We start from the raw sequence: 287,688 nt of genomic DNA, 5'->3' as shown, positions 1-287,688 counted from the left end.
GTGCTGGAGAGAGAAGATAAGGCCTTGAAGCAAGGCAGCAAGTGAAGGTACAGTGGGCTGGCCTGGGTACTTGTCTTGCTGAGGAGCACTCTACAGGATGGTCTGAGCATGCACAGGCCCGTGGTGGCCACATCTCACCAATGCAGATAAATGAAGCCGTTCCTAGCTCCATTTCATGAGGATGGCTCATGCCTTCACCTGAGCCTTATTTAGGGACTTGGTTGACTCCTATAATCTTCACAACAAGCTAATGAAACAGGTGTTTTATTATCTCTGTTTTGTAGATGAGGAAACTGAGGCACAGACGTCATCTGCCTGCCAAGGTGGAGCTGGGGTTTGCCCTCAACGCATGCACCGTGTCCCCTATGTGGCTGGTGCAGCCATTGGCCAAGAGAAGGGCAACGCTGGCCCTCCTGCTTCCTAGGGAAGCAATTGGTTTTCATCCATAATCCCTTCAGAACCAAACTTTCACTAACTTAAGCACAAAAGACTTAGAAGACAAGATGTACATGTGGCATCAATCTGAGGAAGAAAGTGGGAGCCTGGCTTCTAGCTCTCAGTGACTCCATCTGAGTCTTGGCCTCTGGGAACTGGCCTTGTCCTACCAGATGCTTCTGTGTAGCTAGGGCCTGGCCTCAGATACGTCTTTACAATCCAGGCCACGGAGGGGAAGTCACTTCCCTCCTGGCCTCCCGTGTGTGCATGCCGGTGTGTGCTCATGCCCATGTATGTGTGTGCATGTGTGCATGCCTGTGTGTGAGTGCACACATGTGCACATGCCCGTGTGTACATGCATGTGTGTGCACATGCCCGTGCACCTATATGTAAGAGCGGAAGGGATAGAGGACCAGTTGTGAGCCTCTAGTAGGCACCCCATTCCAGTACTCTTGCTTGGAAAATTCCGTGGACGGAGGACTCTGGTGGGCTACAGTCCATGGCGTCATGAAGAGTCGGACACGACTGAGCGACTTCACTTTCACTTTTCACTTTCATGCATTGGAGAAGGAAATGGCAACCCACTCCAGTGTTCTTGCCTGGAGAATCCCAGAGACAGAGGAGCCTGGTGGGCTGCAGTCTATGGGGTCACACAGAGTCGGACACGACTGAAGTGACTTAGCAGCAGCAGCAGCAGCAGTAGGGAAGAACCTTTGTATCCTATTACAAGTTAATCATCAAAGGGATATTGCCTATAAATTTAAATGATACATAATGGCCCATCCTTGGGAACCTTCTGTTCCCAGGTAATGAGCGTTAACCTAAAACTCATTTGTTTAGCTCACAGGAACCATCCTGACCAGGGTCACAAGTGAATGACTGCAGGAAGGAAGAAATTAACACATCCCCTTCAGAGGCTGATGGGGACCAAGAAGTGTTTGACTTTACCCCCCTCCATTTTTAGTATAAAAGAAGTCTGAATTCTAACTTGAGTGGGATGGTTCTTGGGGACACTGGTCCACCATCTTCTCGGTCTGCTGGCTTTCTGAATAAAGTCTCTATTCCTTGCCCCAGCAACTCCTCTCTTGATTTATTGGCCTGTCATGCAGCAGGCAGCATGAGCTTGGACTCGGTAACAAGCTTCTGAGAATAGCACGGTGCCCAGGGACGAGCAGGTGGACACAATTCATCGGGTGTCCTTCCCACCTCCTTCATCCCTACCCTGAGAAGCTCAGCCCAGGGCTTCTGGCTGAAGCACTGAAAGGGAGATATCCCTTATCTTTTCAGCCATCTCGGCCTCTGGACACAACTGTACAGGCTGCCCCAGAAGCTGTCCTGGCAGGTCTGGGACTCACTTCCCTGGTGACATGGTACCACCAAGGTCTGGGCTCACCAGGGCTCTGGGCACTCTTCAGCCTGGGGCATCCTGCAGACTGGTTAATATCAGCTGGGACGAGGGCCAGGTGCCTGTTGGGTTAAGGCTGGGCCTCCTGGCCAGGAAAAGCCTAGGGGGGCCCTAAGGGGGTGCTTTCCTTGGCCATTCACTCCCTCTTCCCTCCCGCACACTCTGTGGATGGAGCAGAGCTCTCCCACACCAGCGGAGCCCCATCGGGGTAGACAGCCCTGGCTCCTGGCTTCATTGGAGGATGGCTCTGCCCACCCTGTTCTGTGGACTCCAAGCCTTTGCCAGGGCAGGACCTCAGCGATGTTCCCAACCCAGCCCCTTGTATGGATTGGGACACAGCTCTGGCAACAATGGATGCTGAGGAGACATGGGTGGAAGGGTCCGCCCTGGCCCTCAGCTAGTACCTACTCCAACCTGTTCTGTGGTTATTCCGGATGTACATCCTTTCCTCTAAGCAGGCCTGTTCTCCTAGGAAGCAAGATCCAGGGCACTAATGGGCAGGCCTGGACACACACAGGCCCATGTCCCTACAGGGTATCCTGAAATCTATCTCAGTAAGTCAAGAACTTTGTGATGGGCTTCCCTAGTGCCTCAGTGGGTACGAATCTGTCTGCCAATGCAGGGGACCCAAGTTTAATCCCCGGTCCAGGACGATCCCACATGCCGTGGAGCAATTAAGTCCATGTGCCACAATTACTGAGCCCACGTGGTGCAACTCTTGAAACGTGCACGCCCTAGAAGCCATGCTCCACAAGAAGAGAAGCCGGGGCCCCTCACCGCAGTCTCTGCTCGCTGGCCGCGCACAGGAAAAAACCCACACGCAGCAACAAAGACCTAGCACACCCAGTAAACACATACACTCATTAAGTTAAAAAGGGAAAGAGCTGTACAGCGAACATCTGTCAAGTGCTGACGGCCGGAAGGAGACGGAATGTTCAAAGCGCAGACCCTGTCCTCCGAAACCATGAGCTCCGTGGAGAACTAGTACTGGTCAGTCACTGTAGGATGGGGCGGGGGGAGTGGGGGTGGCGGATACAACTGTGACTCAAGCTTGCCCCACACCCAGGAGACCAGAGTCTCCGCAGTCTCACTTGAGTTGAGAGACTGCTGGGGGAAGGATGGAGGAAGGACAGCTATGCTGACCACAGCCCTGGCCTTAGAGTCCAACCGGGGAGGCTGAAAACAAACGTGCAACAGCCAAGGTCCTCCTGGTGCTTTCTGTTGTTAAAAGTGGAGGTGGCACATTGTTATAGTTCGGAAAAGATTTATTGGGCCTTTTAGAGTAAAGGGCAGTGTGCTAATATGGAGAGAACAGGATGAGACAAAGATAACACCAAACAGTGGCCGGCAGTGCTTGTAGTGTGCTGGCAGGGAAGTTGTCTTAACCAAGACCCGTCAGCACGGTCAGTCAACCAGTTCTGGGATCCTGTGTAACCCGAGGGTGGCACAGGCCTCTTGGGTAACAATTGGGCCAGCCCAGCCCAGGGTGTGGCTGATGACGGCTGTGGTGCTGCTGCTAATGGAAGTAGCTATTCAGGCAGCTGACAGTTGAACTCTAAGTAGTGTGACTTTCATTACATATTGAGTATAATTAACTTTTGACTGGCCCCCAGGGAAAGCGTCATGTTCCTTTTTATTCCTTTAAAAAATAATGAAATGAGCTATGACAGCTTTCCTGAAAAGGGGCTGAATCAAAGTGATATTTTAAATATTACAGGATTGAGATTTTCTCACTCACCCCAAAGCCACACTGGGCACATTTTAACAAGGGCTGCGCTTTGTAACTGGAGTGCAGATGTCGCAGAGTCAGTGCCCCGTGGTCCCCGCCCCTCTGCCGGCAGGCTGCACTTCTGCACTCCTTCCCATCAGATCAGGCCCCCATGTGACAAAGCCCTGGGTGAACGTTACACAGGAGAGAAGCCACCTTCCTCTGAGCCTTTTGCTCTTGCTTTCATAGGGAAATATACTAAAATCATCTGCCTTTGTCGAACCCCTGTTTTGCATTGCATATTCTTTAGTATGACTCACTGACTAAGGCCCATTCATCTTTTCAGGTGTTTTTCTGCTACTGGTGAAAAATTTTTTATACTTTAGTTCTGGTTGGGGACATAAATAGTATGGATGTGTGTGTGACCACATGTGATAGGCTGAATAAATAGCCCCTTGAAGATGTCCTTGAACTAAATATTGGAACCCGTGAATATGTTACTTTACATGGTAAAATGGACTTTGCAGATATGATTAAGTTAAGAATTTTTAAGATGGAGACTGCTATAGATGGAATGTTTATGTCTCCTCATGTATTGAGATCCTAGCCCTCAAAGTGATGATGTTAGTTTAGGATGTGGGGATGTTGGGAGGTGATAAGATCGTGGGGGTGGAGCCCTCAAGAATGGGATTGCTGCTAAGTCACTTCAGTCGTCTCCGACTCTGTGCGACCCCATTAGAGTGGGATTAGTGCCCTCATAAAAGAGACTCAGACCACTCCCCTGTCTGTTCTGCCATGGGAGAACACAGAGAGAAGGTGGCCATGTCTGAATCAGAAAGTGGAACCCATTACCAAATCTGCTGACACCTTGATCTTGGACTTCCAGCCTCCGGAACGATGAGAAATACATTTCTGCTGTGTATACCCACCCAGTCTGTGGTGTCTTGTTACTGCAGCCTAAATGGGCTAAGATGGGGAGAGGGTACTGGCTTATGCAGGGGGGGCGTCGCAATCACAGGGTCCATACAGGAGACTCAGGACATCCGAGTCAGTAGTGGGGGACATGACAGTGGAAGCAGAGGCGGGGGTGACTGAGGAAGGGGCCCGAGCCCAGGAGTACGAATGGCCTCTAGAAGCTGGAAAAGGCAAGAACATGACTCCCCCGAATCCTCTGGAAGTAATGGGGATCTGTTGACCTCCTGATCTTGGATTTCTGACTTTCAGAACCGCAAGAGAATAAATACATGTTTTAAACCCCTGTTGGTTATGGCACCCATAGGAAGCTGATGCACAGTACCTCCAGGAAACATGCCAGGAATGGTGGCTGGGGGCTTCAAGGGCAGCCTCAGATCTGGGTATTTGGGAAGACTCCCTGGAGGACTTGGCAGGTGCCATCAGCCCAGGGCATGTTTACAGGGATGCAGGATGTTTGGACTGTGATTGCGGGAGGTACTGCTGCCTGTGTTATATATGTTGCGTAGTACCTACAGTTTTCATTGTTCTAAGTACCTGACCATGTGCATTTCAGTGAGTGCTATTGGGGGAGAAAAGAGCCACAAAACACTATTTTCCTTTGAAAAAAAATCCATGGCTAAACATGTACATCCATGAGCGTTTAGTAAACACTCGAGTGAAGAAGGCAGGAACGTAACCCGGAGTGACCACGCTGTGTTCTGAGCGTCTGTAACAGTCCAGGGTGATGTCCACTGGTCTGTGTCTTGGGCTGCACCCCGCCCCCCGCCTCGGGACCACACTGGGGTCACCTGAGGCAGTCACCTGGCTCATCAGGGCAGTCCCACCTCCAGGGCCAGCCACTCCCCTGCAGCCATGGCTCTCTCATTAGAGACTGGGGTGAAGAACCAACATTCCAGGAACTCCTCTCCACACCCTCATGACTGACGTCTGATGGCAGAACTCCAGTGATGGCCATACTGTGGTTCCTGCTTCTGAAGACGAGGAGCCTCCATTCAGAGCGGACCTGGGCCACTGCTCGCTCTGCTGGCATTTGGTGACCCAGCACAGCCCTTTAGGCAAAAAAAAAGGTCCTAAAAGCCTTCAGATCTTTTGACCCAGTAATTCCACTCTAGGGACTGACCTGGTGAGTAATCCAAAAGCAGAAAAAGTCCTGGCACAAAAATATCCATTGTTACAGAACTTGGAAGCAACCTCAAGCTCAGTATTGGAGGAAGGGTAACTAAATGACTGCTCATTTGCTTATAAAAATATGACACTGTGATTATGCTTGATTGTTATGCAGATTATGGAGAACCATGAACACACTTATTAAATTAAATAAACAATCAACATTCAGATTGTATAAATTCAGTGACCATCATTCTGAAAAACCAACAAATGGGCAATGAACAAAAATGAATATAATTTTTGTGTTAGACTGGTAGGATTTTGAGTGAATTTTCCTCATTTTTTTCTTCCAAACTTTATTTTGTCTTCAGAACTATACAAAGGTCTCTTCCAAACATGATTGACCCTTACCTTGAGCACAGATCGTGTGTCAAATAAATGATTTTACTGTTGCTACTCACTAGAGAAATAAATATGCAGCAGCATAAGGCTTCCTTGAACAGATGGTTTAAAAAAACAGGCAATGCAGGGACTTTCCTGGTGGTTCAGTGGTTAAGACTCTGCGCTCCCAATACAGGGGCCACAGGGTAAATCCCTGTTTGGGGAACTAAGATCCCAGATGCTGCACCCAAAAATAAACAAAGAAGACAGAGAAAATTGTTTTGAAGTAGCTGGTGACTAGTAGAGATCATACATTAGTTTACGTCAAGCCTACATGGTCCTGTGAGTGCTCCCCCTCCATCTGCTATGCATACAGTACAGTCAAGGCCAACAGAATTCTGAACATAACGTTTTCTACAAGAAGAGACAGTCGGCCTCACGGCAGTCCCCAAACACACACTGCAGGGAAACGTGGATGCTACCCTCATCTGAGAGGCCGGGAGAAAGACCCAGGGAGCACTGGGGCAGGTTACCATGAAGAGGGAGGAGGGAGAGGACAGAGACAACAGGATGAAGACAGACGCAAAGACACCCACGCTCACCACCACTGATACCTATTATTCGGGAAGTTCTGGCTGACTCAGTAAGGCACGAGCCGGAAACAGAAGATGGGCAATAGAAAGGACCAGGCAACACGATCAAACCATGTGATCAGCTCCCTAGAACAGATCCAGAGGCAGCTGAAAACTGTAAAAAAGTAAAACTGAACACACTGATTGTATGAAAAAAATCAATAGGGATGTTTTATGTACCAACACCAGCTGAGAAGTTATCAAGAAATCCTTTTCACAATGCCATGGGGGGGGCGGGCAAGGAGGAAGACATATAAAATATTTAAATAAGCTTAATGGCCAAGAGGCATGACTTGGGTAAAGGAAATTACAAACCTTCTGTCTCTGAGAATGTAGATGTCTGGATCAGGGAAGAGTTCAAAGACATGGTCTGCATGGAAAAGCCCACATTGCTAGAAGGAACCGCCGAGAACCAGCTACCAGGGAGAAGGGTACCCAAGGCTGATCAGAGGCCGCACAGGATGTCAGATGGAGAACAGGTTAGCATCACCCCATCACTGCTGGCCTGTTCTCAGCAGCATCAGCCTGGAAGCCACCCAAGTCTCCACCCTCAGGTCCTCGAGGAAATAGGGGGCGTCAGCAAGCCAGCCTGGGCAGCTGCTCACAGAACCAGCAGACAGGCACCTCCTGGCACGGAAAAGTGTCCATTGTCTATCACAAAATGGAAAACTTAGTGGCGTAATTGCCTGAATAGTATAATGACATTGTGTCAAAATGGTCTGTTTAGATAGAGATAAGTTTACGGACTATTAGAAAGTATTCAGAAGCATATTGTATTAGTTTTTCTAGAGCTGATGAAACAAAGTACTGTAAAAGGAATGAATGCCTTAAATGAAAGAACTTCATTGTCTCTCAGCTGAGAGCCTGGAAGCCTGAGATCGGGGCGTTGGCAGAGTCGGTTGCCTCTCTCCCAGCTTCTGTCTCCTCCCCATGTCCTCCCGTCATCCCTCTGTGCCCAGATGTCCCCTCCTTACAGGGACACCAAGCACGCTGGACTGGGCCCCGCCCCAGTGACTTCATATTATTTCAACTAGCTCTGGAAAAGCTCTATCTCTAAGGTCACATTGTGAGGCTCCAGGGGGGTTTGGACTCAACATGAATTTGGAGGGGACACGATTCCAGTCATAACACTCACACAACAGTTGCTCTGGGCTGCGGTGTTAGGGGGAAGCACATTGACTGAAACCGCCCACCAGGCCAGGCACCATAGTAACGATTTGCGTGAGTTATTTTACGACAGGGGCTCCTGGTAAGGAACACGGAACTAATAAGCCACCAGTAACTGGAAGAGTTCAGGAAAGGTCAAAAGGAGACACCACGTGTCTGACCACTTCCCAGAATCCTTATCTGGCTTCCATCTTGGCTGAGCAACGCGTGTGCCACCAGGAAGGACTCTGAGTCAGAATGATTGGCCAAAGACAACCAAGGGGATGACAGAGGATGAGATGGTTGGATGGCATCACTGACTCACCGGACAAGAGTTTGAGCAAGCTCTGGAAGAGAGTGAAGGACAGGGAAGCCTGGTGTGCTGCAGTCCACGGGGTCACAAAGGCATGACTGAGCCACTGAACCACAAGCAGAGGGGCAGAGTCCTCTGAGGCAGGCCATTATGCCTGATTAGAATAACAAGACAAGAACAGTGAAAAGCGAGTCAAAGGAACAGTTTCAGCCTGGAGTCAGAATCGGCTTCTTCTCTGGGCTTAAGTTCTAAAGAACAGTCCACTAATAACATGAGCATTCTCCACGCCTTTTAAAAACGAATAGTGTAGGTCACTGGGCTGAAAATTGAGAGAGGAACTTTGAAATTCTGCTGCTTCTAAAGAGCAGCGAAGAATTGGCCCAAACAGTCACAGTCCACTTTTTGGGCCTCTGGAAATTGACCAAAGACGGGCAACAAGTCTGAACAAGGCTCAACAACAACAAACGGCAAGTGAGGAAGCACTGACCCCAAGGAGCAGGTGAATCTCAGTGAGAACAGTTGGGACTCGTGGGGTCAATGTGTGCTGCTCTTATCCCCTGCTCCCCAGCTCCGCAGTAGCCGGAAAACTGGAGAGGCTGAACCATAAACAGACAATGGGCAGCCTGTGACAAAAATAGAACTCTGGCCACAACCTGGAGCAGCGGCCCAGGGCCCTGACCCCTTCGCCACCATACATGGCCCAGGAAACAGCCTGGGCTAAGTCAGACTTGCAAGGAATGGCATTGTGTTCATTCTAAGAATCTAAACAATTACTTCTGTAAAAATCTGCCCCAAATGGCCAGGACCGGATGACTAACTGACAGCTTCCCTAAATTTTGTCCCCACGTCCAGTTGAGGACCAATCAGAGAAAGCCAAATACACTCATCACGTGGGCCACCCCAGGCCCATGGCCCCAGCAGGCACTCGGGAGGCTTCCTGTCTCCCACCAGAAAGCCCTCTCTCCTTGCCTGCCTTTGTGTGTGTGTTTGTGCATGCTCGTGTGTGCACACTCAGTCGTGTCCAACTCTTTATGACCCCATGGACTGCAGCCCACCAGGCTTCTCTGTCCATGGAATTTTTCAATCAAGAATACTGGAGCAAGTTGCCATTACCATCTCCAGGGGATCTTCCTGACCCAGGGATCCAACCTGTGTCGCCTGCATTGGCAGGCAGATTCTTTGCCAGCCAAGTCACCTGGGAAGCCCTGCCTGCCTTTGAGTCTCTGCCAAATACTAGTGATGGCCACTGGCCCTCTTGCTACAGCCAGCTCTGAGTAGATAGGTTTTTGGTTTTTTTAGAGATGTTTAAAACATAACAGCTTGCACTTAAGGACTTCCCTTGAGATCCAGTGGTTAGGACTCCACGTTTCCAGTGCATGGGGTGCAAATTTGATTCCTGGTTGGGGACCAAGATCCCACAAGCCTCTCCGAATGGGCAAAAAAAAAATTAAAAAAAAAACCCTTACACTTATTAATAATTACACTACCTATTCCTAAATATAGCTGAATGTAATTAATATCTGTGTATGTGTGTCGGAGAAGGCAGTGGTACCCAACTCCAGTACTCTTGCCTGGAAAATCCCATGGATGGAGGAGCCTGGTAGGCTACAGTCCATGGGGTCGCTAAGAGTCGGACACGACTGAGCAACTTCACTTTCACTTTTCTCTTTCATGCACTGGAGAAGGAAATGGCAACCCACTCCAGTATTCTTGCCTGGAGAATCCCAGGGACAGGGGAGCCTGGTGGGCTGCCATCTATGGGGTCGCACAGAGTCGGACACGACTGAAGCGACTTAGCAGCAGCAGCAGCAGCATGTGTGTCTGTTATTATCTGTCTGTACTATCTACTTATTGTATACTTTCATGGATATGAATGGATAGGCTTTGCTTTTCTTATTGGTTGATCCTTCTTGATTTCCATAAAAATAACAGCCCATGTTCCTGGCACGGGAAGAACAGATCTTCATAAAGAATTGCCATCTTTTGACCTGTCTGGTAACTAACTCCCTGAAAGACAAGCTTCAAATGATTTATCCTTATTTCCTGACTTGCACCTTGGCCCCAGGGCTTAAGCCACCATGTAGGGGCCATTTGTCAAAAATATTCGCAGGCAAATTGTTTCTGCCTAAGGCAATAGTTAACCCCTGGGGCAAAGGGTATGTATGCTAAATCATTTCAGTCGTGTCTGACTCTGTGGGACCCTGTGCGCTATAGCCTGTCAGGTTCCTCTGTCCATGGGCTTCTCCACGCAAGAATACTGGAGTGGGCTGCCATGCCCTCCTCCAGGGGATCTTCCCGACCCAGGGATCAAACCCAGGTCTCCTATGTCTGCTGCGTTGGCAGGCATGTTCTTTACCATCAGAGCCACCAACCAAAAAGCTTTCTTCCTTTTCTTGGAGAATGGTATTAGAAATCAACATCTGGGTGCTGGGCCTGCCCGTCGCTACTGGGGTTTGGACCTGGTTGGGGAAGTTGTAGGTGCAGCCCACTGGGTACCAGACAGGTTTGCTGGTTTCTCCTTGTCGGAGCTGATCTGCGGTCACAGGGCTAGCAGGAAGCTCTCCTCCAGGGGTCTGGCTGAGAACAGGTAGCCATCAGCTACAAATGGCCAGGCACAGAGGCACACAGAGCGAGTGGGGCTAGGGGGAGTCCTCCAGGGCGCAGGTGGACACAGACATAGTGAGGGGCCAGAAGGTGAAAAGAAAGAATCAGCGTGCTGGTGGGGCAGGAGGCCTGGAGAGCGTGGTGTCTGTATCAGGGGGACCACAGGGAAACCGTCACCGGGTCAGCCTGCAGGCTGTTGAGCGACCACGTGTTCTCAGTACCTGCTGGGGACAGAGCACCACCCTACTGACCCATCAGACGGCCGCGGCGGGCGGGCGAGCTCCTCTTCACGTGTCCCTGTAGCGCCCTCTACTGGGGGACTTAACACTGTGTTCACCGTTAGAGGGGAGAGGCTCAAAGCATTGGTCCACCACCGCAGAGCCGGGACTGAAGGGTGAATTCGGAGCTGGCATCAATCAGGACAACTCTCTAAATAGGCAGGAGTCTATTAATTCTAACGCGTGCACCAACTCTCCATCAGTTTCAATTCGTTGATTTTGTTCACATCAGGGTCATATTTTCCTGTTTCTCTGCATCCCTGGTAATTTTTGTTTGGATGCCTGATACTGTGAATTTCAAGCTATCAAGTGGTAGATACTCTGTAGTCCTAGAAATATCCTTAGCTTTGTTCTGGGATGCACTTATACCCCAGATTAGAAACAGATAGCTTCTCCTGGGTCTTGCTTTTAAGACTTGTTAGACTGGATCAGGGGGCTTCCCAGGTGGTGCTGGTGGTAAAGAATCCACCTGCCAATGCAGGAGATACAAGAGACGCAGGTTCGATGAAGATCCCCTGGAGAAGGGAATGGCAACCCACTCCAGTATTCTCGCCTGGAGAATCCCATGGACAGAGGAGCCTGGCAGGCTATGGTCCATAGGGTTGCAAAGAGTCGGACACGACTGAAGCGACTTAGCATGCAGACTGGAGCAGAGCCACGCTCAGATCAGGGTAATTATTTCATTACCGAGCTAACCCCTCAGTGTACTCCACCCAGTGTCCCAGAACTCACAACGTCTTCCGGGTTTGCCTGGTGGGAACCGGCGAGCCCCAGGTTGATGTGAGCTCCAGGCACCATTCCCCCTTTGGCTGTTTCCGCTTTGGGGGCTTCCCCACACCTGTGTGCCGGTCAGTGCTCGGCAGAACGCTCTGTAGATCTCTGGGCTTCTGCGCTCTCCCCTCCCCAGGGCTCTGTCCTGAGAACCCCGGTCTCCCTGGACTCTCAGCTCCATCTCCTCAGCTCTGGGCCCATCAGGCTCTGCTTCAGTCTTCCTTCCTGTGCTGCAAGGAAACCCTCCAGGCAGAGAGCCGGGGCCATGGTGGGCATCCCCTCTCTTGTCACCCAACTCTGAGAGGTTACTGTCCCCATTGCCTGGCATGCAGTGTCTTGAAAACTATCTTTTGTATTGCATATATTTTGTCTGGTTTTATCTGTTGGTGTTCCAAGTGGCTGTGTAAATCTGGTCCCTGTGACTGCATTGTGGTTGGTCGGAGTCTCCTGAGATGCCCAGCAAACACCCAAGTGGAGATACTGAGGCCATAGTTAGACATGTGTATTTGGAGTTGAAGGAAGATGTCCAAGATGGAAGAATAAATTTGGGAGTCTTTTAGAAATAGATGGTATTTGGATCCGTGAGGGGGCTTCCCAGGTGGCTCTGGTAGTAAAGAACAAGCCTGCCAATGAAGGAGACGTAAGAGACGCGAGTCTGATCCCTGGGTCAGAAAGATCCCCTGGAGGAGAGAATGGCAATCCACTCCAGTATTCTTGCCTGGAGAATCCCAGGGACAGAGGAGCCTGGTGGACTACAGTCGGGGTCGCAAAGAGTTGGACACGACTAAAGCGACTTAGCATCCATGCCTGCAGATCTGTGAGAACAATTGAGATCACCAAGGACTGAGTGCGGATCCACAAGAGGATCAAGGACCAAGCCTTGGGTCACTTTGAAGTTTAGAAGGTGGTAAGGTGAGGAAGGTCCAGGAAAGGAGACTGAGATGGAGCGACCAGTGAAACAGGAAGAGAAACAAGAGGCTACGACACCTTGAAAGCTTCACAGAGGTGAGAAAACTGCATTGGAAGTCTCTGATTAGTCAAGTTAGGTGCTGCGATAATTGACCACAACGAAGTCATTGGTGTCCCTGCAGGAACTATTTCAGAGGAGTGGTGGAGATGCAAGCCTGCCTTGTGTGACTTCAAGAGAAAACAGGGGTAAGGAGTTGGAGACAGTCAGGTTAGAAAAAGCTTCAGAGGAATTTTCTATAAGGGAGAGTGGAGGTCCAGGGTAACCCAAGGGAGACATAGGGGTTTTCCAAGGAGGGTTCGTTAAGGGTGGGAGGTTTTGCAGTTTATTTGTAGACTGTCAGTAGGAACTGCCCCATTAGAGAGGGGAACACTGGGGGTGCCAGAGAGAAGCAGAGGGTTGTTGCTTAAGGGATGTCCTTAACAGGAGAAGGTGAGGCTTTACACAGAAGCGTGGCCAGCCCACCGCAGTGCTGGGGAAGGCAGGGTGCGTGGCACGCACAGGTGGACCTGTGTGGGGCGTGTGAACGTTCCCTGCGTGTGTCAGTGACCAGGAAGCCAGTCATCAGCTGGGCGTGAGGAGGGGGTTTGGGGAGCGCAGGGAGGAGCAGGGCTGAAGAATTCAAGGGCACCCAAGACAGGGCTGGTCTCCTGACCATGGCCCTGGAAGGCACAAAGGGCTCTTCTTGGGATCATGGGTTTGTAGGACGGACACGTGGCCCTTCATGGGATCACAGGTTTGTAGGACTGGACATGTGGCCCTTCGTGGGATCATGGGTTTGTAGAACTGGGCATGTGGCCTTTCTTGGGATCACGGGTTTGAGGACTGGACACGTGGCCCTTCGTGGGATCACGTGTTTGTAGGACTGGACATGTGGTGAGAAGTTTTGAGCAAGAGAACGCATTTCTTCTCTAAGGCCAGGGCCCAAGGAATTGAGTCTTTTGGCTCCTCACCTTCCTGAAATGAACCCCAGCACCGGGGGCCAGGCTTCCCAATAGCCACACTCCCGCTCCCGCCCCTGCCTCTGCCAGGGGCGCTGAAAGCAGGTAGTTTCTTATCTTTGCTACTTGCAGGGTCTCTGCGAGTGTCCCCCCCTTTCTTCCTCAGAAGCAGGACAGGCAAGAGTGGACGGAGGCCAAGGGTTGGGTAGGTTTGCAGACCCGGGAGAGGGCACAGTGCCCAAGCCAGGAGGAGGAAACCATGGGAGAGGGGACATGGTGAGGGCAGTGCCCTTGGCCAGCAGTGCCCCTGTCCTGAGTCAAAGGTGGCCGCGTGAAAGCTATGGAAGAGCAGGACTCCGTGTGAGCCAAGTCACAATGGGAGTTTTGCTTGGGAAATTGAGAGCCACTTTTTTACTCAGTCTATTTTCATTTGGCATCACATATGTCAAAGAAAAAGTGAAAGCTGGCAGAAATCATTGCACCGGGGAGTGCAAAGCAGGTGCTATAAATCCACCATGAAAACCAAAGGAGTCCCGCCTGGTTTTCCACCCATTGGTGATGGGCCGTGTGCAAGTCCCAGTGGCCCACATTCATGCAGGTTGGCGACAGGAGTGTCAGCATTAACCAGGCACCAGAGGATGGAGGGAACCCCAGGGTGCTGCCCATGTGGGGCCAGGTGAGAACTGCACTCATGACACGCAGGTATGGGTGTTCCGCAGGTGGAGCAGGCTCTGTGCCAGGCAGACCTCGCTGTCGCAACTCAGCCTTCCCTTCACAAGGGTCTGAACCTCTCCACGCCAAAGTTTGTTGTCTTTTCATCTGTGAATTGGTATTTGTAATAGTAACCGCCTTAGAGGACCGCGGGGGAAACATGGAAAACATGGTAAGTGCTCCATAAGCGGGTAGCATTGTCATGAATTATAAGAATTAAGGATGACGCAAGAAAAAGGATCGCTGTCTTGAAATTCAGTTTATTGTTAATTGAAAAGCAGTCTTGGGTTGTGCCCAAGATGTCTGGGAGCTTCCCAGGTAGCTCAGTGGTAAAGAACCTGCCTGCCAATGCAGGAGAGGCAAATTTGATCCCTGGGTCAGGAAGGTCCCCCAGAGAAGGAAATGGCAACCCACTCCAGTGTTCTTGCCTGGGAAATCCCATGGACAGAGGAGCCTGGTGGGCTACGGTCCGTGGGGTCACAAAGAGTCGGACACGAATGAGACACCAAACAACAACAGCAAAGATATCTGGGAATTAATTTAACAGTTTGAGGTTTCATGTCATAATACCGGTGTCACAGTGTGCAGCTGTGACACTGTAGCCGAGACGTATTATGAGGGTGGGCCGTCCCCACCGTGTGACGCCTGTGACGATCGTTGCTCTGGAGGGAGCGAAGTTTTCACTGGAGACTCCACCTCATGGGTGCTCCATTTCTAGTGACCGACCCAGCAGTGTGAGAAAATAAACAAATTCCCAGAAGCTGTGAGTTTTGGATCGCCTTTGGTGAAAACAGTCAAAAGTTCCAGAGAAAATATTTCAAGCTTTCTGGATGTGTTGGAGGAATAGAAAAGTCAAGGACTAGCTGGGAAAGAGGGTGTAGTGTTAAGTAAACTCAGCTGCACAGACATATGGTCCGTTGGTGGAACTGGAGTCAGACCAGATATTAGTCCTCAGTGAGGTATAGCTCTGAAGAAGCCTTTCATCCACAGATGTGATTCAGGGCTGCCAAGGACAGTTGTGCAGGTGTGCATTGCACAACTCAGGGCCACCATGAATATTGCATATAATCGTACATGGCAAAAGCTTTGGCTATGGTGCAGCTTTTTGATCTTACCATGCCAAATGTCTTACACCTTTCTGGGCAAAGTAACTGTGAATCTGAGAGCCTGCCAGGGCACAAACCCTGCAAGTCTGCCCTGATCTTGACAGTGTGGCACCTCAGAACTCTTCCCCAAGGGTCCTCCCTGCAACAGATTCAAAATATCCTTGTGGGGAATGTGGCAGGCAGACCCTAGGGTGCCTCAAGTTCATGCCATGTTTGAACTTGAGGATGGGTAGAGTTTGTGACTTGCTTAGAACACACAGAATATAGGGAAGGAGTGGGGTGTTACCCCCATAACTACAGTAGGATATGTGTCTAAGACTGTCTTACTAGCACACACTAGAGCATCTCCTTGCTGGCTTGATAAATAAGGAGCTGTCTTCTGGAAGTTCTCCTAGCAAGGAACCTAGCAAGGACCTGAGGGGGCCTCCAGTCAACAGCCAGCAAAATGCAGCATCATCAGTCACTCAGCTGAAAGGAGATGAATTCTGCCAAAAGTCTGGATGAGCTTGGCAGCAGGTCCTGCCCCAGTTAGACCTCTGGATGAGAAGGCAGCCCGGCTGACACCTGGGTTCCAGGCTGGTGAGATGCTGCAGCCTCAGAGGGCCCGGGGGGGGTCACGCCTGGGCTCTGACCAGGTTCTTCAAGCGTCTGTTGTTTTCATTGCTGAGTTGCGGATGCTTTGTTACACAGCATTAGACAGCTGATGCAGGGGGTCTGTGCAACACAGTTGGGAAAATAGGTGAAAGAGGGGAGTGGGTGGGATGGGCTGGGAGACTGGGACTGATGTGCGTACACCAGTAGGTATAAAACAGATAACTGATGAGAACTGACTGAAGAGCAGGGAGAACTCTGCTCAGGGCTCTGTGCTGACCTAAATGGGAAGGAAATTAAAAACATAGGGGCTATATGTATACATATAGCTGATTCACTTTGCTGTACAGTAGAAATTAACACAACATTCTAAAGCAACTATACTCCAAGAAAAATTAATTAAAAAATAAAGAAACAGGTGAAAGACACAAGGAAAAACTTTCTTCAGGTGGTAAACATGCTGTTTTTTTGTTCAATTGTCTGTTTATTTGGAGTGGTGTGGCACTGAGGATGGAGTTGTGGTAGGTAAGGTCCCTGTGGGCCACCCTGGGACTCAGAACTGGGCCCAGGAACCTGGGAGAGGGGGAGGCTGAGCTGGAGCCTGGCTTGTGGGTGAGGGTATTTGACTGGCGCATTTTTATACCATTAACTGGTGTGAAAAGGGTCGTTGGTATCATTTTTACCTTTTGGACCCAGTTTGGTTTGGTTGTTGTTGTTTGGTTGCCAAGTTGTGTCCGACTTGCTGTGACCCCGTGGACCGCAGCACGCCAGGCTTCCCTGTTCTTCATTAGCTCCCTGAGTTTACTCAAATTCATGTCCATTGAGTCAGTGACACCATCCAACTGTCTCATCCTCTGTCGTCCCCTTCTCTTCCCACCTTTAATCTCTCCTAGCATCAGGATTTTTTCCAATGAGTCAGTTCTTCGCATCAGGTGGCCAAAATATTGGAGTTTCAGCTTCAACATCAGTCCTTCCAAAGAACATTCAGGACTGATTTCCTTCAGGATGGACTGGTTTGATCTCCTTGCCGTCCAAGGGACTCACAAGAGTCTTCTCCAACACCACAGTTCAAAAGCATCAGTTCTTCGGTGCTCAGCTTTCTTTGTGGTCCACGTCTCAGCACCAGAGCTAATTCTGTGTGAGACCAGGGGTAGGGCGTGGGAGGTGGTGGGGGGGAATCTTGCTCCTTGCAAGATTGGGACAGTGGACTGCCCCAACCTTCCCACCCATCTCTCCCCGCCCCCAAGTGCGTGCATGCGCGCGCACACACACACACACACACACACACTTGTCCAGCCCCTTCCCTGCTTCAGGTGTGGGGCACCTGCAACCACGAGGCCCCCCGCCGTCCACCCCAGGAGAGCCTTCAGAGACATGACGGCAAAATGTCACGTAGAGTCCTAGGTTGGATCTTGACTATGAAGGGGACTTAGAGGGAGACCAAGGAGACCTGAGTAAAGTATAACTTTAGTTAATAATGATTTGTATCCATACTGGCTGCAAGGTCTGTGTTCTTCACGTTGTGGCCGCATATTCGGAGCCTGGTGCTGTCCTGGAGCTGTGGAGGCCTGGGGCCCTGGTGTGCCCCCTCATTCCTCCTGAGGAGCCCAGGGTGGCTTCCGGGGACCCAGGCTGCCAGGCCATCACGGGCTGAGCTCAAGTACAGCTCCAAGGGAACTCTTAGAACAAAGGTTCCATCACACACGGGCTGCGTCTCAGCAGCCATGAGGTGAGCTAGCGTGATGTGACGTCCCACCCAGAGGGCTTGACTTTCCCAGGAAAGAGGGGCATGTTTGCAAAACCTCTCCCTCAGTTTTCTCAGCACCTCTCTCAGACCTTTGATATTTAAGTCATCCTCTTGAACCGCCTCCACACTCATTTTTGCATGGTTTGTAAATTGCTGTGTCAGATATTTCCATTTGACAGTCTACAGGGACACTGACTCACAAAGAATGGTGGGAGAGGGCCAGCTACTGTTTCTGTCTTTTTCTAAATAAATGTTTTTACTTCAAGATAGATTTAAATTTACAGAACAGCTGCAAAGAGAATGCAGAGTTCCCACACAGCCCGCACCATCAGCACTAGTTTTAATATCTTACATCAGTATGGTTCCTTTGTTAGAATCAATGAGCCAGTATGGATATACATCATTATTAACTAACGTTTACACTTTATTCGGATTTCCTTGGTTGTCATCCAAGTTCATTTGTATAATTTTTTTAGATTCCACATATAAGAGATGTATGTGTGTGTGTGTGTGTGTGTTTGTGTGAGTGTGTGTGTGTGTGTGTGTGTTAGTCTCTCAGTCATACCCGACTCTTTGTGACCCCAGGGGGGTGTAGCCCACCAGGCTCCTCTATCCATGGGATTTTCCAGGTAAGAATACTGGAGTGGGTCGCCATTTCCTTCTCCAGGGGATTGTCTTGACCCAGGGCTAGAACGTGGGTTTCCTGCATTGTAGGCAGACTCTTCACTGTCTGAGCCACCAGGGAAGCCCATATAAGAGATATACGGTATTTGTCTTTGTCTGACTTTCTTCACTTAGTATGATCGTCTCTAGGTCTTTCCATGTTGCTGCAAATGGCATTATCTCATTCCTTGTTTTGGTTGATTAATATTCCACTGGATATAGGCTATATGTTTTCAAGTCTCTTGAGTACATACCTCAAAGTGGAATTGCTGAGTCAAAGAGTGAATCATCATTTTGCATATTATGACTCAAAACTTTGCCAACATGATGTACAAATAACAGTATCTCATATTGTTTTAACTTGCATTTCCCTGATCACCTTGAGGAAGGGCTACTTTTCATATCCTTACAAATTTGTCACATATCTTTTTATATATGAAAATTTTACTTCATATATTTATTCACATATATTTATAGTTCATGTGGTCATATGTTATTTCATGTATTCCCAGTTTCCTTCCCTGCATTCCTCACGCTGTATAAATCATTCTAGGGCACACAATAACGTGGCAACACAAATCTGATCACAAAACACAAAATCATGATGAAACAGTTCCCAGAAGTGTCAAGCCTATCATCCATGTATCTAAGTAAAAAAACTACAGACCCACTTATGGATATATATGCAAAAATGCTAAAGAAAACAGAAGCATTTTGTGCATAAAATATTACGTTCTGGAAAGTGTGAACGTGAAAGTCACTCAGTCATATCCAACTCTTTGCGACCCCATGGACTATACAGTCCATGGGATTCTCCAGGCCAGAATACTGGATTAGGTAGCCTTTCCCTTCTCCAGGGGATCTTCCCAACCCAGGGATCGAACCCAGGTCTCCCTTATTGCAGGCGGATTCTTTACCAGCTGAGCCACAAGAGAAGCCCTTTGGAAAGTGTGTACACACTCAAATTGGGCAAGCAGAGTGCTATTGTGGCGTGTAATCATCTATAACTGGGTAAAGTGCCCGGGCGGTGATTTGCTCCAGAAGTCTCCTGTGGGCAGTATCCGCACAAGAGGCTGGCCTCAAGGGAACCAGACACAGACAACACCAACAACAGTACATGTGAATGGAGACTCCACTAGATGCTGGGGAGTGGGTGATGCAAATGTTCGAAAAGGATCTAGCAATATTCATAGGAAGCTTGCTCCCTCTTGCCCCACAAATTCTATTTCTAAACATTTGTTTTAAGGAATAGAACAGGGACATGCACATCAGAACATCGTTTATAAATATCTATAAACAAAACAGACAACACCTCTGCCTGTAGAAACGTATAACTGTGTAGTCATTTGTTAAATGACGTCTTAAAAATTGACTTCATTTACGAAACAGTATGGGCCCATTTTTTTTTTTTTTTGGTTTATCTACCATCCATGTGCTCAGTCACATCTGACTCTTTGTGGCCCCATGGACTGTAGCCCTCCAGGCTCTTCTGTCTATGGGATTCTCCAGGCAAGAATACTGGAGTGGGTTGCCATTTCCTTCTCCAGGATATCTTTGGACCCCGGGGATTGAAACTGTGTCTCCTGTCTCCTGCATTGGCAGGCGGGTTCTTTACCACTAGTGCCACCCGGGAAACCTACCATCCATGTATCTAAGTACAAATTGAAGTTTGGAAGACTATATGCAAAACCTGTGTTAAAATTATCTGAATGGTAAGAATAAAGACTTTTTATTTTTCTTTTGTTTACCTGTATTTTATACAATGTGCAGATTACTTCCATAATAAAAGTGATTTATTACTTGCATGACAATGCAAAATAGAGGGAAACTGGTAAACTGTTAAACGCCTAACAGTACAGGACTGGCTGATGAGGTTGCTATTCACTGTTACTAATTCAGTTCAGTTCAGTTCAGTTGCTCAGTCGTGTCCGACTCTTTGTGACCCCATGGACTGCAGCACGCCAGGCTTCCTTGTCCATCACCAACTTCTGGAGCTTGCTCAAATTCATGTCCATAGATTTGGTGATGGCATCCAACCATCTCATTCTCTGTCGTCCCCTTCTCCTCCCGCTCTCAAGAGTCTTCTCCAATGCTACAGTTCAAAAGCATCGATTCTTAAGTGCTCAGCTTTCTTTATAGTCCAACTCTCACATCCACACATGACCACTGGAAAAACCATAGCTTTGACTAGACAGACCTTTGTTGGCAAAGTAATGTCTCTGCTTTTTAATATACTGTCTAGGTTGGTCATAGCTTTACTTTCAAGGAGCAAGGGTCTTTTAGTTTCATGGCTTCAGTCACCATCTGCAGTGATTTTGGAGCCCAGAAAAATAAAGTCTCTGTTTCCGTTGTTTCCCCATCTATTTGCCATGAAGTGATGGGACTGGATGCCATGATCTTAGTTTTCTGAATGCTGAGTTTTAAGCCAACTTTTTCACTCTCCTCTTTCACTTTCATCAAGAGGCTCTTTAGTTCTTCTTCGCTTTCTGCCATAAGGGTGGTGTCTGTTACTAATTACTGTTACTAATTACAGTGAGTCAATTGGATATGGATTTTTTGAGTGCAGACCATTTGCTGGGCACTGTTTTAAGTACTAGGAAGCTCTTTAGCTGTTCTGCGCTGTACATGTGACTGAGACTTTAGTAAAAAAAAAAAAAAAGAAAGAGGTTGCAATAAGTGAGCAAAAGTAAGGAGGGGTCCTGGGCGGATGGCAGGCGCTGTGACCCAGAGGACCGGTCTCTTCCGGCCTTGTCCCCACTCTCCCGGCCGCGCGGCTTCCGACTCGCCAGCGCCTCTAGCGGTGGGCTGAACACTCGCGGCAGCGTTTCTCCCTTGTCTGTTAAATCGGGCACCCGCCAGCCAGGCACGGTCTCAACTGCAGCCGTTTCCTTTCCAGTCCCTGGCCCTCCGGGGAGCCGCGTCAGGACCCAGCCAATGGCAGCCAGGCCGATGAATGGGCGGGAAAGGCGCCCAGGAACAGGCCGCAGTTAGGTGGGTGCTGATCCAGCCTCTCTCCTGAGCTGTTAAATCATCTTGAGGCTGTGTGTGACCTTCTGCAGGGCCAGGACTCGAAAACTAGAAAGCAGTTATCTTCTTAAAATCACAAGGAAGGAAACGATGAATTATAAAAGTCCTCCATCCAAACTCAACAGAAATTCACTGTTTTATTGGTACCAGTTTGGTGGGGGGGGATTGCTTTAATTCAAAATTGGGGATTGAGAAGAAAGAAGTGTGATGGAAAGGACCTTGGGTTTGGTCGAGGGTCTGGGGGGCCTAATAGGATGTGGGGGCTGAGTGAGGCAGCAAGGGGTAGGGGGCTGTGGGAGGGCACAGGTGGCCCTGGAGGGCTTGGGGACATAGGGGTATGAGTCCTGCCGAAGGGAGCCCACCTGGAGGTGCACACACCCAGCAGTGACCCACACCTCCTTGCCCTCACCCTCCTGGAGCCCCCAGTTCCTGCCTGGTCTCCCTTCTCCTGAACCAAGGGAGGCGGCACAGGTAAGAGAGAGAACTGGGGGTCTGGGAGCCAGAAGGTCCCTGACTTCAGACCTTGGCTCCAGCGTCCATGCTCAGGGCAGCTGCCCATGTGCTCTTTCTGCCTCAGTCCCCTTATCTGCAGACTGGCACCTCCGGGGCTGAGGCTAGGAGAGCAGAGGTGAGTCGAGTGAGCGTCGCTAACAGCGGCTGGACACACGTTTGGTGCTTTCCCCGGGCCTGGCCTGCTGCGGGTGGCTGGCTGGCATCTCTTGCCCTCACCCTCAGGAAGCAGGCCAAGGCTGCCCTTGCCCGCCCTTCTTCCCTCCCCTCACAGCAGGCTGATTCTGCAGGCATCTCTTTAATATTCTCTAACAGTCTTCCTCTTCTCCCTGCTCTCCTGATGGTTGACCCAGTTAACTCAAGAAAAATATCTGTACTTTTCCCTCCTCTCTCCTTAGCCCTTCATTTCTTTGTTCTGTTTCTAGGCCCCAAAAAGAAAAAAAAAAAAAGAGAGAGAGAGAAGAAACATGATTGTGCAGGAACACCGGCAACAGGCAAGAAGGGAAGTGCCTGTTTTTAAAAAAATGAGACAAGATGAAAAGTCTACGTTGCCAAGCTGCCAATGCCCTTGAACGCAGCAGCTCCAGGGACCTCTTAGGAATCCCACCAAGACCGTCCCCTGCCCCTACAGCCTTGCTCTCCCCCAGCACGAATGTGCGATGCATCTTAAAGCAGGTTTTTATTCAATCTGTGATGTTTCTGTAGCAATTGCCTTGCTACCACGCTGTTTCCTACGAATTTTCATGGTGCATTACAGTCCTTTTGTTCCATCACAGCTTAAACTGGTTGCTGTGGCCCGCTGGGAAAGCTGACCACCACCTGAGTGGCAGTTCAGTGGTTGGGGAAGGTGGGCTCTTGTGAGTGCTGAGCAGTGTGCCGCTGGCTGCAGTTCATGTGTTGAAGTCCTCGTCTCCAGTTCTTCAGAATATGGCTAAATTTGGAGGCGGGGTCTTGAAAGAGGTAATAAGGTGACTTGAGGCCCCTGGGGTGGGTCCGAACCCCATACAACTGGTGTCATAAGAAGAGGAGATTAGGACACGGTTATGCACAGAGGGACGACCACGTGAAGATGACTATCTACAAGCCAAGGAGGGTGGCCTCACAAGAAACCAACCCCACGACGCCTTGATCTTGGATTTCTAGCTTCCAGGACTGGGAGAAAATAGCCTAGCGCTGTTTAAGCTGCCCAGGCCGTGAGGCTGTGTTATGAGAGCCCCAGCAGACTAATACGGCTCTGCTCTGCACTGAATGCGGTGCACCCCAGCAGTGGGGGGTCGTCCCTAACGTCACCCCTTGAGCTGTCATTGTCATCATGATGCTTGTCCCTTCCACACACCTCCCGCCCCCCATGCACTGGGGCCAGGACCACCTGAAAGACAGAAATGGAGCCCAGGACAGGCATTCACGCATCCGCAGCCCTGGGCTCCCAGATCCTTCGTGAAGACGCAGCACCGTGGCCAAGTTAAAGAGCACGTAGGTGGCATAGGACACAGGGCCGAGGGCTGTCTACACGACTCCCTGAAGTACCTACAGCCGTCCCTTTCCAGGTGAGGAAACTGAGGCTCAGAGGGGCCGAGCACCCTGCCTCACGGGTTTTACTGCAGAGCTGAGATTCAATCCGATCGCGGGTAGTTTGGTGCCATCGCCTCTATGCTATGCGTGCCAAGTCACTTCAGTCCTGTCCGACTCTTTGCGACCCTATGGACCCTATGGACCGTAGCCCACCCGGCTGCTCTCTCCATGAGATTCTCCAGGTGAGGACTGGAGCAGGTTGCCATTTCCTCCTCTAGGGGATCTTCCCAACTCAGTAATCCAACCCAAGTCTCTTGTGTCTCCTGCATTGGCTGCTGCTGCTGCTAAGTCGCTTCAGTCGTGTCTGACTCTGTGTGACCCTATAGACGGCAGCCCAGCAGGCTCCCCCGTCCCTGGGATTCTCCAGGCAAGAACACTGGAGTGGGTTGCCATTTCCTTCTCCAATGCATGAAAGTGAAAAGTGAAAGTGAAGTCGCTCAGTCTTGTCCCACTCTTCGCAACCCCATGGACTGCAGCCTACCAGGCTCCTCCATCCATGGGATTTTCCAGGCAAGAGTACTGGAGTGGGGTGCCATTGCCTTCTCCGCCTGCATTGGCAGGCGGGTTCTTTACCACTAGCGCCACCTGGGAAGCCATTTTCTTTTTCAACATGGACTCTTTCTGGCAAGGAGAGGGTGCCACGATGAGAGTCTGAGTAGCCTCCTGGTGTGAACTTAGGCAGCCTGGGTGGACACTGGGATGCAGCTGCCTTTGTGGTGATGGTCTGCACTGACCTGCAGGGACATCCCCCCCACCTGCCTCCTGCCCCCACTCAGAGAACAGTCAGGGAGCAAACTGTCCGGCCTCCTGTGAGTGAGTGTGTCTGTTGGGAAGGGGATTCATCTGAGGGGTGGCCATCCACAGTCCAGGGATTGTGGCTAGGGTGGGTGGGTGGGTGGGTGAGTGCTTTTAAGGTTGCACAGCAAACTGTTCCTCAGGTTGCCATCAACCTGCTGTCCTTTCTCCCCGTTTCACCTTTAGAGACCTGAGCAAAGAGGGCAGGGAAGCCACCAGGGAACTTGGCTCAGGTTGTAAAGAATCCGCCTGCAATGCAGGAGACCCCGGTCCATCTGTGGATCAGGAAGATCCCCTGGAGAAAGGAGTGGCTACCCACTCCAGTATCCAACAAACCTGTTACTTTGAGGTTTTTTGGACATCATCATACGATCTACATATAATGGGCTTCCCAGGTGGCTCAGTGGTAAAGAATCCACCTACCAGTGCAGGATATGTAGGAGAGGTGGGTCTGATCCCTGGGTCATGAAGATAATCTGGAGAAGGAAATGGCAACCCGCTCCAGTGTTCTTGCCTGGAGAATTCCATGGAGAGAGGAGCCTGGTGGGCTACAGTGCATGGGGTTACAAAGAGTTGGACGCGACTGACACAAAAGACAAGCAACCTCCCAGCCCCTCTCAGCATGGTCCTGTGAAGAAGAAACCAAAGTCAGATCCAAGTTCACCTCCAAAAATAGCCTTGAGAAGTACCACAGATCTTTCCTAAAGTTATTCTGCAAGGAACCAAAAAGAAGTTATGCTCATAAAAGAGACAAAAGTGGCTGAAAACCTCTTTCCTCTCTCAAAGGCCCCCAGCCACAGCCCACCTCCACCTCCCTCCACAAACGTGTGGGTCCTCTGGCCAGGAGCCTGCTCTCTGGTGCTTAAATACAGTCCTTGCGATGCAACTGATGACCGACGGGGATCACCTTTTCCAAGCACAGAAACTGATCAGCTAGTGAAGAAGCTGCTCAGAGCCACACAGCTTGGACAGAGGCCCAAGCAGACCCCAACAAGCTGGAGTCTGGCTCTGGGATCTCCGAACCACGGCTCTGACTTCCATCCTCGCACCCGCGACCTGGGGCCCTTCTTATAAGAAGAGAAGACACAAAGACACACAGAGAAGGTGGGGAGACTGGTGGGCCGAGCCGGGGGATGCTGAGGGATACCCACGGTGACCAGAGGCCAGAAGGAGTCTCCCCTGGAGCCCTCAGCGAGACTGCGGCCCTGACAAGACCTTGATCCTGGGACCTCTAACCTCCAGAAAACTGTGAGGCAACACATTCTGTTGTGTTAAGCCACCTGGCTTGTGGAAATTTGCTAAACGCAGGCCTAGGAAATGACAGTTGTCCCTCAGTGACCGCGAGAGGTGGGGTTCAGGACCCCCGCAGGTCCCAAGATCTGCAGAGGCTCGTACTTGGTCCTCCATATCTGAGGATGCAGAAGGGCCAGCCATAATAAGAAAGTCATTTGTTTTTGCTTACATGATTATTTATAAGACAATCTCAAACTAATAATGCAAAAATTCCACTTTGGTTTTTCAGTTCTCACTAAGCACCTTATTTGCTGGTGTTGAGTTCTTTGCCCTCAGCCCTGTGAATTGTAAACACTTGACCATGAACCTAGACTAGATGGAAAGCCCCCTGGTGAGGGCAAAGTCTGGCCTTTATTCCAGTCGAGACCAGTGAGCTGATGAGGAAGAGAGCCCTGAACGCACTCTGGGTCCCCCTAAACCTTCACAGCAGAGCTGTGTCACCTGCAGGAAAGTTCTAGTCAGGTGCACATGGACTCAAATGTACTTACGAACACCCATTCCAAAGTGGAAGTGAAAGTGAAGTTGCTCAGTCATGCCCGACTCTTTGCGACCCCATGGACAGTAGCCTGCACCAAGCTCCTCCATCCGTGGGATTTTCTAGGCAAGAGTACTGGGGTGGGTTGCCATTTCCTTCTCCAGGGAACCTTCCCGACCCAGGGGCCGAACCCAGGTCTCCTGCATTGTAGACAGATGCTTTACCATCTGAGCCACCAGGGAAGTCCACCCACTCCAAAGTCAAACCTAAAGGTTTAGAAATTATCTACAGTAGTCAAGCTGTGCAAACAATCTGCATGTCCATCGAGAGATGAAGGGATAAACAAAGTGTGGCTTATCCATACAGTGGAATGTTACTCAGCCTTAAAGAGGAAGCAGTCCTGCTATCTGTGACAGCATGGATGAACATGGAGGGCACTGTGCTAAATGAGATAAGCCAGCCACAGAAAGGCAAATACTGCAGGACTCTATTTACTATTTACTCAGTTATAAGAAGAATGAAATAATACCATCTGCAGCAACATGAATGGACCTAGAGATGATCATACTAAGTAATTCAGACAGAGAAAGACAAATACCATATAATATCACTTATGTGTGGAATCTAAAACAAATGATACAAATGAACTTATTTACAAAACAGACTCATAGACATAGAAAACAATGTTTTGCTTACCAAAGGAGAAAGAGGGGGGAGGGATAAATTAGGAGTTTAGGGTTAGTGGATACAAACTACTATATATAAAGTAAGTTAACAGTAAGATCCTACTACATAGCACAGGGAACTATATTCAATATCTTGTAATAACCTATAATGGAAAAGAATCTGAAAATGATATATATACATTATTTATGACTGAATCACTTTGTCGTACACCAGAAACTAATACAACGTTGTAAATCAACTATGCTTCAATTAAAACAAATTTGTCTCTAAAGTCAAAACCCAATTTTTGTGTACTCTAAGACATATTAGGGACTTCCTGACAGTCCAGTGGTTCAATGCAGGGGACACAGTTCAATCCCTGGTCAGGGAACTAAGATCCCACATGCCACACAGCACCACCAAGAGATAAAAAACTAAACAAAACAGCAACAAAATCACATTTAATAAACTGAAAAATACTTAAAAATTATCACTCTTCCATTGTTGTTGTTCAGTCACCAAGTTGTATCCAACTCTTCACGACCCCATGGACTGCAGCGCACCAGGCTTCCCTGTCCTTTACTGTCTCCTGGAGTTTGCTCAGATTCACGTCCATTGAGTCGGTGGTGATGCTACTAACCATCCCATCCTCTGCCACCCTCTTCCATCAGCTCGGATGATTTTAAAGTAATGACTGTGTTTAGTGTTCACACCGCCTGTGCTTTGCGGGGGTGGTTCCTGAGGATGCTCCTCCCAGACCCTCCATCACCGGAAGCAGGGCCTGCCTGGAGCCCACTGACAGCTCTGGGACCCACTGGGGCTTTACCTCGAGGCCACACTTCACAGGGTCGCTCCCAAGACAGGAGGCGGGTGTGTCAAGGCAGGCCTGCTCCCCGGGACTCCAGGGCACAGGTTTTGGTGCAGAGACCCCCATGGCTTTGCCGACCCTTCTTAGATCACGTGGCATCTGGGACCTTCCCCAGCTCCTAGGTGCCACCCCGACAGACAACCGCCTCATGGGGAATCTGGTCTGGGCGTCTCAGAAAACCGGGGCTAAGACATTCTACTTAATCACCGCCTCACCCTTCAGGGAGGACCCCACCACCCTCCCCACTTTATGGAGGAGGAGGTGGGGGCAGAGAGCCCCCGGGTTGGTGGGGACAGCGAGGAGGCTGTCCTGAGGCTGAACTTGGCCTTCTCTGTCAGGGTTAACGTGATTATTTTTCACAGGTCGTGATGACAGGAAATACACTTTCAAAGGTTTAAAAATAGATCCACAGTCGTTTTTCCAGAACACGTGACATTCTGACGACGAAATTAGGTGGCAGCTTTCAGATTAGACCTTTCAGAGGAGAGTGCTTGGAAAACACATTCTTCTAATCGAGCATCCTCTGACCTGTAGTGACCAGTTCCCCGCAGTCGTCGAGGGCTGCATAGGGCAATGTGAGGGACTAGCGGCCTGCCGTCCTGCAGAGGTTCCTTCCCTTGGTCAAAGCTGGAAAGTCTTTAATCGGCTGTCAGTGGTGCAGAAGTGAGCGGCCAGTTAAGGATGAGCCAAGGCAGGAGACGCCTTTCCACCAAGCGTGACCCTCTCCATACCCCTACCCACCACCCCCTACCCCAGCACCACCCCATCAAGCACCCCACTCCCCCACCACACCCTCCATCACACACCTCAACCCACCCCACCCCACCCCACCCCACTCCATCACCCACCCCATCACCCACCCCACTCTACCCCACCCCCCCCACCCCACCAACCACCCCACCACCCCCATCCCGTCACCCACCCATCACCCACCTCACCACCCCCCACCCCACCCCAGCACCACCCCCACCCCAATACCCACCCCCCAACCCCGTCACCCACCCATCACCCACCCCACCCCACCCCACCAACCACCCCACCACCCCCACCCCATCACCCACCCATCACTCATCCCACCACCCCCCACCCCACCCCAGCACCACCCCCACCCCAATACCCATCCCGTCACCCACCCATCACTCATCTCACCACCCCCCACCCCGTCACCCACCCCACCACACCCCACACCTCACACCCCATCACCCACCCCACCCCACACCTCATACCCCACACCCCTCTGGCCAGCAAAGCACGTGGGGAGAGGTGGGGCCTGTCCTTGAAGACACCACAGCCCCAAAACTGCCTCTGGAAGAACCCCTGGGCCAGAGGGGACCCCTCAGGGTGGGGCGCCCGCTCTCTGGAGCCCCCCTCCCGAGCCCTGCCCTCCTGCTCCTGTCTGTTCCTTCCCCTGCCCTCATCTCTGGTTCCTTTGCTGGAGGCGGAGCATCAAACCCCCACCCAGGCGTCGGCACCTAGTCCTCCATGTGGGAAGCCGAGGAGGGCCCCAGGGCCGGGAGTGCGGACTCAAGAGCCCAGAGGCTGTGGCCTTGGCCCCGTGCCTGGGTGGCTGTCCCGCCGGGCAGAGGGCAGGGGGCCTGAGAGGGGGCAGTTCCTGGGATGGAGGCACTGCGGCCGGCTGGGGGCTGTGGGGACTCTGGAGGAGCTGTCTGAGCTTTGGGGACATCTGGGAGGGATGGCGTAGGGCACTCCCCTTGGGTTTCCAGAACCTTCTGGAAGCCCGGCAGTAAGCGGGAGCCTGGGAAGCAGGTGTTGCCCACAGCCTGAGGGGTGCAGAGGAAACAGCCGCTGAAAGCCTGGGGGACAGAAAGGGACCTGGGGGCTGGCGAGCCTTCTTTGGGGAGGTGCCTCCGTGAACACCGAGCAGACCTGGCCTCCTCTGGGGTGCAGTCCCAGCTCACTGAGTGTGGGGGCGGGCAGGGGTCACCAGGATGCGGGGCCTTGCCGTCACCCTCCCCGTCAGAGGTCCCTGCGAGGGCCCTCCTGTCGGAGAAAGTCCAGAGGGGCTGGAGTTTCTGCCCCCTCCACTCCCGCTGGTCCGCATCCAGAAAGAACGACACTGCCTGGATAAAGGACGTCCTTTAATCACAAATACTTCTCCATAGTCTGGCCACAGGCAGGACGCGAGTGTGGTGGGGGTGATTGGGAGACAGCTCAGGCCTCCCCCAGTAAGACCAACAGCTGTGCCTGCTCCCTCCTGGCCCCTGGGCTGCCTTCCCAGGCCAACGACTGTGCTTGACCACTCTGGCATCCCGGGGCGAGCTCTCCTCGGTAGAAGACGGGATTGGGGGGGTCTGCTCTGCCACTGGGGCTCCAGAAGCCTTGGTCAGGCTGAGCCTCCGTGCCCACACTCCCGCCTGCTCTGCAGCTTCTGTGAGCGGGCAGCCCCCCACCCCCCCCCACACACACCGCGGCCTACACAATGCCCTCCGGGCGCTTGCTCCTCCAGACCATCAGCACCGTCACGAGCAGGGTCACCAGGATGGGGACCACGATGAAGGGGCAGAGGATGCTGCTGGGTGGGTCCTGCAAGGCCCTGCCCGAGATGGGGCAGTTTCTGAAGTAGCGCTGGTGGACGACGAGGAAGAACTTGTCTACCTCTGCGTTTGGCCAGAAGCAGTCCAGTTTTTGCACCACGTGCCTGGTACAGTTGGAGAGCTCTTTGTAGCTCCTGCAGATGGAAAAGCAGGTCGTCAGGCCCCCGGTGGGCAGAGGACCCAGCGGGGACTCGAGTTGGGTGCTCTCCACCCCACTCCCCACTGTGGCGAGCTCTGCTGGAGCCCAGGCCCCGAGGCGGTGACTCTGGCTCTAGAGACAAAGGTCTTGGAAGGCTCCTGGGTGGGGGGTGGGGAGGAAGCGTGTGGCCAGACCCCAGGAGGCAAGCTGGAGCTAAGGGATTCTAGGAGCTACGATGTCACACCAAGGGCAGACTAGAAGGTGAACCAGCCAAGCATCTTCAGAGGAAGTCTGGAAAAATGAGCTTCAGCCCTTTGAGCCCTTTGCCATCCCCATCACCCCATGCAGACCACCCCAACCTGGAAGCTCCCCCAGCAGTCCACAGGACTCGTCGTGAGGCTTCCCACCCTACCTTCACCCCAACCCCTCATCTTCCCACTCTCTGGAAGTGTGCCACGGCGCTGTCCCCCTTCACTCTAGCAGGTTATGCATTCTTGTTTTGCTTATTGAGTGTAAACACCATGAGCACAGGGATGTTTTCTGTTTGTTCACTTCTGTAATCCCAGTGCCTAGAAGAGTCCCTGGCACATGCCAAGAACCGATACATTTTTTTCTAAATTATGCTAAAATATAAATAACATGAAATTTACCATTTCAACCCTTTTTAACTGTATAGTCCTGTGGCATTAAGTATAGCGGCATTGTTGTGCAACCATCGCCACCATCCATCTCCAGAACCACGTCATTCCCAAACAGAAAATCTGTCCCCATTAAACACTCACGCCTGTCTTCCCTCCAGTCTCGGGCAACTCCTGCCTTCTATCTCTGTGAAATCTGATGACTCCAGGTAGCTCACATAAGTGGGCGCGTACACTCTTTGCCCTTTTGTGATTGGCTTATTTCACTGAACAGAATTCAGGTTCATCCATGGTGTCGCACATGGCAGGGTTCCCTTCCTGTTTAAGGCTGAATAATATACTGCTTGTACATGCTTCATTTTGTTTATCTGCTCATTGATGGGCGTTTGGGTTGCTTCTATGTTTTAACTGTTGTGACAAGTGCTGCTACTTTGAATATGGGAGTTTATGTAGCAGTTTATGTAGTTTAATTACCTATTCAAGTCTCTGCTTTCAATTCTTTCAGCTGCATATTCAGAAGCCAGGAATTTCTGGATCGTATTACAAGTCTGTGTTTAATTTTTTGAGTCAATTTTTTAAAAATAAATGAAGATTCAATGTTGAGGAAATGAAAATGTAGTTTCCAGAAGGTATCACTTCTGCTTCTGCTTAGGATGGAAAAAGCAAAACAGAGTGCTGATTCCTCTTGAACGACAACCAACAAAGCTGAAGAAACTACAAAGTCATAGATGTTCTTGAGTCCGTCAGAGAGTGGAGACTGCAAGTCAGCAATGTAACTTGAGTTTCAGGGAGGAGCAAGGCGGTGTGAGGAGGATGCAGCTGCTGTACCAGCTGTATGAGCTGCCCAGGGTTCAGTGGGGGCTGGGGGGCCAGTCGGGAATTCCTGGGGCCCCAGGGGCACTGGTAGTTCCGTGACTCTTTGCTCTTTCCCATGAGGCTCTAGGGGGAGCTCGTGAGAAAGGTTAGGGGCAGGCACGAACACCACACATTTCCCAAACCCTTTTCACATAAGCAGCAACACTGCCTTGGGCTCCTGCAGGATGAGAAAAACTGATCCCAATGAACAGATTCTGCTGCTTTGAACATGGGAGTGCATTTACCTATTCAAGTCTCTGTGGCTGTAGCTGAACAGGACTGAAGCCTGCCCAGACCCTTATCTCCAGGAAGCTAAGCTCTGAGCTGCCGAGGGAGGGATGGCACAGCCGTCAGCCCCAGGGCACAAGAAGACACACCATGGTTGGGAGAAGGGTGGGAAAAGCTCTTTTCCCTTGGGAGGACAGCAGGAAAGCATTCTGGACCTAGGAACCTGCAGGACATCACACCACTGAGGGAGGGACAGGAATCTCCCACCCAAGCCCCCACAGATACAGGGCAGAGTCTGGCTGCCACAGGGAGGAGGTTGAAAAAGCTCTCCACAGGGCTTTTCTGAGCTGAGACTAGACCATGACAAGGGAACCCTTCCTCTACCAAGATAAATCTGGCATAGAATAACCCACAGGGAGGGATAGAGAGACCTACTCTGTGGCACAGGTGTGCAGGGTGGGACACAGTACACAGACAAAAATTCTCTAGCCCCACCCTAAGCACAAGGCAATGGGAACCCATTGAGGTCTTAGAAGTCTATCATGCTCTGAAGGAAACCATAGCAACAACAAATCCCAGACCCAGCTCAACTCCTCACAAGATCAACGTAAATCCTATAATAACAGCCTGACACAAGAGGCTTAACAGTTTCCAGATGTAAATACTATTTGTCTCAATCTCTTCTCTTCTAAACATGCAAGTTCAGCATTCAATAAAACATTAGGACTTGCTGTCAAAAGATAAAACAATCAACAGAATCTGACTCAGAGATGACCCAGATATGGTAACTATCATACAAGGACTTAAAAATATTAGTATGATAAAGGGTCTAGTTGAGAAAGTAGACAATAGGCACAAACAGAATTTCAGCAGAGATGGAAATGTAAGAAAGCCAAAGAGAAATGCTGGGTGAGGGAACCCCACAGTATCAGAGAGTCCATCTTTGATGAGACTTGGCATCCGAGGAAAGAACTAGTGAACTTGAAGATGGGTCAATAGAAAGTGAAAGTGAAAAAAGTGAAAGTGAAGTCGCTCAGTCGTGTCCGACTCTTCGCGACCCCATGGACTGTAGCCCACCAGGCTCCTCCGTCCGTGGGATTCTCCAGGCAAGAATACTGGAGTGGGTTGCCATTTCCTTCTCCAGGAGATCTTCCCAACCCAGGGATCAAACCCGGGTCTCCCGCATTGCAGGCAGATGCTTTACCATCTGAGCCACCAGGCAAGCCATCTAATAGAAATTACCCAAGCTGAACCAAAAAGAAAAACAAAGAACCTCTGATAGCTGTGACGAATTAAGAGCACTATTAATGATGTCATTGCCAACTTGTAATTGGAGTTCCAAAAGGAGAAGGAATGGGGCCGAAGAAATATTTAAGAGATAATGGTTGAGAATTTTCCAAAAATAATGAGATGAAAAACCATAAACCCAAGAAGGCCAGAGACACCCCTCCCCCCAAACAGAACAAAAAAGCAAAGCAACAGCAACAACAGCCACTTAGACATTAAAGTCAAACTGCTGAAAATTAATGGTGAAGAAAGAAAAAAACCTGGACTCATTCAGGAAAAAAAAAGGCATCTACAGAGGAGTGTGTGATGTGAACTACAGCAGACATCTTCCTGGGACTTTGCAAGCCAGAAGACAATGGGTGGCATTTTTCAAGCCCTAGGTGGGTGTGGGGAAGGGGTAGAAGGAAAGGCCACAAACCCCCGTCTGCCCAGAATCCTTTACTCAGCAAAGATATCTTTGAAATATGAGCTTGCAATAAAGACATTTTTAGAAAAAAGCTTATAGCATTCATGGTCAGCAGACCTGTGCTACAAGACATGTTAAAGTTCTTCAGTCAAAAGAATATAACAGAAGGAACTCTGGACCCACACAAAGAAATGGAGAGTTCCTCCCAGTAAAATGAAGATTCATCAAATATGCTTTTCCTTATTTTAGGACAGGAAATGAGTACGAGGAGCAGAGGCCATAAATCAACATTGAGGAGACACTCAGGCAGGTATTGAAGAGCCGAAGGGAAAAGGCTGGGGTCCCTCCAACACCCGAGCACCCCTCTACCACAGCTCCTATCATATGGTCTCTCGATTGCTAGGTCACTGCTTTTTCTGCCCTGCTTGTCCTGTAGGCCATGACCCCACGTGCATACAAGGCCTCCCTCAGTCCACATGACCATCTAAATGGATGGAGTGGGCAGAAGTGGAGGGTATGCAGGAGCCGTGCCCACAGGGGTATGTGGTTTTTCTAAGAGAACAAGGACTCAGGTTCCAAGCAGAAAATGGAAGTGGAAGAAGCTGCAGGAAGTCAGGACAGACTGGGTCTCATAGTGAAGAAATGAACTGTTGTTTTCTTACGTCAAGAAAGGAGCCCGGTGCAAGGTAGGTGAAAGTGTGTCAGGCATCATTAAAAACCGAAGACCAGCCTTTTGAGCTTGTGGTTGGCCACCTACAGGGCTGCGCATTACAAACCCTGGTTTGAATGGTCGTCTTCTTCCCCACCTCAGACCCATCAAATTGACCGGTAGTTTTAGGCGTTGTGCAGACACAGTGACAGTTCAGTTCAGTTCAGTCGCTCAGTCGTGTCCGACTCTCTGCGACCCCATGAATTGCAGCACGCCAGGCCTCTCTGTCCATCACCAACTCCCGGAGTCTACCCAAACCCATGTTCATAATAATAAAAACAGTGACAGAGTCAGTGCTAAATGTTGTCCCCTGTGTTCCGCCTGAGGAATAGAGCTGGGATGTCCCTTGAAGGAGGCATTGCCAGAATGGGAAGAACCCCTGACCCAGGAAACGGTGACACCAGGGACCACAGATTGGGCACATGTTGAGGCTGAGCCAGTGATGGGCCATTCTGGGGCCAAGCACTTTCTCCTTGAAATATCCTTCCAGTCTGCAAAGCCATCCCTCCCCCCACCAACCCCTGTCTAAAAATATCCCTCATGCGGAGTCGGCTGCCCACTTCATCCTGTTTATTTATACAGAAGTGACAGCTGAAACTCTCAATAAATATTGTGAGCTCTGTCAGCAAGGATGTGATACAAGAATTCCCTCCAGAGTACAGACATTCTTCTGTTCAAAAGAACATTGTACCGACTGAAGGGGCCAAAATAATCATGAAGAAATATTCTTGCTTTAACCCTCTATTTTCAGTTCTCATGTAATAGAATCATTATCCTTTTTTGGCCAGGACTTTCTATTCTGGGCCCCCACGTGAACTTTGCTTGGAATGTTCCTGAGCGCTGTGGTGGAAGTTTCCAGTGTGTCTGGGTCCCACCAAGTCAAGGCTCCTGGCATCGCACTTGACGATTATTTACTTGTTGACAAGAAGGGGTCTGCCGCTGCCCACAGGGGATTTGTCTGCTCTGGGGACACCAACCAGCATCAGGACTGACTGGTCCTGATTGTGGAGTGTCTGAGTATGGGCCCTGGTGCCCTGCAGAACTAATGAGTTCTGTTCTAATGAGGTTCAAATCCAGCTCCATCTCTCATGCTGAGTGATCCCAGGGCCTCATCTCCCCCATCCAAGACTTACTGTTTTCGTTCAGTTGCTAAGTCATATCCGACTTTTTACAACCCCGTGGACTGCAGCATGCCAGTCTTCCCTGTCCTTCACCATCTCCTGGAGCTTGCTCAAACTCATGTCCATTGAGTTGGTGATGCCATCCAACCATCTCCTCTGTCATCCCCTTCTCCTCCTGACTTCAGTCTTTCCCAGCATCAGGGTCTTTTCCAATGAGTCAGATCTTCACATCAGGTAGCCAAAGTATTGGAGCTTCAGCTTCAGCATCAGTCCTTCCAATGAATATTCAGGACTGATTTCCTTCAGGATACTGAGGAGGAACCACTAGTTTGGTTCACTTTCTCTGGACCAGTTTTGGATTCCATCTCCCCAGGACAGTTCACAGCCTGGTGGCTTCCAGCAGCTTTACATACCTGCTGGTTGTAGGGGAGGTGCCACCACCAGGCACTCTGGCAGCTGGGGCACATGAAGGCGACTGGGGCCCATTTGAGGCCGGCCTGGGGAGCCTGTCTAAATGCTAGACTGATGTGTCGTTGTTGTTCAGTCACCAAGTCCTGCCCAGCTCTTTGCGACCCCACGGACTGCAGCACCCCAGCCTTCCCTGTCCTTCACCGTCTCCCGGAGTTGGCTCAAATTCACGTCTATCGAGTTGGTGATGCCATCCAACCGTCTCATCCTCTGTTGTTCCCCTTCTCTTCTCACTCAGTCTTTCCCAGCGTCAGGGTTTTTTTCCCAGACTGATGTGGGGGGTGGTTAGACACATAGGGAGGTGTGTGGGTGAGTCCAAGACACAAGGAGGGATACTCATTCAGCTTTTGGCTGAATAGTTCTAGAAATACAAATGGCTAACAAGCATCTGAAAAAAAAATTTGTTTAACCTCACTTTTAAGGAAGAAAGAAGCAAACATCCAAACAGAATCCATTTTCAAAATGAGAATATGCAATGCTGGTGAAGGTACAGTGAAATGAAGCAGGTGTTTGTATCTTTACAAATAGAAGATAAACTAGTAGAAGTTTCCTGAAAAGCTATTTGGCAATTATGTCTGGAGACCTTCAAAATCATGGATACCCTTTCAGTCAGGAATTCTATTTCTGGGAATTTTCCTAAATTAATAACATGAAATGTAGACCAAAGTCATTCGAGAAGATGTCCCCAACAGATGTGTAATTATGAAAAAGAGCAAACAATAGGCCAGTGACTAAAGTTGCTTACAAGAGCCTCTGCTATGTGGCTGTAAAAATGATATTCAGGAAGAAAATATTTATGTTAAAATGTTCAACAGAAGAAGCCGTGGAGACCAAATGATACAGACAGTGTGGTTTCAGCATAAAGTGGTCTGTGCAGGAGGGGAAGAGCCCAGAACGTTAGGAGGAGCTGTCACCACTAGAGGGTGTGGACTTTTATTCTGTTATCTCCGCTTTTGGAGGGATTTTTCCACGTTTTCTCTACAAGCACATATTGTTTTTATAATTGTACTTTTTAAAAGGCCTGTAGAAGGCTGGACACTGAAGCTCCCTGCATTTGCAGCCGTGGGGAGCACGTCTCCTTAGCCTCTGGCGCAGGGAACGCTCTGAATCCCAAGCAGTTGGGAGGACTGAGTGCGAGCTGGGAGCCGGGCTGGCAGGGGGTGGGGGGCGCGGGCACCCTCAGGCCCCCTGCCCGGCGGGTGGCACCTTGCTGGGGGCGTGGCTTCTCCACGTCTGGCACCGCCCAGGGCTCCGAGGGGCTGCGGTGGCCCAGGGCTCCTCCGGCGTCCTGCAGACCCCCGCCCCATCCAGCAGGCCCGCAGCCTGTGGCCTTCCTTCCATCCACTCGCCTAACCTCTGCCCGACTTGGGTGGGGTCAATCCCGGCCCGGGGATCACCTTGGGGATGCCCCCTCTCCCACCTTCTGCTTTCAGCACGGGGGTTCTGCCCCCGAGGACGCTCCAGGGGTGGGAAGGAGCTCTGGGATTCACCTCTCCTCCCTCCGGAGGGTGGGCAGCTCTGCTCCAGGCTGTAGTTGGGGTGAGGGGGCAGACCCCTCGGAGAGATACAAGGAGGCGGCATTTCGGGGGTGCAGCCGACCAGCGGGCCCTCGCCTCCTCTCGGGTTCCACGGGGATGCTGTGGGGATGAGATAACCAGTTTCCGAGGGGCGTCCAGACCTGGGGGCTGGGAGGGCCCCGAGGGCAGGACCCCCTTGGCATCCATCCCCTCACCGGCTGCCAGCCCCAGGGGCCCAAGGGCCCCCTGCTCCCAGGACCCTCCTTGCCAGAAGGACGAGGCCACCAGATGGCGCCCCCTCCTCGGGGACCGCCTCTCCCTGGTCCCTCCTCCCCTGACCTCTGCCCCAGGGACCCCCTCCCACGCAGTCAGCACCCTGCACCCCGCCCCGTCTCTCCCTCAGGGCTCTCTGTCTTCTCGCTCCATCAGCAGCGGTCACTGGCCCTCCCCGCCCGGTGAGGGTCCTCCGAGCTCTGCGGGGCTGCTTCTCTCCTTGCTGGGCCTTGTGGGCTGTAGCCTCCAACACCCTTGACATCCTCACCCCCATCTGAAACCTTGGTCCTGGGCACAGCGGGCTGTCCACGCACCTGACTCTCGGGGTGCCCCCGGCTTCGCCCCATCTCTCATCCCTGGCTGGGAAGCCTTGCCCTCTCTGAGTTGCCTCGGATCGCCCCCATTCCCAGGGGTCCCCTCCCCTCCTGCAGCCCCGTCACTCTGACCAGCTTTCATTTCTCTGCACTGATTGTGGGCCAGGGGTGAGGGCATCTCTGTGCCTCTTTTCCTCCCCCTACTCAGCTTAGCAGTTCAGTCAGTTCAGTTCAGTCGCTCAGTCAGGTCTGACTCTTTGCCACCCCATGGAGTGCAGCACACCAGGCTTCCCTGTCCATCATCAACTCCCAGACTTTAGTCAAACTCATGTCCAGTGCGTCGGTGACGCCGTCCAACCATCTCATCCTCTGTCATCCCCTTCTCCTTCGGCCTTCAATCTTTCCCAACATCAGGGTCTTTTCCAATGAGTTAGCTCTTCACATCAGGTGGCCAAAGTATTGGAGTTTCAGCTTCAGCATCAGTCCTTCCAATGAATATTCAGGACTGATTTCCTTTAGGATGGACTGGCTGGATCTCCTTGCAGTCCAAGGGCAGCCATCAACTTCCTCCTCCGCAGCTTGGGCTCTGTCCACCATCAGCTTTTGGGGCCACAGCCCTGGCCTCTGCGCTCTCCAGCCTCAGCCCACTGCCCACACCCACTCGCCCTTGCTTCATACCTTCAATGCTTCCCCCCTGTACCTGCACTGCATTCAAAAGCCCGCATGCAGCCCACACCTCTCCACTCTCAACTGTCCCCCCTCCCTCTCCCTGGCCACCCTGCCTGGCTGGTGTTCCTGCCTCAGGACCTTTGCACATGCTGCACTTTCTACATGGAAGACTGTTCACCCGGTAGTCACAATGCTAGCATCTGCATGTCCCTCAGATGTCACTTCCTCAAACAGGCCTTTTTTCTGATGCTTCAACCTCGTTAGGATCCCCAGCAAAGTAGGATTTTCCTTCACAGCTGTGTCCTTCTTGGTACCTGAACGTTTAACTTGGGATTATTCTCTCACTGTTGGTCTCGGTAACTAGACTGCAAACACCAGGAGGGCAGGGAGAGTGTAGGGAAAAACAAAGCCCCACTCATCCTGGCATAGCAGTCATCTCAAAGGCAAGAGAAACAAAAGCAGAAGGAAGAGAAAGAGACAGATCTGCCTGGAGACGTGAGAGGACGGCGGGGGCGTTGGAGCACAATCCAGCGCAGAAGACTGTAACCTGGTAACCCGGTAACCTGGTAACGGGGGAGAGAGGGGCGTTCTCGCGGAGAAGGGCGTTGTCACAGGTCCTGCAGGGTCCAGACAGCCTACTGCTGTGAGTAATCATGACAGACTCTTCTTGTGAGGGGCTGTAACACACCTATCCAGGTTCAGTGAATAGTAACTAGTATAAAAATGAAAATTAAATTTAATAAACCTGATTTCAGTGACTATATGAGGAAGTTTCTATCCTGCAAAGAATCAACAAGCTTTTTAAAAGTCCCGGGATCCTATTTAGGCCACAAAGGAAAACCTGATAAATTCTCAAAGTGGAGATTTTAAGTCTTTGACTACAATATCAGAAGCTAGAAATTAGTAAGAAAAGGATAAAAAAAAAAAAATGAACCCCTAGAAATGAAAGATCACTCTTATATAATTTCAAGGTCAAATGGGATTTAAAAATTCAATTATAGGTTGTTAAGAAAAAATAATGGCAACAGTGCATATAAAAATTAATGAAATCAAGGCAAAACTGAATTTTGAGAAAAATCTGCAGTTGTAGTTTATCTTATTATTACTAAAAATAAATGAAAATAAATGAAGTAAGAATCCAAATCAAGACATTTAAATAAAGAACCACAAAATAGATCTCTCCAAAGGGCAAATAATTTAAATGCATTAATAATTATTGAAAACTAATATTTATTGATTTTTTAAAAAACATAAAAATGAATAAGTAAATTCAGCAGTTGATTCTTTAGAAAAATAGCTACAATGAAATGATCACATTTCTGGATGATTCAGAAAAAAAGCAGAGAAAACACCAACATACAAAACCACAGATAAAAGATTAGAAAAAGTGTGATAGACTAACATGCAAAACATGTATGTTAAAAATTGGAGAGTCTTTGATGAATGGGAATGCTTTGGGGGAAATTATAAATGATGAGATCTTGACTTATAAAGTAGAAAATCTGAGAGGAAAAAAGAAAAAAATTGCTAAAGAATTACTTTCACAAAAGGTGCTAGACTCAGGCAGTTCTTTCAGATTCTTAAGGTCACAGAAAAAGATGTCAAGCTTCTCAGTTCTTTGAAAAAGTTAACAAAAAAGCCTGATCCCAAACCTCTTACAATGGCCCACCCACGTGCTTCGGAACAGGCAGGCACATGCAACAGATGTTCACTTTCACTTATAAATAGACACAGATGTCCTTTATCACACACTAGCAATTTTAAGCTAGCTGTATAGAATAAAGTGGGTTTATTTCAGGAAGGCTTCAGTGCTATTACTATAAAGTCATACTTCAATTTGTCAAAGGAAAGCAGCAATTGTTTTGAAACATGTTGCAAAGGCGTTTGATAAAACTGAACATTCATTTCTGATTTTAAAAAAAGCCCAACTTTGTAAAGCACAAAGAAGTTCTTTTTAATGTGGTTAAAAACAAAAATCTCTCAAACGAATAGCAAACATCACATTTGCTATTGAGGCATTTTCATCACAGTTAGGAAGCCATTTATGTTTTAGGTGACCAGGTCTATCTCCTCCCTGGTGGTTTCCACCTTCGCTCCCACCCAAGATTTCATAAATAGTCACTGCAGGACCTTTCCAAAATTGGGAGGGGCTGACAGCTCACCAGGCCATTTCCGCTGGTAGCAGAAAGCCACGGGCTGGCCCTTCCTACATCAGGCTCCAGGCTTGGAGCCAGTGTGCTAGGCCAGCTCATCTCTGCAAAGGGCCTCCGACCACAGACAGGAGGGGCCGAGTGGCCCTCGGGGGGATAACCTAGCCCACCTGGGGGACTGTTCCCCGGACCCGTGGTGCCTAGAGGCAGCACAGGACGGGGCATCTTTTGTTTTTCTTGATGTTGCGGGGAGCGTATAAGAAGTCCTGTTGATGGTTGGATTGAAAACATTTCCCTTCAAACTCTGGAGTCACCTGCAAACATATGTTGGGCTGGTGGGACCCGAGCCAACAGTGTACCTGGGCTCACCTGGACCCCAAGGACTTGCTATGGGCCCTCCCTAAACTAGGGAGATCAGAGAGATCCCACGCAGCTGGAAAAATCCACCGAGACCAAGTGATAGGAGTCTTCATGCATTGCTGCCAGCCTAGGGCTGACCCACAGGACACCTCTCCAGGGACGCTTTGCAGTCAGCATGCCCATGGTGTGCAAATGCACTCTTGTAGGTGTTTCCTAGGTTCCCACTCCAGTGGATCTCTGTCTGCTGTAGAACAGGGACTCCTGACATCTGGGCAAACCCGTCTCCCTGGGAGCACTGGGAACCGCGAGCTCCGTGTCTGTCCAGGAATGACACATACTAGGAGGTGCCCCCTAATACTCCCGGGTCAATAAACAAACAGTGTGACAGGCTTCATACAAGCCTGAATGGCAGAGGTCAGTTCTGTCCCCCACCTTCCCTGGCTCCCTGGCTAAACGGTGCCTCCCGGACCGCCGGCACTTGCTGAGTGAGGTGGACGAATGCCGTTCTCGGAAAATGAATGATATGAATAAAGCAGAGAAAAAAGAATCCTGGAAGGGGGGCTGTTCAAGGTAAGAAGAGGAAGAGAAGCGGAGCCAGGCCGGTGTTTCTCTGCCCCTCAGGAGACACCCCCAGCGCGTCTGGAGGTTCCATCAGTTAGCAGAGGGAGCCCGGGGGTCGGGGAAGACGGCGGGACCCCCGCCCTCTTGGACAAGCCCTCTCTGGCTCCATTCTCACCGACCCCTCTCACCCCGGGCCTCTGGCTTCAGCTCCTCTGTCTTTTGCACATTCAGTCTCTCTTCTCCTGGCCCAGAGCCAGCCTGACTGTCCCACCCCTGAGACATTCTACCAAGGCAAATGCCAGCAGTGTTCTGGGGTCCATGGAGCTTGGGAGGTGCTGCTCAGAGGGGCGACCCACTCAGTACAGACAGGTGCTGAGTCCCCAGGATTCCCTCCCACCTGCCTGCCTAGAGCCTCTTGTCTTGCAGACAAAGGGGAGGGAGACTTTGGGGAATTTCTGAGCCTGTTTCCTCTCACGCGGTCTTATTTCCAGCCACCTCTCAGGACCCACTTAGGAACAACCCGCTCCGTGACCCTCAGGCCGGATTTTGCATTTCCTATTCCGGAGGAAGCGGTCCTCCCAGCCCTAGTCTACAGCAGGGACAGAAGGGGGGACCCCTTCATCTGATGTCCCCAGCCGCCTCGCCACCTGCCTGCAGACACTCCTGTCTCCAGCTCAGTACTTTGGGGATACACCCCTAAGCGTGACCTCCGGGCCCTGGGCCCCCCGTGTCTCCCCCATCCCTGCAGATGCTGCAGCCGCCCATGTGCTGTTTGTCCGCCCGGGTGTGACCTCGGGTTCCCTGCTGTACCCCGGGCCCGGCACGGGGCACACCTTGCCCCTTTGGAGGAGGCTGACCTGTCTGCGACTCCAGGAGCCACTCAGAGCCCTTGTTCCCTGAGCCTGGGCTGAGAGGGAGGGGGTTCTGGGGGGTCACCGTCCCTTCCAGTCTGGGCTTCCAGGACCCCAGTGTGGACAGACGAGCCCTGGGGACAGCTGGGGGCCCTGCCTGGATAGGGGTCTGCAGCGGGGAGTCCCAGGCCCCCGGGGCACACACCTCTCAGAAGCACAGGCTGCAGTCTCTGCACTCAGAGCTGTCAGTGTATCAGCCCCACAGAAACCCCCTCAGATCCCGTAAGCTGGAGGCGCACCTTGGGGAAGGACGGGGACACCCTTTGCTGAGTCTTCACTCGGCATCCAGACCGGTTGGGGCTGCCTGGAAGCAAGGTGCGCAGCCACGTGGGGGCCAGGCTGTGTGTGGGGGCCCTGGGTGGGATTGGAAGGGTGCCCCCTCCTCCAGGCAGGGCACGGGGCTTAGGAAGCCGGGTTTCCACTTCTGCCTCAGCCAGCTGCCCTGTGAAGCTGCTATGTGTCCTCAGGCAAGAGGCTCAGGGTCTCTGAGCTGTGGGATCTAACTGGGCAGAAGGCCCAGGGCTGAGATGGCCGCCAGGAAGGCAGTGCTTGTGGGGCGGTCCCCACTCCCCGACCCCCACTGGGAAAAGCGCCCAACCAAGGTGACGCTAGTAAAGGAATGTTCAAAATGCTCCAAGCCAGGCTTCAGCAATAAGTGAACCGTGAACTTCCACATGTTCAAGCTGGATTTAGAAAAGGCAGAGGAAACAGAGATCAAATTGCCAACATCCGCTGGATCATCGAAAAAGCAAGAGAGTTCCAGAAAAACATCTATTTCTGCTTTATTGACTATGCCAAAGCCTTTGACTGTGTGGATCACAGCAAACTGCGGAAAATTCTGAAAGGTGGGAATACCAGACCATCTGACCTGCCTCTTGAGAAACCTGTATGCAGGTCAGGAAGCAACCGTTAGAACTGGACATGGAACAACAGACTGGTTCCAAATAGGAAAAGGAGTACGTCAAGGCTGTATATTGTCACCCTGCTTATTTAACTTATATGCAGAGTACATCATGAGAAACGCTGGGCTGGAGGAAGCACAAGCTGGAATCAAGATTGCCGGGAGAAATATCAATAACCTCAGATATGCGGATGACACCACCCTTATGGCAGAAAGTGAAGAAGAACTAAAGAGCCTCTTGATGAAAGTGAAAGAGGAGAGTGCAAAAGTTGGCTTAAAGCTCAACATTCAGAAAACTAAGATCATGGCATCTGGTCCCATCACTTCATGGGAAATAGATGGGGAAACAGTGGAAACAGTGGCTGACTTTATTTTTGTGGGCCCCAAAATCACTGCAGATGGTGATTGCAGCCATGAAATTAAAAGATGCTTACTCCTTGGAAGGAAAGTTATGACTAACTTAGACAGCATATTAAAAAGCAGAGACATTACGTTGCCAACAAAGGTCCGTCTAGTCAAAGCTATGGTTTTTCCAGTGGTCATGTATGGATGTGAGAGTTGGACTCTAAAGAAAGCTGAGCACTGAAGAATTGATGCTTTTGAACTGTGGTGTTGGAGAAGACTCTTGAGAATCCCTTGGACTGCAAGGAGATCCAACCAGTCCATCCTAAAGGAGATCAGTGCTGAATGTTCATTGGAAAGACTGATGCTGAAGCTGAAATTCCAATACTTTGGCCACCTGATGTGAAGAGCTGACTCATTTGAAAAGACCCTGACGTTGTGAAAGATTGAAGGCAGGAAGAGAAGGGGACGACAGAGGATGAGATGGTTGGATGGCATCACCAACTCAATGTACACGAGTTTGAGCAAGCTCTGGGAGTTGGTGATGGACAGGAAGGCCTGGCGTGCTGTGGTCCATGGAGTCACAAAGAGTCGGACATGACTGAGCGACTGAACTGAACTGAAGGTGACGGCTATCAACTGAGGACGTCACCATTTTCCTGTGTTTCTGGAAGATGTCCAGAGTTTGGTGGACAACCTGGAGCTTTGCCAGCACGCTGGGCAGCTCTCAACCCAGCCCTGGTGTCCTGAGCTTGGCACTGGTCAGGCCACACGGCGTCTGCTCCCTCTCCAGGCTCTGCAGACAGAGCACCCCCTCCTTGGCGGCCCGCAGGCTTCCTCAGCAGAGCCCAGCCTGTGAGATGCACCCACACGGAGGAGCAGGAAGGCCCAGAGGGGACAGAGGGGCTGCTGGATGCCATGCGGGGAGACCACGCTCCGGGGACCCAAGGCTGCAGAGACTGAGGGGGGCAGGCACCTGCCTCTCCGGATGCCCTGTGGCAGGTGGGGCTGGTCTGACGTCCACAAGGGGGTCTGGGATCCTGCTTGGAGCACGTGGGCACTGGGCCCTGGGGCAGGACAGGCCCAGTCTCGCCCCCTGGGCGATGGACACCTTGTAACTAAGAGGGAGCCGTGGGCACGCAGAGCCGGGACTCACTTAGGCTGGGGTGCATGGCCCGCACACCCCAAAGCTGGCTGTGACCTCCGAGGGGACATGCCCCATCCCTGTGGCAGCGAAACCCTCTGCTGTTCAGAGGACAGGTCACACTGCGGCCATTCACATGGTGCCCAGACTCCGCCCCGCCTTGCAGACCAGGGAGCTGGGCAGGCGACCGAGCAAGTGGCCCAAGGGGGCAGTGAGGTGGCCAGCCCAGGGGTCTGACTCGGGGTCTGCTTGCCTCCTCCGTGTAGACCGCTAACCCCCTTGGGGAGGGGCCTCCCCCACCGCCCCTGTTCCATGGGCTCCGCTCCGGGCAGGAAGGAGTCTGGGCCTCTCTGCCCAGGCTGGGAGGAGTCCATCCCTGGCTCTGAGAGCAGCCACTCTGGCACCAGACACCGGCTGGGTGCTGCCAGGCCGGGCTCCCCGCGGGCAGCAGGGCTCGCCACCTCCTCAAGATTGGGCCGCGGCAGGACCCAGCTCCGGGAGTCTGCGGTGCGAGGAGGGAAGCTCCAGTTTCCAAATGCAAGTGGGTCTTTCGAGGGCCGGGCAGGTGGGCCGTGACTACGCCTGCGGTGCTCGGCTCCAGCGTCTGAGGACACCAGGAGTGGTGCCCGCTGGTGGCCAGGCCAGTGGGACCCCTCTGACCCACTGCCACCCTGGGATCTCCTGGAACCACTGCATGGACACCCAGGTCCAGCGGGGTGAAGTCCCCGGCCGGCCGCACCCAGCCTGCCGGGGCCCAGGGCCCTGTCCTCGCTAGGACACGGGTGAACACGCCTGTCTGAGCCTAGGATTAAGCAGGACTGCCAGGGTGCTATATTTGGACACTACACAGCCCTCGGGAAGCTGTGCTGGTGGCCAGAGGGATGAGATTTCCTCTCCAGGCTGGGCCTGGGCAGGGTCCTGGTCTCTGTCCCCCCTGCCCTAGTGGCCCTTTGTCTCCCTGACGCCACTGGATTCTCCTGGGACCCCCAAGAGCTTCCCCGGCCTTGACGGACTACCCTCCCCTCCTCGGCAGGTGCGCCCGGCATGAGCTCACCCCCAACCACATGTCCCGCCAGCTGCCTTTGTCCAGGTGGCCCCCTCCTGGCTGGCCCATCTTGTCCAGAGCTCAGGGCAACACTGAGGGTGGGGGCAGGGCCGCAGAACATTCTGCATTACGGGACAGTGACCCACGGTGGACTTTGAGAACTGAGGGTCCGTGCTTCTACCTTTAAAATGTGTACAGTGGTCCCAGGCTCCCAGCAAGGGGGCGTGAGTCCCCCACCCTGACTAGTAGGAGGCAGTCATGAGCCTAAGAAGCCCCCGCTGAGATGCCCACCCCACCCCACCGAGGCACCTGGCCACCCCTGACCCCCTGGCCTGGTGATACCGTCCCACCACCCTGGGAACATGTGCCCATGCAGGAGGGCAAGCCGCTGTCACCCCCAGCAAGGGAGAAGTTCCCAGTCATCCTCAGGGGCTTCTCCGTGGCCCCAAATCACCCTGGGACACAAGCCTGGACCATGAGCACCCGGAGGATGGAGACACAGGGAAATAGGTGTCACGGGGAACCTGCAGACCCGCCTGGCTTCCAGGAGGGGGTCTGAACCCCCCCACCTGCTCTGGGACCAGGTGGGGAGGGGTGTCATGCACCAGTGCTCCCTGCCAGCTCATGTCCCCAGCAGTCTTGGCTGCCAGGGTCTGAGGACGTGTGTCTTGAGAGCTGCCCCCAGGCAGCCCTGATGCAGCCACCAGGGCTCCAGGCTCACGTCCTGCCTGCCCTGCTCCTCCGCTGTCTCTTTCTGGGCCTTGGTTCTAGCAACCCACGAACCTCTGAGTCAGAGCACAGGAGCTCATATTGAAAAGACAAAGCAAAATCTCTTCTGCTTTCTCTGAAAACACGATGAAGAGCCAGAGACAATGGGACAACAAGCAGCTTCATGAACTTCATGTTCATGAACTGTATGAACAAGGCGGCTCATCATAGATTTATTATGCTGTCAGGCTGTCACTCAAGTACAAAGGCAGCAAAAAGCTCCTTGGAAATTTTTGAATTCTGAGAATGTACGAATCACATGGCTTATTTCTAGGATCTACTTCAAATAGTTGCCTGAATTTAAAACACGAAAAAAGGAACGATGATGTTAAAAACAGTAAGACATGTTTGAATTAACAGCCTGTCTGCACAGATTAAGTAACCAAGAGCCCTATCAGATCAATAGTTATTGCCGATAAAAGAACAGAGAGTACAAAATAAAACCAAAATAGAAGGCAGAAAGAAAGACGTAGGTTTTTAGAACATTCTTTACCATCTGAGCCACCAGAGAAGTCCTTTAGAACATTAGCTGAAATCAATGAAGACAGGCAGAGAGGAAGCATACATATAGATGGACAGAAGGAGACCTGGACGGGTGGAATTAGACAGATAGATAGAGATGGGCACACAGGTGCAGATAGGTAGATGCAATGATAGATGAGTAAATAGATGGATAAATGGATGGGTAGAAAGAGATAGATGGACAGATAGATAGATATGGAGGGAGCCAAAACACCAGAGTTTTGAACGCAGAGTTCCAAAGAATAGCAAGGAGAGATAAGAAAGCCTTTCTCAGTGATCAATGTAGAGAAATAGAGGAAAACAATGGAATGGAAAAGACTAGAGATCTCTTCAAGAGAATTAGAGATACCAAGGGAACATTTCATGCAAAGATGGGTACAATAAAGGACAGAAATGGTATGGACCTAACAGAAGCAGAAGATATTAAGAAGAGGTGGCAAGAATACACAGAAGAACTATACAAAAAAGATCTTCACGACCCAGATAATCATCTAGAGCCAGACATCCTGGAATGCGAAGTCAAGTGGGCCACAGGAAGCATCACCACGAACCAAGCTAGCGGACGTGATGGAATCCCAATTGAGCTATTTTGAATCCTAAAAGATGATGCTAAGAAAGTGCTGCACTCAATATGTCAGCAAATTTAGAAAACTCAGCAGTGGCCACAGGACTGGAAAAGGTCAGTTTTCATTCCAATCCCAAGGAAAGGCAGTGCCAAAGAATGCTCAAACTACTGCACAATTGCACTCATCTCACATGATAGCAAAGTAATACTCAAAATTCCCCAAGCCCAGCTTCACAGTATGTGAACCATCAACTTACAGATGTTCAAGCTGGATTTAGAAAAGGCAGAGGAACCAGAGAATAAATTGCCAACATCCATTGGATCATCGAAAAAACAAGAGAGTTTCAGAAAAATATCTACTTCTGCTTTATTGACTATGCCAAAGCCTTTCACTTTGTGGATCACAACAAACTGTGGAACATTCTTAAAGAGATGGGAGTACCAGACCACCTGGCCTGCCTCTTGAGAAATCTTTGTGCAGGTCAGGAAGCAACAGTTAGAACTGGACATGGAACAACAGACTGGTTCCAAGTTGGGAAAGGAGTACATCAAGGCTGTTTATTGTCACCCTGCTTATTTAACTTATATGCAGAATACATCATGAGAAATGCTGGGCTGGATGAAGCACAAGCTGGAATCAAGATTGCCGGGAGAAATATCAGTAACCTCAGATATGCAGATGACACCACTCTTACGGCAGAGAGTGAAGAAGAACTAAAGGGCCTCTTGATAAAAGTGAAAGAGTGAAAAAGTTGGCTTAAAACTCAACATTCAAAAAACTAAGTTCAAGACATCTGGTCCCATCACTTCATGGCAAATAGATGGGGAAACAATGGAAACAGTGACAGACTTTATTTTCTTGAGCTCCAAAATCACTGCAGATGGTGATTGCAGCCATGAAATTAAAAGATGCTTACTCCTTGAAAGGAAAGTTATGACCCACCTAGACAGCATATTAAAAAGCAGAGACATTACTTTGCCAACAAAGGTCCATCAACTCAAAGGTATGGTTTTTCTAATAGTCATATATGGATGTGAGAGTTGTACTATAAAGAAAGCTGAGTGCTGAAGATTTGATGCTTTTGAACTGTGGTGTTGGAGAAGACTCTTGAGAGTCCCTTGGACACCAAGGAGATCAAACCAGTCCATCTTAAAGGAAATCATTCCTGAATATTCATTGGAAGGACTGATGCTGAAGCTGAAGCTCCAGTAGTTTGGTCACCTGATACAAAGAACTGACTTATTGGAAAAGACCCTGATGTTGGCAAAGATTGATGACAGAGGATGAGATGGTTGGATGGCATCACCAACTTGAGGGACATGAGTTTGAGCAAGCTCCGGGAGTGGGTGAAGGACAGGGAAGCCTGGCGCGCTGCAGTCCATGGGGTCACAAAGAGTCGGACATGACTGAACTTAACTGAATGAAAAAGTGGGCCTTTTGGTTTCCCTTTGATGAATAAGGTGGCATCTAAATGAAGGAAAAAAGGGGGAGAAAAACACAAAGTAATACTCAAAATTCCCCAAGCCAGGCTTCCCTGGTGTCCAGTGGTTAAGAATCTACCTGCCAATGCAGGGGACATGGGCTCGATCCCCGGCCTGGGAAGATTTCACGTGCTGGGGAGTGACTAGACCCACGTGTCACAACTTCTGAGCCCATGCTCTAGAGCCTGAAGCCACAACTACCAAGCCCGCTGCTTCAGTGCTGCAACTACTGAAGCCCAGGAGCCTGGGGCCCGTGCTGCACAATAAGAGAAGCCACTGCAATGAGACGCCCACATACTGCAACAAAGCGTAGTCCCTGTTTGCTGCAAGCAGAGAAAGCCTCTGCAAAGCAGTGAAGACCTAGTGCAGCCAAACAACAACCACAAAACCACAAAACTCAGGTGTAGAGGACAGTAAAGATTTAAGGGACTACTACACATCACTGTGGTTTAGTGAGAAATCTGGAGGATGTGGACCACATAAACATGGCTGAAATACAAACAGGAAACAAACAGCCAAAACTAATCAATAGTGGAGGAAGAAGCTGGAGAAAGAACTCCCCCAACCTGTTCAGAGCTGAGTCCTCCCGTGGCAAGGACTCTTGCAAACATCCTCGGTCGTCCGCTTCTCCTCCTGCCTTCAATCTTTCCCAGCATCAGGGTCTTTTCCAGTGAGTCTGCTTTTCGCATCAGGTGGCCAAAGTGCTGAAGCTTCAGCTTCAGCATCAGTCCTTCCAATGAATATTTAGGATCTCCTTGCAGGAACAAATAATACTCCAGGCACATCAATCATCACCTACTTTTGACTCCAGTAGTCAGCTGAACACATATATTCCTTTTGGCAAATAGGAGGAGCCTAAGCCTTTGGGCTTCCCAGATGGCTCAGTGGTAAAGAATCCGCCTGCCCATGTAGGAGCCGATAGGAGATGTGGGTTCGATTCCTGGAGTGGGAAGATCCCCTGGAGGAGGAAATGGCAACCCACTCCAGTATTCATGCCTGGACAATCCCGTGGACAGAGGAGCCTGGCGGGTTGCACAGTCCGCGGGGTTGCAAAGGGGTCGGACATGATTGAATGACTGAGCGCACACAGCCTAACCTAAAACCCGATTAAAGAAATTCGCAGAGAGGCTGATCAGGAACTGTCAATCAAGACAGTGCTATTAGACTCATTTCACTGCGGAGAAAACAGAGGCCCAGAGAGTTCAGTGAATCAGCAGGGTTCATGCCCGGGTGGGTCCCACTTCTGTCCATGCTTCCCCCTCACCCCTGCCCCGCACCCAAAGGTAACAACTGGTCGACCCAACGACACCAGCTGCCACTGCTCAGGACACCGGGGCCCACAGTGCCTCCCATGGGAAGGGCTCTTGCAAACAGGTGATGCTTCCTAAGTCGACGGATTGATACCGGTCATCTCACAATCTCAGTATCGAATTTTTATGGAATTTGGCCAAATGGTTCTTCAGTTCTTTTGGAAAAACAGGTGGAAAATACATCAGATGGAGCATAACCAAAGAAATATAATGAAAGTGAACATGCTAGGATCCTATGAGCACTTCTAAGTTGTAGAAAATATCATAAAGCCATGATAATCGAAGTGCTGGAATATGACCCCAAAACATAAGTAAAAATTACCTGGAACAGACTCAAATGTGTACAAGAATGTATTAAATGTATTAAACTAAGCATAACCAAACAATTGAGGGAGGAAATATTCAAAAAATTACATTAGGATCATTGAGGTAGGAAGGACATAAATTTTCATTCACGTCTTAAGGTAACGATCCACTGCATTGAGAAGATAAATGTTATTTCAAAACACAGAACAACTAAATAGAAACAATTTACTATTGTGGCCACATGATTCAGCTGAACCTGTGGAACAGACAGGACCTCCGGAAATCAGAGCTCTGAGGAATGAATCTGGGCACTTGTATTAACTGAATAACTAATTAAATAAAACATATAAAATATACATCAACAAAGGAAACATGAAGAGTAAATATTTGGAACAAGATGACAAACAGCTAGTCTTTACCGTAGTCAAGAGTTTGTACAAGATTAAAAATACCCTCAGTGACTCAAGAGATAAACAGGGAAGGTTAAGGTCAGATAATTTGCATTTGAGGGGGAAAAAAAGATAAATTGCAAACAGCTATGGGAGAACAGCTCAGTCTTCTAACAACCAAAGATGGGCAAATTGAAACTGAAGAGGAAATCTCATTTAAATCTGCAAAAATAAAATCTCCCCAAACTCATACACAGGAACCTATGAGGAAATACATATTTTTCAGTGTTGCTGGTAATGCAAATTAGTGAAATCCTTTAATAGGGCGATGGGGCCAAACCTATCAAGAACCACAGAATGTTCATGGCATGTGTCGTAGCAAGCCCATGTGCAAGAATTCTTAAAGAAATGAGTCGAAAAGAAGTAAGGCTCTACGTACAAAGTTCTTATAGCGACATCATTTGCAACATCAAAACCCAGAAATGGCTCAACATAAGTAGGATTGGAAACATCAGGACATGTTAACTTGGCCTTCTTGCCATTGATATAGGCTGTCTGCCCCGTCCTGGCAGTGGGGTAAACTCAGCTTCCCATCTATCCAAAAGGAGTGTGTTTTTAAGAAAGTGAGGTCTCGGACTTCCCTGGTGGCTAAGGCTCCTTGCTCCTAGTGCAAGGGGCCTGGGTTCGATCCCTGGTCAGGGAACTAGACCCCACACTCTAGAAGTGAGTTCTCATGCTGCAGCTAAATATCCCATGTGTGGCAACTAAGGCCCGGCACAGCCAAACAAATAGATGAAACACTTTTAAAAAGTCAAAAAAAAAAAAAGAAAGTAGGGTCTCCATTTCTTTTCTTTTTAAATCTCATTTATTTATTTGGCTGCACTGAGTCTTCATTGAGGCATACAGGATCTTTAGTTGCAGCATGTGGGATCTAGTTCCATGAGCAGGGATCGAACCTGAAGCCCCTGAACTGAGAGCCCGGAGTCTTAGCCACTGGAACACCAGGAAGACCCAGGTCTCCGTTTCTAAGACAAGGAGCTGGAGAAGAAGGGTCTCAGACCTAAGGGCTGTCCCGAGAGTGTCCCGCTGGGCACCTTGTACATAAGTGTCCAGGGCTTCAGTCCTGTAAGAACCCTGGAGAGAAGGGTGACCTCAAAGTGTGTCTGAGGGCGCGCTCCCAGAGCCGCTCCCCCAGTAGATCCGGCGTGTGAATGCCTAAGGAGTGGGTGGGTCCCAGGAGACCCTGTCCCTGGGCTTGGCCGGGAGCTGCAGGGGGCAGGGTGAGTGCTGGGGTGAGGTCAGCATTAAGAAGGGACATCTGCCACGACCCCCACCCAGCCGCCCCTGCTCCCCAGAGCACCCCATCACCCTGTCCTCATCTCCCATCACCAGCCCTGCCCTGCCCACTTCCCTGTGTGCAAAGACCCTGGAGGCTGTCCAGTGCGACAAGCCTGGCCAACCGCCCCGGACAGAGAAGTCCCATCTGCCCCGATGGCCTGGACGGTCCTGCGGTTTCCGGGGCTGTGGAGAGGGGTGTCCAGGGGAGGAGGGGAAGGAGGCATGGAGCAGGGAGCCCCCCAGCACCAGATGAGTTCCATCTGCCTGATCTTCCGCCCTGGCCGGGGTCCGCTGAGCGCCGTCTGCTTCTGACCTTCTGCGTTCTGACACGGCCTGACTCCATCCCCGAAGTGGGGAGGTTGTGAAACTGGGCTGTTCATCACTTGATGGAAAAAGACGTCAGAGCAGGCGGGGTGCCAGGGCCTGGCGGCTCGTTACCCTCCGTCTGGGGAGCGTGTGTTTGTCCCCCAGCCCCAGGGGAGCCGTGGAGGCGGAGGGAAGCCAAGGACAAGCAGTGGCTTCCGGCGCGGATGGTGAGGGCCAGGCCCCCCTCCCAGTTCCCGCCCGCAGCTGTTGCCTCTGCAGACGGTCTCCTCCTGGGAGCTCTCTGCCCCTCCCCTCCCCTCTCGGAGCCAGAAAGCCCCCCGCCTGCCCTCTCCAGCGTGCCCTGCGCCCACCACTGGCCCCAGCCCTGGACCTGCCCCCCAGGTCAGCCGTGGCTGAGCTCCAGAAACAGGGCAGAGGGTGGGCAGACCTCCTGAGACCCCCACCCCCACGACCGACAGGCCTGTACTGGTGCTGTGGGGTCTTGGGGTGCACGGGGTTGTGGGGTGCCCGGGGTCATGCGGTGCCCGGGACACTCCTGTGCCGAGAGCTGGCGTCCCAAGGGCTCTGCCCAGATGCCACCTGGATGGGGCTTCAGGAAGCTGTCTTTGGGGGGAAGGGTGCCCCCTTTCTTCTGCCCACCCAGCCCACCTGAGCACATGCTGACCCCCGTGGCAGCAGGGCCTGATGCATCCTGGAGGGGCTCTGAGAGCCCCGGGGTCCCCTCCCTGCTGCCCGCAGGCATCAGAGTCTTCTGCCCACCCACGTCACTCTCAAAAGAGCGACGGGGGCGGGGGGTGACGTGAAGCTGGAGGAGGCCTGTGGCCACGTCCTCACCCACCCAGCTCCCTCGTCCAGCCACTGGAAAGCCGTGTCGACGCCTGCCGCCTGCAGGCAGGAGCCCCAACTGAGGCGGGGCCAGGGAGCAGGGGAGGCCTCCCTGAAGGCCCCCAGAGGTCCCAGGTGGTCTGCCAGCTTTCTGCACTCCTGGGCTGGAGGCTGTGCGTGCTCTGGGACAACTGGAGGGTCCCCCCATCCAAGTGAGCAGAGAGTGGGGAAGTGGGCCTCTGTGCCAGGTCCTCCTGACAAGGGTGTGGCTCAGCACTCATGCGCAGGCCCTTGACACTCACGCGGGCCCGGCCAGGGGGCGCTGAGTTGGGCCGGCCTCCCATCCAGGTGTGCTGCAGGGCGCTGGTGAGGGGCCTGCCTGGCACCCTGGGTGTGGGCCCCCCAAGGCCCGGGAGCGGTGGCCAAGCACAGCAGGAGCCCCGGGAGGGTGACAGACTCCACCCCAGAGAGACCTCAGTGTTGAAGGAAGATGCCTGCTCTCGGTTCCTGTCGGAGTCAGAAGCAAAGCAGCTGTTCCAACTGCTGCTGCTGAGCTGGGAAGAATTTCCTGAACTGACTCCTTCAAAGGGATGCACAGAGCATGCTTAGTTCCAGCAGCATAAGGGGCATCGCAGCGGGCGGGTCAGCCACCCCGAAACCAAGTCTCCCTGGTTGAGCACCCTGGGGCGGTTCCTCAGCGCCCAGGCCAGAGGCCATGCCTCGTAACTAGACCGAGGCTCAGGCCAGGCTGGAGGGCTTTCATGGGGCCCGCGTGGCAGGGAGGGGTCCCCAGGAGCAGGCCACAGGGACCCGGGCCCCTCGGACGCTGAAGCTTCTGTGCGTTGAGGCAGACACACGTGCGTGCGTGTGCGCTCAGTTGTGTCCAACTCTTTGCAGCCCCGTGGATTGCAGTCTGCCAGGCTCCTCTGTCCATGGAATTTTCCAGGCAAGAATACTGGAGGGGGTTGCTATTTCCTCCTCCAGGGGATCTTCCCGATCAAGGTATGAATCCATGTCTCCTGAGTCTCCTGCATTGGCAGGAGCATTTTTTTTTTTTCTTTTTTTACCACTGAGCCCCCTGGAAAGCTGCACCTGGGAGGCAGACACAGGCAGGGTTTACAAACCTAGAGGCTTTGGGGGCAGAGACGCCGGGAAGAAGCGGAAGTTGTGTCCGCTGATGACCAGTCTCAAAGGGCAGTGCCCTCCCTGGCACACCTGTGACGCTCTCGCCCTGACACCTTCCCCAGCTCAGAGCCTGAAGGTGCGTGCAAAGTGGACGAGCAGGGCTGTCTCCTGGCCTCCTAAACCCACTCGGCATTTCTCGTTCCGGGGAATAAAATTATCACTATAAACCAGACCTCGGGACCTCCCTGGTCCAGGGGTTGAGAATCCGCCTGCCAGTGCAGGGGACCCGGGTTCGGTCCCCGATCAGGGAGCCAGATCCCGCGTGCCGCAACTTAAGATCCTGCAGGCTGCAACGAAGACGCAGCGCGGCCAAATAAACAAACATTAAGAAAATAAATAAAACCAGCCGTTTCCTAGCTGAGTCCTGCACATTCCAGATTCCTCCCCTCCCCAACCAACAGCGCAGGAAGGTCTCTGGAAACAAGAGCGTCTGACGACACATTTTCCCACGTCCCCTGAAGCTTCTCCAATTAGATTACACCCCCAGTTAATATGTTAAATCATGTTAGGTTTCCATTAGTGAGTCAGGGCTGCAGTTTAATGAGCTGACTTCCAGGACGCGGTGGACTTGGCCTGGCGCACAGAAGGGAGCCTGCTCTCCTGCAAGGAACTGGTGCGGCGATGGGTCAGACCCCTGAGGAATCTGAGGCTCCCCAGGCATCCTCACACATGGAAGGACTGAGCGGTGACCCCCAAGCCATTCTCAGGACAGAGGAGACGGAAGCCAGATGGCCTTAAATGTAGGAGATGGTTCTTGATGATGCAGGGCGGGGCGGGGTGGGGGCACCTCACTCTCAGCTGAAAGGCCTTGAGAGCAAGTTAAGGAATTCCGCCTCGGACTTCCCCAGTGGTCAGTGGTTAAGAATCCGCCTGCCAATGTGGGGGACGTGGTTTTGATCCCTGCTCCCACATGCCACGGGACAACGAAGCCCGGGCACCATGACTACAGAGCCCACAAGACTGCAGCTGCTGAAGTCCTAGAGCCCGTGCTCTGCAGCGGGAGAAGCCATCGCAATGAGAAGCCCGAGCGCCGCAACTAGAGGAAAGCCGGAGCCCAGCAACGAAAACCCAACACAGCTATAAATAAAATAAAATAAAAATAAATTCTGCCTTGAGGCTGCAGCATCAGCTCTGTCCAAGACCTCCAGCCTCGGCCTACCCCACAGATTTTGGACTTTGCACACCCCCACAATCATAAGCCACTTCCTTGAAATAAATACAGTTATATATAGCCTTGCCCTACACCAAGGGTAAAGGGGGATTCACCCATGTTCTTTTTCTTCTTGTGCTTGCGTGGTTTCATTGGTTAGGTCTCAATCCCTGATAGGAATATATGTGTATGTTTATCTTGGCCTCTGAACACCACTCTTTAATAAAAGGAACCAGGGCTCCTTGGAAAAGTGGCTGATTCCGGGGCTGGGGCAGAAAACGCACAGAATGAGCCTGGAGAATCTCATGGTGCCTGAGGATGAGGGGGAGGACAAAAGGACATCAAAGTGAATTTGAAGGTGCTGTGGCCGTCAAGTGAAAGTGTGAGTCGCTCAGTCGTGTCCCACTCTTTTCGACCCCATGGACTATAGCCCACCATTGCCCTTCTCCAGGGGATCTTCCCAACCCAGGGATCAAACCCAGGTCTCCTGCATTGCAGGCAGATTCTTTACCGCTTGAGCCACCAGGGAAGCACAAACTGCCAAAGGTGGACAATTTACGGAGCCTTGTGATGGTGTTGGACCCACTCAGATAACCCATATACTCCCCCATCTCAAGGTCACCTGGTTAGCAACCTTAGTTCCATCTGTAATTTACCTCCCCCTCGCCACATAATGTAGAGGAAAACCATAGAAAGGGAAAGACTAGAGATCTCTTCAAGAAAATTAGAGATCCCAAGGGAACATTTCATGCAAAGATGGGCTCAATAAAGGACAGAAATGGTAGGGACCTAACAGAAGCAGAAGATATTAAGAAGAATTGGCAAGAATTCACAAAACTTTACAAAAAAGATCTTCACGACCCAGATAATCACGATGGTGTGATCACTCACCTAGAGCCAGACATCCTGGAATGTGAAGTCAAGTGGGCCTTAGGAAGCATCACTACAAACAAAGCTAGTGGAGGTGATGGAATTCCAGTTGAGCTATTTCAAATCCTAAAAGATGATGCTGTGAAAGTGCTGCACTCAATATGCCAACAACTCTGGAAAACTCAGCAGTGACCACAGGACTGGAAAAGGTCAGTTTTCATTCCAATCCCAAAGAAAGGCAATGCCAAAGAATGTTCAAACTACCGCACAATTGCACTCATCTCACATGATTGCAAAGTAATGCTCAAAGTTCTCCAAGCCAGGCTTCAACAGTACATGAACCGTGAACTTCCAGATGTTCAAGCTGAATTTAGAAAAGACAGAGGAACCATAGATCAAATTGCCAACATCCGATGATCATCCAAAAAGCAAGAGAGTACCAGAAAAACATCTATTTCTGCTTTATTGACTATGCCAAAGCCTTTGACTGTGTGGATCACAGCACTGTGGAACATTCTTAAAGAGATAGGAAGACCAGACCACCTGACCTGCCTCCTGAGAAATCTGTATGCAGGTCAAGAAGCAACAGTTAGAACTGGACATGGAACAACAGACTGGTTCCAAATTGGGAAAGGAATGCATCAAGGCTGTATATTGTCACCCTGCTTATTTAACTTATATTCAGAGTACATCATGAGAAACACTGGGCTGGATGAAACACAAGCTGGAATCAAGATTGCCAGGAGAAATATCAATAACCTCAGATATGCAGATGACATCACCCTTATGGCAGAAAGGAAGGAGGAACTAAAGAGCCTCTTGATGAAAGTGTATTCTTGCCATCTCTTCTTAATATCTTCTGCTTCTATTAGGTCCATACCATTTCTGTCAGTTTTCATTCCAATCCCAAAGAAAGGCTATGCCAAAGAACGCTCAAACTACCACACAATTGCACTCATCTCACATGCTAGTAAAGTAATGCTCAAAATTCTCCAAGCCAGGCTTCAGTAATACGTGAACCGTGAACTTCCAGATGTTCAAGCTGGTTTTAGAAAAGGCAGAGGAACCAGAGATCAAATTGCCAATATCCGCTGGATCATCGAAAAAGCAAGAGAGTTCCAGAAAAACATCTATTTCTGCTTTATTGACTATGCCAAAGCCTTTGACTGTGTGGATCACAATAAACTGTGGAAAATTATGAAAGAGATGGGAATACCAGACCATCTGACCTGTCTCTTGAGAAACCTGTATGCAGGTCAGGAAGCAACCGTTAGAACTGGACATGGAACAACAGACTGGTTCCAAATAGGAAAAGGAGTACATCAAGGCTGTATATTGTCACCCTGCTTATTTAACTTCTATGCAGAGTACATCATGAGAAACGCTGGGCTGGAAGAAACACAAGCTGGAATCAAGATTGCTGGGAGAAATATCAATAACCTCACATATGCGGATGACACCACCCTTACGGCAGAGAGTGAAGAAGAACTAAAGAGCCTCTTGATGAAGGTGAAGGAAGAGAGTGAAAAAGTTGGCTTAAAGCTCAACGTTCAGAAAACTAAGATCATGGCATCTGGTCCCATCACTCCATGGGAAATAGATGGGGAAACAGTGTCAGACTTTATTTTTTGGGGCTCCAGAATCACTGCAGATGGTGACTGCAGCCATGACATTAAAAGACGCTTACTCCTTGGAAGGAAGGTTATGGCCAACCTAGACAGCATATTTAAAAGCAGAGACATTACTTTGCCAACAAAAGTCCGTCTAGTCAAGGCTATGGTTTTTCCAGTGGTCATGTATGGATGTGAGAGTTGGACAGTGAAGAAAGCTGAGCGCCGCAGAATTGATGCTTTTGAACTGTGGTGTTGGAGAAGACTCTTGAGAGTCCCTTGGACTGCAAAGAGATCCAACCAGTCCATCCTAAAGGAGATCAATCCTGGGTGTTCATTGGAAGGACTGATGTTGAAGCAGAAACTCCAATACTTTGGCCACCTCATGCGAAGGGTTGACTCATTGGAAAAGACCCTAATGCTGGGTAGGATTGGGGGCGGGAGGAGAAGGGGACGACAGAGGATGAGATGGTTGGATGGCATCACCGACTCGATGGGCATGGGTTTGGGTAGACTCCAGGAGCTGGTGATGGACAGAGAGGCCTGGCGTGCTGCAATCATGGGGTCGCAAAGAGTCGGACACGACTGAGCAACTGAACAGAACTGAACTGAACTGATGAAAGTGAAAGAGGAGAGTGACAAAGTTGGTTTAAAGCTCAACATTCAGAAAACTAAGATCATGGCATCTGGTCCCATCACTTCATGGCAAATAGATGGGGAAACAATGGGAACAGTGGCTGACTTTATTTTTCTGGGCTCCAAAATCACTGCAGATGGTGACTGCAGCCATGAAATTAAAAGACGCTTGCTCATTGGAAGAAAAGCTGTGACCAACCTAGACAGCATATTAAAAAGCAGAGACATCACTTTGCTGACAAAAGTCTGTCTACTCAAAGCTATGGTTTTTCCAGTAGTCATGCATGGATGGGTGAGTTGGATCATAAAGAAAGCAAAGCGCCAAAGAACTGTTGCTTTTGATCTGTGGTGTTGGAGAAGACTCTTGAGAGTCCCTTGGACTGCAAGGAGATCCAACAGGTCCATCCTAAAGGAGATCAGTCCTAGGTGTTCACTGGAGGGACTGACGTTGCACCTGAAGTTCCAACCCTTTGGTCACCTGATGCGAAGAGCTGACTCACTGGAAAAGACCCTGATGCTGGGCAAGATTGAGGGCAGAAAGAGAAGGGACGACAGAGGATGAGATGGTTGGATGGCATCACCAACTAGATGGACATGAGTCTGAGTAAACTCTGGGAGTTGGTGATGGACAGGGAAGCCTGGCGGGCTGCAGTCCATGGGGTCGCAAAGAGTCGGACACGACTGAGCGACTGAACTGAACAGCATATGGTATAACATACTCCCAGGTCTCAGGTTAGGGCGCACACATCTCTAGGGCCTTTATTCTGCCGACCAGCTCGCTAGCCCCAGCTGGCTTGCTGAGAAGCTCTCACGATGGGGACTTTTGCCTCTTCCTCCCTCAGTGGTCTTGATTTCCTTTTTAAATAAAGACATTTCCTAGCAACCTCCCCCCACCCCCCCACACCGATTTCCAGCTGAATCACGCCTGGCTCAGCTGGGAGGATGGCAGACTCCGGGCCGGGCGATAATGACTCCCGTTTGCACTCTGAGTACAGTCGCGGGAACCGTCTGCGGCCGCGTCCTTTCCAGGAACCTGTCACCACTGCTTCGTTCAGCATGCCGCCGGCCACGTGCGCTACCTCTCCTGCTAGGCCACTGGTGTGCAATCTGTCTACACAAATCACCTGGACAGAGCTGGGTGGTGGTGGTGGGAGCACGGATCCCCAGGGACCCCTCGGTGTCTTCTCTGTGTCTTAATAATGTGTGACCTTTTGCTTAAACACAAATCCCTTCAGAGAGGCAGAAGGCCCATTAGCCTGAAAAGCTGATTTTTAATAACCTGCCTTCCCCTTTGATTTCTAACTCATGATTGATTTCTCAGCTCAGAAAAGGAGACCCTGAAGGCCGTGGAGGAGGGGGCCGGGAAGGAGACCCTGCCGGGCTGGCTGCCGCTGAGCCTCTGCGCAAACCTTGGAGGGAAGCGCGGGCTTCACGTTAACTGCAGGACGTTGAGGACCCTGCGCCCACCTCCTGTGTGTCCTGGCCGGGGTGTAAACCGAGGGGCCGTCCTTGTACGGAAGACGTCGGAGCCCGGCCCAGAAACACACACACACACACTGGGGACCCCGCGTGCCCGGTGGGTCATCCACCCCGCTGCGCTCTCGGTGTTTGGAGGGTGTTTCTCTTTGCTTTTCCTTGCACACTGGAGCCCCCAGGTTCAACCCAGGGTCTGAACGCTGAAGCAGAAACAGCCTAGGAAAACTCAGCCTTGAATGTCGACTGCAGACAAGCTGATTGCTGAAGATGAGGGAGCCAGGCCTGGGTGGGGGCAGACCCTGACCTCATCAAGCGGCCGAGGTGGGGAGCTGGGATGAACCCTGTGGGGCAGGAGGAAGGATGTCTTGGGCAGAAGGACCGAGTCGGGAAGGAGAAGGGGCTCATGTCCAGCTGTCCTCGGTGAGGGGCGTGCAGCCACCCCACGGTTCCAGGAAGCTCTGAGACTGAGCCCCCCAGGCAGGCAGGAGGACAGCTTTGGCTGGGCCTCGGGGATGGCGGGAGGCTGAGGGGACAGCCCTGCACCAGAGTAGGGGGGCTCCTGTCATAGGGACCTGCCCCCGGGCACTGGACCTTGCTCCCCACCACCAGCATCCCAGACTGGACCCAGCCCAACAGAGAACGGAGCCCTCTGCCGCCTGTCACCTCTGCCCCGCTACCCAGCTTGACCCTGGTCATCGAGGTCACGGCCCCCACCCTCCCCGCCCACGGCCCGCCTGGTACACCCCCCTTCGCCCTCTCTCTGGCCCCAGCCTGTGGTGCGTCCACACGCTGGACTTCAGTGAAGAACGGCTCTCCCGGGGCCTCGAGGGAGACCCTCTCACAGTCCCCCACCGCCCCTGGGACACGCCGGACTCACCCGATGGTCTTGCCCCAGTCGCACCACAGTGTCCTCCCGACGGCCTCCATGTGCTCCTGGAACTGCGGGAGGCAGGACTCCCGGAGGAGGGCGCCGTGGTCGGCGTCCCGGCAGGCGGCGGCCACGCAGAGATGGGTCACTGCAACGAGAGCCCCGGCACGACGTCATTCGCCCGGCTCGCCGGCCCCGCCTGCCCATCCCTGCGGGTCAGGGGCTGGGTCCACCCTCCGTGGCCCACACCCGTCAGCACAGAGTGGCCCGTCCGACTCCGAGGCCACCTGGACGCCCTGGGGAGTGCCATGATCCTGGGAGGGGGTCTCCAGGCTCCAGCTGGATCATTGCATCATTAGCCACTTTGGGGCCCAGCAAAGGCCCTCCTGCTGACGGTGTGTCTGAGAGCGCCGTCTCCCTGGGCTCCAGAGAGGGGGCTGCATGTCCTCTGGTCCAGGGGACATGGTCTGACACTCACGCACCTTTTCGGCCTCACCCACCCCCGACCTGGTTCCTAAGCCTCCACTTCACAGACGCGGAAACTGTGGCAGCGAGAACACCCTGCTGGGACTGGATGCAGGCTGATCACCCACGAGGCCCTGTGCGTCTGCCCAGGAGTGAGGGGAGGAATCAGCCTGCCCCAGGGAGCTGGCGAGCGGCACAGGGTCTTGGAGACCCCGCCCCCCTCTCCCACCAGCATGTGCTGGCCCGGCTGTACCACCCAGCGCCAAGCTCATGTCCTCTGGGTCTGGATGTTCATCAGCTAGAAACCAAGCTGACCAACTGTCACCTGAGCTGTTCCTACCTTGCCACTCGTGAAGACTGGGGAGAGGAACGGGTGGACAGTGGTATTGGCTCCAGGTAACAGAGCTGATGGGCTCTTCCAAACGAAGGTGAAGGGCAGCCTGCCCTGGGGGCTGGGAGGGCGGCCGGGCACAGGGCCCCTGGCAGGCAGGGGAGCAGACCCTGTCCCTGCCCTCCCCCCCGGATCCCCAGGGGGTACGTGGTGGCAGTGGGCTCCACACTCCTCTCCAGGGTCCACACGAGGACCTCAAGCCCCCTATTCCGCATCGGGGGCAGGAGACTAATGAGTCTCCTTGTCTAAAATTGACAGACGGCAAGCCAGACACATCTTGTCAGGGGCCGGAGCTAACGAAGTGACATTTCACAGCAATACAAGGACAATGCTGTGATGTGTTTGTTCAGGGGCTTAGTCGTGTCTGACTCTGTGACCCCATGGCCTGCCAGGGTCTGTGATTAACTCTGTGATTAATCACAAATAAAAAGCAAAGACAGGAAGCCCATGGCACACGGAGATAGAGGTGAAGCCGACAGCAGGAGCTGAAAAAAGACTCGGGCTTCACCCTGTGGCTCAGCTGGTAAAGAATCCGCCTGCAATGCAGGAGGCTCTGGTTTGATTCCTGGGTTGGGAAGATTTGCAGGAGAAAGGATAGACTACCCACTCCAGTATTCTTGGGCTTCCCTTGTGGCTCAGCTGGTAAAGAATCTCCCTGCAATGCGGGAGACGTGGGTTCGATCCCTGGGTTGGGAAGATCCCCTGGAGAAGAGAAAGGCTACCCACTCCAGTGTTCTGGGGTGACAAAGAGTCAGGCATGACTGAGCAACTTTCACTTCACTTCACCTGCCTGAGCGCCGAGGTGCCCGGTCCTGCGCCCGCTGCCTGGAGGGTGTCCCTTTGTCCCTCAGATCTGGACAGGCAGGCTGGGCGCCTGGAAGCTGGTCAAGCAGGGAGGACCCTGGGGGTTTTAGCCAGAGAAACCAGGAGTAATGGGAGGTGGATGGGGGAGATGAAATGCTGGCAAGAGGAAAACCCCCCTTGGAGGAGCCCCAGGAGAGGACGCGCAGGCGTGGGGAGCAGGCCGGCCCCCCCGGGTGCCCTGGGATGGGCCCCCAGCTGGGTCCACCCAGTGCATCACACGCACCCGAGGACCAGCTGGAGGAAGGGGCTGCTCCCCACCCCTGCTCCATCCAGACGCCCCCCGAGAAAGCCCACCTGCGTGCACAGCTGGAGCGCCCGGGGTCACAGGTCGCTCGGGAGGGCTTAGACCCTGGCTCACGGAGGAGCCGTAGCCGCGTTCTGAGGCCCCCACCGTGGTGCCCCCGCCCCCCAGCGCGCTGCACGGCCACCCAAATGCAGCCCGTCCTCCCGCGCGGCCTCCTCCCCGAGGTCCCCGTGCCCGTCTCTTCCTCCAGGCCTCATCTAGGGCAGGCGGGGGGTTTTCCTCTCCTTTGGTTGCCCTCTCATCGCCCGTCACTCTCCCTGGTGGCCAGCGGCTCTCCACGTTATTATTTGTCCAGTGAACAAGTCGGCGACACCCGGCTTTAGCAGAGGGACACTGTGCATGGGCTGCAGCGAGGCGCCTCGGAGCGTCCCCAGGAGGCCAGGAAGGGTGCTGGGCTGCCCTCCTGCGCTGGGAGGGCCGGGTTAGGGAGAACGAAGATAAACGTGCATCTCCGTCAGGGTGCGGGGTGCAATGGAAAGCCAGGCACTGATGTGGGCGCTGGAGGGGGGCTCACAACGGTCCCCCACAATCGTTCCGGGCCTCAGCGGCCTCAGAGGTCACGCTCTAGCCCCGACTGAGGGTGTGAGCCCCGCTGTAGGGCCGGCCCCGTGGCCTCGACGTGGCCCAACTCCGGGCTGGCCCACGGTCGGGCAGCTCCCACCTCTCTGGGAGCTGCTGTCTGTGTCCCAAGGGTGGGCCCTCTGCTCTGTGGGGACAAAGTCTGCCCGTCACCACTACCCTTTTTTCCCTGCCCTGTGGGAGCCCAGAGCTGGTTCTCCAGGCTGTTCCGACAACTAGAATGAGGTTGGGCAAACTGCTTGGGGGGTGAATCTGGAAATCAGTTTCATTTTTAAGCACAGGAGGACACTGGTCTTTTTTTTTTTTTTAATAAAAAACAAGCCTGATATAGTTTTTTTTCATTGCGAAGAGAGGCCACATCACAGCTTTAAAACTGAATACATTGCCCAATGTTTTAAAACCAGCTGTTTGAGACCAGATGGGTTCCATTCCTGGGTGACTGCGAGGTTAATCCTTCACAGCGCATTCTTAAGAGGCCAAGAGTGAGGCTGCCGGGCAGACAGCAGCAAGCCGAGGCAGGACTTGCCCTCGCATCAGTATCCTTCAGTTCAGGGAGGCTGGCTGGGGCTGGAGGGGCTCAGAGAAACCACGGAGAATGCCCCTGGCCCTGGCAAGATGAGGAATGGCAGTGAGATCTCTATGGCAATGGGCCTAGAGCCAGAAAGACAGGGTGGCCAGCGCCCCACGGGGGCCCTTGGGGCTTGGGGGCATTTGGGCTTTCTAACGAGCAACAAGGGCCCAGGGGAGGACCCGCCAGGTCTGTCTTCTCGCCTCTGCCCTTGGCCTGCGGCTGCACATCCACAGGACCTGCCGTCTTGCTGCCGCTCAGCTCACGCTGCGTTTGCAGAGACAGAGCCGCAGACCCACTCGGGCCTCCCAGGGCCGGGGTCACCGGTAGGGGGCGATCTGTGGAAAGGGACGTTCCCTTGGAGTGACCGGCTGAGGGGTTAAGCTCAGAGCCTCCCCTGCAGAGCCTGTGGACCTCTGGGCCCCAGCCCACAGCCCCCACCACCCAGGCTGGGCCCCGGGGCTCGTCACCTCTGGGCCACTTTCTTTCTCTGTGAAATGAGACCCTCCTGCCCCAAGTGGGCAAACAGGGATGGTTTCCAGAACTCGTGTCCACAGAATCAGCTGCACGCGGCTTTCCCTGCGAGTGTGCAGTGTGAGCGGCCCTTGGTGACTCACAGCGCGTGAGCCCCGCAGGGGTGGTGGGGAGGGGGCAGGAAGGGGAGGCGACAGCGGCTGGCTTTGGAGGTGGTGGGTACACATGCTCACAGTCTTGAGTCCACGTGGGTGCATACATATCCCAGGACCTTCTAAGTCACACACTTGAAATGCATTGTTTATTCTATGCCAATTACTCAACTGAATTGAAGAAGCGAAGGCGCTCAGTCGTGTCCGACTCTTTGCAACCCCGTGCACTGTAGCCTGTCAGGCTCCTCCGTCCATGGGATTCTCCAGGCAAGAACACTGGAGTGGGTTGCCATTCCCTTCTCCAGGGGATCTTCCCAACCCAGGGATCGAACCTGGGTCTACTGCATTGCAGGCAGACTCCTTACTGGCTGAGCCACGAGGGAAGTCACTCCTCAATTAAAAACAGTAAATCTGAGGGAATGTCGAGAGCGGGTGATCCGAGTGGTGTGATTATAGCTGATATTCACGCTGCCTCTGCTCGTCCATATGTTCTACAGGTTAAGGAATGGGGTTTCTAAAGCGGCACCTCTATCCTGCCCAGACCTTTCCTAACAGCCTTGCCCTGTGTGCTCCTGCCGAATCTCCTGCTCTCCCAGCTGGGGCCAGCACCCTGGAAACCACCCACCCCCAGGACTCCCCTGGTTACAGCCACTTGGGAGCCAAATGCCCAGGAAGCTACCTGCCTGGCCAGTCACTACGTGCCCCAGAGGATGATGTAAACAGCACTTGGTTTGAACATGCTACCTTCAGCCTTTCTCCATCTACTCTGGAAAAAGAAAACAAGAATCCAAAAGACAAAATGAAAAAAAAAACAACAACAACTCTGTGTGACAAGTAAAAACTCCTACTCAACCCTCAAGGCCCAGTGAACCATCACCTCCTCTGCCCTGCCCAGCATGGGGCCCTCTCTGACTGTGCATCACGCCATCTTCTAACTGCTACCAGGAACCCTTCAACAGCCAACCATGGAAGGGCAGGGGGACTTCAGAGCCTGTGTTTCCTCCATACTCAGCGCCCCACCTCAGCAGATCAGCTGGGAGACTCCTCACTCCCGGCCAGCGACGGCTCTCTTAACGTTCCAGGTCTGTTCTGGCTTCTCGAAAGCCCCTTGCAGGCCTGGCACCATGTGACCCTAGTGTTAGGTACCAGGAGGAAGTCACCAGGAGGAGGGAGTGCTTCCCTCACCTGCGCATCTACCCAGACCACAGCAACCTTCCACACAAATGGACCCTGGAATCTGCTTGAGGCAATAATGCAGAGGGGCCAACCTCTGTTACCTCACTACGCCTTTGCCTTTCAGGCCTCTACTCCCCAAACATGAGGTTTGCTATTGTTGCTGTTCAGTCGCTCAGTCGTGTCTGACTCTTTGCGACCCCATGGACTGCAGCACCCCAGGCCTCCCTGTCCATCACCAATTCCTGGAGCTTTCTCAAACTCACGTCCGTGAGTCGGTGACGCCATCCAACCATCTCATCCTCTGTCGTCCCCTTCCCCTCCCGCTTTCAATCTTTCCCAGCATCAGGGTCTTTTCAAATGAGTCAGTTCTTCGCCAGGTGGCCAAAGTATTGGCGTTTCAGCTTCAGCATCAGTCCTTCCAATGAATATTCAGGACTGATCTCCTTTAGGATGGACTGGTTGGATCTCCTTGCAGTCCAAGGGACTCTGAAAAGTCTTCTCCAACCACAGTTCAAAAGCACCCATTCTTCACCGCTCGGGCTTCTTTATGGTCCAGCTCTCAAGTCTGCTATCTGATTCATGAACTGCTTTCGTTCTAGTCGACAGTGGGCTGGAGCGTGTGACTGAGGCAGGCGTTATCATCCGGTCATTTGCCGGGCAAACTGCTGTCTTGGATCCTCCCAGGTGAGGTCTGGCTCAGGAGAACCCTTGCTGGTGAGCCTCTCGGGTGTGGGGGTGCAGAGCCCTGGCAGCACACAGGTGGGTGCAGGGGGCGGCCTCTGGTCCCACAGAATTCACTGGAGAACTCCACCCAGGAGGGAGGGAGTGTGGGATCGAAGAGAAACATGAAGGAGACCCCGGGAGGTCTCGTGAGGAGGAAATACGAGAGGCCTGGCTGTGATGAGATGCCCCGGGTCCCCTGCTCCCCTGCCGAGACTTGGCAACCGACCCTGCTTTAGTGAAGCTGCTCAGAACCGTGTTTCAAATGATCACGGAAGGGACGTCTTTCGATGTCAAAGCAAGTACTAACATAACACAATCTCTGGGAAGGTTTTTTGCTTTTTCTCCACGGACAACAATACCGTCATTATATCGCCAAGAATGAGCTCTTGTTTAGCTTGGGAGCCTCCTCTCGCTGCTGTGTTGACACAACCCTCCTGGCTAAGAACAGACGCCTTCTCTGGAAATGTTACCCAGCCCCAAGGTCATCCATCCTGGAGCGGGGAAGGGCTGGTGCCCAGGACATCACTGTGGGCGCTCCATGGGGGGGTGGCAGGAGGCTGGGGGGACAGGACGGAGCCCCAGGACAGCGTCCTGTGGTCTCCACGTGCCAGGAAGAAGCTGCAGGGCAGGGGCAGGTGGGCAGGGGGAGCACACAGGGCTGGCGGGGCTCCGCCCCTCCCCCGGCCCCTCCCCAGGCTCCCCGTCTCCTCCTCGGGTCTCCCCTGAGTCCCTGGCAGAACGAGAGGTTCTCGGGCCAGGATCTCGCAGCCCCCCCCCCCCGGCATGCACTCTTCTCAGAGCCCACTGCACATCTGCTACCCACCAGGCCACCACCTGCAGGGCACGCGTCCTACTCAAACGCCCCCCACCGCGTCCGACGGGGTCATGGGCTGGAAACGTTCACCTCTTGGGGCTCACTCGGGAGAAGTCTGTCTGTCTGTCTGTGTATCTGTCTTGGAGAGGTGCTCTGCTTGCCCCCCATGGGGCCCCTGTGGCTCTCGGGATGGGACCTGGATGCATGGCCCCCACATCTAGCCGAGAGGACAAAACTGAGTGTTGGGCCTGGGTCCCGGGTCCCTCCCTGAGACCATCCCGGCGGGCGGGCCTGGGCCAGGGCCCTTGGAGCGGGGAGCCCTCCGTGCCAGGAGGCCCTCGGGAAAGACGGGCTCTGGGTCTGGAGGCGGCCAAGCCCGAGGAGCTGCCCTGCTGATGGCTCAGCATCTTCACTGGGATTCAGGTCACACGGGCCGCCACCATCGCACACTCTGCCAGGTGCCGTTTCTAACTGAGGAGAAGCTGTGCGATTGCTTCATCCTGGGGGAAAAGCAGGAGGAACCGACTTTCCCCAACTAGCTATTCGCCCTGAGTAAGGATTTCACCTAAAACCCTTCCTTGACGTGTGGTTACCGCCGCTCCCGACGTGGACATAAACATCTCTCAGCAGCCCTGGCCTGGCAGTGACAAGGCGCACACTGGCGGGCACGCACCTGCAGAAGGAAGACGGACGCCCAGAAACGTCTCCGCGCCACTGCACACACAGAACGCGTGAGCAGACACACCGAGTCGAGGAGCGAGAAAAGAACCTTTTAGACGTGGACTCCAGGATTAGAGCTGCCGGACGTAAAGCAGCATGACAATCTGAAGTAGTCATGTGGACTGCATTTCCTGTGATGTCCTGGTCGGTTCCAAACAGCTACCCTTGTATTTATATAAAGTCACATATTTCAATAAACACAGTGTTCGTCACTCAGTGTCTGACTCTGTGCGACCCCATGGACTGTAGCCCTCCAGGCTCCTCTGTCCGTGGGATTCTCCAGGCAAGAACACTGGAGTGGGTAGCCATTCCCTTCTCCAGGTGACCTTCCCGACCCAGGGACAGGGCAGCCTTGCAGGAAGCACCCCTCCCCCAGCACACCAGGGGAGGTGCGTGTTTTCCAGGAAGGATGACAGAGGAGCTCACACAGGCCAGTGTCGGCCAGCACTGTCGAGGGCAGGTGGGCACGTGGTAACGGGAGCTTACAACAAAGGCATCATATACGACTCTGGCTCCTCTGGAAATGTCCCTCTTTTCTGACTGATGAAAAAGAAGAAATTTCACCTTGCTATTCTGGATAGCAAAATCTTCATCACCAAGGGGCTCACACTACCCCTTGGGAAGAAAAACATGTGCTCTCCTAATTCTTCTGATTAGCGCTGGACTCCAGTGACATTGATTAGCTGATAACCTCATAAAGCTGTGTCTTCTTCCACGATGTAACATTAGCCAGACCTCTCAGAATGTTAGGGTTCCAGGACTTTGACCTTCCACCAGAACACGTATTATTTTCTTGGTAAACAAGGAAGGTCTTTAATATGTGATCATGATAAAGTGTTTTATTTACATAAGCTTTAGAGGGTGCAGCTTCTGGACGGCAGGAAAGAGAATTTGTTTATTTATGCTTAAACAATGACTCAGCCCAGCTCTCTACCTTGCTGAAAGAGAAATGCTCATTTCTTAAGAAACTAAAACAGTACGTTCCAGGTCAAACCCACAGATCCTAATGCAAAAGAAGAGAATAATATTATGATAAGATTCTGCTTTTCATATAACTTCAGCAAAAACCCTTAAGTGGCAGGATCAGCTTTCAAAGTACATTCTGTTGAAGTAGATGCTAACGGTTTTGGGCAGATCCAACAGTCCTTGGTGAGGTGTGGCGCTGGAAGCCTGGAGTGGCAGCCTCTCACCTCCCAGACAAGCCCTGCGCCCCAGGCTGCCTCTTGAGCAGCTACACGGCAGTGTGGGGGCCCCCTTCCCCAAGGGCGGCATCACTGCTCCGCAGCCAGGACACAGCTACCAGGGAAGAACCGTGGGGGCCTCCCTGGGCCACTGGATTCCTCCACTTTAAATGACTGATTTGCTTTTTATTAAACGGTAACTAAATACACGAAATGAATCCAATAGTTGAGGCAGTTTAGAAAGGTTGCTTAGCATTTTATGAAGACAGTGGGAAAAGGGAACTGAAGATGACAATTTCTTGCTAAATTTTGCCAAGTCAGGTGCAGGTTCCTGCCACCACTCTCTCAGAGCAGAAAGCCAGGCGGGTTCTGCCACCTCCCCAAGGGTCCTTCTCTGGACTGCTGTTAGCCACACACACACACAGACACAGCGGCAAGTCAACACACACCCAACAGAATGGCAAGTCAACACACACACAGTGTGACAAGTGAACACACACACACAGTGGCAAGTCAACACACACACAGAGGCAAGTCAACACACACACACACACACAGAGTGACAAGTCAACACACACACACAGCGGCAAGTCAACACACACCCAACAGAGTGGCAAGTCAACACACACACACACACACAGAGTGGCAAGTCAACAGACACACACACACATACACACACACACACAGAGTGACAAGTCAACACGCGCAGAAAGTGACAAGTCTACACACACACACAGTGGCAAGTCAACACACACACAGACACAGACACACACACACACACACCTGTGGAAATGCCCCAAAGAGAACAGCTGGCCTCATTTCTGCAAAGGAGGCTTATCTACAAATCAGTAACTGTTGGCTGTGAATGAGTCAGATTTTCAGTTTGAGCCAGTTTTCTACGTAAATGGTCAGTGGTTCTGATTCTGGAACCCGAAACCGCCCGCAGCCCGGAGCCGGGGGCCAAGGTGCCACGAGGGCAGTCACGATTTTCTCCGGAACCTGAGTGCCCGGAGGCGGCCGGGGAAGCGCCAGCGCCCCGCGCCCCCGCGACGCCTCTAAAGCCGCCCCTTCCCCGGGGGGAGGCGCCCCCCGCCCGTGGCCGCGTCCCAAGCCGGAGCCGGGACCCCCGCCTACTCACCCAAGAGCAGCCAGAGGCCGCGGCACAGGAGGCCGCTCAGGCCGGGGGCCATGGCTGCAGCCGAGCCGAGTCCAGCCGCCCGCCGCGCGCCCCACCGAGGACTGAGCCCGCCGGGCGGCGCACCGGGGGCGGGGGCGGCTGCGGAGCGGGCGGGAGGCGGCGGCCGCGGGGCCCGGCCCACTGCGGCCCGCGGCGGGTGGAGGGGTGGCCCGCGCGGGGATGGGGGCCGCGCCGGGACCCCGCAGGGAGGGCCCGCAGCAGGCGAGCCGGGCTGGCCAGCACCTGCCGGCCGGGGTGCGGGGGCAGACGCTGCACCAGCGAGGCGGCCCGGTCCGCAGAGCGCGGGCAAGCTCGGGCCCGACCGGGAAAGCTTTGCCTGAGAGGAGAGGGAGCTGCGCGGTGTCTCCAGGACCCTGGCCGGCGGACCGCATGCTCCAGCGGCGACCTTGACCGAGGCATGGATGCTCCTGACGTGTTGGCCAAACAAACGGACACTTGTTTAACTGGGGCGGCTCGTCTAGACAGGGCCTCTCGATGCCAACCCTGGCACCCTCTCTCCTTCCCTTCGTGGGTTACAATCGCCCTACCTCCGGGGTCTACTTTGCAGAAGACCAAGGCCACCCTGGCCCATCCGCCTCTCCCAAGGTGCAGGCACTGGGGTTCCTGAGAGGACAAAACCAGCCCTGGCGCTTGGAGACATTCAGAGTAACCAAAAAAAGGACCCACAGGTCCAGCGAGGAGCTGGAATGACGAGAATGGGGAGGTGTGGGTGCAGGGGAGGAGGTGTCTGGAAGGTATGCAGTCAGGTGCTGGGCTATAGGGAAGAGGGCTCTTTGGGAGTAAGAGGGCTCTTTGGGGGTACAGAAAGGTGGCCCTTGTGGACTTCTTGGCTGACATGGGCGGGGGGTGAAAGGCAGAAGAGGCCGGGAGGGCCTCTTTCTGACTCTGAACTTGGAGAAAGAGAAGGGCTCCCTGCGGGGGACACATACAAATCCAGGGAGGTGCAGGTTACCCGCACACCTAGGTCTGAGCCGGGCGGCACCAGCCGACGTAGCTGAGCTGACCTGGGCGCTCTCAGCTCTGCCGGTGGCTGTGTTGCACCTCGCAGAGGTTCCTGCTTGTAACATCCCATTCTGAGAACTCGTAGCAATTGAGTACATTTATGCTCATGCTAAGGAATCAGCCACTGCCCTTGGGAGGAGCAGGCATCACACCTTTCTGACTGAAGCTTCTGACGCCTAGCGGAGTGCCTAGTGCAGAATTCCATGGTCAGTCCATGTGGACTGACTCAGCACGTCCCTCTGCTGACAGCTCTGTGAACAGGCAGCAGCTGACAGCTGGGCGGGCGGGAGGCACTGGGGACCTCCTGGCCTACAGCCTGGAGCCCGAGGGGCCTGTGTCCCACGGTGGGGGAGCACGCGCTCGCTTGAGCTGAGAAGCCCGTCTTCCCCAAACTTAGGAAGATACACCCCAGTGCGTGGCCTGGCCTCCCTCTCTTTATTCATTTAAGAGACAGATGCTGGGTAAACAAGGCAGGTTGTTCTGCCCTTCAGTTGGTGAACCCAGTGAGGCGCCTGCAAAAATCTCAATAACACAGGAACCACAGGCCTGGGGCCTGATGCGCTGGCTCACTGCAGTGTGAGACGCCCTGAGGGCTAGGCAGGCGAGTGTATGAGGAGGCTGCAGGCCAGAGCGAAGAGCCCGCTGGGAAAGGCACAGTTGGGGGCGGGGAATGAGTGCGGTCCCAGCCCCTCCCCGTGAAGCACAGGATCTCTGCTCTCTCAGACGCACCCTCCACGCACCCTTTTCCCCTTGGCTTGTGGGCCTCTCTGCATCTGCTTATGGTTGGGCTCCTTCTTCATTACTCAAGGCACCTGGGACCCCTCTCCTTTCACTGTTGGGGTCGGCAGGAGGCAGGGTCTGGGTGGGAAGCCTTCTGCCATTTCTCCTCTCCATTTTCTCACACTCCCCACGCTGACAGATTCGTGTACCCAAGAGAGAGCACACTTCTCGTCTGTGGACTTAGGAAGCTCACCATTCTCTTGCGGACGCCACAGTTGGAGGTGTACCCACCACGGCACTTTCTCCCATAGTGGTTTTCTTACCTGCACCTCGGGTCTGGGTAAGAGATGCCCCAGTAATTACTATGGGTTTTCCCCTTGGCAGAGATAGGGAAGTGGGACAAACTCTAATATATCTTTATATCTATGATATTGTAAGAGTTGCCAATTTTGCCCCGGCTATATTTCTTGCTGGTAGCATGGACAATCCTTTCCCTGGGCACCTCCATCTACATGAATGTTAGGTTAAGCAATGGAAGAGTAGAGAAGATGGCCAAATGCTTTACTGCATGCACAGCAGGGCTAACGACACAATCTAGACAGGTCAACAAGACCTGGTCAACCTGATTAAAAACTCCAAGTTAAAAGAAGGCTTCAGCTTCCATTCATGATGAAGTAACAGGGACTGGATTCACCTTTCCTGCTTAAACTAAAACACTGGACAAAACAGATCAAGGAACAGCTGTCACCCTGGACCACCAGACAGAGACCCTGAGAGCAGGGAAACAAGTGAGGTGAGCCGTATGACCGCTCACTGCCCGCAGTTTCCAGACACAGTCTGGGGGCTCCCAGGGTTGGGAGGCCGGCGGGGCAAGGCAGCTGGAGCTAGCAGAGGCCAGAGTACTGGAGAGGGGAGAGCTGCAGAGAGAAAGCTGCAGCTGAATACGAGTCAGAGTATGCGTGTAAGGACAGAATCGGAGGCAGGAAAACAAACCTCTGGCCAGGACCAGGTTGGAACAATCTCTCAGAACTCACTTGGGGCCTGGAAATGCTCCAGCTCCACCAACCATAGTGAAAAACCTTGAGATAAGTAGAAAAGTAGTGAGAATTACTGCCTTTGGAGTCAGAAAAAAAAAAAAAAAAAACAACTATAAAGGCTACCCTGGGGCCCCGACAAAGCTTCAAAGCAAGAATTGACTAGATCTAATAAACTCTAAGCAACTACTACATCTCAGAACAAAGACGTAAGAGAACAAAAGACCAAAGAACCATGAGACAACTTCAAGTGACTTAATATATGTGCAGCTGGAGTTCAGTCAGACAGAAATATGTGAAGTACTGTGTAAAAATTTTGATAAATCTATAAATTCAAGAATAGCAACAAACCCCAAGAACAAGAATGAAGAAAAACACATCAAGGCCCACCACAGTGCAACTGCTTACAACCTGTAATAAAGAGAAAACCTTTAGTAAAGTGACTGGAGGAGAACTATGTTATATACAGAGGAGCAGAGATAAAGGCGACAGCAGGATTCTCATGGGAAACAATGTGAACCAGACAGTGATGGAGCACTATTAAGCACTGAAAGAAAGAACATCCCATGTTCTGCTGCTGCTGCTAAGTCGCTTCAGTCGTGTCCGACTCTGTGCGACCCCATAGACGGCAGCCCACCAGGCTCCGCTGTCCCTGGGATTCTCCAGGAAAGAACACTGGAGTGGGTTGCCATTTCCTTCTCCAGTGCATGAAAGTGAAAAGTGAAAGTTAAGTCGCTCAGTTATGTCCGACTCTTCGCAACCCCATGGACTGCAGCCTACCAGGCTCCTCCATCCACGGGATTCTCCAGGCAAGAGTACTGGAGTGCGGTGCCATTGCCTTCTCCATCCCTGTTCTACAGACAGCTTTTCAATCATTTGCTGATGCAAGAGGGAAGATTTTACTGGAGTCCCCACTACCAGGGTAGCCGTTCAGAGGTTATGCTTTAGTCATTATCAGCAAGGAAGGAGTGGTCCCAAACACGTACTTGTAAGCAGTGACAGCTCCTCTCTGAGGCTTGCTCACACAGCATAACTGTTAGATAAACATGAAACATAACCAGCGGCATCTTGGGAGCACTCAGCTTCATCAAGTTTCGGCGTTCAAACCTGAACACCGCTGTGTGCCTATTTCCCAGAAGTTCTCAGTGAGCATTGTAGCCATTCCTGCTTACTCAGGAGTGTGTGTGTGTGGAGGTGGAGGGGGTGGGGGGGGTGGGGGAAGAAGGGAGGAAGAAGTAAGATGAGAGAAAAGAAAGAGAAAAAGGGAAGAAAGCAGAAGGTTCTTGATCCAGTTATATCTGAATTATTTTCTGGAGGTGTCACTTATGTGACTTAAAATTTACTTTGGCTAGTTTGAGTTGTATTTCTATCATTTGTAATCAACTGCCCCCTGAGTAACATACTAACTTATGGCCTGCTTCATTTTAAGAAATTTTGAGGCAGGGTATAGGCATTTATAGAAGAGAAAAAAAAAAAAAAGAAGCGGAATGAAAGCAAAGCAGCAGGACAGCACAAGAGTCAAGGTCGTCACTACAGAGAAGGACGCATTGCTGCACACTGCTCGCAGAGGCCCTTCCAGCAGCAGCAAAGCTTGCAAGGCTCGTCTACTGAGATGACTACTGAGGCAAACACTCTATCCATCCCTGTGAGGGCAGGTGCTTCCATCTTCACACACCAGACAACTGAGGCACAGGGCGATTACCTAATTTGTCCAAGCTTAAACACAGCTGACAAGCTCGGCCAGGAATCTGAATCAAGGAAATCTGGCTTCAGAGCCTGCCTTCTTAAACAGTACACTGTTACAAGTGATATAGGAGTTTGGCTCTCAGCTTCTTGGCAGGAAAAGCAAAGCCATTCTTAACAATCAATGTCCATAATATATATATTAATGACATTCTCTGATCTGTCAGGGGACTATTACTATCAACCCTAAGTATTATGATGTTATTAAGATCTAAAGTGTTAACATTAGTTACTCAATCGTGTTCAATTCTTTGCAACCCCATGGACTATATATAGCCCACCAGGCTCCTCTATCCATGGAATTCTCCAGGAAGAATATTGGAAGTGTGTAGCCATTCCCTTCTCCAGGGGATCCTCTGGACCCAGGGAACAAACCCAGGTCTCCCAGGGCAGATTGCAGGCAGATTCTCTACCATCTGAGCCACCTTAAGATCTAAGTTCTATATAAATACTAGTAGCTAAGGGGTAGCTAGTCAAAGCTATGGTTTTTCCAGTAGTCATGTATGGATGTGAGAGTTGGAACATAAAGAAGGCTGAACAACGAAGAATTGATGCTTTTGAACTGTGGTGCTGGAGAAGACTACTAAGAGTCCCTTGGACTGCAAGGAGATCAAACCAGTCAATCCTAAAGGCAATCAGTCCTAAATATTCACTGGAAGGACTGATGCTGAAGATGAAGCTCCAATCCTTTGGCCACCTGATGGGAAGAGCCGACTCATTGGAAAAGACCCTGATGGTGGGAAAGCTGAGGGCAGGAGGCAAAAGTGATAACAGAGGATGAGATGGTTTGATGCATCACTGACTCAATGGACACGAGTTTGAGCAAACTCCAGGAGACAGTGAAGCACAGGGAAATCTGGGGTGCTGCAGTCCACGAGGTTGCAAATAGGCAGATACGACTTAGCGACTGAACAACAAAGCTAGGGGGTTATTTAATACTCACAGCTCATAACTGCTTTATCCCCAAGAATCAAAATTCAGGCAGGAATCTTATATTGTTCCCAGCAGCTCTTGAGAGATAACCCTTAGAGCTGTATTAGTTTTCTATTGCTGATGTCATACACTACCACAAGTTTGGTGGCTTAAACAACACAGATCTATTATCTTATACTCAATTTCTGGTAACCATTTGGAGTGGATCTGGTAATAACTTGAGACAAATTAATATATGAAATAAGCCCAAAAATTCCATGGAAGAGAAAAAATTTGAAATCCAATAGTTTGATCTATAGCCTTACTGTCCATGTATATTTCATATAAACACTGGTAGGTTAATTTACACTTGGAATGCCATCAAACGTGAAGAAAGTATTAAAGTTTACTATAGATTCTACCTTTATTAAATATAATACACCAAATGTAAATGTTAAATAGGTAACTTTTAATCAAGCAATACCAGCTACATATTGAATGCTATAAACATTTTAAACATTTGAAGAATATGCATATTTAAGTGTTCATCTTACTATTAGTAAGACTCTAAACAATATGTTACCTTTAAAAGTAAGCAATTAAAGAAATTTATGTTATCAGATAAAGCAAAAGAATAGGTCTTGAAAAGTGTTCCAATGCACACACTAACCTAATATAACAGAACTTCTTACAAAATGAACATAATTAATACAGTGACCGTTTTACATTTAAGTAAACAGTTTACCAGAGCACAAATGGGTTCACTGTTGCTAGTGAAAACAGGGAACATACATCTAAACCTATTAATGCATCACAACAGTAATTATTTTGGAAACTTAAAAACATACACATTACAAAATGTGTATCTGTATATCCAGTTTGTTTATCTGTCATCCTATGGTCCAATATAAGAGTCTTAAGACAACTGAAAACTGAAACTAAGAACTTCAGGTAAATTATATTTTCACATATAAAACAATACTTTCTATTGGTCAATATTTTAAAAACAGATTTTTGAAATTGACACCATTTTTGCCTCTGCTCCAAAACATGCAGCTTCAAGTCTCTAATGACAAGTTTGAAATACAAAGTCTATAAACATTAAAAAGTATCTTTTAATTTATATAGAGAGATCTCTATATTGTCGAAACAACAGTTGCTAGATTTTAAGAGATGGCTATATAAAGTAGAATATTATAAACAGCTAACCCCATTTATCAAGCTTATTTAATTATATCATTTTGCTATTACCACAATTTTTTCCTAAGTGCTGGAGAACATTCTCTGTAGGAAGGAACTCTTGCTTTCCAAGGAAATTCTAGAGGTCAAGAAAAGAAGGAAGAAACCAACAATAAAATGTTACACTAAACCGAAAATTCTGTACAAGTACATAGTTATCAGTATACTCTATTACTAAACCAATCATTGTTAGTTAACTCATTTATCATATCAATTAATACCATATTTACTTATATGCTAATATATGCTTGGCTGCTGGCTCAGGTGGTAAAGAATCCACCAGCAATGCAGGAGACCCGGGTTCGATGCCTGGGTCAGGAAGATCCCCCAGAGGAGGGAATGGCAAACCACTCTACTCTTCCTGCCTGGAGAATTCCTGGACAGAGGAGCCTGGTGGGCTACAGCCCATGGGGTCACAAAGAGTAGGACACAACTGAGCAACTAACACTTTCACTTTTCATACTTATTTGCCATTAATTTCTATCCCCTACTAGGCATATCACTAAACTCAGTAACTACTGAGATGTGGAAATACTGATCATGTGATATTTCTAGTTTAACATGTGGAGGAACAGTCATACCGTTTTCCACAACGGCTGCACTATTTTACATTCCTGTCAGCAATGCACGAAGTTTCCAATCTCTCCACATCCTCACCAACACTTGTTATCTTCTGGTTTTGGCAAGAGGGTAACAGTCATTCTAATGGGTGTGGGGTGAGCATCCCATTGTGGTTTTGGTTGCATTTCCCTCATGATTAGTGATAATAAGCCTATTTTCATATGCTTATTGACCATTTGCATATCTTCTACAGAGAAATGTCTATTCAAATCCTTTGTCCATTTTTAAATTGGGTTGTTGTTGAGTTGCAGGTATTCTTTATTATATTTTGGATATTAATCCTTGTCAGATAAATGATGTACACATACTTCCTCCTATTCTGTAGGTTGCCTTTTCACCGTTGATAGTGTTGATGCACAAAAGTTTTAAATTTTGATGCAGGTTATCTATCTTTTCTTGTCTGTGTTTTTGGTGTCATATCCAAGAAGCCAGTGCCAAATCCAATGGTGTGAGGCTTTTTCCTCTCTTCTTAGATTTTAGATCTAGCTCTTGGGGGTGGTGCTGGGGACCCCCAACACAGCACATTTTACTCTCTTCCCAAGTTACGAGGTGCTTGTAACAGTTGCAGTACTTAATTCTCTCTCAACTTACATGCTACTATCGTCATACATTAGTTATATTAGACCCTATAAAATACCATTATATTTGTTTTATATAGTATTAGTTGATCTACACATTTTATTCTTCAATTTGTCTGCATCTCTGACCTTTCATCTGAAATAAGTTTCCTTCTTTCTAGAAAATACTCTTTAGTTTCTTTACTACAATGGGTCTTCTAAGTAACAAATTATCTTAGCTTTTAATTGAGTAAAAATAAATTTATTTCACATTTACTCTTGAAGGCTCTTGTTGTGAGTACAGAATCCTAGATTGGCAGAATTATGTGACAGCTTCTGTTGGAAATCAGATGTCAGTTTAATTGTCGCCCTTTTTTCCCTAGTCGCTTTCGGGTGCTCCTTTTTGTTCTCAGTTTTCCTGTGTGTGTGTGTCTGGGTGTGCAGGTGTGTGCCGCTGTTTTTCTTTCTCTCTTTGGGGCTCATGAAATGGTTTTGATTGACTTTCAGCAGCTTTGCATGGTGGTCACCAGGATCACATTCAGGCACTTTTTCTGATGTACTGAGGTCTTTTTATTTTTCCTGCTTGGCATTTGAAGGTTTTACTAAATTTCTGATATGTTTTATCATTTAAATTTTTTTCAAATATTCTATTTTCTCCCTCTTTTTATTTTTTGGTTAAAATTCCAGTTGCACAAATTATTAGAGGTTTTCTTGGTATATCTTTGTTTCTTCTCTGTTTTTCACCCCTTTTTCTCTGTGCTTCATTCCATAATTTTTCTGACCTTTCCAACTGTCTAATATGCTGTAGTACTTATTAATTAAATTATTCATCTAAGTTATCCTGTTTTTCATTAATGGAATTTCCTTTAAAATATTTCCTGTTCTACACTAAAATTCTTAACCCTGTTTTCTGTCTCCTTGAACATAATACATCTGAATTAATTAGCTTTTCTGTGCAACAAATAACTTTCACAACTTAGTAGCTTAAAACAGTGAGCATCTGTTTAGCCTCTGATTCTGCAGTTACCAATGGGCTAGACTCCTCTGGGTGATTCGGCTCCCCTTGGTTGGGCTCACTCATGCATCTATGGAGAGCTGCCTGGTTGGTAGGTTATCTGCTGATCTGTGCTAGGCTCTGTCACGTGTTCAGGGGCAGCTGGATGTAGGATGGAATGCCTCAGCTAGCCTCCATGTACAATTGGCCCTGCCTATCTGCGAGTTCTGCACTTGCAGATTCAACCAACAACGGACTGAAAATATTTGAATAAAAATTCCAGGAGGCTCCAAAAAGCAAAACTTGAAATCTACTGTGCTCTGGCAACTGTTTATAGCATTTAGATTGTATTTGCAACTATTCATAGTTATTTACAATTATATTACATATTAGAAATAATCTAGAGATGATATAAAGTATACAGGAGGTTGTGTGTAGGTTATATGCAAGTCCTTTGGAAAGCAAGGAGAGCAAACCAGTCAATCCTAAAGGAAATCAACCCTGAATACTCAACGGAAGGACTGATGCTCAAGTTTAAGCTCCAATACCTTGGCCACTGATGTGAACAGCCGACTCACTGGGAAAGACTGGGGTGCTCGGAAAGATTGAAGGCAGAAGGAGAAAAGGGCAACAGGGGACAAAATGGTTGGACGGCATCACTGATTCAATGGACATGAACTCGGGCAAACTCCGGGAGATGGCGAGGAACAGGGAGGCCGAGCATGCTGTAGTCCATGGGGTCACAAAGAGTTGGACACGACTTGGTGACTGAATAATGCTATTTTATATAAGAGATTTGGGTGACCTCTAATTTTGGTATCTGTGGGGGTTCCTGGAACCAATCTCCCATGGATGCTGAGAGGTGAGGGGTGGCTATAGTCTCTTGTCCTCTAGCAGGCATCTTGGGCATCCCTATGTGGCTGCAGTAAATTTCCGAGAGAGCAGAGTGATCAAGGTCTCTTGGGGGCTAGCCTGGAAATGGCACAAGGAAGTGAAAAGGTCAGTCTAGATTCAAGCAGTGGGAAAAGAGACTCCACTTCTTGATCAGAGGAGCTTCCAAGTCACACTGCAAAGGGGGCATGGTTATGGGGAAGGGAATAATTGTGGCTGTTTTTGCAAACCATCTATCACATGCTGTTATGGTTCAGTCAGTCATTCAGTTGTGTCTGACTCTTTTCGACCCCATGTACTGCAGCATGCCAGGCCTCGCTGTGCATGGGATGTCCCAGGCCAGAACACCAGAGTGGGTTGCCATTTCTTTCTTTAGGGATCTTCCTGACCCAGGAATCAAACCTATGCCTCCTGCACTGGCAGGCGAATTCTTTACCACTGAACCGCCAGGGAGGCCCCAATCTTCTCTTACCCTGGCCCAATAATTCATAGTATCTTGATAGCTCTCTTGTGCCTTCAAACAGGCACGATCTTTATATTATTCAGCTTTTCTAACTATTCGCTGTGGAAAGTTGGCTTTACTCACCCAGACAGCTATAAATAGGAACAAGGCCTCATCCATTATTTTATAAACAGGGATTCTATGTTTGTATGTGGTAATTTAAAGTACATACACAAATTCTTTGAAACACCTTTCTTCAAGAGTGTGAATTCACATAGCGACTTGCGCCTGACAGAATGTGGTAGAAATGATGGAGTATGCCTCCTGAGGGTGGGGTCACAAAAGACACTGCAGCTTCCATCTTGCTCTCTCTCTGATGGCTCTTGCTCTGAAGAAGCCAGATGCCATGCTGTAAAGACACTCAAGCAGCCCTACAGCAAGGCCCATGTGGTGAGAAACAGAGGCCCCTACCAACAACCGTGGGAAGAAGCCGTCTCAGGAGCAGGTCCTCCAGTCTCAGTCAAGCCTCCTGACGATTACAGCCCATGCTAGCACCTTGATGCAACATCACGAGAGTCACTAAGCTAAAAACACCCAGCTATGCCATTCCTGAATTCTGACCTGCAAACTAGGTGATGATAAAGGTTGCTTAAGTCAATTAATTTTGGGGTAACTAGTTTTGCATTAACAGTGAACTAATACAGTATGCCTGTTTTAGCTTTTGTAATATTATCTTATTATTTTCAATATAATTTTTATTTGAAAAGGAAATGGAATCCACAGCTTAAAATGTTTACTACTTAAATATGAAAGATATGACTGACTTACCTTTTATTGCTTCTTTTATTCCTAATTGGAAGCAGAGTTTTCCAAAACAGAGGAAGTCATTTCCACAATAGTATTAATAGATAAGCCATTCAGAAAACCTTTATGATTTACTCTTACTTCCTGAAGAGCATCTATAATGTGATCTCTATGCCAAAGGAAAACATACATGAGCATTTGTCTTTTCCAAAGTAGCACATTCTAAATATGGCTAAGTTATTGAAAGGAACTGTATTTTTATACAAACTTTTAAAGCCAGTTAAAATATAACTGTAGTCATTACCTGCTAACTTCTGGATGTAGTTCAGCCAGTCTCTTCATGATCTTGGTAAAACTACGCAGGTTCAATGTATTTGGAGGTATGAATTGAATAGGTGTATCAGGTAATAATTTAGTAGACTCAATCTGTTTACAATTCTTCTTTACACCCTAAATAAACATTTAAAAGTTCTATTTAAACCTGTGATGATTACAGAGGCAATTCAGCCCATTGTAAATGAAAAAGTTACAAACAGTAAAATCAAAATTTCTAAAACATTTACTTCAAGATTATTATTTTTTCTACCAAGTAGATTTACTTGAGATGTATTCAGGGCCACTTATTTTAAAAAATGCCAAACACATGGCAAGTATATGGGCTATGTTGAAATCAGCCTTTCTCAAAAAGGATTACTCATCTGATCCACAGGACTCAGAAAATAACGTTAACTATTTTCTCAATTTTCCCTAAGATAGGACATAACCAGTTCTAGATGCACAGGAGAGAGGTTCATTCATTACATACAATGCATATCTTAGGCTTAGGGCATGAAGGCTTAATTCTTTTACCCAATCTGACAAAGAAAGGTTAGTCTACATGGTAATTATATATATATATTTATATCTTATAATCTATGTCTTATTTACTAAACATTTAATGAACAACCTATATGCCCGGAACATTCTGGGGAGGGGGGAAACTAGTGCTATAAAATAGAACCATCAGTTATATATCTTATAATTAAACTGAAGAGACAAAATGATCAATTAATTACTATTAACCATCCAAAATATCATCTACTTCTGCTTCACTGACTATGCTAAAGCCTTTGACTGTGTAGATCACAACAAACTATGTAATATCCTTAAAGAGATGGGAATACCAGACCACCTTACCTGCCTCCTGAGAAACCTGTATGCTGGACAAGAAGCAACAGTGAGAACCAGGCATGGAACAAGACTGGTTCAAACTTGGGAAAGGAGTACGTCAAGCCTGTATATTGTCACCTTACTTACTTAACTTATATGCAGAGTACATCATGCATAATGTTGGGCTGGATGAATCACAAGCTGGAATCAGGATTGCACGGAGAAATATCAACAACCTCAGATATGCAGATGATACCACCCTAATGGCAGAAAGTGAAGAGGAACTAGAGTCTCTTGATTAGGGTGAAAGAAGAGTGAAAAAGCTGGCTTACAACTCAACATTCAAAAAACTAAGATCATGGCATCTGGTTCCTATTACATCATGGCAAACAGATGGGGAAAATGTGCAAACAGTGTCAGATTTCATTTTCTTGGGTAGGAAATCAATGTGGATGGTGACTGCAGCCATGAAATGAAAAGACGTTTACTCCTTGGAAGAACAGTTTTGTCAATCCTAGACATTGTTTTAAAAAGCAGAGACATCACTTTGCCGACAAAGGTTCATATAGTCAAAGGTCCAGTAGTCATGTATGGATGTGAGAGCTGGATCATAAAGAAGGCTGAGCACTGAAGAACTGATGCTTTCAAACTGTGGTGCTAGCAAAGACTCTTGAGAGTCCCTTGGACAGCGAGGAGATCAAACCAGTCCATTCTAAAGAAAATTAGCCCTGAATATTCATTGGAAAGACTGATGCTGAAGCTGAAACTCCAATACTTTGGCCACTTGATGCATAGAGGCAATTCACTGGAAAAGACCCTGATGATGGGAAAAACTGAGAGCATGAAAAGGGGGCAACAGAGGATGAGATGCTTCGATGGCATCACTGACTCAGTGGACGTGAGTTTGATGAAACTCAGGGAGACAGTGAGGGACAGGGAAGCCTGGTGTGCTGCAGTCCATGGGTTGCAGAGTCAGACACACCTTAGTGACTGAACGACAACCACAATGCAAGTAGGTTATAAATTGTATGAAACCACTGTACATCCCATAAAAGTTCAACAAGGAAAGAGCTGACACTTTCAAATCTAGAAGAAAATTCATGGTAAGATATATATTAGATCTCCCAAATCAGAATGTTATATATTTTAAATATTTGCCTATTGCCTTATCTCCTTCATTAGATTTAAGCTCTTTGAGTGAGTGAAGTTGATCAGTCCTGTCCGCCTCTTTGTGACCCCATGGACTGTAGCCTACCAGGCTCCTGTCCATGGGTGCTGGGAGCCAGCCCACGAGATCCCACCCATGACAGAGTCATGAGGAAGAGGACTGATTTGAGCACAGCTTCTCAGCCCTCAGGGATTCTCGGAAGGCTGCCTCAGCCCTCACCTTGAAGATAATATCTGTCTTTCTGATGTTTGCTATAATAAACTTCTTCTTATGTTCTGTGACTTAGGCCAAAGGCTTTTCCTGATTCTCTTCTAAAATAGATCTGAAACCTCAATCGACAAGGCCCCTGAACGATGGCACCTTAATGAAATTATATGAGATATAGAATACACTAATCTAAATTCCTCTTACTAGCATATTGGTTTGTTTAATAAATGTACCTGTGCTTAGGAGCTAATGTGCTTGACTATTCCTTAACAACAAAACAGCATTGAGAGCCTCCACACAAAAAGCCCCAGTGGGCACAGAGCCCTTTGTAAGAAAGGCTTGTTAAGCATTATAAGAAATGTTGCTTTATAAAACTGTTACTTAGTCTATATTTACTCATTATGCTTTTTATTATTAACATATTTAGCCTATATAATGAAAACATAATAGTTAGAGATTTATATAAATAGAAATTTAGCTTTAATACAAATAATAAGACGATTGTTAATTCAGCTGGTGATTTTGCTAAGCACTGACCTTGGCACTACATTGTTTTCAGCTTGCTGTGCCATGACTTTATGGGACCACATTCTTCTCTGTTAGGCTCAAGGCATAAGATAGAGTACAGAAAACAGGTTTTACCTTGAAACTCTGAGTTTGTGAATTCTTTCTTTGTCATAATCTGCTGTGCCTGTATTCTTTAAAAAATGTAACCCTGGTGCTTTCTGTGCCTGATGCAAAAGTGTCCTGGCTGATCAACCCTTATCAATAAAGGAGTCACTGAATGTTAGCAGGCCTCCGGGCCAGAAGATGATGTAAATGACTTTAAACCTTTTGTAACTAAAAACACAACGTGTCCTGGTTCCGATAAGGGTCAAAAACTGCTGACCCATTGATTTGATTTGGCATGACTTTACACTTTACATTTGTCTCTATGTGCTACTAAAAATATAAAAGCTGCCTTGAAAATTATTAATAAAGTTGGAAGACACTTGGAAACACCGAGACTCGCTGTGTCTTCTCATTCTTATCGCCGACGCCGTCCTTCCTGAGGGAACCCCTGGACCAGCTGGAGAAGGACTCCAGCACATGGGATTTTCCAGGCAAGAAAACTGGAGCAGGTTGCCATTTCCTTCTCCAGGGGATCTTCTTGACCCAGGGATCGAACCCGAGTTTCCCACATTGTAGGCAGACACTTTACTGTCCGAGGCACCAAGGAATCACCTTAAGCTCTTTAAACAGCACAGATTTTTGTCTGTTTTCTTCATTGCTACTTTCGCACTGCCTACAATAGTGTACACAGTTGGTATACTATTTGCTAAATAAATAATTCTGATATAATAGTTTAGATAGCAGTTGAAGCCACAGAGAGGATGGGTTTTCCAAGAAAGCCAAGTTACTAGTAAATAACAGTGTGTGTTGTTGTTCTGTGTTATTCAATGTAGTGTCCGACTCTTTGCGAACCCATCGACTATAGCCTCTGTCCAGGGGATTCTCCAGGCAAGAATACTGGAGTTGGTTGCTGTTTCCTTATTGACTGAGTACACTCTCCATGACAGGTATTGTTCTGAGGAATTTTCTGTATTAAACTGATTTAAAGCTCACAACATTCATGAGGCAGGAACACTTATCCTCATTTTAAAATAAGGACACTCAGACATGGAAGGTGGTAACTTGCCCAGCCCATGATGAGTAGGTAGTAAAGCCAGGTTATGAATCTGTTCTTAATCATCACTCTCTACCTCGTGTTATAGACAATAAATATTTTATAAATGAATGAATATAATGAAAAAATGTTAAGAATCTGAGAAGAAAGGTAACAGAAAGCTGCTAGAAAAGTAAGAGTACAGTTTAACAAAGAGGCAGTAAGAGCTGCCCTGTCCACAGACTCGAGGACAGCAGACTCCTGGCCTAGCTCATGGTGCCCTGTTTACAACACATGACCTTCCCTCTACCAGCTCCATGGCCTGCTGCCTCTGCTGACAGGATCAAGAATGCTGTTATTACCTGAACCCAGGAACACCAAAATCAGTCCGGATCAGATTCCCTGTCTAAAGACTGTGGAACTGGAACACGGAGCGAATGAGTTAGTCAAACGATGACAGGAGCTTGAACTGGAAAATACTATAGAGTCAGAACTAAGCAAAATAAAGCCTCCTGGAGGGTGAGAGACGTCATGAACAGACAGAGAAAGCCAGTGTGTAGACAGAAGCAGAAGAAAGGCACTTACAGGGATGTAGAGGCAAGAGACCAGGTGAGGGGCAGGGAGGAGCCGCAGCTCCCACAGCCCCAGCTCCAGTGCCCCTGCACCCCAACTGTAGTCTGTTTCCTTCCTTCCTTCCTATTACGGACTCTAGTTACACACCAAAAAACCCATCCTAATCACCCAGTGTCACTGAGCCAAGAGGAAGAGAAGTGAAAGAAAGAAATGACCAACATCAAATGGGCTAAAAGGTCAAAATGAAGGGAGATAGGGAGAAAGACCAATGATAATGTCACTAGTGACTACAGAAAGAGCACTGTAAATAAAATTTTAAGAGACTGAAGTCAGATTATTAGGATGAAGGAAAGGAACAATCAAAGAAACCCAGACAGTGGATATAACTACTTGTTTGGGAGGTTTGACAGGAAAAACACAGAACAAATAAGGACGGTCATGTCAAAAGAATGAAAAGTCAAGTGGAAATGTTGGCAGGATTAGGAAGAGCTGTGCATAACTCTAAGTGGAGAAAGGCCTGTGAGTAGAAACAGAGTCACTAATGGTACAGAAAAACAATGCGATAACTCCAGGAATTAGCGGAAAGGATGGGATACGGACAGAGGGAGAAGAGATCCCTTTATCTTACTTTCAAGGGGAAAAAAACTAAATTCACTTATTCAACAAATACGTTTTCCTTTCATCCATTTATTAAAAAGGGATTTTCTCTGATCTGTAGAGTCCAACTAACTCCAGTAAAAATCCAAGTAGGATTTTTTAAGACAGTGACAAGCAGAATTATGAGATTTATGGGCAAAGACAGTGGAATAGCCCAAACAATTCTGGAAAAGAATAAAGTTGGAGGACTAATTCTACTTGATTTCAAGACTCACTGAAAGCTATAATAATCAAGATATGTAGTACTGGTGGAAAATTTGAGAAAGAGATAGAAGAGAACATTCTAGAAATAGATCCACACAAATGTGGTCAATTGATTTTTGATGAAGGCACAAAGATAATTCAGTGGAGATCAGCTAGTCTTTTCAACAATGATGCTAGAACAATCCCACACACAAAACAAAAACACAAACCAAAAGCCTCCTCAATTTATATCTCACATATATAAAAATGAACTCAAAAGCTTTGTGACCATGGGTTATGCAGAGGTTTATGTAGAAATGTAGAAACAACACTAAAAACACACTTTAAAAAAACTGATAATTGCAATTTGTCAACATTTAAAACTCCTGCTCTGAAAATACACTATTAAAAGAATGCAAAGTACAGGCTGGGAAAAGTATTGGAAAATTTCATATCTATCTGATTAATTTATCTTCAGAATATGAAAACCTATTAGAACTCAGTAATAAAATGCATGAAGCTAGGTGAAAGAAGCCACACTAATAAGGCTATATAATATTCTATTCAAAGGATATTCTATAAAAGGTAAAATTACATTAGAAGGAACAGGAAACAGAGCAGAGCACAAGAGAATATTCTGAAATGATGGGACTGATCTATACCCTGATTGTGGCAGTGGTTACACGCCTATGTACATATGTCTAAACTCAAGACAGCAAGAGTGAATTTTACTGCATGTAAATTAAAAAAAAAAATCTATGGCATGCCTATAGGATGCCAGGTATTTTGTCGAGCAGTATAAACATAAGAATGAGTAAGTCAACTTTATCACCTTCCATGTGCCATTCAAAACCTCAACGAGGTAAAGGGAGCACACATAATAAAAATGACTATATTTTATGGTTTTAATAATTATGAGATAAGGTTAGCTGTGAAAAAAAGAGAATGACGAAAATGTAAGTAGCCACTTACAGAGTAATATTGTCCAAGATAAAGAGATAAAAAGAATGCACAGAAATGGCAAAGAGCCTAGTTAAGGAGAAATGAGTTTCTCTGCAGCAAGGTCTGCAAAGATCTGTTTCCTCCAGGAGCAACTGGAGTTGTACAGAAGCAGCCTAGTCTGGAGTCAATGTTAGAAACTATTCAGATTAACGTCCTTATTCCCATTTCATGATGCTGTCTTAAGAGTTATTTGTCCTACAGAGCTACTTACTGGAATATAGCATACGAGAAGACCATTTAAGGGTTTGATCAAGAAAACTAACCTTTTGGTCAAAAGGGAAGAACTCACTGTCTTGCTCAGACCCCAGCTGTCTCGGCCGAGTTCTGGGCAGTCTAGAAACAGAGGAGGGTGAGCTGTTTTCTTTGCTGGTGCTTTTTCCCAAATTACTGAAACTAACTTTATTTCCATTTTTGGAGGAAAGTGGTGATGTATAGTCTCCAGGAGTTTTGACAAGCCGCACGTTTACTGACTTCCCATTTATTTCTATACCATTCATTTCTTTCACAGCCGTCTTTGCATCACTGTTTTTTTTAAAAGCAAGAGATGCATATCTAAAACATAAAAGCACAAAACCAAAAGGTTCTTGTTAATGACTTTAAATGGCCTTAAACATCATTGTGTAACTATTGGTTAGCATGTATCTTTCACAAGAATAACTGCTCTTACAAATAAAAAAATCACTACACTTACCTTGGGATCAGGAAAAATACCTAAGACAACTAAATAAAAAACAACTCAAAGATGGGAAATAAAAGACAGCATTTCTTCTGAATTATCTATTAATTTTATACAAAAATTTAATGTAAAACATTTGCAAAGCTAATACATGACAGAGTTATTGCACAGATTAGTGTTCTCAGGACAATTAGTTATCCACATTAAAAAAATTAAAATTAATCCCCGTATACATAAATGTATCTGAAAGATACATTGAATACATTGAAGGCTTAAATGTGAAAGGAAAAATTTAAAAACATTTAGCAGAAAATAGAAGAGAATGTCCTATGGTCTTATATTGAAAAAATACATAGTCCAAAAAGAGTTGGAAAATCTAACCAGAATTTTAACTTTATAAGTGAGAAGGCTGCAAGAGCCCTCCTTCTGAAAGTGCCAGATCTAGACAGTGTAAATGGAAGAATATATATCAACTCTGAAGGGCAGATGTCTTCAAAAGATGGGACCATGATAAAACTTTGTAACCTCCTTATATTTTTATATTTAATTATATTTCCTAAATTTTCACACAGAATGTATAATACTTCAAGGAATAAAAATACATAGTTTCTCTTTTTCAAAGGATTCAATAAGACACTAAAAGAATCTTTCACATCAAGTGTAACAGTAATAATACTCCTAGGAGCACAACACTACTTTTAATATACTGAAATATATTAACATATTAATAGGTCAAAAAAGGCATATGATGTTAAGTCTATACATTTAAGACAAAATGTAACACTTACTTTTAATAAATTTCAACCCAACTACAAATGGGATCCTTTTAAAATGTATTTTAATTTTTCATATCTGAAATAAAAAGCTATACTTTTTTGTGATAAAACAGTAAAGGCATTTCCATTAAGCTATCACCATTCTTATTTGATACTTTTGAATGCTCTGATAATGTCACAAAAAAGGAAGCAGCAACATATGTATTAGAAATGACTATCTGTAGATAATATAGCCATCTACATAAAAAATAAAGTATCAACTGAAAAGTAATTAAAATAAAAAATAATAAAATTTAATATAATTTTCTGAGTGCCCATTACATGCCAGGCCTTATTTCTATAGGCTTACTTATTTACCTCATAACAACAGTTTCACAGCAATGCTATGTAGGTACCATCATTATCCTCACTTTATAGATGAAGAATCTGAGATACAGAAAGGTTAAGTAACTTGACCAAACTTAATCATCAAGTTGCTGATGGAGCTAGGAAGTGAATCCAAGCCGTCTAACTGCAGAGCCTGTTCTCTTAACTAATGTACTCTACTGCCCCCATGAAACGGTATGAAACAAGGTAACTGCAGGATGCTCAGAAATTCTCCTAGATCTCATTAGTAACATGTTAAAAAGTATAATGAAAGAAAGACTTGATTAAGAACAGCACCAATTAATGACTACAGCTATCTATCAATGTGTATTCCTCTTCTGGGCTATCAAAGTGTTAGCATTAATCGCTTGGTTGTGTCCGACTCTTTGTGACCCGATGGACTGTAGCCCACCGGGCTCCTCTGTCCATGGAATTCTCCAGGCAAGAATACCAGAGTGGGTTGCCATTTCCTACTCTGGGCTGCGAAACTCCTGGCTTAATCACCAAAGTGGTTGACATTTAGTACAGAGCAGACCCCTAATTAGACCTACACACATCAGACACCCAGTAAAGGTACATTTATTGAATTTGGGAAACATACCTGTAATTAGGAGAAGAATCATAAATTGAAATGTCAGAAATTTCATATTTCTGGAAATAAGACCTTAAATCAGCCTAAAAGAAGATAAATAAAAGTTTGTGAAAGGCAGAACAATCAAAATGTGAACACTGATAGATCTAAAAGTGAAGCTCAAAAAATAATCCTGGCATACCTCAGATACTGAAGGGCAGAGACCACCAACATGTATCAAGTAACCTTTATCTCTTCGTAAGGGTTCCACATTCTTTATTTCTGCTTGTAGATAAACATGATATACAGCAGAACATAATCATTATTGTAAATATTTTTAAGAGAGAATGTAAAAATTGTTAAAGATTTCATTATTTATTATCACAAAGATTATTATAAAGCTATTAGCAAATATCATATCAGTACTAGGCTAAAGAGTAAGAGCCTGAAGTATAGTTTCAAAATTTCTGGGATTTAATCATACCATGTTAAAAATAAAGAGGCTGGATTGGCTGATATTTAGTCCCTTATGGCTCAAAAATGGATCAATAACATCTAGTTAATTACATCAACCACTAAAAAAAGTATCCTCCATTTATCTCTGGTTCAGAGAGTGCTATCTAGGATTCTGGATGCACCCAGGATGCCCTGTGTGGATGCTGGTGAGGGCTCTCTTTACATACATTCCTTTGCTAGGAAAACATCATACCAAGGAAACATTTAAATCAGACAAAAATATCAGCAGCAGGTATATAGCCTGTGGTAATGGTAACTGCATATAAGAAAAAAGGGTGGACACATGACTCAATATTACTTTAAAAACCATAAATACAAGAATTATAATTTTTTTTTCTCATTTGATGAAAAAATTCAAAATTCTTAAGATGACATTTTCATGATCTCTATTTTGAAGCAAACCTGGTCTAAATCAAAAAGAATTTAGTGAACTGAGACTCTTTCAAGTTACCACCAAAATCTAAACCTGGCGCATAGAGGGTGAACAATAAATATCTAAGGAATAAATTCTTAGAGTAGTTCTATTTATGTTTTATAACTTTTTATGAAATAGAGTATTTTTAAGTTTTATTTTTTTCATTAAATAATAATAGTAGCATAACACTTCTTGAGTGCTTTCCATGCTCATGCAATATGCTAACACTTTATATGTACCGTCTCTTGTAATGCTCACAGCTACCCTGTTAAGTTGCAACCATTACCGTGTCTGCTTTCCAGATAAGGATACTGAGGTCTTGGAGTTCACGCCACCAATCCAACAAGCAGTGGTGCTGAAATTTAGGCAGAATCCTTCATCTCTAGGCAATTAATACCTAACCTTCTTCATTAAGTTACTTTATTTAACTTGTTATAATCTCTGGTTTATAATGTACAGAGAGAAAATATATAATGTATAATGTTTATAATGTATAGAGAGAATGAATTACTTATCTTTATAATTTTACATTGGGGTGTGGAGGGAGCAAGGAGCTACAATATAGTAAAAAAGGCAGTAAATAAGAATCAGGAGACATACCTTGTACCTATCACCTCACCTTCACCAGTTTAGCATATCTACTAAATACTCCATGGGTAGAATGCTGTACCTGGCACTGGGCATAGGCAGTGAACAAAACCTCACTGAGTTGATATTTTGAGTGTGGGAAGGCAGTTAAAATATCAAGTAAGCAAACTACACAGCATTTGATAGGTGATACAGAGCAAAATAATGCAAAGAAAGAAAAAAGTAGTTACAATAAAACTAGACAATATGATGCCATTTATTTTAAAATATATATGTATATTAAATATAAGTATAAAGAAACACATTGAAGAATGGTAATGAATATTAGTAGTTATTGCAGGTTAAAGACACTTCAGATAATTTTAACTTTTATATTTTGCTTAGAAATCTTAAACATTATTTATCAAGCAGGGAAAAAATAAAAGTATTCTATTATGTCGAATAAAACAAAAATCCATAGAAATATATAAAAGAAATAGGAGAAAACAGCATATCATTAGAAATGACAGAGAAGCAGTAATCTCAGATACTAGAGGAAATTCCAACCTTCATAAGCAATTAAATGCCATCTAAAGATGAAAACATTCTTGAAGCAGACCAAGTTATTAACATGTAGGAAAGCAAATGGGAATAAAATGTTAAAACAGTGCAGCGTGCCCCCCCTCTCCCCACAACCCAAATAATATAGAAGGTAAAGCTCTATTTTATGAAGGAGCTAGGTTAGTGTTTCTTAGCAAACTTTTAAGAACCAACCGAGAGTAAACTTCGGGTCCCTTTTGTCTTGTTCTATCTGATTTTCTTGTACTCCTGAGAAGTCTGCTCCAGTCAGGTTCTCTTTAGCATCAAACCAGTCTTCACTTACTTCTCGGTAATTTTTGCCGTCTGAGAAATTGAACAGAATTAGCAATGAGTTACGTATAACGTTTAACACTGAGATGTTATCTGTGTGATCTGCCTCCCAGTTTTAATTAACACATATTCCTAGCTTATTAAAAGTCTTATTTTACTGATTAAAAAAATTTATTTATTTTTGGCTGCACTGGGTCTCTGTTGCCGTGCGTGGGCTTTTCCAGCTGCAGTGAACAGGGGTTCCCCTTCAGTGCGGTGAGTGAGCTTCTCATTGTGGTGGCTTCTCCTGTTGTGGTGCACAACCCTAGAGCTTGGGTTTCAGTAGTTGAGGTACAGGTTCAGCTGCTCTGTGGCATGTGGGATCCTCCCAGATCAGGGAGCAAACCTCTGTCCCCTGCATTGGCATGCAGATTTTTAACCACTGGACAACCAGAAAATTCCCATATTTTTCTGACTTTTAATTATCCTTTACTGAAGAAGAAACATCTTTATAGATAGAATAATAGTAAACATCTGTAAAAAGGGGTTAAGCAGTGCTACAGGTCTTTATTTCATTAAAAATTGAATTAATGATCTTTCTGGAATGATCATAATCTTTCATAGAGAAAACTAAAAAAAAAAAAAAGAAAAACCACAGTTTTCAGAGATATAAACTGGTCAGAAGAAAGAAATTTCAAATTAGAAAACATGAATCAGAAGAAAAAAATCTGTATTATTATTTGGCATTATCAGATATATTAAGTAACCTTAAAGGTATCAAGTAGATGTAATAAGAACATACTTAACATTCATAACCAGAATTGTGTCATTCAGTTAAAAAAAGTTTAACTTAATAGATGGGCAGAAGGGATATTTTAAATTTTATTATTTACTTTCTGGCAATAACACAGGACAAACATTTTTATACTAACCTTTATCATCAAGTGTTAGTTGACTCAAGTCTACATCTATATCACCATTTTTTAAACCACCCTTTTTGGGTGATTTATCTTGTTTAGGATGACCATTGTCAAGTAACAGAGATGTCTAAGGATTAATAACAAAAACAAAAATAATAAATAAGGATAACAGTTATTATGCACTCTTACTATGTGACAGGTATGCTTTACTGGCATTATTTATCCCTCACAATAACAAAGGCTATGAGACAAAATCATTACCAACCCAGTTTACAGATAACCCAAGTAACCTGTTTATTATTTAGTTTTCTGTCTGCCACACATGAGAACTATGATTTGAAACTAGCTATACAGTGACTGTATGTGAGGTGGCGGTGGTTTAGTCACTAAGCTGTGCTCGACTCTTGCGACCCCATGACCTGCAGCCCGCCAGGCTCCTCTGTCCATGGGATTTTCCAAGCAAGAATACTGGAATGGGTTGCCATTTCCTTCTCTGGGGGATCTTCCTGACCCAGGGATCGAACCCAGGTCTCCTGCATTGCAGGTGGTCTCTTGCATTGCAAGCGGATCCTTTACTGACTGAGCCACCAGGGAAGCCCCTGTATGTGAACACCATCATTAGTTAGCAAAGTGTGACATCCACACACTAGAAGTACCTGAGAAGATTTTTGGAGGTATGCATGTAAGTATTTTTCATATTAACATTTAAGTTATATGTTTAATGTATGCTTATTTATACCTTTTATTTATGGGGAGTCTAATATTTCTTTCCCACACATAAGTTATTCTTCACATATAATTTTTTTAAAAAAGGAGAATCATTTAAAAAAATACAAAGCAAACAACATTATAGGTAATACAAGACTAAGAAAAATTATGAAGAGGTACATAAGTAGCTGAAATTTAGAAACACTGCATACTTCCATGCATAACTTAATGAGATAGGTATTAAAAAGTAATCTTAACTTAAAGAAGATATTGTTTCAGAATCAAAATTAAGATTATAAATATGTTATATCTGCATCTTGTACTTTTAAAGATTGTTCTGCCCAAATAAACAGGTTACACAATTGCTACCTTTATAACGATGAAAAACAAAACCCCTCCAGAACATCATATATCATTAAATGGACAAGTTGTTTAAGCCAACTATATAAGTTATAAAAACCTGATTTTAGACCTGTTAATTCTTTGTGGGTAATTGAGACTTTCTTTTTTTAAAGAACAGAATGATGGAGTAACTAATTTGCTAATTTATTTTTAATCATTTATCTTAACAGAAAGGAATATAAACAAATCAATTATTTATTTCACTTTTGGCTTTGCGATGCATCTTACTGTTTATAACTACCCAAATAATAATATAACCACAGGGTTAAGACCAAAGTCAGAAAGCAGAAACAAACTTCAGTTTTCTTACTCTGTTGATAGTGAATGTAACTCATGTTTCTCTATCACTTCAGTTTTCAAAGAACTCTTAAACAGACTGTCATCTGACAAACATCAATTAAGAAAACCTATGAAAGGCATTTAAAAATTATTTCCATCATTTTAGCAAAGAAGCAATGAAAATTTTGCTCCATCTAAAATGAACTGGATATTATACTACCTCATGAGATAAAGGCATAGCATGTTAGTTTTCACTACACTGGATTAACATGATGGGGACCATAAACTATGATCTGCTAGAGACAGTCAAGGTTTATATTAATTGTCACGATGAATTATTCACATCACTACCTTTCATCCTCAAAGTCTCCTGATTTGATGACAAACTGTGTGGTCATCTTACTCAACATATGCTACTGACATCCATTCGATCAGGACATTATGTTCCTTCTAATCAGCCACAGTCCTCAAATGGCAGTATGATTATTTACTATCTGAGCCACCAGAGAAGCCCCAAAATAAGCCAGCTGAGTGAAAAGAAGGATGTGAAAGCTCCTAAAAATTAGTTTACTTTGTGCACGCCATAAAATTAAAGACTTACTACTAAGATGAACTACTTAAAAAAAAAATCTTACTTGAGAGAGTGTCTTCTTCAGGCTGGAAGAACCAACATCATGTGTACTTTGATTATCTAGTTCAGAAGCTGCTCCTGAAAAGCTAAACAGATTAACCTTTCATTAAAGCATTTATCAATATTCTGAATAGAGAATAAAACAGAAAACAAAGTTAACTGAATTAACCAGTTTTTAAGATTTAATAAATTTCAAATTAGATGAATACATAACTTACATATGTGACTCTTCCTTCATTAGCTGCAAAGAGAGAGAAGGGAAGAAAAAGCTTTTAGTTTAAAGTGTTTCCTGTCCAAACGAAGTAAAAATTTTATTTGTAAAACATAAATACATACCCTGGAAGCAAAAGTAGAGAAGGCAGATAGTAATCTTGATTCTACTGACAAGGGAGGCAGTTCTTCTAGTGGTATACCCTCGTTTATCTTTTCTTTCAAATTCATGAATCTAACTTTTAAGTCTCCTAAAACTGACAGCAGTGTTGATCCTAATTCCTTCTTAGTAGAATTACTTGATAAATTCCTGTTCAAAAGTTAAGTTCACAAAACTAAATTATTTAGGCCCAACCCACCCATTTAAAACTAATATCAAATCACACATCTATATACATTTACTTCTAACTCTAACAGATTTCTAAAAAATTTTTTTAAATGTTTAATAACAGAAAATGAATCGCAGAAGATATGCTTTTCCTGGAGCAGTAAAAGCAAACCTCAGTATACAAATAAGCCAGAAAGAATGTGGTACAATGTCATAAAAAACACTCCAACTGACTTCATCCATATTTGGACTTTATAAACACTGAATCTGTCTTTTTACTGGATTCATTATCCCAACATGCACTGTTGGCTGTCCATGAAATGAAAACATACTACATTCTAATTACCCTTAGGCTAGATACAAACTCAGTTACAATCTACCCTCTTTTTGACCTTCAAAAATGAAAACTAAAGATATTTTCTAGAATAAATTTATAATGATAGGTTTCTAGGAAGATGCAGATTTAAAATAAACAAATCACCTATAACTATAAATGAAGTATAATCTTTAAAAACTGTGAATCACTATGATATATCCCTGAAACATATAATATTATAAATCAACTAACTATATTTCAATTTAAAGAACAGGTAATAAACAAAAAAGCCCTAACAGTCACCTATTTAGTCCTTCCCTATCTCCCATCACAAGTCTGTAAATATCGCTGCAATGGCGACGGCACAACTGATAGTGAACGTTTAAAAGATGTGACTCGGCTTGGATGGCTCTCTGCATTATCTGTTGACAGCACTTTGATGGCAAATTCTTCTCTACCTCTTTAGGACGCTGAGGTTCCCTTTGAAACAAAAAATTGGATTAGGTAAGATTCCAAATATTTTTCTCTATTAATGACAAACAAAGCCTCCAGAAACAGATTTTAAATTTCTAACGTTTCTCTGTTAAGTTTAAATCAATTTCCACTACAGAAACTGAGTCAAAGTCAAAGCTACATATATTCTTTTTAGAAGTTAAGAGAATAAATAATTCTCAAATTCATACTTCTTTTTTTAACCAAGAAAAGAATTCTAAAATAAAGTACTAACTTATTTATCCAGAATCAATAGCTTTTCAACTTAAATCAAGCACTGGTTTTTAAAAGTTACAAATATTCTGGAGGAAATGGTTTTTACACATTACCATTTAAAAAGAAAATATACTTTACATTTTAAAAATAATAATGCTTGTGTTATTATAAGTAAATATTTTGCTGTTATCATATCAAAAAGCTACAAAATCACTACTTCTTTTGAATGTTAATAGTTCTTACCTCCCTATTAGCTGCCACTTCTAACTGTTCTCAAAAACTTCTGTCTCTTGAAACCAACTGTTTAATTTTATAGGACTGGACACCAGATTAAACTCATTAGAATAATGAGGATAAATGAAGGAAAAAGTAAATGACCTCAGAGCATGAAAACTAATTCGACTTCTCAGAGATCTCCCCCTTTCTCTCCTCTTCCCCACCACCTGGTTCTCTATGAATGCAAAGTAAATTATACAATGAATTAAAATCAAGACTAAAATACTCCAGTACAAGTATTTATTTATCCAATATATGATTTTTATCCAAATGTGCTATCTTGTTTTGGTCTACAGGGGATTGAATGAAAGAAAACAAGTAATTAAATCAGTGTGAGTCTGGGTTGGATAAACAAAGATGACATCAGCTTTGTGAAGGAATTATTAGACTTAAATTTCAGTAAGTGAAAAGCTTTAATGTTCTATATTATTCTAATATTTATGTGTTTTAAGACAAATGGCTGAAGTGGATGATCTCTTCAGATCCTTCTCAGCTATTATTCTATATGGTTAAGTACCCTTTGGGCTATCCAGGTGGCACACTGGTAAAGAATCTGCCTGCCAGTGAAAGAGTCACAGGCTCGATCCTTGGGTCGGGAAGATCCGCTCGAGTAGGAAATGGCAACCTGCTCCGGTATTTTTGCCTGGAAAATTCCATGGACAGAGGATCTTGGCAGGCTACAATCCACGGGGTCACAGAGTCAAATACAACTGAGCGACTGAGCATGATGCAATGGACATGAGTTTGAGCAAACTCTGGGAGCTAAGTGAAGGAGGGAAGCCTGGCGTGCTGCAGTTCATGGGGTTGCAAAAAGTCAGACACGATTCAGTGACTGAACAACAATAATCTGGAAGTATGTACATCTGACTTACCTTTCAGAATGTTTCTTTAAGTCTGTGAACTCAAATGTTTTCAACTCCAGGGAATCCTGAAAACATTTAAAATCAAATTAGACATATATGACAAACAACACAAGTTGCATCTGTTAAGATGTAAAATCCAACTTCTAACTGATTTTGGGGTAATAACTGCCTCCAGAGAAGAACAGAGCTGGTAACAATCTAGTCACTTTTTCCCTTCATCTAGAATTTTCTCACCGAAGCTTCAGAAATCGCTGATATAATTCAATGAGCCAAACGTTTACATTACATACAGTACCTTTATAAAGTCAATATACACATTTTTATTATTAATCATATTGGTTTTACCTTATTTAGGACATTTCCATTAGGTTTTAAGCTGTCAAGAGAGAGAGATTTCCCTGAAGGTCCTTTTGTCATAGCCATCTGTGGATCTTCAGTATCTTGACTGTATGACCAATCTGTGTTACAAGCCACACTTCGTTTCTCACTTTGCCATTCACTAGGCCGTTTTTTATTCATCATTGTTATCTCTGTGTTGCTTGATGTGGATACTACAGAAGATCTTGCACTTGTTGCCCTGCTTGTTGTGAAACAAGCCCTAAAATCAGTGCTAACATCCACCATCTGATTAACTGTGACTGTACAACCTGCTCCATCTGTCACTGATTTGGGACATGATCCTTCCATATTGTGAACGTGTGCTTTATTGATGGCATTGCCATTAGCAACTTTTAGGGAGCCACTTTCTTCTACTGCCTGATTATCTCTGATTGCAGACCTTGGTAGAGTAATAGGAACATCTAAGGCTGAGTTAGGGGTGCTTTGTAGGCTTTCATAAAGCGAATACCCACAGGCAGAAATTACTGAATCATCAAAAACAGAGGAAGTCTGACAACCTTTACAAGGCTGGAATAATGTCTCTAAATCTTTGTCCTGAGGCAATGTGCCTGGATTGTCAAGGTGCTGCAACATTTTGTCCTCAACAATTAAATTTCCAATAGAATTTTTACTTTCAGTTAATTGAGGGTTCATTTTGCGAGTATAAACTTTAGTTTTTAATGCTTTTTGAGGGTTTAGGAAACCCTCAGATTGAGATTCCTTGTTTTCAAGATGACTACTCCTGAGTACAGTTTCATCCAACACTGTGTGAAGCATGAAACTAGTCCCTTGTTCCCTACACTTTCCATGTTTAGGTTCATGAAATGCTCTTAACATAATAGAATTCTGAAATTTGGAGACACGAGGTGAATCCTCTCGTCGATTAACATCAACTGAATCTAAAGAGATGCTGGAATTACTTTCCAATTTAACATGACTGTCTTCTAGATTGCTAGCACATTTAACTTCACAGCCTGGATGTCTTAATTCCAAAACTTCCAGATTAGGTATGTCTAATGTTTTTGCCTGGTCAAATGATAAATGGTTATTTATATACTCTTGTTCTTCTGCACTGTGATATTCCTGCTGTGAGTCTTCATCTATATCAGGCTTTTTCACATCTTCAGCAGTTTTTTTATAATCATATGAAATCTTGTAGAATCTTTCCAAGTCAGTAGTCTTATTACCTTGATGTTCCAAAATATCAAAAAACACCTCTTCTCTTTTCTGCATTTCAGAATCTAATTCTGAATTTAAATGAATAAGACTTTCACTCTTTAGTTTTGACTCTGAATAATGTATAGTGTAGGTTTCATTCAGGAAAGCATAGTCAATACTATCTTCAAATTCACTTGACTGAGACTGAGTACTCTCCATGTTAGTATCTGGACTCGTGGTAAAAGATGGCTCCAATAAATCTATTTTGTCAATATTGCTGAGTTCTTTGTCATTAGCTCTTTTTTGTAATGCCAAGGAATCGTAGTAATCATTAAGAAAAGTCAATTTGGCTTCTTTACAACCATTAGGAGATAACAAATTTTCTTTCTTATGATGAGAAGTCTCATCTGATTAAAAAAAAATGGTAAAATGTTAGCAACATCACAGAATTTAAACATAAGACCTTAGATATAGCCTGGCCCAAGCTCTTCCCAATGGAGAAATACTTTTTATATTATTCATGACAAATATCCCTAAGTAATTGCTACTATGGACTGAATTATGTTTCCCTCAATTTCATATGTTCAAGCCCTAACTCCCCATGTGGAGATGGGACATTGGGAGGTAACCAGGCTAGATGAGGTCATGACCCTCAAAATGGGCTAAGCGCACATGTGAGAGAAGAGACAGCAGACAGCTTGCTTTCTTTTTCTCTCCACCATGTGAGGACATTGCAAGAAGGTGGTCATCCATTGATACAAGGCAGGAGAGAGCTCTTATCAGATCTGACCACGCTGACACTCTGATTTGGACTTCCAGCTTCCAGAAGTGTGAAAAAATAAGTACCTGTTGTTAAAGGCACCTCAATGGTATTGTACTGTAAGAGCCCCAGCTGACTAAGTAGAATGACTAAGGTTACTATTTGCTGAAAAATCCACTATTTCCCTTCTGACTTGAAAAAGAATTTTTATCATAAAGTCCTCTTAACAGTTAAAACTACATGTATTCATAAACGCTTAAAGCTTAATCATCTTGCTTTTTATGCCCTTGTTATCTTCTCTTCTACCTTTACGACAGAAAGAGAAATTTCAGATCCATGTAAAGAAAAAAATCTTTCCTTGGGTAGCAGAGGTCAACCTGTCCACTTTCCACTTATTATCCTGAAGGCAACTGTACTTGTTAGTAGTTCCTAAAAGCCTGGCTGGACATAAACCCTCTCTTCTAGCTCACTTCTCTTTCTTAAATTTTCCATCTATCTGAGAGATCCTGTTTAGGCTGCTCACATTTATCAGAAATCACCTGAGTGATCTGTCAAGTTAAAAACATGCTGAATCTCACCTTACTGGTAGGAAGGCTTAACATATAGCAACACTGGAGAGGGAACTATTAATATCAAGTCTAATTACATTTAATTACTTCTCTCCACCCAGAATAAAGCCAACCAAAGGTAAGGCCTCTTACCTTTCTGAATGTTTCTTCCATTATTGTAGCCTTTATTAGAAGCTGTCTTGACCACTGGAGTGGCTTGCATCACTCAAGGATGTATATCCTAGAAGAGGTATAAATATTGAACTATGATATTCAGCATATATTTAAAAAACTATTAGAAAAACAAGAATTTGACAGGGTAGTAATTATAGTCAAAGATTCTAATATCAGAAGGCTAATAAAACAGCAAGACATTTGAATAACTTTTTTAAAGACATCAACAGAGAGCTACAATAAAAGATTATATCATTTAAATATCATGCGTGCATGCATGATCAGTTGCTCAGTCGTTTCTGACTCTGTGACCCCCATGGACTGTAGCCCGCCAGGCTCCTCTGTCCATTGGATTTCCCAAGCAAGAATACTGGAGTGGGTTGCCATTTCCTCCCCTAGGAGATCTTCCCGACCCAGGGATCGAATGCATGTCTCCCGCAGCTCCTGCATTGGCAAGTGGATTCTCTACCACTAAGCCAACTTGGAGGCCTATTATTTAAACAGATAAGACATATTCTTTTAGAATTTCCAAGGAACATTTGGAAAATGTATTAGGCTACCAACAGCAGAAAAGTTCTAGGTCAAGTGAACAAAATTCTAACCTGAATCATAAAAATAGAGTCATAGCTTCTCAATCAATTCCCAGACTTGTGTCAGAGTAGAGACCTAGAACTACTTAAATGAAGGGAAGGCTGGGTCTTCTTGAGGAAGAACCCCAAATATGCTACTAAAAATACTCTTTCCTAAATGGTCTCTATAGCCTTCTTCTGGGGTAACAGTACACTGGGGAAACAGTTGTTAACCTTTGGGGTTACAGACTTTCTGCAGATTTGATAAAAGTTTGAAAAAATGCACATACATACACATATAGTTAAAGGATTTATGGACTTCTCTACATTTAAAGGCAGAAAGTTTATAATTCCTGGCTTAAGGGATTTTAATTAAGTCAGTAAAGATTCTACTCTAAGAATGCCAGGTAAATATTTAAAATAAAGAGTAGATGTAAAGAAAGCCAGTTTATCAAAATAATTAACATTAAAAAGAAAAGTGATTTCTTTTCCTACTTTGCGTTCTCAGGAATCGTTCACATTCTTAAAAAGTATTGAGACTCCCAGGGAGTATTTGTTTATGTGGGTAATATTTATTAACACTTATCATATTATAAAGTAAAACAAAAACTTTCAAAATTTCAAATACTTAAAACTTATTCATAAACAACCCACTACTTAATATAGTGTGTGCTCGGTTGCTTCAGTGGTATCTGACTCTGTGAGACTCTATGGACTGTGGCCCACCTGGCTCCTCTGTCCATGGGATTCTCCAGGCAAGAATACTAGAGTGGGTTGTCATTTACTCCTCCAGGGAATCTTTCCTACCCAGGAATCGATCCCACATCTCTTACGTCTCCTGCATTGGCAGGCAGGGTCTTTACCACCAGCACCAGCCCTCTACTTAATATAAGTAACACTTTAAATTAAAAAAAGTATATGTTAAAAATTATCAAGAAGAACATACTTAATTTGCAAATCTCTTTACTGTCTTTACAAACTGGATTCTCATTCACATCTGATTCTGCACTCAGATCTACGTTCAATGTTTTGTAAGCTTCATTCTTCAATGTGAACAGACACCCCAAGTTCAAGAACTTTGAAAAAAGGAAAAATTCTAGTATAACAAAAATACTTGTAAATCATACATCTGATATGGGTCTATCATCCAGAATATATAAAGAACTCTTACAGGTCCAAATAAAAGACACATGACCCAATTTTTAGAATGATTAGAGGATGGGAACAAACATTTCTCCAAAGATTTACAAGTGGTTAATAAACCTATGAAAAGATGCTCAATATATCACCATGCATTGAAGTGAAAGTATTAGTAACTCAGTCGTGTCTGACTGTTTGCAACCCCATGGACTGTAGCCAACCAGGCTCCTCTCTTCATGGGATTCTCCAGGCAAGAATACTGGAGTGGGTTGCCATTTCCTTCTCCAGGGGATCTTCCTAACCCAGGGATCAAACCTGTGTTTCCTGCACTGCAGGCAGATTCTTTACAGGCTAAGCCACCACCATGCATTAAGGAAAGGCAAATCAAAACCACAATGAGATAACACTTTACACCTACTAGGATGGCTATTAAAAAAAGAGAGAGAGAGTTAAGTATTGGCAAGGAATGGGGCTTCTCAGATGGCTCAGTGTTAACGAATCCACCTCACAATCCAAGGCAGGTTTGATCCCTGAGTCAGGAAGATCCCCTAGAGAAGGAAATGGCAACCCACTCCAGTATTCTTGCCTGAAGAATTCCATGGACAGAGGAGCCTGGCGGGCTACAGTCCATGGGATACAAGAGTGGACAGAACTGAGCAACTGAGCCTGCACACACACACACAGGCAAGGAAATGGAGAAACTGGAACCCTCTCACATTGCCAGTGAGAATGTAAAATGGTACAGCCATTTTGGAAAACAATCGGGCAGTTCTTAAAAAAAAACAAAACAAAAACTACGTGATCCAGCAATTCCACTCCTAGGCGTATACTCCTTTTTATTCTGCTCTCCCAGCTCTCATTTACCAAACCATTCCCTCCTTCCTGTGTTTTCAATCCCAGAACCAAACCAGAAATTGCTCTCCTTTGATACTTCCCTCATCCATACCAGGTCCTGTCAGCGACCTACCAGAGCCTGACACCTTTTAGTCCAGGGACTGCTGACTCTTAATGTGGATCTGGGCAACAACCTCTATCCGGCCAGAATAATCTTTCCTAAATGCAGACCTGATCAGTTCACCCTCCTACTTAAAGTCAAGCAACAGACTGGCATAATTCCTTGGACAGCGATTAAAATCTTAGTACCGTCTACGCCCCTCCACGGGCCTGGGCCCCGCATTCACCGTGGCACTTGGGGGTTACACACACACTTCCTCACCCAGGCTGCGCCAAGCGCATTCACCTCGGCGCTTGTGGGTTTCACACAAACACACACACTTCCTCACCCAGGCTGAGCCAAGCGCATTCACCTCGGCGCTTGTGGGTTTCACACAAACACACACACTTCCTCACCCAGGCTGCGCCAAGCGCATTCACCTCGGCGCTTGTGGGTTTCACACAAACACACACACTTCCTCACCCAGGCTGCGCCAAGCGCGTTCACCTCGGCGCTTGTGGGTTTCACACAAACACACACACTTCCTCACCCAGGCTGCGCCAAGCGCGTTCACCTCGGCGCTTGTGGGTTTCACACAAACACACACACTTCCTCACCCAGGCTGCGCCAAGCGCGTTCACCTCGGCGCTTGTGGGTTTCACACAAACACACACACTTCCTCACCCAGGCTGCGCCAAGCGCGTTCACCTCGGCGCTTGTGGGTTTCACACAAACACACACACTTCCTCACCCAGGCTGCGCCAAGCGCGTTCACCTCGGCGCTTGTGGGTTTCACACAAACACACACACTTCCTCACCCAGGCTGCGCCAAGCGCGTTCACCTCGGCGCTTGTGGGTTTCACACAAACACACACACTTCCTCACCCAGGCTGCGCCAAGCGCGTTCACCTCGGCGCTTGTGGGTTTCACACAAACACACACACTTCCTCACCCAGGCTGCGCCAAGCGCGTTCACCTCGGCGCTTGTGGGTTTCACACAAACACACACACTTCCTCACCCAGGCTGCGCCAAGCGCGTTCACCTCGGCGCTTGTGGGTTTCACACAAACACACACACTTCCTCACCCAGGCTGCGCCAAGCGCGTTCACCTCGGCGCTTGTGGGTTTCACACAAACACACACACTTCCTCACCCAGGCTGCGCCAAGCGCGTTCACCTCGGCGCTTGTGGGTTTCACACAAACACACACACTTCCTCACCCAGGCTGCGCCAAGCGCGTTCACCTCGGCGCTTGTGGGTTTCACACAAACACACACACTTCCTCACCCAGGCTGAGCCAAGCGCGTTCACCTCGGCGCTTGTGGGTTTCACACAAACACACACACTTCCTCACCCAGGCTGCGCCAAGCGCGTTCACCTCGGCGCTTGTGGGTTTCACACAAACACACACACTTCCTCACCCAGGCTGCGCCAAGCGCATTCACCTCGGCGCTTGTGGGTTTCACACAAACACACACACTTCCTCACCCAGGCTGCGCCAAGCGCGTTCACCTTGGCACTTGTGGGTTTCACACACACACTTCCGCACACAGGCTGCGCCAAGCGCGTTCTTGCTTGCCGCGGCTCGGCCCCCAACCACCTACAATTCTTTCTCGACCTTCCGATCTCACTCGCAGTAACCGTTTCTTAGGGAAATTTGCCTGGCCCTTCACACAGCATCAGGAACTTGTGTCAGTTTGGACAGGATCCCATACTTCTGCTGTCCATCCCCCGTATTTCGGACACTAGCTAACGTCCAGCGTTCACCTCCGGCTCTGGACAGTGTCTCGCTGCTGCTGTACTCTGCCCGCCCGCTCTAGAGACTCCGCTCGTGTCTGTCACAACGATAAACACCCGAGTGAATGTCCACCTTGCTCCGGAGAAATCAGCGTCCGGCCCCGCCACTCGGCTCTAAAAGAGCTTTGGGAGCGCAAGACCCCGTCTCGGGGCCTGCGAAGCGAGGCTGGGGGTCTCATTTGGAACCGAATGCAAAGGTACCAAATTGGGGGATTCTAGAACTCTAAGGCCATCCGACGGACGCGCAAACCCCGCGGACCACGACGGCACCCCCGGACCCCAGCCGCCTCCCCTCAGGGCCGGCCGGAGGAGCCCTCGACTGCCTCCTCACACCGCGCAACCCTGGGCGGGGACGGACCCTCGGCAGGGACTCGCCTCAACCAGGCTTCGCTACCCCGTCTGCTCACGCTCCGGCCTCCGCTCTGGCCGGCCGCAGCCGCCCGCCGCACCTCAGAACCGCGCTGTTGCCGCCGCCCCGCGTGAAGCCTCCAGTCGCGAGCGGCGCCTCAGGGAAAGTGGCCCTCCGCGTGCAGCCGCGGGGCCCGTCGGGTAACGGCCGGCGGCTCCAGCCCGCCGCCTGGTGGGGCGCTCCCATTGGTCAGCGTGCACAGGGGCAGGGCCGTGATTGGCCGGGCGTGCTGGCAGGAAGGCGGGAACGGGGTCGCCCGCTGTGATAGTGCGCTGGCTGGCGGCGGGAGCAGGAGTGCAGCTTACGGACTCGGCTCGCAGCGACGCCCAGCGGAGCCTTAGCTGCTCTATAGCCCGCGACCCTTGACTCTCATGTGGATGGCGCGGCTGTGCAAAGCCACCGGGGGAAAGAGCTGGGCGGCGCCACACCCTCGCGCAGAGGCCCCACTGTCGCCTGGTTTGGGCCCGGTGCTCTCCGAGTCCCGCGCCCACAGAGTCGGGACAACCACAGCTGTCCCCACCGACCCTGTCCTTTCGTGTCTAACTCAACCTGTCCTCCCAGGCAGTCTTCATCGTTAGCAGGAACAGGGTTGGGGTGAGAGATTGAGGCATTTACTTGGCCTCGGGCTCGAGATTTAGGGGGAGGACATCAAACCCCCAGTAATCAAGATAAACGATATTTTAACGCAGTCGTTTAAGGAAATCAAGTGTAACGAAAAATCCAAAGTGGACGAAAGAGCCACATCAGTATTCCTCATTTTTCCTTTTGCCTCCAGCTCTAATATGGCTCCTCAAGGGACCGTTATCCTGTCTTTAAAATGAGCATTTTCCCGTCATTTTGTGCGTGTGTTGATTTTGACTTCTGCTTAAATCATTTCGTTTAAAATCGTTGAACGTTGCAATGGCTTCCTAGGTGGCGCTAGTGGTAAAGAATATGCCTGCTAATAATGCAGGAGACTCGAAAGAGAGGTGGGTTGGGTCCCTGGGTCAGGAAGATCCCCTGGAGGAGGAAATGGCAACCCACTCCGGTATTCTTGCCTGGAAAATTCCATGGACAGAGGAGTCTGGCGGGCTACAGTCCATGGGGTCGCAAAGAGTCGGACAGGACTGTACACACCCCACCCTGCCACACTCACAGATTGCATTAAAATGAGTTTTTTGATGCTGTCTCCAGATACTTCCCCCTAGCCTTGGGGCAGCGGGATTCTTGCTCTTGGTAGTTTCTGGTGTCTGTTTGTGTAGCCTGCAGCACTGCCTTTCCTGTCCGACAACTCTTATATAATTGATTTGGGGCTTCCATAATTTTGATGTGAAGTGTTACATTTTAATGAAATTTGTCAATCCGTTTGTGATTTAATGTCGTGATTTTGCCCCATTCCAAGTACAGAATAATGGTATTTGCCCAATAGTTTTTACTTGCCTTTTATGATTTGATTACTTTAACATTTCCTTTATTTCTTATCACTGAAACACTTTAACTTATTAAAGTCACATGAATTTAATGCAGAAAAATGTAAAGAAGAGAATAGAAATTCCTTGTAATCCTGCTTCTCATGGAGCCTCCCTTTGATTGTTTTTTGGGAGTGCTACATAGAAAGTTATAATTGGAATCTTCTCCCATGTGGACTTTCGTGTCCTTACACATATTTATCTCTCTATTCAGGAGCTGCTAACATTTTTTTTTCTTATTCTACAAACACCTGCTGAGGTCTCACTGTGTATCTGGCAGGCCAAGGAGTACAAAGCTTAAAGCAGTTCGTCTGAAGGAGCATACAGTCTAGCTAATACCAGAGATAAGTCAATGGGAGCTGAAATGTGTGGAATAGACTGAGACGCACAAGAGTGGGGCCAATTTGTAGAGCTCCTTTAATGGCATGGAAGCCACACTCCGGGAATTCTCAGGAAATGCAGTGGGGAAATATGGCAGAGAAAAACACTGGGTACCCTTGTGAGTTAGGCTGGCTGTCCAGGGACCTGTCTGTCATTTCACCTTTGTATCCATAACAGTTGGCAGAGGCTACTCACTGCCCCAAACTGTCTTTTATCAAAATTATCTAGGTTTGCAGTATGACAGATGACAATTAGAATAATTTTGTGAGAGTACCTCCCAAAAACTCAACGTGATTTTCATAAGAAACATGTTAAATCTGTAAATTTAGGAGAAAGTTACGTCTTTATGATATTTATTCTTACTATTCATCTCCATAGTTTTTCATGTCTTACATTTCTGAGCAGAATGTATAGATTTCCTTGGGCTTCCCAGGTGGTACCATGGCAAAGAATCCACCTGCCAATGCGGGAGACGCAGGAGACGTGAATTCAGTCTCTGGGTTGGAAGATCTCCTGGAGGAGGAAATGGCAACCTGCTCCAGTATTCTTGCCTGGAAAATTTCGTAGACAGAGGAGCCTAGCAGGCTACAGTCTATGGGGCTGAAAAGAGTTGGACACGACTGAGCACACACACACACAGATTTCCTTAATATAGGTCCTTATATTTTTACTTATATTTTAAGGTTATTACTGTTTTGTTGTGGGGAGAGTTATTTTTCACCATTATGAATGAGATGCCCAGTGAAATTATCTAAATCTAACTAGTCAGTGTTGATATATAGGAAAGCTATTGATTTTTGTGCATGCATAACATATCTTAATATTTTAAGGAACTTTATTTTCTTGGGCTCCAAAATCACTGCAAATGGCGACTGCAGCCATGAAATTAAAAGATGCTTGCTCCTTGAACAAAAAACTATGACAAACCTAGACAGCATGTTAAAAAGCAGAGACATTATTTTGCTGACACAGGTCCGTCTAGTCAAAACTATGGTTTTTCCAGTAGTCATGTATGGATGTGAGAGTTGGACCATAAAGAAGGCTGAGCAGCAAAGAATTAATGCTTTTGAACTGTGGTGTTGGAGAAGACTCTTGAGAGTCCCTTGGACTGCAAGGAGATCCAACCAGTCCATCCTAAAGGAGATCAGCCCTGGATATTCATTGGAAGGACTGATGCTGAAGCTGAAGCTCCAATACTTTGGCCATCTGATGCGAAGAACTGACTCATTGGAAAAGACTCTGATGCTGGGAAAGATTGAAGGCAGGAGGAGAAGGGGATGACAGATGATGAGATGAGATGGTTGGATGGCATCATTGACTCAATGGACATGAATTTGAGCAAGCTCCAGGAGATGGTGAAGGACAGGGAAGTGAATCTTCTCAACCCAGGGGTCGAACCCAGGTTTCCTACATTTCAGGCAGATTCTTTACCAACTGAGTCACCAGGGCAACCTGTGTAATGCTAGAAAAGTATTAGCTTTTCTAATATTAAGCCATCCACAAACCCTGTTTGTTGAATAGTCTTTTACTAAGTTGTAGGATCTGACTTTAAAATTTTACTTACGGTTTTCCATCTATACTGATGAATAAGATTGAACTGTAGCAGGTAGTAGACGATGAAATTGTATTCTGTTCTGCCCCCTACTCTCTTTTTTTTTTTAGAGGTGTTAACTAACTTTATTTATTTTTTTAATAAATTTATTTATTTTAGTTGGGGGCTAATTACTTTACAGTATTGTAGTGGTTTTTGTCATACATCGAAATGAATCAGCCCTGGGTTTACGCATGTTTCCCATCCTGAACCCCCCCTCCCACCTCCCTCCCCATCCCATCCCTCTGGGTCATCCCATTGCCCCCTACTCTCATAAGTACTGTAATGAGTAGTCAAAAGCATTATGAAAGTTGTGATCAAAGTTAGTAACATAACAAGAATATTATTTTCATTTATGATGAGAAACAGTCTTGTTAATCTCCTTTTAAAAGTGGAGAAAATTATCTATCTTCATAAATGTGGATAACTGGCCTTTAGGCTTCCTAGATGGTGCTAGTGGTAAAGAATCTGCCCAACAGTGAGACAAGAGTTGATCCCAGGATTGGGAAGATCCCCTGGAGTAGGGAATGGCAACCCACTCCAGTAATCTTGCCTGGAAAATTCCATGTTCAGAGGAGGCTGGCAGGATACAGTCCATGATGCCACAAAGAGTCAGACACAACTAAGTGACTGAGCATAGGACTCCGAAAGAGAAAAACAATGGATCAAGAAAATTCTGATGAATAAGATAGTGAGGAGTGAGTGGTTTGATGAATTAAGCTATGGTTTTGCTGATGGGCTCATAATGCGGTGACCACACTTGAAGAACACCTGGAGACGGTCTAGGTTGGTCCCCTCAAGCAGGAATGAGCCTCAAACACCCAAATTTGCAACTTGCAAGGCCTTCTGTAAAGATAAAAGAGTAGAATCTTGCTCTTTGGATAGTGTCAGAATAATGAAGAAGCAACATGTGCTACCATTTGTTGAATGCTGTGCAGCAGACACTTCTGAGCATCGGACCCTTGGTGCTGAACTAGCCCTTGACCTCATGGTGGAGCAGAATGGTTATGAGGAGGGGCTGGAGCCTAGTTCTAATCCAGGGCCCTCCATTTCGTCACTGTGTCCCTTTAAGGAAGGTACCTGATTTTTCCCTGCCTTGGTGCCCTTATTTACAAAATGGAGGTAGCAAGAGAACCCACCTCAGTGGATGATTGCAAAGACTAAATATGATTCTAGATGTGGTGGAGGTGGTGACATAATCAGATTTGTAAAAAATTTTAGCCTTATAGATTGGAAGTGTGAGGAAGACTGGAGCAGGGACCCAGGGAAGGGTAGGCTGCCAGTGACAATGGCTTGGTCCAGAGGAACAGCTTGGTCCAGACGGGAAAAGGATAGACTTGTGACAACCTTTGTAAGTAGAATTGATAGAGCTGTGTGCCTGAGATGAGCATGGAGATGCGTGAGGAAGGAGGGATCAAAAATGACACTTGGGTTTCTGACTCGAGTGGTAGCCCGGATACTGGTGCCGCTGCAGTGATTAGAATCTGGGGAAGAGAAGCGTGCAGGTGGGACTGGGAGTGGAGGGGGACAAGGAATTCAGTTTATATCAGACTTGGCTTTGCAGGCTGAACTAGATTTTATATTTCTAAACTCTGTTTATTGCCTTTTGTAACCTCTTCAGTAAGTAACCCTTTGCTGATCCTCCTCAGTGCCCTCTGCTGGCCCCTTCTCCTCCACTCAACCCCCATCAGATTGTTCTTGGCTCTTCCTGTGCCCGCTAATTATTTATACTCTTTCCCTAGGCATGTCCATAAGGAAGGCTGAGTGCCGAAGAATTGATGCTTTCCAATTGTGGTGCTGGAGAAGACTCTTGAGTCCCTTGGACTGCAAGGAGATCCAACTAGTCCATCCTAAAGGAAATCAACCCTGAATATGCATTGGAAGGACTGATATTGAAGTTGAAGCTCCAATACTTTGGTCACCTGATGGGAAGAGTCAACTCATTGGAAAAGATCCTGATGCTGGGACAAATTGAGGGCAAGAGGAGAAGCAGGTAACAGAGGATGAGATGGTTGGATGGTATCATCGACTCAATCTACAAGTTTGAGCGAACTCCGGGAAATAGTGAAGGATAGGGAAGCCTGGAGTGCTGCAGTCCATGGGGTTGCAAGGAGTTGGATATGACTTAGCAACTGAACCACAACAACTGGGCAAATCTAGTCCAAGATTTGAAAAATCCCCTCTCTGCTGATGACTCCTAAATCTACACCTTCACCTGGGTCTCTTTCCTGAGTTCCACGCTCAGTTCCCTACCATCCTGGAGCTTACATTTCCGTGGGAATGAAAGTAAAAGTGAAAGTCGCTCAGCTGTGTCTTACTCTTTGCGACCCCATGGACTATACAGTCCATGGTAGCTTTTCCCTTCTCCAGGGGATCTTCCCAACCCAGAGATTGAACCCAGGTGTCCAGTATTGCAGGCAGATTCTTTACTAGCTGAGCCACAAGGGAAGCCCAATGAGAGATGGTAAATAAAATGAGATCTCTTGTCTCTTAGACAGTAAGTTGAGAAAAATGAGTTAGGAAAGGGAATGGGGATTGTTGAAGGCTGGCAGTTTTAAACAGAGTGGTCAGGAAGTCCTCGCTCCTGCATCACACAGCTGTTTTTATGTTTCTTTAGCTTCTGAAACTTGATGAGACCTAAATGGAACTCCTTAGCCTTCCTCTTTGACTTACTGTCTCGACTGCATTTCGCTTTCCCTGTTTCATCAGGTAAGATCTTACTGTTGTGTTGTAGTGTGCATCTCAGGCATGGGGGTCATTTCTGTTATTACACATTAACATATCTGCTTGGTGTCAACAGATTGATTCTGCTCAAATGATTTTTTTCTATGTAATTTTTTCCCTATAATATCTCAATGTGTTTCTTTGAATATTTCATGCAGATAGCACTATAAAATATTTTCAGCACAAGGAGACCAAATTTCTCTTACCCAATGAAATGCAGCCTTGTGTACCCCAGATCCAGGTAATTCTGGGGATGGACCTTTGTGACCTCTAGCACCCTGTTGGGAATGTTTTCTTAATTACATACACACAACTCATGTCTCCTACCTCAGCACTCTCCAGCTGTCAACACTAGGTATACTTATGGATGATACTATCTTGGTTTGCACTTGCTAATATCCTGAATGCTGGCCTGCTAAACCAGCATTATCTGAAACCCAGCGTATACAAAGAATAACCCCAAATCAGCAAGTACCCAAATGTCTTCTACTTTTGTCCTTGAAGATATTAGCGTTGTCTCTACTCTGGTCTGTAACTTCTTCAGTTTACTTTTTATTCTAAGAGTGTTGATTCTTATTGCATTCTATTCCTATTCACTGTGAATAGACCTTTTTTTTTAAAGAGGGAAAGAAATATGGGTTGATTTGATAATGCTGAAAAAATGAAAAGTTGGCCCAAAATATACAGAAAAATTAGTATAAAATAAAGATCTTCTTTCTCAGTGGGAAAAATAAAAACCACATTGCTGAAGTCTTTCAACATTTCAATTTTTAATTTTTCTAACAGTACATTCTTTAAAAGAAGTTAACAACTTCAATTTCCCAAATATAAGGATTCAATAATGTGAATGAAAAGCTGTCATTTTTCAGTGAAGCTGTTGCCTAATTATTCTGGAAAAAAGTATTCTTTTGATTGAACTGATGCAAAAATCCCTTAGAAAAGCTTCATTGTTGCCTGGAAAGAGTCTTCTTAAGGTCACTTTTACTTCTAGACCATCCACTTGTTTCTAGTGAAAGAGTTTTGCTTGGTAATGGCTTGTGGTTCCACAGTGTTTTGTGTATGAAAAGCGTAGACTAAGAGATACTACTGAAGTCGCTCAAATTGCAGATTCTGCCACGAAAGGAAGTCCCAACACTGAAACATTTCCCCTTAATGTTCAGCAAGACACATGGAAAGAGAACTCAAGTCCCACTTTTGTCTTTACTGCGATCACCATTTTAAATGGCGTGAAGAGGCTGCTGCACTCTCGGAAACAGAGCTCCGCGGCCCAGTGTGCTTATTAAACGGCCTGCAGGTGCAGAGCGGCTGCGCCAGACCGGGTCTCAGTCTGCAGACAGAGGCATCTCGTGGCTGCCGGGGCTCCAGGCAAAAGCAGGGTGCTCCCCAGGGTGCTCTCTGAGAAGCAGGGGAAGAAGCAGCGCTCCTGGGCAGCAACAGACCAGCCTATGAACCCGTGCTCTCCACCCACCCATCCGTGTCCTGTTCAGAACCGGCCTTCACTGCTGGGACATGAGGACACTCCTGTTGGCTTTCATCTTCTCCAGACGCTTCACTAAGTGGCCATTGCTCACCTCGAGCTCTTCTGTTTTGTCCAGTGCAGAGCGAAGCTGAAAACAAAGGTGAAAGTCAGCAAGCTTTGATTCTAGCCCCACTGAAAATCACAGTGATGACCCAGACCCACCAAGATCCTGAAAATACACACATATCTACAGGTGTGTATATGTATATTTCTTAATTTAAAAAGTAACACAAAGCAGGAGATTCTGGCCTCATGAGTAACTAGGGACCCTCCCTCGGGAACAGCTAGACCCAGACATGGCACAGTCTTGGGGATCCTGGGGGTCTCACAGAAGGTGAGGCAAGCAAACACACAATCAAGAGCTGAGTCAGACCAGCTGGAGGAGGCAATCCCCACAGCCCTGTGCAGCTGGGTTTCTGGGGTCTGCAGCCAGAAACCAAAGCGAGAATGCCTGAGGCCAGGATGGTCATATCCGGGAGCCAGGGCCACAGAGCCTGGGAGACACAGCAGAAGCCACATCAGTAGGGAGCTGCCTGGATCAGCAGGCAGCATGCAGAGTGGGGGTGCCCTAAGGTGGAGGTTCACAGCCCTGTGACTATGGAGACATGCATCGTCGGAACAGAGTCTGCGGTTCTGGTTCTGATCCAAAACCCTCCAGGCGGCTGGGTGGGGTTCGAGACAGGTGAAACTCCCCTGCCCTGGCTTTCACCAGCAGACACAGAAGCAAGCCCCTCTGTGGAAATTTCCCCAACGTGAGCCTGGAGTATTCCTATAAATTCAAATCAAGCATAACCTCATAAGACACCAAAGACACAATGGGACAAACCATTTGAGTCAACAGAAGCAATAAACAGACCTCAAAGACTGAACGTGCTTTGGTTGTCAGTGTGGAAAACAGAACAGCTGCGTACGAAATCGTTACAGAAATGAGTCAAAGGAACTATCAGGCATGAGTATATTTCAGAGAACAAAAGGAGGTGAACTAGAAGATCTGTAAAAACTGTACATTTTGCAACACTGGGAAGTAAGGAGACAGGAAATGGAAAAGACAAATGGCAGAGAAATACCAGAGGGTCCATGAGCAGGTCTGGTATCCTCTGATCAGAGTCCCAGGGGGAAGGTGGACTCGTGGGAAGAGGAGTTACTTAAGGAGATCGTGGCTGAAAATTTTCCAACATTTATTTAGAAAAGAGACCTCACAGATCAAAGAAACACAACACATCTCAAGCAGAATAAACAGCAGGAAACCCACACGTATTAGTGTGAGATGCAGAAAATCAAAGGAAAGAGAACAGCAGAGCAGCTAGAGAGTGGAAAAAAATCACCTAAAAGCAGAAAGATACCAGGCTTCCTCAGTGGCTCAGTGGTAAAGAATCCACCTGCAGTGCAGGAAAGGCAGGAGATATGAGTTTGACCCCTGGGTTACGAAGACTCCCTAGAGAAGGAAATGGCAACCAACTCCAGTATTCTTGCAGGGGAAATCCCATGGGCAGAGGAGCCTGGTGGACTACAGTCCCTGGGGTCGCAAAAGAGTAGGAATGACTAAACACACGCGTGAGCAAAAAAGAGAATGATAGGTTTTTTAGGGGAACCCAGAGGATGGCAGCATGATAGCTGCAATCACTGTAGACAGAAAAACGACTGATGGTTGATTCTGGCCCTAACCTCCTAACCGACTGAACTACAGTTTCCTTTGTGATGTGAGTAAGGCCCTTCAGAGTGGCCTGGAAGACATGACAACGAATGGTTTAGCGGCAGATTTCTGGGCAGCAAATCCTCACCCTGCTCTCTCCCAACCCGAATATCATTACCCATTCTTTTCCTAGAAATAGCCTAGAAAATTTACCTCTCTTTGGAGTTTCCGTTTTTCAGCCTTAAGTTCATCTTCTATTTTTTCAGCATTTTCAGCGGCCTGTTTATAACGTGATACTTGACTTTCTAACCTTATGACCTGGAAGGAAAGGAAAACATCATGTGTATAAATTGATAGGCCTGTTTTCTCTCCCCGATTGCTCGCTTATATTTGCAGTCCAAGGGTATAAAGTAATAAAAGGAGAGAAGACACTGCGGCACGAATCACGATTTGGATGCGGAGCTGTCACGCAGGTTCTAGCCACGCCAGCTGTTTGTTCCCACTTACGTGCAGCCCAGTGTTGGCGCCCGTCAGGGACTCACTTCCTCTCTGAGCCTTGTCCCAAGTGCGGTTCCCACTGTGCTGACCTGGGACACCACCCTCCCTGATGAGGCTCGATCCTGCAGAACAGGCTGGCAAAGCAACGGCTCCCCCCGGACCTTGGCTCCCGTCCGATCTCTCCCAGAGGTGGTGGGGTGAGGAAGCAGGAAGGGAGGAGAGAGACAAGGGGCTCAGAGAGGGGTGACAGGAGGTGGCTTTGGGGTGGCACCTGGGGCCGGAGACGGATTCTGCTGCCCTCAAAGGCATGCTTCCAAACACGCATTGCTTTGTAGGTGGGCTTCTCATTTTCGTTTCTACAAAAATTCTCAGAAGTTCCAGCCACATATACCCACAGTGGAGGGGGAAAGAGGACCTGTTTTAATTTCTCCCTTCGGTTAGGACACAGTCTGTCCCAGGGCCCAGCACGCTAGAGGTATGAGTGCCCCAAATCAGGAGATCAGAGCGAGCCCCGGGCTGGGAGGGAAAGAGGGAAAACCCAGGCAAAGGGACACACCTGCATCAAGTGTTTGGTAATTAATCTTGTTTTTTTTTAAAGAACTTTCAAGAAAACTCCCCAGCCGCATTAGGTACTTTCTTCAACTAACCTTGTTTATAAAGGATTGTTGTTATTTAGTCACTAAGTCATGCCTGACTCTTTTGCCAACCCCGTGGACTGTAGCCCGCCAGGCTTCTTTGTCCATGGGATTTCTCAGGCAAGAATACAGGAGTGGGTTTCCAGTTCCTTCTCCAAGGGATCGCTGTGACTCTGGGATCAAACCCACATCTCCTGCATTGGCAGGTGGATTCTTTACCTCTGAGTTACCAGGGAATCCCTAAAAAGGATTGGCATTGATCATAAGTGTCTGACTCTATGACCCCATGGGCTGTAGCCTGCCAGGCTCCTCCACCGGTGGGATTTTCCAGGCAAGAATACTGGAGTGGGTTGCCATTTCCTTTTCCAGGGGTTCTTCCCGACCAAGGGATCGAACCGGGGTCTCCCGCATTGCAGGCTGACTTTTTACAGTCGGAGCCATAGGGAAGGCCCTGTAACAGCCCAGATCCTCACCATGACCTTTCCCTCCCTACGTTCTCTCCGCGCGGGAAATGCTTGGAGAGACTTGCTGCCTTGTTTATCCTTCTTTGGACCTTTTTTGGTCTAAAATTCTCTGTCTCTTTCCGTCCTCAGCTTTTCAAGGGTGAGTTCTTTCTAGCACATAAACTTCAGTTAATCATCGGCTGGGCTGCCCGTAATTGCTTAAAAGTGCGCACGTACATTTTGTTCTAATGCAGTTATCTCTTGCTCAGATTTTGCAAGTTTAAATTTGAGGTCGCTGATCTGTCTGTTGGCATCCCCTAAAGGTTGAAAGAGAAGGAAAATTTGTTAAGCTCTTGGGGCTTTTAAAATGTTGAAACAATAGTTACTGGGAACCAAGCCCTTAACCTTGTAATCTTCTTGCCTGTGGTCCCACAACTCAGGAGGCGCTCTCACCCCGCAGGGAGAGCACCCTACAGCAAAGAAGACAAAGAAACGGTGGGGGAAGGGGGAGGAGGCAGAGAGACTGGGCATGCTTTTAGCCCTTTAAGCCTCTTCCTAGTTTTGTTGTTGCTGTTGTTTAGTCGCTAAGTCGTGTGCGACTTTGCGACCTCATGGAATGCAGCCCTCCAGTCTTCCCTGTCCTTCACTATCTCCTGGAGTTAGCTCAAGCTCATGTCTATTGAGTCGGTGATGTTATCCAACCATCTCATCCTCTGTCACTCCCTTTTCCTCCTGCCCTCAATCTTTCCCAGCACTACAGTCTTTTCCAAAGAGTCAGCTCTTCGCTGATATATTTACAGTATCAGGCATGCATTATTTTGTAACTCTGGGTGAAAAATTATCTCTAAGGTTGAAATTCCTCTTGAGTTCAGGAGATTTTTCCATAAATAGTTTCAGTTTTTATCTGTGGGAGCGTGAGTGCTCAGTCACGTCTGACTCTTTGCAGCACTCTGGACTGTAGCCCGCCAGGCTCCTCTGTTCATGGGGTTTCCCAGGCAAGAATACTGGAGCAGATTGCCATTTCCTACTCAGTTTACTGGCATGGAAAAATACCTTCTGACTTCCCCATACAGTCAGCAGATCTGAAGACTGTATCCAGCATGGCAAATGTGGTTTCTAGCAGTGAGTCATCTGGTGGTACCCTGGTGCTCATTCTGGGGCACATGTTCTGTTTCCTAGGCTCAGACAGAAACATGCTTGTCCTGCCCACTGCCCATCCTTGTCCTAGCCCACAAAGAAACAGCTTTCTGCTTCTGTACTCAAGGGCTTCTGGGAGGACGTGGGGCACACTGGCCACTCCTTGCCATGATAGTTTCCTCCGCCTGCACTAGTACAATAACAACCGCACATGGCTAAGGGATTCCTTCCACAAGAGGATTGACATTTACTCTGTAGATCCATCACATGCACGTCCGTCCCATTTTGTAAGACACCGTCTTCCGGGTGCAGAGTGTCTAATCTGATATTCTTCTGTCTCTCTTCCAGCTGCCCCTTGAGTTTCTTAATCTGAAAACATCCATCAATAAAGTACATCAATTTCTCTATTTTAAATGAGACTAGAGCCTATCAGAAAGAAAGGAGCAAGTCAAGTAAAACCCCATGTACATGCTGATGTTGTCTGATGTCCTGCCATCATCTTACATTTCTGTAAGGTGGAGGGTTTCGTAAAGAAGCAGGAGAGAAATACAGTAAAATGTTACAACCCACCAGGAAGATGGGGAGTCTCTCCCTTTTGTTTGTCAAGAAACAAACCCAAATAATAAATAAATGAAAAACCTTCTGCCAGTGAGTACGCTTCTTTGAAAGTAATAGTATAATGGATGACAATGAGACTATATTTACAGTATCAGGCATGCATTATTTTGTAACTCTGGGTGAAAAATTATCTCTAAGGTTGAAATTCCTCTTGAGTTCAGATCTTTCCATAAACTAGTTTTAGTGTTTATCTATGTATGCATGTGCATTCAGTCCTGTCCGACTCTTTGCGACACTCTGGACTGTAGCCCACCAGGCTCCTCTGTCCACGGGATTTCCCAGCCAAGAATACCGGAGCAGATTGCCATTTCCTATTCCAGGGGATCTTCCCAATCCAGGGATCAAACCTGCATCTCCTGCTTTGGCAGGCAGATTCTTTACCAGCTGAGCCACCAGGGAAGCCCAACTGTTTACCTACGAGTTCATAAATCTGTATACAATTATGTTTGGTTTATTCACTAAAAAGGCAGATAGGCCACCAGGAGCCTTCCAGGCACAGAAGCGCTGTCCGCAACAGAACCCCATCAGGTTGCAGGTTTGCCACCTTCAAGGGGTTGGCCTCTACGTGGCTTTCTTCCCTCTGTGAGAGACACACACACATATAGTAGTGGGGATTGCAATTAACAGCTATGTGTGTGTGTGCGTGTATGTGTAGAATTTTCTGTCGTGCAATGGGGAGTCTCCCAGCCCTGGTCCTGTTAGCCTCCAATCTCTGCGGACTTGTTGGGAGTCCTCCCCACTGCCACTGATAGGAGCAGAACAGACCCACATGGATACACACAGCATCGGTGCACACTGCTTTGGGAAGCAGGTACAGAATTACCACGGACACAGGTTTACAGGAGATCACAGGCACTTCAAGAGGATCCTCTCACCACATTTAGTGGTTTACCCAATTTTGAGAGAAATCTTCAAAACTTGAAAAAAGTGAGGCAGATACCTTTGATTAGGCTTACGAGGGAAAATGAGAAGAATCGAGTTTCCTTAGAAAGTGACTGTGGAATAATTTCTTAATAATCCTACCTTGCATGTGAAAAAGGGCTTCCCTGGTAGCTCAGCTGGCAAAGAATCTGCCTGGAATGTGGGAGACCTGGGTTCGGTCCCTGGGTTGGAAAGATCCCCTGGAGAAGGGAATGGCTACCCACTCTAGTCTTCTGTCCTGGAGAATTCCATGGACTGTATTGTCCATGGGGCCGCAAAGAGTCGGACACGACTGAGCGACTTTCACCATCCCACTATGAAAAAGACCAAAGCGTACAACTGTGTAGGATTTCTTGGGGCAGAAGAGATCAAGGTAGGTAAACAGCAGTGAAAATAACTTGGATCAGCTATAAGCAAGAAATACCTGCTGGACAGGGGTGCTGATCATGGAGAGATTACAAAATTGACTTAAAAAAAATTTTTTTTTGCATGTGGGACCTTAATTCCCCAACCCAGGATTGATGGTGCACCCCTTGCATTGGAAGGTGGGTTCTTAACCACCGGGCCACCAGGGAAGCCCCAAAACTGACCTTTATGGGCAGGCAGAAGAGAAAGGGTGCTGGAAAGTCTCAGGAACACCCTTGCCTCTCAATGTTTAATCAAGGTGTTCTACCCAAATCCTTTATTTAAACAGCAATTCATGTAGAGTGTGCCAAATTCAGAACATGGCCTTGAATCTCTGGGACATCCTCTTTAAGTCCAATATGACTTCTGATGTCTTACTTGGATAAAAACATTAAGAACACTGGTTGGCTTAATAATTATCTTCAGGCATGACGTATCAGGGGTTTCCTGATGAAGCAAGAAGCTAGAGTCGAAGGGTCCCGGTTTCAGGTGCCCCATTCCAGAACTCGAAAAGTAATAAAAAAAAGATCGTTACCTGTTCCAATAAGCATTCCCGTTCTTCAACAAGCTTTTTCAACCTAATATCTAAAGAAACCAGAAGGATAACAGGTTTAGGTGACTCGGTGAATGCCCCTTTCGGCAGATGGCTAAACCGCAGGATGAGCACTGGGATTAGTGAAACTGATGATGAGGGTGTTACGCACGTACCACAGTGAATGAGGCCACAGACAGGATGGGGAGGAATTCAGCCAAGGGAAGGCTGAGCTGCATCAACCTCCCACACATGCTTGTCTCGTAGGGCAGTGTCCGGCTGCATGCAAGCAGGCTAATCTTCTACTTTGGGTTAGCATGCAAGAGCTCTAAGGCCAAACCACACTGCAACACAAGATCTCACAGGCGTCACGGTTTAACATCGTTAGCAAGGTATTGTAAACACACTGAGGATCATGACCGGACAAAACCAGCATTTTCATTAGCCTTGACTTTCCGAGTTTCTACCCCAGACGTTTGTATCTTCTTCATTTCTCAAAGACTCACCAACGTCAGAGTTGTTTCGGACCCTACATGTGCTGATGACACACTGGCTAACACACTTGTGAGGAGCTGCTCTTCTCTTGAGGAACAACAAAGCAATAGCTCAGGTTTCTGTCATTCCTCCCACCCCAGACACAGAAGTTTGGATGTATGTAAGCCAGCTCCAGGAGACGGTGGAGGATGGGGAAGCCTGGCGTGCTGCAGTCCATGGGGTCGCAAAGAGTCAGACACGACTGAGTGACTGAACCGAAGCACCCAGAAATGCCCCCAACGTCTCTGTGAAGGGGCATCAAGGGATACAGTCTCCAGAGTACAGAGGGCGAAACTAAGACTGGGGAGGATTTTAGGGGCAACATCCTACACCAGCTTTTCCAGGCAAAATCAGGATGAGGTGATGCTGATGGGTGCCGATGTGTGCTGTGGTGTGCCCCAGGAACTCACACCACTGCCCACGAAGCCCCACGCGTGGGCGCTGCTGCCACACTCCCCCTCTACAGATGAGGACCCCGGCCCAACTCTGACCCTGAGGCCCCAGGGCCCACGCCTGACACTGTGCTGTTTGCCTACACCCGGCCATCTGAGTCAGACCGACTCCTGGCCTGAGGCTCTTCTTCCTGAGGGGCAGTGCTCTCACACTGCACAGATTTTGATTAGCTGTGTGAATGGAAATAGTTCATAAAAAACACACCTTTGTTTTCATTTTTGCAAAGTCATGTATCCTCATTCTAATCCAAATTATATGCTTTCTCAATTGCTTTTCCCAACATCCTAAATTGCTATTTTGAAAGGCATAACAACAAAATAAATGAAAGCAGAAAATGTTACGTGTAAGATACATTTATCATCCTTCTGAGTTTCATTTTAATTGACATACAAATTGCTTCTGACAGATGTTTTAGTCTGTCCTTTCCATAAATGCACCCAACACTGAAACAAAAATTAAAAAAAATTAAAAACCTGGCTCTCTTATGCAGTATCACTTTTCATTTCATCCTGTATATTTTATACTCCTATATACAATAACCACAGGCATAAGAAACACTGAATATAACAGAAAGTGATTTGAGGCTCATGGATCCATTTACAATTTTATCATTATTTTTTCTATTAGAAGATTTCAAATATCTTAGCAAATAAAAAAAATGTTAAAATGTAATAACAGTGCTAGCAATAAAAAAACAAGGGTAATGTGACCTTTCATCTTACGGTGGACATGTGAAAAGTGGAGAGAGATAAATGTGAGAAGTTTTAAAGCAGAATTGGAGAAGATTAAAATTAAATAGTTTTACGAAACTGGAGAAGAGAAAGACGCAAAACTGTCTGATATAAAGAAAATGAGCACCATTGTCAGAGAGACAGACAGTGCGTGTCATCACATATGGGATCTGAAGGATAAAACGCATGAATTTAACAAGATGGAAACAGACTCGCAGGTGGTTGTCACTGGGGAGAGGGAAGGGAGAGCAACAAGACGGATGAAGAGCTACGAAATACAAGGTGTAAGAAGGCTCAAGGGTGTATTGTACAGGACAAGAAATAAAGTGTGACCTATAAAAACACTTCACTATGTTTTTATGTACATCTGGAACTAATATAATATTGTAACTCAACTGCACGTCAATAAAAAAAGAAAATGAGTACCTCTTTATTACAGCTTTAAAAATCAGCAAGTCTAACTTGTCAGGCAAATAGTGAGGCCTGACTGGTAATCACTGTGATCCTCAGCAAGAGTGTCGCAAACCTGTGCTCACTAAGCAATCCTACTCATCACTGGCCTCTGACACTCAAAGGATGAGCATTTAAGAAAACTAAGTCACAAAGTCTCAGACTCAGAGTTTTCTTTTATATTAGGAAGTTAAAAATAATTGGAAATTAAAGTTATTTTAGTAACATTGTCAACAGTTTACCTTTTAAAAAAAATCTGTTTTTTATATTGGGCTGGCCAAAAAGTTCACTTGGGGTTTTCTGTAAGATTGAATGGAAAATGCAAAAGACATTTTTGGCCCACTCACCCGATATATTAAATCCCAACACACTTTCTGGTGTGAACTTTAGAGACCTGGAAATGAGGAACAAAGTGGCGAAGCCATATAGACAGTTGAGGGGGCAGCAAGGAAGCACTGGGCCCCCAGCCCTGCTCTGGGGGCCCGAGTGCTGTGACTGCGTCTGTCCAGGCTACAGCAAGGTCGACCGCCAGCAACAAGGCCGCCTCTCTTTACTGCTTTACTTGGATCTAATTCTCATCACCACTCTAAAAGGCAGGTTCTAACCCCGATTTCAGACAGTACAGTGAGGCACAGAGAGGGTAAATTGCTTACTTATAATAATACACACTCAGGAGAATAATCTTCATCCTTAGGTTAATTTCTCCCATCCTTAGGCTTCCCCGCCCCGCTGCAGAGAAAAGTCATCTCCCCCGATACTCGCGAAGATACTGATCGTTACGACAGGTCTCGAGGAACCCACTGAGTGTGGTCCCCTCTCTGCTTCCTTCTTGCACTGACTTAGTTTGATCATAATCTATGTGGTCAGTTTCCATCTTGCCCAGGCCCAGCGTCCCACGCCAGGATCACCCCTCCTTCCGGGACACGACAGGCTGCTGAAGGCAATTCTTTTTTTCTCCTGCTTCTGGGGCCAAAGAGGTCTGTACAGATGGGAACTCCTTGCACCAGCCACTGCTTCAGTTCAGGGAACAGCTGAAGCCTTCCACATCTTGAAAAATACATACGTATTTGAAGTAACAGGGACAGAAAGGGTGAAAGGGGTTTTTCTCCTGATTGTTTTCCCTATGTAAGATTATCACACCGAATAAGTACATATTCTGAATGTAACACACTCACAAACACCCCTTCCTTTCCTTTTGGAGCCAACACTTGGAATGAATCTTACTGTTGTTTCGAATCTTTTGTTTTGATGGTCATGCTGGCATGTTGCACAAAGGGGTCTCCTAGGAAAGGAATCTATCAGTAGAAAACAGGAACCCTAAACTGTCTAAATACCCAGATGCAACATTCCAGGGTACCAGTGACAGTGGAAATTTAAATGCTCAGGTCATTAGGTTTTCCTTTAACTAGAAATACTCAATGTCACAGAAAGTAATTCTTAAACACTCTTTTCAAAAATTTTACTGCTTCCCAACCTTTGTATGTGATAAAATAGCCTATAATTCAAAATTCTCAGTACCTTTCTCTATCTTTTAAAATAAACTCATAATTATACTTACTTATACTTTGAAAGGAAGATTAACATTCTACACACAGCCGCTATGTTCTGGTTTGAGGCTGAAAAATATCCCAGCTTTTTGATTTAAAGAATCAGTGATCCGTGTTTTTCTCTGTCTGCATTATAGTGAAACTTCAGCAGTCCAAGTTACTCTGGGGATGTGTTTGGTGCGTAACCTTTGGATTCTTTTCTGAGTCTGACTTGTTTGACATTGCGATCTTTCCAAATTGCCTTATATATTAGGTTGGGCAATAAGTTAATTCGGGTTTTTCCATAAGACTGTATAAGAAAAACTCAAATGAACTTTTTGGCAATTCAATACTCCCATGCCTTCCAACACCAAATACACCAGAGGCAAACATTTCTTGGTAATTCAGGGGCCTTCACATGCACCTTAATTACTGGGTGGGGCTGTAATATCATCTTGTCCTCGGAGCAGAGTCACTGATGTTCATAATGAAGATTCTTAGATGATCAAGAATTGTTTGACCCTTTAGAATCCTTGTCTTCTCTTTTGCTCTCTTTCCAATTCTCAGCTCCTGCTCCCCCTGGTGGCTGGTCCTATGTGCTGGCTCTCAGCACCTTCCGTATAGGAGGTGATCTACATGTTCATTGATTACATGTAGGAGTGAACAGTTGAGACTGCTGAGGGATGGGAAGTGTATTGCAAGGCCCTTAAATGTGCTGTTGAATAACATGAAAAACAGAGGAAAGACCTTAAAAGGCTTTGATGAGCTCACCATGGGGTGAGTTTGGCTGCTGAGTCACTTCCCCAGAGGCCTTGAAAGGCAGGAAGGAGAGCTGCTTCACAGAGGGCATTCCAGTCCGAGCATAGCTATGCTAAAGTTAGAGACACTGACTTGCAAGTCTGTGGCAGCCCTCGGACCTGATGGTCTAGCAGGCTTCCTAGTTTTCTATGCAAGTGGCATAAGTGGACAGAACTGGCCAGTCCCATCGTCCCCTGCTCCAGGAGAGGATGCAGAAACAGTCAGTGTTTATTTGAAATTCCCATCATCCTGTTCGAAACAGTCTAAATGTCGGCACCTGTAAGTACCGCTAAGCACGGGATGGAGACTTTTCTCAACTGAGCTCTTCATCAGAACCACAGATCACAGGAGATTCTCTGAGGAAAAGATCTTGCTCAAGGATGGTCCAACACTGGCCCCAGGGTGGATGCCAGGAGCAGAGCTATTCACTACCGGCAAAGGGCCATGAAGCAGAAGTTCTCCACGGAACCCCGACTGGGAATCAGCAACCCAGAAGCAGACAAAAGTAGATTAAAGATAGCATTATGTAGCCACAACCAGAATTCAAGTAGCACAAGAGTGAAATCACAGGCTTGTAAAATTATAAAATGTCTTTATTTCAGTGACATAGTAACACTTATGTTTGCCTCAAGTTTTTTTGAGGTTTTGGTCTTTTTTGTACTCAATTATACCTTGTAACAATAATAGGAAGTCATGTGATCTCATAAAGTGTCAACAGCATTCATACTGTACATCCCCTTGTAATATTTTACAATGATCTTTATTTAACTTTACAATTATTTTTAAACGTTTCTTCATATAGAAAATATATATTTTGTTTAGGAGGATCAAAACAACAAATTTTCACTAAGAATATACTGAAAAACAACAAATGAAAATATTTATACCAAAATAACCAAAAGTGATTCAACTATTAAAAATATCCTGTCAGACTCAACTCAGCAGTTTGCACAAGGGCCCTTTTGTGTTGGTCTACTGAATAATGATTAAACAAAGACAAAGAGAAGTAATTTTAAGGTTAAAAAAATAAATTTCAGAAATGATTCTCCCTGCCCAAATAGTGCAGTAGGAAATGCAATTACAACATATATCTCTTCCAGAACAAAAAAAGTCTTTGTATAAAATAACTTTGGTACATAATTGGCACAAAGTCAAAATCTCCTACAAAATAAATTCAGGTATCCTCAAGAAAAAGATGGAAAAGTATTGGTCCGAGATAAGATACTTGTACGAGGTCAAGGCAAGTAAGTGATTTGCTGTCCCTCATGTGATAAATTATTGTCCTAAGGTGCAACTCTCATGACTCAGTGACCTATACACTGCTTTGCTGTTTATGTCTTTTTAAATAAAATACCATACAGGTTATATTATACATATCAAAATCAAATATGAACGCACATATGTTTAAATGAGACCACTTAAATTATAATGTGGAAATCTCAGGATACTATTTGGTCCTTCGAATTAGATGCTGAAACATTTGGTCAAGAATATGCACATTCATATCAGCTTAAGGAAAAGCTAAATGTTTGGGTTTTGATTTTAAGCAGAAACAAAACAGTACACACCGCTGATACTTCTGGAGCGCTCCCTGTGGGACTTTACTCTGGTAACAGAAGTGTCCCTCCCATCGGGGTGATGACTTTAATGATGAAACAGAAATCCACAGGTAACAGTCTATACAGCTTGAAGGGTTAGATAACCCGGTGGCTGACTGTCATTCGGTGCATCTGTGCCCATCTAGAACATTCTCTGGGTCTCTCCCAGCTGACGTGCTGTGCAGTCCTGGCCCCTCCCCAGGACCCTGCCTCGACCTACCACATGGCACATTCCTCTTTGTTTCTGCCCTTCCCAGTCCCATCTGTCTTCTCCTCCTTGCTTTCTGAATTAAAGTCCCCCGCCTCGTCTGCTGGTGCCAGGCCATCGTTTTGTAGACAAATGCTGTCTGAAAACCTTCTGACTGTCTGACCTAGATTTTCTGGTGTCCCATGCCCTCCTGTGCCCTCTGTTTGAGAGGCATCGCTAATGGCCTTTGAGGGACTTCCATCTCCGAGCAGGGCGCTGCTGGGCACCTCTATATCCTCTGGACCTGGAGGACCACTGGGAGCACTGCCATCTTCCTCAGCCTCATCTTTTACAGCACCTTTGTCTAGTTCTTTATTGCTGGTGCCTGACGACTGAATCATATTATCTTCAAAATCCAACATGTCTCCACCAGCCTTAGTGTTTACAGCAGCATCGTCTTGGTTAAGTTTTCCATCCAATTCAATTTTAGGATTTTCTGGACCATCACTGTTTTCACTGCTCTCTGCTACACTGGTCTGTTTTGGGTTCTTAGTGACCTCGTTTTGGGCCTCTACAACTGGTTTTTCATCAGTGACTTTTTCCTGCTCTTCTTTCACTTCCCTTAAATCTGGGTTCTGAAGTGTTAACTCTTTCTGAACATCTTTGATGTCCACAGGGGCCGGGGATTTTTTCTTCTTGTTCTTCTTTTTCTTGTTCTTCGTCTTCTTCTGCGACGAATCCAGTGCCTCTCCTTGTTGGTCATTCTCCTCATTGGGCTCTTTCACATCCAGGGGTTCACTTTCAGCACCTTCCACCCTCGGGTCCGTCACCTCCTGAGGATTCCTTTCAGCTTCTGGAGGACGAGGGATGCTTTGGGCTTCTGGCTCAATTGGCTTTTCCTCCCGTAAGTTCCTTTCTTCATCCTCCTCTGCCTTGTTCTCCCCGCCTGCCTCTGTGCTCTGAACTGGGGCCTCCGTGGGCTTGGCTACCTCCTGGTTGGCAAGTTCTTTCTCTACATCCTGCCCTGCGCTGGGGTCTGACCCCTCTGGGGCGTCTACCAGGCGTTTTTCATGGGGACTCCCTGAGTCATCACTGCCACTTAGAGGACTTGAGGCTACAGCGCCTCCCTGTTCCCCCAGCCCAGTGAGCCCTGCCTCTGGCTCAGCCTTTGTGGGGCTCCCACTCTGCTCGCCAGCGTCTGCACTGCTCTCCCTTTCAGCCTCAGATATCTGCGGAGGAGCAGACTCCTGACACGGTTTTGTGCTCATCTCTTCCAAGTTGGTCTTGAAATCTTCCTGTTTTCCTTTTTCCCGTTCTCTGGCAGATTCTTCCCTTTGGTTTTCGATATCCAAAGCATTACCACTGCCCTGCCCAATCCCAGGATCTGAGATTTCACCAACTAGTTCACTGTTTATGACCTCACTTGACTCAGCCTGCTGTGTGTCTGCAAGGAAGGAAGCAGTTTCTAGAATCTGGCTTTGAACCTGCTCCTCACTCTCGGAACTCAGTAATGCTCCTGGGGAGGGGGCAGTGTCTTCAGAGGCTTTCTGGTCCTCGGCACTGTCACCAGGATGTAACACCGCTGTGTCCACACAGCTCTCTCCCGGGTCCTCTTTGTGCTGCCTTTGCTCTGTGTTCTGCAAGATTTCTCTTTTCCCCTCATGCTCCACCATTTCATTTTTCACCTCCACTTCATTGGCTCTTCCTAAAAGACCATTGAGAAAATTGAAGGGACCCCATGATGTGGTTGACCATACAACACAAATTACAATGTAAACACATGTTCTCTTTCCCAGCCAACCCCGCTCCTAGAGAGAGAGAGAGAGCCATCAGAGAAGTACGCGGACAGAAGCCTTTGCCAGTTCTGTGCGGCAAAGCAGCCATCGCGTGAGCAAATGCTGGATCAGCAGAGGCCACTGCCGCCACGCTGGTGCCATGTGGGGTGAACGGACTCTCAAAGGTGAACTCTTAACAAATAAGGAAGAGCTCCGGATCAGACAGCCCAGCCATCCAAGATGAGGGGTTTCAGAATGACTCAAGGTTCGTGGTCCCCGTTCTCATTTCTGGATGCACAAGGGGACCACACCTACACTTTTGCAGCTGTCGAACTGCACTGCCCATCACCCAGCTCTAAGAGCAGCCTTCAGATCGTTTTTAAAAGAAACATTCCGTTCACCTTAAGAAACTCAGCCTCGAGGTCCACCTCAAGGAAGCCACTTTGGAAACAGCTCGTGGAGGTAAAAACGACTTCACCCTCCACCCCTAATCCCTGTCTTCCTGGGGAAGCAGCCTGTGCCTTCCCCACCTCTGTTGCTTTCCCGGGGGGCAGGCAGCTACAGCAGGAGGCCAGTGCCTCCGATCAAGGGACCACGTAACCAAACATGAACCATTCATCAATTAAAGACTTATGAATGAAAGAATCTGTTACTGCTTTGAAATGAAGAATCACATTTTGGGTTCTCAACACAAACAACACCCCAGTGTTGGAGCTGCCACGTCACTGAAAGTCACAGCTGGGTGACTTAGGACCAGCAGTCTCCAGGGAAAGTGGACAGACAAGCAGGATTCCATTTAGAGTTACCTTTGCTTCATTCCTTAAAAATCTCTAGTATTGTGTATGTTTTATAATGTACATTTTATATTAACTAAATATTACACATATAAATGAAAAATAAACATACGTATTGGGAGTTCCCACAATTCTTTACTATATATGATCCAAAAATACGTGCATACACAAAATGCATGTTTCTAGTTCTTTAAGTGTCTGTTACCAACAGTTATCAAGGATTTATAAAACGTATAAGAGTGGCAGGATGAATCCTAGCCGCTCAGGTAGGAACACAGAGGGAGGATGGACAGTCATCAGTTTACTGTCTTTCAGTAACTTCAACACAACGAGAAGAGCTGTGGTTCTTGCATAGCCATCAGATAATGAAGCACATTCTGGAAACACAGACCTGGGAAGCTGGGTCTACAGTTTTCTCCGCTTCCATGGAGAACCTTCCAAATGGAAATGAAAGCCATGGTCCCTGACCTTGTCCCAGCCTCGCTGTGAAAAGCTGAAATGCAGCTGATCACCGGTTGCAAGGGAGGCCTTATTTGCCAGCTACAATTTCAGGCTGACCATCAGATGCTGATTACAGCCGAGTATTATGACAAATATTAACCAGTGAATCTTCTCAGATATCTGCAAATTGTATAACATATTCCTACTGTCTGTTGGGTTCCTCAGTTTATACTCTTTCAGAAGCAAAAACATGACATACAAAGGAACATCACCTCTGACAAACGGCAGACATACTCAGACTCTTGTTTACAAGGAAAGCCGTCCGCACCGACCACACTCACACCCCAGGGCTTCCTGTCCATCTAGGCTGTCCATAGGCACCTCAGGCTCTCAAAACGCTTAACGGTGCACAGGACTTGCAGCATCGGCTTGCAGATATGGTCAACTGACTCACTGTACAGCCGTGGCTATTCTGCTCTTTTGACAATTCTGTAACAGAGTAAGTCACAATGCCATATTTGGCACACAACTGAGGAAAACCTAATAGAAATGGCCACACTGTCACTGACTTTTGAGATTATTTTCCATGTATTCACAGTCTCACTGGTAGCTTTGAGAAGCAAAAGAAACATATTCTTAAGCCTTTGGTTGTGAGTAATGAACAGAAGTACACGCCAGACAACACACGCGGGTGGTGGGACCCTGTGGTGAGACGTTCCCATGAGGTGACAGGATGCAGGGCATGCTGGGTGATGGTTAATCGATCAGTGATGGCCGCGTCAGCTCTACCAAGGCACAGAGGTGAACCGATGCTGACCGGAAGACGGAAGGGTCAAAGGAAAGCACGTACTTACCGAGGGTCCCATCCCCCGTCGCCTTGAGGGCATTCAGCTCTTCCTTTGTCATTTTTGTGGAATCTTGCGAGGCAATGTTGTTCAGAGTGTCTGGCGTCTCTCCGTTGGTAGCTATTTCTGAATTTAGTATTATTCCATGTTTCTGGGAATAAAAACAAGCTCATTGTAATACTAAGTGGTACACGGTTGAACTTTATTTTATCAATAGTAATTGTAAGAAACCTCACTTTTCCCTAAGCAGAGGAAAACCCTACAGAGAAGAGAATTGCTAGGCTCCACCCCTGTGAATATTCTATCAACACACGCAGATCTGGGAAGTCTTCCTCCAAGGGCCCTTCCTTCTTACATGTTCCCCCTCTACGTCTTAATGGGCTGGTGACAAAACGCTTTCATCCGGCATCCCTTTTTAACGGCAGGTGGCCAGTAAGCAGAACATGAAGCACATCACTGTAAAAGGGTCTTTACTTCGAAAACCCCGGTTATGTTTTTTAAAAGGAGACACAGAGGTAAAGAAAGAAACATGTATGTGTTCTGAAAGGAACGGTGAAACTTGGCTGGAACGTCTGTTGTATTCCAAAGAAATACAATTTGTGCTCACTTCATAGCTTCCCTTGTGGCTCAGCTGGTAAAGAATCTGCCTGCAATGCAGGAGACCTGGGTTCGATCCCTGGGTTGGGAAGATCTCCAGGAGAAGAGAAAGGCTACCCACTCCAGTATTCTGGCCTGGAGAACTCCATGGACTGTTCGTGGGGTCGCAGAGAGTCGGACATGACTGAGTAACTTTCACTTTCACACTTTCTTTCACACAGCAAAGAACTTTAAACTCAGCCGCACTTCACAGCACCAGGATACCCGCTTCACCCTGAACCACCCCGTCCCTCCGTCTACAGCACTTTCTCTTCTGCTTTGGAGGAATTCCCCAGCCCTCCACGTGTACTCACACCCTGGTGAGGAGGAGCTCTGTGACTGAGCTCTGACCCTGCTGGCTTACTGTTCTGGCCTTGACCTTTCATTGCAAGTAGCTGACACTGTTGTTTCTGTTGGCAATGCAGGAGCCAGTCCATGGCCACAACCCCTAGAGTCCACACTGCCGCCTATGGTGCTGAGAGTCCACCCCGACCTCTGACCCCCACTGCTCCCGCTGGTTTATTTCACTCAGTGTCCAGCTGGCAGCAGAAGACCCTTAGACATGCTCCAGACAGGATGCAGAACTTCCTACAGTCCATGAGATCTCCCGGTCTGACTAGTGACATCTACACACTGTTCAGCTAGAAAGGTCCTTACAGTCCAGCCTTGATATATATATTTACATAAAACAAAGATCGACTCTAACTTGGAGTAATGTCCTGGAGAATTTACTAACGAGTTTCAGAAAAAATTTAGACAGCTTATCAAAAGAAATTCTTGGAAATCAGAATTGCTTTCAAGATCGGATATGCTTGTAAAGATGGACAGGCAATGGGCATGCCCCACAGAATGTACAGACCTCACTTGCCTCTCTGGGGTCAGTCACCCCACGATTTGATTTTATCAACAGAACAAAAATCAACGTCATAAAATGAATGAACACCACCGTCCACATACGCTCATCCTTGAGACTCTCGGAGCTGCGGCTGTTGCCTGGTTTTTTTTTAAACCGTACTTTGGCTCCATACCTTCAGTTCCTCTTTCAGCACGACTACTTCTTCTCTAAGATCGTCTCGTTCACTCCTTACGGAATCAAAGAACTCTTTCTGCCTCTCTAACGCCTGAGCGTGCAGCGGAGCAAAGAGAGAGAAGACAGGCACAGGTGAGCAGATGACCTCAGAAGCAGGACTCCTAGGAAGGAGGCTTCTAGAAGACTAAGGAAAACAGTGACATCGGCAAGACATTCAACAGACTACACCTAAAGACACAGCCGCAGGGCCAGTGTGAAGCTTTCCATGTCGTTTACGCCAGCCAAGAAATGCCACTGCATGCTCCCTGAAGGACATCAATATTTTGAAGGATGCTCTTTTTCACATCCTCTCCTGGCTCAGTCTGTGGTTGCAGAGCATAGTCAGAGAAGTAACAGAAGCAAGGCACCCATGCAATGAGGGGTAAATGGAGACATGCTTATGAACCCCCAGTGACAACTGCTTTATTTAATAGCAATTTGACTATTTTCGTATGTTCACTCTCGGTGTCTGTTGCCACAGATAGGCACAGAGTGGTCCTGAAGCAAGCAGAGCACACATGCGGACACGCACACAAAATCCTCGGTAAGCGTTGGTGAGTGTATCAGAGTGAAAGCAAGGCGCGGCCTCACAATGTAAAGGCGCCGAGCTTTGCTCCAACGTCTAGAGATGGTTGTGAGTTGCTGTGGTCTGGAAGCTGTCTGGCATCACAGAGCACAGCCGTTCCTTAATTAAGTGGGCTCCTCTCTGCCCACCCAGCGCACCTGAATGCAGGCAGACTGCCCGTTTCCTTGGGGAGGGAGACGCCGACACCTCCCTGGGGAGACCCCAGGTGGGGCTTCGAGGGGCATCGCCCCTGCCACCTTGTAGCTTCCTCAAAGCCCTTTGAGAAGGAGCCCAGGTGACACCGACAGGGCGTTCCAAGAGGTCTGAGCCCCACGTGGACCTGCCAGGTGCACCTCCTCGCTCCTCTGACCTCTGTGCCTCTGGCCGCTCACAGGCAAGCCGGGGGCCCAGCAGTGCCGACAAAACGAGAATCTCCCTGGCTGGAAGTCAAGTTCCAATTTGGAGTTAACGTCCATTTTGGTGAGTTCATGCAGTCTCTCTTTTAATCGTGTCACGTGGGGGGTCGCATGCAAACTCAAACAAGCCTTTTCAGCAAACCAAAGAATCTGAAAGCGCTCAATCTGCTTGGCAGACTGCCCACTTGCACAGACGTCAAAGGCTTGGGAGTCCTACCCCTATTTTTTTGTCTTTCCACTCTATTGTTTCCTGAAGATCAGAAATCTCCCTGATATAACTCGCCTGTTTCTGCTGTAGCTGTCGGATTTCCTGAAGAATAGGGACAGATAGAAAGAAAGCAGACACGCGGTTAGACAGGAAGACACTCTGCAGTGCGGAAAACCCCGGAGCCAGCAAGCCCCCCGGAGGCCCCAGCGCCAGATTTGCTCACTGATCCCGAGTTTGTTCTCAGGATGCTCCCCAGCTCCCAGTGCAGGAAGAAAACCTGGGGTGAAATTCTCACTGACAGGTGCTGAAGTTTGAATCAAGTTAAAAAGGTTAAAAAAGAAAATCAAGCCTGTATTAATTTCCTATTGTTACTGCAACAAATAACCACACATTTAGTGGCTTAGAACAACACAGATATATTTTCTTACAGTTCTAGGGCTTGGAAGTTCAAAAGTCTTACAGTGCCCCCAAGGCGTGGGCAGGCCTGGGGTCTTTTCTGGAGGCTCGGGATGGGGCAGGGGGGAGAGAATCTATTCTCTGCTTCCTTTAAGCTCCTAGGGGTGCCCACAGTCTGGCTGTGGCCCCTCCCTCACATGGCTCTGACCTCCAAGCCCGTGGTCACGTCTCCTATCTGCCTTTGACTCTGCTTCCCTCTTACAAGGACTCTTAGCATCACACTGGGCCCACCCGGACGATACAGGATCATCTCCCATCACAAGGTCCTCAATCACATCTACAAAGTCCACTTTGCTGTGAAACGTAACTTACAGTTTCGGGGACTGGGACGTGGACATCTTAAGGGGCCATTATTCTCTCTGCCACACGTCCCCGAATAAACCCAAAACCACCAAAGAAAGAGAATCTGCTCTAATAAACGGAGCTGCCTCCTTATGCAGGCATAGAGAATTCACCTGAAGTCAATGCCCAAGAAAACTGATTAACTTTGGTAGTAAACTGACAAAATGCTCCCAAGTCACATACACACACACACACACACAAAGGAAAAGCTACTCACCTCAAGCATTTCTTCTCTTTGCTTCAGGGCCTCTTTCACTTCAGCAAACTGAAACTGGAGTATACTGTGGGCATGCTTTTCCCTTTCAAATTCCTATAAAAGAGGAGAGGAACATTCAAGTTGCAGTGGAATCACATTTTTCTGTTCCTCTAGTTCACATTCTTATGATTGACTTTCACCTGGAACAAACCACCTGCTACTACGTCAACAGTTTTCAAGGCTTTTTAAATGATAGGAGCCCATTTCTCTGGATTTTCTAGGAGACATCCTTATGATTTACTGTAAAATTAACCTAAGGAGTTGATGCAACTGACAGTATCTCCTGGTTTCTTTAAGGTAAGCAATGCCCGGGGAGGGGTCCCTTTACAGGGTGTCTGCTGAAGTCCACAGGGTTGTCTGGGCTGAGGGCCTGAAGGAGGAAGCTTTGCAAAAGACTGATAATAAAATTTGTAAAAGGCTGATGATAAAAACAAAAATCACTGTGGATGGTGACTGCAGCCAACAAATTAAAAGATGCTTCCTCCTTCGCAGAAAAGCTATGATAAACCTAGACATCGTATTAAAAAGCAGAGACATCACTTTGCCAACAAAGGTCCGTAAGTCAAAGCTCTGATTTCTCCAGTGGTCACATACGAATGTGAGAGGTGGGCCATAAGGAAAGCTGAGTGCCGAAGAATTGATGCTTTTGAATCATGGTGCTGGAGAGGACTCCTGAGAGTCCCTTGCACTGAAAGGAGATCAAACCCCTTGACTAAGGAGTCCCGTAGTTGATCCCAAAGGGAATAAACCCTGAGTATTCATTGGAAAGACTGATGCTGAAGCTGAAGCTCCAATACTTTGGCCACCTGATGTAAAGAGACAAAAAGACTCTGATGGAAAAGACCCTGATGCTGGGAAAGACTGAAGGCAGGAGGAGAAGAGGGTGACAGGAAACGAGATGGTTGGATAGCGCATCACAGACTCAACATATTAATAATATCATATATATGTATATATTCTACCATAATTACATATATATATATGTGTGTGTGTGTGTATATATATTCTCCCATTCTTACATAGACCATTTAATATATACTCTATCCTTACATGTATCATTTATATATATATTCTACCATCCTTATATATACCAAATATATGTATATAAATTCTTGTTGTTGTTTAGTTGCTAAGTCATGTCCAACTCTTTTGTGGCCCCATGGACTGTAGCCCATCAGGCTCCTCTGTCCATGGGATTTCCCAGGCAAGAATACTGGAGTGGGTTGCTATTTCCTTCTCCAGGGGATCTTAATGATCCAGGGATCAAACTTCCATCTCCTGCATTGCAGGCAGATTCTGTACCACTGAGCCACTGGGGAAGCCCTATATATGTGTGTGTGTATACATATATATGCACACACATATACATTCTCCCATCCTTGTGTGTATCACTTATGTGTATGCTCTCCCACCCTCACACACACCATCTACACACACACAGTCACTCTTCCCCGCATGGGGGGCACGTACTTTGCTCTTCTCCTCGTACTGCCGCCTGGACTCGGCCAGCTGCTCTTCCAGCTCCAGCAGCATGTCCTTTAGCGTGTCGACCTGGTACATGAAGTTCGTCTTCTCATTGTCTAGCTGAGCGTTGGAAACCATAGCCTTCTTATATTTCTCCTCAACTTCTGCTAGTGAGTCCTGCAGAAACCAGGTCAGGTTTTTGAAATTGTAGTAAGAAAACAAAACACGGATCAGTTCAGTATTTTTTAACAAAACCCCTAAAACTCAGCTCTAAATTTACATTTTATTTCTTAGAGCAAATGAATCAGAAGAAACATGGCAATTTTTGATTGCCCAGAATGTCCTCCTTTTAATTTGCTCAAATTCTTGTGGCTTGGAAATTAGTTATTAACTGTGTCTAGAGATGAAAATAGTCTACAGTCCTTAGGACAAGGGGGACCCCAGGTGGAGAAGGTGCTGGTCACAGAGGTGGCAGAGTCCAGCTGTGGGTTCTGAACTGGGCTGGGCTGTTCAACAGGCGCCTGACATGCCCGCTCCAGACACGTGATCAGGACCTGGGACAGCGCCAGTGAGAGTGGGTAGGGGCGAGAGAACACCTGCCACCAGCTGCCCATCGTCCCCATGGCAACTGATGAGCCAGGAGAGGCTTAAGTGCAATTTCATATCTTCAACTCAGAGGAAAACTCAACAAGCACCTCAGGCCTCTCTGGGCAGGTCCTAGAAAGGCAAACGCCATTCCTTTGAAATGACAATGAAGCAAAGAGCCTCCAAAATAAACACGCTCACCCGGGGCTCACACCCTGGCAGGGCAGGCAACAGGGTATAGCAGTGTGTGGGTTCCGGAACACAGATCAGGGGAAGGCGACCCCAGGAGAACAGAGGGCAGCAAAGGACCCTGAGCTACAGAAGGGTGGGCTCCTCTGGGTGCGTCCTGTTGGGTGCTACCCGGGGCTCCATGGAGACCAGCGATGCTCGCCTGCACTCACAAACGAGGGCAAAGATTTCAGGTGGGACCTGTCATTCCTGGGCTGCTTCCGTGGCTCCCTTCTCAGCACCACCAGGAGATGAAAGCCAGAATCTTAATCCCCACCCTAAAGAGAGGTCATAGGGCTTCCCAGGTGGCACTAGTGGTAAAGAACCCATCTGCAATGCAGGAGACATAACTGAGATGTGGGTTCGATCCCTGGGTCGGGAAGATCCCCTGAGGAGGGCCTGGCAACCCACTCCAGTGTTCTTGCCTGGAGAATCCTGTGGACAGAGGAGCCTGGCGGGCTACAGTCCATGGGGTCACAAAGAGTTGGACATGACTGAAGCAACTTAGCACACACACACAAGAGAGGTCACAAACAAGCAAGTGATCAGTCATGTGGTTTGGCACCCCTGGGATACTGAATTCAGACTGTTTCGGGGGTATTTTCCTGGAAGTTGAAAAGGAAATCACAGATTTACCCTCTCTCACTGCCCAGTGAACTCAGAGAACAGCCCTCGACTCCCCACCTCACCTTCAGGGAGCCTGGCAACTCAATTTCCTGTTGGCACAACACAGTAACTCCACCTTCTACAAGTACTGGGTATTTACTCAAATAAATTCAAGATGATACATATTCAGACATCGCTTCCATTAGTAAAATGGCACAGGATGCAAATAATTTGTGTGTTTCAAAAGCACAGCAACCGAACTTCCTTACTGGGAGACATCAGGTGTTTTGAGAAGCAAATTAAGACGAAGCAGTGTTTGTTATGTAAGGTCTGTAGGTAAGTGGAGAAAACCCCAAATCCTTCTCTGGGTGGGTTGGGAGTGTACCACGGAGGGTACACTTCTGTAGGAAATGAGAAGGTGGTTTGAACTCGGGTGTGGTGGTGGGAGGACAGTGAGAAAATACATGCATCAGGAAAACGAGTTAGTAAGTTTTTCTAGTGAGTTACAATTTTCAGGTCTTGATGTAAAAGCTGCTTTTGTGTAAACCATGAACACACACACCCAGGCTTCTAGCATTGCTGCCACATTGAGGTCTACAGTCTGGAGCCTCTTCAGAGCAAGCATGCAATCTGAAGGCCTTCTGGAGGGTTTTTACAGTTAAGTTGGGTTAATTCCATGAGCCCACGCTTCCATAAGCTGGTACCTTCATCTCTTTCAATCCCTGCATGTATTTGCCTTCTACATCCTGAATCTGGTCCTTTAACTCATTGAGTTCCTGGGGGAAACGGCAAAAAAGGCAAATGATGTCAAAGGGGGAAAAAAAGAAACGGACAGAGACCACAGAGAAGGAGAGGCAGCCCCCTTATTTGGGTGGTCTTAGCAGCGATCTTCTCATCTTTTTAAGTGTTAAAAGAAAAATAAGATGAATTTCAATACTACAAAGACGAAAATTTCGGTGTGTCTCATATAACACTTTCACACAACTTTATCAGACGTAGATGTCTTCATATATTTTGACACAACTTTATAAAACAGGCAAACGTGCTTCTGAGAATGGAACCAGTTAATTTGCTCACATTTAACAGTTCATTCAAGCTCTTTTGAGTTCTACTCTGAGCTACATACAGAGCAAGATGCTGAAGATGGAAACCAGCAAAGCCTTGCCCCCACCCTTACGGAGCACCAGGTCTCTGCCTTCCTGTCTGGTCCACCCCCACATTCCCGGAGGCCGGTGTCCGGTATGAGCTGGAATCTCAGTAAATCCTTATTGATCAAAGGGGTGAGACTCACGAGCCCAGAGCAGAGACAGAGTATGACTGCAGCAAACGTTACCTCGAGGCAGGGAAGGACGCCCCAGGCTGCAGGAGGCTGAGGGGCAGTTCGGGGGTGGGGACATGTCAGGAAGAGCGATCAGAAACGATTCTAGAAAGCAGGGGAGCTGGAAGGTGTCTGCAGGGAAGCTGGTTCCCCACCAGCCCCGACGCTCTGGGCTCCCTGGGAAAGGACACCCCGCAGTTCAGACAGCAGCAGGGGTGGCGGGTTCTCTCGCGGCCAGATTTCATTATTAGAAAGTGTGTCCACAAATGAGGCCAAACCTGACCTCGAAGCACCTCGCAGGCCTTGGCTCTCTCTCCAGTGGACACAAGGTCTGGTGACTTGGCCTTCCCTCTGCCCGGCCTCCTATCCAGACGGGGTGTCCCCAGTTGCTTTGACCAGTAGAGGCCATTTCTCGGTCACACGCTCAGTGTTGAGATGTAACAGAGAACAGTGTACACATTCCAGTGGGAGGAGGAAAAAATCACTAAAATGCCATGACGGGGTCGACTGGAAGCCGATTACAGCAGGGCAGGGAGGGCGTGTTGAAGGCAGAGGGCAGGGGTGCTCCAAGGGCAGAGTGCGACCCTTGGGAGCGGTGAGGACTCTGTGTCCAACACCTTCAAGCGCTGAGGACGGAGTGTCTGCACCTGCCCTGTGTGCAGAGGTCGCTGAGTGCCTCTGGGCAGTGTGGTACGGGCTCCCGCCCAGGTGTGCCCAGGGAGCTGAGGAATCCCAGCGCAGGTGAGCCCCGCCGGGGCGGGGAGGTCAGGGGTGGCTTCCTGCAGGACACCAGAACTGGGCTGGACCCTGCTGTTACTGGATCACGGAGCTTAGGGGAGGCAGGGAAGACTTAACCAAGAAGAAAGAGCTGGGATTTTACAAACTCAATCTTGTTTTACTCGAAGACTGCTTTCCACAGCGATTTCTCTGGCTCATGCGTTAAGCAGAGAGCCTTACCTTGATCTCCCGGATAGAAGCCTCGGTGTCAATGGAGATGGAGGTGTCCCCACTGCCCCTCCGAGAAGAAGTCCCACCCAGGGAGGCCAGTGTGGCTGCAGACAGGCCAGGCAGGCTGCGAGACCCCTGCGACGTGGCAAAGAGCAAATGGGATTTCAGCCCAAATCAGAACTGCTTCTCAGTCTACCAGAATGGTTCCTTTACTTGGAGTCAGTCTCTAAACTGGAAAATCTTTGGTGGGTTTATGGCGAGTCACAAAGAGAAGGGCCTCATCTCAAGGGGCCTCATGAATGCTGGAGGTTTGTTGGATCAACTGTGAGCTCCACGGCTGGGCCCATCGTTGAATTCCTTCACTGTTCTGAAAGATTTAAACACACACTGGGAGGGGACCCCCCCAAAGGTGGTGACGCCGGCTGGGGAGTCACTCACTAGTCTGCTTCACTACGTGGTGAAATTCTCTCTTCAATCAAGCAATCCACTTTCCGGTTAGTTTTACCCGTAAATTTCAGGGCCCTCTGATTTCTGCATGACATCATAAAAAGCTCTACAGAAATTCTTTACCTTTTCAGTGAAGTCTTTTTCTGGTCTCTCTTCAACCTGGAGGGGAAAATGGACACATGTTAAATACAGAAACACATTAAATGGAGAATCTGGATTTAGGGGGAAAGAGAACAATAAGATAAAGCATTGGCTTCTTTTGTGACTCAAACACTAGGTGCCACGAGGCTCTTGGACACTCTTGGTGGCACATGGGTGGCCCGTGGGCAGCTCACTATGCCTGGTTGAGGTCCGTTGTGTGGTTTTTCAACTTTTGCAGTTTCCACAGGAAAGTGATTTGTGAATGATCTGAATCCGAACAGGTTGATTTGACAGGTATTTCTACACTGCGTGCAGAACCGAGTGTAGACCGGATGGCACCAGCCTCATTCACCCACCACAGTAACTGTGATCGGAACGTGAGGATATAACCAGGGCTCCAGGGGCTGGAAGATGCAACCACACAGGGTTTTACTTTCGGCTATCACTAACCTTGGTCTCCAAGCAAGAGAAAGCAGTGGAGACAATGGCTGCAATTTTTCCACTGCTCATGAGTAACTGAGTCGTGTCCTACTCTTTGCAACTCTATGGACTGTAGTCCGCCAGGCTCCTCTGTCCTTGGAATTTTCCAGGCAAGAATACTGGGGTACTTTGCCATTTCCTCCTCTAGGGGATCTTCCCAACTTAGGGATTGAACCCACATCTCCTGTGTCTCCTGCATTGGTAGGCAGGTTCTTTACCAATGAGCCACCTGGGAAGCCCCTCCTGTAGAGCACAGGGAACTAAACTATATTCCATATCCTTGGAAAAGAACATGAAAAAGAATGTATATATATATATATATATGTATAACAACCACTTTTCTGTACAGCAGAAATTAACACAACAGTGTCAATCAACTACACTTCAATAAAATTTTTTTTAAAAAAAATAAGAAAACAAGCTTATAGTTACCAAAGGGGAAATGTGGTGGGTAGGAATAAATTAGGAGGTTGGGATTAACAGACCCACACACTACTATATACAAAATGGATAACATGTATCTACTGCATAGCACCGGGAACTGTACTCAATACTTTATAATAACCCATGAGGAAACAGAATCTGAAAAAAGATGTATATGCATATATAACTGAATCACTTTGTTGTACAGCAGAAATTAACACTACAATGTAAATCAACTGTACATCAATTAAAGAAAGAGAAGTGGTGCTATGGTTTCTCCTGTAGTCACGTACAGATGTGAGTTGGACCATAGGAAGGCTGAGCGCTGAAGAATTGATGCTTTTGAACTGTGGTGCTGGAGAAGACCCTTGGACAGCAAGGAGATCCAACCAGTCCATCCTAAAGGAAACCAACCCTTAATATTCATTGGAAGGACTGATGCTGAAGCTGAAGCTCCAAAACTTTGGCCACAAAGACTCATTAGAAAAGACCCTGATGCTGGGAAAGACTGAAGGCAGGAGGAGAAGGGGGTGACAGAGGATGAGATGGTTGGCTGGCATCAGTGACTCGATGGACATGACTCTGAGCCAGCTCCGGGAGATGGTGAAGGACGGGAGGCCTGGGGGGCTGCAGTCCACGGGGTCGCAGAGACTGAACTGGTGTGCTGCCACTGCAGCCCCTCGGGTTGCCACCAGGTGGCAGCCCGTGTCGCGTGGAGGAGGACGTGCCCAGGGAGCCTTGGTGGGGCGGGGCACCTCTGACTGCCCCTGAAAAATGAACAGACAAGCAAGGAACCCCAAGAGTGAGTTTAAGTTGACATAAAGCACAGCACTTTATCTTTGAAAGTAACATACAAAGAAACAGAATAGATGGAGGGCTTTCAAACACCATCGTGGCTGCTGCACAAAGTGACCCGGAGGATGTTGTGGGCGACACACACCCCCGCAGGCCGCAGCCACGGCAGCACGGGACCCGGCACGAGCCACAGGACTCTGCGGACCTCGCCTCTTCATCCCAGACAGGGTGGCGGCACCATGGATCTTGCGGCCTATTAACCCTCTTATTCTCATTTACTGAGCGATACTAAACACCTTAGGTGGATGTGAAAACGTCATAGGAACAGGCTTTTGAAATATGCAAATCACGATAGAGTGTATACAAGGGCATCTTTTAAAATCTATGGGAGAGCACAAACATACGGACACCAAGAAAGGAAAGGGGGGTGGGAAGAACTGGGAGACTGAGACTGACATATATACACCATATATACACTCATGTACACTGCTCTGTATAAAACAGATCACTAATGAGGACCTGTTGCAGAGAACTGAGAACTCTAGTCAGTGCTCTCTGTAACCTAAATGGGAAGGAAATCCAAAAAAAAAAACAAACCCCGAGATATATGTATAGCTGCTTCGCTTTGCTGTACAGCAGAAACTAATACAACATTGTAAAGCAACAATAACAATTAAAAAAAAAATCTTTGGGAGATAACCATTTCCGAAAAATTTCTTTGACATTTTGAATTATGTCAACTCTTCCCTCCCTGGTGGCTCAGATGGTAAAGAATCTGCCTGCAGTGCAGGAGACCTGGCTTCCATCCCTGGGTTGGGAAGATCCCCTGGAGAAGGGAATGTCTGCCCTCTTCACTATTCTTGCCTGGAGAATCCCACAGACAGAGGAGCCCAGCAAGCTATAGTCCATAGGGTCTCAAAGAGCTGGACATGACTGAGCAACTAACGCTTTCACGTTTTCCTTTCAAAAACAAAAGCTGAAAGTAGCACATTAAGTATTTTATTAATTCCAACCTTCTAAAACGGGGTCTAAGTGAGCTTACTATTTAGCCTCACTTAAGTATCATGTCTGGTAAGGTTTTAAATCCCAGGTTTGGCATATCAGCACCCGACTGGCCCACCCTCCTGGACACAGAGCCCAGTATGTGGGCGCAGGGAGACCCGAGCCAAGGGTTTGGAGACAAAGCAACTTCTCCTCGTGGTGTCCAGCCCCCAGGCAGGAAACGGGACCACAGACAGAGGCAGGTCACCACAGGCTCCCTCTCGAGAAACCAACAGACAGCAGTGAACACTGCTCAGAAACACCCCTCAAATGTAAACAGCAGTGGAGCCTAGTATTAGACTGGAAACTCCTGGTTTTCAGTCCAACAATATTGACCTCATCTGGATGACTCGGCCTTCAACTATTGTATTCATAATTCAAGACCTGTTTTTTCCACCCGATTCCTGCCCTCACCTCTTTACAAGACCTGAACATGAGTCACTACAGCCTTTTGTTTTCCTGGGTCATAGGGGACCAGGGTTCCTGTTCACCACTCAGGCTTCTCTGTGAGCACAGCGCCACGTGAACCTGGGCTCCACACAGGGCACCCCGAGGATGCTAGGGGCGCGTGAACCTGGGTTCCATGTGGGTCACCCCGAGGATGCTAGGGGCGCATGAACCTGGGCTCCACGCAGGGCACCCCGAGGATGCTAGGGGCGCATGAACCTGGGCTCCACGCGGAGCACCCCGAGGATGCTAGGAGCACGTGAACCTGGGCTCCACGCAGGGCACCCCGAGGATGCTAGGGGCGCGTGAACCTGGGTTCCATGTGGGTCACCCCGAGGATGCTAGGGGCGCATGAACCTGGGTTCCACGCAGGGCACCCCGAGGATGCTAGGGGCACGTGAACCTGGGTTCCACGCAGGGCACCCCGAGGATGCTAGGGGCGCATGAACCTGGGCTCCACGCGGAGCACCCCGAGGATGCTAGGGGCACGTGAACCTGGGTTCCATGTGGGTCACCCCGAGGATGCTAGGGGTGCATGAACCTGGGTTCCACGCAGGGCACCCCGAGGATGCTAGGGGCGCGTGAACCTGGGCTCCACGTGGAACACCCCGAGGATGCTTCAGAGCCCTGGCAGCTTCACTGGGTCCGAGTGGGACCCTGAGGCGTGGGGGACATGGCTGCACTGGCCCCTCCAGGCCTGGCTCACCCAGCCTCCTGGGTCCAGCTCTCCAGAAGCACCCTACCCACCCCTCTATCCCCACCCCAGAACCTGTGCTCTGAGTTCCACACTGTATCTCACCCATTTGTTGAGGTCTGCCTCCCCGGCCTGTGCGTCCCTGCCGGAGACAGGTGATGTCTTTCCCCTGCAGCTCTGTGCCTGGAACATTCGATAAACACTGGCTGAATGAACAGACCCCAACTTCCTCAACAGGAACACTCTGGGCTCGTCGGAGAAGGAAACACAGCTTGCCTACAGAATGTGAAGCGTGTGCCCTCCTGAGACGGGGTGGGGTCCTCTCTGCTCCCCCCAAGGCTGGAGGACTGGCGGGTGGGGCACCCTTCGGGTGCAGAGGCACCTCGGTTTTCTCAAAGTGGGACAAGCTGTCACCTCCCTCATTCTGGTTAGTTTGCTCTTGGATAGTGCTCCCCTCGCCCGTCCCCCAGGGCACCAGCCTGCCATCCACACTCAGAGCTGCCCAGAGCTGCCATGGCTCATGCTTCCTTCCTGTCCCCTGCTCTGGCTCACAGAAACCCCACTGGGACTATATTCATGCTGGATCACAGCTGGGGACATTCCCCATGAGCCACGGGGGACAGCACTCCCACCCCTGGAAAACTCGCCCCAGGAGAAGCAGGTTATCAACTCAAATCTCTTCTTGTCTTTACGTTTCAAGAGTATCAATTACCCGTCTTTACAGGTGGAGCTCAGGAAGCCTACATGCCTGGCCAGGTGTCCCCAGGAAGGAATGAGAGCTGTGAACTTTAGCCTGGGTTCTTGGAATCCCTCCTCCCTTCCTGCCCTGCGTCCCTCTGAGAGGCCAGGTCAGTTGCCCCCAGGGTCCTCTCCCTGAGGCCCCGCCTGCCCCTGCGGCTCCTCCCTGCCAGGCAGGAGGGCCAGGGGAGTCTGAGCACAAGTTTCCTGGACTCTTTCCAATCAACACGGTCAAGTACACCCACTTGCACTCTGCCGGTCTCGCAAGCCCAAAATACAAACACCCACCCCTTTCCAGTGCTGGGACCGCCCAGGACTCAGAAAATAGAAACGAGCCGATTCCAAGGAAGAGACTGAGCTCTGGAAGCACAGGGCCAAGGGCTAGCTCAGCTGAGTCCTCCGACTCTGCAGAGGCCAAGGGTGCTGCCCATGTTCTGGCCTTGCAATGGCCAAGAGCCACTGTAACCACACGCCCTGGGGAACCGCCCTGCACAGCCAGAGTGTCTCTGCCTCCTGAGGGCCTCACACAGAGGCGTCCTCAGCTCTGAGGTCCCCCTCCCCACCCCCGCATCGTGAGGGGCCCAGATGCTGACCTTTGCTCACTGACTGTGCCAACCTCAGTCAGTGACCTTTATAAACGAGCAGATGACTCAGGGGAGAGCGGAGACTGGACCGATGACCTGTGTGCAGTGAACTGAAGGTTCAGCTCAGTCAAGTCCCTGGAAGTCTTGCAAACCCAGGACTCTCAAGGGACCAAGAGGTGGTGGGGCAGGTGTGGCCAGGCCCCCCAGTTACAAAGAGACGCCCACCTCTCCTTATCAGGCCCCAGGGACGATGGCCCGGTGAACGCTCACCTCTCTTGCGTCCACTAAACCCATATTCTGAGTAAACTGTTCTCAGGTTTAAGAAGCAGATGACAGAGGAACTTGTATCTGGTTTCCATCTCTTGGGGCTTCCCTGATAGCTCAGTTGGTAAAGAATCCACCTGCAACGCGGGAGACCTGGGTTCAATCCCTGGTTGGGGAAGCTCCCCTGGAGAAGGGATAGGCTACCCACTGCAGTATTCTTGGGATTCCCTGGTGGCTCAGCTGGAAAAGAATCTGCCTGCAGTGCGGGAGACCGAGGTTGATCTCTGGGTTGGGAAGATCCCCTGGAGAAGGGAAAGGCTACCCACTCCAGTATTCTGGCCCGGAGAATTCCAAGGACTGTATAGTCAATGGGGTCACCAAGAGTCGGACACGACTGAGCAACTTTCACTTTCACTTTTGGTCTCAGGTCTGGGGAGCTTGACTGAGATGCTACTCTGCGGCTTTATCCTGAAGCCCGAGTAAAGCCAAAGTGGTCAGACCAGCACTGTTCACAGCTGCCGGTCCCACCAAGCCATGCCGGGCCGGGGACTGGTGCGGGGTCAGGCCTCAGCCTCTTTTGACAACCGTGAACTTTCATTTTTCCCAAAAAATGAGCACTGGAGAGTGTTACACCCTGTTAGTCATCGCACAGAATGTGACTCCTGCCAGGCTGAAGGTTTTACCCGGACTGTGTGTGTCTGAAACACACAATCTCGGGCCCGAAGGTGGAGGCAGGCCGGCCCTCGCAGGCGCGGGCTGCTGACCGCGGAGTCCTGAGCTCACAAACGGGGCACTTCGCTCATATCTGTCGCATCAGGAGAAGCGACCCTCCGGGTCTGACCACCGCACTCACGTGTCACTGAACAGCTCAAAGTCTTCCTGTCCCGGCTTGATGGGCCCTGGGTGCGGCAGTAAGCAGGGGGCTTTGTGGGGTGTCTGTCACCCCAGGTCCCCTCTGCCCCCCCTCAGCACGGTCAGGACATGGCTTCTATTCCCCTCATGGCTGGGGGGACGGGGGTGTCACAGGACTGTGAGGGTGGTGGGGGTGTCTCACACAGAGGGGGCGGCCTCCCTGCTGGGGGGACGGGGGGCTCACAGAGGGGGCGGCCTTCATTTCCACCGAGAAACAGGCTCTCCTGTTCTAATACTTAGCTTTCTTATCTGCCTTCTGCTTCTGCACCCTCGATACGCAAACAGTGCACAGAACATTACTATCAGGAAAGCACCCATACAGCCCAGTGAGGGACACCTCTGGCCTTGGCCTTGGCAGCAGGGAGAGCTGGGCAGGCGTGGGGGTATGGAGGTCCCTGACTCAGCAACACGGGCTCCATCTGCAAAAGCGATCCTTTGGCCTGCTCCTCCAGGAGCTGCAGATAGCCTGCATGGGGTGAGAAACCTCCTGGCTTTCAAAGGCGGCATCTAGTTTAAAAAACAAAGCAGCAATGCCCACAGGCGCACCTGGGCAGGGAGGAGACTCACCCCCACGTCTCTTCTTGATGACCAGGAAGACTTCCTAAACTTTAGACAGCTAACAGCGGGCTTGTGTGAGTGTTAGGAGCCTCAGTCAAGCTCCTCTAGGATGCAGGGGTGAGGGAAGAGATCAGCTTTGCCCACCTGTGCCCCTTCCGCCCAGGGTCTATTGGGAGGGGCACCCTGAGGTGTGGCTCAGCATGCAGCCCCGGCCCCTGCCCACTGAACGCTCCTCCCCTGGTCACTGTGTCAGGCCCCAAAATGTCCCTTGGACAAAAAAGGCCTGCCAATCGCTTGTGGTCAAAAGAATAACACAGTTGCCTCCTACAAACCATCAGATGTGGTGACACTGTCTAAAACTCCCAAGACCAGGGGAAACATACGCAACAATGAGACTTAAGTGACGGGGACGGGAGGGCAGGGGCCCTGCTTTCTGATGCGGCCCTGGGGTCATCTCATGCGGAGTGACGGACAGCAGAGCAGCTCTGAGGTCGGTTTCCCAGGCTCTGAACAGAGGACCCAGGGCGTCGAGGGCGATGGGGCAGGGCCAGGAGTGCGTGGCACTCATACTACCCTAAAAACGGTCAGGTCCAAGAACGGACAACGCTCCAAACAGAGGTTACAAGTGAATCCTCCAATCTAAAAAAGTGGTACAAATGAGTTTATGTACAAAGCAGAAACAGACTCACAGATGTGGAATACAAACCTTTGGTTACTGGCGGGGAAAGCTGGGCGGAGGGATCAACTGCGAGTTTGGGATCAACATATACACACTACTATCTATAAAACAGGTAACTAATAAGGACCTCCTGTATAGCGCAGGGAACTCCACTCAACACTGTGTAATGACCTATAAGGGAAAAAAATCTAACAGAGGATAGATATATGTATATGCATAACTGATTCACTTTGCTGTACAGCAGAACCTGATACCACATTGTAAATCAACTGTACTCTAATAAAAGTTAAAAAAATAAAGTTAACTGGGACAAATACAAAAAAATAAAGAAGTGAATCCTTCCCATTTTTAAATCATAAAAAACAACACTTCCATGCACACGGCTGTCTTTCTTCCCCACCACGCAAAGTTCCCTCCTCCCAGGAAGGCCCGTCAGAGACTTCTGAGATGGTCCTTCAGAAGCTTGAGCAGGGCTATTCCGATCTCACTGAACCGTCCTTTTGTAAATTTGGAAAAGCGTCTTCCCCAATCCCGTGTTTTAAACTGAGACCTGGACTAAACCATGGAACACCTTCCGGCTTGTTTGTGGGTTCAGGCATCTGAAGGTTGGGGAGGGTTCTTCTTGGGGGTCACAGGATGAGGGTGTGAGGGCAGGAGGCAGGGAGGAAGGGAGGGGACAGGGGCCAGAGAGAGAGAGAGACCCACTCACCACTGGGCTGGCCCGCGCAGAACTGGCTCTGGAGGAGGCGCGGGAGCTGGACTTGAAGTGGCCACTGAGCTCCGAAGCCTGCCCACCCAGCTGGCCGCGGGACACAGAGACAGAACAGAGGAACAGGTCAGCGAGGTCAGCGAGGACACAGAGACAGAAGCAGAGGAACAGGTCAGCGAGGAGGATGCAGGCTGCACAATAGGCGCCCCAGTTAGCGGCGAGGTCAGCCGGGTGCAGCTCAGAGAGGAAGGAGAGGTTAGTGCGGCTAGCGGCGGCCCCCTGCAAGAAGGCAGTGCTGTCCCAGCTCCCGACCCACGGCCACTCACAACACACAACTTAGTCATCCTGTCAAAGAACGTGGGAGTCCCGCTCGGTAGGGTGCAGATCACACACAGCACCTGCTTGGCCAGGAATTGGTGGGGGGGACACCCAGTTTCTGCGCAGAGAAACCTGGACGATGCGGAAGAGGGTGGTCGGGGGACCGGGACCGTGAGCTGCCTCCCGGCATGGGACCGGGAAAGGGCGGGACAGGGGCCTGGCTTTGGGGCAACGGAGGAGTCTGCTTCTCTATTATCTCTGCAAGTGGATACAAAACAAGATCCAGGGCCAACACAAGATCAGTCATGGCTTGCTCAAGCGCTACAGGACCTTCTGTCTGGTTGCCTGTGTATCTATGTTGCTGCTGTTTAGTTGCTCAGTCGTGCCCGATTCTTTGGGTCCCCACGGACTGTAGCCCGCCAAGTTCCTCTGTCCGTGGGATTTTCCAGGCAGGAAGTCCGAAGCAGGTTGCCATTTCCTTCTCCAGTGGATCTTCCTGGTCCAGGGATCGAACTCGAGTCTCCTGCGTCTCCCGCGTTGCGGGCGAATTCTTTACCACTGAGACACCAGGGAAGCCTGTATCGATTAACACGTATCCATCTTCCCTAAACTTTCTCCCTTCTGGTATAGGAAAACACCAGCAACTCGTTTATCCGGAGGCTGTGCCCTCTTAACTTTGATCTGTATTCACATTTGTTCCAGCCCTACAAGATTTTACCTTCCTCTTAAAACAAGGCAGGGTAGGGGGTGGGTGGAAGGGGAGGCAGGATTCGAACACCATTTAGGACCGCGGGGGTCAGCAGACTGAGCAGCGGGTCTGAGAGGCCTCTGCTGACTGTCCCCTCCCTGCCCCCCACCCCACCCCCACCCCGAGACCCGCAGGCATTATCCCAACTGCAAGTTACAAGGAGCCATAGCTTCAGGGATTGTCCTGATCCTTATCGTAAATACCATTGCTCCGCCTGTCTCTTTTTCCATCAGCGTGGAATTCTCCAGGGCAGAGTCTGTGTATTTTGTTCCCTGCTGAATCCCTGGCCACCAGAGGAGGCCTGGCATACAGGAGGCACTTGAGAAATACTTGCTGAACGAACCACTTCAACTTTAGACTGTAAATCGCCTCGATCGAGACGAGTGAGCTCCCCAGACGGGTTCTGCCCGGACTCACCCCTCGGCTGCATAAACACTTCACGTATATTTACATGTAGGTGAAAGATGCTTTCTGAGACACACAGACACAATACGGCCGCACGTACACGGCATGTAAGAATCACGCCACACGGGCACACACAAGAAATTCACCCGCAACACCAGCCTCACCTTTCAGCTTTCTTGTTCAAAATAAAGAAAAACACGTGACATCAGCACTGTAAAGCAGTGCTTTTTGGGTTTTGCTGATGTAAAAGTGAGGAAAACTTCCTCGTGTAGACAAATCCTATTATATTCTATACCGTTCACATCCTGGTTTATGGTGCAGAGATGCGACGGATTATTGTTAATAAGGCTTCTTTCTGACCCAAGCTTCCCCAACTCCTGAGTCAAAAACCGCTCTCAAATCATCTGATCTGACTCGGTGCGGAAAAGAATCAAGTTTAAAGTCTGTGTCGTGCGGTCCGTGTGGCACCTTTGGAGCCATCTGTGCTCTGCAGTCAGTGTGGCTAATTGTGGGCTGACATCAGGGAGAAAGATCCGAGTCCAGGGTCCATTTCTAATCAGCTGGGAGACCCTGGGAAAGTTACGTAGCCTATCACCGGTGGCATCAAGTAGGGCTACTGACCACACGGGAGGGGAGGATTATGCAAGAGAATGCAAGCTGGGTTTTCCCCCTGCTGTCTGTTCCTGATAAAACAATTTGCATGGCTCCTGGACTGGGTGGCACTGGTGGTGATGACCGAGGGTCAGAACAACTTAGAAGGTCAAGTCACTCAGGGCCAGGAGTCCTCCCTACAACATACAAACAGCTTACGCATGGTAAGGAAGGTACAAAATAGAAAGGTTTCAAGGAGAAACGGTTCTACTTTTAAGAACTTGTCATTAAAAATCAAATCATTTAACTGTAATTGTGATAAGTCATTTATGAATAAGTGGGGTTTCCCAGTTGGGGCCAGTGGTAAAGAAACCACCTGCCAATGCAGGAGACACAAGAGATGTGAGTTTGATCCCTGGTTCGGGAAGATCCCTTGGAGAAGGACATGGCAACGCATTCCAGAATTCTTGCCTGGAGAATCCCATGGACAGAGGAGCTGGGCAGACTATGGTCCATAGAGTTGCAAAGAGTCGGACATGACTTATGCACGTAATAAGTCATTTAGCTGTAAACACATCCTATGTCTGAGGCAAACTTTCTGGGAGAAGGAAGATGGGGACATGCCTTTAAAGGGGGCTCAGGGTTGTCTTATGCAGGCTTGGGGTCAGCCTGGACTCTGAGGTCAGAGCACCATGGGTCAGGACAGAAGGGACCCCAGAGGCGCAGTGTCCTCATCTTTGTATGTGTACATTTAGGCAGCCACAGCTCCTATCTGGAAGGAGAACCTGGGAAGCTGCTTTCCTGGGCATGGGGAACTCCGAACCCCCCTGGAAGGCTATTGTGAGGGTGTGAGCGGAGCTGGGGGAGAACGAGAGGTCAGTGAACCTTCCCTCCCGCTCAGCTCGCTGACCTGCAGCCGGCCGGCACAGAGCTCTCTTCTGAGGGATTGTATCCCAGGGTTCAATCGGTCCCGTTTAATCCAGCAAACATGTGCTGTGCTCCTTCTGCATAGGAATGCAGTGTTAGGTGCAGAAAAATGTTCTTTTATTCTCTTTTATTTCTTCTGCCCGGCGTGATACCAGCCACAGGAGTCCTATTTTAGGCTTTCTGCTGCAAGGACAAGAAGATCTTTCACCTCCTTAACTCCCTAAAGCCATCCCTCCCTGGGGCTCCTCCAGGAGGCTGAAAGCATGAAGTAACTGCCGCACACAAGTGCGATCAGCAATGCTGATCGCTGCACTCTGAAGGCCAGGAATCAGCTACGGGGAATGTCCACCTACAGAGGTAACATCAAAGAGAATCTATGAGACGAACACCCCGCCAGACAGCAGGAGTTCTGCTTCAGCGTCTCAGAGGTTTCCCTCCCTTAAAGAGTTAGCACGCGGTCTCTTACTGATGAAAGAGAAGCATTTAGTCGCGCTTTATCTGTCAGACAGGCCAGAGCTATTTTATCCACAGCACGTATCGTTTGTGAGCTTTTTAAGTGCCTAGAAACATATTTAAGAACTGGGGGAAAGACTTAGTATAGTGTACTCCACTGCATCAAAATTTTATGCAGAATAAAAGTGTTCAATGCAAGTGTTTAGTCAGATGTCAGCAAAAACTCATGCTGCATGGGACTGACTCATACACACTACTATATATAAAACAGACAGCTGATAGGGACCTCCTGTACAGCACAGGGAACTCTACTCAATCCTCTGCAACAACCTGTATGGGAAAAGAATCCAAAAAAGAGTGTATATGTATATGTGTGTGTTTGTGTGTCTATCAGATTCCTTTTGCTATATCCCTGAAACTATCACAACACTGTAAATCAATTATGTTGCTGCTGTTTAGTTGCTAAGTCATGTCCAACTCTTTTGTGACCCCCATGGGCTGTAGCCCACCAGGCTCCTCTGTCCATGGGATTTGTATACTTCAATATAAATTTTTAAAAACCCATGCTATCTCACTTATTAGATTAAATATTTATAAAAATTACATTCTGAAGAAAACTGAAAGTTACGCTGGCTTCCTTCACAGGAATTCCGGAATATTCATGATGATTGGAGAAATATAATAAATCATAAAGTTGGATCGTTTAGCCAATCAATCAAGTAGTGAAAATGTTAGTCACTCAGTTGTGTCAAACTCTTTGTGATCCTGTGGACTGTAGCCTGTCAGGCTCCTCTGTCCACGGAATTCTCCAGGCAAGAATACTGGAGTGGGCTGCCATCTCCTTCTCCTGGGGATCTTTCCAACCCAGGGATCGAACCTGAGTCTCCTACTTTGCAGGCAGATTCTTTACCATCTGAGCCACCAGGGAAGCCCCTAGTTAAGTAGCCAATTATTTCCCAAAGCAAAATTGTAAGAGCACTTTCAAGTATTTCCCAAGCCATCGTATTTCACGAGGCTTGAACGCATCTTTCTGGGATCGTGGAGGAGACCCGGGAGGCAGAGACCCCCACCCCTGGGCAGGGCTGAGTTGCGGCTCATGCTCTTTCAACTGGTCCTCAGGACAGGCCACCAGCTTCCTCACTTCCACGGGCTGATCTCATTTTCCCATTTTGTCTACCTTTATCCTTCACTCATTCACTCATCTTTTTCATGCAACAAGTATTTCTCACACAACGACTACACCTTTATCGAGAAAGCCCATCACTTCAAATCCTTCGAAGAGGTGAAAGGACAATAAAATAAGGAGATTCCATATGTGTGATACCTAAAATTTTTTCATCTTCCTCGACTATCGAGAGGTGAGAATATTTTGTGGCCTGCTGAATTCCTTTCTGTTGTCTTTTATTATTGTACCATCACTTCATCTTTGTTGCAGGGAAAGAGCGGATGCAACTCAGTGAAGGTCAGTCTTTCTCCCCTTGATGTCAACATAAATTGATGATGAGTGAGGACTCCGGGACTTGGTGACGGACAGGGAAGCCTGGCGTGCTGCAGTCCATGGGGTGGGGTCACAAAGAGTCGGACATGACTGAGCCACCGAACTGACTGAGGACATGCAGCTAACCACTAAAGGCTATGTGACTCATGTTATCCATGACCCTTACTAGCATGGAAAACCGGGATGAGATAGTGCTTTCTCCCTATAATTCTGGTTAGTTATCTCCCAGGACTGGAGCTGCACAGAGTGAGTCACCCTCGGGTCATGCAGCAGAAAGCTCCGGAAACACAGAAAGTGCCTTACAGCATGAGAACCACAGGCACCACCCCGCCGAGCGCCACCAAGACTGCTCTCGTCGGACACAGAAGCCTGTGATGGAAACACACCATCAGGACAGGGCGCCTTCCTCTCCATCGGCACCTGGGAAACACTAAAACGTAAGCTAGAAAAGAGTGGCATGTGCTGGGAACAAGTCCTGAAAACATCATGATGGCAGACGTGCAGCAAAGGCTCAAAACCACCTCCACAGGCAAAGACGGTGCAGCAAAACACAGGGTCGTGCAAAAAATCTGGGAGAGAGGAGTTTTAGTTGCTGTCAACTGGCATGCAATAGAATTTTCAATAGATCCTTTAAATCTGATTCTGAAAAATATTCCTTGCTAAGTAAAAAGTTGTTCATCTAGACTTAAAATGAGCAGATAGTTCAAATATGCTGAATTTTGTCAAGGCATCCTCATACTTGACTCTTAGAAAGTTATTCCAGTATGAAGTGACTTTGGAATAAAAACAGCATGGTGATTAGAGCTCAACATTTCATCATTCTTTAAGAAGTGCTAACTAAAGGACAGAACATTTCATCAACTTGAAATTCCTATGTAATTAATCACCGAGGGCAAACAGGAATTTACAATACATCAATGGAACTTTAATTTCCCCCATTTTCCCTAGCGGACACAGTGGGTTTGCTGGGTCTAATTCATAAATGTGCAATCGCATGGTGATTCAGAAAGTTATCAACAGGAAGAATATAGCTACTCTGAATACTTTAGTTTCCTGTAAGGTATTAATACCTTGTATTTAAAACTGCAAATTTCCCAAAGTAATGCAGAATAATGGATGCATATCTGTTAAGGCAACCAAAGCAATAAAGAGCTTTGTTTTTGCCCACAGATTAAGTAAAGGTTGCCAGTAACTTCTTCCTGCCTAACCATCCTATGCAGACACGTGTCTTCCCCAGTGTATTGCCACCTGTCAAAAGAAATAAACCCCAGATCTGGACAGTGGGGGCTCCGTGTAAAGCTCCGAGTAAAGGGGTGATTCACCCTCAGAAGGGAGGCAAACAGGTCAATCCGAGGCACTCAGAGCAGGGGCTCGGCGGGAGGGGTGCGCATGCGCGGTGAGCGTGCGGAGTTGGGGGGCTTGGTTAGGCGGGAGTGGGTGGGGTCTGGGGAGAGGCCAAGGGGGCGGCAGAAGGGAGGGGTGGGGGAATCACGCACCCGGTTACTCCCCGCCGGCCGGGCAGCGCCGTACAGGTAGGAGGGCTGGAGGATGAAAGCAAATGGCAGGTTTTTAAACCCTTGAAAAAACAGCAACAGATAATAGTGACAAGGTCGTCACGTGCTTCCAGCGATCGTGACAGCCAAGCAACTGTACAACCGTCAGAAGGAAGAGTCCCAGGAGGCGCCCTGTTTTCAGTAAATCTGACAGAGGGAAACCCACGTTCACAAGGGAAATAAATAGGAGAGGATTTCTGGCTTAACAAATGGTAAACTTCCCCCAGAACCTTTGAAACTATGGCTATTTTCTGGTCTTTTCAGGCATTCCTGGAAGAAAGGGTCGGGGAAGGAGACAGAACGGTGACAAGATCAACAGCACCCACCAGAGCCCCAACCCCGCAACTCAAAAGTCCCAGGTGAAGAAAGCACGTCGGGGCATTTGATGCACAGACGTCCCCGGAGGAGGAGCGGTGTGGCGGGAAGAACCTGCTTCTTTGTGTCGGAGGATTCGAGTGCCGGTCTCCAAGATACAGAAGGAGCTGTGAAGCTCTCAGCGGCTCAGGGGTGGGGGTGGGGGGGCGTGTCCTTGTCACAGGGGAGCCCACACCCGCAGCAAAGCCAAAGTCCGCGGGGTGCGCTGGGACACACAGGCGGCGTGCTGGTGTGGCCTGAGCCTCGGCTCAGAAGCGCATCCTGACCCGTTCGCAGGCAGAGAGGCCCCGGAAAGCCCGAGGCTCGGGGCCACCCGTGGGTCAGGGGATGTGCAGGACCGGGGAGGAATCACTCAGGGGACTCGGGGATGCGAAGACAGGGCAGCTCAACCTCCATGACGTGATCCGTTCCTGGGGCCCTGACTCCGACTTCCTCCCAGAGCACCGGCCTCCTGTACCTGGGGCTGAAAACGCCAAGAACCTCGCCAGCCTTGTACAAACAGGAAACACGGCCGGGAGCGAGCCAGAGAAAGAAGGCCGCTCTCCCCACTATCTGGGACGGAGGAGTCCGATTATGCACAGAAACCTTCCAAATTGCTTCCTGGACATATTTACAAGAGAAAAATGTTTTTTTAAAAAAAAACAAAGGAAACCCCAAATGGGGAACAATTGCTGGAAAAGGAGGAGAGACCCAAGAGACCAATTTTTTGGACTAGAGTTCTTGAAAATATACACTGAGTAGATCCTCCTTTTTCCTAAGCTTCTTTAAAAAAAAATGTAAGGTCTTAACTTATTTTTGATAAAGTTTTAAATGGTTTGAGGAAAGCCTTCAGCAGTTAGGCCAGTGGAAACACACTACTAAGCTCAGCTCCGTGGACGTCACATGGAAGAGGTTGAAGCGTCCGTGTCCATCCACTCAGAATTAAAGTCACAACAGAAGGGAGAAGAGGGAAGAGGGAGGTAAAAAGCAGAACAGACCCGGTTTCCATTCTGGGCAGACAGGGGTTTGGAAGCCAGGCCACGACTGCGAAGCCCGAGGTCTGAGCAGGAAAGTCCCTGGAATCAGAGAAAACAGGCTGGAGGTGGGGAAAAAGCTTACAGCTTCATTTCATCTCAAAGGCATCATCAGGGCACACAAAATGGGCTTCCGCAACAACCTCGGGAAAGGTCATGCACTGGGGGAGTGCGAGAGAGAGGGAACGGACACAGAGACAGGTCAGCGAAGTGACAAAACCGTGACACGGGACCAAATCCGGACCTCGGAGTCTGTGCACAGGCAAAGGCAGGTCTCACTGCAGCAAGGCCCTAGGGGTTCTGAAGGTCTTTTTAATGCAAATTCTAATATTTAACATTTGGTGGGAAAAAACTCAAAATCAGGAGTTTACAGAGATAGTAATCTCTGTTCTATGCAACCAGTTGGAGATGATCTGCAGCCTGGAGTCCTTGGTTAGGTATGTACATGCTACACGTGCTCACGACTCACAGAAGACATGATTGACTCAGTGGTCCAGTTCTGAGGCCAGCAGTCTATACAACATTTCTGGGGAATATTACTAGATAAATGAGTAGTTTCCCAAATCAAGCGTTCTATCCGAATGGAAGGATCCCTGACGAGGATGCCAGCTGTTTCTGATCCCCATGTCAGCAGTATTCTCCTGACGGTACAAACACAGGGCAGTGCCTGAAGGGAATGAGTGATGCTGCTGAAACAGCCTGATGGTCCCTAAGATATCCCACTGGGCCTTGGGGATCCCATAACTGGAGCCTGTCATCCGTGTGCCTTGAAGAAACTACCCTAGAATGACCTGAAGGACAGGCAAGTGGAATTCTAGGGTGGGCAGGTAGAAAGTTTCTAATATTTAACATGAATCCAAAAACTGTTTCAGAGGTTGAGAGAATGCCCTTTGTAGAAGCTACCCTGTCAACCCCTCTGGGTCACAGGAAGGGCCCAAGGCCTCCACCTGACACCGCATGGTCACGTCCAGGGCTTGCTTCTAAGGGCTCGCAAGTCTAAGACGAGAGAGGGTCTTCAGAAGGGAAGACAGTATGACAGTACTGAGGACAGTACTGCGCACCGCATGATTCCTTCCCTTCGTTAGAATGAAATCAAATCAAACCGGCCAGTGTGTTTGCAGGGACAGCTATGGCAGCTGCAGAGCACAGGAATTACCAGGAAGACTCCGAGGGTGCTGAGTAAAATGTGACTTCAGGCAGGTTCATGGTGGGGACACACGGCCTTCGGGAAGTTCTGACGTTTGGGGTTTTGAACGGGCCAGCTCTACTTTTTATATGAGTAAGTGTGTTAGTTGCTCAGTTGTGTCTGACTCTGTGATCCCATGGACTTTAGCCCACCAGGCTCCTTTGTCCATGAAGTTCTCTGGGCAAGCATACTGGAGTGGGTTGCCATTTCCTTCTCTAGATGATCTTCCTGACCCAGGGCTTGAACCCGGGTCTCCTGCATTGCAGGCAGATTCTTTACCATTTGAGCCACCAGGGTAGCCCCTTGTAAGAGTAAACCTTTTAATTTTTGGACAGCTCTACTTTCGACCTTAATACTTTGGATGTGGGTTATTTCAACTGAATTTAAAGGAGTCAGATATATGCTGAACTTTGGTGACTAAATCACATCCGAGTATTAGATTTCTCTCATTGTCTTCTATTTTAGAGAAAGTATTTAAGCTTGGAAAGCGTGGAGGGAGTTAAGTTTTCTGAATGACAAAGTGCTCTTTTCGGCAGCAAAATCTCCCACGGAAGTAAGAAAATGCCCCCAATACACAAAAAATTCATGGTGTCAAAACCCACCAGTCTTTGGGTATTGACAGTTGATCCTGTACTCAGTTGGAATTCACCTCGGGGAAGAAAGGGATGGATATTCATCATTAGAGGGGGCTGGGGGGCAGCAGGGGGGACTGGGAAGTGGGCAAGCTGATGGGGTGATGGAGGAGCTGCTGACAATGTCTGGAACCCCTGCCTCCGTCACAGCAGGAGCAGAAAGTGGGAGGGGGCTGAGGACGGGGTGAGGACCATGGTTAGAACACTGTGCCTCTGCCAGGTTAGTTTCTATTTATTTTCCCCCTCCCCATGTATTCTTTAAGAGTCAGTTGACATCCTTGTGTTATGACCCTTCCTGGCAAAATCAGTTTCTGCTCCAGTGTATCCCATACAGGGATCTGTCCTCTGTTCTAGAAGTAAATGCTTCCAGAGGACCTAACTCACCTGCTTGTCTCTGTGATTTTCCCATTTAAACCAGTCCCCTGATGTTTGCTGAGTGAATACAAGCCTTACCCAGGATAAATGAGCCTTACTCATTAGGGCTCTTCAATAATTGAGAAATATGTGCCTATCAAGGTTGACTGTGTTCTTAAAGTATGGGAAGGAATGCTCCTGTGTAGACATTTGGATTGGATTTTCATTTCAAGTCTAGTCTATTCCTGTAAAATTACCCATGTGTGCATTTACCCTGCAAGGTCAGTCTGCTTTCAAGAACTCTCAAGGAAAGAATTGCAAGGCTTTCTTCTTTTTTTCCCCTTTGATTAATTCTAACTACTAAATATCCACCTATTTTCTTTCACTGTACCTTGCCTGACACCACAATGCATACTCCAACATTCGAATCTGAAGTCAAAGGCAAGGTAGTGGGGTAAATCTGAGTGAATATGTCATGTTAGTTACTGCTCCTAAACGGACCTTAACAGTTATCTGAATGAAACTTCGTTGAACAGACATTAAAAGAGAAAGAACGCTGAGTTTGCACAGACAAGGGCTCGTGCTACAAAACCTGCAGCTTCTGAACCAAGGACGGGGAAGAGCAAAGGGGAAACCAACCAAGGTGTCCTCTCTGGGTGATGACAAAATGGAGAATCGGCTGTCACTGCTGTAGCTGGAATTCTGAGCAGCAAAGAAGACAGTGTAAGTGATGAGCCCTTTCTCACTCCCCGCAAAGCACCACTGGTCTCGGTTAAACGGCGACTATGCGATCACACAGCCAGACCAGTGTTAGTACTCCAGGAATGACGGGCAGCTGGAGAACTGACATGCTCCACGACAGCAGAAACCCTTAACCATTAGGGCTTTAAGCTTTGTTTTACATTTCAGTGTTTATGTCTCGGTGATGTCGTGCGATTTAACTATTATCATTATGGTTTCACTATTTTTAAATGTAACTGTTTATTATTATTTGAAACTACTAACTAAATCTCATGGTGGACCGTCTATAATCTTTTAGTCTAGACTTCACGTATTATTGGGTTGGCCAAAAAGTTCATTTGGGAAACTCGAATGCACCTCTTCATCGGTAGCTGAAATTCCACTTATTGCATGGCTTTCCCTCTTTGCTCAGCTCAGCACGCCCGAGGGCTGCCGCTCAGCTCTAAAGCTCCAGGGAGGCGAGAGGAGCCTGAGGGAAGCGGCAGCCTCTTGTAGCTGAGAACCAGCCACAGAAGGCTGGGCCCTGCCATCGCCCTGTGGGGTCTGAACACACACTTTATAAAGAGACGATCCCACCAAGAATGTGGCTGGGGAGGTGGTGTGTGTGACGGTTATAATGCACGCATGCAGGCTTGGCTGCTTCAGGCGTGTCAGACTCTTGGCAACCCCACAGACTGCAGCCCACCAGGCTCCTCTGTCCATGGGATTTCCCGGGCAAGAAGACCGGAGTGGGTTGCCATTTCCTTCTCCAACAAAGGCTTAAAACTTCAGTTCTTCTCCATGAAGACTGAGCTCCCTCATGGAGGAAACTAGATACTTCGGAACACTTATCATCAGTCTGGGTCAGGAAGATCCCCTGGAGGAGGAAATGGCAACCTGTTCCAGTATTCTTGCCTGGGAAATCCCACGGACAGAGGAGGCTGATGGGCTACAGTCTGTGGGGCTGCAGAGTCAGAAACGACTCAATGATTGAGCACAACTTCAATCTGGTCATCTTATTCCTGCCCACATACTGGTATTTCCAAAATCCAAGAAATTTCTCATTCCCATCCAATTTCTCCCCATTTTTACGCTGTTCCTGGAATTTTCTGCCCCTATGTAAGATGCTGCCTTGCATGCATGCATGCCAAGTCGCTTCAGTCCTGTCCGACTCTTGTGACCCCATGGACTGTAGTCCACCAGACTCCTCTGTCCGTGGGATTCTCCAGGCAAGAATACTACAGTGGGTTGCCACACCCTCCTCCAGGGGATCTTCCTGACCCAGGGATCAAACCCAAGTCTCTTACATCTCCTGCATGGCAGGCAGGTTCTTTACCCCTAGTGCCACCTGGGAAGCCCAAGATGCTGCTTTAGATGTGGGCTATTTGGTACTTGGGTCATTCTGTTTCCTGATTATTTATTAAATCGATTTTATATCCAATTTTTCTCTGCGGTGAACAGTTTGATAGTCAAGTTCTTTTCTATTTAATTTCTACAGGTATTACTTAATCATGAAAGCACAAGGCACACTTTGTTTCAATATAAAAATCAAAGATTAAAATATGTGGATATATACAATATAGAGCTTGATGCCACCTGTGAGTTACAATCATGCTGCCAACTACATGTTTGGGACGTTCTAGAGAAGAATGTAATACTGGGTAGAAGTTGGACTAAGGAACTTCTAAAATAACTTCCAACTCTAAACTATGAATCTTTGTGATCAATATAGTGGAACAACGCATCTAGGGTGGTAAGTTACTAACTAGTTGGCACCCCACTCCAGTACTCTTGCCTGGAAAATCCCATGGACGGAGGAGCCTAGTAGGCTACAGTCCATGGGGTCGCTAAGAGTCGGACATGACTGAGCGACTTCACTTTCACTTTACCCTCTTATGCACTGGAGAAGGAAATGGCAACCCACTCCAGTATTCTTGCCTGGAGAATCCCAGGGACGGCGGAGCCTGGTGGGCTGCCGTCTATGGGGTCGCACAGAGTCGGACACGACTGAAGCGACTTAGCAGCAGCAGCAGCAGCAGTCAATTTAACCTCAACAAGCAGTTGGGGGCCATCAGAGTTCCTGTCCTGTGATGTCAGCACTAGACAGCCTGCAGGGATGCTGAGCACAGGAAACAAAATTGTCAACACCCCACGAGAACAGAATGGCTGCCACTGGTTCTGTCCCCCGAGTGCTGTATTACCTAAAAGGAAAACATAACACAGCTCGAGAAAGTCCAAAGGCCGTCAGTGCAGAAAGTAACATAAACAGGAAGACAGAGCCTTTAAAGCGGGAGGATCTCTTAGCTTGTAATGAGAATACCTTAGATGACACAGAAGTGTATGCAATCCTTAATAGGGACCAGGCAGTAAAACCTGATCGGCTAGTTTCAGAAAGCTAAGAGGGTCTTGAGTGTCCCCTTTGGAACCTGAAAATATGATTTTAAAAAGTATATATAATATTTCTTAATAAAATATAACTAAGATAAATGAAAAGAAATACTATTTTACACAACTAGTAAAATTTATTGCTGTTAATTCACGTTAGTCGTGTCCGACTCTTTGTGACCCTACGGACTGTAGCCCACCAGGCTCCTCTGTACATAGGATTTTCCAGGCAAGAATACGGAAGTGGGTTGCCATGCCCTCCTCCAGGGGGTCTTCCTGACCCAGGAATTAAACAGGAGTCTCTTAGGTCTCCTGTATTGGCAGGTGGGTTCTTTACCACTAGTGTCACCTGGGAAGCCCAAAAAGTCCCTTGGACTACAAGGAGATCCAACCAGTCCATCCTAAAGGAGACCAGTCCTGAGGGTTCACTGGAAGGGCTGATGTTGAAGCTGAAACTCCAATACTTTGGCCACCTGATGCAAAGAGCTGACTCATTTGAAAAGACCCTGATGCTGGGAAAGGTTGAAGGCAGGAGGAGAAGGGGGCGACAGAGGATGAGATGGTTGGATGGCATCACTGACTCAATGGACATGAGTTTGAGTAAACTCTGGGAGTTGGTGATGGACAGGGAGGCCTGGCGTGCTGTGGTCCATGGGGTCGCGAAGAGTCAAACATGACTGAGTGACTGAACTGAACTGAACAAGAAAATAAATAAAGTGACGAAAAACAGGAATATTTTAGATAATTTAATGTATAAGAGATGTGCAGCAGGTCAGGAATACTAAATTCAAATGTGCCCAGTTTAATCACCTGAAATCCCCAATTACCTCCTTAACAAATCCTAAGACCTCCCCCACTTCTTTCTACCTTCTCTGCTCTTGGTTCCCTTCTTTTCTCTCCCAATGTACAGCCTTTCTCTGCTTCTCTCCTGCTTCCCACCCCAGAGCTGTGAGCTCTGCAAGAATCAATGTTTAGCAAAACATAGGCTCTAGCACATGTGTCTTTGAAATTACACAGGATCAATGTGGAGAACTGTGAAAATGTCGAATTTAAGTGTATTTGAGGGCTGAATATATTCATATGCACATTATACACATACACCCAGGGCAATAAAATAAAGAGAGAGCTAATATTTAATTTGACCTTTCAGTACCTAAGAGATTCTTTTCAATATTGGTCTCTTAAACTAACATTTAGAATGTTAAAAGACAAACTAAGACCGTTAATCAGTTGAAAAACATGAGCTTTCATTCTGTCGTGCACACACACAAAAAAGAGGACTACTATAACACAGAAAAGAACCAAAGAAGCTAAATTTAGCAGACTTTTAAAAAAAGCTTTGCAGCAACCTGTTTGAGTTTTGTGTCATGCACATTCACTATACAAACCCTGTCAGATCTTCTACTCAGGGACTGTGATCCATATAAGTCTCCATCATACCCATTTGTCTGTGTCAAGGAAGAAAAGGAGAGAAACTGACATCAGTACACAAATGAAGATACGGGGACAGACTGGCAAGGAAGAACTAGCCAGGTGCAGACTGAGTTTTTGGAGTGGCGCGGATGGACACGCTCCGCAGAGCACAAGTCCCAGCAGGCTCCCCACTGGCTCCATGCTTCTGAGCGGCTCCTCTGCAGCTTGGGAGAAGCCAGCCCTGTTCGGGAGTCAAAGCTGTCTTCAGCGTCAATGGAGACTACAAGGCACTCACTCAGAGATAGGAAGCAATGCCACGTCTTTGTGGACTGAGGCGCACTGGCTGGACGCACTTGCGTTCCAGTTTTGTGGTGGTGCTGCAGGAATCCCAGCCTTCGAGAAACCCAAATGCCAGCCAAGTGGGCTGATGCCTCCGTCTGAGTCAATTAGTTTTCAGCTCTTGGTTCGGCATGAAACCCTTAAAACTACAGCTCATTATGAAGCTGTGTTCAGAAGATTCAAAGAGAGAGGTCTACTCAATTTGTAATTAAGTGCAAACGTTCATCATGGAAAAACTCATCTATATTAGGCTTTCATTCATCCAGTCTTCCTACTCTTTCAAAGTGAAATCTGAGGACGTATTTCATAATTTGTTCTCCAAGAAAAAGAAGAGAGAATGATTAAGTTAAGAGTGTGTCTGTCTCCCTTCTCTTCCCAAGTTCTAGTCGAAGTTGCTTGGGCTTCTACAACTGCTCTCATTCACCTATAAGGAAATTTCTGCTGCTTCAAGATGAGAGCTGTCAGGTGTCAGGGACACAGCCAGCTCTCAAGTTGGAAAAAGGAGGCACAATGGCTAAAAATGGAAGGAGATGCCGGGGGGTCACATGCCGTTGTCATGTGACCTGAAGCAAGTTACTTCATCCACTGGAACTTCCACCGCTGTGGCTGTGAAAATGTGCAGAGTAATAAATACTTTACAAGGCCCTTGTGAGGATTAAATCTGATTAAAATGAGTGCCTAGATTAGGGCTGACTGTGAAGGATGTGCTAACCAGATGGGTAAGCGCCCAGCACAAAGGAAGGACCAGGATATGTTTCCTTGTTGGAAGGGTGGGGGTAGGCAGACATACTATGCAGCTGTGATGTTGATGAACAATAAATACACGGATTTCCAGATATTATAAAGCCAGGTTCAGGAAACCTTGACTATAAAACCATGTATTTACTTGTGTTACAACTCAAAAGCAAGTCAACATGAGGTTTCCGAATGAAAAGCAGTATGTAGAAATCCTTCAGAAGTAAAATTTAAAACTATGAGTACATTAAAACATTTCTGAAATAAATCTGATAATAAAAAATCTTTGGAGGTTGGCAGACATTTTATTCAGTCTACCTTCCTTTTTTTCTCTTGACTCATGTGATTATTTGAAATAATCTTAAATGTCAAGGACTTTACATTTCAGATCTCAATCTTATTCCTTTGATATCTGATTAGAAACTAGTTTCTAGAAAAAAAATTAATATAATGTTAAAGGCTAACATCAATCAATTTTAGGTGACTTTTACTTTGCTAATAAGGAAGAAAACATATTGCATATATAAACCCTCTGGCTTAACAAACATACTGCTTCAGATGAATTTTTCCTTTCCTCTTCTCTTTTGCCAATTTACCCTGCAGCATGAAGCAGAGGGTGGGCGGAGGCTGGGAGGGCAAAGGCACTCCTTCAGTGGTCCCTGTCTATTCTGGCCTTCCATGAAAATGTGGGAAAAACCCTTCTTTTGAAGGCTTTGTGGCATATCCACACTTCTCTGTTGTAATGAAATTCTGTCGCAGAGAATGTATTCCTACAACATATCCTCAACCCAGAGATCTCACTGACAACATCTCTAGAGTGAGAATCTCTGACCTTCTTAGCAAACACACCAACTTTCTCCTCTTGGGTAAGTTTTTCTGTGTTGAATTCCGGTCGGTGGAACCGTTTTTAGTGGCATAAAAGGATAATAAGGAGAGTTGAAAATTAACTGTCACAACATTAGAGACATATCACCTTCATCAGGTTTCTGATGTTCACCTAGCTTTGCTCTACAGAAATTTTTTTCAGTACTCTTCACAGACCACCTGCATCCTGGTTGCTCCTAAAACATTGGAATCCCCAGATGCTTGGGAATATGCATCTTAACAAGCTCTCCGGGTGAATCTTTCATACAGTAACGTTGGGAAGCACTGCTCTTAAGAGACAACAGAGTAAAGAGACATTTACCAACCAGCATTTTCTGGAAAAGGATGAGCAAGATACAAAAAGAGATGCCCCATCAAAACCAATGAGTCTAATGGTAACTTCTAATTAGTCATCTAATAACATGCAGTGCTGTCAAAGTATCAACCAATTCCACACATGACCATGCAAAATGCAACTGTTTTTAAATAGTTTTTTTTTAATTAATGTATATGTGTGTTTAGTTGCTCATTCATGTCTGACTCTTTGTGATCCCATGGACTGTAGCCCACCATGTTCCTCTGTCCATGGGATTTCCTAGGCAAAGAATATTGGAGTGGGTAGCCAGTCCCTTCTCCAGGGGATCTTCCCAACCCAAGGATTGAACCAGGGTCGCCTGCATTCCAGGCAGATTCTTGACCATCTGTTTCTACTAAGTCAGAAGACAGAGCACCTTCAAGGGCATCAGAGATGGGAAACAGAAAGGCAAAATAAAAGCCTTGAAGGGCACTCGACACACTCAGTTGAGTTCTGAAGTGGAGAACAGCCGCCCCACGGGGAGGCTCTGGGGACGAATGTCTGTGCAGATGAGCTGTGCTGTGCTGTTAATTATCATCTTAAGTGTAAACATATATTTTAAAAACGGGAGTTTGCTAAATAATTTTTCAGCACAATGGGATGAATGAAGCACAAAATCCTTTTGGAAAAAAATCCTTCAAGCAGATAAGTGTATAATCCGATATAATTTCAGTGCTGAGTCACTTTAATGCTGAGTGTGGTTAATGCTGGTGAGATTACATTTTTCTACCTTGTAGTGTAATTTAAATTTATAGGTTTAAAGAAAGCATAAGCTGCAGAAACTCTTCTAGACAGATGTCAGAAGGGAAATGCTGAATTTAAAGGCTTTGTTTTTGTTACTGGATTTGGGGTCTTTCTCAAAGAGCACTTTCTGGCCAAAGAGCCATCTGGGACACTTAATTTGAAGGATACAGATTAGGAAATAATAAATTTTTCATTAGATAAAGTGACTTTAAATTTAATCTGTTACAGGAAATGTAGAGGCTTGGTAATTCTTGATCTGATCTGAGTTTCCTGCAAGAAGACCCCATCTCTGGTGCCCATGGCTGCTACCCCAGAGCCTGGCAAACAGCAGTGCTCACAGGCTGCCTGGTGAGGGAGGCGGTCAAGTACCCACACCTGGACTCCGGACACAGGCGGAGGGTCAGAGCTGCAAGGAGGCTCTGGGAAGAAGAGCGCCCGCTGTGGTGGGCATGCCTGCCCTCTGGCCTCAGTCTCCAGGAAAGGACTGGAGGGTGGCATGTGTGTCTGATCGCACAACGATGAGCTTGGCTTTTTAGACAAACACCCACGATATTAGTGGACACACCACAGGTTATTGTCTGCCAGGCAACACTACTAGGATCAGAGCACATCTCACCCAGGCGTAGGGACCTCCGTACTCCAAGTCCGGCTGCGACTGTCAGAGGAAGGATGGAAGAGAAAAACAGCAGAAGAGAGTTGCCCAAAATCAGGTAAAAAGCTAAGTACAATATAACAGAAACATAAAACAAAGCAAGCAATCTTGAAAAATCTTAAAATTAATTTTCTTCACAACTTCTAGGATCTTCTGTGTATTTACAAACGCAATTACAACAGCAGGGCAGGTACCATAAAATCCATTAACGTTAAATGGAACTCCCACGGCAGGTGTTGCTGTAATTCGTGAAATCGAAGCAGTTTCAACATTTCCTCCCCTGCCTAGTGCATTCCATTTACATTAGACAGAAGGTCAACAGATGCATCACTATCCATTTTTAAATAAAGCAAACTTAGATTTATATCTAAATCTAGATTTTCTGAGGATGTCCCTACAAACACTAGAAAACAACTTCTTCCATTTTTAAGGGCTTATTATCACTGTGAATGGAATGAAGACGGCTTGTGTTTTGAGAAAGCCAGGAGATAAAAGATACGGTTTTTGAACTTTGCAAACTATAAAGATTTTCAAAGATTAAAATATGTAAAACAGCAGAAATCGGTCCTACCCAGAGATGGACTGAGACAAGCCGCCCTCAGGGGGCAGTGGGGAGCCTGAGAGACCAGAGCTTCTGGGCCCCCGAGGGGCTTGGGGGGTGATGCTGTCACAAAGCCCTGGCCCTGAGCGGCCTCCTCAATTGCTCTGGGCTTTTTCTATATTGTTAAAAAGTAGAAGGTTTGACGCTTACTCCCAGGGTCCAGGTTCTCAAGGTGTGCGGTTTTTATCTTTACAATCTTTAAGTTATTCCTTTAGATCAAGCGCACCATGGGAAAGTGTCAGGGAACACACTCCCTGGCTAACCACCAACACCACCCACCACCGCCTTTCCGCTCTCCCCTCTTACTCAGCGTCCTAACTGTGGAGGTCCTCTGAAATTTTATATCCTAGAACAAACACACTTGATATCTCGGCAGGGAAAGGTGTCCAGCATAAAAGCTTAGCTCATTTCTGGTTAAAATCCTTCAAAATGAAATAAATGCTGCAAACAGCCAAACTAACTACTAGTACAATAGTTTTAAGGGGGTCAGGAAACCCTCTGAGAATCTTAAAGTGAACTGATTATTTTCCCAGAAAAATGCAAGTACATAAAAAATCTTGAATACAAGTTCAAGGAGTAGCACAGATGGAAAACGCTGCTTTGATAGAGAGATTTGAGCCCCCAAATAATCAGGTTTTGCTCTATTTCCATCAAAAGCTCCCTTGTGGACCACCTCATGGTGAGGAGGCTAACGGTCATGTGAGTCCTGTGCTCACACGCTCACCCCCCGCCATCCTTGAAAAAGTATCCTCTTCACTCGGTTTTAAGGACCTGATCTTCTCCTGGGTCTGCTCAGCAGCTGTAATTTCTGTCCCTTGTCTACAGGTTCTATAAACTGAGTTCTGTGCTGACCCTGTTTGGGTTACATGAATCTTACTTCCTCTTGCACGAATCATGTCACAGCACAGATGAGGAATTTATGAGTAGGTGGCTAAGGAGAAAGTTTCAAATAGAAAGGAAGCTCTCTGACTTCACCTTTAAACTGTAACTTTCTGGCAAGGTTACCATGTACCTGCTTTTGGCACTTTAAGGACAATGATGACTGCTAAGACCAGAGCAACAACGTACAGCCGTCCCTCAGTATCTGGGGGGGCGGGTCGGTTCCAGGACCCCCACAGACCCCAGAAACTGCACACGCTCCAGTTCCTAATTCAAAATTGCCTAGTTTTTGCATAAAACCCATGCACACCCTCCTGTACACATTCAGTCATCTCTAGAGTCCCTACAACACCAAATACAATGTAAATGCTATGCTGTTGTCGTTCAGACAAAGTCACGTCTGACTCTTTGCTATGTGAATAGTTGTAAATTCAATGTCAAATGCTATGTAAATAGTTGCCAGTGCGTCAAATTCAAGCTTTGCTTTTTTGTAACTTTCTGGAAATTTTTCTCCTTGGCTATTTTTAATCTGTGGTTGGTTGGATCATTCAGAACTTGGGGATAAAAAAGGCTAACTGTTATCACCTTTGTAGTTTTCTGTTACAAACAGCCGAATTAAATGCACATTTAGGGCGAATATAAGAAGGCTAGGAGTGTTATCACGACTTAGTCGTCACAGTGATTAAAAGCGAGCCTTCTGCTCCTCACAGTCCTTCAGTACAATGAGAGGGTGTGTTGAGACTAAATTATTACCAGGGAGACGCAGCTTTAACCCAGTGGCAAATGACACTGACTCCATGTCGGAGCAAACTCCAGGAGACGGTGAAGGACAGGGAAGCCTGGCGCGCTGCAGACCATGGGGTCGCAAAGAGTCGGGCACGAATGAGTGACTGAACAACAACAGATGACACTGACATGCTGCGTTTAACTTGTCGAGTTAAAGAGCCAATAAGCCAAACACATTTTTTCTACTTAACTTCCCAAAGCACAACATGTTTTCAAGTGTAATTAAGATTTTTGGAATGTTTAAGGAAGGATGCGTTTTTGTGTTTATCAACCACCAGGCTGTCTGTGATGCAGAGATTTCATTACAGTTGATGAAAGGCAAGGCTGCTGAAGGCCCCGGGCCGGATAGATTCAATGTGCTCCGACTTTTCACCAGGCAGCCCACAGCAGCCTTCAAGAAGCCATGCAAAGCATCACTGCATAACAATTACTTTAACTTGTAGTTACTTTGCTGAGATTCCAATTGGATGGGAGCCTGCACTTCCATAAGGACAGAATGTGTCTCCATGCTCCTCTTATACTAGCAATGAGACGACCTGATCTAAATGGGGCAGTTTGGTGAGGTGGACCCAACATGAAAAAACGATGACTTCCACTTTGGGAAGAAGGACACAACAAAAGTGCTTATGCATGTCAATCAACTCTCTGCATCACAAAGAAACATCCCGCCACCGGACAGATTTTAAATAAGCATCTTGACAATGAACAAGGACTTTGAACGCAGGGCTGGGAGGGCAAGGACCACGGACGCAGACTGTACCATGCAAACCCAACCATCCTGGTTACTGACCCTCAGACTTCCGCGGCTACCCACTGACATGCGCTCATCTTCGTCAGACGCCTAGTGAAAGAAAGATGAAAACAACCGTGAGGAGATACGGTAACCAAGGTAACACGCCCAACTCTCAGAGGAAAGCGGCTGACCTGACACATGGCCAGGCGGCAGGTCAGGCCGCTCCGAGAATCTCAGTGCCTGTGAGCCTGTGCGTTCACCAAAAGGGCTCTGTTTGTGCAAAGCATCACAGGACTGTTTCTGGGTAACATGGCTCTATATTAACTTCATTAAAGTGGTGGTGTTCACTTCGCTGGTTATGCACAAATATATAGCTTAATGCATACGACTGCCAATTATTCATGGGTATTCAACAATAAAGAAAGCACTAAAACTGTAACGAACATATTAATACTCATTAAAACACTCATTAATACTCAGGAAATTTTCAAAGTCTCCTCTCACCAAAGTCAAGTCAAAATGCTAAAAGCTGAGTTAACAGTCTTTGTATAGGTAATCGTATCAGTGTTAATTTCTTAGATATAGATACAGACACAGACCTGTAGACAGATACATATACTTATAGACAGGTGGGAGGATAGAGAGATAATTAATGTTATTTCAGCCACTAGAATGGCCAAGCAGACTTCAGTCGAAACGCCGAGGTAACGAAGAAAGACGGTACTAACCGACGTGTTTCTCCTGGATCTGCGCGAGTAGCGTTCACTGTCTTCCTACCAAAGCAATGAGGAGACAGCACAGAAAGGTGAGAGGCGGACAGGAGGAGCCTTAAGACAGTCCAACCACGTCTCAATACAGTATTTCTGATACAAATGTCAAACAAATATTTACTTTGCTTAAAGGCTTCAATTAAACCACTGGAGGAAAACGTTTTCTTCTAAAGCAGGTGGGGGTGGAGGGAGGAACTTAAGCACACAAATCATTGGGATGTTTCATTCTGGCTTTAAAAACAAGCATGTGTTTGGTGAAAAGCAGGCTCTTACTTTTTCTTTTTCCTAATCGAATCTGGTGCATTTAAATCAACCTACTTCTTACATTCAAAACCTACTCACTTCTGTTCAGGAATCAGAGAAGAAACCATTTCTGTAAGAGACCCAACATGGATGCCGCCCCATCTACTACATTTTGTGCATCCAAATGCTTCGTTTTGCATTTGGACTTCTCTGAAGTCGGGGCATATCTTATAATCAAAGTTGCTCACAATTATAATTAGCATTTTCTTTCTCAGTGGTATATAAAACACTGACACATCTTTTAACTGTGTCTTAAGGTTTGGTAAATTTATACCTATGCCATATAAGCTTAAAATAATGGTTTACACAGAACAGAGGTTGAAGTTAATTGTTTAAATAGAGGAATTGTGTGCTCTTTGTATTTCAACAACTGTTTTCTTTTATATTATACACAGATCTCTAAGATGTAGGTAATTTTCTATTTCCTTGGATTATTTTATGTATAAGGGACATTTAATAGGACAGCTGCATACTGGCCTTGTTCTCAAATGCTGGAAGGATGCGATGATGTCTGTGAGGCCAGCAAGCAAGGTGACAAGGACAAGGAGAGGTGGGGGGCCCTCGGGGGTGAACTGATGAGAGGAGGCGAGAAGCCGAGCTCCGCTGGGACCAGTGGACGGCTCTCAGAACCCACCCCCTTCCAGAGCCTCCCACTGTGGGGCAACATCTCCACCTGAGAGGCTTGTAAGGATGGGGTGGGGGGTATCGTGAGGGGCGGGCCAGCTCTTAACTGACGAAGGACAGACAAGTTTTGCCAGGAAACGGGGAGAAGGTAAAGGCCTTTTCTCCTCCAAGAGCCGTGGTTTCTCAGGGACAGTGGACGAGGTGAGCAGGGCCCAGCAGTGAAGGACAAAGGTCGGAAGGAGAGTGACCGGGCGGCTGACTGCAATCGGGCTTGGAGACCACACAGCTCAGCATGCCCTCTGGGTTCTGGCTAGAGCTGGCGACCAGACGGTCACGGGAAGGTTCTCACGCGGGGGGCCCTGGCCCAGCCTGAGTGTCGCCAGCAGGGGTCCTGCTGAGAGGAGACCGGGGGAGGGGGGGGGGAGGCGGCGGGGTTGGAGTCCCCCACGCGCTAGTCTGGGGGGCTCCAGGAGCCAGCCGCCTCACCAGACGCCTGGCCAGGACTGTTCCTAAGTAGCCTTGACCGGGGCTGTAAACAGCAGACCAGATGTAAACATCCCCGGAAGGCAGCCTCTCAGTATTAAATTAGGGGGCAGCCGGGATCTAGCTATGCAATTATACTGTGGGAGAATGAAATCACAAACCATTTCAAGTTTTGAAAAATCATATTTGAGGCCTACCATCCATTGCTCGATGTCACCCCATTTTGTATCCAGCCCATAATATTTCTGTAGACAGAAGGGAAAGAAGATGAGGCAAGAAGTGACATGCGGTCTGCGTAGGACACTGTTCCGACATGCATTTCCCAGCTGCTGCCCAAGCCCCAGGGTCAAGGGAACATGCCGAGGCAAAGCGGGGAAGAACAGGCAAGGCTCTGCGGGGGCCTGCAGACCCCCCCCCCCCACGCCACCTGTGAGCCCGGGAAGATGACTCTCCCCACCCAGGAAGACGACCCTTCCCACCCAGGCAAGACAGACCAGGACAAAGCACTGCTATGGCGAGGGGGAGGCCTCCGTAGAGACCAGGAATTTAAACAGCCCAGCAGTATGTCAAGCCCCTCTGTCAAGCTGGTTGTGCCTTCAGAGAAAATGTATTGCAGCAATAAAACACTGTGTGTGTGTGTGTGTGTGTGTGCACGCGCGCGCGCGCGTACACTCAGTCATATTCGACTGTTTTCGACCCCTGTTTAAGAGAAGCCAAACTGGACAGCCATTTCTATGTTGCTACAACAGGGATGAGAAAACCAGAGGAAAGGGGCAGAAACAATGTCCTGACCCCTAGATTTCTGATACACTTGCTCCAGCCAGCTGATATCTATGCTAAATTTAGGCCCTCGAGAATTTCTGGGCTGTGGACGTCTTTATAATATGCTGCTGATGGCAAGATGGCCAAGCAGCCTGTTGCAGAAGAGGTCTTGGTACAGGGGTAAAGAAAAGACTGTTTGGCTTTTTCTGTAGCCAATATCTCCATGCTTCCACCTTGGCTGTCTAAACTGCAACTGCCCAAGTTAGAATTACAAAAGCAGATTCAGGAAGGCTACTACTGTCACCAAAATAAATACAGCAATTCCTAATTTAGGTGGGAACCCCAGTGGAGTCTTAAATAAAGGGGCTTTGTTTTTCTCCTCACTTTTCGCTCGATTTCCAATAAGAAAACCAAGAAACCACCACCTAAACCTCTGTATCACATAACACAGATATGACGTTCCTTTTGCACATGAAAAACTTAAAATCAGAGGGAAAATACTGCATGTGAGAAGTGCATGGCAACTCTTGAAATTGTTTTACAATGACCCAAACAGGCTGCTGCTGTTATATTTGGTTTAGTTTCTGTTTGTTTTGAAAGGCGGCCAGATTTAAAACACATAGCTCTTCAATGGTCTCGCCCCTTTCTCTTAGAAATGGTGGTAAGTAGAAAATTTGAAGAATAAAATTAGGAGAGAACTTACCAGTGCTTTAAAAATTCAACCAGTATAGAACTCGAGCAGCTAAAGCGCATGAATCAAACACTTTTCTGTAAGTTCCTTACCTTAGACTATAAATTGAGAAGGGAAATAAAAGGAAATACTTCCCACGGTCATGTTTCAACAACAGCGCAGGTTAAACACAACAGCTTAGAGCTATTTTGCGTTCATGCTAACCCCACTCTCACTGTCAAACGTTCATGCTAACCCCACTCTCACTGTCAAACTCCAGGTATAAAAAGTTCAATGCCATCAGCCCTCCTTTATCTCATGCCTTGATTACAAAGATAGAAAATGTGGCTTTTACAAAGGAACGGGCCTATAGAAACGGGCAAAAGGTAAATTCCAAGTCTGCGTTATCTGTTTTTCTATTTCTGTCTTTTCCTTTTTGGCCAATTCTATACCCATGTCAAATACTGCATTCTACCTGTTGCTCTTTTTAGGACAAAAATAAGAACCAGCATTTAAAAGCTTTCGTTGAGTTCACAGGTGGCCTTACAACTGCAGTAACTCTAGCTCCGTTTCCAAGCCATCCGTGGGGGGAGGACCCCCCGGAAAAGTGCGGTTAAGGAGTCGCCCTGGTGTTAGTAGCAGGGGCGGCACAGCAAACTCTAGAAAGTGCCCAACACTGCACACGTAGGCTGTGTGAGGAGCCGCTGAGCCATGCAGGGGGAAGCAGGAGCCAGACGGGTGCACAGGTGCTTGACTTTCAGAAACAGCTTTGATTCAACACAAGAGAAACTGTGATGGAGACAGCCGCCAGGCTGCACCGAACCTCACTGCCTCCTTCTCCTGTGTCCCGGGTCTTAGCGACGAGGCAAGACTCCCCTTCCCTCAGACACATCTTGATTATAATAACAGAATCTGCTTTTGCGTGGAGGGCTCCCTGATCTCCCTTTAGTTGTACTGGGCGTGTGTGCTGCGCTAAGTCGCCTCAGTCTGTCTGACTCCTTGCGACCTCATGGACTGGAGCCCGCCAGGCTCCTCTGTCCAAGGGATTCTCCAGGCAAGATCACTGAAGTGGGTTGCCAGGGCCTCCTCCAGGGGATCTTCCTGACCCAGGGATCGAACCCAGGTCTCTTGCATCTCCTGCATTGGCAGGTGGGTTCTTTACCACTAAAAGGGCCACCTGGGAAGCCTGTACAGTGTGTACACATGACCATTCTGACAAGATGCTAATGGCGTATCCCTGGTAGTGAGGAGGATATTCTTGATCCAGCACCAGATGGGAATGAGTCAAGTGGACACGATCAGAGAGGAGTCCCTGTCTAGGTTTTAGCTGACCATGTCCTATCCTGTCAGTTACCGTGACGGTTCCCAGCCTTGCCTTTCACCTGTGAAATTCTGACCTGGATTCTCTATGTGTGGTTTGGAACTCTAGCCTCAGTATACACTTCCAAGTGGACTCTGCAAAAACTAACAAAGTTCAAATAGATCCTGGCACCTTCTTAACTGGTTTCTTGACACATTGGGGGATAATATTTATGCAGAGTGAGAGGGGCAGGGGAGAAAGGCAATTTGGAACTGCAGTGGTAAAGGAATCCAGAAACAACTTTATTTTATTTTATTTTCCAAATTAACACTGCATTTAATATTCTTATAAAGTGCCAGGGGGCTCCCAGAGGGCCACTGAAGGCTGAGGAGACGTGCAGAAGGAAGCGGAGAGGCTCTCATTTTGTTTATCTGGTGCATACTTCTTTGAACCCTAAATCCCGGTGAACGGGCATTTTCATTGGAGAATACCAAATGGAACTTTGGGGAATTGCTAGGAGGCAATTAAGACTCTCCAGAGGAGGTTATGATTCTAAAGAAGTCAGAAGTGGCTCTGGGTTGGGGTCTAACAAGACAGCGGCACCAGGAGCCGGAGCCTCTGGGACTTTAAATGCACTGATGCACTGTGTTTAAAGGGCTTGCATTTTCTAACCTATCAGATTAGGTTACCTTGTTTTGATTTTCTTAGCTGCTCTCAAAGACAACTATAACTCTTCTTTATAAACTAAATATGTTTGTAAACAAGCAATTATTTCAATTCATTTATGGGAAAGACTCCCTGTAAACACTTTTCTATAAATTCTCAGGGAACCGCTCACGTCTTCCTTCCTTATTGCTGGATCAGGAGTCACTGACTTGGTTGTTTTTATTTTCTGTATCGTGCCAGCTCAGAGCACTTATTTCTAAACCTCAGCTGCCTTTACAAAATACCCTTAGGAAACAGAGATGTGTGTTACCACTCTGAGTATTAGGGATGGAAGGCAGGTTTGTTTTAAGCTACTGGGTTTTATTGTTATATCATCATTTTCTTTTTTTACTCAGCTTTAAATCAGTATGTAATAATCGCAATGTATGGTGATAGGTACTGAAATTTTAAACCCCTACTATTAATAATAAAATTACATGCGAGGGTACTCTTTCTTTTCAAATGTCTGATTCTAAATGGTTTTCCAAATTCTGAAGTGTGATTTTATTTTGTCTTAGAGTTAATTTTTCCCTTAAAGAAACAATTTTCCAATTCCTTGAGAAAAATGGAGATGGAAAAAGCATTCAGTACACAGAAATGTGTGCTGATGGCTGCCTTCCGTGGTGGCTAATGTGAACACCTATGCATTCGTGCTCAAACCAATTCACAAATATGACAGTAAAAGAAGCAGTAAGAACTTTAATGAGTTCTCAATCAAAGGCATTATTTCTGAAAGGTGACCAGGTCCTCGGCAAGGGAAAAAGAGTACATGCAAATCAGAAAATAAACAAGGAAGAGCCTACCTTTTGAACCTGATAGATCTACAGAGAAGGGCAAAAGAAATCAGAAAAGAAATATAAAATCCAATTACAGAAGTAGAAAAATCAGAAAGGTTCTATAAGTACCTAGAAATATGAATAAAAGCCATATTGAAACAAAGCAAAAACTGCTAAAATGTGAATGAAAAAAACTCTCTTGTAGTCTCACTGAAATAATCAGTAGTTTCATAAAAGATCTTACATTTTATTTTAGATATGTTGGTGAAATATAGGCACGTCCACACAAGTCTGCGAGAATCCTGCTATTAGCCTAATGCAGAAGTTTGTGTTAATTAATACCATTAATGGGAGAAAGAACTTCATTCTCAATATGAAATTTCTTTTCACATCATCAAAATATAGCAAAAAAGTACAGAAATTTAATTGGAAAGTCACTGATAAAATTCACAAAGAGTTAAGAAAAATTCTTTCATGTTCTGATTCATGCAGATACAAATCAGGAAAACTTCAGCCAAACAGATTGATCATGAGGATATAACTGAAACAAATTTTGAAATGCTTATTATCATACTGGGATATACTAGTTTGCTCTAGAGATTTCTCCTAATTTTGTAGTAATCCCTAGGTAAGACTGAGATGCCTATTCCAACACTCATTCATTCATTCATTCTTCATTCATCCAACAAAACTGCTGAGGCATGGTCCAAGGCATTGCTACAGCTATGAGACTTCAGACTCCGTGCTTCGAGTCCTACACAGGTGAGCAGAGATCAATATATCCAACATCTGTACTACATTAAACGTTACGTCTCCAACAGAAACGTTGATCAGGTCAGTAACAACAAGAGACGTGCCCTGATCATCAGATCGCCTGGTCATCATACCACAATTTTTTTTCCCATTTGTTTAAGGCTCTCAGACAGAGTTAAAGTTTCACTCAGATTTCCCGAAGAACATCTGCATATTCTCCCTAATAAATCCATTAAGAAGGAGCTCATGGTCCTCTGAGACAGCCCCAAAGCACGGCCATGCGGTCGGTTCTCAGCATCCGCAGGGGTGAAGAGAACCTCTGAACCATTCAGCTGCAAGGCTGGGGCTGCCTGCTCCACCCGGACGGACCACCAGCCTGCTCCCAGCCCCCGTGTCCTCGGGGTCTGCGAGGTCTTGCTGACAGACCAGCGCCTCCAGCACTGGGGGAGACACTCGGCTCACCTCTGCCCTGGGTACACTCTCCATGCTGACCTTGGAGGGGCCCAGGCACCAGCGCGGCTTCAGCCACCACCCACCTCCGACGCCCTCCATGGTGTCCTCAGCTTCCTGCTCTCATGAGCCTCCAGGGACCTCACTGCTCTCCAGGCGTTCACAAGCTCCGTCTGCCTGCTGCCAAGCCCACCTCCGTGTCACGGAAGACCTTGGCCCTGCTCAGAAGCAGCGGTGGGGTGGCTCGCCACCAGACAGAAAGAGGGGTCGTGTTTCTCAATTTTTATACTGAAATAACGATGCTACAGGTTAAACACAGGTCTTCCAAAGCATATTCATTTCCACTTCATCAACAACTTAAAATGCCAGTGCGCCAGGCTGTCAGATTGTATAACACAGATTGTGGGGCTGGATCTAATTATAGGCAGGCCCAGAGACATGATATGCAAAGGGGAGACCCAGGAGTATGCCTGCACGCCATTCTCGCTCCTGAAAGCATGGCCCCACACCTGAAAGCCGTCTGCGTCCTCTCTCCAGATGGGCACACACCGTGGGCACACCTGTGCACACCCCCCAGCCCTGGACTTGGGTCACGTTAAGAATCAGCCAGACCAACAGCTGCTCTTCGTGTCTCTCTAACACTCGGGCGGACCCCACGGCCTGTTTTGTGTTCCCATGATGTGCCCCGAATCAGCACCAAGGAAAAACACTTGTTTTTCAAGGTGCGCTTCCGCTTGTGAACCGCTGAGGATTACGAGGATGTTTGCACTCCTGCGCCGTGTGAGCGCCAGCATGCGCCCTGCCGGTGTTAATCCCGAGGTCAACACACTGGTGTTGCCCTTGGTTTTCACCGGTGATGACACGCCTGTTTTGGAGGCAGAGGGTGAGGATTACAGGCTCTGCAGCTTTTTCTGTTCTAGGTTTGAATCTTGGCTCAGCCACCTTCTCAGCTTCTGTCTAATTAAGGCCTGCTTTCCTCATCTGTCAATAAAACCTGGAGAGATCCTGCTGCAGACGGTGAGGGCACCCAGGCCCAGCACCACCCCACGCCGGGGGGCTCCGGGAGGTCCCTGCAGACCCCCTGCCCCACCCCAGTCCGCTTTGACTGTTAATATACATCCACGTGTTTTATTTTAAACCTTCCAAATCCCTTTGCGGAGGAAGCAGACAGAAACAGTCCATGGCAATGCTCTCCTGCCCCAAGGACACTGGATTTATGCGAGTGAAGCTGTCCTTGGTGTGAGTGAGTGCTTGTGGGCTCACAGATCAAAACAAAGCTCGGGCTGAGCCAGGGCCCCCCGTCCACCCCCCAGCCTCCGCCATCCGGCTCTCTGCCCACAAAGCCCTCTTGCCCGTCCTGCCTTCCTCCACCGCAGCTTCTTCGCTCGGTGTCCACATTCGCTGTGCTGACCACAGTTAGTTCCTCTGCTTCCTCCCGACACACACAGGGCCCCCCACCCAAGGTGTCCTTCTGCGCCCAGATAATTTGCAGTGTGGGGCGGGGCCGCCAGGCACGTGGTCTGACCCCAAGAAAGGGGTGCGTTCTGCAGAGAAGGTGCCCTCGCAGTCTCCTTGGCCTGTCCCTGAGCTCACAGCAGGGAGAAGGGTCCCGCAGAGGAGGCCCACACAGGGCTCATTTAAAAAGGCGACGTTTACCGAAGGTACCTTCCAGGCAGCGAAGGTGCGCTTTTCTCCTCAGACCCACAGGCCCTGGAAACCCGTTCCCACACCTGAAAGCGTCCCTGCGGGAGCTGAATGCTAAGAACCCCCCGGGTCAGCACGCTGCTTTCATTCAAGACATTCCCCGGAACCTGAATCACAACAAAAGAGTTTCACCCTGTGACCACATACGTGTCTCTGCTATAAGAATACAGAGTTTCAGTGCAAACTGCTACATAAAGAATGGATAAATAACAAGCTCCTACTGTATCACACAGGGAACTATAATCAGATCCTGTGATAAATCATTATGGAAAAAGAGACGAAAAAGAATATATAGGTAAAACTGAATCACCTTGCCGTACAGTAGAAACTAATACAACATTGTAAATCAACTATACCTCAATAAAATTAAAAATAGATAATTTTGAAATTCTAATGCCATCTATTAACTAATGGCACTTGTGTGTCTGACCGAGGGAGGCAAACTATGGCATTTTTTAATCAGATTTCCCAGGTCTTAATCAAATTTTGTCTGCAAAGCCTGAGGGCCTTAGCAGTCACCAGATACAGAGGGCAGGCCACCCACACAGCAGCTGGGCCGGTCTGTTCAAGTCCTCGGGGCTCCTCCGTCCTGGGAGCGTGGTGGGGTGGGGGAGACTCCACAAGGTCACTCCCCTGCTGACATCCAATGCCCATTTAATGGTACCGCCATCAAATGGCCCGGACGTAGTTTCCCATCTTTGGGTAGCAGCTGCAGTTTTGCAGCTCGAGGTATTGCAACTGCAGTGCAGGAGTTTAGCAAGCGATCACTTTGCAGAATTAACGTGGAACGGAAGGGGACTTCCCTTGACTCAAAAGAGAAAGGGGTGCTTTGCTTTTAAAGGAGGCACTTCAAATAGTTTCTTACTTAGCTTAATTCCTCTTAACCTTTATTTTCTAAAACAAGAACTTCTGCCAAAGAACTCTGTGAATAACACGCAGCTCATATGATCCAGTAGGGGCTGGCCAAAAAGTTCGTTTGGGAGCGCCCCGGAAAACTGGGATGAACTTTCTGGCCAGCCTAATATATATTTAATCCAATTCTGCCCATAATTAAGGATAGAATATATTATAATTTGGAGGACAGATATGTACACACATACTATGTAATTCGTTTTCACCTTGATTTTGTAGAAATTTTCCCTTTGTGCTCTTGGTGAGAGTAACTTTCTCTTACTTTGTGAGACAAATGGTAAAATGATTACTAACACCACCATGGAAACCAAAGCAAGTCCCCCTGACAGGTTCAAGGTCCTCTTTCCCAAGTCCAGTGGTTCAGGGTGGAGGAGACAGCCACAGGCCACCAAAAAAGCTGGCTACCAGCAGAGGAGGGTGCGGTGTGGACACTCAGTCAAAGGTGGAAAAACCTGGATGGGGCAAGAAAACACTGTGGACAGTTCCTCTTACAGCCCTTTTAAGGCCTTAATATAAAAAGACCGGGGCTGGAGGAGAGGCAGGGGAAGCAGACGCTCTTGGCGTCAGGGTGATTCCTGAAGCGCAGGTGACATGTCTCAGACAGACAGGTGACAAAGGCCCACAAAACAATGAGTTCTATCCCTTTTCTCCACCTCCGAGTCCCAATACTTCTCCCTGAAGCCTCTCCTGAAAATGCCTCTTTGAATGTCCTTTAACAATTACTCTGGGTCAGTTCCAGTCCCCAGAGTTTGTTTACAAAAGAATATGAATCAATCTCCCACCCTTGCCCTTAACCGACCTCATGGCAGGGGAGGGGCTGTAGGTGACCCCAGCCTTAAGCAGTTTCAGTTCAACCGCAGAGTTCAAATAACTAACTTGAGAATTCAGGAGGCTCTATTTTTAATTTTAAAACGGTAAATGTGATTCCAGGTGGGAGAGGCACTGAGAAAATGTCAAACCCAAATTAAAAGAAAAGCCCCCCAAATTAAAATACTAAATTAATTCTAGAGGCAAAGTATCATAAAAGCTAGAACTTACTTACAATCGCATTTGTATCTTCAACAAGGACGGAGGACGCGGTCATCTACTTTCAAACATTTGTTTAGTCTTTGTTTGCATGTAAACGCAGGACAAGTGATGCCCAAGAAATGTGGCTGCTGCCCTGCCGAGGGGTCACTTCCCACCTCTGCTGGCCTGGGGGTGGCCTGTCTCTCAGGGACATCACGCCCTCCTTGGTGGCTTTCGGCTTTCCTCCACTGGGACCCAGGTATGTCTCTCCTAACTAACCCCTGGGGCTTGAGTTTCTAGTGACCTCCAACCTGTTCTTGAAGTTTCCTCCTCAAGTTCAGACCTGGCCACGCCCCTCCCGAGTTCACACAGAGTGGCCGACCCTGCAGGCGCGAAGGGGCTGAGAGTGAGCAACTCACCTCCATGGGGAATGTGACCTTGGGAACCTGGCAGAAACTGCAGTTTCATGAGAAGCTAGAAATGCAGCGTTTTATCTGAAGCCTGACAAGTTTTCAAACACTGGTTCAACTTAAAAAATGTGGCTACGTGAACCAGACGTGACTCTACGAAGGCATCTGGCCCCCTCTCCAACACAACAACGTACAAATCTCACAACAGAAAGAGCCCTCTGTGGGACCTGATGTGGCTGCTCCCCAGACCCCAGAGGCCGAGGCCTGCAGGAGAAGGCGGAGCCCTTGGAGAGGGACTCCTTCACCCACTGCCTGAGCTTCAAGGTCAGGGGAAAGGCCACCCTTCAAACTGAGTGAAAGAGCCCTCGTGCCGCCCGCGTGGCTTCTGGCTCCGGCTCGAGGTGGTGAAAGAAAGAAGCAAACAGCATTAACGAGTGTGTAAACACAATGCTATCCACTTCCCAGGAGGGCCATTTCTTCCCCTGGCTATTTCATCCTGTGTTTATTCTATTCGCTGTATCACTTAACCAGGCTTCAGGTCTCACGAAACCTATTACAAAGTGCAAAAACCGCAAGGGAAGTATTTTTAAACGGGACTGTTTGGATAGCTGCAAAAAATAATAATCCGTTCTTTCACGTTTTAATTCAGAGGATGGGAACTGTGGCTCCACAGCTGCAAGCAACATCTTCTGGGTCCTTTCGGCCGGGAGGCTGGCCCGGGGTGATCCACTCGGGCAAGTGCTCTGTGCAGATCCGACGGGTCGAGTGTCCAGGATGCCGTGCCTGGCATTTGTGCCAGGCCACGCCTTGGCCTGACCCTGACCAGAGTCACAGGAGGAACAGGGGCCTGGAAGGGACCCTCCCGGGGGCCCACCGAGCAGCCTGGCCTTACCTCCTTCTGCTGCCGCTCCAGTTCCTTCATCCTGATCTCTCGGGCCTCCGCGCGGGCTGCGCGCTTCGCCGCCAACCTGGCCTCCGCCTGCAACAGACCCGGAGACTGTGTTAGGAGATGGACCCAGTGGCTCCTTTCCAGGATACGGTCAACCATATGCTCTGGTTTGGAGGTTACTAAATACACAGTAACAAAGACTCGTACGTGGTAAAAAGAGCCCAGGAATCACGATACTTTCAGCAGTCAGGACTGCTCCCTCTGCTAAATGTCAAGTGGGCGCTGTTCTGAGGGCTTCATGTACGTTACGCCGTGGGCTCATCATAGCAGCCTTATTGCGATGATCATGTTACCACACCCAGTTAACAAGTAAGAGATTTTGGGCACAGAGAGGGTAACGCGCCCAAGGTCACACAGCCAGTCAAGTGGCAGGACTGGGCGGTCTGCATTCCTCTGGAAGGTCGACAGATTAACGCAGGAGCAAAAGCATCAGAGCTGGACAAGACCCCGGGTCACTGGTTCAAACGCTCCCTTTACACAGCAGGGAGCAGAGACTTGGAGAGGCTGCCAGACCCATCCAAGGTAATGGGGCTGGGACTCTGCCCCTGCGTCCCAGAACTCCGGTCCAGCCACCCCTCGCTGCTCCCTGCTGCCCCTAGGCTCAGCACCTGAGTCTGGGTAAGCCCCACCTTCTCTCAAAGCATCTCAGACCAGAGCTGAGTGGTTCCAGCTGTTTAGAAAGGTTACATTAAAACAAAACCCGCCTCCATTTAACGACTTGTCAACTTGCAGCTGATTTGCCTTATTCTACTTAAAAGCTTTGTAAAATACTCGACCAGGACCAGCCAATGCCGTGCGACCTGGCACCTGAACCCTGTTTCCCGTTCTACAAATCTCGCCGAGCTGATTCATGGTTGCAGGTGCTAAACCGGCCCAATGAGCTAAATGGTGCAAAGGTGCCAGGATCTAGGTTTCCTGCTGTGAAAACAAATCCGTTTTCCTTTCCACTTAAACTTTTATGGGAATTCACTTGTAATGCTTCCAACAGTTCTGACCCAGCTTTCACTGCTCCTTAGATCATCCTAAAATGAGGCCACTGAGATGGTCGGCATGCTTCTGGTGTGGTCACTGTGGCTGGCTAGCTGTGAGGTGGCCTGAGTCCTGCTGTCCAGTTTCTCCCTGAGGGCAGGGCACCCCGCACCCCAGGCTCCCATCAGGATGGTGGGTCCTGACATCCACGATGCCCCTCACTCCCCCTATAATTATACTGCATGTGCGCCTGTTAGTCGCTCAGTTGTGTCCAACCCTTTGAGACCCCATGGACTGCAGCCTGCCAAATTCCTCTGTCCATGGCATTCTCCAGGCAAGAATACTAGAGTGGACTGCCATTTCCTTCTCCAAATTATATTGCATAGCACTACAAATTCATCTTCTTTCTAAATTCTAATCGAAGTTGAAAACCTACCTTAGTTGACCTGCCAGAGACTGGCTGGCTAATGTCTTTACAAAGTATCTATTCTAAAACCTGCTTTGGTCATGTGGTTTCTTGATCAACCAACCCAGGCCCCAGTTCTTCAAATCAACTGGCATCAAAAATCACAGCTGCATCTGAACTTGGATACCTCATTGCCATTTTCAGTTTTCTAAACCATGTTACACTGTGTGATGAGCCAAACCGGAAGGCCGGGGTTGTGCGGTGGGGGGAAGGAGGGTGAGGAGGTCCAATAGACTGACGCCTGGCCACACAGACTCCTTACAGCCCCGTGGACAGGCCAGCAAGAGGTCTGCACCCACGCTGAGTGCAGCGGCCTCCGCAGCCTTGCCTGGGGAGCCGTGGGCTCCAGATCTGTTGGCTCAAGGTCTATGCCAGTGGAGAACCAGGCAGTCAGAGTCCATCAGCTTGGGAGGAGGGGGGTTGGGAAAAGAGAAGGAGAACAAGGAGGAAGAGAAGAGGAATGAGGAGCGAGGATGTAAGAAAGAGGCCAGGGCCTGGAGAAGGAGGGGCTGCAGGCGGGGGACAGCCAGAGAGGCGAGTGGCGGGCAGGACTCCAGGTGGCCCCCGAGATGCCCGTTGCTGGTGTACACGCTGCACACACGCGTCCTCCCTGAGTGTGGGCAGAGCGCTGTACGATGGGTGTCACCCTGGGACTGGGTTCCCACACCGCAGAGACAAATGCCCCGATGAGCAAGATCCCCTCATCTGCTGACTTGAGTTCTGGGTGGGTCTGACCTCACCAGGGGAGGCCTGGAAAAGTAGGTCTAGAGGCCAGAGGAGTCTCTTGCCAGAGAGAGGCCACACGACAAGGAGTGTGGGGGCCTCTGAGAGCTGAGAGTGGCCCCAGCAGACGGGAACACCGCACCCCGGTCGCACACCAGCAGGACGAGAACACCACCAACGCCCATGGGAGCTGGGGCTCAGGACCCTGTGCTCCAGAAAGGACACAGCCTGGCCGGCACCTTGACCGTAGCCTGTTTGAGACCCTGAGCAGAGGACACAGGAGGCCGCGGCCAGACTCCTGACCCGCGGAATCGGTGAGCTGATAAACGTGTGCTGTCCTAAGCTGCGTGTTTGTGGGCAATTGTTACGCAGCAGCGGAGAACTGGCCCGAGGGGGTGAGGCCTGGATAACTCTTGCTCACACAGCGTGGGAGCCTCTGTGATCCGAGGGAGCCCAAGCCCTTGGTCACCCAGCTCCTCCCCTGCCTGTCTGTCCTGCCCCGCCCAGGACAGAAGCAATGAGCCTCAAAGGGACCTGTCTGAGCAGGCAGCCCCTGCCTCCTGGGGTGACCTCCCCCACCAGACTGGCAGGTCTCCCAAATCATGGCCCATCGTCAGACCCCAGCTACTCTGGTGGGTCACCCTCCCCCCAGGAAAGGGCCCGCCCCCTCTCTGGTCCTTACGTCCATCCAGCCTGTCTGTCCTGTCTATGATCTGAGGGACCTGGGCCTGTGTTGCTAAAGGGACCACATGGATGAACCAAGTCCTAGGACAAACTCTCTGCAAGGACACGGGCTAGTCAACCTTGCGGACAGATCGACACGGCCACGCTTCACCTTAGATCAGAAGGCAGGAGGGAGGGACAGGATTCAGCACAGTTTCAAATGCTTGCAGTCACCACCGTACGAAGTCCCTTCATCTCATGGATTCTTACATGACTCATACGTGGAGAACAGGCTCTCATGACACAGGAAGTGGTAACAACCATGCTTGCCTCTGGGACTCTGGCTAGAAGCTGACGGATACACAAGCCAACGTTTCAAGTGGCAGAGAACCTACACACAGCCAACTTCACCAGCACAAAACTAGTACCAGAACAACTCCGACACAGCCCGAGATGCCTGAATGAAAACCACACAGATCTCTGATAACACAGTGGATCCTAAAACACTGATGTTGCCAAGAATGCGAAGCAGACACAGAGCGTCCCAAATACCCATCCTTCAAGACAGCAGCAGCAGAAATCTGCAGTAAGATCAAGTTGTCCAGTGAACCAAAAAGTACCAAATAGCGATGGTCCACCCTGGTGACCTGCAGGCATGAGGTCACTCACCCAGCGTTTCCAGGGGGGCCCAGCCCTGCCCTCTAGCTGCCCTCCATCGGGTAGCAGTTCCGGGAGTCGGTGTGCCCCCAGCCAGAGCCTCTATGGTACAGGACAAATCCACTGCAGACCGACACTTTGTAAAATGTAAACTCACATGCCTGGGGTCACAGCCATGTTGGACTATTCAAGTTTCTAATGCACTTTCACTTTTTGCCCTGTGCCTGTAGGGGACTGACTGCAGGATCCTCGCCACCACAAGCCCAGGCCACGCAGCACTGCTGAGCCAGCCAGGGAAGGGCTTTCACAGTGCAGGCTGGGGCCCCAGCCTCAGGGGCGCACACAAAGCAATCGGGGGGCTGTGGACAAGTGACAAGCACTACAGTGGGTGAGAAAAAAACGTGCCAGGCTGCTCCGGAGGAGCAGGAGCCCTGAGCCCACCCTGGCGAGCAAAGAGCAGAAAGCCAGGGCGAGGGGGTGGGTGGCGAGGCACCAGGACGGGCCTGGGGTGGGGGGTGGGGCAGTCCCCAGGGCCCAGGTGCCCCCCGCAGCTGCAGCCCTGGTGTCTGGAACCTTATCTCCAGGGAGGAATGCGGAAGCACTGACAGGTTTGAAGGAGGAACACAGCGGGGTCTGACTTCTGCTTTAGAAACATCGCTCTGGGTGAAGGTGGGGAGCGGGAGTGGGCGTGGGAGGAGGGGCTCAAGACCCAGGAGGCGAGGAGGGGACGCTTCCAGTCAGGGGGCCTGCGGACGTGAACCACGTGCCATGGATGACGCCGAGCAGAGAGGGGAGAGGATTCCAGAAGGAGGTCAGGAGCCCGAGGCCCCGAGGAGGCCCCCGTGGCCCTGGGAACCAGAGAGCCGCAGACGAGAGCCCAGACCCCAGACCCACGCGGCACGCCCACCCAAACTCACACGGTCTGCTGACACCCCTGGCCTTGAAAGACAGCTTATTTCTCCACCTTGACCCCCTGCCCACCCAGCTCCCAGCCTCACAGGAGATGATGGCCAAGGCCGAAGGGGAAGGATGGAGGAGGGCTGACAGATCCACGGAATTCAGAGTACAAGCTACGACCTTCGCAGGGCTTTGGAACAAAGCACAGGTACACACTGCTATAATGCAAACGGGCAGCCAACCAGGACCTGCTGCCCCGTACAAGGAGCTCTGCTCAGTGTTATGAGGCAGCCTGGATGGGAGGGGAGTTTGGGGGGGAATGGATACGTGTACACGTATGGCTGCGTCCCTGGGCTGTCCACATGGGACTTTCACAACATTGTTTATCGGCTATATTCCAATACAAAATAAAAAGTTACAAAACACACAGAAAAGCAATCAAACAAAAAACGAGTCTGCAGTTGGCACAGGCTTCCTCTCCCACCTCCCCCTCCACCAGCCATCAGTGGTCGTCCTTTCGTTCCCACTGGAGGTCAAGGTCTGCAGGTCTCTCCCGGTCACTGAGCCCCAGGCATGCTGGCTGTGACCCCAGGGCACTGGCAGGGCTACGGTCCCCCCCCCACCCAGAGCTTGGCCGTCGGGTCCCACTGGTCCTGTGGCTCGTCCCTCAGTCCACTGTCCCTGGAAGGGGCTCCAGACCGCAGGCCCTCCTTCCTCTGCCCAAGACCATCTCTGTCGAGATACAAAGGAAACATTCAGGGCCTCACACAGGCTGACAGCTGCGGGGGCTGGTGGTGGGATGGGGGGGGTCTTGCTCCCCAGCAGCAGCAGCAGCAGCAGCAGGGGCGGCCCCCCCCCCCCCCCCCCCGTCCCCTGGGGCTTGTTAAAGATGCAGAATGCCCAGCCCCACCCAAGACCGCTGAGTCAGAGCCTTGGGTGTGGCCCATCTGGGCTTCAACATGTCCCGGGTGCTGGCTGCTCCCTCCGGGGCGACGACCTCTGCTTTCTGTTATCCCATCTCCGCTTGGGTATGTTTGACATTTTTCATAACAAAGAGCAAATATTTTTGAAGGAAGGAAAGAAAGGGTGGGGGAAGGGAGCAGAGGCTGAGAGAAAGAGAGAGAGAAGGAAGGAAGGAAGGAGGTGAAGTGAAGGAGCCTTGAAACCAAAACCAAACTCCCTGCTGCGAGAAGGTGGCCCTGGTTCTGCCACTAAACACCCCTGTAGTGTTGCCTGCCACCCCCAAGTCCCCTTCCCTGTCCGCTGTCACTCCAGGACCGGGGAGGAGGCGAGGGAGGAGCTGACCCAGCCAGGCTTCCTCTGATGAGATGCAGGCCCCCTGGCTTTCTCAGGACAGTCCAGGGCTGGGGAACAAAAGCCAGAGGCCCAGCCCCTCCCAGGAGACACAGCTCCCCCGTCCCCGGGTCCCACCTGACCTGGAACCCCACAGACGGAGCCTTACGGACACTGGGCTTTAAAGCAAGGCACCTTTGACAATGGAGATGGTTGGGAAGAGAAAGTTTCTTTTATTGCCCAAGTGGCCTCATAATAATCCTCAAAAGCTGCACCCCTGATTCCAAAGTTCCACTTTCAACATTTTATTTTATTGGCGATAAACAAGATAACACTCTGACACTGAGGCGACACGTATGGTCTGAGAGATGCTAAAAATACACAAAGCAGCACAAGTCTGAGCTCCGGGGACTTCTGAACAAAAGGTTAATTAAAAACAGCCGGGCCCACCCAGCCAGAGTCTGGGATGCCAGCCCTGCAGTGCCACACACGGTCCGGGACGGAGGCACGGAGACCTCCAGCCAGCGGCCCGGCCACAAGGGCACGAGGGCTGACTGGAGAGACAGACAACCAAAGTGTTGCTGATACGGACAGAGTGAGGGGACAAAGCAGGTGATTAAACAGTTAATTTCACGAGGGGACTGTAAGTAGAAAAACTATGGGAGACCCTTGTAAGTTAATGATCACTCAGGAAAGCAGGTTTGCTTAACTACAAAACCAAACGGGCTTGCTTAGCAGCAAAATCACACGGCAGGAGCATGAGACACGCGCCCAAACAATAAAACAATGGTGGCATGAGCCCCACATCCTGCCCAGTGAGCTCAGGGGGCTGATGACCCCTAGGACATGCTCAGGCTTCACAGGCGGTAAAGAACACGCCTGGCAGTGCAGGAGATGTCAGAGATGTGGGTTCAATCCCTGGGCTGGGAAGATCCCCTGGAGAAGGGATAGGCTAGCCACTCCAGTACTCTTGGGCTTCCCTCGTGGTTCAGCTGGTAAAGAATCCGCCTGCAATGCGGGAGACCTGGGTTTGATCCTGGTTGGGAAGATCCCCTGGAGGAGGGCATGGCAACCCACTCCAGTATTCTTGCCTGGAAAAAGTATTCTTGCCTGGAGAGTCCCATGGACTGAGGAGCCTGGAGGGTTACAGTCCATAGGGTCCCACAGTCGGAAACGACTGAAGTGACTTAGCATGCATGCACGCAGGACATGCTCTCTGCACACATAAAAAAACAATAATTTGTGAACCTAGTTTGCCCATGTAGGGACAAGAAAACTCCCCTGCTCAACCTGGAGGAGGAGCTGATGATGGAGGCATGACATCTACTCAAAGAAGACAAAGAAGGTCTTCTCCCTCTTCCCACTTTTCATTTGATTATAAAACTGTAGCCCAGTAAGTTTTCATTAAGTTGTGCGGTACCGCCTTGCCTGCCCGCTTGTAAGCCTCAAAAGCATCCTATTCTAATAAATCACTTTTTTTTTTTAACTGAAGGTTAATAACTTTACAGTATTTCTTTGGTTTCTACCAAATAATAAATCACTTCTTATCTATAACTTTTTCTCTCACTGAATTCTTTCTGCACTGAAACATAAAGGACTATGGTACCTGAGCTCTTCGGAGCCCCTGAAGTGACACCCAGTGGTTTCAATGCTTCTCTGTCTGAAATGCCCTTGAGGGAAGCACAGACGCAGACTGGGCTGGAGAAAGGCTGGCGGGCTATGTGAAGATGTCACCAGCAAAAGCCAGAGTTACTTTGGTGATGGGTCTCTGTGCCAAGGGCTCGATGGGCTCTGGTTCTAGATCGGACTACAGAGCAGAAGTGGGTTCTACCAGGATGAGACACGGAAGTCAGTGGATAAACAGTCAGACGCACCCCTGTTCTATCAGGGACCCTGACAGGCCTCCTGCTCAGAGCACCAGGAATCCCAGCTGTAATAAAACTGCTCCAGGGACATCAGCTGCTCCTCTCTTAAGGGAACTCAGGGACAGCCCAGCCGCCTGGGCACTGAGCAAAACTAAAGCAGAAGTGATTCACCAGGGCAGGAGGAGAAAGCCCTGGGCGAGGTGTGCCCTGCCCTCTTAGCCTGGCCTCTGCACAGCTTCCTTCCTCCCCGACCTCCTGTCTGTGGTGGGGGTTTTGTAAGCAGGAAGGGGAGACACTGCCCGAGGGTGGAGTGACCACACACCACCCCAGTACCCTGCACCCCAATTCCAGTGGCGTCTGGGGGGCTCTAAGAGCCCTAATACTCTTTGTAGCCTTTTGTGGCTCCTACCAATTTAACCCCACGTCTTCAAAAACCAGAAATGTGATAAACGCCGGTGGAACCCAAGTCCTGCCTGCTTGGAGAGGACAGGGGTACCTGGAGGCAGACTCAATAGTTTTCGGAAAAGCCTCACAAGAAGTCCAGAGTCCTGACTCTGCACACTTTCTTCTGAGCTCCAAAGCTTTGCTGGGATTCAAGCAAAGCATAGAATTCTATATCCCCACATCCCTTATCCCACGTCACAGAAAAAGCTCTTCCTCTGTTCTTAGACTCTCTGGGGCTCCAGAATTCTATATGGAAAGGGGCAGGGATTTGTGAGCCGTAACTCTGGGGTGACTCTTGGGAAATGAGCTTGGCGGCTTTGGTTATCTCCTCCCCCTCTGCGGAGAAGTCCTGCGCCTGGAAAGGGGATGCCGCTGTTGGAAGCAGCTCCCACCCCGCCCTGAAGAGCCCAGGAGACTGACTGCTCCTGGCTAACGCCCGGAGTGACCCCAAAGCTCTGTGATGGGAGAGTTTTCTTCTAGCCACGGGACACGTTACCACTGTATTTATCCCCTCTTGGGAAAAGCTGAAGGACTAAAGCTCACGCACGTGAATGTAAGAGGAGTACTAAGAGGTTGAAGCCTGAAGTGGGACAAAGAACCGGTTTTGTTTGGAAACGAGCAGGGGCCCTCCCTCCGTCCACGTGTGACGTGTGACGGTCCCTGGAATGAGGAAGGAACAGGGCTCCCGTCGAGCAAGTTCTCAGACTCATGGGAGCACACACAGGGCCCGGACTGAAGGGACTTACAGCGAGCTGCACTCACTGCAGAAGAACCGTGAGGCTCTGAACAGAACCCCTTCCCGGACTTGCCTTTTTTAAAAAAAAAAAATTTCTTTTTTTCTTTAAGTAGAATTGATTTACAGTGTTGTGTTAGTTTCTGGTGTACAGCAAAGTGATTCAGCTATTTTTCATACTCTATGCTATTGTATTAATAGGTTACTACAAGATATTGAATACAATTCCCTGTGCTGTACAGGGTAGCCTTGTTGTATGTCTATCTTATATACAGTACTTTGGATCTGTTAATCCCTAACTCTTGATTTGTCCTGCCTCCCTCCCTTTCCCTTTTGGTAACCAGAAGTTCGTCTTGACGTCTGTGAGTCTGTTTCTGTTTTGCGTACAAATTCTTTTGTATTTTTTAGGATTCCACACATAAGTGGATTCTTTTGTATTTTTTTAGATTCCACACATAAGTGGATATGTCTAAGAGTGGGACTGCTGGATCACATGGTAACTCTATTTTTAGTTTTTAAAGGCACCTCCATATTGCTTTCCATAGTGGCTGCACCAATTTACATCCCTACCAACAGTGTAGGGGGGTTTCCTTTGCTCCAAGCCCTCTCCAGCATTGACTACTGGTAGACATTTTAATGACGGCCATTCTGACTGGTGGGAGGTGATACCCCACTGGGTTTTTAATTTGCATTTCTCTAATAATTAGAGCATCTTTCCATGTGCCTGTTGGCCATCTGTACGTCTCCTTTGGAGAACATCTATTTAGGTCTTCTGTCTATGTTTTGATTGGGTTGTTTGTTTTATTGAGACTGAGTTGTATGTAGGAGCTGTTTGTACATTTTGGATATTAACTGTTTGCTGGTCATATCCTTTGCAAATATTTTCTCCCAGTCTTTTCCTTTTGTTTATGGTTTTGTTTGCTATACGAAAGTTTTTGAATTTAATTAGGTCTCATTTTATTTCTGCTTTTATTTCTTTTGCTTTGGGAGACTGATCTAAGAAAATATTGCTATAATTTATGTCAGAGAATGTTTTGCCTAGGTTCTCTTCTAGGAGTTTTATGGTGTCATGTCTTATATTTAAGTCTTTAAACTATTTGGAGTTTATTTTTTATATGGTGTGAGGGAGTGTTCTAATTTCATTGATTTATATGCAGCTGTCCAGTATTCACAACACCACTTGTTGAAGAGACTATCTGTTTTGCCATTTTACATCCCTGCCTCCTTTGCTGAAGTTTGACCATAGGTATGTGGGTTTATTTCTGGGCTCTCTGTTCTGTTCTGTTGATCTATGTTGTTGTTCAGTTGCTAAGACGTGCCCAACTCTGTGCAACCCCATGGACTGCAGCACCCCAGGCTTCTTAGAGCTTGCTCAAACTCAAGTCCATCGAGTCGGTGATGCTATCTAACTATCTTACCTCTGCCGCCCCCTTCTCCTTTTGCTTTCAATCTTTCCCAGCATCAGGGTCTTTTCCAGTGGGTCACTTCTTTGCATCAGGTGGCCCAAGTATTGGAGTTTCAGCTTCAGCACCAGTCCTTCCAATGAATATTCAGGACTGATTTCCTTTAGGATGGACTGGTTGGATCTCCTTGCAGTCCGAGGGACTCTCAAGAGTCATCTCCAACACCACAGTTCAAAAGCATCAATTCTTTGGCGCTCAGCCTTCTTTATGGTTCAACTCTCACATCCATACCCGACTACTGAAAAAACCATAGCTTTGACTATATGGACCTTTGTCAGCAAGAGCATGGGATATCTTTCCATTTCTTTGAATTATCTTCAATTTCCTTCAGTTCAGTTCTGTTAGTTCAGTTGCTCAGTCGTGTCTGACACTTTGTGACCCCATGGATTTCCTCAGTTTCCTTAATCAACATTTAATAATTTTCAGCATACAGCTCTTTTATCACCATGGTTAAGTTTAGTCCTGGATATATATATATATATTTTTTGATGTGATTTTAAACAGTATTTTTTTAAACGTTATTTTCCCGATACTTTCTTATTAAAGAAATGCAACAGGTTTCTAAATGTTAATCTTGTATCCTGCTATCTTGCTGAATTCATTTATTAGTTCTAACAGATTTTGTGTGGAGACTTCAGGGTTCTCTATATAGGGTATCATCTTATGTACAAACAGTAGCAGTTTCACCTCTTCTCTTCCAGTTTAGATACCTTGTATTTCTTATTCATCTATCTTTATTTCGGTTGTGCTGGGTCTTCACTGTGGCCCCTGTTCTCTTTGCTGCTTTCTAGTTGTGGCGCACAGCCTCCAGAGTGCACAGGCTCTCTAGCTGTGGCTCATGGGCTTAGCTGCTGAGTGGTATGTGGGATCTTTGTTTGCTGACCAGGGATCAAATCCATGTCCTGTGCATTGGAAGGTAGATTCTTAACCATTGGACCACCAGGTAAGTTCTGTATTTCTTTTTCTTGTCTGATCGCTGTGACTAGGACTTCCAATATCATGTTGAACAGAAGTAATGAGAGCCGGCAACTGTCTCTTATTCCTGAATTTAGCAGGAAGGCTTTCAGCTTTTTACCACTGAGTATTATGTTGAATGTGGGTTTATCACAAATGGCTTTTATTACGTTGAGATATGTTCCCTCTATAACTATTCTCGTGAGAGTTTTTATCATAAATGAAGGTTGTATTTTGTCAAATGCTTTTTCTGCATCTACTGAAATGATCAAGTGGTTTCTACCTTTCCTTTTGTTGATGTGATATATCACATTGATCGATTTCCTCATGTTGGATCATCCTTGTGACCCTGGAATGAATCCAACTTGATTGTGTATATGATCCTTTTTATGTATTGTTGTATTTCATTTGCTAATATTTTGTTGAGGATTTCTGCATCTACATTCATGAGCAATATTGGCCTGTAGCTTTCATTTCTTTTGTAGTGTCTTTGGTTTTGGCGTCAGGGTGTTGGTGGCCTCACAGGATGAATCTGGGAGTGTACCCTCTTCTTCAGTTTTGGAATAGTTTGAGAAGGACACGTATAATTTCTTCCTTGTACATTTGGTAGAATTCCCAAGTCTAGTCCCAGACTTCTGTTTGCAGGAAGGTTCTTTTTTTTTTTTTCCCCCAAATTTCAGATTCTATTTAACTTCTAGTGATCAGTCTGTTCAAATTAGTTGTTTCTTCTTGACTGAGTTTTGGCAGGCTGTGTTTCTAGAAGCTTGCCCATTTCTCCTAGGCTGTCCAGTTCATTGGCATACAGCTGTCCATAGTATTCTCTATGACTCTTTGTATTTCTGGGGTCTCGGTTGTTATTTCTCCTCTTTCACTTCTTCTTTGATTCGGGTCCTCTCTTTCCTTCCTTGGTGAGCCTGGGGTCTCGGTTGCTATTTCTCCTCTTTCACTTCTTTGATTCGGGTCCTCTCTTTTCTTCCCTGGTGAGCCTGGGGTCTCGGTTGTTATTGCTCCTCTTTCACTTCTGCTTCGATTCGGGTCCTCTCTTTCCTTCCTTGGTGAGCCTGCCTAGAGGTTTGCTGATTTTGTTCATCCTTCAAAACACCAGCTCTTGGTTTCATTGGTCTTTTCTAATTTTTTAATCTCTATTTTATTTGTGTGCTCTCTGATCTTTATTACTTTGCTGAGTTGACTTGGCTACAGGAACTGACCACAGCCACCAACTTTTGTTTTCTGCATAAACCCCCAACTCCTCATATGCAGTAGATTCTAAAAATAGCGTGTGATTCAAAGCAACCAAGAAGATGGGGCCATGTGTTCTCCTGCACAGGCGGGAACAGGAGAGGGAACATTCCGGCTGGCAGTTCAGAATCAGTGGCGATCCGGGCCTCTGTACGTGTGTCCACTGCCCTCCCTATGCCCCTCAGCTGCCACGGGCGTTGTACTCCAGTCTTGAAATTTCATCTTTCCAACTCCCTCGCTCAGGCAATCATGGTAAGTCCCTCCGTGAGGGGGCCTGCTCTTTACAGCCACGACTGTACTTGTGAACGCCAGGGAGGAGAAGGCACTTTGGGACGATGCTGTCAGGGAGCACGTTCCAGCTCTTAGAGGGAATCTAGAAAATGCTGGGGGGAGGGGGCAGGTGTTGGGAAGTCACAGTGATTGGAGCAGAGACTGATGGCATCTGGGGGCAGGGCATGGCATGCCAACCATCCTGTCCTCAGGCAGGCCTGCACAATGAGGAACTTTCTCACGGGCTACTCAAGCAGATCCAAAAACCACATTTATAACTTTCAGACCTACAAACTGATTTCGACTCACATGTAAATTCAAAATATGTTATGAGTAGTTTCAACATACATTGAATATTCCAGAAATGCAATCTGCATGGAAATCAGGAAAGATTATACATGGCTTTGTTCAGAACCTTCCCAAGAGTTAGTCACAATATTTACATTCTGTTCCTGCATTTTACTTTCATTTGATTTCTTTTTAATGTTACAGTTCAAACATTATATTGACTTGAAATTATGTGTGAAGGTAGTTTCTACCACCTAGGAATTTCATTTCAGGTTCAGTAACGAGGATATTAAAAACTTGTTATAAAAAGGGACATTGGGTCTGACATGACTGGGAACCACTTTTTTAAAACTCTGGGGTGTGATGGGGGTGCTGAGCCCCTCCGTTGCATGTCTATGCTTGTTGAAACAGCCTGACCACAGGTTCAGGGCACAGGTCTGGGGGCCAGTGCTGAAGCCACAAAATAAACAAGTTATCAATTTTACTTGATGATATGGAGAACATACAGTTAAAGACTAATCAGGTTAAAGTTTAATTAGTTATTTAAAATACTATGTTGCCATCAAAATCAAATCAGATGAGTTATGGACGATAAAATGATCATGGAATTTTATGATAAAACAAGCAGCCTTCAAAGGAGCCTTGACTTCACAAGGCCATCTGTGTCTGGGCCCAGAGGTCGAGTATTGGCATCGCATCCTCTGGTCTCCGGGGACCAGGCGTAGAAACCACCTCTCAGCAGGGTCTCAGTGGTGTTCTCAGCAGGGTCCGGGGTTTCCAAAGACTGAGACTGTCCTGAGAGGGGTCTCAAGACCAAGCTGTGAGTGCCAGCTCTGCCGCTGGCCCATTATGTGAACTTGGACAAATTACATCACTTTGGAAACCAGGTGACATGATCTCTGGGGGCTTGCTTTGCCTCTGAAATGTTCGGTCTACATAGGGGTGAATTATCTGTTACGCTGAGACTGTCCACAGTGTTCTTTTTCCCCATTTTGCTACTGGAAATCTCCTGACTTTGCATCTCAGAGAAACATACCAAAACAACAAACATTTTAATCCGGAACAAAAGTATTCATGTTACTTAACAGACAGCAGACTAATAGCAATGACCTATTCAAACGTCACAAAACAATCTTCAGCTTGGCAGCGACCTGCACTCAAGCTGATGAATAAAAACAGTGCATACTTAGGGCTTCCCTGGTGGCTCAGTGGTAAAGAATCCGCCTGCCAGCTCAGGAGACATGGGTTCGATCCCTGGTCTAGGAAGATCCCAAATGCCACGGAGCAACAAAGCCCTGGGCCACAACCACCGAGCCTGTGCTATAGAGTCTGGAAACCGCACCCCTTGAGACCACATGCCGCCACTACTGAAGCACGTGCAACTAGAGCCCACGCTCTGCAACGAGAGAAGCCACCACAATGAGAGGCCTGCGCCGCAACAAAGAGTAGCCCCCGCTCGCCGCAACTAGAGAAAGCCTGTGTGCAGCAATGAAGACCTGGCACAGCCAAAAATAAAACTAAGTAAACAAAAATTAAAAAAAAAAACAGTGCACAGTATTTTCGGTGGAAAGTTCTCCTCTTGCTGTTAATACATTTTGTTGTTGTTGTTAATGTATTTTAAAAGTTTTTCTGAGATGAGGGATGCTCACACTTCCTTCAATGGTCTCAACATATTGGAGCTACAAGCAAGCAATGGCCACAAATAACCTTGTGTGTGACTGACAAGTGATAGGTGAGAGCAGCTCGGCCTCACCTGAGCAGCGCTCCACACGACGGGTTCCCTCCAGGCAATGCATCCGGGCCCCGTGCCCTTCGAGTCACCTGCTCCGCTCAGGTTCTCCCTTGTAAACCGCATCCTTTTCTTGCTGTTCAGTCCCTAAGTTGTATTTGACTCTTTGTGACCCCATGGACTCCAGCCCAGGCTTCTCTGTCCATGGGATTCTCCAGGCAAGAATACTGGAGTAGATTGCCATGTCCTTCTCTGGGGGAGCTTCCCGACCCAAGGATCGAACCTGTCTCCCCTGCACAGCAGGCAGATTCTTTACCAATGAGCCATCTGGGAAGCCCTTCCCCACCCCCAGCCACACACACACACACACCTTTAAGGTGACACAAAACACTGACATTGTTCCTTCTTAAAAAAAGATTGGATGCTCCAGCAGCCCCATGCTTTCCCACGTAGGCAGCACACAACTACTCATGCCCTTTCCTCTGCCCAAGTGATACTCCTGGAACCAGCTAGGAAAGAACCAGGAACCCTCATTTCCGTCCTCAGCATGCTCGTCTGTTTGGATGTGGGGAGGACACAACACATGGGAATGAGGCTGGTACCCGGCAGTTCCCTCTGTGGGTCGACCCAAGTGACAGCTAAAACGTGGGTACGGCATGAACTATAGAAAAATAAAAATGCTGGCAGCTATGTGATTTCTATTCATGTCCTTATTTAGAAAAAATAACCCACTGAGTGTTCTTTCGTCTGAAAAACTACCAGAAATAGAAAGGAAATGTTAATCAAATCAAGACTTCTCAACATGCACCCAGTTGCAAGGACCTGCGTCCTAAGAGGCTGCCTTAGCAGAAAGAAGTCCCTTGGCCTGATCCTGGGGCTGTGAGGGCCCAGGGCTCATGAGACAGGCTGACAACAGCAAGGATGCTCTTCCTCCGCCTTGCCAGACCTCGCCCGAGCAGGCTGGACGGGGGTGGCAGTGACAGCACCAGCTCTGAACCAGCCTGCCTGGGGCCGAATGGGCCCCGCGGTCTGTGGCTGTGCGGTCTTGGGAAAGTCCCCCGAACTTTCTGAGGCCATCTTCGCTTTGTGTGTAAGCGGAGGTAACCAAACCGCCTCTGAGATACACCAGGGCAAGGGGAGACTTCTACAGGAAACGCTGACGAGCGCTGACGCAGAGGGGGTTTGGGAACCGCTACCAACTGAGTCTCCCTGCATAGTGTCCCTGTCACAGCAGTGAACTCAGCTCAGAGGAAGAAGACGAGCATGCCGAGGCGCCCACCAGGAGTAAGTGTGCTGGGGAGACACCCACCCACACCAAAAGCCCACTCCTGTTTCTCTCCCGGAGCAAGGGTTCCACACCCACCGGTGGAGACAAGAAAACAGACCTGAGGATCAGAAACAATGTTGCTCTGATAAGCTCTATGGCACAAACACATAAATGAAACATTTTAGTTAAACTGAAAAGTAAATCTTTATAGTAATTTAAACTGCAAAGTAGCTCTCCTTCAGAGTTCAGACAAAAGTATTTACACAGGTTTTAAAGCTGTCAACTTATAGCATGAAGGAGAAAACCACTTGAAACTCTGGCCCTCCCCTAAACAAAAACATCAGTCTCAGAAAGGGGATTTAAGTAGTGGTCCATCAACAAACGCACAGGAATTCTGAATCACTGAATCTTGGATGTAGTCAAAACGGTGCTTTGTTTAAATTAGAAGAAAGAAGTTCATTTACTTTATTTTTTCTAGATAGTCTGAACAGTAAAAGTTCTGGTAAATCCATTCCATGAAAATATGGAAATAACCTGCAAAACGGTGCTTTGTTTAAATTAGAAGAAAGAAGTTCATTTACTTTATTTTTTCTAGATAGTCTGAACAGTAAAAGTTCTGGTAAATCCATTCCATGAAAATATGGAAATAACCTGCTTTAAAACACACACACACGCTAAAATTGGGGTGCCCCAGAGTAAAAGCAGTGAAGCAACAAAAATTCCTTCTCTCTGGCCCATGTCTAACATACAGTGAGATATAACAGCCTTCCTGCTGTAACAGGTTAGTAACCCGAACCCTATGGCCAATGGGGCTCCGAGGTTAGAACTTTTAAGTATGATCAGATATTCTGGAAACACTGGCATATGAGTAATCAACCAGTCATAAACATTTCCTTTGCTGAGTCACACAGCCTGATTTTTCAAGGATAAGAATTTCCTCCTGAACATTGCCTTTTGAGCAGCAAACACATCCCACCAACATACGACCTCATAATTCTGCAGAAACTAGATAAGAACCTCACTCTTAATCAGGTAATACTGCAATCAGCTTTGTCTGAGAACACTTGAGCCGCTATAGCCACTATAAATAATGCGATTTCCTGTGCTCAGCCTAAGTGGCGGTTTAGACTGCAGGATCTGGGGAAAAAAAAAAGTGTGCGAACGAGGCTTCCGCTCCGTTGACATTAGTTCAGGCTGAACAGAAACTAATTCTTAAAGAAAAGGGGAAATTGAGTCTCCATCTTTGCCCTAGTGGGACACTCTTACTACTAAGAGAAAAGACCTAACTTACTGCTTTTATATCTTAAGTGCTTGGGAAAATGATCCATCTAAAACAAACCGAGATTCCAACACCCAGTTTCAGGCTAAGCCCAGCAGGGCCAGTCACCCTGGCGCTGTGTGTGTCCATGTTTCTACTCGCCAGGACCAGGGGACCTGGGCACAGGTACCTACAATGAGATGAGACTTGGGGGGGGGGGTGTCCACGTTCCTCCTGACAGCTTCTCTCAGGATGGGGCTGGTTGTTTGTGAGGATTCAGTGCTGCTCAGTATGTGGAAAACAGCCAGCTGACACAACCCGGCGTGAACACAGGGAAGTTACACAAGTTAAAGAAACCTGGTTTCCACACCGTCCACTCCTGCAAGGAGCCTGGACTTCCTGCTCAGATCCTGCTTTTGGCTTTGCTTGGTGAGGTGGAGCTCAACATATCCATGTCCTCCCGCCAATCCCAGCTCTGGCCTCACCCCCACGGGGCCCCGGCCCTCCTCCTCCTCCACTGGGGACCTCTGTTCCTGGGACACAGGGTCACTTAGCACTGAACACAAGCTGGCACAAACCAGTCTGAAATGCCCACCCTTCTCTGGCTGGAATACTAATGCCCAGGGTGGCCGCTGGGCAAGTCCTTCTGACACGGCCCATCCAACACCCCACCCCCACCTCACTCCACCCCACCCCACTGGTCCTTCAGCTTGTTTCCTTTCAACCACTAACATCATCTGTGGTTTACTGTGTTTTACTTCTGTTCCCCATGTTCTGCTTTAAAAAAAAATTCTTATTTTTTTGCTGTTTTTTTTTTTACTAAAAACATACAAACCCCTCCCCAACAAGCCCTCTCCCAAACAAACAAAAACTCTAACAAGTTCACAACTGACTACTGAAAACCCCTGGGCCCAAGGATGTTCCAGAATTCAGCACTTTTGGGTTTTAGAAGGGTAATAAGAGGCATACACCATATGTTCTAGAACAACTCACAGTAACAATCCTTAATCAAGTACCTTAATGGGGCTGCAGAGAAATCTACGTGCGTTCACACTAAGAAGAATAGACTGAAAACAGCCTCCCATCAGCCAAATAAATGGGACCTGGGGACCTTGGCACAGGACCCCACAATATGACGAGACTTGGGAGGAGATGCAAACAGCCTCCCCCCACTGCTGCCAAATGAATTCTGCTCACACTTACAAAAAAGAGAAACAGCCTTAGTTTTCAGAGCGTACTGGATCCTGGAATTGCGGGGAGGAGAAGGTGGGCACCTTCTCAATGAGCAGCTGTTCCAGTCTCTCCTGGCACCGGCTCCCGGCAGCACCTCTGTGAGGCACACATCTCTACCAGACCCGATCCCGGGGTAAGTTAAGGCTTAACGAGACCCTGCATCGAGCGCCGTGGGGCAACAGGTGCTGTTTCTACTCCTGCTCAGATCCCGTTCCCCACCGCCGCTCTGTTCTTCTCCGCACCCAGCAGTTCATTCCTCTGAGCTCGACTCTTGCCCAGGACTAACATCAGTCTGTTCTTGCCATCTATGGCTTGCCTAGGCGGCTCCTGGGAGCACCGGCCTTTCTCAGAGCATTCCCGTGCTTCTTTCTTCCATGGGCCCTTCCCTGATGCTGACGCAAGGCTCTCTCTGCAGGTTCCCAATTAGGCGAAGGGGTAGGAACCAGCTCCAAGGGTCTAGTTCGAGGCTGGAACCTTAACTGAGTCCAGAAGAGGCCACACCGAATGTGGACATTAAAAATACCCACCTGACAGTCCTCAGTAAGAAATGCAATTTTCAAGTGTGTGTTCATCAGAATCTGTTTCTACACCTCTTTCTGGGATTGACCACGAAGCTGAGGGCAGGGCAGTCTTATTCATCTTGAACTTTCCAGAAACACTCAGTAGTTGGTTAATTCCTGTCTGGTGAAGGAGTGATTATTCGGGGCTCACACTTCGATTAAGGTTCCACAAAGGCCCAATAAAGTGGAAATCTAGGGTCTCTCTCTCTCTACAGAATTAACTTAATAGTGTATGTCCTTTCCAAATTGCACCCTTTCACTTTTAAATATTCCCATTCATGATTAGCCACAAGCCACATGAAAATGGGTAATTACAAACCTTCCCCACTTCATCCCCTGCCGGACTCTAACGCCTTACATCCATGGTCCCAACACTAGGTGTTGAGCTGGATAACTGCAAAATCCCACAGATGAAAGGTCCCCTCCAGACGCAGAGATCCCAGGAGACCAGCCAAAGAGGATTTGGGAACTGGTGTCTTGGGGAACAAGAGAAGGCTCTAAGGCCCAGAAAAGGATAAGCACTCCAAACCACCCAGCCACTGGGGGTGCCAGCCTCAGGGTGACGGCACCGCCCCTGGGCACCAGTGCCCAGGTGCTGTGTTTTGTAAAACATCAAACTAGCAGTTCTGAGTGAAACTCTAGACCACGCGCAGGTCTCAGATCTCGGCTGGATCCGCAGACGAAACACCCAGCTGGGCAGAGCCCGTCACTGCGGCCAGAGCGGACCACACCGAGTTCCTTTTCGCTGTAGCGAGGAACGCCGTGCCGGGAAACGAGCTTTCCAGAGCGCAAGGCGGGCGGCACAAACGAAACCGCGAACTGAACCGAGAATACCCCACCCCCGCCCCGCTGCACATCCTCCCGTGGGAACGGACTTTCCCTTGCTGGGTCCTCTCCCACACCTCACCAGGCACAGACGGCTGCGGTGGAAGGTGGCGACCCACGGCCGGCCCCAGCACAGCCACAAGGTCCAAACATTCGCAGTCAGAACCAAACGTTTCGAAGACGTGTTTTCCTCTTACCAGTCTCTGAGCTTCTGGGCTCAGGCAGTCTATCTCCTGGTTCTGCGCTGCCGCAGGGTTGGTCATCCTGCCGGCTAAAGGCCACCGCTCGCAGCCAGCAGAGATACTCAGTGGACGCCGGGCTCCTGGGATCCTCGGGCTCTCAGCGCAGCCGCATGCCGAGAACGACGGGATCGCGGTGCCGGAAACTACCCGCGCGTCGGGACGGCAACCTCGCCCTCGCCCAGGCGGAGTGCGCCTCCGCGGTTCCCGGGCTCGGGCGCGGCCGCAGGGGCGGGGCGCAGGTGGCCTAGGCCGGCGGGCCAGGCCGGGGGGCGGCGCGGGAAGCCGAAGAGACGGGGCCGCCCCGCCCGCGAGCTCCGCCCCCGCGCTCCGCCCTCGCCGTCCTCCGGGTCCACAGGGCGTGCTCCGCCCCCACGCCGCGCCCCCCGGCGCGGTTATTAATCACCACGCAGCCCCTTCCGGCCCCCACCCGAGGAGGAGACCCCCGGCCGGCCCCGGTCATCCACCACCCGCGGAGGGGGAGCGAACTGAGGGGCTTTGGAAAATGCAGGAGTGGGGAGGTGCGCGCGGGGTCCGGCTCCCCTTGGGGAGGGGTCTGTGCGGGGGCGGGTTCTGCGCGGGGGCGGGGCCCTGGGGGGCGGGGCCCTGGGGCGGAGTCCTCCGGGGGCGGGGTCCTGGGGGCGGGGTCCTCCGGGGGCGGAGCGGACAGTCTCCCCAGACCCCGCCTGCGCCCCCGCCCGCCTCCGCTTCCCTCGCCCCTAGTCCCCCTCCCGCTCCCGCGCCGTCGGTGCTGGGCTGCGGCCCCAAATTCAGGCCAAATTGAGCTTCTACGGACATGGCAGCCTCGCCCGAGCCCCGCAGCATCTGCTGGCCGGGGTACCCCGTTAACGCGTCCCCCGGAGAAAGGGCCGCCTTCTAGGGCGACCAGAATGCGCGGCCCGCGGGGGTGAGAACAAGTATCCGAGGGCCGGGTGCGCCCCCCGCCCGGCTCCCGCTCAGCAAGCTGCGGCAGAAGAATGAGGTTCGGCGCGGATCCGGGGTCTCAGGGCCGGGGTTGGTGGGGGCGGGGAGGTTGGCCGCACCATCCAGGGTCCGGCAGGAGGTCGTGGGAGGCCCGGGCCGCGCGGAGGGGAGTGTCCGCGGCGGGACGGAGCCCGGGCACTCCCAGAACACGCGTGACTCGTTCTTTAAAAAGTCCTACAAGCAAATCATGGAAACGTGTCCCGACCTCGGAGCGACAGGAAGGAAGGACGTAGATTTTCATCAGACTGCCAGCCCGTCCCGGCCAAGTCCCGCGCCCGCGGCTCCCCCTGCTCCTACCCCGCGTCCAGGTGGCCCCGGCCCCTGCTGACCTTGCCCTGCGGGCACGTGTTCGACGCCCTCCTCAGAAAGAACACCTCCCCGCCTCAAAATAAAAACTTCCAACAGGGAGGCTGGCCCGAGGTCTCTGCAAAGGCGGCTCCAGCAAGCGTCTTGAGGACCACCAGTGCGCACTGAAATGTTACCTACCGTCGCCCCGTTTCCTAATCTCCACCACCCTAACCTAGCTCCCAGTAAAGTGTCAGCGCACGGCGGCCTGTGTGCGCTCACCTTCCCGCTCTGGGTTCAGGGGAGGGGGCTCTGGAAGGAAGGGTGTATGTGTGTTGGGGGGAGGCGAGGAGGGGTGGACAGAGGAGGTTCTGGGGGGACGAGAGGTTCTAATCTAGGAGGGGGTAGGGGCAGCAGAAAAGCAAGGCCGAGTAAAGACCCACAGTGGCCGCTGTGGGAGAAACAGCAGGTGTCAACTTTGATGAAGGTGAACACGGCCGCCAAGGTTTAACGCACAGCAGTGTCAGGTTGGCAAGAATAATTTTCAGAAAGACTGAAATGCATACCTTTAATGCTTTGTCTTCTTGCTATAACACTTTGAAAATCTGTTAGTGTGTTAACAGTTCTTGATTAAACATGTTGGAGAAAATAATTTTAAGTTATTTTATGTAAATACGTATGGGATTTGGGGAATCTGTGGTGGAACGCAAAGGTAACTTGAGTAACAGCTCCACAGATGAGAAGGATAACCCATTAATAAAATCGCCTTCTGGGAGCCTTCAGTTGGAATATTCTGATGTAGATCAGCAGATTCTATAGCTACTTGCCACCTGGAACCCTATGACCACATCTCCTGAGCCAAACAGGCTTCATTTGTCCTGCCGGTCACAGGGCAATGCCTGTAGGAACCTGCACCCCGCCCCCCCAAATCCCAGGTGGCCTTCCAGTCACTAGTTATCTGCTTTATGAAAACTGCATAGGGAAGTGGGCGCTGGAATTAAACCCTCTGGCTCAGTTCTTGGCCCTGTCACTGACTGTGGGACTGTGACCAAGTTACTTAGCCCCTGTGTGTTGAGTTTCATCTGAAACGCGCCAGTGATAATGAAAGTGCCCAGGGTGAAGGGGAGGGCCCCTGCCGACCACAGTCAGTGGAGCTGCCTGGCTGCCTCTTGACCCCTGTCTTCCCCCTGCCTCCTGAAACCCCCCTCAGGGCACCTGGGCCTGCCTGCCTTGCTCTGCAGCAGGAGGGAAGCTGGCTGAGAATTGGGAGAGATGGTGAGTAGCCCCAGAGAAGACAACAAACCCACAGCCCCCACAGAAGCCCACAGAGGGCCCAGCTGCAGAAGCCCCAGGTGGCAGGACACTGTTGCAGAAGAAGCAACTGGCTGATTAATTTTAGTCTCAGGAACAAACTAACAACACCGACAGTAAGATAATAATAGTAAAGGCACAAGAGACTTCTGATTCCACCCAGTAGCAGCAGCAGCTGTACCAACATCCTTCTGGACGAGAGGCCACGACATTCTGACATGTGTTCCAGCCAGCCACCCTGGGGGGACAGCTCAGACCGGTCCCAGCTGTAGGGCAAATGTCAGTCTGAATTTTAAGTGCGGCTGAATTCACACTTCTCTGTTATTTACACCCCAGGGCCCCAGAACACAGTGTAGAGGGTCTAGTCACCTTCATTTTGATATAAGCAACTCTCAGTGAAAAGGGGCCCTCCTGGGCCAGCCCCCCACAGGCCGTGCCCACCCAGCTCTTGTTTTTTAAACTCACCAAGGACACTTGTGAGGATGACTACTGAGTGGCACCTACACACTCGGTGCTGGCAAAGTCCACGCAGAAGTCGAAGAAAGTGACATTTTGTAGAATGGAAACCATGGACGTGCACTGTATTTTTACCCCAGTGCTCACAGCTTTAGGTCACTAGGCGTGTGTGTGTGTGTGCGCGTGCGCACTCAGTCGTGTCCGACTCTGCGACCCTATGTACTGTAGCCTGCCAGGCTCCTCTGCCCATGGGATTTTCCTGGTGAGAATACTGCAGTGGGTCGCCTTTTCCTCCTCCACTACGCAGAGTAATCTAAATCCTTTAGACTGGGAAAGACAAAACCAGAATCACCTAAGAGTGTCAGTAAGAAAAAATCAGACAAGAGGCCCCCAGGTTCCATTCTCAGGGAAGCTGGCAGAAGAAACCCAGGGCACCTTTGAAAGATCTGAGCCGCAAAATCGTGGGGGAGGGATGCCAGGGAGGGGTCAGGAAGAGGGTGGCCATCTGTCCTGACTGCTCCACTGTGGGCCCAGGGTCTGTGAGGTCAATGACACAGGTTCCGTTTTCCCTTCTTTTGGTCAAGATCCCCTTCTAGCAGGTTGACTCTACTTTCACTCCTTCCAAGCTGCTGGCAGTCACTCACCTGCCAGCACCCAGGCACTGTCTAAACCCAGGGACTCTGTCCTGAGAGGGGCCTCAGGTTTTGTGAAAGCTCTGGTTGTCCCGGGCACTCCTAAAATCCACCATGCTTATGCCGCTTGGAGCCCTCTCCAAAAAAGTGCGGTGTCCCAGATTGCAAAAGCAGTTCTCCAACGTGCAGACACTTAACTTCTTAAGGGATGCCTAATAAAGGACAAAAAGGTAAGTAGAATGATCTAATTTTGTTCTAGGAACATCAGATTCATAGCTCACCAGCAAATGCCACAACATTTAACCACTTTGGGGCCACACCCTAAATCATTTACTGGTCTCCATGGTGTTGGGCTGTTGCTAGGTTCACCAGCATCGCCTGCTTCTGTGGTTTGGTTCTGAGAGCTAGAGCAACCAAGACAAACCCTTCCAGGTTTGCAGGACAAGGCAAAGGGCCGGCAGGGGAGAGCAGGGTGGTTCTTGGCTGCCCCGCTCTTTAGATAGCTTGCACAAAACCATTTTTCCAAATCATAGCCATCACAGCTGTTTTTCATGAACATGAATCACCAGTCATATTGGTTTCAGCAGAATAAACATTTCTATATTACTTCTACAAACAGTGAGCTTACATGTATGTTATAACTTCCCATGAATCCCTTTGACTAAAATAAAAAAACACTCCATGTAGTAAAGGTGGTTCATGAAGCGATTACCCAGATTTGCACCTCACCTTTCAGTTTACAAAGCATTTTACACAGGCATGCCTTAGAAATATTGTGGGTTTGGTTCCAGAGCACTGCAATAAAGTGTGTCATGATAAAGAGAGTCACATGAAGGTTTTGCATCATAGTGGATAAAAAAAGATGTTTGCACTACACTGTAGTCTACTAAGCATGTAAGAGCATTATGTCTAAAAAACAATGTGTATACCTTAATTTAAAAATTGTCATTGTTGTTCAGTCGCTCAGTGATGTCTGACTCTTTGTGACCCCATGGACTGCAGCACGCCAGGCTTCCCCATCCTTCACTATCTCCCAGAGTCTACTCAAACTCATGTCCACTGAATCAGTGATGCCATCCAACCATCTCATCCTCTGTCGTCCCCTTTTCCTCCTGCCTTCAATCTTTCCCAGCATCAAGGTCTTTTCCAATAAGTTGGCTCTTCCCATCAGGTGGCCAAAGTATTGGAGCTTCAGCTTCAGCATCAGTCCCTTCAATGAATATTCAGGACTGATTTCCTTTTAGGATGGACTGGTTGGATCTCCTTGCAGTCCAAGGGACTCTCAAGAGTCTTCTCCAACACCACAGTTCAAAGGCATCAATTCTTTGGCGCTCAGCTTTCTTTGTGTTCCACTCTCACATCCATACATGACTACTGGAAAGACCATAATTTTAACTATATGGACCTCTGTCAGCAAAGTGATATCTCTGTTTTTTAATAAGCTGTCAAGGTTTGTCATAGCTTTTCTTCCAAGGAGCAATTGTCTTTTAATTTCATGGCTGCAGTCACCATCTGCAGTGATTTTGGAGCCCAAGAAAATAAAGTCTGTCACTGTTTCCATTGTTTCCCCATCTATTTGCCATGAAGTGATGGGACCAGATGCCATGATCTTAGTTTTTCGAATGTTGAGTTTTAAGCCAGCTTTTTCACTCCCTTCTCTTATCTTCAAGAGGTTCTTAATTTAAAAAGACTTTATTGCTAAAGAAATGCTAACCATCATCTGTGTGTGTGCTCAGTCCCTCAGTTGTGTCTGACTCTTTGCAACCCGTGGACTGTAGCCTTTCAGGCCCCTCTGTCCATGGGATTCTCCAGGCAAGAATACTGGAGTGGGCTGCCATGCCCTCCTCCAGGGGATCTTCTCAACCCAGAGGGGTTGAACTCTGGTCTCCTGCATCGCAGACAGATTCTTTACTGCTGAGCCACTAGGGAAGCCCAACCATCATCTGAACTTTCGGCAAGTCAATCTTTTTACTGGAGGAGGGTCGTGCCTCTGTGTTGAGGTTGTGGAAGGCTAAGAACTGCTGTGGCAATTTCTTAAAATAAGATGACAATGAAGTTTGCTACAGTGATTGATCCTTCCTTTCACGAACGATTTCTCTGTAGCATGCAATGCCGTTGGCAGCATTTTTGCCCACAGTAGCACTTCTTTCAAACTTGGAGTCCCTACTCTCAAACTCTGCCACTGCTTCATCAACTAAGCTTGTGGAATATTCCAAATCCTTATTGACATTTCAACAAATCCCCACAGGAGTACATTATGTCTCAAGAAACCATTAACACTGCTTGTCCACAAAAGCAAACTCTCAGTCATGAGTTTTGCCATGTTGTTGCTGTTCAGTTGCTAAGTCATGTCTGACTCTTTGCAACCCCATGGACAGCAGCACACCAGGCTTCCCTGTCCTTCACCATCTCCCGGAGCTTGCTCAAACTCATGTCCAATGAATCAGTGAATGCCATTTAGTCACGAGATTGCAGCAATTCAGGCACACCTGCAGGCTCCACTTCTAATTCTAGTTCTCTTGTTGTTTCCACCACATCTGAAGTTACTTCCTCCACTGAAGTCTTGAGCTCTCAAAGTCATCCATGATGGCTGGAATTAACTTCTTCCAGACTTCTGTCAGTGTTGGTATTCTGAGCTCTTCCAATGAATCACAGATGTTCTTAATGGCATGTAGCATGGTGAATCCTTTTTAGAAGGCTTTTGATTTACTTTGCCCAAGTCCATCAGAGGAATCACTATCTATGGCAGCGATAACTTAATGAAACATATTTCTTAAATACAGGGTTGCCACAAACCTTCTATTTGTAAAAAAAAAAAAAAACAAAAACCAAACACCACGGTATCTTTGAAGTGCAGTAAAGTGAAGCACAGTGAAAAGAGGTCTGCCTGTACACACGCTGAGGCCCACAAAGGTGGTATCACGTGTCCACAGAGGAACGTTGGAAGAGTGGAGCCAGGTTTTGAACCCAAGTCCAAGCCCTTAGTGTCCAGTACACTGTCTGACACAGAGGTGCTCGCTGCCCAAGCCAGCCAGGGATGCTCACTGGAACAGACAGTCAGCAGACAGGCTGCCTCCCTGGGCTCAGTTTGGACCAGTAACCCCATCTCCTGCTCCATGGGTACTGACAAAGTAATGTAGCCAGGTCAAGGTCAAGGGTGTAGCCGGCTCTTCTGGTAAGACCAGGGCACTGGTAGGAGCGTCAGGTGAGGGAGTCAGACCCTGCATGCCATTCACCTCCCAGTCAGCTGGCCCAGCTCAGGCCACAGTGGACTTGGCCCTCTAGCCAAGATCCTGACAGCCTCCAGTGGACACAAATATTGGGGGCAAGTGACTGGAAAGCAAGGGAGCTTGTTTCTGGCACACAAGCAGCTCCTGCTTACTGAGCACCCACCCTGGGCAGGGTGTCCTACAACCACATACTTCAGCCTCACGGCTGCCTCTGTGGTCTTCACTGTCCCCCAGGACTGAGTGGGCCCTTCAGGGGTGGGCACACGTGCTCACCTTGGGGAACAAAGGGCAGTTCATAAATGACGGATGGACGGATGAGTCTCCCAGGAAAAAGAGAGACTTTGATAGCTTCTCATGAACTCTTATTGATCTTGTGCATGTTATATTTTTGCAGCAATTGAGAATAGAAACTCTCTTCTAAAAGTGGCATGACTTTAGGAATTTTATTTTTTCTGCATAACTACCTAGCACCCAGCAATTCACCACACTTCTTTTTCATTTAATATATATGTTTAAAATCCCTTTGGATTTTCTAAGCAAGATGATGAGTTCGAGTTTTGGTTGGACTGAACTAGAAGCAGGGGCAGAAAGCCTTATTGGAGGTGTCCAACTGGCACTTTGGCACCAGAAGTATCACCTGGTTTAAGGTGATGAGAAAATGGTAGCATGCATATAACAGAAAATATTCTAAAGGAAGGAATCTGGGGGATCCTTACATTTCATGAATAAGAGGAGTGACAGGAACAAGCCAACACAGGGACTTCCCCGGCGGTCCAGGGGTAGGACTGCACACGGCCAGTGCAGGGGGCCCAGGTTTGATCCCTGGTCAGGGAACTAGATCCTGCAAGCTTCGATGAAGATTGACAATCTTGCCTGCTGCGACTTAGACCCAGAGTAGCTAGATCATTATCATCATAATACAAGAACAAGTCCACACAGACGATGGGTAGGTAGAGAAACAGGTAACAGAAGTGCCTTCTGGAAGCCACCATTCAGAAGGCTGGTGTGAATACCAGTGTTAAGCAAGGCAGATGTAGTGATGACAACAGGGCCTGGAAAGCCTTTAATTCGCAACTAGATAAACACTGGCTATTGTATTCTCTTGTTGAAATTCTACATTTAAGCATCTTCAGTGGATTCTGCTCATATAGTACATGACACGTGACAGCCCGGGAGGAAGACAGAAACAAGAGGGTTTTCAGGGGAGAGACTTGTTCACTTGTCCATTTGTTTCTAAGGACGGAAGAGACTAGAGCCAGTTTGGAGACTGAAAAGTGGGAGAGTCAAAAGGAGAGGGAGGAAACCAGAGGGGGCGCGGGCAAGACGGCTGACGAGGGTGGGGGGGCTGGGGGCTTCTGGACTTTCAGGACTTGGCCTGATTCTGAGCTAAGACGGGGAGGAGAAAACCGCAGTGTCCAGGAGAGGACGGACAACAAGAAGCACAGGCCTGGGGCAGAGACTGGACACCGAGCTGAGGGAGCAGAAGGGCAGGCAGCGCAGAAATCGCAGGCCGTGCGGGAGAGCTACTCTGGCCCAGCCTCGACGGTGCTGCTCTCAAGACCTGCGCCCGGAGCCCTTCCCCGGGGCTCCAGACAGCCCAGTAATGCTGGCACAGGGGAAACTACCCACATTTAAAGTAATTTCTAGCTTATTTTACTCTGGGATTAAGCTCATCTCCAGGAGTGCCTGGGAATGAGTCCGTAGCAATCCTGGGGGGAAATGTATCCATTTTTTCAATCCATTGCTCAAAACAGTTGATCCTTAGACCAAGACAAGAGTGATAACGGGCACACTCCTCATATATTGTCACCAAGGAAACGGCCACGAACACCTCCAGTAAAGTCGCCAAGGAAACGGCCACGAACACCTTCAGTAAAGCATCTCTTAGCAAAACCAATTCTGTTTTTCATGGACACAACACACTGCAAATATCAGCCAATTATTTTCTAAACATATTGAGAACAAAACAACTCAAATCCATTACATATTTCTCCATCACATAGGAAAAGGCTGAAAAGTCCCTCTAAGTCAACCCTAATTCAAAGAAAAAAAATATTTCTACACACACTTGGAAGAGTAGATTTAAAATACTTTTTATCAGAATAGATAGAAAAAATATGCTTTACTTTCAACAACTCTATTTACCAGCTAACAGAACACTTTCTGGTAAGAAATAAAGGAAATGTTTCAATATATATTTAGGAATATAAAATGATTAAAAATAGAAGGAATATTTCTTCTAGATGCTCACTGATTTATTTGACTCTGGCCTCAGTAATCTTGCCTATGACTTTAACATCTAGGAGAGATAAAAAGTGCCTAACAATCAGAACCATGAAACAAACATCTACTCTGCTCACTGAAAAATCCAGAAATCAGTCAGGCTACAAATATTATTGACAAATGTCATTCATAGGAAGGAAGTATGGGGAACACAGGAGTTTATAATCTAAATTTAAACAGTACCCACAGCAAATAGGGAAATTTGAGGGCATGTAGGATGAATTCAAAGGTTTAAAATTAGGCATTCCTGCTAAACAGCTTGACTTGAGGACGACCCGACTTCAGGACAAATAGAAACATCAGAAGTAAGTAACCTCACCTAAGGCACAGAAATCTCTAAAACAGCATCCCTAAGATAATCTTCCTAAGAAAATACATGTTTCTAAAGGAAAACAAAGGCTGTAACACACTGTGTGTGTGCTCAGTCGCTCAGTTGTGTCCAACTCTTTTGTGACCCCATGGACTGGAGCCTGCCAGGCTCCTCTGTCCATGGGATTCTCCAGGCAAGAATACTGGAGTGGGCTGCCATTTCCTCCTCCAGGGGATCTTCCCTCCCAGGAATGGAATCCACATCTCTTGTGTCTCCTGCATTAGCAGGTGCATTCTTTACACTGAGCCACCTGGGAAACACTAAAAACACAGTCCACAGCCTAAAATAAGGGTTTTCCCTTCTGCGTTTTAGCCCCTGAAATACAGTGCAAAGAAAAACCATCAACTATTAGCCCCCAGAAAGGTACCAGATTATGGGCACCTCCTTTATCACCAATTTGGATGAACCAGATATCTTTCCAGAAGATTTAACACAGAACATAAAAACCTCACCTCTGAAGAATGAAGGCTTTAGATGAACTTCAAGAGAAGTTTAAGGAAGAGTGAAGAACAGCCGTCTGGAGAGGCACGTTTGGCACGAGAGTGGAAATTCTGGAATAACTAGAGATCAAATAGCACTCCTGACCACGTCAGCTCTGAGTACCAGCCGACAAGTCAATTAGAGGCACCTTTATACCCGCCATCTCACCGGGCAGCTTCAACCCGCCTTCGGTAATGGAAGGGCGTGGTTCCCTAAGCCCATTGTAGGATTTCCAAATGCCTCTTCTGACCTGTGGGTTTGATTTTTAGTTACTCAGATTACACTGAAGTCCCTTCCTCTTATCCCCACTTCCACTGAGGCATGTGTATTAAATATGGGATTAGACTACAAGGGAACTTTTCCTTATCTATTTACTGTATTTTTAATTGAAGGATAATTGCTTTACAGAATTTTGTTGTTTTCTGTCAAACATCAACATGAATCAGCCGTGGGTATACATATGCCCCCTCCCTTGTGAACCTCTCTGCCATCTCCCAGCCCAGAGGGAACTTTAATACAAATACAGAGCAGGGTTTCATAACCGTGGCTCTATTGACATCTTGGGTGAAGTAATTCTTTGCTGGGGTGCTGTCCTGTGCATCAGAGGATGACCAGCAGCATTCCTGGCCTCTGCACACTAGGCGCCATAGCACTCCCTTCCCTGTTTGTATATTGTCACCCTGCTTGTTTGACTTATATGCAGAGTACGTCATGTGAAATGCCAGGCTGGGTGAAGCACAAGCTGGAATTAAGATTGCCAGGAGAAATATCAATAACCTCAGATATGCAGATGACACCACCCTTTTGGCAGAAAGAGAAGAGGAACTAAAGAGCCTCTTGATGAAAGTGAAAGAGGAGAGTGAACAAGTTGGCTTAAAACTCGACATTCAAAAAAGGAAGTTCATGGCATCCAGTCCCATCACTTAATGGTAAATGGATGGGGAAACAATGGAAACAGTGACAGACTTTATTTTCTTGGGCTCCAAAATCACTGCAGAAGGTGACTGCAGCCATGAAATTAAAAGACGCTTGCTCCTTGGAAGAAAATCTATGACTAACCTAGACAGCATATTAAAAAGCAGAGACATCACTTTGCCAACAAAGGTCCGTCTAGTCAAAGCTGTGGTTTTTCCAGTAGTCATGTATGGATGTGAGAGCTGGACCATAAAGAAGGCTGAACGCCAAAGAATTGATGCTTTTGAACTGTGGTGTTGGAGAAGACTCTTGAGAGTCTCTGCTGTAAGGAGATCAAACCAGTCAGTCCTAAAGGAAATCAGCCCTGAATATTCATCGGAAGGTCTGATGCTAAAGCTGAAGCTCCAATACTTTGGCCACCTGACGCGAAGAGCCGACTCATCAGAAAGGATCCTGATGCTGGGAAAGACTGAAGGCAGGAGGCGAAGGCAATGAGAGGATGAGATGGTTGGATGGCATCACCAATTCAATGGACATGAGTTTGAGCAGGATCTGGGAGATGGTAGAGGACGGGGAAGCCTGGCGTGCTGCCGTCCAGGGGGCTGCAGAGTCGGACGTGACTGAGCGGCTGAACAACACCATACTTGGTGCCAGTAGCAGTCTCCTCGCTGCCTGTGACACCAGAGGTGTCTCCAGACACTGACAGATGTCCCCTGGGAGGCGACGAGGACCTGCTTAGAACCCCTGATCTAGGGAGCTTGTGCCTTCATCCAAGACACCCACACTTAGAAGGACTTATTAACTTACACAGAGAAGTCACACCCCAACAGATCCACAGCTAAACGTGCACAGAAGTAACGGTCACGACACAAATGTTTCACCATGTCCTCTGATGTCTGTGGCCCTCTGTTTTTCAAGTAAAAACTCTCAAGTGGGGCTGGATGTTATGGTCAGGAGCAGCCAGAAAGTCAGCACTGACGCTGAAAGGTAGGAAGCAGGGGCCGCAGGGTGGGAAGAGAGAGACGGGGCTTTCAGAGGGGGTGCAGTCAGGCCACGGGCAAGGATGTGACGGTGGAGGTGGGCTGGAAGGAGGAACACAGGAAGTGAAAGAACTGAGTTTGGTTTCCTGGACCCTCTGGGAAGGCCTGATCCAAAAGGGAGGCGTGATGGAGAACACAGCCGGGGTTGGAGGCGCAGACAGGTGGCCAGCAGAGACCACACAACGCAGGAGCCCTCACACCTCCAAAGCCTCCTGAGTGAAGTAAGCCAGACAGAGAAAGACAAATATCACACCATGAAATGTATGTGTGCAATCTAAAAGAAACTATCCGGGATGCCCTGGTGGCTTAGATGGTTAGGAATCTGCCTGCAATGTGGGAGACACAGGTTCAAACCTGGGGTCGGGAAGGTCCCCTGGAAAAGGGAACGGTAACCCACACCAGTGTTCCTACCTGGAGAATCCCATGGACACAGGAGCCTGGCGTGGACACAGACCACGGCGTTGCAAAGAGTCAAACACAACTGAACAATGAACTATACAAATTAACTTATTTACAAAACAGAAATAGACTCACAGACACAGAGAAGAAACTTATGGTAACCAAAGGGGAAAGGTGGGGAGGAGGGATATATTAGGAGATAGGGATTAAGAGATACACATTATTATATATAAAATAGATAACCAATAAGGACCTACTGTATAGCACAGGAAACTATATTCAATATTTTGTAATAACCTATAATGGAAAAGAATCTGAACAGAGTATATATATATGCACATTATATATAACTTAGTCACTGCGCTCTATACCTAAAACTAACAAGATATTGTAAATCAACTAAATAATTCAATAACAAAGAAAACAAGGCAAAAAACTTCCAAAGCAGAGGTTACGGAGAAAAGCTGGATAGAATTCTTGCTCTGTTGCTCGCGAGGCTGCAGTTTTGGGCCAGTCCTGTGACCTCCACGGCTCCCCGTGTGACACAGAACAGACGTGGGCAGCAGGCAGGCAGTGGTAAGCGGTGAGACCCCAGGCTGGCACCTGCTGCACACTCCGGCTGTTATTCTAAAGTACACGGGTTATTTTTCCTGCAGATAAGGGACTCTGGAATTTACAGTTTACACATAGGCTGAGACGAGCTGCAGCTGGAGTCCCATGTCACTTAATTGGCTGGCATTAGGTTGAAAGCCCTGGTCAGCATTTTTGAGCAGTTGGTGCTTTGCCCTCTTTTTGGAACCTCCCCCTTCCAAGTCCAGACTTTTGGCTTTACTGCTCTCCCCAAAGCCAAGCTTTCGGCGTTCTTGATGTATTATGAACAGGACTCTGTGAAAACGTAGACAAAGACTGGAAGGAAATGGGAAACAAAAGAGGTGCTCTATTTAAGTGGTAGAATTGTATCGCTTTTCAGAATATCCTCAGATATTGTTAGAATGCTCTTTTTATATAATAGTTTAAGGAACTTGAACTTTATTCAGGAGGCAGTAAAGGGCCCACTGAAAGTGTTTGAATAAGGAAGTAGAATTTTGTTTGAACAAAGAACTTGTAGGCAACAAAAAAAGGTTAAAAGTCACCTTTGTTATTCTTTCCCAAAAGTTTCTTGGCTGATTTCACTATTTATTCTTCCAGATCAGCTTCAGAGTCTACTTTTTAATTTAAGCCAACCTTTTCCCCTAACCTGGGATATTATTTGAATTACTTTATGGATGTATTAACATCTTTTCAATACAGAGTCTTCTAAATCAGAAACAAGGTACCTCTCTCTCCAATTTTTAAATCTATGTCCTTTGGTATATTGTTAGAGTTGTCTTCATATAGGCCTTGCATATTTCTTTACTCCTAAATGCTATTTTAAATGAAATCTTATTTTCTTGCCATTATTCAAAAAACAAAAAAAAACTACTGTGGCATACAAGAATGCTATGGTTTTTTCGGGGGAAGGAAGAAGTACGGAAACTTGTTCCCTGAGCACATTTAATTAATTAAATAACTTTATATTGGAGTATAGTTGATTAACAAGGTTGTGTTAGTTTCAGGTGTATAGCAAAGTGATTCAGTTATTTACATACATGTATCTATTCTTTTTCAAATTCTTTTTCCCACTAGGTTGTTAAAGAATATTAAGCAGAGTTCCTTGTGCTATACAGTAGGTCCTTGTTGGTTATCCATTTTAAATATAGCAGAATGTACATATCCACCCCCAACTGCCTAACTATCCCTTCCCCCTCACCCTCCCCTCTACTATGGACATTTGTTTATATAATTACAAACACTGACTCAGTTTTAGGCTGAATTTTTGGATTAGCGTGCAAGTAGTTACAAACTCTCTTTTCAGTAGTTATACCGCTGATTTCTTTATCCTGTCTGAACAGCAGCACTGCTGTCATCATGACGTTACACCGGCCCCGACCTGCCCTGTCTTCTTCCATCAGATGCTCTGCAGTTAGGGAAGCAATAAGGACTCAGCAGCTATGTGAGTATGTGCTTGCACTGTAATAACACAGGACAGGACTACAGGCTTATTAGAACTTAAACAGCATTACAGTTGCCTAGAAAGTAAACAGAGACTCTGTTGTTAGCCACCTGATAAAGCCCCTGAAAGGAAAGAAATTATAAGGCTCAAAAAAAGACACTCTTGCCTAAAGGCCAGAATCTAATTTTAAACAATAAAAGATAAACAGGCAAAGCGACTTGAAGAAGGATTAGCACTGAAGTCAGGGAAAAGCTAATCAGTATTGTCAGCATCAGCGTATGATTTTTTTCTGCAGGGAGAGGCACCAAGGAGGAGCGACGTTCAGGTTCTGGGGCCGACACTGCCTGAGCGGAGAGCTGCATTCTGCCAGGAACCTGCTGCTGGCCTTGGCCAGTTCCATAACCTCTGTCTACACCTTGGTTCCCTCACCCGTCAGACAGGAGTAACAGTGGCAGTAACCTAGCGCATGGGGTTTATAAGTATTCAATCCGTGATTACTCGAAGTCACTATTTAAATAAATAAAACGCTGGCCGGAGGTGCAGTGCAGGAGTCTGCTTTACACAGTGCACAGTGTTACAAAGTCCTTCAAGGCACATGTAACCTAAATCTAATGGGACCAGTCACTATTCACAAAGGGATGTGAGAGTTAACTTTTGTCCCAGACCAGCTGCCCCTCCCTCTTGCCTTCCGTCCTCACCCCACTCTGGCTTCTATCTCTGCCTGTATCTCTGTGGCTCAGAAGCCACAGCCTGCTGGGTAGCTCTGGTGCAGGGGAAATACACAGGCTCGGTAAGCCCCTGCAACCAGAAGACGAACCGGAACTGTAAGTCGTGAGCTGGAGTAGGAGGAACCATGATTACTTTTCTAGAGCAAGTAGCCTGAACTTCGGGAAAGTTATTTTCCTTCAGACACTCTGAAGGAAGTTCTGCTCAGATGACTGGACTTGAACTTCACCGCCCGCCCAGATAAGGAGATACGACTGCATCTGCCAAGAAGAGGATTAGGCAACAGAAGCCCACGAACTTCTCTTTTTGGGTAAAGAGACTCTCCTTTGGTGCAATCTTTGAAAAAGAAGAAACTGTCCCACAGTGAAGCGACAAAAAGTTTTGAATAAAGATATTTAAAGTTTTCAGTTTAATATTCTATGATTATTTAGAACATGTGTCCTACATTTAGCATAAAATATAATAAAACTGGGGCTTCCCTTGTGGCTTAGCTGGTAAAGAATCCACCTGCAATGTGAGAGACCTGGGTTCGATCCATGGAGAAGGGCAAGGCTACCTACTCTAGTATTCTGGCCTAGAGAATTCCACTGACTCTAGTCCACAGGGACACGACTGAACGACTTTCACTTACTTGCTTGCTTACTTATAACAAAACTGTCTGTATCTTCTGGAATCTTTATCTCTGGAAGGAGACAAAAGGATGTGTGGGAAGGAAGTGCACACATGCTAAGTCGCTCAGTCGTGCCCGACTCTTTGTGACGCCATGGACTGCAGCCCGCCAGGCTCCTCTCTCCATGGGATTCTCCAGGCAGGAATACTGGAGTGGGTTGCCATTCCCTTCTCCAGAGTATCTCTCCACCCAGGGATTGAACCCCGGTCTCCTTCATTGCAGGCACATTCTTTACCGTCTGAGCTACAGCAAGATCCGTAAAACAAAGTACACACAGTTACAAAGGAAAGTGATTATTATGAAATATATTGTCAAAATATATTTTAAAATTGTGATAGAGTATCAATCATGGGTTTCCCTGGTGGCTCAGTGGCAAAGAAGTTTAGTTCAGTTCAGTCACTCAGTCATGTCCGACTCTTTGCGACCCCATGAATCGCAGCACGCCAGGCCTCCCTGTCCATCACCAACTCCCTGAGTCCACCCAAACCCATGTCCATTGAGTCAGTGATGCCATCCAGCCATCTCATCCTCTGTCGTCCCCTTCTCCTGCCCTCAATCTTTCCCAACATCAGGTTCTTTTCTAAGGAGTCAGCTCTTCGCATCAGGTGGCCAAAGTATTGGAGTTTCAGAATCAACATCAGTCCTTCCAATGATCACCCAGGCCTGGTCTCCTTTAGGATGGACTGGTTGGATCTCCTTGCAGTCCAAGGGACTCTCAAGAGTCTTCTCCAACACCACAGTTCAAAAGCATCGATTCTTCAGCGCTCAGCTTTTTTCACTGTCCAACTCTCACATCCATACATGACCACTGGAAAAACCATAGCCTTGACTAGATAGACCTTTGTTGGCACAGTAATGTCTCTGCTTTTTAATATGCTGTCTAGGTTGGTCATAACTTTCCTTCCAAGGAGTAAGCGTCTTTTAATTTCATGGCTAAAATCACCATCTGCAGTGATTTTGGAGCCCAGAAAAATAAAGTCAGCCACTGTTTCCACTGTTTCCCCATCTATCTGCCATGAAGTGATGGGACCGGATGCCACAATCTTAGTTTCCTGAATGTTGAGCTTTAAGCCAACTTTTTCATTCTCCTCTTTCACTTTCATCAAGAGGCTCTTTAGTTCTTCTTCACTTTCTGCCATAAGGGTGGTGTCATCCGCATATCTGAGGTTATTGATATTTCTCCTGGTAATCTTGATTCCAGCTTGTGCTTCATCCAGCCCAGCGTTTCTCATGATGTACTCTGCATATAAGTTAAATAAGCAGGGTGACAATATACAGCCTTGATGTACTCCTTTTCCTATTTGGAACCAGTCCATTGTTCCATGTCCAGTTCTAACTGTTGCTTCCTGACTTGCATACAGGTTTCTCAAGAGGCAGGTCAGGTGGTCTGGTATTCCCATCTCTTTCAGGATTTTCCACAGTTTATTGTGATCCACACAGTCAAAGGCTTTGGTATAGTCAATAAAACAGAAATAGATGTTTTTCTGGAACTCTCTTGCTCTTTCGATGATCCATTGGATGTTGGCAATTTGATCTCTGGTTCCTCTGCCTTTTCTAAAAGCAGCTTTAACATCTGGAAGTTCACGGTTCACGTATTACTGAAGCCTGGCTTGGAGAATTTTGAGCATTACTTTACAAGCGTGTGAGATGAGTGCAATTGTGTGGTAGTTTGAGCATTCTTTGGCATTGCCTTTCTTTGGGATTGGAATGAAAACTGACCTTTTCCAGTCCTGTGGCCACTCCTGAGTTTTCCATATTTGCTGGCATATGGGTGTAGCACTTTCACAGCGTCATCTTTCAGGATTTGAAATAGTTCAACTGGAATTCCATCACCTCCACTAGCTTTGTTCATAGTGATGCTTCCCTAAGGCACACTTGACTTCACATTCCAGGATGTCTGGCTCTAGGTGTGTGATCACACCATCGTGATGATGAGGGTCATGAAGATCTTTTTTGTACAATTCTTCTGTGTATTCTTGCCACCTCTTCTTAATATCTTCTGCTTCTGTTAGGTCCCTACCATTTCTGTCCTTTATTGAGCCCATCTTTGCATGAAATGTTCCTTTGGTATCTCTAATTTTCTTGAAGAGATCTCTAGTCTTTCCCATTCTATTGTTTTCCTCTATTTCTTTGCACTGATCACTGAGGAAGGCTTTCTTATCTTTCCTTGCTATTCTTTGGAACTCTGCATTCAAATGGGTATATCTTTCCTTTTCTCCTTTGCTTTTCGCTTCCTGTCTTTTCACAGCTACTTGTAAGACCTCCTCAGACAGCCATTTTGCTTTTTTGCATTTCTTTTCCATAGGGATGGTCTTGATCCCTGTCTCCTGTACAATGTCATGAACCTCCGTCCATAGTTCATCAGGCACTCTGTCTTATCAGATCTAGTCCTTTAAATGTATTCTCACTTCCACTGTATAGTCATAAGGGATTTGATTTAGGTCATAACTGAATGGTCTAGTGGTTTTCTCCAGTTTCTTCAATTTCAGTCCGAATTTGGCAATAAGGAGTTCATGATCTGAGCCACAGTCAGCTCCTGGTCTTGTTTTTGCTGACTGTATAGAGCTTCTCAATCTTTGGCTGCAAAGAATATAATCATTCTGATTTCGATGTCGACCGTCTGGTGATGTCCATGTGTAGAGTCTTCTCTTGTGTTGTTGGAAGAGGGTGTTTGCTATGACCAGTGCATCCTCTTGGCAGAACTCTATGAGACTTTGCCCTGCTTCATTCTGTACTCCAAGGGCAAATTTGCCTGTTATTCCAGGTGTTTCTTGACTTCCTACTTCTGCATTCCAGTCCCCTATAATGAAAAGGACATCTTTTTTGGTAAAGAAACCACCTGCCAAAGCAGGAGATGTGGGTTCAATCCCCAGGTTGGGAAGAGCCCCTGGAGAAGGAGATGGCTACTCACTCCAGTATTCTAGCCTAAATTGTATGGACAGAGGAGCCTGGCAGTCTACAGTCAGTGGGGTCGCATAAGAGTTGGACATGACTAACTGACAACAACAACAACAATCAATCACAATACAGACAGGAAAAAAAAAAGAAATTATACCAGTTATGTTAATAGGAGTAATTTAATACAGGGGACCCACTAAGCAAGTGTTGAATGACTTAGAGGGCAGAAGAGAGTCGGGTAACACAGAGGTAATAATCTGGGGAACAGCTAGGGCTGGGGGAACAGAGGGCTGAGTTAGCGTACCCCAGAGACTCGGAAGGCACTCTGCTCCAGAACCTCTATGGGCTCCGCGGCAGTGGCGTCTGAGAGAATGAAGAACGCTAGAAACAGAACCACCCAGGCTGCCGGGGTGAAGGCGGTTGCTGGGGCGACGGCTGACAGAAACAGGAAGCAGACAGGCCGGAGCAGACGTGTCTCCTTCCTCCACCTCACTGTCGCCCCCTAGCGCCTGCGGGCAGAGCCCTGGGGAGATGAGGTGGGCAGAGCCCTGGGGAGATGAGGTGGGCAGAGCCCCGGCCCCAGCATCACAAGGCTGGGCATAACTGGTCCCGGTACCAACTTCTTTCCTGGTGCCCTGAGTGACCAGAGCTCATATCTACCGTAATATCCACACGACCACGTGAATTTCCCCAGCTGTCTGCAACCACCGAAAGGTTACACAAAAACAGTCAGTACTCGGTGATGAAGTCACGCACACTTCTAACTCTGGTCAGGTTTGGGGCTGACGTTCATAACTGGAGGTAAGGTTGCTCTTTTATTTCTGACCCAATTTCAGGGATCCTTTGAAATCTAACCAAAGACCCTTGGAGAGTGAGGGGACCCAAAATTAAGAATCCTTCTGGGTGTTGAAGTGCTCTTTCTTCTTCCTTAATTTTTGCTTTAAAAAGTCACAGGCTTGATCGCATGATCACGGGGTGGATCACTGATGCCACGTTTCTCTTTAGGCTTCGCAAGAGAGAGTAACAGTGATGCAAGGTCGGGTCTTTGGTGCCTGTCTCTCTTTTCACTGATAAGGTCAACCCATCTTGAAAGCCGTAAGCAGTAATAGTTGCATTTTTATCCATCATATTGTACCTACTTCTGAATGCCACAGAAAGTAAAGAAAGTGAACACACAGCTGCGCTTACATCGTCATCCCATGCTCCTGGGGGACATGGATCTTAGGATTCCCGGGAAGTCTTCAGAGTTCTTTCCTGTAAGGCCCCTGGCCGGCCCCACCTCAGTGACCGTGACCCAGATCTGTATTTCTTTTCCCTTGATTTGTCCAAGGTCCAGCCCACCTGCCAGGTGGACAATCTCTGCCTGGAGGGCCCAGTCACCTCAAGCTCGAGACGTATTCAAAATGGAATTCTGTCGCCTCCAACGGTCTGTCCCCTGCACTCTCTCGTCCGAGGGGGCGCTACCAAAATGCCTCTTGGGAAGGCTTTATTCATGGTCTCTGGGTCTCAGCTCCCCCATCAACGAAGGAGAGGCAGTGACAGAGACAACCTTCCGGGCTGTTGAGGACTAAATGATCCTCCAGCTCTGGACATCAGCAAATGCCCGCCGAGTGAGGCTGGCGCTCCTCCCCACCCTGCGCAGCCCACCACCAAGTTGGCTTCCTTTTTAGAGTCACTTCGAGGCGCCCCCTGGGCCACTGCCTTACCCCGGCCTCAGCGTGTCTCCTCAGAATCACCACAATTGTCCCCAATGCCACCCCCTCCCCTCGCCCACTGTTGCCCATTATTGTCACGTCACCCACTCCTGTCACTCATCCTGTCATCACACGTGGGTGGGGGCTGCCACGGGTCAGAGACCACGGACGTAACAGGGGGCAAGGGGCAGTCACGCCTCTGGGTGAAGACTGATGTCAAATAACTGCACAGATAAGTAACCGCTTATAATTGTGACAGGCGCCATGCCGGTCAATGAAAACATCCCCACACCGTGCCAGGCGTGGGGGACACACGCGGATAGAACACACAGCTTTGTGTTTCTGAGAAAACAGGAAGTGATTCAAGGTGGGGGGAGACGGAGAGCCCTCCTGTGAGCCCTCCTGTGGGGCTTCCCCCGAGAGCCGTACACAGGGCGGGACTCCGAGTCACCAAGCCTCCCTCCCGGTGGCCTCCTGGCATCCTGCCACGCCGACCGGCGCCCCGCGGTCTCTCAGACCAGCGACAGGGACTGCCTCCTGGTGGTGACTTCAGACCTTGGAGCTGAGTCCCCGTGTTCCATTTTTTCCACAGTCAGTTTATGTGTGGGCTTGGTTGCTTAGTCGTGTCCGACTCTTTGTGACTCCAGGGACTGTAGCCCGCCAGGCTCCTCTGTCCACGAGACAGTTTATAACAGTATTTGTAATAAAAGAGGACCCAACTCTCAGCTGAGGAACTTTGGTAACAAGCTCATCTATGTCAGAGTTTTATTTAACATAGAAACAAGATCACTCTTCTGTCTCACAGATGGAATATACATGCATTGATGTCTCCTCTTAATCTATAAAGTTTGAACAATGCTACTGGCTGTAAACACATTTCATCACGCTCTGTGAAGAACCGAAAAACTAAGACACCGAAAGTCAGTATTTTTTGGCTTATCTATAGCAACAAAAATACAAGATGAAAAATCTTGAAAAATACAAGATGACTCACATTGCAAGCTTTTGTTTAGTGCTTCAAGCTAAGAGAAATCTTTTAAAATATTTATCATCCATTCTAAGATATTTGTAAGGTCTTACTTTAATATAACATAAAGTATATATTCTCTTAGAATAACCAATATAATAAACCAAATATAGAACAAATTTAAATTTAGGTCAATATTTTTTTAAGGCAAGATAAAATTTGTGTCAGAGGGCACAGAAAAATTTCTGCTTTCCAGTTTGAAAAAGTAATATGATCATAATGGCTATCTAAGAATTTTTGAATATCTTATTTGTATTCAGTTTTTAATTTTTCAAATATTGAACTCTCATTGAACACAAAAGTATAACTCTCTTGCCTAAGAACCACATTTTCTGTCTCTACTTTAGGAAGTTCTATGTTGTCTGCACATTTAAAGTCATTAACAAGACAAGAAATGGAGGGCACTGACCCTTCATCTCTAAGGGTCTATCAGTGACTCTATGTCCTGAGACTGACCTGCTCATGGTTTGCTTCCATAGACTTCTAGAAACTCGAGGACCTCCTACAGTACTGTTCATATCATTTAGTAAAAGATGCAGAGATTAGAATGAGGAAAAGAACCTCTCAACCTGGTGAACAGCAAAAAAGCCGTAAGAAATATGTTACCAGACTGGTTATGCATGTCTCTTAATTGACTTAGGTGGTCTGAGATATTCACAAGGGAATCATCCACACACGTGCACAGACACGCCTAACGCCAGTGCTGCCCGTGGGCCCTGGGCCCGGGCTGGTTTCTCGGTGGGGACCACGGAAGCTGGGGGAGGGAGTGAGGAGCTGGTGGGCTGCCCGCTGCAGCCCCTCAGCCTCCACAGAGCCCCCTGGCCCCCAGCTATTCTCTGTAGTTGTCCTAAGAATACAAAGACCCAACACAAACGTCATCACTATCGTGTGTGTAATTCGCTCCATCGTGTCTGACTCTGTGCAACCCTATGAACTGTAGCCCGCCAGGCTCCTCTGTCCATGGGATTCTCCAGGCAAGAATACTGGAGTGGGTTGCCATTTCCTTCTCCAGGGGCTCTTCCCCACCCAGGGATCGAATCTGGGTCTCTTGCATTGCAGGAGGATTCTTTATTGTCTGAGCCAGCGGGGAAGCAACGGTTTACCCTTAATTGGAAAGTATCTGTCTTAGATGTCCAACAGCAAGAGAGAATCTACTTTGTGCTGTCCTGGGTGTCTGATGCATGACAGATGAATTAGCTTTCGTGGGACCACTTGTTTTCACCGGTTGGGATTAAGTGTTTGGGGGCCTGACTTGCTGTGAAAAGCCTCTGGCTCTCGGATCTGAGCCTCTGGAGCAGCTGCGAACCACCCACTACTGCTTGTCGACCGTGTGCGTGGTGCCCGTTGTCACACGATCCATGACTGACACCACGAGCCGACACAAGTCCACTGATCGTCCCTTGCAAAGGGGGAGATCAATGTTACAGCAGTAATTGCCACGTGAACTGGAAGGGGTTCTCTTAATTCAGGACCCCAGGACCCTTTTAAAAGGCAATAGAATAGACTGGTTCTCCATTTATGACCTGAAGATATCGTGTGTCTGTTCAGATAAAACAAGGGGTGGATAAGAACCTTGGGGAGGGAGGGTTCACTATGAGGATCCCCTCAGCCCAGTGCGCTGTGCTCAGCATCTCCTCTCAGCTCTCAGGGGAAACATTTCCTCGTGAGGCTGATGACAAAAACAGTCGCTAACACTGTGCACCAGAGGCTACCGAAGTGCCTGACATGCTCTGTTATTTCTCACAGAAGCCCCGTCAAGAGAAAGGATCCTACTCTCTGATTTAGGACGGAGGTAGAGACAGGGAGAGAGGCTCGTCGAGGTCCTGGAAACAGCAGGCAGTGGGGCCACGTGAGCCCAGGACCGGTGTGAAGGGGTCCCCAAACCGTCACAGGACGGTTGCTGAACCCTGTATCAGACACTGCGTTGGCACTTTCCAGGTTTATCTCATTTAAGCCTCGACAGCCCTGAAAGGTGGGAATTATTATTTCCGGGCATCTTTTTGGAAATCATGGCTCAGGGTCGAGTGATGGATTCCAGCCGACGCAGGTTCGAGATGGTGCGGCCACACCAGGAGCTCAACGGCTCTCTGCCTAGCCCTGGCTCTTTCCTACACCACCCCTGCCTCCACCGGACAAATGTTCTCTTTCTGCCTCTTAAAACCACAGCTGGAAGGGCCTCCGGACATGATCTGGCCTGGCTGCTGCTCCCAGCGGACATCACTTTTCCAGTCTTGACAAGTGACCTGTCCAAGACCACATGGCTGAACACCACACCTAGAACAGAGCAACCTCCACTTCAAAACTCCGCTTCCTGCTCCGCCAACTGTGTCACAACGACGGCCCACCGCTTTACTGGGGACATTTCAGGCTTTTTCCTCTCCGTGAAAAAAACCCAGTTGAAAAATCATCCTTAGATAATGTGTTATTTTTTCCCTTTTGGAATTACAACCATCTACCCCCATTTGTCGGATGTCCAAGAACACAGGAAACCTACTCCTCCCAGCTGGGTTTTGTTAAATGGCTTGGTGTCTAACGTTCAGAGTTATCCAGACTGTCCTGATCTCCTGCCAGAAGCTGACTCAAGCCCACCCTCTAGGTGATGATGTGTGAGGCTTTGTGTCCAATGGACGCATCTCAGCCGGGTGGAAGCTAAGGAGACCTTGCAGGCTTCTGCTCGTCGGCAACTGTTGCCTAGGGAACAGTGTGATGGAACAAGCAGTCGGTGTTTAAGGAGATCATGTTCTTTTTAAAGAGAGGAGTGCGTGTACGCCTTCACCCGAGTTGGAGTCCTCTTTTCGGTCCCACTGAAGTCCAACTTTCTGCCCTCATTCATCTGCCTAACACACTGTGTCGGCTTCAACGTCTTATAAGATAAGCCCGGTGGAGAACCTGTTTTAGGGTTATCAAGCACCTAGGTAGGCTTGTTTCTTGGAGGCAAGGAGGAAGATGTTCAACTCCTCATCTTGGACGTCCCTGTGGTCCAGTGGATGGGAGGCCCGATGCAGGGGACCTGGGTTTGATCCCTGGCACGGGAAGATTTCATACGGCTCAGGGCAACTAAGCCCTTGTACCACAGCCACTGAAGCCCACGCACCCTAGAGCCTGTGCTTGGCAGCAAGAGAAGCCGCCGCAGTGAGAAGCCCACACGCTGCACCTAGGGAGCAGCCCCTGCTCGCCACACGCAGAGGAAGCCCGTGGGCAGCAACAAAGACCCAGCACAGCCAGAGACACTCTCCCAATCTCAACCGAGAAAACAGATTTGCAACAGCAATGCAGATGGGTTAATAAGTATCTCTAAGTTACCAAGAAATAAATAAATACTAACACTGCAAGACAGGCTTTGACAGTTTGGAAAGGAGCTTTCAAGACTGACAAATCAAGAGTCACCAGTTTTTAGCTCCCAGATTTACAAAGGCTGAGAATCAACACTTCCTCTTGCGGTGGCAAGGCACTTCCTTCCAGACGACACAGACGCCAACGTAAACTGACACAGCCTCTCAGGCAGGCAGTTAGAAAACAAGCATTGGGACCCTCACACGTGTTCACGCATTTAAAATCTTGATTTGCACTTCCAAGATTCTCATTTAAGGAAATCAGCTTCCCTGCTGGTGCAGATGGTAAAGAATTCACCTGCAGTGCAGGAGACCTGGGTTCCATCCCTGGGTTGGGAAGATCCCCTGGAGAAGGAAATGGCTACCCACTCCAGTATTCTTGCCTGGGAAATCCCATGGACAGAGGAGCCTGGTGGGCTACACCCCATGAGGTCGCAAAGAGTCGGACACGACTGAACCACTAACACTTTCCTATAAAACATGATTTATTCTTAAAGACGTTCATCTGCTGTGTTACTCACAAATGAGAAAAAAAGACACCTGTAAAACACCTTTTCACATCCAACAAGAGGAAAACAAAAGACACAGCGGAACAACCTCAGCGCCACATTCTGTGGCCGTTTGAACGTTTTACAGAGCATTCGGTATCAAGGTTGTGCTGATTTCTTTCCTCAAAAAGGAGAATAAAAGATGCAGTATTCCTATTCCTAAACATATAATTGAAGCCATCTTCAAAAATACTACTGATAAAAGAATAGAGGGGAATAGAGAAACATGTTAACAGGTCTTATGCTTGGTCACAGTACAGGGCATCATTTTTATTTTCCATGTTTGAATTTTCCCAATTATTTTCTATAATAAATATGTACTACAGTTAACGTAATAAACATTTCCTTTCATCAGCAGTTATTACCTTTGTTGGTAATTTCTTCATTTATTCAGCCAAAAACTTGTCGCAAACCAAATTTTAGGATAAATGCTGTCAGGAGAATATGCAGTGAGTGTGAATGTTCTTATTCCAGCCTATGGAAGTCAGAGAAGGCTTCCTGGAGGAAGGGCAAACTGAGTCTAGATGGATGAACAGTGATGGAAGAGACTGTTGGGTAGCTCAATACATCTGCAGTGCAAGATGCTGTGGGAGAGAGAGGAGACGGGAACGGGAGCTAAGATGCCCCTGGTGTTATCCTAAGAGCTTTAAATTGATCCTGGATGCTATCAGTTCAGTTCAGTTGCTCACTCGTGTCTGACTCTTTGCAACCCCATGGAGAGACCCCATGGACTGCAACCCTGGAAGCTACAGGGAGTCATTAAGGATGATGAAGGGGCTTCCCTGGTGGCTTAGATGGTAAAGAATCTGCCTGTAATGTGGGATACCTGGGTTTGATCCCTGGGTTGGGAAGACCCCCTGGAGAAGTGAACAGCTACCCACTCCAGTATTCTGGCCTAGACAATTCCATGGACAGAGGAGCCTGGTGGGCTACAGTCCATGGGGTCACAAAGAGTAGGACACGACTGAGCGACTTTCACTTTCACAAAGATGGTAAAGAGGGAAACTGTGGCATGAGGTGTGTGTTTGCTGGGACTCCCTGGGACACCAAGGTGAGCATAGGTTTGAGGGGAGTCAGTCTTGGAAGCCCACAGGCTAGGAAGCTACAGAGGCAACCACGTGAGGCATGTTCACAGCTCCACAGAGGGAGGGACGTGGAGCGGGTCGGGGTTAGGGTGAGGGATCCTGGCTCAGGTGGCCGAGGCGGGGTGGGGACGGGAGATACAGGGGGGCAGTGGCCGGTTAGGGGTGAAGCTGCTCAATGTTGGGGACGTGGCATCATCAAACCGAATTCGAAGGAGAGGAGGTTCAGGGCAGGACGTGGAGAGGTTGTGAGGAGGGTTAAAGCCGTGGGAGTGGCTGCACAGAGAACAGCCTGGGATGTGACAGAGGAGAGAGAGGGGGAGGTGGGACCACATGGTCTGAGGGTCACACGGCAGGAAAGGAGGCTGAGGGGCCGCCCTGCGTGAGAGCGCGGCTCCCCAGCCCCTGGGTAGGTGGTTTCTGGTGTGTGTCCATCCCGGATGGAAGCCGTGGGTACCACACTGGGGCTGGTGATGGGTGGATGAGTGAGCCGTGCTCCCATTCACGAGGGCAGGAAGACAGCTTCTGGACTCCACAGTGGCAGGGCTAGCCTCCTTGGCCTCCCCCGCACCCTCCCTGCCGCCTGCTCCATCTCCAGGGAAGAGAAAATCCCCAGTCTCTGAGAGGAGGGGCAAGAAGAGTGAAACGCCAGTCCGCAGGGGCCACCTGGCAACTGGACAGCAGGGACACGGCTGAGCAGCGCCCAGCCTGCTTCACGGCTGCGTCCACGTCCCTGCACAGACAGCCATGTGCTCCGTGTGGGGGACAGGAGCCTGACTCCAGAGCCTGCTGAGTGCCTGGCTTCTCTTGTTTAATTTCCACCCCAGCCATTTTCCAAGGAAGCTTATGGAGGCAAAAAAAAAAAAAGGTGAACTACTGAATAAATTGCCCCAAGTCATGTGGCTGGTGGGTGGTGTGGCCAGGACCCAGGGGCTCCTCCAAGGGGAAGGTCTGGGAGCCTAGGTGTTTTGAATCAATGACCCTCAGGGTCAGGGGCTGGGAGAGCAGCAGGGAGTTGCCATGGAAACCTTCTGTCCTGCAAATCCAGCCAGTGAGGAATAGCTGGCCCCAACACCCCTAGTGTTGACCTCAGTCCCATCCTTTCCGTCTGGAAAAGAATGCCCGTCACGCTTTCCACATGGAGGGGGTGTCACCCACCTAGGTAGTGGAGGAGGGTGCTTCTCTCTGCTACACTCAGCTGTGCTGAAATTGTCAAACACCCCCCTCCACAAACACACAAGATTGCTTCTACACAGCATCCAGTTTTCATACTAATGAAGCTTATAAAGAGCATATATTTGTTGCTATATACCTGAAACTAACACAACATTATAAATCAACCATAGTCCAATATAAAATAAAATTTTTTTAAAAACAGCATATTATTGCTTTATTTTTGTAGTACCTTTTGGTAGTTTATGGCAGGAAATGAATTAGGGTAAAAATTCACTTTGAAATATTGTGCTGATAATAAGGCATTAGACTATGATATCTTGGGTTGTAGCTATCTCTGGGAACCAACTCAGTCTCACGGGAAGACTAGATTCCCATGCTGACTCTCAAATCTGGGAGAAACATCGGGATTCTTGTGTTTCACAGATAACAGGTTATTTATGTATGTTTTATTCAAAATTGCAGGCTATTAAATCATTTCAAAATATAAATACATCAGGAGAACAATTCACTCCAGTAAATAACAAAATCAACATTTCTTTCTTTTTAAACAAAATTCCTATTGTGTTTTACATTAACCTTTATTTGAAACCCTTAGACTTTAGTTTCGTTAACTTCAAAAAGCATCAGTAAATAGTTTATTCCACCATAAGAACGCCTGCATTATTTAACACTAAGAAGCTTATTTAAATGCTTTATGAATTATTAACATTTTACGCGTCCGTTAAGGTATGTGAGAAACTCAAATATCTTTCAGAGTCAGCACGGTGCAGCGGGCTGATAACGAGCCTGAAGTCGTTTATTAGCCTCCAGAAAGATCCCTACATGCAGTTTTGTGAATAGAAATTCTTGGCTGTCATGAAATTCTGCAACGTAGTGGAAAACTAACTCAAGGGGGCATGAGACGCAGCCTGCTCAAGAAGTCTTCACAAAAGCTCGCATCCTCTGAACGGAGCGATTTCACCTTCAGCCACGCCAAAGATGCAGGCAGAGATGGTTAAACGTGGCTGTTCATCTCCACGTTATTTAGAGCAGAGGGAACGAGGGGCTTATGTGAACAGATTGCAGTAAATATCGGTAGAGCGCTATGCAGCCAGTGGGTAGAAAAATGTACATTTACAGTGATTATTTTATAAAATGATACTTGCTCGAAATTCTAGAATTCAAACAAAAAAGTTCAAAGAAGGCAGCAAAAACACACACTTCCAGATACCAGACCTCACATCTTCAAGGAAGCCCATTCAGTTTTTGAGCAGCATCACTTTCCATTTTGTATAGAGTGGAGCCTTGCCAAAAGCCCCCCTGATCATCACCAGCAGGCTTCCTGACCCTAAATTAGGCAAAAATACCCACCCCGGTACTCATCCTACAGTGCCCCAGTGTTAAGTCGCTTCAGTCGTGTCTGACTCTTTGCGACCCCATGGACTGTGGCCCTCAGACTCCTCTGCCCATGGGATTCTCCAGGCAAGGATACTGGACTGGGTTGCCATGCCCTCTTCCAGGAGATCTTCCTGACCAAGGGATCAGACTCACACCTGCTGCATCTCCTGCGCTGGCAAGCAGGTTCTTTCCCACTAGTGCCACCTGGGAACAGCGCCGTAACTGATTCCCCGACACCACTCTTCTAGCGGGGATTCTGTCTTGAGGCTGTAACAGTTGGCTACTAACTCATGAAAACTCTCCGCTGTCCTCGGCCTGTCAGGGGGTCAGCCGGCCATGCTCGCAGCGCCCACAGGATCTCCGCGCTCTGCTCTTAATAAATTCACTCCCTTCTGAGATACTTGGTGTCTGGAAATTCTCTCCCAACCCGTGTTCGGACTGCCGCAACTCCCGTGCCACAAACCCTGCCTCCATCTCCGCCCCTCCATCTGCACTCCTGCCACCCGAGGTTCAGTCCAGCATGGTCCTTCTGGAACCCCCAGGCCAGGCCACCAGGACCTCCCTCCCTCCAGGCCCCCCTGACATCCTTCTAACTGCGCCCCTTGGGTCTTCCCGCGGCATGAGATGCTGCTGGTTTCCCTCCTGAGTCTGGGTGACTCTTCTCTGGCCCTGTCTGTCTACCCTCTGCACCCTACTCCCCATCTCCTTAGGATACTTTATGGACCGCCCCCGAATGAGATGATTCCCAATTCCAGGTCACCATGTCTGAACATCTGCTAGATCTTTCTATCTGGGCAGCCCTCAGCTACCTCAAACACAACACTTTCAGACGGAATCTTAACTCTTCCCTGTGTACCATCCTGCCCTGCCAACCTACTGGCTCCCCAGTCTGGGTAAATGGTACCATGACAGCGTACCCTCCTTTCCCGTGCCATGACAGCATACCCTCCTTTCCCGTGCCATGACAGTGTACCCTCCTTTCCCGTGCCATGACAGCGTACCCTCCTTTCCCGTGCCATGACAGTGTACCCTCCTTTCCCGTGCCCGGAAACCAAGCTGTTCACCTTTTTCCCTCCTCGTCTTACAGAACACCCACAGCCTTTATCCATCGCATTTTAAAACCATCGTATCAGGATGGTCAAGGGGTCTGGGGTGACAGAATGAACACCCACAGCCTTTATTCATCATGTTTTAAAACCATCGTATCAGGATGGTCAAGGGGTCTGGGGTGACAGAATCAAACCAAAAAATCTAGTCCTTTTAGTTAAACCAGTGCCAGCTGTTAATGGTAACCAGTGCACTTTAACTCAGAGAAAATAGGTTTCACTATAAATAGCCAGATTGAGAAAGGGAGCATAAAACTGTCCTACTTATCAGGTATTATTAATGGATTTTACTGCAGAACAAACAGGTATTTCAGGTCAGTTTATCACATATCGTTATACGTCTTCAAGTCCCAAGATAAAGGGAAAAAATACATTCAGTGGTTGGGCCTGAAAATATAAAAATGGTTTTCCTGATCTTGTTGAAGGGCTTCAGAGCACAGGACACACACACCACACACTTCAACCCTGAGGGACAAAATCATGCTCGTGAGCTTAGGAGTGCTGTCCCAGGTCCTGCGCTATCCTCCCAACGATCATGTCCACCCAGAACCTGTGACCGTGACCTTCCTTGGAAACAGGTTCTCTGCAGATACAGTCAAGCTGAGCTGAGGTCATCCTAGGTGAGGATGGACCCTCATCCTTGTAAGGAGAGAGACGCCTGGACACAGAGACACAGAGAGTCAGGGAGAAAGTGATAGAGACAAAGGCAGAGCTTGGACAGGTGTGTGTACACAACAGGTTTCAGCGACCCCCAGAAGTTGGACAGAGGCAACAAACAGGCTCTCCCCAAGACCCTCCAGAAGGAACTGACCCGAATGACACCTTCCAGCCTCCAGAACCGTGAGAGAATGAATTTATATCGCTTTCAGCCACCCAGTTTGCAGCAGTTTGTTTCGGCAGCCTCGGGACATAATACAAGCTCGCTGTCATAGGTTGCCAGATTGTACATCTTGCCCAAAGGAGTCCTGGTGACTCCTCTTCTGGGGGCTCACGGGTACCCGGTTGGCACAACCTCTGCCAGGCAGTCTGGGTACATAACCGCAGGCGGGGCACTCGGGAGACAGAGAAGTCCTGCCATCGTCTTTCTGGAGCTGTCCCCGTGCAGGGCAAGCGGCTATACTTGCCATGACTGGCACATGCCCATCACAGTCCTCAGCTTCATTTTAAAATCCCACTGACAGTGACGAGGCCATTGGTATCTTCTTTACTCTTTTGCTTCTGCCCGAGAGGATCAGCACTGAGGGCGAAGCTGGCCCCACGGTGAGGACAGAGGTGTCCACTCAGCCACGGGCCCAGGGCAAGGACGGCAGGTGGATCAGGGCCCAGAGCAAGGGGGGTGGTGGGGTAAGTGAGAGCGAGTGCCAGCCAAGTCCCAGACTCAGCTGGGATCCAGAGGCGGGAGGGATGCCAGGGAGGGCAGCCTGCCAGCCGGAGGGCTTCGAAAAACCAACACTCTTGCTGCCCGCCCTCCTGGGAGCGTCGGGGAACCTGCAGTCGGAGGGGGAGAGGGCTCCAGGCGTGGTGCCGTCCGGGTCGGCTGGACGCGTGGTCCACTGAGTCCCGCACAACTAGCAGCGGCTGGGAAAGTGGACTCTCCATCCGACGGGAAAGTCCCAGGGGCCTGAGAACGGCAAACAGCTTTTGTCTGTTGGTTTACTGTCTTTTGACCTATTTTTAACGTTGGCTTTTGCCATAATGACTTCCATGGTGGTTCAGACGGTAAAGCATCTGCCTACAATGCGGGAGACCTGGGTTCGATCCCCAGGTCGGGAAGATCCCCTGGAGCAGGAAATAGCAATCCACTCCAGTATTCTTGCCTGGAAAATCCCATGGACAGAGGATCCTGAGAGGCTACAGTCCATGGGGTCGCAGAGAGTCGGACAAGACTGAGCGACTTCACTTTCACTTTTGCCATAATGAACATATTCATGTTTACTTTAAGACAAATGTAAGCGCCTCTTGTAACTTCTATGTTTCATGTCTGACTTTGAAAGGCTTTCCAATATTATTTCAAGATTCTCTCATTTCTTCTTGTAATTCTATGGCTTCATTTTTTTTTCTATTTAAGTCATTGATATACTTGTTATTTTTTGATATAAGCTGCGAAGCATTTACTGACCTAACTTTATCCCATACAATCTGCTATCTGTCCCCAAACAATCATTTAATAATTTACTTTCCCCCACTGGTTTGAAATGCTGCTTTTGCCGTAAATAACAGCTCTTTCTTTATTTCTGCATTTCCTATCTTGTACCTGACCTGCCTAGTCTGAGATGTGCTAGTACCATACAACCTTATTTATTACAGATTTATAATGTATTTAATATTTTAAGGGTAATCTGTCTATGAATGTTACTTTTTTGGAATTTCCTGGTTATTACTGCTTGTTAATTTTTCCATATGTATCTTAGAATCATGCTGTTAATCACATATCAAAAGAAATCCTATTGCTATTTTGATTGGAACTGGCATTCTGCAGATTGATGTGGGAGGCTTGATATTTTTCTGATATTAAGTCATCCTACTTGAGAATATAGTATGCCTGTCCTGCTATTGAAGTCTCTGGCCTCTCTAAGTGGTGTTTTAAAGGTTACTTTACATAAATTGTGCTGGTGTTAACCTTATTTCTTGTTTTCCTTTTTTTTGCAGTTATTAAACGGGACTCTTTTTTTTCCGTTATAGCTTCTAACTGGTCAGTGCGGGTGTATATGGAGGCTACTGACTTCAGTGCAATACTTCACAGCCAGCTGCCTACTGGATCTATGCCTTGTTTGTAACCTTTTCCAGGCGGTCCTCTGGATTACAGCGCTTCCACACTGGTTTTAATCTCAGTCCCACAGCTCAGTAGGCACCGCGCTCACTGTCAGGCCTTTTGCACAGTGTTTCACTCTCTTGGTTGCACTGATTCTCAAACTCGGGATTTTAGAAAATACTGGTCACTCGGTGCGGACAGCAGAGCACCTGACTCAGTGAGTGTGGGGTGTGGCCTGAGAACAGGGGTTTGTAAAGGATCTCCGGGTGGTTCCACTGAACAACATTACATGGAAAACACCGTATCCAATAACTTATCCAAGAAGGGGTTACAGGAGTGATATTCCTGAATTCTTGCATTTTCAAAAATGGAATTTTATTTCTGTACACATCTCTTCAGAGAAACTCTATGCATATATAAATGAATACAACTTTTTTCCTCTTTACATTTGAATGACAGTTTGGGGTATACCATCCCTGGTCATCCTTCCTGTCCTTGGCTTTGTGGCCATTGCTCCAACTGTCTTTTACTTTGAATGTTACCATGGAGAAGTCAGGCCAGCATAAATGTGTGTGTGTGACTTGATCTTTTTGCTTAGCTTCCCATGGAAATCTTTATTATGGCGTCCAGTAACTTTATTAGACTGTGCCTTGGTATTGACTGTACAATGATTGTTTTCTGGGTCACAGTGTAAATTCAAATCGTCTTTTTTAAGGTGTTCTATTAATCTGTATTTTGAAATATTTATTGTATTCCATTTACTTTGGCTTCTCCTTTGAGCATTCCAATTTTGCGTATGTTGAATCTCCATTGCCTGCCTTATTAAGGACAATAGCAACTACAAATGCTTGGAAAGTAAAAGTCTGTTCAGGTATAAGGCAGATTTATCTTTGTCTGGTAGGATTACTTCTCCAAAGTGAAATGTATGCTCTTCAAATTATATTTTTTCTCATCTTTTTTTAGTTTCTGTTTTTATTTGTACTTTACAATGAATTAACTTTTATTGTGGTGGCTGTTGTTCAGTCGCTAAGTCGTATCTGACTCTTTGGAACACCATGGACTGTAGCACACCAGGCTTCCCTGTCCTTCACAATCTCCTGGAGTTTACGCACGTCCATCGAGTCAGTGATGCCATCCAACCACCTCATCCTCTGTCGTCCCCTTCTCCTCCTGCCCTCAATCTTTCCCAGAATCAGGGTCTTTTCCAATGAGTCGGCTCTTCGCATCAGGTGGCCCAAGTATTGGAGGTAGCGCACGTATAATTTGAGAATAAGTGACCACAAGTGTGGTGGATAGATGTTCCACATGAAACGTGCTGCCGTCCTCAGCAGTGATTGATGTGAACACAAGAGTACCGAGCACTGTGACCCTCAGGGGTCTGTGGCCCACAGCCAAGAACCACTGCTTTCAAAATCTAGCCGAAGTCCTGTACATATAGTTGCTCAATAAATATTAGTTGATTTACTGACCTTTAAGGTATTTAAATAACATAATAAACCATGTACCTCAACGTGGCCAAAAAAGGAGCATAAATGTAATTTGAGTAAATCAGCAGCATTCAAAGATTTAAAAATCCATGCCTCATTCCTGTGTAGTAAGTACCTTTTCTTACTTTAACCCTTAACTGCATAAAAAAGAAGGCTTCAATCTCAAACAACCAAAAGGGAAATATATAGGTAGCACTGATTTGCTTAAGCGATTTTTGCTTCAATTTATTTAGTTTTTTAATATATAATAGTGCTGTTGCTGTTTAGTCGCTAAGTCGTGTCCAACTCCTTTGCGACCCCATGGACTATAGCCTGCCAGGCTCTTCTATCTATTGGATTTCCCAGGTAAGAATATTTGAGTGGGTTGCCGTTCCCTTCTCCAGGGGATCTTCCCAACCCAGGGATCAAATGTGAGTCTCCTTCAATGAAGGCAAATTCTTTACCCCTGAGCCACCAGGGAAGCCCAAATACATCAATTGCCACCAAAAATGGTCTTCTTTTTTTTTTTAAAGGCTACATAGGTAATTCCCTGGCTCAGCCGTGAAGAATCCACCTGCAATGCAGGAGACCCAGGTTCGATCCCTGGGTCAGGAAGATCCCCTGGAGAAGGAAATGGCAACCTACTCCAGTATTCTTGTCTGGAGAATTCAAGGGACAAAGGAGCTTGATGGGTAACAGTCCCTGGGGTTGTAAAGAGTCGGGTTGGACATGACTGAGCAACTAACACTTTCACTTTCAGTTGATTCCTGCCAGGTAGGTCCCCATCCTTTCCACCCTCCCAATCCCTTCACCCAGATTACAGGCCCAGGGAGTCAAGGTCAAAACCAATGAAATAAAAGAGACACAACTTCAAAAACAAAACTGACAGTTTACTACATGAATAAATTTGAGACTGGGAACCAAGAGCTCACATTTCAGAAAACAAGATGAGATCAGAAAGGGATGCCTGTCCTGTTGGTGGAATTATATGTCCTTTTCAATAGCAGTTGGAGGAGAAAAAAGTAGTTTTTCTCTTGTTTTGTCTTTGATTATTTCAATTGAGGGTTTGGATATTTTTGGATTCAATGGTGAAAACCTGAAAGCATTTCTTCTAAGATCAGGAACAAGATAAGGATGTCCACTTTTGCCACTATTATTCAACATAGTTTTGGAAGTCCTAGCCACAGCAATCAGAGAAGAAAAAATAAATAAAATGAATCCAAATTGAAAAACAAGAAGTAAAACTTTAAGTCACTTTTGCAGATGACACAATAGTATAAACAGAAAATCCTAAAGATGGTACCAGAAAACTATTAGAGCTAATTAATGAATCTGGTGGCTTCCCAGGTGGCTCAGTGGCCAGAATCTCCCTGCCAATGCAGGAGACACAGGAGACGTTGGTTCGACCCCTGGGTGGGGAAGATCTCCTGGAGGAGGAAATGGCAACCTGCTCCAGCATTCTTGCCTGGAAAATTCCATGGACAAAGGAGTCTTGTGGGCTATAGTTCATGGGGTCACAAAGAGTCAGACATGACTTAGCACTCATGCAATGAATTTGGTAAAGTTGCCGGATACAAAATTAACACTCAGAAATCCCTTTCATTGCTATACTCTATACAAAGATCAGAATGAAAAATTAAGGAAACAATCCCATTAACCATCACAACAAAAAGAATAAAATACCAAGAAATAAGCCTGCCTAAGGAGGCAAAAGACCTGTACTCAGGAAACTCTAAGATAGTGATGAAAGAAATCAAAGATGAAACAAACAGATGGAGAGATATACCATGTTATTGGATAGGAAGAATCAATATTGTGAAAATGATTATACTACCCAAAGCAATCTACAGATTCAATGGATATTTTTGGATATTAAAAGACATAAAAATATCTTCAGATACTTCTCCTTTTGTCTACATGATTGGATGTCAGTCAACACTGAGCTGGTATGTTTTCTACGGCGAGTACACAGACTGTTTTGAGTTAAATCATATTATGAGTTTAAAAAGCTGTACTATATACACCCAATCACAATGCAAGGGAGCAGATCAGCTTCTGTGAATGTAGGAGGTTTAGACAACCTGCCCTGCGTGCTTTTTCACTCTGCCAACAGATCTGTACGGGACTTAGAGATCACCAGGAATCCTATTTAGCACCCAGCAGTGGGGGACTCTAGAGACATCTGTGTTGCCACCGTGAATTCAGCTTCCTAGAAAAACGGTAGGCATCCGTCTTCCTTTTAAACACAAAGCCCTTCTCCCTTAGAATGTGAGTGATGCTGAGTTGGCCTGGAGAGTCTTCTAAAATCACTGCGACCTTGCTAGGCAATTGTGATTTCAAAAAATTATTTTTGATTGCTGTGCCCTAGAAGAGTAGTTCCTAAGTCAATCTGGGCACAAGAATAGTCTCTTCAGCCATCGAGATGTCCAACTGGGGCTTGCCCCCAGCTCTGAGTCCCCTTGGCTGAGTGACCCTCCCAGAGGGGCCACCCTTCAAAGCCTCCACGTCCTGGTTTCCAAGCTAGTGACTCACATCGTAAAAGAATAGTGAACAGTTTAAAATGCCTTTTATGTGCCAGACAGCCTTGACAATGAAAAAAGTCACTTGTAAACTGACACCAACTAAATACCGAAATAAACTGAAAAAACATTACAATCATGTGGGTGACAACCTAGTCTACTACTGGGGCTGACACAGTTGCATCGGAAGTAATTTCACTCCAGATTCAGGCTTTACTGCCATTGCAGGTCACAGCCATTTGTCCATTTCCTAAAACTGTCAGGATGCTCTAATTACGATGTGTAAGTCATCCCGTCCCTGAACAGACGGGCCTTGTTGGAGCTACAGAGCTGTAAGCACCTCCTTACTGAAGCATTTATATATAGTAAGGGGGGCTGGGGGTCATCGGGCCTGAAGGAGTGAAGTCAGCCCAGCCAGGAACGGGGCAGAACATCTGAGTCCTGACCCTGGGTGGTAGTGTACCCTCAGGAAAGTCCAGGCCCTCTGAGTCTCGGTCCTCAGATAAGGGCGATGGGATAGAAATGAACAAGCTCTAAGCCCCCTTCAGCTCTCAGTCACTGGCTCGCTGGACTTAGAGCCGTGAAGCTCCCAGAGCCCTGAGCAACAGTCCCCGCTGAGTCTGAGCAGAGAGCTCGGGGATGCTTTATGCTCCTTTTATAGACTCAGACCCCTGGTGGGAACAGCTGCGCCCCCCTAGTCACCCAGTCCAAATGCCTCCCTGCTAGCAAACACCGAGGGCTCGGCCCTGCCCCCGTGGAGTCTGGAGGGAGCGCAGGGGCTGGTGACAGCATGGAAAGGAATGAGGGGTTGAATGGCTTGCAGACAAAAAGCTGCGCTCAGAGTTATCTGCAGCTACTGCAGATGGGTCTCAGGAACGCCTGGGGCCTCCAGCCGGCTCTGCTGACCCAGCTGCCGCCGCCTAGGGAGGTGCTTGGCACAGCGTCAGGGACAGCAGAGAGCCAGGCCGAGTGACTGGGGCGGGGGGGCTGTGCGGAGAAGCGGGCTCACCCTCACACCTCCCAATGGCTGACCACACCACGACCGATGAGCACAGCTGGCACCTGAGAGCTGGCCTCGTCCTGGTGGCACCTCCCGCCCCCCATGGCAAGGAAGTCTTTACCACGGGCGCCCGGGAGCAGACTGCAGAGTCTCCCGGCCACCAAGGAGCCGCCCGCGATGAGGTCACACATCCAGATTAGGACGCTTTCCAGGTGTAAAAGCGCGAAGGGTCCCGGACAGCTGGGACAGCCCACTGCCCGCCACCACCCTCCTTCCCTAGTGAAACGGACAACGGACAGAGCGCCTCTGGCTAAGGGATCAGGCGGGTTACAGGGACCCACGATCATTTCTGCCTGTGTGTGTGTTTTAACAGCTTTACTGGGTACAATTTCCACACTGGTCATCTCCTTCAAGTGTACAATTCAAGGATTTTCAGCACACTTACAGGACAATGCAAACATTACCGCAATCTAATTTTAGAACTTTTCCATCATCCCAAAGATATCTGTTTTATATAACCTGTTTGGTATGATCTGTTTTTGAGGATATACTCCCTGGAAGCACACTCGGCCTGGCCTGAAAAATTATATGAAGAGTTTACTGGATTTTGTTGTTTGTTTTTTGCTGCCTCCAAGGTCACCATAGAGAAGTGGCCCGAAGTGGCTACTTCTTCTCCTTAACTCTGAAACATTCTTGCCCTTGAACGTCTGTACAGCTAAACTCCTGTGAGGAGACTGCCCAGCTTTTCTTAATTCTATTCTCACCTCCAACTGCCATCTGACTCTCCCACCCCACACCTCACCCCTACGGTGTAGACCCCACCTCAACGTCCCCCTCTCCCCACCCCCTTTTCTTTCATGGTAAAATATACACAACATAAAATTTACCATCTTAACCATTTTTAAGTATATACTTTAGGGACGTTAAGTACAACACATTGTTGTGCAACCATCACCACCATCCCGCTGCAGAACTTTCTTCATCTTCCCAAACTCTATTAAAAATTCCCCACCCCTCTCTCCCAGCCCCAGGCCCCCACCATCTGCTTCCTGTCTGTAGATCTCCCCCCATGTAAGTGGAATCATGTGGTTTTCGGCCTTTTGTGATCACCTTAGTTCCTTAGCATTGTGTCATCAAGGTTCATCTGTGTACTAGCCTGGGACAGAGATCTCTTCCTTTTTTTCAAACTTAAGACTATATTCATCATTTGAAAAGACCCTGATGCTGGGGAAGATTGAAGGTGGGAGGAGAAGGGGACAACAGAGGATGAGATGGTTGGATGGCATCGCCGACTGAATGGACCTGAGTTTGGGTAAACTCCGGGAGTTGGTGATGGACAGGGAGGCCTGGCGCGCTGCCGTCCGCGGGGTCGCGAAGAGTCGGACACGACTGAGCGACTGAACTGAACTGAGCTGAAGACTCTATTCCCCACACTGTACATTTCGTCCTCATGACTCATTTATGGCGTAACTGGACGTTTCTACTTCCTAACCTCCCTCCCTGTTTCGCTCGCCCTCCGTGCTCCTCCCCTCTGGAGAGCACCTGTCTGGTCTCTGAATCTACGATTCTGTTTCTATTTTGCTACGTTTGCTCATTTGCTTTTTAGATTCCACATTCGAGTGAGATCACACAGGACTTGTCTTCCTCTGACTTACTTCGCATAATACCCTCTATGTCCATCCATCATCCATGTTATCTACCCACAGACACTTAGGTTATTTCTGTATCTTGGCTATTGTAAATAATGCTGCAAAGAGCACTGGTGTGCACACGTCTTCTTCAATTAGAGTTTTTCTTTGGAAAAATACACAGAAGTGGAACTGTTGGGTTGTATGGTAGTTCTAGTTTTAACTTTTTAAAAGAAACTCCATATAGTTTTCCATAGTAGCTGCATTAGTTTGTACAATGGCTCCTTTTTCTCCACATCTTTACCAGCCCTGGTTATTTGTGGTCTTTTTGGTAGTAGCCATTCTGACAGGTGTGAGGTGATATATCATTGTGGTTTTGATTTGCATTTCCCTGATGATTAGCATTTTTTCACATATTTGGGACCATCTTATATATTCTTTGGGAAAAATATCTATTCAGGCCATCTGCCCATTGTTGAATTAGGTTGTTTGCTTTTGTATATTGAGTTGTATGAGTTCTTTATATATTTTGGATACTAACCCCTCATTGGACATTTGCTGTTGTTCAGTTGCTCAGTCGTGTAGAACTCTTTGCGACCCCATGGACTGCAGCACGCCAGGCTTCCCTTTCCTTCACCATCTCCTGGAGCTTGCTCAAACTAGTGTCCATTTTGTTGGTGATGCCATCCAACCATCTCATTCTCTGTTGTCCCCTTCTCCTCCTGCCTTCAATCTTTCCCAGCATCAGGGTCTTTTGCAATGAGTCAGCTGTTCACAATAGGCGGCCAAAGTATTGGAGCTTCAGCTTCAGCACCAATCCTTCCAATGAATATTCAGGATTGATTTCCTTTAGGATTGATTGGTTTGATCTCCTTGCAGTCCAAGGGATTCTCAAGAGTCTCCTCCAACACTGCAGTTCAAAAACATTAATTCTTCGGCACTCAGCTTTCTTTATGGTTCAACTCTCCATACATGATTACTGGAAAAACAATAGCTTTGACTAGACGGACCTTTGTGGGCAAAGTGATGTCTCTGCTTTTAAATACACTGTCTAGGTTTGTCATAGCTTTTCTTCCAAGGAGCAAGCGTCTTTTAGTTTCATGGCTGCAGTCACACTCTGCAGTGATTTCGGAGCTCAAGAAAATAAAGTCTGTCACTGTTTCCATTGTTTCCCCATCTATTTGCCATGAAGTGATGGGACCGGATGCCATGATCTTCATTTTTTGAATGTTGAGTTTTAACCCAGCTTTTTCACTCTCCTCTTTCACCTTCATCAGTAGGCTCTTTAGTTCCTCTTCACTTTCTGCCATAAGGGCAGTGTCATCTACATATCTGAAGTTATTGATATTTCTCCCAGCAATCTTGATTCCAGCTTGTGCTTCATCCAGCCCAGTGTTTCTCATGATGTACTCTGTATATAAGTTAAATAAGCAGGGTGACAATATATGACCTTGATGTACTCCTTTCCCAATTTGGAACCAGTCTGTTGTTCCATGTCCGATTCTAACTGTTGCTTCTTGACCTGCATACAGATTTCTCAGGAGGCAGGTCAGGTGGTCTGGTATTCCCATCTCTTTAAGAATGTATCACAGTTTGTTGTGATCCACACCGTCAAAGGCTTTAGCATCAATGAAGCAGAAATAGATGTTTTTCTGGAATTCTCTTGCTTTTCTATGATCCAACAGATGTTGGCAATTTGATCTCTGGTTGCTCTGCCTTTTCTAAATCCAGCTGGAACACCTGGAAGTTCTCAGTTCATGTATTGTTGAAGCCTGGCTTGGAGAATTTGGGGCATTACTTTGCTAGCGTGTGAGATGAGTGCAATTATGTGGTAGTTTGAACATTCTTTGGCATTGTCCTTCTTTGGGACTGGAATGAAAACTGACCTTTTCCAGTCCTGTGGCCACTGCTGTGTTTTCCAAATTTGCTGGCATATTGTATGCAGCACTTTCACAGCATCAGTTTTTAGGATTTGAAATAGCTCAACTGGAATTCCATCACGTCCACTAGTTTTGTTTGTAGTGACTTGACTTTGTACTCCAAGATGTCTGGACATATCATTTGCAAATATCTTCTCCCACTTAGTAGATGACTTTTTGTTTTATAGATAGTTTCCTTTGCTGTGCAAAAGCATTTTAGTTTGATGTGGTCCCATCTGTTTATTTTTGCTTTTGGCTTTTGTTTCTCTTACCTGAGGAGGCAGCAATAAAAATATGCTAAGACTGTTGTCAAAGAGAGTACTGCCTATATATTCTAGTTGTTTTATGGTTTCAGGTCTTATATTAAAGTCTTTAGTTCATTTTGAGTTTATTTTCGCATATGGTATGAGAAAGTAGTCCAGTTTGAAGTTTTTTGCATATAGCTGTCCAGTGTTCCTGACACGATTTATTGAAGAGGCTGTCTTTCACTCACTGTATATTCTTGTCTGCTTTGTTGTAAATTAATTGGCCCTATAAGTATGGGTTAATTTCTAGACTCTCCATTTTGTTCCATTGATCTATTTGTCTGCTTTTGTGCCAATACCATACTGTTTTTTTTTTTATATATATTATTGTGGCTTTGTAGTATAGTTAGAAATATGGGAGCATGGTTCAAGAGTAAAATTAAGTTGTTTTGTTTTTTATAACTTTTTATTTTGTATTGGGGTATAGCTGATCAGACACGCTATGAGAGTTTCAGGTGAACAGCGAAGGGACTCAGCCATACCTATACATGTATCCATTCTTCCCCAAACTCCCCTTCCATCCAGGCTGCCACATAACACAGAGCAGAGTTTCCTGTGGTATACAATAGGTCTTTGCTGGTTATCCATTTTAAATACAGCAGTGTGTACATGACCATCCCAAACTCCCTAACAGCACTGTTTACAATAGCCAAGACATGGAAGCAACTTAATGTCCATCAACAGAGGAGTTTATAAAGAAGATGTGGTATATATACACAATGGAATATTATTCAGCCATTAAAAAGGAGGAAATAGTGCCATCTGCAGTAACATGGATGGACCTAGAGTGTTATACTGAGTCAAGTAAGTCAGACAGAGAAGGAGAAATATCATATGACATCCCTTATATATGGATGTAAAAAGGGATAGTTAGGGGTTTTTTTTGAGATTTTTCTTGTGTCCAGAGGTAGGCTTGTATTGCTGTAAACTTTCCTCTTAGAACTGCTTTCACTGTGTTCCACAGATTTCAGTTTCTTGTGTTTTCATTTTTATTTGTCTCCAGGTTAGCTTTTTATTTCTTCTTTTATTTCTTTGGTGACCGATTGGCTATTCAGTAGCATATTGTTTAGCCTCTGTGTGTTTGTGATCAGTAAAATCTGCCCAGTGGTCAAGGGATGTTTGAAAGTGAGGTTGTTGAGATGAGGACCACATCTTCTCTGGCCCCAGCACACTGTACCCGTAGGGGCTGGTCAAGCCTTGATGGCCAGGTCAGAGAAAGAGTGACTACATGAGCCAATAGGTAAGTGAGCACAAAGATGACCCAGGGCTCACACCAGCCCCCGTGGCTGTTCGGAGCCACATGCGGAGAGAGGAGGAAGTGAACAGAGGAATAAATAAAATGGAAAGTAAAAATGTCAAGCTCCTTTGCAGTCCACTATCAACCGTGGCCTGAAAAACACCATCTTCTTTTTGAAAATAAAATCTAAAAATATGCAGAGAATGCCCTCAGGTTGACCTGTAATTGCAGCTACATCACCATGCTCTCAGCTGGGCACAGCTAATTAAGCAGCGCTCACTCCATGGGTGGGGAGAGAGGGGCCTGATCCGGGGCCGGCTTAGCTCTGGGCCAAGCAGGAGTCTGCAGGGGGGACCACGGATGCTCTGACTGTGGCCCCCATTCTCCCTCGGGCTCCTGCAGAAGCCGTGGGCCCGGCAGCCATGATGCTGACTGTGGAAGCAAGACAACAGATGAAAGCCTCCTCTGGGTTTTCAGTTCCTGCTGCTTCGAGAATCCCTTTGGGGCAGCCAGAACGGTGGAATGGATGCATTTCATGGCGCTGCAGTACCCAGAAAGGAGAAAGGGAAAAATCCTGAAAAAATACATCTTTTAGGAATCTGAGAAAATGAGGTAAAAGATAGCAAACTATGTGATCTCACTGCTTTTTCCTTTCTTTCTGAGGAAGCCTGCCAGACTTTCTTGCTAGGAGGGGACCTCTCCAGGTAATTCCTCCCTGAGTCCACACTGCGATGGGGATGGAGGTGGTTTCTAGGAAAAATGGCTTTGGTTATTTATCACCAGAAGGCAAGAGAGGCCAAGAAAAGTTGAAGTCACATACCCTGGGGGTTGCCCCACCTAAGGGGCACCCGTGGGGTGGGTCTTCCTCCCTTTGCCCCTTTGCACAGAGGGTCTCCCATTGGCCAGGGGGCCAGTCAGCGTGCTCCCTGCCACCCGTGTCTGAAACGCGTGCCATTTCAGGGCAGAGGCGTTCAGAGCCAGTGAACAAGTCTCTGTGGCCTCTGCTCACTGCTGCTGAGAGCGGAAGTCACATAAATGACTTAAACAGCACTTTAAATGACAGTCATGGAGGCTGGGAGATGCCAGCAGGCGTGGCATTGCCGAGGGCGCGCCTCCTGCTCGTGGACGGCCACCCTCCCGTGTGCTCACGTGGGCCGAGAGCTCTTCATATAAAGACACCAGTGCTGTCGGGTCAAGGTCTCATCCTTAAGAGCTCATTTATCCTGAACTACTTCCTTTGAGGTCCCACCTCCAAACACAGCCACACTGAGGGGTACGGCTTCGGCATATGAGTGGGGTGGGGAGGACGGTCACTCAGGCCACACACTGCCTTATGGTGTCACTGGGAAGATTTAGTGAGTTAATCAAAGGGTATTAACCACTCAGTAAAAGCTGCTACCACTCCCTCCGTTGTTATCCTGATCTTATTACCAAGGGCGCCCACAGTGGATAATCAATCTCAGGAAAAGAAGAAAAGAACTGTATCACAGGATGAAGAGCTAGGCCAGAGCTTAGGGAGAACTGCAATTCTGAGAGCTCCCTAGAATCCAGTGAGTGCTGCTTTGTGTGGATTTCAGGTTGACATTTCTAGGGAAAGGTTTATAATTCTCCGCAATTTAAACATTTCGTCTTTCAATAGTCTGGTCTGCATTTTCCCCCCTGATTTTTCTCACATTCTATGGCTCACTGTTATCTAGGATAATTTCTAAAAGGCAGGTGCTGTATTTGCCCTTCTTTCCACTAGACTTTTCCCCTCAAGTCTTCGCTCACGTTATTGGTAAAAAAGCAGGGAACAAAAATAGCAAAAAATATGTGCACTGAACAGCAGCTCTTAATATTTAGGTTTAACTGCAAAACGAGCTTCAGCTGAGGAAAGGTGATTGTTTTCTGCCAACGGATTTCTTTACAAGGTGACATGTTCGAGAGCATGTCTACGCCAGACCTGTGCTTTTAAAAACTGAGATCTCATCTCAAACTGAGGCAATAAATGTCTCGACTATGAAAAGTGACAGGGAGTGAAGATGAAAAAAGTCATTATTCTACCCGTCTTATATGATTATGTTCAGTCGTGTCCGACTCTTTGTGACCCCCTGGACTGTAGCCCACCAGGCTCCTCTGTCCATGGGATTTCCCGGGCAAGAATACTGGAGTGGGTTGCCATTCCCTACTCCAGGGAGTTGTTATATAACCCTCATTCAATGATGATCCACTGTTTAGTCTCCTTGGAATGCCCTCCAAAAAAAAGAGAGAATTATCTTCCCAAGCAAGTCTCGTCCCCCCCGGGAAGGGAGCGTGGCCTCTCTTGGCTGCACCAAGAGGAAAGTGGGGAATGGGGCTGCTGCTCAGAGCACGTACCTGCTGACGGAAGGTGGGAGAAAGGGGCCGGGTGCCGGGCAGAGAGGTGTTGGAGCATCCGGTCCACAGCAGTGGGCAAGCAGAATACTCAAAGGGGTTGCTGGGACCCAGAGACCACCACCCCTCATGCCCTGGCTGGTGTCTGTACAGCGAGGAGAAGCAGAAAAGGCCACAGGGCTGGGCCAGGAAGAGGCCAGGTCGGGGGCCACAACCCCTGACCAAGCTCTATTCTTGGGTTCAGCGGTTACACCAAATACAGAAAGTCCCCTACATGTGAACCTTCAAATTGTGACCTTTCAAATTCTGTGTGTTCACATGCCCATGTCCAGTTCTAACTGTTGCTTCCTGACCTGCATACAGATTTCTCAAGAGGCAAGTCAGGTGGTCTTTCAGAATTTTCCACAGTTTATTGTGATCCACACAGTCAAAGGCTTTGGCATAGTCAATAAAACAGACATTGAGGCTTTTCTGGAACTCTCTTGCTTTTTTGATGATCCAGAGGATGTTGGCAATTTGATCTCTGGTTCCTCTGCCTTTTCAGGTCAGGAAGCAACAGTTAAAACTGGACATGGAACAACAGAGTGGTTCCAAATAGGAAAAGGAGTACGTCAAGGCTGTATATTGTCACCCTGATTATTTAACTTATATACAGAGTACATCATGAGAAATGCTGGGCTGGATGAAGCACAAGCTGGAATCAAGATTTCCAGGAGAAATATCAATAACCTCAGACATGCAGATGACACCACCCTTTTGGCAGAAAGTGAAGAAGAACTAAAGAACCTCTTGATGAAAGTGAAAGAGGAGAGTAAAAAAGTTTGCTTAAAGCTCAACACTCAGAAAACAAAGATCATGGCATCTGGTCCCATCACTTCATGACAAATAGATGGGGAAACAGTGGAAACAGTGGCAGATTTTATTTTCAGGGCTCCAAAATCACTGCAGATGGTGAGTGCAGCCATGAAATTAAAAGACGCTTGCTCCTTAGAAGAAAAGTTATGATCAACCTAGACAGCATATTAAAAAGCAGAGACATTACTTTGCCAACAAAGGTCCATCTAGTCAAGGCTATGGTTTTTCCAGTAGTCCTGTATGGATGTGAGAGTTGGACTATAAAGAAAGCTGAGTGCTGAAGAATTGATGCTTTTAAACTGTGGTGTTGAAGACTCTTGAGAGTCCCTTGGATTGCAAGGAGATCCAACCAGTCAATCCTAAAGGAAATCAGTCCTGAATATTCATTGGAAGGACTGACGTTGAAGCTGAAACTCCAACACTTTGGCCACCTGATGCGAAGAACTGACTCACTTGAAAAGACCCTGATGCTGGGAAAGATTGAAGGCGGGAGGAGAAGGGGACAACAGAGGATGAGATGGTTGGATGGCATCAGCAACTCAATGGACATGAGTTTGGGTAAACTCCGGGAGCTGGTGATGGACAGGGAGGCCTGGCGTGCTGCAGTCCATGGAGCCGCAAAGAGTCAGACACGACTGAGTGACTGGACCGAACTGGATTTGTGTGTCCAATCGTGTAAGGTGTTCACATGTCTGGTGTACACTGTCATGCGTGTGGATCCACAAGTGGCTGTGCTTCTGTTCACTTTACTGTGGAGTACTGTACAGAGGACACAGCAGTACAGTATCTTTATTTCAAGCCCAGGATGTCAGGAAGCAAGTGTGAAAGCAGTGATGATGTAGCTGGAACTGCTCTACTTTTCAAGGTAATGCAGTATAACATTAAAAACATTTTCTTTATTTTCTTGTGTTTGTTTTTTAATGCTTATTTGTGTCAAAAGTACTATAAACCTATTACAGCACAGTACTATATGGCTGATTGTGTTAGTTGGGTAGGCTCAATTTGTTGGACTTTTGCTGTTGTTTAGTCGCTAGAAAGTGAAAGAAAGAAAGTGAAGTTGCTCAGTCATGTCTGACTCTTTGCGATCCCGTGGACTGTAGCCCACCAGGCTCCTCCATCCATAGGATTCTCCAGGCAAGAATACTGAAGTGGGTTGCCATTTCCTTCTCCAGGGGATCTTCCTGACCCAGGGATCAAACCCATGTCTCCCGCATTGCGGGCAGATGCTTTACCCTCTGAGCCACCAGGGAAGTCGCTAAGTCATGTCCAACTCCTTGAGACCCCATGGACTGCAGCACACCAGGCTTCCCTGTCCTTCACCGTCTCCTGGAGTTCGCTGCAACTCATGTCCATCGAGTCAGTGATGCTATCCAGGACTTAAGAACACGTTTTCAGGATGGAACTCGTTTCTATTGTAGGGGAATTAGTAACTCGATTTTGATACTCACATTTAAGAAAGAATGCCTTATCCACTGATAAACTTTAGGGTAGCACAGGATATCTGCATAGCCTGAAAATATCTCTCCTCAAATTTGCTAATTACAGTGATGGTTTCAACCTAGGACCACACATTCTTTGATAGTCCTCCCTCTAAGATGTGGAATAGGTGTCCCCTCTGCTAAGACGGACTGGGTTTAGGGATGCACTTCTTGAGGTCAAAGCAGGGAAACAGAAAACCAGTAACTTTGCCATGGAGGAACCTGGCAGACCCCCTCTTAGCCCGGGGGTCGGAGGGATGTTGTCAAGGATGTCATGCTGACATCAGGCACCCCTGATGTGATTTGAGCAAAAGGGCACTGCACCTCTGAATTCTCCCCTAAGTCCACAGCTCAGTCTAATCAGGCAGATCCAAACTGAGGAACATTCTACTGCATACATAGCTGACATTCTTCAAAAGTCCCTGGAAACCATCACAGGCTGGAAGAGACAAGGGCAACACAATGACAAAATGCAATGTGGGATCCTGAAACAGAGAGAGACTTTGTTAAAAACAAACAAACAAACCAAAAAACCCAACAACAACAACAAAAAACAAAGCTGGGAAATCTGTCTAAAGTCTGTAGTTTAGTAAACATAAATCACTAAGAACAGGTTAGGCCTTCTTTTAATGATCAGTCTAGCTAAGTTTTTGGCTTTACAAGGCATATCTCCAACATTTAATCATTTCAGTTTCCATCTGTGTCCCCACATGATTCTGATGGAAATTGTGTTACACCAGCATCAGTCTGCTCCTAAAGTGTTCAGTTCCTCCTGGTGTGCACAGGGCTTTTGAGAACTTATATAGAGGGTAAGGTCAGGCAAAGACAGCTATTTATTGCACCTGGCAGGATACATGAATACACCTAAGTTCCTCCAGTCCAAACCCTGCTCCCCAACAGGGAAACCGCAGAGGAGAATGTTCTACAAACATGGTCCAAGTTACTTCAGCCCCTGGTAGGGTGCCACCAGCCTTAGCGGTTTCCCTGGACACAGTGGATGTCTTTTTAGGGACTGTGAGCTTGGGGCACTGGCAACATATGGTGGAACCTGATCGCCCATGCCCCGTCCAAATGGCCATCACTAGGATCATTCAAAGATTTTTTCCAAGTGCCAACATCACAAAACAACACAATGGAGAAACAGGAGGGGGCAAAGTCTGAAAAGGAGGAGTTGGGAAGAGGGAACAATTGTGCGCATCGCCGGGAAAGGATGGAAAGTTTCCTGCTTTGTTTCTCCTTCCGTCTCCTATTTTGCGAAAGGGGGACAAGGTCACTGACCAAATTGCCCAAGGTGGGGCTGTGGTGGGGAAACAGAACGGACATTTCAGGAGTCAGTAGCTTGCCAAATTAGATCCTGCGAGCAACAGCTTTCATTCAGTAAATGAAAATCTTCATTTACACCCAAGTAACCATCAAAAACCTTTAAAAATCTTGTTCTAGTTTCAAAAGAATCTGTATTTTCAAATGTTACTTTGAAGTTGGGCTAATTCCATCCATCCATCCACCCATCCATTCAACCATCCATCCAATCATCCATCCATTCAAGCATCCATCCAATCATTCATTCAGCCATTCACTTGCTCATTCACTCACCATTAACCCTACTAACCAAGCACCCGCTGTGTGCCAGGAGGCTGACCCTCAGGGCTGGCAGCCACACCAGGATCTCATGGAGAGGGGAGACAGGGTGGGTAAAACCTGTGAGAAGGGTCAGCTCCTCAACAAGCAGGTTTACCCAGCCTGATTGACTCCGCAGGCATTTGAGCAGGAAAAGGTCCTACTATTCTAATCAGGGGTATTAGTATAAAGGTTATTCTTCATCTTCTTCATCTTTATGGGATTCTCTGGTAGCTCAGATGGTAAAGAATCTGCCTGCAATGCAGGAGACTTGGGTTCAATCCCTGGGTCAGAAAGATCCCCAGGAGAAGGAAACGGCAACCCACAGCAGTGTTCTTGCCTGGACAGTTCCAAGGAGAGACCACGGTGTCGCAAAGAGCTGGACACGACTGAGTCACTTTCAGTCACTCACTCACTTCATCTTTACAATCAGACTCACTAATGGCATCGTTTCATCTAAGGCAGAACTTCTCAAACTTCAGAGTGTATCAGAACCACCCGGATGGCTTTCAGGACAGGTGGCTGGGCCCCACCCCAAGGCTCTGATTCAGCTGGGTGGGTGGACTGAAAGCCAGCATTGCTAAAGAGTTTGAAGGGTGTGGATGCTGTGTTTGGAGGCCACATTTTGAGAACCACTGATCTAAGATGCTACCTACCACCTTCAGTTCCAACCCAGTGTGCTTTGACTCAGAGTCAGTTTGAGTAACTTAACAGCTACTGTTCCAGAGAAGCTCTGTGAACACCCCTCTCTGAGGGACCAGAACCCATCGGGGTGACAGGCTGACTTGACTCCACCCCATGAGGACTGGTGGGTTTTGCTGGTTTGCTGTACAGGTGATCCCGCAAATGCAAAAGAGGCCACAAAGCCAAAAGGATGCCATTTACTGCAAAGTCCAAATAAAGGTCTAAGAGTCCAGCGCCCTCCTTTGTCCTTGAGAAAAGGCTTGATTCAGTAACTGTGTAAGTGACAGGACGCACGTGTGCAGAGAACAGGGGCTGCTTCCTGATATGAGATTGGATCTTCTATCACTTACTTCCCTCTTGTTCTATGCAGACAGCACGCAGGGCCAGACTGCAGGGAATTAAGGCAGAAGGAGATTTCAAGAGAGACTAGAAAAGGTTAGGAGGGCACCCTTGCTGGCCCCTCCGACACCCCTCCCTGAGTCAGGGCTGGTGGGGATCTGTGGTTGTCATGGTGATGGCGACTCTGGTCCATTTCCTCCTCCCCTCCCCATGGACCTAAAAGGGCCAGAGGCCTCAAAGGCCACACCAGGGCTGTGTGTGGACCCCGTCTGGGCCACGGCTCCTGCACTTCCCGCCATATCTCCACCCCGCTTCTTTCCCAATGGACACGCCAGGGGCGCAGGGCTTCCTTCTCCAATCTTAGAAGAAAGCAACATCACCACCCAGAGAGAGAGAGAGTCACACAACACTGTAAATCAACCACACCCTAGTAACATTTAATAAATAAAAAAGAGAGAGGGCCCTATGTGAAGGAAAACGCACGGCTCCTGCCAGTGAGCACTCCGCTCCCAGCCCAGGAGACCCCAGGTGTTAAGAATTTATTTCCAACTTTTCCAACAGTAATACCACTGTCTGACGTGTGCAGAGCCCTTTAGGGCTTGTGAGCACGATCTCGTGTGCTTTCTCACCCAGGCCTCACGTGAACTCTGTGAGGCTGGCGGGTGGGTGCCATCCCTCTTCCTAGTAGTTAGGGAGGCTGAAGCCGAGGGGGACTCATCCCAGGGACACCCCCCACCGTGCACGCCCCCCCACTCACCCCCCGCCTCCCACTTCCCCAGCAGGCAGCCTGGAGCAGTGCCTGGAGCTGGGGACAGGAGCAGGCATCTCATCTAATGTGGGTGGCAGGCAGGCAGCCCCTGCATACACCTGGTCTGGGGCCCTGTGACCCCTGCCCAGTTTCAGAGGGTCTGTGTACGAGGAGACCTGGATGCCCTGATGGAGGGCACGGGCACTCGGTCCGGAGGACCTCACGTGGTCCTCACCCCTATGGTTATCACTCACCTTACAGATGGGAACAGCGGGGCTCGGACAGGCTGGGTGGCTTGTCCAAAGTGGCGAAGTCAGGAAACGGTGCCCTGGGGTGCCCTCAGACCCGGGTCTCCTGACCCTGACCTCCTGTGCGCACCTTCTCCGTAGGGCTCCTAAAGATGATCTCATATCTCTAACCACAGGAATTAGGAGGACAGTGCACCTCCCACAAAGCTGTCCACCACACTAATGGTGGACAAGAAGAGCCCGAAAGGACCTAACACGGACCTGGCCTCGGCGGCAGAGTTGAGTGTGGTTCTGGGGGTGCTGGCCCCTCGCTGATGAATGCCAATGACGCTGCCAGCATGGGGACAGAGTGACTCCGGCTCCCGACCTATTCTGGCACCTGCAGAGGTTGTCAGAATGTAGAATGAGTGGCCAAGAAACCCACCGCGTGTAATGAAGGCAGTTAAAACTACGTGGAAGAAAAATGCCACCTTCAAAGGCTTTCCTTTGAATGGGAGGATGCTAGTCCCCAGCCACCTGAAGACGGACGCTGGTTTATGCTTTGGTCTGTGAGAGCCTCCCATGTGCCCGGTGCAGGGCTCTCCTGGGGACCGGACGTGGCACAGCCCCCAGAGAGGAGAGCACACAGCCTTCCGGGGGGCAGAGGGGGAGACAAGGAGGCAGCAGCCGGCACACAGCTGTAGGGACGGGAGGAGCCACGGCCTCTGGGAAGGGTGCTCGTCTCAGGCCTGGGGGTGGGAGACGCGCGGGCCTGGGGCCTCCCAGAGGAAGTGACCTCCGGGGGGGTGAGGTCAGAGGGAAGCCAGACCCCGGCCACCGACAAGCGTCTTCTCCTGCGTCCTCCCAGCACCACGTCCTCACCCTGCCGCCCGGGACCTGGAGCTGCAAGAACAGAGAAGGACCCACACCCCAGATCCAGGGGGCAGCAGGGCTGCGCCAGCTTATACTTGCCTAGAAGAAATGGACCATCTACCATGGAACGTGGCCAGGGCCTGAGACAGTGGGCACGACGTCCCTCTAAAGGATGCCCGTGAAATCCACCAACAGGCCAGGCGCATCCTCACCCGACTGAATTCAACATTTGAAAAGCTGGATACAGAGCAGTACAGACAGAATGAACTGTAACCGTACAGTATACGATGTATATTATACTGCTGTGCTTTTTACCTGCTATATGTTCTATATTTAATCGTATTTAAAAAGCAGGCTATTGGCTAGTGTTGAACACAACACCAAACTTCAAGGCAACCTTTCCACGGTATCTGGCATTCAGGGTAATTTATTATCTGCTTCATCACGTTTAGGGAAAGTTGGAAAAGATGTTTAGGAAAGATAAAAAAATAGATGAAAATTGTGGCACTGTTCACCAAGCAAAAATCTAAGTGAAAAGAATCTTAAGGCTGAATTTTCCAAGCATGAGAGGGATGCGGTATGTCTGTGTGTTTCTTTGAAAACTGTACATTGAAACGGAAGCCAGAGCTCTAAACCTCGGAGGGGAATACGACAGAGCACAGAGCATCCCCGCGGCTAACGGTCACTTCCTGCCTCGTCTCTGCAGCCTCTGGGGTGACTCACAGGCCTTCGGGCCCCGGGGAATCCTGAGGGAAGCAAGGCCCCGGGAGGAGTCGGGGAGGTGAGCCCTTGGGACGGCTGATTCTCCCGGTTCTCACCCTGGAAGAACGGGGAGACAGGGGCTGCACAGAACTTTCTAAAGAACAACACGAGGAAAGACCCCGGCACACAGAGGGGTCCTCACAGCGCCCAGGACTGGTCATCTGTTTTAAGAAGTTCAGCTACAAATGACATAAGCAACTGTGCCTCTTAGGAGACACAGGGACAATTTTAGCCCTATGGAAGTATTCTGGTTACCTGTCTTCATGTCGTCCAACACCCAGCCTCCTTCTGATCTGGTGGGGGGCCTCCCTGGGGGTCTGGAGTATTAATGGGCAGCCAGCACCGCCCCTACTGGTGAGGCTGAAGTTGGGGGGGTTCCTCCCTGCCCACAGAACACCTGGGATTTCAAATGAGCAGGTGATGCAGGCAGATGCGCTAGGGTCATACCCAGCTACAGAGGCCTCCTGGCTCTAAAAGGACAAGGCGGCAGCTTGGGCTCCCTCCCTTGGCCAGATGTGCTGTCCCATCCCTGCCCTTTTGGGGACATCAAGTCAACCAGAAGCGTCACCCCAGGCCCGGCCACTAACTGGCCTGATGCCTCTCAAGTCCCAGGCTGCTCCCCTTGTCCCGGGTGCTGGGTGCTGTAAGGAGATGCCCCCCTCAGGGCTACAGGATGGGGGGGGCATCACAGGTCGAGCTGATGGGCCCCGGGCAGAGCCCGTGGGCTGTAGGGACAGGACCCCGGCTGGCTGGGAAGGTCACCCCTGCAGACCCCTGCCCCCGGGGCAGAGCCGACTCTGCAGCGCTCACCGTGGTGACCGTGGGGACGACGCCCCCTCGGCTCCACTGTGCCTGGAGTGCACCTGAGCCGTGGGCCTGGGCTTTTGCTAGAGAGAAAGACAGCACAGCCTGGACACGGCCTGGTGGCCTGCAGCTCTGCTCTGCGGTTCTGGCCGAACTGGGCCTGATGTTGTCCTGGTTGCCCTCAAGCACATCCAGAGGGCAAAGGGCGTCTCCAGTGGGCAGAAAGGAGCCACTCTGTCCAGTAGGATGTAACACAAAAGACCACCTCTCACCAGCCCCCACCTTCGTGCCAGCCCACCTTCCGTAGCGGCGCCAGAGTTACTGCTGTACCTGCCTCTCAGGGTCCATTCCAGCCCCCCTTTAGCCTCTCCCCATGCCCCTCCCACCCCACCATCGACTCAAGGGCCCTCTGGCACTCAGCAAAGGCTCATCGAATTTGCTGCGAACATCCCAACTTCCTGAGTCTGGATGGCTACTCCTAGAACAGCTCCACCAGAGCTTTCCAGAGTATGCGGGCCCCTCCGACTAACTCCCAGAACCACGTGGTTTGGTCAGCTGGTGCTTTCTGCCCTCCTGGGGAGCAGCAGCAGCCACCAATCAGAGGTGAGAGCAAAGGATCCAGGTTTCTGGAGACAAGGGATGCGGTCCAGAGCTAAGGCACACACCCAGCGCAGACAGGAAACGTCGGACGGTTCTCCAGGAGGCGGTTCTGCCCCCTGGGGCCCTTGCGGTTGTCACTCCTGGGTGGAAGCCAGGGATGCTGCTAAACATTCCGCTGTGTCCAGAAACCCTCCCCCCACCCCCGCATCCGGCCCAATGTCAGTAATCCCGAGGCTGAGAAACCCTGACAGAAAAGTAAGAGGAAAAGCCTGAGAAAGTGGAGTGAAGATTTGGAAGGCTGTGTGGTCACCGCCTCATCGCAGCTCATGTGGCCACTTCATTCTGGAGCTGGCTCCAGACACAGGTTAAAAATAGGCAGGTAACTTGGTAGCTTCTGAGAGGTCAGATAAACCCAAAGATAAATGGCGCAGGACATGGCCTGGGTGAAGTGGGCCGTCATCTCCAGGACGTTAACCAGAGGCCCGACACCAGGGCTTGGCTGCCTGACAGTAAAGAGGCTCGAAAAATCTGACGGCATCTTATTACTGGTTCTTTAGTTTAAGCCAAGAAGCAAAAAAAAATCGAAAGCAGAGGGTCCTTTCCATCTCATGGCCAAAGAATTGAACACGAGCTCCAAACTATAAGAAAGCACATGGGGTTCTGATACTAAACAAAGTTATGCGGTTTGTGTATTTAAAGGGGTAGCGGTGAGGGCTTTTCCTCTGAGTTCACTGAACCAGCGCCAAGGGCTGTCTGCTTCCCCCCCCAACACACAGGAGATGGTCTCTCCTGTGTTTTTCTCACACTTTTCCTACAGACCACTCTCTTTCCTTATCTTGATCCTGGTCTCTCATTCCAGCCCTCATCTTATGAGGGAGGGTGGCTCAGTGGTAAAGAATCCACCTGCCAATCACCCCGCCTCTGCATCAGTGATGCCTGGGGCATATCCTGGCCAGTCCAGCAGTACCGCTGTCCCTTGGTAGAGAGGAACGTAGCCACCAGGAGGGAGAAAATAACCACTATCCAGTTAGCACCCACCAGGTACCCAGGTGCCCAGGTACCCACCAGAACCACGTGCTCAGTCGCTCAACCACGCCCAACTCTTTTTGACCCTGTGGACTGCAGCCCGCCAGGCTCCTCTGCCCATGGGATTCTCCAGGCAAGAATACTGGAGTGGGTTGCCATGTCCTCCTCCAGGGGCTCTTCCCGACCCAGGGATTGAACCTGAGTCTCCTGCCTCCTGCCCTGGTCAGTGGATTCCTCACCACTGGGACACCAGGGAATCTCCACTCATCACTACAACCACATGCAAAACATTATTCCTCTGTCACAGACGAAGGGAAGGAGACTTGGACACACTAACTTGCCTATGGACACACGACTTCAAAAGGCTGACTGTGATTCTCCCACTGCCCGGCATGTTCTCCCTGGGCTAGACTCACTTCTGGCCCACGGGATGCCAGGCCTGTCCACCTGCATTCCCATGTCACTCCTCTCCTGATGAGAATCAACAGTTTCTGCAATAGAGAACACACCTCCAGGACAGCAAATTTCAACAAAGAATAAATCATTGCTCAAGAGCTGTGCTGTCCAATACGGTAGCCACCAACCAGGGGTGGCTATTTATATTTAAAGGAATTAAAATGAAGTATGAATTAAAATGCAGTTCCTTAGCTGTACTAGCTGCATTTCAAGTGCTTGACAGCAATGTAGCATAGACACAGAGCATCTCCATCATCACAGAAAGTCCTACTGGCTAGCTCTGTCCTCAGGGCTTTAAAACTACATCAGGGGTGACTTCAAGCTATATTTTAGGGCATCCAGGGTGGGGTCGAGTTAGTTGTTCAATCAACATGGAAATTCCATCTCTCCCAGTGTCATCTTGGAAAACTCCACATCCTCTCATGTACCCGAAATGGTTAGAGAGCATCACTGACTCAATGGATATGAATTTGAGCAAACTCCGGGAGATAGTGAGGGACAGGGGAGCCTGACGTACTGCAGTCCATGGGGACACAAAGAGTCAGACATGACTTAGCGACTGCACAACAACAAGTTTAGTTCAGTTCAGTTGCTCAGTTCAGCAAGCTCAGTCCCGGAGCTTGCTCAAACTTATATCCATTGAGTTGGCGATGCCATCCAACCATCTCATCCTCTGTGTCTTCTCCTCCTGCCTTCAGTCTTTCCCAGCATCAGGGTCTTTTCCAAAGAGTCGGCTCTTCGTATAGGGTGGTCAAAGTATTGGAGGACTGATTTCCTTTAGGATTGACTGGTTTGGTCTCCTTGCAGTCCAAGGGACTGATCTCAAGAGTCTTCTCCAACACCACAGTGCTGGATGAAACACAAGCTGGAATCAAGATTGCTGGGAGAAATATCCATAACCTCAGATGCGCAGATGACACCACCCTTACGGCAGAAAGTGAAGAACTAAAGAGCCTCTTGATGAAAGTGAAAGAGGAGAGTGAAAAAGCTGGCTTAAAACTCAACTTTCAGAAAACTAAGATCATGGCATCTGGTCCCATCACTTCATGGCAAATAGATGGGGAAACAGTGGAAACAGTGAGAGACTTTATTTTCTTGGGCTCCAAAATCACAGCAGGTGGTGACTGCAGCCAAGAAATTAAAAGACACTTACTCCTTGGAAGAAAAGCTATGACCAACCTAGACACCGTATTAAAAAGCACAACAACAAGAGACATCACAAAGAAGAGAAGAAATAAGAAGCAATCAAGGGTGAGGGTGGAAAAATGGATAAACTTACATGAGGGAGGTTAAAAGCCTAACGAACAACTTTAGGTCTCCTGGTTTCTGTTTGCTGAAACACTATTGTGACCACTGCGGGATTTTTCATTCACTCCCCCGAGCCAAAGAGTGGGTGGAAACACGGCAACTTAATCCGCCAGGGGAGGCACTGCACGTCTGGCTCGTGCACTCTTGCTGATCCAGGGGTTCGCCCGCAGCCAAGACCGTATCACATTCTGCCTACCTAACCCCTCCAGGTATTTTCTATTTGTTTTACGGAAAGTATCTCTCCGATCTTAGAGAATTTTCCGAACAAACAAATGAATTCTTCTTGATGCCTGAAGCTATGAAAATCTTATTTTTAAAAATAACGTTCTCTGTTTGCTCACCTAATTTGACATTTATTCTACTCTGAGTAAAAGCACGTGTCATGACTAGTTCTCTTGTTTGGGTTGTGTGGACATAACCTCTTCCTTTTTACCTAATTACCTCAGATTATTTTTCAACTTTCCTCTCAATCTCTTCTACCCTCTTCATCAAAAACAAAACTCTATCTCTGGGTACCAAATTAGAGAGGCTTGGTTTGTTTGCATTAAGCAGCATTTCCTCTGAACACTGACCCTGTGGCCAAGGTGCTGGCCTTGAAGACAGGGAGACTCAGGTTCAAATCCTGCGCTGAGGAGCTACTTAATGTCTGGTGCCAACACCTCCGCCACCCCACCGCACCCCAGGAGGTGTCCTGGCCGAATCTTGTGGCATTTACCTTCCTATGCACTCAGCTGTGTCTGACTCTTGGCGATCTCATAGACTATTACCACCAGCCTCCTCTGCAGCTCCCCTCCTCTGGATTCTCCAGGCAAGAATACTGGAGTGGGTTGCCACTTCCTTCTCCCATGTCTTCTGCATTGGCAGGCGGGTTCTTTACCACCAGTGCCACCTGGAAAGCCCTCCCTGCCTCCCAGTTTTTAGTGCCTCATCCTCATACATGAATGGATCCAGGGATCACCGCACCTCTGGGAAAGGCCCCAAGGTCAAAGACAGAGGCCAAAGCAGACAAACGATGGAAGGGAACAGACTGTCACACAGGGGACGAAAGAAATGTTAGGGAAAAATCAGAAAACCAAAATAAACACTCCTCAGAATGACAGAAAAGGGCACTGCATTAGTGACTCAAAAAGGATGCTATAAAAATGGACCACAGAACCCAAACAAACAAAACACGCTTAGAAATAAAATATAGAACAAGTAAGTTTAGTAGAAGGAGTGGAAGATAAAGCTGAGTAATCAGCCATAAAGTATCACCAAAACACAAAAAGCCAGAAAGTGAGAGGAAAAAGGAAGTTACTTCTAACAATAGGAGTTTCTTTAAAAAACAGAGCAAAAGGTGGGAAGGGGAAATTTTTCAGAAAATATCCCAGAATTTTAGGATACACATTTCCAGATTGAATGAATGTAAAAGTAAAATCCAGAATACTGAGAATCAAGAGAGGATCCTGAAAGCTTGTAGCATGTAAAAATAGATGTTACACAAGACACTGAGAATATATAAGGCATCAAAATGATCAAAGCAATCCTGAAAGCTAGAATAAAATGGGAAAAAATGTCTTCAAAATTGTGGTAGAAAATAGTTAATTATACTTTTTTGATATTTATTATTTTATTTTATGAAATAGGTAATACAGGGCTTCCCTGGTGGCTCAGTGGTCAAGAGTCCACCTGCTAATACAGGAGACACGAGTTTGATCCCTGATCCTGGAAGATTCCACACGCCGTGGAGCAACGCAGCCCGTGAGCCACAGCAACTGAAGCTGAGCGCCCAGAGCCCTCGTTCCGAACCAAGAGAAGCCGGTGCCACCAGAAGTGTGCACGCTGAGGCTAGAGAGCAGTCCCTGCTTGCCACCCAGCACAGCCAAAGATAAAGAAAATTACATAAAAAATAATACAGTCACAGGGTTCAAATATCAAGAGTATAAAAAGTTACACTTAACAAATCTATATTTCCACTTACATCTCCACATTTCTTTTACTGTGCTTTCTGCCAGTGTTTCTTTATGCAAATGCAGGCAAATCACAGACTTCCTCACCTGAGCTCTGGCATGCTATCTTCATTTTCTGCACATTGGTTTTTTTCAGTTAACAATACACGCTGGAAATAATTTCAAAGTACACATAGAAATCTCTGTCATTCTTCGGAAAAAAATTATTCTAACCTAGAATGCTATACTCAGCCTAACTATCAAGTGTGAGAGTACAATAAAGACATTTTCAGACATGCAAGTGCTTAGAAAAGGTGTCCTCTCTCAGAAAGCTACCAAAGGGTGTGTTCCAACAAAATGAGTTAGTAACTCAAGAAAGAAGACAGTACAGAATCCAGCGTACACGGATCCAATGACAACAACAAAGAAGCAGCAAAGGGAATCTTCAGAATGGTGGCAAAGGGAAGGGCAGCTGAGGCAAACCCTGAGAGCACTCAGCACTCAGCAGACAGGACAGAGGTCTTGGGGGGCAGATTTCCAGGAGGGAATAAAATGGAATTGATAGATTCATTGAATCACATAGAAAATAATATTGCAAAGTTTCTGTGAAAAAGTTTGTGAGAAATTAGGTATGCTGCTGCTAAGTCACTTCAGTCGTGGCCGACTCTGTGCGACCCCATAGACGACAGCCCACCAGGCTCCCCCGTCCCTGGGATTCTCCAGGCAAGAACACTGGAGTGGGTTGCCATTTCCTTCTCCAATGCATGAAAGTGAAAAGTGAAAGGGAAGTCACTCAGTCGTGTCCGACTCCTAGCGACCCCATGGACTGCAGCCTACCAGGCTCCTCCATCCATGGGATTTTCCAGGCAAGAGTACTGGAGTGGGGTGCCATATTGCCTTCTCCGAAATTAGGTATGAGAGATACATAAAGAGATGAGCGATTGGGGAAGAAAGGAAATAATTAACTCCAAAAAAAAGCAGAAAGTTGTATAAAGAAAAACATTATCGTATACTTGTTGGCTCTGCGTTTAACACGATCATGCTACATCATCATCACCACTACTGTTTATTGAGCCTGTGTTGGTCATCCTTCTGAGGTCTTTTCATGAAATACTTCATTTACCCCCATAAAATCTGTGAAGAAACATACTCTTAAAATATTCCCATTTTACAGATGAGGGAACGGAGACACAAAGTCACAAAGGGGTTGAAGAACTTGCCTGAGGTCATGGAGTAAGTAGAAGGTTCGGGAACTGAACTCAGGAAAAACGAAAACTGACTTGAGCACCCAGGCTCTTAACCAGTCTATTGTTCTGCTAGCGATCATTCATGAATCTATAAGCGCAATGTCACTATGACGTGAAGAAGAGGGGAGAGAAAGCAGGGGAGTGAACCTGAGCTAGACCCACAGATCCAAGTCCTCCTCCTCCAATCATGAGGCCAGAACATGGTGAAAAATCAATGAATAGTGCATATGCATATTATTTACAAATGGGGAGCCCATTACCAGGTCATTTAGGGTCGTATAAGGCCGTTAACCAGTCAGTCCTAAAGGAAATCAGCTTTGAATACTCATTGGAAGGACTGATGCTGAAGTTTACTTTGCTGAAGAATACTTTGGCCACCTGATGCGAAGAGCTGACTCACTGGAAAAGACCCTGATGCTGGGAAAGATTGAGGGCAGGAGGAGAAGGGGATGACAGAGGATGAGATGGCTGGATGGCATCACCGACTCAGTGGACATGAATTTGAGCAAACTCCAGGAGTTGGTGATGGACAGGGAGGCCTGGGTGCTACCGTCCATGGGTTTGTTGAATGAGCAACAACAACAAAGGCCATTAAGAGCTTGGCTTTTACTGAGGGATGTGAAGAGCCATTACGGCACAATCTGCATGTTTTAAAAGGACCATCCAGCTGCTGTGTGGAGAACAGCCTGGGAATATGGGCCCAGGGTGAAAACAAACATTACTTTAATTACATAAAATTAATTTTTAAAGATGAAAGCATAAAAAAAAAAAAAAGAAGAGGAGGAGGAGAAACAGTAAGGGAGAGAAGAATATAAAGTTCTCTCATGAAATGTTAAGCCTGATGGTTCAGAGGTCAGTCGAGGACGGCAGTACCTGAGATGGGAAGCAAGTCAGCTTAACTCCAGGGCACCGCCTGGAATAGGGCCTTGCGTGGAGCCAAGACACTGGTCCAGGAAACAGCCTGGATGATGACCTGGCACCTCTGAGTTACTAGATGACCTCAGACAAGTCGCTGAGCATCTCGGAGCGGTTCCTCCATGTCCAACAGAGATGCTCTAAACTCTTCTGATAGGGTGGCATACACTTATAGGGGAGAAGCTTCTGGGAGTCCCTGACACACCTCAGACCTTAAAAGCACCCTCGGTCCCCACCTCTCCCCCTTGTCCCTCCTGAACCTGACAAGGCTCGCAGGTGACAGGCTCAGTTAGAACCCAGGTCCCCGATGATCACTCTATGGAGCAGACGCTTCAGTCCTCCACACGCATTCACAGCCCCGACTACTAAACCCGTGAGTTATCATAGAGTCGCCCAGAAAAGGGACAGGGAGACAGCTGGCCCTCTGACAGAAATAGCTGTGGGGCGGGGCCCACAGATCATGGGAACCCGGCAGAACTGCCCACCCCCCATCCAGAACTGTCTTGTCAGGAATCAGCCCAAGGTCACAGGCAGGATGCAGGCCATTCCCTTGACAGCTCAGACCATGACACAAATCCACTCGGAACGCTTCTCTTGTCATATTCCTAATGCCTATTACTGATGCACCAAGACGTGTGTATGTGTCTCAGGATGACGAGCCAGTGGGGGCCCTGGGGTCACTCCATGGTGGTCGTATTAGAACTGGGGGCGGGGGTGGGGGGTGTCTGAAGGCCCCTCACCTCTTCCCACCCTGGAAGGAGGGGCTCTGACACCACCCCAGTCCCAAACCGCTGGCCACACTGGATAGATTTCACCCTCCAGTCCACAAGGTCTGCATCCACTGGCCAGCCTCCAAAAAGCAGACTCGTTGGGGAGAAAGGAAGGAAGGAAAAGTTATGACCAAACTCGTTGGAAGGAAAGTTATGACCAACCTAGACAGCATATTAAAAAGCAGAGACATTACTCTGCCAACAAAGGTCCGTCTAGTCAAGGCTATGGTTTTCCCAGTGGTCAGGTATGGATGTGAGAGTTGGACTATAAAGAAAGCTGAGTGCCGAAGAATTGATGCTTTTGAACTGTGGTGTTGGAGAAGACTCTTGAGAGTCCCTTGGACTGTAAGGAGATCCAACCAGTCCATCCTAAAGGAGATCAGCCCTGGGTGTTCATTGAAAGGACTGATGTTGAAGCTGAAACTCCAATACTTTGGCCACCTGATGCAAAGAGTTGACTCATTGGAAAAGACCCTGATGCTGGGAAAGATTGAGGGCAGGAAGAGAAGGGGATGACAGAGGATGAGATGGTTGGATGGCATTACCGACTCAATGGATATGGGTTTGGGTGGACTCTGGGAATTGGTGATGGACAGGGAGGCCTGGTGTGCTGCGGTTCTTGGGGTCACAAAGAGTCGGACACGACTGAGCAACTGAACTGAACTGAACTGGGGAGAAAGGAGTGAAGGTGATGGTTGAAACAGAGGGAAACCAGCTGCAACAAGCCCGTGTTGTCGATGCCACCCCCGTGTGATCTCACCTGAGGGCACGGGCCATGCCCGGACACCAGCAGCCTGCATCATGCCGTCGGGGCTCACCTCTGACTCCAGAGGAGCCAGACCTGCCTGCCGAGAGCTGGAAGAAGGGGACGCGGGGGTCCGACGGAACCAGACTTCCAGGCCGCTCTGCCAGAGGCTTGTGCACCCCATGCCCAGACTGGGCCCTCGAATGGCCTCAAGGCTGGAGCGGAAAAGTGGTCGGGGTCGTTCAGGACAGGGTGATCTCTGGGGCTCTTTGGGAAGGATGAGGGGTGGGAAGACAGCAAGTGACCGGGGGCTTTAGGACAGAATGTCTTGTATTTGTGGGACCACCTAGAGTGAGGCACAGAGGCTGTCGTAAGCTGGGTGCCCAGAAGCAGAGCCCGGGGCAGGGGTTTAGAGGTGAGTGCTCCATCCAGGGAGCACTATCAGTGGGGGGCGGGGAGGGGCTGGGGGGAGGGAGGTGGCCTCAGTGGAGCCTGCCCTCGAGCCCTGGAGTGTGACCTGCGGCCCTCTTGTCGGTTCCTTCAGGAGGCAAGAGGGTGGGGTGGGGCTTCCTGCGTCCTCACTCCCCTGGGTCAGTCGCTGCCCCTGGGGTGTGAGGTCTTAACCTCCCTCCCTGGAAAGGTGACCCTCATGGGGCCATGGGCACTTCTTTAGTGAAGGGGAGGGGTCATGAACCCAGAACAGCTGCACTCACAGGTCAGGGGTCAACTTCCGCCAAAAGTGGGGGGGGATCTGGGAGGCACCCTGGGGGGGGGTGCCCCGAGGGCAGCGTCCCAGTGAGACCACCTTGAAGAGGAGGCCACAGTCATGGGGGGTCATTGTGCTGTGAGATAGGACGGGAACCCCACCAGCGTTCACCGGACGGTGAACTCACCAAAGGGCCAGTGTCCTGCAGCCTGCAGAACCGACTTCCTTGTACTGGAAACGCAAACGGCTGGGTGTTATGAGATAAGACCCTTGCACTCCTGGCGGAGCGTGGGGTGAGAGGTTTGGATGGTACCAGAATCCTGAGCAGAACGCTCAGGCAGTGGGAGAGAAAAATACATCTGCTCTCAGACACCTCTCCCGGGGATGAGAGACATGTTGCTGCAGCATCTCAGGGTGGCTTACTGGACCTTCTTCCAAGCAACATCTTGCCTGAATCCCACCTCGGACAGCGAGAAACAAGCCACTCCTGAAAATACATCTGCAGCATTTTCAAGTTACAGCTCCATTTACTATCAACTTGCCTAGAGTGAGACCATAAAGTAACTGCAGAAATATAAAAGCAGAGCTTCCACTGGGTCCCTGCTTCCCGTTCCTGCACAAAGAGAGTCTGAAGCCATCAAGGGAGGTGCAGGCGGCTCTCCACCGTGGCCCTGACCCTGCCCCCCCCCCCACCCCATTGCTACCAGTCCCCACCCGACTCCATCATCGCTGCCTGGAATTCTCCACTTATCCTCTGAGTGCACATTCCTGGGGGCCTGCCTGACCCAAGCCTGCCCCACCCCCTGCCACTCTTGTAAGACCTCTTGATTTTTTCCTTCAGGCCCCCGCATGTCCCCAGGAGCTTCGGGGGAGGCCAAGTTCCCCCACCATTTCCCACTTTCAGGATGGGCCTGATTGATCACTGGGTAACCTCCCCTGCCCCGCCCCCGTGCCGCAGAGTTCACTGTCCTGGTCACTGAGCTTGGCTCAGGAGTGGCTGGGGAGACTTGCGAGATTTGTCAGGGAAGATGCTTCCAGCTCTCAGGGCAGAGCCACCTGCAGAGGATGCCCAGCAGAGTCGGCTGCAGAGACGCCATGGAGACCAGGGGCCACTGCCCTGGGGACGGTGCCTGGAGAATCCGCCCTCCAGCCAGTACATTTCCCCTCGTGGAGGCCAGTCCAGGTCAAGGTTTCTTACATTTCATGAATAACTCAAAATGCCGCTTCCTCCAGGGAGCTGCCTCTGATTGCTATTCTTAGTCCCATCGATAAATTGTTACTCTCTCATTTCCAAACCTTCAGGGCCCAATATCCTTGTAATCCCAGATCTCCTCCTGTCTTCTATTATTGTCATGCTCTAAGTCAGACCCCAACTCCTCAAGGGCGGATGCTCTTTAAGTCCATCCCTGAATCCCAGGCTCCCTAGGACAGGGCTTCAGAAAGAATAGCATGTATCTGCTGAGTCAACTATAAGCAAGGTGAAAAGACAGCCTTCAGAATGGGAGAAAATAATAGCAAACGAAGCAACAGACAAACAATTAATCTCAAAAATATACAAGTAACTCCTGCAGCTGAATTCCAGAAAAATAAACGACCCAATCAAAAAATGGGCCAAAGAACTAAACAGACATTTCTCCAAAGAAGACATACAGATGGCTAACAAACACATGAAAAGATGCTCAACATCACTCATTATTAGAGAAATGCAAATCAAAACCACAGTGAGGTACCATTTCACACCAGTCAGAATGGCTGCTATCCAAAAGTCTACAAGCAATAAATGCTGGAGAGGGTGTGGAGAAAAGGGAACCCTTTTACACTGTTGGTGGGAATGCAAACTAGTACAGCCACTATGGAGAACAGTGTGGAGATTCCTTAAAAAACTGGGAATAGAACTGCCATATGACCCAGCAATCCCACTGCTGGGCATACACACCGAGGAAACCAGAATTGAAAGAGACACATGTACCCCAATGTTCATCGCAGCACTGTTTACAATAGCCAGGACATGGAAGCAACCTAGATGTCCATCAGCAGACAAATGGATAAGGAAGCTGTGGTACATATACACAATGGAATATTACTCAGCCATTAAAAAAATACATTTGAATCGGTTCTATTGAGATGGATGAAACTGGAGCCCATAATACAGAGTGAAGTAAGCCAGAAAGAAAAACACCAATACAGTATACTAATGCATATATATGGAATTTGAAAAATGGTAACGATAACCCTATATGCGAGACAGAATAAGAGACACAGATGCATAGAACAGTCTTATGGACTCTGAGGGAGAAGGTGAGGGTGGGACATTCTGGGAGAATAGCATTGAAACATGTAATATTATCATATGTGAAACAGAACACCATTCCATGTTCGATGCATGAGACAAATGCTCAGGGCTGGGGCAATGGGATGACCCAGAGGGATGGGATGGGGAGGGAGGTGGGAGGGGGGTCCAGGATGGGGAACACATGTAAACCCATGGCTGATTCATGTCAACGTATGGCAAAAACTACTACAATATTGTAAAGTAAAAAATAATAATAATAATAAAAAGAATAGCATGTATCTGCTGAGTCAATGAGCAAATGAGAAAGTATTCATATGAAATTTTAAGATAATTTTGTTGATTTTTATAAGAACTCTCTAGAACTCCAGGGTGAATAGATATTTGCCATTTGAATATGATTCTAATTTTCACAGTTGGGAGATAGAATTCAGTTTGTAGTAAAATGTATTTGCACTGGCTCTTTCCAACCTGACAGATAGCCACCACTCGGCACTCGGAACAGCTACATGGCTGGGGTTATTGGGACGATGTAGTAGTCCTTACATCTGGCCAGTGACTCACTTTATGTCTGCTGCTCACTTTCTTTAATCCTGACAGCCTCAGGGGAGGTCTTTTTTCCCATTTTGAAGATGAAAAAGCAGAGACCAGGAAGGGGCTGACGAGGAGAGCACAGCCTGCTGTCACAGACAGCACGGAGGAGCTGTGTGTAGCTCCAGCCCTGGGTCTGACGCCCCTGTCTGAGTCTGTCACCGCCAGCTGCGTCCCCAGGCTGGGAGGCAGGCCCATGGGTTCCCGGTTACTCTGCACCTCAAGGCTCTCCACCTAGGAGCATCCCTTGGCCTCTCCTTTCAGTCTGTTTTAATAAAATCCAGCAGACACGAGGTGGACTTCGGGACCCTCAATCTCTTTCCTCTGTCAGCAACCACTGCTGGAAAGACAAGGCCCACGGATCATGTCACCTCGGGCCTCCCAGAGAACACCTGTTTGGTTTTATGTTTAAACACTTACTTACATGACCGTCTTCACAGGGGTGGGGATTATGTTCAAGCTGCTACATTTAGCAAGCGCCTATATTTAGCCACATGTACTGTAAGTGCCTCGTAGCCCTTCTGTTTTTTAGGCAATATAACAGAGACTTAGTGGCACTTACAACGCGCCCGGCTCTGTGTTGAGTGCTGGGGATACGAAATGAGTAAGGCAGTGCCTGCCTGGTGGTCGCCTTCTACGGGGGACAGATAGGTGAATAGATACGGCTGAGGCCACGTGACCACCAGGGCAGGTGTAGGGAGCAAAAGCTAGAGGAACCTGAGTGCAGGCAGGGAGACATCTGCCTGGGCTGATGGGGGAGGTCTCACACAGGACAGAAATCTACCATGGGTTTTAAGGGATAAATAGGAGTTTTCCTGGAAAGCCCAGTTTCTTCCCATATGGAGAAAAACAAACGCTTTTATTCATTCAATATTCAACAAATACCGAGTGACAGCCACGAGTCCATAAAATCCAATCACCTAAGTACTGGTACTAGAGCGGACCTCCATAAATAGCTGAGTGAGGTAACCAGACACCACAGTCTACACCGCCTGGAGGTTTTTCCACGTGATGATAATGACATGTAGACAGCCTCTCCATCACACTCCAACACTTGGAAGAGGGTGGATGGGGAGGGGGGCCTGTCTAGCCTGAGCACGCTGGCTAGGCAATCCAGAAGGCGCACAAAGGTGTCCTGTGACATGAAAAGCCAAGCCCTGTCCCCTGTGGGCCCGAGGAATCTCGCCCCTTCCCAGGGAACCTGCTGCCACCGGTCTCCCTGGCATCTTTCCCCCGCGGTATGTTTAGCCGGAAGGTTGAATTCTTGTGGGAGGAAAAAGGCACTTGTACAAGTCACTCTAGCGGGGCTCCTGTAATTTGCACACTTCAAGTTCATCACCGACCGTTACAATAAACCCTGCCCTGGAAACTTTGATGAGAACCTCTCAGCGTGCCTGGGCTCGCTCTCAGCCTCGGTCCAGAAACGAGATCCAGGGAGACCCCGGTTTGCGCCCTGGCTGCGCCCTGTGTGACAATCGAGACGACAGCGGGTCACACACAGGAGCCGAGTCATTTGCCAGGGCCATGTGGCCTCCAGGGACTGTCCGCAGGCCTCCGGGGGTCAGGCCTACGTCACCCCCACGATGCGGCGCACAACCCAGTCGGGCTCTCGCCCCCCACCAGGCCGGCCCGAGGCCACCGTGCCCGGGGGTGGGGGGGCGGCACCCCAGTGCCGCTCGGCGAGAGGGCGGCGGCCAGACGGGGCCGGGGGCCTGGCGGTAGGGCTCGGTGTCGCCGGCCGGCCCCCGCGGCGGAGGATACGCGTCCGGCTCACCGAGGTGCCGGCCCGGCCCGCGCCGCGCCCGCCGCGCGGGCGGACGGACGCCCGACAGCTGCGGAGGAGCCCGGCGCCCGCGCCCTGCTCCGGCCCGGCCCCGCGCTCACCTCGCGCGCGATCTGGTTCAGCGCGTCGTCCTCCGCCGTCAGCCGCTCCCGGTTGGGGAGCCGCTTGCGCCCCGAGCCCTGCGTGCCCATGTCCATCGGCTGCGTCGCCCGCTGCGCCGCGGGACCCTGGCTCCGCCGCCCGCGCCCCTCTGGTAGCCCGGCCCCGCTCTGCCCCGCCCTCCGCCGGCGTCATGGCGTCAGCGGGCGCGGGCCGGGGACGCGGGGACGCGGGGACGCGGGGACAGGGGCTGGGGACACCCGGGAAGGGGGGCGCGGGGACCCGGGCTGCGGGGACTGCAGGGACGCGGGGGGCAGGGGCTGGGGACGCCCGGGGAGGGGGACACCGGGACCGGGGCTCCAGGACGGCAGGGACGCCGGGGCGCACCAGATGGGGACCCGGGCGCTGGGGGCCTGGGTCTGGGGACGCCCGGGGAGGGGGGCGCGGAGACCCGGGCTGCGGGGACTGCAGGGACGCGGGGGGCAGGGGCTGGGGACGCCCGGGGAGGGGGACACCGGGACCTGGGCTGCGGGGACTGCAGGGACGCCGGGGCGCGCCAGATGGGGACCCGGGCGCTGGGGGCCTGGGTCTGGGGACGCCCGGGGAGGGGGCGCGGGGACCCGGGCTGCGGGGACTGCAGGGGCGCGGGGGGCAGGGGCTGGGGACGTCCGGAGGAGGGGGACACCGGGACCGGGGCTCCAGGACGGCAGGGACGCCGGGGCGCACCAGATGGGGACCTGGGCGCTGGGGGCTGGGGGCTGGGGGCTGGGGACGCCCGGGTAGAGGGGCGCGGGGACCCGGGGACCCTGGCTGCGGGGATGCGCCAGAGGGGGACCCGGGAGCCGGGTGCGCTGAGACTCCAGGGGCCAGGGATCCCAGCGCTGGGGGCTGGGGACGCGGGGACGCCTGGGGACCGTGAGCGTGGAGATGCAGGAGGTTTGGGACGGCTGGGAGTGGGGAAGGACATGAGGATTCGTGGGGCAAGGGGGGTGGGGGCGCCGGTGGGAACAGGGGCTGGGGGCACAAGAGTGAGGCGGAGGCGCAGGGACACGGGAACCAGTTCACGGAGACCACAGGGGCTGGGCATTCCAGTGGGGGCAGGGATGGGGATGCGGGGACGACAGGGGACAGTGAACGGGGAAATGGCAGGAGGCCTGGGATGGCTCGGGGTCAGGAGCTTGTGGGCGCCAGGGAGAGGGTGATGGGGGCTCAGGACGTTGGTTGGGACCTACAGCAAGCAATGGCAGAGGATTCAGAGGAAGGAGGCGGAGCTGGAGATGCCTGGAGCGCCCAGGGTTTGGGTTGGCCCGGTGGGGAGCACTGGAGGGTGGACTTCTCTGGCAATCCTGGGATGACCTTCCCAGGGCAGGGGCTACCCCTGGAGCCCTGACCCCAGCCAGGACGCTGGAGGACTCGCAGTGGTTGGGTTGCAGAGAGGGGTTTGTACTAAAAAGCAATGTCTTTGCTTTTTAATATGCTGTCTAGACTGGATTGAAAAGCAGAGACATTACTTTGTCAACAAAGGTCCGTCTAGTCAAGGCTATGGTTCTTCCAGTAGTCATGTATGGATGTGAGAGTTGCACTATAAAGAAAACTGAGTGCCGAAGAATTGATGCTTTTGAACTGTGGTGTTGCAGACTCTTGAGAGTCCCTTGGACTGCAAGGAGATCCAACCAATCCATCCTAAAGGAGATCAGTCCTAGGTGTTCGTTGGTAGGACTGATGTTGAAGCTGAAACTCCAATACTTTGGCCACCTGATGCGAAGAGTTGACTCATTTGAAAAGACCCTGATGCTGGGAAAGATTGAGGGCAGGAGGAGAAGGGGACAACAGAAGATGAGATGGTTGGATGGCATCACCGACTCAATGGACATGGGTTTGGGTGAACTCCGGGAGTTGGTGATGGACAGGGAGGCCTGGCGTGCTGCGGTTCTTGGGGTCGCAAAGAGTCAGACATGACTGAGCGACTGAACTGAACTGAACTAGGTTGGTCATAACTTTTCTTCCAAGGAGCAAACATCTTTTAATTTCATGGCTGCAATCACCATCAGCAGTGATTTTTGGAGCCCCAAAAAATAAAGTCTGACACTGTTTCCACTGTTTCCCCATCTATTTGCCATGAAGTGATGGGGCCAGATGCCGTGATCTTAGTTTTCTGAAAGTTGAGTTTTAAGCCAACTTTTTCACTCTTCTCTTTCACTTTCATCAAGAGGCTCTTTAGTTCTTCTTTGCTTTCTGCCATAAGGGTGGTGTCATCTGCATATCTGAGATTATTGATATTTCTCCCGGCAATCTTGATTCCAGCTTATGCTTCATCCAGCCCAGTGTTTCTCATGATGTGCTCTGCATATAAGTTAAATAAACAAGGCGTTCAGCTCTGGCTCTAGTCTACCAGGCTGCGGGATCTGGCCACAACCAACCCCCCATCCCACCACCCTGAGCCTCAGGGCACATTCAGAAAGCCCGTGTTGATGGCGCTTCCTTCTCCAGGGGCATGCTTTCTGGGACCTGTCACTTCATTCCTGTGTCCCCAGCTTCTAGGAAAAGGCCTGACAGATCAGCTATTCTCAGGAAGTAGATGTTGAAAAAGTAGTGACTTTACCTGAGCTTTACCTTCCACACTCTAAAGGTGGTTTAAAATGAAGTCAGAGATATAGTTTATTTATGGGCTTCCCTAGTGGCTCAGATGGTAAAGAATCTGCCTGCAGTGCGGGAGACCCAAGTTCGATTCCTGTGTCAGGAATATCCCCTGGAGAAGGGAATGGTAACCCACTGTAGTATTCTTGCCTGGAGAATCCCACAGACAGAGGAGCCTGGCGGACTGCAATCCATGGCATTGCAAAGAGTCACACACCACTGTGCAACTAACACAGCAGTAGTTTATTTGGTACTTAGCAGGTGGCACAATGGTAAAGAATCTGTCCTGCCAATGCAGGAGACACAAGCAACTTGGGCTCAATCTCTGGGTTGGGAAGGTCCCCTGGAGAAGGGAATGGCAATCTGTTCCAGTATTCTTGCCTGGGAAATGCCATGAACAGAGGAGCCTGGTGGGCCGTAGTCCATGGGGTCGCAAAGAGCTGGACAGAACTGGTGGACTGAGCATGCAAATCAACTATTTTATACAGTATATATCAACTATACTTCAATTTTAAAGACAAATTAAACTGGAGAGTCAGATAAGATTTATAAAGCCATTGCCTTCTCACTTGTGGTAACTGTTACCTGTCAGTATTGGACTAGGGAAGAAGAAATGCGCGGGTGGAAATGCAGGGTCCAAAGTTAGCACTGTACTCGGGGTGTGGAGAGAACGTTAATGCTCTAGGGAAGAAGGGAGGGAGGGCAGGCCCACCCTGAAGTCACCAATGATGCCTGCCCCCCTCCCCCTCAGAGATAAGTCTGGTTAACAGTTTGGTATGTTTCTAACCAAATGATGTGCCCGGGTAGGTCTGTGCTGTTAGGCAGTATCCTGGGAGTGGCTGGAAAAGGGGACAGAAAGGGGACCCAGCAGGGGCCGAGAAAGATGCTGGGGGTTTATTGCAGGGAGAAGACGGTGGGGGAGTGACCCAGGAGGTGCCGTTGCTCAGGACATCTTAGTGGACGGCCGTGGGGTGGGTCAGCAGGCAGAGGGGCGGTGACCTCCTTCCTTGCTGTACTCCTGGAGCTTGCATTTGCCGGTCACAGTGGAGGGACTCAGTAAGTATCTGTGGACTGAGTTTCCTACATCACATTTTACACCGCTTAGGACCCCATAGTCCTTAGATGACGCAGTCCTGGATGGAAGAGCATCCTTAGGTCTGTCCTCAGTCCTGCTGGAGCTCACTGCTCCCCCAGCACCGGATGCCTTGTGAAGGCTCTGTCTTTGCTCAGGCTGGTGCCCGTGGCTTCCCTCACCCACACCTACTGCCCGGCAGATGCTGTGCCAGAGGCTGGGGCAGACCCGCCAAGGACCCAGACAGAGCCTCTGTTCTCTCGGGACTTACCCCAAGACACCCAGAACTGCTCATCCAAAGACACGCTGACGCTCCAACATCTCCTTTGTTTTATTTTAACCTTTTAATTAAATTTTTTAACATATTTTTTTAATTTTTAAGAAATTAAAAATGTTTTTCTTTCTGCCATGCTGCATGGCATATTGGGATCTTAGTTCCCCGGCCAGAGATCAGACCTGTGTCTCCTGCAGGGAAAGCACGGGGTCTTAACTACTGGATCACCAGGGAAGTCCCAACAGCTCCCTTCTGGAAGAAGTCTTTCCAGCTCTTCAAGGCTGGTCCTGCTTTCCTCACCCGTCTTCATCAGGATGTCAAGCCGCTCTATATGCCAGCACTGAAATTCTTCTGTGCTGACCTTATCTTGCTCAGCTGTCTGCCCTCACTGGGGGACTGGAAGTTTCACTGCTTCAATCATAATGAGAGCATCTGGCTGAACTTGGGGACTGAGTACAGGTTCCGACCCCCCTCCTGACTGTCCCAATTGGGTTTTGTCCAGAGATAGGAGGACTCACTGCCTCAGGGACTGACGGGAGGTATTTCTGAATAGTTCAGTCCCTACACAGTGTCCTCAGACACTGCGGTGAATTCTGTCTCCCACCTCTCCTCCATCAGCCACCCCCATCTGGGAAGGGGCCGCTTCTCGGGAATCGTCAGGACCAAGGCTGCTAGTCCTCATGTGGCCCCATGAGGTCGTGACCTCCCAGACCACCATCCGTGTGCTTCCTCCTTCTTTGGTGATGCGCTCTGCAACGGACTGCCTCTCCCTCTGGGGTCAGTTCTGGCCTGTGAGTGATACCTGCCTTGTGTGGGTGCAGGCAGTCCACATGACGAGGTATTTCAGGGCTTGACACACAGGCCGTCAATAAGTGGCCCTTCAGCTCCTGTCCCCAAAGGGCCTGGATCTGGAATGAGTGGAGCGGCAGCTCCTGCTGGGCAAGGGCATTAGACAGCTTTGTGGGTGTCCCCTGTTCTTGGGGTGCCCCTTGAGGGATACAGAAACCCGCAAGACTCCATCCCTCAGGCTGAGCCGTGGCTCACCAAGGAGCTCTGGACCCCAGCTGCTCCTGCACGGTTGTCCATGAAGCTGCTTCTGCCTGGAAGACTGCCCCTGGCACTACGAAGCCCCCTCCCACATGCCCCTTTTCCTGTTCCAGGTGACTACACTGACCATGCAGGTTATTTCTGAGCAGGAGACAGAGATGCTACACCGCAAGTCTGACGTCCCAGGTGAGAGGATCAATATATTCATCTCCGAGCCTGGTGCCGAGGCCCTTCACAGAGATACAGATGCCACCTTCAGGAAGGGTCCTTGAGAACACGAAGCAGCCCCGGCGAAGGGCTCCATGCAGGGGACCCCATGTGGACTTTCCACCCAGACGTAGTGTTCCCTTTGCTCAAGACCTCGTTAGGCGAGCCTGTGAGCTGCCTGGAGGAGGATGATAAAAGCACCTCTGGAGGGGCTGTCCTGGCTGGAGGGTGAGTCAGAGCTGCTCCACCACAGCCCTCTGAAGGGCAGTCACACGGGCCGTGAGGTGACTCACTTTGTGCTTCAAACATCACTCGTGTTCCAGTCTTGTTGCTGTTTGTTGCAGTGTGCTCTTTGTGACCCCACGGACTATAGCCTACCAGGGTCCTCTGTCCATGGAATTTTCCAGCCAAGAATGCTGGGGAGGGTTGCCATTTCCTTCTCCACGGGATCTTCCCGACCCAGGGATAGAACCCACGCCTTTTGCATCTCCTGAATTGCAGGTGGATTCTTTACCACTAGCGTCACCTGGGAAGCAAGACTAGGAAGTTCCAGTCTTGCTCTTCCAGTTAACAGAGGATGCGTAAAGCTCACTTGGATTACAGCTGGAGGATGCCTGGGGAGGACCACAACCCTTCTCAGGGATGGCTGGAGAGGCAGTGGGCAGAACATGGAGCCAGTATCAAGCCCAGAGCGGGGCTGGCTGAGGCCAGGGTCTCTACCACGCCAGAGGGGTTAACATCTCTGATGGCCTGATGACCTCTGTCAGTTGCCTCGTTCAGCATCTCAAAGTAGCAAATTGGACGGATCCTCCACCCAACCTGGTTTTTCCATTCTAAAATGCCTCTTCTCTCTCAGGATAGCAACACTTGCAGTTATTTTTCCACATCTCTTGGAGTTAAAACTTTGGAATCACATTGGATTTTAAAATTTATCTTATCCTTCATTTCTGATTGATTCTATTCTCCTTCTGCATCTTTGCTGACTCCACGATGAGTATCTAGTTCACCTTGTCATACCTGTGGATGACTTGCAGGAAATCATCTCCTGGACCTGGGGTCTCCAGGGTAGGGTGCATGAGACCACTGGGGTTCTTCTATTATCTTCTATTATCATGTATTTTAAACTAAAAATAAGAATGTTATATATCAAATGTTAATATTTGATCTATAACGTCACTGTAAGTGATTGTAGGTCATGTCACAATGTATTCCGAGGGGCTGGTAATGGCCTTCTCTCTCATTAGATCATTTTCAGAATATTTTGATGCTTTTGCATGAACAGGATTAAATGGATTTTTGGGTTACATAATCTGCTACTCCTGCTGCTAAGTCGCTTCAGTTGTGTCCGACTTTGTGCGACCCCATAGACGGCAGCCCACCAGGCTCTGCCGTCCCTGGGATTCTCCACGCAAGAATACTGGAGTGGGTTGCCATTTCCTTCTCCAGTGCATGAAAGGGAAAAGTGAAAGTGAAGTCGCTCAGTCGTGTCCGACTCTTAGCGACCCCATGGACTGCAGCCCACCAGGCTCCTCTGTCGAGGGGATTTTCCAGGCAAGAGTACTGGAGTGGGGTGCCATCGCCTTCTCCGTTACATAATCTAGTTACAACTAAAACTCAAAAATGGACAAATGGCCTTAAAGAATTTAAAAGCTTCTCAAAAAAGTAATTCCCCTAAATCACAGACAAACTAGAGAACTAGAGACATATTCCTAATTTGGAGTGGCTCTTCATTGTCCTCAATATCAGGTTATTAGATACAATGAGAGCAATTAATAATCATCCCAAATAATTTCAAACACAAATTAAATTTCCTATTATTAATGACTGACCTCATTTTAAGTGGTTATTGTGCCATTGTATGTTAACAGATGATAATAGATCATGAACATAATTTGTGCATAAGTAAATAAAGTTTGGGGGGTATTTTAAAATATTTGGTGATTGAGTTCACAGGAAAAAAGTCTGATTTCTAGGATCAATAGTTCTTAAATTTGAGGAGATTCTGAACTCCTTTGAAAATCTGATGATGGCGGGATTCCTCTCTCCCACCAAAAAACGAAAGGAAAAAAAAAGACATCTAAACAGGAAATGTGAGTCGTTTTAAAGGGTGATACTTTGAAGTCCATCCATGGGCCGTCTGAGCTCCCATTTGGTGCTGTCCCCATCTGAGCCCTTCTAACCACCAAACCCAGAATAACCATCCAAGTTACCCTTTCATCGTGTTACACACTCCAAACTCAAGAATGGCTCCATCGTGGCAACTGCAGCAATTCCTGAGAGTCTCGGCGGATGTCAAATGAGTTACTGATGATGTATGATTACTGATGGTTAAAATGCTGAAATTTGTGAAATTATTGGCAATAAGTATTCTTACCACCTGATGCAAGCAGCCAACTCACTGGAAAAGACCCTGATACCGGGGAAGATCGAAGGCAGAAGGAAAAGAGGGCGACAGAGGATGAGATGGTTGGGTGGCATCACTGATGCCCTGGACATGAACCTGGGTAAACTCCGGGAGATGGTGAGGGACACGGAGTACTGCAGTCCATGGGGTTGTGAAGAGTCGGATGCGACTTGGCGACTAAACAACAACAACAATTCTTACCATAATAATTTCACCTCCGCTGAGTACTACTGAGTGGCAGGAATTTTGCACAAATAAGGTGCTTTGGCAGGAGGGTGTCACCTTTGGGAATATTTCGTGCCATGTTTGTCTCCTGGGAGAAAAGGTGAGGGTGGCTGTCCTCTTGCACAGAGAGCTAGTCCTCAGCTAGTCCCCTCAGTCAGCTCTCAGCAGCTCCCTCCTGAGACCCCAAACCAAGATTGCATCTCATCCCCCAGAGAATCCTGATCAGGATCATGGGCCTGTTGGTGTTTAAAAAATGTCTGTGGCTTGACTGACTAGAGTCCTTTCATTTGGTGAAAATATATAAAATAGGACGTGAAGGACAAGTTTCTTCTTTTTATTTTCCTTGTGCAAGAGAAATTCTGCCAATGCTCACTGACTGGCAATAATATCATTTTTTCCCTCACATTAGATTTATTAACTCAGTTGGTTTTAAAAATAAGTGACAGAGGACATTTCACTTCTAGCGATGGGGAGAAAGCTTACATCAAAGTAATCTTCCTGTCAATAGCAATTATAAACCTCAAACAAAATTGCCCACTGATCAGTAATCAAAGAAGATACAGTCTGGAGTGGATACAGCCTTTGAATTAAGGCAAGTAAAAGAGGTGACATCTGCTTTCCCAGAGGACATTCTCCAGTCTCAAGGTGCCCTGGGAATGGGATCCAAGAGTTGTTGGCCTGGGAATAGAGGTTAGGGCCTGAGACTCCAAGTGCACCTGGCAAGAGAGAGGAGACTCCAGAAAACAGGATGCAGGGAAAGCGGGGCCTCAAGATCTGCATACTAACTTATGCAGAACCCGCGTCTGAGCCCTGAAGGATGTGTGTGCGGACTGAAACTCCAAGAAGCCCACAGGAAGTTGGAAGCCTGGAAGAGCTGAGCAGAGCGCATCTGCGCAATGGTGGGAGATAAAGTTAGGAATTCAAGTCCCATCAAGTTAGAGGGCTTGGCGAACACTAGGAACCTTCTACTGAAGCTCCAGAAAGACTATATATTCAGAGTAAGATGACATTAGAGAACTAAGGGCTATGACAGGAAAGTCAAAATACACAAAGTGTAACAACACCTAGAACCAAGTCTCGGCAAGATCAAGGTGCTCTGCAGGGTTCGGGTAACTTCACTACCTGACAGAAACAACTTGACACTCTTCAAAACAAGACACCAGATGTGGAAATTAGCAGAGGAGTGGTCCACAGTAACTGTGATACAGATAGGCTGCCCAAGTGGCCCTAGTGGTGAAGAGCCCACCTGCCAGTGCAGGAGACACAAGAGACACCAGCTCGATCCCTGGGTCGGGAAGATCCCCTGGAAAAGGAAATGGCAACCCACTCCAGTATTCTTGCCTGGAGAACCCCATGGACAGAGGAGCCTGGTAGCCTGGAGTCCATGGGGTTGCAAAGAGCTGGACACGACTGAAGCAAGTGAGTATGCACGCACACGTGATAAAGATGGGTATAATGGATGACGAGATAGGGAATTTAAAAAAGATCTGGGGACTCTAAAGATGAATGCAATGGAAATTGTAGAACTGCAAAATACAATGCTTGTTAATTAAAAAAAAATCAATGAATAGTATTAGTGATATGCTGGATATGTAGAAGAAAAGATTAATGAGCCTGGGGAATAGTCAATAAAATTATCCAAACTGAAGGAAAGAGAGAAAAAGATATTTAGAAAAACCCAGGTTCCAGGGATCCAGGCTATCAAAGTGGTCACTTGATGTTAACAAAGGCACTAAGGTAATTCAATGGAGAAAGGAAAATCTGTTTTTTAGCAAGTGGAGCTGATATTGATAGAGAATATCGATAGACAAAATATCAATAGAGATATAAATATCCATAGAGAAAATACAGTTTGACTCTTAACTCACACCTTACAGAATAATTAAATCGTGAAAGATTTTAGACCTAAACTTAAAAGCTAAAACTGTAAACTTTCTGGAAGAAAATGTAGAAGACTGTTTTGACACCTTGCAGTGGGCAAAGGTTTCTTGCTCTATGACGATAATTTGCTTATCCATTCACCTACTGATGGACACTGGGCTGCTTTCGGCTTTGGGCTACTCTGAACATTCTTGCATGTGTTTTTTTTTGGCCATTTATAGTATATAAAAAGCTCAGTCGTGTCAGACTCTTTGCAACCCCATGGACTGTAGCCTACCAGGTTCCTCCATCCATGGGATTTTCCAGGCAAGAGTTCTGGAGTGGGGTGCCATTTCCTTCTTCAGGGGATCTTCCTGACCCAGGGATCCAACCCAGGTCTCCCACATTGCAGGCAGATGCTTTACTGTCTGAACCATCAGGGAAGCCTTTATAAAAAAGCACTAATCATCAAATAAGAAATTGATAGATTAGATTTTTTCACAATTAAAAATGTCTGCTTATTTAAAAACTTTATTACAAAAATGAAAACACAAGCCACAGACCATGAGAAAATATTCCTAATTCATGGATGTGACAAAGCACTTCATCCAGAATAATGAAAGACTTCCTATAAATCAACAAGAAAAGTTAAACAAGTCATCTAAATAATGGACAAGAGATTTGAAGACTCAACAGACACTTCATATAAGAAGGTATACAGAGGGTGTGGAGAGAGGGAATGCTCCTGGACTGGTGATGGGAAGGCGAAATGGTGCAGCCACTATGGGGAATGAAGTTTCCTTAAAAAACTGAAAGTAGAGCTACCATCGACTCAGCAGTCCTGCTCCTGGGCATATTTCCAGGAAAAAACCAACTCTAATTAGAAAAGATACAGGCATGCCAATGTTCATAGCAGCACGATTTGTAACAGCCAAGACACAGAAGCAACCTAAAAATGTCTATTGACAAACGAATGGATAAAGAAGATGTGGTGTATGTATACAATGGAATATTACTCAGCCACTAAAAAGAATGAAATAATGCTGTTTGTAGCAACATGGATGGACCTAGAGATTATCGTACTAAGTAAAGCAAGACAGAGAAAGACAAATGTCATATATCACCTATATGTGGAATCTTAAAATCATACAAATGAACTTACAAAACAGAAATAGACTCACAGAGAAAACAAATTTATGTTTACCAAGGGGGAAGGGGAGGAGAGGGATAAATTAGTTTGGGGTTAACAGATACACGCTACTATATATAAAATAAACAACAAGGACATACTGTATGGCACAGGAAACTATATTCAATATTTTGTAATAACTTGTAATGGAAAAGTATGGGAAAGGAATACACACACACATACACACACACACATATTTATATATTCATATAAAACTGAATTACTTAGCTGTACACCTGAAACTAACGCAACACTGTAAATCAACTATACTTCAGTAAAAAGTTCTTTGAAAAAATATACACAAATGACCAAAAAGCGCAGGAAAGATGTTCAACATCTTTGTCACTAGGAATATGTAAAGTGAAACCACAGTGAGATCCCAGTTCACATATGCCAGAATGCCCACTGTTGGAAAGACGGACAAGACCAAATGCGGGTAATGTGTAGCAGCTGGGACTCTCGCACACAGCTGGAGGGAGCATGATATTGTACAGCTAGTTTGGAATGCTGTTTGGGAGTTTCTTAGAGACATAACCTACCCTGTGATCTGGTCATTTGACTCAGTAGTATTTGCCCAAAAGAAATGAAAAACATGTCCACAAAAAAACATGTGCAAGAATGTTCAGAGTAGCCCAAAGCCGAAAGCAACCCAACGTCCACCAATATGTGAATGGATAAGCAAATTATAGTTATAGAGCAATAGTACTTGGCAATATAAACTAACAAACCCCTAAGACAGACAACAATGTGGATGAATCTCCGAAAAACGATGCTGAGTGAAAGAAGTCAGACACAAAAATGTGCGTATTGAATGGTTCTGTTTATATGAAACTCTAGAACAGACACCACTAAGCTGCGATGATAGAAATAGAATAGTGATGGCTTCTGTAGGACTCCTCTAACACGCTCACACAGTAAAGCTCAAATTCCCCAAACCAAACAGAACGTGAACCGTGAACTTCCAGATGTTCAAGCTGGATTTAGAACAGGCAGAGGAACCAGAGACCAAATTGCCAACATCCATTGGATCATCAAGAAAGCAAGAGAGTTCCAGAAAAACATCTACTTCTGCTTTATTGACGACACCAAAGCCTTTGACTGTGGATCACAACAAACTGTGGAAAATTCTTCAAGAGATGGGAATATCAGACCACCTGACCTGCCTCTTGAGAAACCTGTATGCAGGTCAGGAAGCAACAGTTAGAACTGGACATGGAACAACAGACTGGTTCCAAATAGGAAAAGGAGTACGTCAAGGCTGTATATTGTCACCCTGCTTATTTAACTTATATGCAGAGTACATCATGAGAAACGCTGGGCTGGATGAAGCACAAGCTGGAATCAAGATTGCCGGGAGAAATATCAATAACCTCAGATATGCAGATGACACCACCCTTATGGCAGAAAGCAAAGAAAAACTAAAGAGCCTCTTGATGAAAGGGAAAGAGGAGAGTGAAAAAGTTGGCTTAAAGCTCAACGTTCAGAAAACTAAGATCATGGCATCTGGTCCCATCACTTCATGGGAAATAGATGGGGAAACAGTGGAAACAGTGTCAGACTTTATTTTTTTGGGCTCCAGAATCACTGCTGATGGTGATTGCAGCCATGAAATTAAAAGACGCTTACTCCTTGGAAGGAAGGTTATGGCCAACCTAGATAGCATATTTAAAAGCAGAGACATTACTTTGCCAACAAAAGTCCGTCTAGTCAAGGCTATGGTTTTTCCAGTGGTCATGTATGGATGTGAGAGTTGGATGGTGAAGAAAGCTGAGCACCGAAGAATTGATGCTTTTGAACTGTGGTGTTGGAGAAGACTCTTGAGATTCCCTTGGACTGCAAGGAGATCCAATCAGTCTATCCTAAAGGAGATCAATCCTGGGTGTTCATTGGAAGGACTGATGTTGAAGCTGAAACTCCAATACTTTGGCCACCTCATGCAAAGAGTTGACTCATTGGAAAAGACCCCAATGCTGGGTAGGATTGGGGGCAGGAGGAGAAGGGGATGACAGAGGATGAGATGGTTGGATGGCATCACTGACTCGATGGACATGGGTCTGCGTAGACTCTGGGAGTTGGTGATGGACAGAGAGGCCTGGTGTGCTGCAATTCATGGGGTTGCAAAGAGTCAGACACGACTGAGCGACTCAACTGAACTGAAGTGAAGACAGCATATTAAAAAGCAGAGACATCACTTTGCCAACAAAGGTCTGTCTGGTCAAAGCTATGATTTTTCCAATAGTCCTGTATGGATGTGAGAGTTGGACTATAAAGAAAGCTGAGCGCTGAAGAATTGATGCTTTTGAACTGTGGTGGTGGAGAAGACTTTTGAGGGTCACTTGGACAGCAAGGAGATCAAACCAGTCCATCCTAAAGGAAATCAGTTCTGCATATTCATTGGGAAGACTGATGCTGAAGCTGAAACTCCAATTCTTTGGTCACTTTATATGAAGAGTAGACTCATTGGAAAAGACCCTGATGCTGGGAAAGATTGAAGGCAGGAAAGATTGAAGGCAGGAAATGAAAGGAGCCACAGAGGATGAGATGGTTGTATGGCATCACAGACTCAAAGGCTGCAAGTTTGAGCCAACTCTGGGAGACTGTGAAGGACAGAGAGGCCTGGCGTGCTGCAGTCCAGGGGGTCGCAAGGAGTCAGACACGACTGAGCGACTGAGCAACAACAACAAGGGCTGTCTGAGACCTGCTACTTTTAGACGAAGATGGATAATCCCAGGAAAAGTGGAACCAGTCAGTCACACTACATGGATGCATGTGCACAGTGGTCACAGTCCACAGAACTTTTGCATATCTACATGCATGTCCAAGCCCACGCACACTATTATGTATAAATTATACAATTTTTTAAAAAGTACTTAGAAAGGATGATGAAGGTCTTCCTTGAAGGTCCATTGGGTGAAGCTCTGGGCTCCCAAAGCAGGGCACCCGAGTTAGATCCCCGGTTGGGGAAACTAGATCCCACATGGGTGCTGTACCTGAGAGCCCTCCTGCCACAACTGAGAAGTTCACGTGCTGCAGTGAAGACCCCCGAGCCACAACTAAGACCCAGCTCAGCCAAAATAATAAACAGATAAGTATATTTTTTAAAAATGATAATGAGAAAACTAAACCGATGAAAACATAAGCAGCCAACAGCAGAGAACAGTGGCCCCCTCTCAGCACCGTATTAGACTTATGGTTATAGTGTAATGACTTTTGAAAGCCCTTAACCTGACACATGGCGGACTACACATCACCTCTTCCAGGATGAGGAGACCTGGATACAGAGATGCCGTGAAGGGGTATTTGGTGTCAGTCTGTGTGACCCCCGTCTCCTGGGAGGGCCAGGAGTTTGGGTGGTTCCACCTACTTCTCCCCTATCATTTGTGGTGGGATCTCAGATAGCCATTGGCATGCAGCTTTGCTGCAGAAGGACCAGGGGTGGCATCAGGACATGGAAACAAGAGGTGATTTTCCCACAATCCGGTTCAGCCCATTGTGGCTGTTGTGAAAGGGACCCCAAGGCTCACTCCTTTTCTTCCCCTCCTGCCTGTTCATCGTGTTTCCTGTGGTCCTGTCTCCCTGCGAGCTTTTCTGTCCTTGTGGTCACTGAGCATCTCTGCCCTGGAGGGCAGGGCCAGGGAAACCCCGGCTGTGTTTGATCTGCCCTGTTTTCTGTCCGGTACTGCAAGGTGATCTGAGTTGTGATCCGGTTCCTGTGGCGTGTTTGACAGTTTGTATACATCTGTGCATCTGCTGAGGCTTTTTCTTTTCTGGTCGGCAGCCAAGTTTATCTTTTTAATTGAAGCACGTGGCAATCCTGGGCTTCCCAGGTGGCAATAGTGGTAAAGAACCCACCTGCCAGTGCAGGAGACATAAGAGACATGGGTTCTATCCCTGGGTCAGGAAGATCCCCTGGAGAAGGAAGAACACTCCAGTATTCTTGCCTGGAGAATCCCATGGACAAAGGAGCCTGGTGGGCTATGGTCCATAGGGTTGCAAAGAGTCAGACACGTCTAAACCAACTGAGCATGCAGAGTTGATCTACAATATTAGATTAGTTTCAGGTATACAACATAGTGATTCAGTATTTTATAGGTTATACTCCATTTAAAGTTAGAACATATTGGCTCTATATTCCTTACTGTATAACATATCCTTGTAGCTTATCTTTCGTGAGTGTGGAGCCCTGCCCCAAGGTCACAGGGGCAAGGCCGTGCACCAAGGCCAGAGAAGCAGAGCCCAGAGCCAAAATCACCTATGAAAGTGACTGAGCCCCATTATAACCATTGCCAGACCTTCACCAGCAGGCTTCCTGAACCTAAATTAGGCAGAAACGCCCACCTCAGTGATCGCCACAAGCCCCCTAACCAATTACCTAACGCCACTCTTCTAGCAGGAATTTTCTTTGAGGCTATAAAAATTGGCTACGAACCCACGCAGTGTTGACTCTCCCCGGCCTGTTGGAGGTTGGCCCACTGTGCTTGCTGTGCCCTCACTATCTCTGCTCTTTGTTCTTTTTTTTTTTTTTTTTTTTATTTAGAGAATACTTTATTAGTTTCTGTAATCAAACCCATGTAGATAAGACCTTACATATTTAATACAGTGCGTTACCCCTGTACAAATGGAAAAAATTATGTTTAACATTTCTAGACCAATATGGCTGTTAATTTCTGTACAATGCCAACCCAACACGGTACAACTGGGATACTTTTTCCAAAGTTGACAGCACAGCTAAAGTTTCCAAAAATTCAAATTATATATATATGTATATATATATAGATTTATTTATTTATTTATATAAAAAGACCAATAGCAGTATGTTATGCATCAATAGCAGCAACAGCTTTTCCAAGTTCTGCAGTCATCTGAACAAAACTATAGAGACATCCAGC

The 287,688-nt window shown here is 48.0% G+C and overlaps 3 protein-coding genes and 6 long non-coding RNA genes across 84 annotated transcripts; 6 read left to right on the top strand and 3 right to left on the bottom strand.

The window, feature by feature from the left end:
• Positions 1-11,024: 11,024 nt before the first annotated feature.
• On the top strand, positions 11,025-17,830 carry LOC145506470 (uncharacterized). The gene is made up of 4 exons (XR_014053953.1): positions 11,025-12,760; positions 12,847-12,910; positions 14,383-14,546; positions 16,965-17,830. It is a non-coding gene; the product is annotated as an uncharacterized LOC145506470 (long non-coding RNA).
• Positions 17,831-21,327: 3,497 nt separating this feature from the next.
• On the top strand, positions 21,328-22,705 carry LOC145506466 (uncharacterized). The gene is made up of 2 exons (XR_014053949.1): positions 21,328-21,472; positions 22,444-22,705. It is a non-coding gene; the product is annotated as an uncharacterized LOC145506466 (long non-coding RNA).
• Positions 22,706-29,769: 7,064 nt separating this feature from the next.
• Positions 29,770-71,559, bottom strand: RAMP1 (receptor activity modifying protein 1). The gene is made up of 3 exons (XM_081491241.1): positions 71,457-71,559; positions 61,917-62,055; positions 29,770-30,376 (listed from the first exon to the last, which is right to left on the bottom strand). Exons 1-3 carry the CDS (start codon positions 71,506-71,508, stop codon positions 30,121-30,123), a joined length of 447 nt encoding a protein of 148 aa, XP_081347367.1. The 5' UTR covers positions 71,509-71,559; the 3' UTR covers positions 29,770-30,120.
• Positions 71,560-77,375: 5,816 nt separating this feature from the next.
• On the bottom strand, positions 77,376-107,394 carry RBM44 (RNA binding motif protein 44). Of its 27 annotated transcripts, none has more exons than XM_081491190.1 (17): positions 106,968-107,394; positions 103,970-104,099; positions 102,434-102,521; positions 99,782-101,379; positions 99,446-99,501; positions 97,893-98,069; positions 97,072-97,255; positions 96,954-96,976; positions 96,740-96,821; positions 94,728-94,842; positions 93,721-93,849; positions 91,651-91,730; positions 91,479-91,552; positions 89,323-89,611; positions 82,780-82,925; positions 82,500-82,644; positions 77,376-78,245 (listed from the first exon to the last, which is right to left on the bottom strand). In XM_081491190.1, exons 3-16 carry the CDS (start codon positions 102,501-102,503, stop codon positions 82,521-82,523), a joined length of 3,147 nt encoding a protein of 1,048 aa, XP_081347316.1. In that variant the 5' UTR covers positions 102,504-102,521; positions 103,970-104,099; positions 106,968-107,394; the 3' UTR covers positions 77,376-78,245; positions 82,500-82,520. The 27 variants fall into 27 exon arrangements, with proteins under 27 accessions (XP_081347316.1, XP_081347318.1, XP_081347315.1 ...); XM_081491192.1 differs by having other exon boundaries at positions 107,253-107,394; XM_081491189.1 differs by having other exon boundaries at positions 107,270-107,394.
• A 2,747-nt stretch (positions 107,395-110,141) lies between these two features.
• LOC145506468 (uncharacterized) lies at positions 110,142-119,955 on the top strand. Its single transcript, XR_014053951.1, has 3 exons — positions 110,142-112,716; positions 113,341-113,432; positions 119,661-119,955. It is a non-coding gene; the product is annotated as an uncharacterized LOC145506468 (long non-coding RNA).
• On the bottom strand, positions 114,194-272,056 carry LRRFIP1 (LRR binding FLII interacting protein 1). 50 transcript variants are annotated; one of them, XM_081491142.1, is made up of 27 exons: positions 271,887-272,056; positions 183,711-183,797; positions 177,609-177,626; positions 173,566-173,613; positions 171,917-171,961; positions 171,246-171,296; positions 168,154-168,192; positions 164,476-164,535; positions 160,622-160,684; positions 157,775-157,852; positions 156,366-156,410; positions 155,173-155,238; positions 149,930-150,019; positions 145,591-145,668; positions 141,588-141,623; positions 141,027-141,152; positions 139,456-139,527; positions 137,339-137,509; positions 135,830-135,922; positions 134,824-134,916; positions 133,585-133,677; positions 131,930-132,071; positions 121,792-121,841; positions 119,564-119,681; positions 118,413-118,492; positions 116,813-116,917; positions 114,194-115,054 (listed from the first exon to the last, which is right to left on the bottom strand). In XM_081491142.1, exons 1-27 carry the CDS (start codon positions 271,980-271,982, stop codon positions 114,944-114,946), a joined length of 2,154 nt encoding a protein of 717 aa, XP_081347268.1. In that variant the 5' UTR covers positions 271,983-272,056; the 3' UTR covers positions 114,194-114,943. The 50 variants fall into 50 exon arrangements, with proteins under 50 accessions (XP_081347268.1, XP_081347284.1, XP_081347269.1 ...); XM_081491158.1 differs by lacking the exon at positions 145,591-145,668 and having other exon boundaries at positions 117,107-118,492; positions 155,173-155,289; XM_081491143.1 differs by lacking the exon at positions 145,591-145,668 and having other exon boundaries at positions 155,173-155,289.
• LOC145506471 (uncharacterized) lies at positions 156,953-170,250 on the top strand. The gene is made up of 2 exons (XR_014053954.1): positions 156,953-159,089; positions 167,766-170,250. It is a non-coding gene; the product is annotated as an uncharacterized LOC145506471 (long non-coding RNA).
• Positions 204,575-205,723, top strand: LOC145506469 (uncharacterized). The gene is made up of 2 exons (XR_014053952.1): positions 204,575-204,784; positions 204,959-205,723. It is a non-coding gene; the product is annotated as an uncharacterized LOC145506469 (long non-coding RNA).
• On the top strand, positions 222,950-223,690 carry LOC145506467 (uncharacterized). The gene is made up of 3 exons (XR_014053950.1): positions 222,950-223,049; positions 223,154-223,314; positions 223,519-223,690. It is a non-coding gene; the product is annotated as an uncharacterized LOC145506467 (long non-coding RNA).
• Positions 272,057-287,688: the final 15,632 nt, after the last annotated feature.

Source organism: Giraffa tippelskirchi, chromosome 5 (assembly GCF_054371585.1).
Source record: "Giraffa tippelskirchi isolate mGirTip1 chromosome 5, T2T-mGirTip1v1.2.pri, whole genome shotgun sequence".
Taxonomy (NCBI): Eukaryota; Metazoa; Chordata; class Mammalia; order Artiodactyla; family Giraffidae; genus Giraffa; species Giraffa tippelskirchi.
This window is presented reverse-complemented; position numbering and strand designations above follow the sequence as displayed.

Bases quoted from the DNA above. Each gene is read 5' to 3' on its own strand.
- LRRFIP1 (XM_081491123.1), bottom strand. From the start codon at position 271,982: ATGGACATGGGCACGCAGGGCTCGGGGCGCAAGCGGCTCCCCAACCGG. The intron at 183,798-271,886 runs GTGAGCGCGGGG...GGTCTGTTGCAG, and splicing joins TGAACCAGATCGCGCGCGAG to GCGGAGGCCAGGTTGGCGGC. The intron at 139,528-141,026 runs GTAAGGCTCTCT...CGTTTCCCCCAG, and splicing joins CTTCTATCCGGGAGATCAAG to GAACTCAATGAGTTAAAGGA.
- RBM44 (XM_081491178.1), bottom strand. From the start codon at position 102,503: ATGCAAGCCACTCCAGTGGTCAAGACAGCTTCTAATAAAGGCTACAAT. The intron at 99,502-99,781 runs GTAAAACCAATA...AAATGTTTTCAG, and splicing joins ATGGAAATGTCCTAAATAAG to GATTCCCTGGAGTTGAAAAC. The intron at 97,256-97,892 runs GTGACTGTTAGG...ACTTTTGAACAG, and splicing joins GATAGGGAAGGACTAAATAG to GAATTTATCAAGTAATTCTA.
- RAMP1 (XM_081491241.1), bottom strand. From the start codon at position 71,508: ATGGCCCCCGGCCTGAGCGGCCTCCTGTGCCGCGGCCTCTGGCTGCTC. The intron at 62,056-71,456 runs GTGAGTAGGCGG...CTCTCGTTGCAG, and splicing joins CGGCCTCTGGCTGCTCTTGG to TGACCCATCTCTGCGTGGCC. The intron at 30,377-61,916 runs GTGAGTCCGGCG...TTCCATCTGCAG, and splicing joins GACTGGGGCAAGACCATCGG to GAGCTACAAAGAGCTCTCCA.